Source organism: Camelus dromedarius, chromosome 1 (assembly GCF_036321535.1).
Source record: "Camelus dromedarius isolate mCamDro1 chromosome 1, mCamDro1.pat, whole genome shotgun sequence".
Classification (NCBI taxonomy): Eukaryota; Metazoa; Chordata; class Mammalia; order Artiodactyla; family Camelidae; genus Camelus; species Camelus dromedarius.
Window position 1 is genome coordinate 53,965,669 of NC_087436.1, and position 203,093 is coordinate 54,168,761.

The 203,093-nt window shown below is 35.6% G+C and overlaps 1 protein-coding gene and 1 non-coding gene across 10 annotated transcripts; both read right to left on the minus strand.

Annotated features, from left to right (window-relative positions):
- Positions 1 to 14,585: 14,585 nt before the first annotated feature.
- Positions 14,586 to 144,029, minus strand: RAP1GDS1 (Rap1 GTPase-GDP dissociation stimulator 1). 9 transcript variants are annotated; one of them, XM_064484673.1, is made up of 15 exons: positions 143,841 to 144,027; positions 117,470 to 117,580; positions 97,954 to 98,076; positions 91,220 to 91,345; positions 65,348 to 65,494; positions 52,509 to 52,637; positions 47,506 to 47,631; positions 39,517 to 39,660; positions 38,934 to 39,065; positions 37,637 to 37,771; positions 36,537 to 36,662; positions 34,070 to 34,206; positions 28,489 to 28,615; positions 24,781 to 24,909; positions 14,586 to 16,295 (listed from the first exon to the last, which is right to left on the minus strand). In XM_064484673.1, exons 1-15 carry the CDS (start codon positions 143,842 to 143,844, stop codon positions 16,168 to 16,170), a joined length of 1,824 nt encoding a protein of 607 aa, XP_064340743.1. In that variant the 5' UTR covers positions 143,845 to 144,027; the 3' UTR covers positions 14,586 to 16,167. The 9 variants fall into 9 exon arrangements, with proteins under 9 accessions (XP_064340743.1, XP_064340740.1, XP_064340735.1 ...); XM_064484670.1 differs by having other exon boundaries at positions 34,070 to 34,209; positions 117,470 to 117,577; positions 143,841 to 144,026; XM_064484665.1 differs by having other exon boundaries at positions 34,070 to 34,209; positions 143,841 to 144,026.
- Positions 36,344 to 36,420, minus strand: TRNAI-AAU (transfer RNA isoleucine (anticodon AAU)). Its single transcript has one exon. It is a non-coding gene; the product is annotated as a tRNA-Ile (tRNA).
- Positions 144,030 to 203,093: the final 59,064 nt, after the last annotated feature.

A 203,093-nucleotide genomic window follows, 5' to 3' on the forward strand; every position in this document is an offset into this window, starting at 1 on the left:
TTATCTCCATTGTTTGACCGGTTCCCACAAACATCCTTTGCTTCCATGGTTTAAAAGTTTAAAAAACTAACAATTTTTAAAAATGAATGTAGGAATTCAAAAGTAGAATTTCACAGCACGAAGCACTTGAAGAAGTGCCTTTCCTTGTTCCTCCTCCTCTTTCTTCTCCCAGAGAATTAACCTTGACTTCCCTTTCAGTTCCTGGTCATCCTTCTCTGAAGGAGGTTCTGAAAAGTGTCTGTGGCTTTTTCTTACTATGCAGAATGTTCCTCCATGTGCTGTGTGTGTGTGTACGCGCGCACTCGCCCAGCACTTCCATGGGGCTCCTCTCGGTGTCCGTTTCCGGCGGTTGGACTGGCGCCCTGGGAAGCCGGTGGGCCGGCGCCCTGGGAAGCCGGTGGGCCAAGCAATGAGGAGCCAGTGACCTGGCAGGCCCTCCCCCGCTCTTTGTCATTTATTCCACGGAGCCCTCCTTCTCTAGGGAAATCCTGCTGAGACCTCCAAGGAAGAACTGGGAAGAACCTCTCCATAAACACCGGCCAGCGGGGGTGGGTGGCCAGCACCCAGCAGTGAGGCCCGGGGGCTGCTTCTAATCACTGCCCTCTCAGGAGTGGGAGGCCTGGTCCTTGAACGAGAAGGAGAATGCAGCGCTTGCCTGGAAATACTCCAGCTCTGGCCTTGTCATGGTGACAGGATAAAATCTCTACACCACCACAGGCAGATGTATCTGGGCGGGGTCGGCGAGGGGGAGGGAAGCCAAACTCTAAACGGGGACCCAAGCCATTTCTTTTTTGGAAGAGTTTGTGATTAAAGTAGAGTTTATACGATTATACTTTCTAAGACTTCTTTTATTTGAGGAATCAAATACAGCTTTCCTTGGGGTGCGCGTGCTGAGTAGTTTTCCTGGGAGCTGGGCACCAGTGAGAGGGTGCGTGCTTGAGTGAGTCTAGCCTGGTGTCTTTTAACCCAAACCAAACTTGCGCCAACCAGTGCACCTTACTCCTCCACTTCTAGGAACTCCCATCAGAAGACAAGAGCAAGGAAGAGCAGGTTAGTTCCTGGGCTTTCCACTGTGTAAATTTACTCCGAAAAGAAAATGGTCGCGTGCAAGCAGGGTAGTGCTTCCCATGCTGTTGCTCATCATGGAATGTGTAGATGCATTTCTTGTGGGAGGGAACCAGATCCAAAGCGGGAGCTTGTCATCCTGTGTCGGCTTTTGCGAAACAACTGGTCTGAAAGGAACGTTTTAGTGGCCTGCCCTCTAGTGGCGATCGTGTAGGGGTGAAATCACTGTCTGTTCGGAGATCCTTGCACTTTGGAGAAACTTAAGGGTGTACAGCTGTATGTTGCTTGCTTGGGGTGGGTAGGTGTTTTACCCCTTTGACACTCCTGAAAATGACAGAGCTTGTTTTGGAAAGCTAGGGAGCCAGCGTTAAGCTCCCGTCGGCATCTCCGTCCGATCTGGCTGCTGGGAACTGCAGCGTGTGTGCGGGTTAAAGCTGGGCGCTGCCCTCCTGCCCGGGCTCAGACACGGTTTATAGAAGGGGAGGTGACGGTCTGAAACCGCTAATCTGCCGCCCCGCAGAAGGCGCTGCCGCTGTCAAAATGCCCAGCGAGGTGGGAGGTGCACTGAGCTTTTGCGCTTTCCCTTCAAGGGCACCCCACGCTCCAGGGGAGCTCCGGAGGCTTGTGTGACCCAAGGCCCTGATTTACATCTCAGTTCCTCTTCAAAAGAAGCAACTCTCCTGACATGATTAGACATTTCTCGTATTTCCTCTAAAAGCACCCATGTGGATCGCCCTGTGGAGTCTGCTTTTGAGCTGAGAATCCACAACCTTGATTTTAAAGAGTGTGAAGACTGGTAGCGTTCCCGACTGTAACTTGTGTTTCAGGAGTTGATTATAGGTTGAACTGCGTCTTCCAGAAATTCATGTGAAGTCCTAACCTCCAGGACCTCAGAATACAACCTTATGTGGAAGAAGGGTCTTTGCAGACGTAATTAAGCTGAGGTCATACTAGGTGGGTTCCTACTCCAGTAGACCAGTGTTCTTATAAAAAGGGGACATTTGGACACAGACACACCCACAGGGAGGATGCTGTGTGAACGTGAAGGCAGAGATCGGGTGATGCATCTGTGAGACAACTGCCCACGCGTCATGGAAGATAGGAGGGAGGCACCGAACCGATTCTCCCCGGAGCCTCTGGAAGGAACCAACCTTGCCAACACCTTGATTTTAGACTTCTAGCCCCAGAATAGTGAGGCCATACACTTCTGTGGTTTTGGCCACCCCCTTTGTGGCGTTTTGTTACGGTAGCCCAAGGATGCAATTGGAGATTGTGCGTCTACTGCTGGTTTTCAGGCTGGAAAGGGTAGGACCACATGCTAATTTCAGCTGGTCAAGTGATTAGTGTGTATTTGAACATGTGCACCTGAACATGGGACAGACTTGCTCTCTGTATCTGCTTTACTTTCTTTGAAAACAGCTTTGATATATTTTGTGGGTATTTTAAACATAAGGAATGCCTTATTACGTTATGATTAAAAATGGTCGTGCAGCAGTCTGTATTTCTTTGACATAAACTATCTTAAATGCAATTTGTTAGAGTGATTAAAGTCTTATAAATAAAATAGCTCTATTTCTACAATTGTGCTTTCTTGTTACTTTGTGACTGAATCAGGCCATGGTTCACCAACCCCGGCAGCAAGCTGGCTCCTGTGAATGCATCTTCCATCCCTTGAAATCACAGGTCACAATTACTGAAAGTTTACTGTGTTCCAGGCACTGTGCTATAAGCACTCTGCGTACATTTTTGAGGAAATGTAAACTGAAGGAGAGAAAATGTAGACTTCACCAAGAGCTTACCTGCTGTCATGCAAGGCGTTGCCAGCGAGATGTTGGAAGAACTTGGGGTCAAGGAAGAAAACGAGGAGGAAGAAGAGAGGCCTGGCCTGGGGCCCCAAGGGAGAGTGGAGGAAGACACTTGGGGCAGGAGTGAGGAGGTGAGTGGCGCTGGGGAGATGGGAGGCCCCAGGACTTCCAGACTGGAGGAGTGGGGAGAAGGGCGGATAGGCCATGAGACTGTCAGGTACGGAGAGTCCTGGAGCTGTGGCCAGTCTCTGGTCCAAGCCAGCTGTCAGAAACCTACGTGATGACTGAGGTTGGTAATAGAGGTGATGAGTATGAATGAAGAGGTGACTGATGTAAAATATAACCTGGGGGTAAAGCTGGATGGTGTCTGCAGGTATTAAACCCCTGCCATCTGATGGGGATTGTTTAAAAAAAATCATTCCAGGAAGTTTGCCAGAATTGTCTATTAAAAGGTTTTGTGGGAAGGCAAATAAAGTAACAGTTGCAACCCGGCTCCTTTCCCCGTGCCCTCTCAAGAAGTCACCATAACTTTACAAACCTGCAAATCAAACGGCCTTAGAGCTCTGCAGGGCTACAGGAAATGTCACATTTGATCCTTGTTCTGGAACCCACCTGTTTCCTGCATCCAATTCCACTGTCTGGAATTTCTGTGACCTGGGAGCTGGCAGGGAGATCACCGTGTTGCAGTGGGGGACACTGTATTCAAGCAGGTGGCGGTTGGAGGTGACCAGGTCCTTGCATTTGTAGCGGGCAGTTCCCCAGTCTAACTAGTCCACCACTGGTAGTTCTCAGCTCTGGATGCCCATTAGAACCGCCCGGGAGCATTCAGCAAACAGACGCAAACCACTGTGCGGCCCTACCCCGCTTCAGTTCTGAAATCTCCCAGGTAATTCTGATGTGCCACCAACCAGGGTTTCTCAAACTTTAATGCACATGAGTCACCAGGTCTTAATTCACCTGGGTCACAATTCATCTTCAATCATCTGGGTCTGATTCAGCAGGTCCTGAGTGGGGCTGAGAGTCTGAGGCTCCAGCAGGCTCCCAGGTGACACTGATGTCATCTGCAGACCACACTTTGAGAGGCAAGGACAGTGAACAAGTAGGCCTGATTTAAAGCTGTGTGAAATGAATACCTCATTGACATTTCTGGGTCATACCTTTCCTAAAACTACTAAGCTGAAATTTTCAGGTCTGGGTAGGAGAATACAGGGTGACTATGAATAAGCAATATGTGTATGTTTGTTAAATATATTTTATTCTGATTACAAAAGAAAACGTGCTTAATGCAGAAAACACAGGAAAACAGAAAAAGAAATATCTGTATTTTCACCATCTAGAGGTCTATGCTGGTATACACCGTCTCGAGGTATGTTAGTGTGTGTGTTTCCATTACTTTCTTGTTTTAAAGTCAGTAATATTGTCTATACTGTTCTGTAGCCTGCTTTTTTTTTTTTAAACAGCACATTTTCGATGTCAGTGAGTATTTTATACAATAAGAATTTTTATAGTCACATGGTATTTTATTGTGTAGATCAGGGGTCCTCGAAATATGGTCAAGGGAATTTTGGGGCTTCTCCAGACTTTCTCAGTCCACAGGCTCAGAATTATTTCATAACATGGTAAGACACTATTTCTTTTTTGTTACTCTTTCTGAGTGTGCAGTGGCGTTTTTCAGAGACTACGTGATGATGCGATGTCATCACTCTAATGGAACATGTGTTTGTGTATTTCTGTGTATAAACATTTCTCCCTTTAAATTTCTAATATAGTAAATACTCATAGAAATACACAAAATCTCTTTCGGGGCTTTGACCATTTTTAAAAGTGTAAAGGAGTCCTGAGACCAAAAAGTCTAAGAACTTCTGGTGTAGACAAGCTGTAATTTAATCAACCAAACCATCACTATTAGAAATTTAGGCTCTTCCCAATTAAAGAACATTGCAGTGACCTTTCTTATACATTTCTGAGACTTTGCACATAGATAGAACCCTACTCATGGAACGACTAGATCAGAGGATTAAAAACATCTAATTTGTGCCACCAAGTGAATACCTTACCAGTGACATTTAAATTTTAAAGTGAAAATTGTTCAAGTCAAGATTTGCACCCAAATCAGAAGAGGAGAAATTCATGTGTTTTATCTGCTCCAGACTTGGATTTTTTTTTAACCTAACAAAATAGAATGTCAGTTACCCCACAAACCACAGTCTGTTGTGATGGGGGAATTAAATTACCAGGGAGGGTTTGGGGTGCAGAGCTGCGCTCCCCCATCACTCGCGGAGTGTGTGAGAGCGTGAATGAGAACGTGGCTCTCTGGGGTACTCAGGCTATTTTAGGAGTGATCATCTCAAGACTCTGGCTTCACATTCTAATTTAATTTCTACTGATGCTTTCATGAGTCTGCTTCCTGGAACAATTGGTAACAAGGATCCTCAGCACACGTGTTTTGAGCCTCATGTCTATCAAACATTCTACTAAATTCTAGAGCCAGAGAGGGAAGAGTGGGAGGTACTAAAACAAGCACAGAGAGTAAGACAGGGCTCACTCTCCACCGCAGTGCAGAGCAAAGCCTGGAGGAGGTGTTGATTCCTTCAACTGGCTGTCGTGGGAAGAACTGGAGTCAAATTGGACATTGGAACTTACACCTTAATGACTCAGTCTCTAGGAAGACCTTGGGAGTCTGGTCACTCACTAAGTCAGAAGGACATCGTACAATCGATACTCAGTGAAAGCTCTTCGGCTTGCTTTAATAAAGGAAACCCCTGTGCGGGAAAGTGAGAGAGTCAAGCCTGTGTGCGTGCTGGTTGGACCCGAGCGCCACTCCGAGCCCAGCCGGTGGTCACGGTGTGGGTGTGGCCTTGGACACTGGCTTTCTCTCTGCCAGCCTCAGTGCCTCCCTCGCAAGCTGGAGATCATACCTACACCATGGCGATGTTGCAAAGGAGAAAAGGTCAAACTGCTCCTCTTCTCCAAACTCGATTCACGCTTCAGGACCTCACCTAAAACGGCTTTCTCGGGCAACCCGTTAGCCCCCTCTACACGCTCCCGCAGCGTTCCCTCTGGAAGGACTCATCAATTTGAACTAACTTGCGTGGCATCTTTTTTCCATGGCATTGGGACCCTCTGTGTCTGGTACCCAGACCAGGCAGCTGCTTTGAGCATCCTCAAAAGAGGATGGGCATGCCTTTGTTTCTGGGCAGAGAGTATCTGCTCACCTAAGGGTTGGACTTTGATTCTGAAAAATATTTCTACTTTCCCGCAATATGGATTTTTCACAGAGGAACTGATCCTGGCATCTGTCAGCCACCCCTGGATGGGCTCAGGCCTGTGTCCTGAGCACAGCAAGTGCCTAACCCTCCCAGGGCCCCTCCAGCTCCCCGCCTCCCAAGGCTGTTGAAGCATCAAACAGGGACGGCAAATGTGGATGAGGTTAAGCCTTGGAAGAAATTATTTTGTTCATGAGTTCTGAGTTTTTCCCAGACTTGCAGGATTTCTGAACCAACCATTTTTTGAAATAGCTACGTTGCCAGGGGTGGCATCCAGGTTAAGCTGAGAAAACGTTTTGTGGACTGCCAGATTGAACCGAGACCCTCACAAATCTCATACTTTTAGGTTCAAATAGCAGTAAGAGTGTGTGCTGGAGTAGAGGGCTACCCTTCATGTCCTGCAGAGGCAAGGGAGACCGACACTTCCAAGACAAGAGGAAGTCATGGGGCACCCGTGTACGTCTGTTAAGGGTCACAGGGACACGTGGAAAGCTGTGTGCTCCTCAGGAGTACAGCCACTCCCTTTGCCTTTTCTAGATGCTCAGGGCCCAGACTCTCAGCAAGAGGCTCCTGCTGTCTGGGCTTCCCATCAGGCGGATGGGGGACCGGGTGTGGCAGAGGATGGTCAGAATCTAGTCCAGGCAGGTTAGGGTGGCAGAAAGGTCTTGACCATTCTGGGAGATGTCTACCTGAGACCACATCTGGAGTCAGCAGCTCAGGAGGTCGGCTTGCTGTGACTGCAGTGGTTGACTTGGCCAGTGATAGTGGGTCCCTAGGTCAGAACTGAGTGGCCTCAAAAAGGAGGGAAGTTGAGGGACCATCCTGCGTCACTGGTGCTGTAAATGGCCACCCTGGAGCTTGAAAAAATTCCAGTGCCCAGGCTCTAGCTCCAGAGATTTGATTCCCTAAGTTTGGGATAAATCACGCTTTTTTCTTTTCTTTTTCTTTTTTTTTTTTTGGAGTCTGTTGTTGGTGTCTCTTGGGGACTCTGATGTGACACAGTGACATGTGAGTTCAGGAAGTGCGGAAGAGTGCACTGGGGGTTGGGGGGCTGTTTGCGGAGCAGGCTCTGTCGTGAAGGCTCTGCCAAATGAGGACTTGCCCCCCGACGTCTCCTCCTCAGGAGCCCCTCAGCACCTCGGCCCCAGCTCATTGTTCCTTCGCTGGAGCCTGCTTCTCCTCCTTTGTTCCTCCCCTTGGCTCACATCACCACTGGCTTCTGCCCCGTCACCCAACGCAGACATTCGAGAATCATCTTTGATTCCAATCCCACCCCACACAGGTATCCTAGACCTCTTCTGTCTCTCTAGTCCGAATTGAAGCACCAGGACTTTCCCTTTCTATCCCCTTCTTGCAAGCTAACAAGTTAGCCTGCCTCGGTCTCACCAGTGCCTGCAGGAGGCGTGAGACTCCTGGGTCAGAGACAAAGCACTTCATCGCTCACGGCCCCCCGCAGATGCTGTGGGTTTTGTGTATGTGACAGTCCCTCGAGCCCCCAGTCCCTTTGGGGACAGTGATTCAGGAGGGCTTCTGCAGGCACAGTGGGTTTGTGCCCCAAGGAGCGCCAAGCTTCGGGACCCCCCAGCTTTACTGGGGGGTGTGTAAGCAATCGTGACCTGCCTTTGCCCTGAGGGAGGCCTGATGGTCATCATCCTGTGCAGTACAAAAATCTGCCCTTGTCCCCAGAGGGAGACACCATCTCTATCTTACAGGGCTGTTTATTACATCAGCCTCCCTGGAGAGAGTGTCGGAGACACAAGTTCTTGAGAGAAGTATAGAAACACCAGACACCCATGGGGAGCCGTCTCTCAGCACCGGGAACTCATCACAATTACCTATGACTCTCCTTGCTTTTAGTCTCTCTCTTCTACCAGCAATAGTTCTGGTTCCAGACGGAAACATAAAGCAAACATGCCAATCTTCTGTCTAAACTTTGTTTTTCTACTATGTTGTAACAAATTAAAATGTCTAAGGCCGCTTCCCATCTGGTCTGCTCTGTTCTTCCTGCCTTACCTCTTGCTGCTGCTCTGCTGGCCCAGGTGCCTTCTGCCCCAGGATGCCCAGAGCTCAGGGTCATCTCTCTCCAGAACCCCAATAACTCTGTTTATACCTCAGTTAACACCCTGACTTGTTTGCTTTACTGTAATAGATTAGTGTTTCTCATCTTCTCCCCTGATGAACCAAATCTATCTCCTCATTGTATTCACAGTCCAACGTGGTGCCTGGTGTCCACACGAACTGCTCAGTAAGTCTTTGTATGTTGAGGAGGTCTGCTAGGTCAGCAAGTCAGGCTGTTGGGGGTTTTTCTGAACTTTTAGGGTTAAAGCTGGTAGCCCCGGTCATTTCAATTCTCCAGGCTTCGTTTTCCTGAATCCTGTAGCCATGGCCTCTGTAAGCAGAACAAGTTGTCTTAGGGACATCCTGATGCTTTAGTACCTAGCCTTATGAATCAAGATTTCATCCTGTTCCAAATAACAGAAAACCTTGCTCCAGGGGTTTAAACAGGCAGGCATGTCGCCTGCATTGTCTGAGGCTCCTCACCATGCGGCTGGTCCTCTGGTTCACTGATGCTACCTGGAATCCAGACTCTCCTCACCTTTCTGCCCCACTGTCCTGGAGCAGAATGTGGAGGCTTTCGTCCTCATGTTGTACCTCATGGTTACAAGAGGGCTGCCATAATTCTGGGGCCTATATCACCATTTGAGCCAGAGAAAGGAAGGAAGGAAAGGTGAAGGGTCAAAGGCCTTCTAGCAGGTTTTTGCCTTCTGATTCACAAAGGGGTGCCCTTCCCAGGACTTCTAGAGAGTGGTCATGCCCGCATGGGAAGCTGGAGAATTGGAGTATTTTAAGCTTGGTACATTGTCCCCCTGAACAAAATTGGGGTTCTGTTAATAAAGCAGAAAGGGGAGCTGGATATTGTGTAAAAAAGTCGCAGTATCTGCCCCAGAGATGAAATGTTCCTTTTCTTTGGTTTGTTTGCTTTGTGGTTTTTGTTTTTTTTTTTTTTTTTGTCTTTGTATTATTCTTATTTTTCCGTCCGACCAACTTCCTGTGTCTGCTGATTTTGTGGACATTTGCGTCCTGAATTGAGTCAAATTTCTCCTTCCTCTTCCTTTTCCATGCTCTGCCTCATCTTCTCCAAGACGGAAGGCATTTTTGTTGTTTGGGTCTCTAATTGATAGTCTTCCTCTTTGACTATGGGGCGCTCTGGCACCTTTTGGTCCTGGATTAGTCTAGAGAAAACAAGGTTTGACCACTGTTCCTGTGCTGTTGGCACACTGTAGCTCTGGGTCTGCGCGGTCGCCGGTGGTCCGAGGTGTGGAGACGTGCCTGCCCCTGGGGCTCGCTCGGGGGACACAGGGGACATGATGTCAGTGAGACATTTAGGAGCAGGATGTTCCTCTTCACAGAGGTCTTGGCTGAGAGCGGATTTAAACTTCCAATTGTATAAGCCTTTTCACATGAGGAGACTCATTTCTCAAGTGTTGGCTGCAAGAAATTGTGGTTGATCGGATATCCCGGGAGGTTGGCAGGTGTTAGAATTCCCTTCTTCTCAAAGAGCAGTGTAATCGCTTGGGTTCGCAGGGTCCCTGTTCCACGCGAGCTCCTGAGTCATGGGAGAGAGGGGATGGTGAGGATACTTTTGGCTTTAGGAGAAAGGGTGCGCTCCCCATCCAGCCAAGAAGGCACTCGCTAAAATCCCTACAGTCACTTGAGGGCGCTGCCAGCCATGTGAGGGGACAGGCGGGTCAGCACCAGCTTCCTCCTGTTAACAGATGGAGCGGATCCAGGCATGGGTCTATGTTTTCACTTTCCTGACATTTGATAGTCAGACTGCAGCTGTCACGGGCCCTCAGAATGTCAAGTCTTCTCTGGGGGGATAAAAAAAAAATGCAAGTTTGCACATGTCATAAAAATGCCCTTGGGTCAAATATGTGGACCTCTGGTTGACATGGCCTTGCCCATAGTGCTGCTTCTCGCCCCCTTTTTAAAAGTGCCCTCCCCTCACTCCTGGGCTGGAAGCAGACAGAATGCACACAGGGTCTCCAAGGGTCAAGCCACGTGGGCTTCCAGGGACGGTGGAGCTGATGGGAGCAGGGCAGGTGGGGGCTCTAACAGGCTGGCGACTCCTGTCCTGTCCAAAGGCACAGGGTCACAGCCACATGCTGCTCTCCTGGCAGGCAGAGTGGCTGGTGCCGGCGCTCTCCTCTTTTTAAAAGAAAAGTCAAAGAACTAGATTTTTATGCAAAATCATCCTCCAAATTTTAAATGTTTAGAGCTGCTCTTTTTCATCTTTTTTTCCCAAAATACCCCGGAGAACAGACAAAGACGTAGGAGGGCCCCAGTGCGCCATCTCTGGCATACAGAGGAAGAAATGGGCTAGCCGGGCCACAGACACCTCGGGGCATTAAATGAGGACTCTTCTGGAAGAAGAGGAAATAGTTCTTAGTAATGTGGAAAAATGCTTATTGTGTAAGTGGGGAAAACAGTGGCATAACGCTCTGACTACATAAAATACGCACTGTGCAGGGTAAGTGCTGTGGAGAGCACGCCAGAACATCATTCTGAATGCATCAGACGAAGCCTGCATGTGATGGAGGCAGGGACTGTCACATCAGGCTCTAAGCATCCACGTGCACAGGTAATATCTCCTTTCCATCACTTGCTTTTCTTGGGTCGGTGCACATCTTGCTCCCGCTTCTCATGGCTCGGGGGAGAGCCCTGCGTCTCGTAAGGATCCTCAGAGGGGATCGAGAGGGCAGGGGGCAGGAGAGGGGAGAGCAGACGTTGTGTAGATTGTGATATCACGAAGCTCAAAGGTCACTCTGCCATCTCACTTCTCCTAACTTCTGGGCACCGGGGTGTGAGGGGTGTGGGTGAGAAGAGTGGAATCGGAGTCATTAGTAACTCCGCTACTTCTCTTACCTGCACAAGAGAAGAAGTCATTGCAGGAGAGGCATGGTGAGGAGTGGGGTACATTCTAGAACCATAAACGAAGGGAGGGTGGGGTGGAGGAATCGTCTACTGATGGTAGGGTCCAGTTGAAACTAGGGACTATTTGGGGTTCCTGCAGAGATGAACCAGAAATCAAAGCTACTCGGGTTAATATTTCTTCCTGTTGTTCACCCTGATTAGGGCAGCTCTTTGTCTTCTTGGGTTGCAACCCACACGCCTTTGTTATCTGAAGAGTACAACTCAACCTTTACCTCTTTCGTTAGTTCTAAGTGATCCCAGGTATTCATCTGATGTGCCTGTGCTAGACATGGGGAGGAACCCAGCACCCAGAAGCAGAGCAGAGCATCCCTGAAGAGCGGTCAAGGTCACAGGCAGCTGACCTCTGGCCCTGGGGTGGGGGTGATGATGACCTCAGGAGAGCACTGTGAACTGTCTTAAAAGGAGAAGGGGTTTTTCATCTGAAGGCATGGACACCCAGAGGGCAGGGGCACACAGCCAGCCTCCCAGCAGGCATGGCTCTATTCTTTGTATGACAGTGCATTAAAAACCAATCAACCAGCCAACCAACAAAAAACACCATTTGGCTAGAAGGTGAGGCAATAAAGTAGATATGGTTATAAAACTCAAAGTGAGCATTCATATAGGAATTTATTTTTAACAGTAATATGAGAGTACAGTCGGAGTTTCTTTCCTTCAGGATGCCTGGGAGTCAATAAATGACTAACTACTGCATGGTAAGTAGTATCTGTTAAGTATACTTGACAATTAGATATTTTAAAAATTGAAGTATAGTTGATGTACAGTGTTATGTTAGTTTCAGGTGTACAACATAGTGATTCAACATTTAAATACATTATGAAATAATTACCGTAAGTCTAGTAACCAAAAAAGGCTATTATAATATTTTGGACTATATTCTCTATGCTGTGTATCATATTCCCACAGCTTATGACTGGAAGTTTGTACCTCTTAGCCCCTTTACCTGTTTCACCCAACCACACCCCACCGTCCCCACTGGCAACCACCAGTCTGTTCTCTGTATCTGTGAGTCTATGTGTTTTCTTTGTTTTGTGTTTCAGATTCCACATACAGGTGAAATCACAACATATCCGTCTTTCTGCCTGACTGACTTCACGTAGCATAATGCCCGCAAGGTCCATCCATGTTGCTGCAAATGGTAAGATTTCACTGTTTTTATGGTTGAGTATTATTTCATTGTATATACAGTTGACCCTTGAACAACATGGGTTTCAACTGTGCAGGTCCACTTACACATGGATTATTTTCCCTAAACACTACAGTATTACATAGTCCCTGGCTGGCGGAATGTGCAGGTATGAGACCACGGATACAAAGGGCCAACTATGGGACTTGAGCATCTGCGGATTTTGGTATCAGCAGCAGGTCCTAGAACCAATCCCCTGCAGATATAGAGAGACAATTGTATATACTATGCCACATCTTCTTTATCCATTCATCTATCGATGGACGCTTAGGTTGCTTCCATATCTTGGCTATTATAAATAATGCTGCAGTGAACATAGGGGAGCATGTATCTTTTCAAATTAGTGTTTTTGTTTTCTTTGGATAAATATGCAGAAGAGGAACTGCTGGATCATATTGTAGTTCTATTTTTAATTTTTTGAAGAGTATTGGATATATTTTTAGAACTATGGTTGCATTTAAAGTTTATATACTGGAAATCTGAGTTAAGGCTTTAAAATTTTTGAGATAACAGAAATCTAATAGAGATCTTTTGAATTATTTAGATAAAAAAGTCCCAAACCTGAGACTAAAAGGCTTCGAAGTATGAGATTAGGTTTTAAACTTTTCTTGATGAAGATTAAAAAAATCTAGCTAGTTAATTTTCCTAAAACCTAATCCTGAAACAGAAAATTCTCTGTGACCAATACCAACTAAACACTACAAAGTTCTACACACCACTCAATGTGGTTTTAACTTCATTTGGTTAAGCAGATTAATACAAGATTGCATTTATGCCTACCAGCAAAATCACAGATCTCTGAGCAATGGCTAATTCTAAGAATGTGCTCTGAGGTTGGGGGTAAAGGTTAAAGCCAAGTTAGTTTTTTAGGTTGGAGATGTTATTTGCATCAAGTCACTTCTCGCCTGAGCCCCTGTTCCCATGCCTGAGCCATCCTACCTGCTCCATTTTTACTCCTTGAAAGCTGCATTGATCATGCTGGGAGTCAGAGAAACCATTTGTCACTTACGAGAAGAGGGCACTGCTCATAACATCAGTCTGATCTTCTGGTTTGTTTAGGAAGTGGGAGGGCCTACACTTCTCTCTGGACAGTATGACATCAGGCAGTAGAAAAGCCAGGGACTGAGGAAACAAATGTCAGGAGACCCAGAGGCATCAGTCCCTACCTGGCTGAAGTTTGTTCTGCTTATAATTGGTTCCAGTATAGAAATGAGTTGTCATCATATTCAGTTCCTGTCTAGTGTTATAAATAGCAGACAGATGCATGTTTTCCATTTTTGCAATGTTAGATTAGAATCTCTGCGGCCATGGCTAAAAAATTCAATTTGGTAAAAGGTTTTAAACGTTTTGTTTTCCTGGGAAGAAACAAAGCAAGGATAAGGAAATAATGAACTTTTAAAAGTCAACTGAGAAAGAAAGAATATTAGTTAAACTTAGGAGCATAAATTCCATGCATAGTGTCACTTTTTCCTTCTGTAGCGGACCATTCACGGCATACAAGAACCAACAGCTAATAGCCGGAAACCTCCAATATAAAAGGGATTCTGCCTGTCTAGCCAAGAAGTGTAATGATAAATAGACCATCGGAGGTGAATTCTATCAGAGGATTTAAAGCACAGCTACCATAAGCCTTTATGCGAAACACACAGCATTTATATTTAAGAAAAAGACGAAGACAGATACCTGAAAGGTATGTACGTTAAATATTTTATAAATACTAGTAAGACGTCAGCATTGAAAATGAGAAGGGGGGATTATTTTGTTTCTATATTGTAAAACTCATAGTACTACAACTTTATATTGACTTAGTAATAATATTAATAAAAGCTAGTATCACTGAGCTACTCCTGTTACGCCACTTTACAGACGAAGACGTCTGACAGGACGAGGAAGTCCTCTGGTGGGGGTACATTCAGGGCCTGCTCTGCCCACGTGGCATCTCAGTTTCAGAGGGAATGAAGTGAGGGGTTGTGCGTTCTGCACTGAGGATAACTGGGTGCTCCTCAAACCATTAATACACTATTAAGGATAGGCTATTACTACAGACAGCTCCTACTATCAAAAAAAAAAAAAATTCCCTGAAGTCAGACAAATATTTACATCTCAATTTCTCTAGCAGTCTATCTAGAAATAATTCAGGCAGGCAGCCGGGAGGTTCCATGGAAGTAGGGATTCATTCAGCAAACAGGTGCTGACCACCAACAGTGAGCAAGCACTCTGCCAGGAGCTGGAAATAAGTAAAATATACAAACAAACCAAATGATGCCATTACAGTTTAATATACTATTTATTTAGTTATGAATATGGACAGCCTATATTGCAACATTACAGATATCTTTCAAAACCTATAATAAAATAGAGCCCACTATCCAGCCCAGGAGAGGACAGTAAACAAGACCATTCTGACAGAGTAGCATTAAGCACTCACAGTATTAGTCCCGTTCTTGGACATCAAAGGGAACAGCCAAAAGGTTCTTTACCTCCACTGGGATGTTAACTTTCTTGAATTATAGCTGTTTCAGAGTCAAAAGTCCAGCTTCGGTCAGTCCGTTGAGATGTGCAGCATCTCACAGAGAGGAAGGAGCCCATCTTACCTTTCGGCCAGTAGTGGTCAGACTTGGGCATGGGAAGAGGCAGGTATGTCACAGGGGGTTTTGGTTACTTTACAAAGATTGTGTCCTAAAGCTCTAAAAACCCATTTGGTGGTGGTAGTGGCAGTGAAGAGTATATACTACATTTTGCCAGGGAGGTCTTCTCATCTCGAGCCTTGGCACTGTCACCTTTTCTGAGAGCCTTGAAGACAGACTGCAGTTCTCTGTGGGAAGTGGAGGTGGGGAACTAACAGCTACTGGTATGAGGCCATGTGCAGAGTGAACTGGACTGGCTACTATGGCTTTTATAACCTGCTTTCTTTAGATGAACATTTCTTAATATTTTTTGTAAGTCCTGCTAGTTCTAATATAAGATTTAAAGAGGCAATGACCGGGAAAACATCTTACTTTCAAGCTGAATGATGAAAAACCGGGGGAAAAAATCCATTCTCCAATGAGCTATACTCAGTTTTCTGAGTTGAAAGCAAATGCCAAGTGACTTTTAAAGACAAGTGTTGGACAATGATGATTAATTGATGGAAGAAATTCTGAGGTCAAACTGTACATACAGCAGAATCAAAAATACAGACAAAAAAAGATGTACTAGTGTAACATTCTTCAACCCCTTAGTTTCATGCTGAAAACCACCAATGTTTTCAACATCAGGCTACTGATGACTGGCAATTTCAAGCATCTACATAGGAAGGAGGAGAAACCATAGGGTAAAGAGTGAGAGCATTGGATTTTATTTAACTCTAGGTACCATGGTTTGACATTAGTAGGTAAGACTAATGAATGAGCAGCCATACAGATTTTTTGGTCACTGTGCTTTCCAAGCACCAATAAATGGAGCTATTTTTACTAGTCAATGCCGTCTTTAATAAGCTAGTCAGCTTCTGCTGCATTCTTGTTTCTAATTTACCAGTACATTATTATGTAGTTTACCCAGGATGAGGAGCAAGTCATTATGTAGTACCGAGTTTACATCATCATAGGACTACAACATGCACGTTCTACTCAATGTAGCTCAAGCAACAGGAATACAAGAAAACAGTTATTAGTGGACACTCGTTTTGACAAATTCATGTGCACGCTAACAATGGGTTTAGAAATCTTATTGGGCAGGTACCTCCAGCAGTTCTTCAATTGGTATTGGAACATTACACGCATGCACAAGTGATATGGAAGAGGATGAAGCAGAAGAGGCAGCTGGATGGAGGACGAAAGGGAATCAGAAATGTATTAGGGAGGGGCCGTTCTCAGCTTTCCACAGCCAGTCTCTGCTCTGTGAGAGAGGCCTGCTGAGCAACGCTTTTGTTCTCATGACTGCGAAGTTTGGATACAACATCCAGAAAGGCCAGATCTTGTACTTCCTTGTGCAGAGGTTCTGGAAGACAGAAACCGGGTAACAAATATGCTTCTACTAGGCTGTTCTAATCTTACTATATACTCTATCCAAAATGCTTATTTAGATGATGCTGAGTTATAAAACTAGGACCAATTCTGGAAGAAGACGCAGCAATAGCCTAGAAATGTCATCTTTAGAGATATCTTAGGATAAAAAAAAAAATCAGAGACCCATTACTTGCCACAGTTATATAAAACTAAATCAGATGTCAATCAAGTTCTATAAGGTTGATTAAGGTAGTGAGTTATAATTAAACACAGCACAGTGTATGATCTCAGGGTTCAGCAATGTACCCCTTGACCCTACCATCAGTTTCATCAGTTCAGATATGAAGTTCAATACTTAGATCTGTTTCAGATTAATTAATTTTGTGGCAAATAAAATGGTTATACTCCACATCCTTTCAACAAATTTGTGTGAAAGCAGGCTCCTTTTTTAGATTTCCTATCTTCCTCGTTTTGGTTTTCTTGCTCTATTTAACCTTAATTACAGTAAAATACAGGGCTGCTTTTAAGACTCTGAGAAGTGATATATGGGAAGACTTAAGTCTAATAACTTTAATGTAATCAGCGTCCAACTGATGTGTGTATTTTGATAAGACTGAGGAATAAAACCAGAACTACTGTTTTTAGCAGAAATAGAAAAATTCATCCTAAAATTCCATCCTTAAGATGGAATCTCAAGGCATTCTTGGATATCCAAAACAATCTTGAAAAAGAACAAAGTTGGAGGTCCCACTTCCTAATTTCAAAACTTACTACAAAGCTACAGTAATCAATCAAAACAGTGTGGTGCTGGTATAAAGACAGACTGACAGAATAGAAAGCACAGAAATATATAATCAAATAATTTCAACAAGGATGTCAAGACCATTCAATGAGAAAAGGACAGTCTTTTCAACAAATGGTGCTGGTAACATCCACAAGAAAAAAAATGAGGTTGGACCCTTATCTTACAACACAAACAAAAATTAACTCAAAATAGACCAAAGACCTAAACATAACTAAAAGATTCTAAAAAAAAAAAAAAAACTTAGCAGAAAACTTTGAGATTAGGTTCAGTAGTGATTTCTTGGATATGTAACAAAAGGAGAAACAGATAAACTGGACTTCATCAGAACTAAAACTTCTGTGTATCCAGACACAATCAACAGAGTGAAAAGGCAACTCTTGGAACAGAAGCAAATATGTGCAAATCACATATATATCCAATAAGGATTTAACATACAGAACATATAAAGAACTTTTCCAACTCAGAGAACACCTGATTGAAAAAACAAAGGACTTAACATTTCTCCAAAGAAGACAAGATATACAAATGGCCAATGAGCACACAGGAAGATCCCCAACATCATTAATCATTAGGGAAATGCAAATCAAAACACAGTATGATACTACCTGACACCCACTGGGATAGCTATTATCAAAACAGAAAATAATATTAGTGAGGATGTAGAGACTAGAACCCATGTGCACTTCTGGTGGGAATGTAAAATGGTGCAGCCACTGTGGAAAACAGTACAGTGGTTCCTCAAAAAATTAAACAGAACTACTGTATGATCCAGCAAATCCACTTCTGTTTACATATGCAAAATAACTGAAAGCAGGGACTTGAACAGGTATTTGTGTACCCATGTTCATAGTGGCATTATCCACTATAGCCAAAAGGTGATAATAGCCCAAATGTCCATTGATGGGTGAATGGATAAACAAAATATTTTTTCATTCAGCCTTAAAAGAAATGGAATTCTGACACATGCTGCAACATGGATGAAGACAGTATGCTAAGTGAAGTAAGCCACACACAAAAGGACAAATACTGTATGAGTCCACTTACATGGGGTACCAAGAGTAGTCAAACTCATAGAGACAGAAAATAAAATGGTAGATGCCAAAAGCTGGGGATACGGGTGATTAGGGAGTTATTGTTTAAAGAGTACAGAATTTCAGTTTGGAAATAAGAAAAAGGTCTGGAAATGGATGGTGAGGAGAGTTGCACAATGATAGTAAGAGACTTAACCATTTTTAAGTGTATAGGTCAGTGCATTAAGATCACAAATTATATGTATATTTTACATTAAAAAATGCTTGAACGATTACGAATATGCTTGAAACAAGTAAGAAAAACTGAGTTTCAGCAAGGAAAGAGAAAATGTAAAGAAGAGAGTAGACTGAAAACTATTTTACCTGAAATAGAAAACTCGAGAGGCTCAACAACAGAATGGAGAAGAAACAATCAATGGACTTAAAGACAGAGCAACAGAAATTAATCTGGACAGAGATAATAAACTGGAAAAAAAAATGAAAAGCCTCAGTCACCTGTGCTATATAACTACAGATCTCACATTTGTGTCATTAGAGGTCTCCAAGGAGAAGAGAAATAGGGTGGGACTGAAAAAGTACCTGGAGAAATATGGTTAAAAACTTTCCAAATTTAGCAAAAGACATGAGCCTACATATTCAAGAAGCTGAGCAAAACTTAAATGGATAATCCCAAAGAGATGCATGCCAAGACACATCATAGTCAAACTTCTGAAAACTAAAGAAAGGAAAAAATCTTGAAGCAGAAATGACACCTTGCCTACAGGGGAACGACAAATAGGGAGACAGTGGATTTCTCTCAAGAAGCCATGGAGGCCAGAAGAAAGTGGTACAGCATTTTTCAAGTTTTGAGGAAAAGAACTGTCAACCTAGAGTTCTAACACAGAATATTTTTCAGAAATGAAGAACAAATCTACATATCCTGAAAGAGAATGAATAAGTGAAGGAATAATAAAGGAAATGAGAATTTGTCACAAGCAGATCTCACCTAAAACAATGGCTAAAGGAAGTTCTCTAAACAGAAAGGGAATGTTTAAAAAAAAGAAACTTGTAACATCAGAAAGAAAGAACAGATACAGCAAAGATGTAGATAAATACAGTACTTTTTCCTTATCTCAAGAGTTCTCTGGATTATGTTTGATGGTTGAAAACAAAAATGGTAACATTATTTAATGTGGTTCTAAATGTATACAAAGGAAATATTACTAATTTGAAACCCTTTGCACCCCTATGTTCACTGCAGCAATATTCACAAAAGCCAAGATATGGAAGCAACCTAAGTGTCCATGAATGGATAAAGACACTGTCGTTTATTTATACAATGGAGTATTAGTCAGCCATAAAAAAGAATGAAATCTTGCCACTTGCAACAATATGGCTGGACGTCGAAGGCAGTATGCTAAGTGAAGTAAGTGAGACAGAACAAGACAAATACCATATGATCTCTTGTATATGTGGAATCTAAAAATCAAAAACCAAGCTCACAGATACAGAAAATAGACTGGTGGTTGCAAGAGGCAGGGGGTGGGAGTAGAAGAAATGTATAAACTATTTTTTCTTTTAGTTTAAATAAATTGAATAAAGATTTTATACAATGATCATTTAAAAAAACCTCAAAATAGTAAATTATTTTTGCTTACTGATTAAACACCACACAAACCTTTTGTTTCCCATTACTCCAATTTGAGTTTCATATCACAGTAACAAAAAACTTACTGGTAAATTAGTATTTCTATTTTTCTCTAACTGTGCATTATTTTAAAAAATGGCTCTGGAAAAATCCACATAATACCCCAAGAAAAATCTTCCCTAACTAAAGATTTAACACAAGAGTATCTTGACCATTTATTGGTCAATCTGAGAATGGAAAAACTCTTTGTGAAGGAGAATTTTATCATTCAATGGGTTGCCCAAGCAGGATTTGTGGAAAATATCAGAAATCTCCTCAAAGAATACAAGCAAAGCAGAGCTTACTGGGGCGCTGGTCGGCATAGAGCACAAACACTACCTAGGGCAGTGTAGACAGAGCCACACCAGCAACATCTGAAAAGATGACGGGTGCCTCAAGCCAAGGGCTTCCAGGATTACAATTCCTTTGTCAAAGTGGACCCTGCTGCAAAGACAGATGCATCAAGCCACCATGACCTGATGCCACTACACAGTCCATTCATTTAACTCCTTGTTCTGGTCAAAGCTCATCAAGCAACCCTCGATGCCTGTCTGCCCTGCGGGAGTCAGTGCACCAGACATGTGCATGGGGGGTGTTCTGAGATCAGGGGCAGTCATACTTCTCATTATAAATGAGTAAACTACCATTCTGGTTTTGTACTTGGATACGGTGAGCCCACCCCAGGAGACAGGTCCACCTTTATTTAGTGTGTGCACAAAATGAGGCATGTGAACCTGCTCAGTTGACAGCTGAACCTCAGGCCTTGGTGAAAGCACCAAGCCACTTAGGAACCCAACCCCACCCACCAAGACTTAGTTCCAGAAGTGCTTTCCCGAAACTGCCCTCTACTGCCCACAACTGTAGTTGTCACCATCACCTTGAAAATGCCTGTCCCAGGAAAATGGAGAAATTACAACAAACAAAATAGAAATACAGAATATCATACGAGAATATTATGAAAAACTATATGGAACCAAACTGGATAACCTAGAGGAGATGGACAAGTTTCTGGAAACATACTGTCCACCAAAACTGAATCAAGAAGAATCTGAACACTTGAACAATCCGATCACTAGAAAGGAAATAGAAATAGCAATTAAAAACATCCCTACAAATAAAAGTCCAGGACCGGACAGCTTCACCGGGGAATTCTACCAAACATACAAAGAAGAACTCATACCAGTCCTTCTCAAACTCTTCCAGACGACTGAAAAGGAGGGAATACTCCCAAACTCATTCTATGAAGCCACCATCACCCTGATACCAAAACCAGGCAAAGACACTACAAAAAAAGAGAATTATAGGCCAATATCACTGATGAACATAGATGCCAAAATCCTCACCAAAATTTTAGCAAATAGAATCCAACAACACATAAAAAAGATTATACATCATGACTAAGTGGGGTTCATCCCAGGGACACAAGGCTGGTTCCACATACGCAAATCAATGTAATACATCACATCAACAAGAGAAAGGACAAAAACCACATGATCATCTCAATCGATGCAGAAAAAGAATTTGATAAAATTCAACACCCATTTATGATAAAAACTCTCGCCAAAGTGGGTATAGAGGGAACATATCTCAACATAATAAAAGCTATATATGACAGACCTACAGCCAGCATAGTACTCAACAGTGAAAAACTCAAAAGCTTCCCACTAAAATCTGGGACAAGACAAGGATGCCCACTATCACCACTCCTATTCAACATAGTCCTGGAAGTCCTAGCCACAGCAGTCAGGCAAGAGAAAGAAATAAAAGGGATCCAAATTGGAAAAGAAGAGGTAAAAGTGTCATTATATGCTGATGACATGTTACTATATATAGAAAACCCTAAAAGGTCCACACAAAAGCTACTAGAGCTGATTGAAGAATTCAGCAAGGTAGCAGGTTACAAAATTAACGTTCAAAAATCAGTTGCATTTCTTTACACTAACGATAAATCAACAGAAAAAGAAAGTAAAGAAACAATCCCCTTTAAAATAGCACCCAAAGTAATAAAATATCTGGGAATGAATCTAACCGAGGTGAAAGAATTATACACAGAAAACTATAAACCACTGATGAAGGAAATTAAAGAAGACTTTAAAAAATGGAAAGATATCCCATGCTCTTGGATTGGAAGAATCAATATTGTTAAAATGGTCACACTGCCCAAGGCAATCTACAGATTTAATGCAATCCCTATCCAATTACCCAGGACATATTTCACAGAACTAGAAAAAATCATAATAAAATTTATATGGAACCATCAAAGACCTAGAATTGCCAAAGCATTACTGAAGAGAAAGAAAGGCTGGAGGAATAACTCTCCCAGACTTCAGACAATACTATAGAGCTACAGTCATCAAGACAGCATGGTATTGGTACCAAAACAGACATATAGACCAATGGAACAGAATAGAGAGCCCAGAAATGAACCCACAAACTTTTGGTCAACTCATCTTCGACAAAGGAGGCAAGAATATACAATGGAATAAAGACAGTCTCTTCAGCAAATGGTGTTGGGAAAACTGGACAGCAGCATGTAAAACAATGAAGCTAGAACACTCCCTTACACCATATACAAAAATCAACTCAAAATGGATTAAAGACCTAAACATAAGACAAGATACAATAAACCTCCTAGAGGAAAACATAGGCAAAACATTATCTGACATACATTTCAAAAATTTTCTCCTAGAAGAAATAAAAGCAAGAATAAACAAATGGGACCTAATGAAACTTACAAGCTTCTGCACAGCAAAGGAAACCAGAAGTAAAACAAGAAGAAAACCTACGGAATGGGAGAAAATTTTTGCAAGTGAAACCAACAAAGGCTTGATCTCCAGAATATATAAGCAGCTCATACGACTCAATAAGAAAAAAAAATAAACAACCCAATCCAAAAATGGGCAGAAGACCTAAACAAGCAATTCTCCAAGGAAGACATACAAATGATCAAAAAGCACATGAAAAAATGCTCAATATCACTAATTATCAGAGAAATGCAAATCAAAACTACAATGAGGTATCACCTCACACCAGTCAGAATGGCCATCATTCAAAAATCCACAAATGACAAATGCTGGAGAGGCTGTGGAGAAAAGGGAACCCTCCTACACTGCTGGTGGGAATGCAGTTTGGTGCAGCCACTGTGGAAAACAGTATGGAGATTCCTCAAAAGACTAGGAATAGACTTACCATATGACCTAGGAATCCCGCTCCTGGGCATATATTCAGAAGGAATCCTACTTCAGGATGACACCTGCACCCCAATGTTCATAGCAGCACTATCTGCAATAGCCAAGACATGGAGACAGCCCAACTGTCCATCAACAGAAGACTGGATAAAGAAGAGGTGGTATATTTATACAATGGAATACTACTCAGCCATAAAAACCGACAACATAATGCCATTTGCAGCAACATGGATGCTCCTGGAGACTGTCATTCTAAGTAAGCCAGAAAGAGAAAGGAAAATACCATATGAGATCGCTCATATGTGGAATCTAAAAAACAAAAACAAAAACAAACAAACAAACAAAAACAAAGAGTAAATACAGGACAGAAATAGACTCACAGACAGAGAATACAGACTTGTGGTTACCAGGGGGGGTGTAGGGTGGGAAGGGATAGACTGGGATTTCAAAATTGTAGAATAGATAAACAAGATTACACTGTATATCACAGGGAAATATACACAAAATGTTATAACTCACAGAGAAAAAATGTGACACTGAGTGTGTTTATGTTGATGAATGACTGAAAAATTGTGCTGAACACTGGAATTTGACATAACATTGTAAAATGATTATAAATCAATAAAAATTGTTAAAAAAAAAAAAAAAAAAAGAAAAGAAAATGCCTGTCCCTAACAAACGGGACCATTCATGTTCATCACTCCTCACCCAGCACCACTGCACTGTCCCTGCTTATTTCCTTCACAGCCTTGGCTTCCTCATCTAACAAATGGTAATAATAATAATGATAACCAACTTTGTGGACGAAATCACACAACTGTTAAGCAAAAAAAAGGTGAGGGATGACAGAGTGGAGTCAAAAACATGACCCAACAATATGCTGCCTACACTTCAAATTGAATGATACAGCAGACTGAAACTGAAAGGGAAGAAAAAGATATGTGAATTTTACTCAAAAGAAAGTAGAAGTAGCTAAATTAATATCAGACAATGTAGACTTCAGAGCAAAGTACCAGAGACAGGGAGGAACATTACATAATGATAGAAAGGTCAATCCACTAGGAGGGCACAGTGACCCTAAAGGGTGTATGTACCTATCAACAGAGCTGCAAAACATGAAGCAAGAATCTGATAGAACTGAAGGGAGATACAGACAAATCAACAATTGTAGCTGGAGACTTCAACACCCCTCTCTCAAAAACTGACAGAACCAGTAGAAAATCAGCAAGAATACAGAAAACACTAGTATCAAACAAAAGGATCTAATTGACATTTATAGAACTCACCACTTGATAACAGCAGGATATATGTTCTTTTCAAGTGTCCACGGAACATATACCAAGATATGCCAATGAGTTCTTGAACAAATTCCTTAGTTAATATCATGGTATACAAAATCAGAACTTGTTCTTTATATAAAATAATATTTTAGGGTTAATGAAACTTAAAGGTAAACTTTTTTAACATTGATTTTTGTTTGCTATATAATACTTTCTATTATTAAGAATCTTTTTTGGGGGGTGGTAATAGCTCAGTGGAAGAGTACCTGCCTAGCATACAGGAGGCCTGGGCTCAATCCCCAAGACCACCACTAAAAATAAATAAACCTAATTACCCCCTCCCCCCCCACCAAAATCCTTGGCGAATATTTGCAAGATAAAAGGAATCCTGTATCTCCCATAAACTAATTTCTAATGCCTTTTAAACCCAAAGCAACCATTATTATTATTTTATATTTAATGTCAACTGTACGTTGATGAATATCAAATGACAGAAGAAATACTTACCAGACCCCATGAGAGCACAGATCAGGACCATGGAATTGTATTTGATTTCAGGAGCACTTCTCTCATCTGCTAGCAGTCTGTGTAAAATCTGTACAAGTTTGGCACTTTCTAGATCCTTCTCAGCAGTGCCTGGAACATGAAACAATTAAAGTATCAGTTACATCCACTGTGTATGAACCTGATACAATCTGGCTAAATACTGCTTCCCTTTCTAGAAGCTGACCATGTGAAACCTTCCAAAAGGGACTGATAATAATAATGACGTAGATAAAGAGTATTAAATTCAGGCCTTGTTAAAAGGGTAGATAGATCTAAATTTCAATAGACATTTCAGGAGATTGGGCTTCAAATTCAATATTAAAATATTCCTTTAAATATGAGGCAATTAACCTCTATTACGAAAACTGTTAAACATACAAAAGAAGAAGAAGATGATATGATACACTTTGTCACCATCTTCAAAAATTATCATGGCCAATCTTGTTTCCTCTGTCTCTAGTCTTATCCATCTACTCTCACCCATCCCAAATTATTTTGGAGCAAATCCTACAAATCACATAATTTCCCCCATGTGTATTTTAGTATGTATCTTTGAGATAAGGTCTCTGCAATTCCCATCAAAATCCCAATAGGATTTTCTATAGAAAACAGGCATGTACTACAATTTATATGGAAAGCCACTGGCCCTAGAAAAGGTAAAAAAAAAAAAAAAAGATCTTGATAAAGAAGAATAAAGTGGGAGGAATTCCTCTACAAGGTATGAAGGCTCACTGGACAGCTACAGTTAACAAGACGGTGCCAAACAGGTGGAGAGACAGGTAGGCTCATAGGTCAAAGGAACTGAAAGAAGACCCGACAAACAGACCCTCTACAGACTTTAGACAGAGGTACAACATCAGATCAGTGGAGGAAAGACAGCCTTTTCAATGAATGGTGCTGGAGCAATTATATAACCATAGACAAAACACAAAAAAACGATGCCTGACCTAAACCTCACATCTTATATAGATATTAACTCAAAAAGGATCACAGACTTAAATGTAAAATATAAGACTATAAGCCTTTTAGAATTCTCAAAACTCAATAGTTAAAAAAAAATGGAAAATGGGCAAAAGACATAAATAGGCATTCACCAAGGAATATATACAGATGGCAAATAAGTATATGAAAAAATGTTCAACATCATTAGCCATTAGAAAAATGGAAATTAAAATGAGGTATCACTACATAGCTATGAGAATGGCTAAAATTTTAAAAAATAGTGACAATACTAAATATTGGTGAAGATACAGAGAAAACGAGATCACTTATACAGCACTGGTGGGAATGAAAAATGCTACAGCCGTTCTGTAAAACAGTTTGTCAGTTTCCTAAAAGATCAAACATGCAGTTACCATACCATCGAGAAGTTATCTTGTAACTCCTAGGCATTCTTTAGAGAAATGAAAATTTATGTTTACACAAAATCCTATACATGAATGTTCACTGCAGCTTTATTTTTAAGTCCCAAAGTGGAATCAGCCCAGATGTCCTTCAATAAGTGGAAGGTTAAACTAACTGCAGTACATACATATCACAAAATACTATTCAGAAAGGAGAAGGAGTGAACAATTGATACATAAAACAAATCAGTAACTCTTTAGGAAATTATTCTGAGGAAAAGAAGCCAATTCAAAAAGGTCAAATACTGTATAATATTTTTGAAATGAAAACATTTTAGAAATGAAGGGCAGATTGGTAGTTTCCAGGGATTAGAAACAAGGAAGGGGGAGGTGGATGAGTGTGGTTGTAAGTGGAGGATCCTTGTGGTATTAGAACTATTCAGATATACCTCCACGGGTGATAAAACTATGAACTTTTAAACACATATGAGTACAAGTATAACTCGGCAAGTCTGTCTGAATAAGATAGGTAAATTGTATTAGTGGTTGAGATGTTACACATATGTTTTGTAAAATATTACCATTGGGAAAAGCTGGGCAGAGTGTATAAAGGATCTTTCTATATTATTTTTTATAACTGTATGTGAATCTACAATTAATAAAAATATATAAGGACTCAAAATACTGCTCTAATATTTTCATCATACACAAAATTTATAATTCCTTAATCATATCCAACAGCTGGTAAGGATGCAAGTTGGAGAAGTATGATTTTCAAAGTGCACTATACATTAAAAAGGTAGTATGGCCTTATTTTTAAATCTTAGGCTCAAGGAGCCTAGGAAACATGAGGTAACAACAACAAATGTGATTATGTATTGTCAGTTCCATGGTAAGGTGACCAGACCCAGGCAAATACTCAGCTATCAGGAAGCCTGTTTAGGAGACACTAGTTATGAAGGGCATAAAACCAGATTTCCCCTAGGATGGGAGGCCAAGGATGTTCTGAAATTGCTTTATCACTTTAAGCCATTTAAAAAAATCAAGCCCTGAACCCAATTTGGTATTCAATGTTCTCACCAACTCTCACCTCTTCATCACAGCTCCCCCCACTTAAAGGTGTCTGGACTTCAGGACCGACATCCATAATCTCCCCAAACCATGAGATAAATCACCGAGTAGGCCAAGACTCGGACTGACCTCTGCAGCATCTCTAACCTGAATCAGTGACCAAAGTCACATACATTTTCTTGAAGTCTTTTATCTTTAAAATTCAAGAAAATTTTAAATCCTACTTATTTTTTTTTAAAGTGTAAGTTGTTTAAAAATTTATAACCCTTTAAGAGGACAAAAATTCATATCTCTCATACCTGAAATCTGAGAGTGACAGAGTAAATCTGACAGTGGAGGAAAATATACCTTGTTTATCTTTTGGCTCCTGGGGATAAGAGTTGGTGGGTCCACTTGCCCCAGTGCGAAGATTATGCACATAAATCACCAATGGGAATTGAGGTGATCAGTTAGCAGTATTTACCCAAATGGCTCTGAACTGAATAGGACACGCCTAAGTCTATAGTCCTCTTCTGTGTAAGGCAGCCTGAGGCCTTTCCACAGGCTATGGGACTCTGATTGTCCCCAGCTGACTGTATCAGAGGTTGGTTCCTGAGACAAAGTTCCTACCCATAAGCTAAGATGCCTATAAGCTAGCTTATCCTGAAGAATTCTGACCAACAGAGATGCTACTGATAGAGAGAAAAGGACTGAATCATTCAGACTTTGCTTTGGGGGAATTCTGAATGTAAAGTATACAGAAGAGTGACATAGAAGGTGAGAATTTAGAATGAAGGCAATGCTATGAAGCAACAGAAACCACAGTGACAGGGAGGAGGATATGAGCAAAAGAAAGAATGAGTAGTAGATACGGCAGCAAAGGTCTGGGTGTCTGGAAGGGCAGCAAACTCTAAACTTGATTTTGTATTCTATGTATTTTTTTATTTCTCCATGAGGCCTTCTGAAAATGTTTTCTGTATTTCCTAAGTGCCTATAATTTGAGATAACATTTAAAAGAGTCAAACTAACCTTAAAAAAAAAAGGAGTCAAACTAACCTTAAAGTACTGCCCTAAAAATATTACCTAAAGAACCACCAAAAGGGACAGCTGTGGTGATGCTCTGTAGAATATGATTTTCCATATACTCAGATACGGGTACAGACACACTGGCAAAATGCATACAGTCAAGGTTCTGTCTGACCTCTGTTCCACTCCTGTGCTTCCTTTCATCCAAAATAAAAATAGGAAAAAACAAGTCTGTCACTGGGGTACTTACCCAATTCTAAAGCTGCTATTAGTGCCAAAGCAACAAGGGCTTCATTCTGCATTATTACATGTTCACTAGTTGCCATGGTAACTAGATGCTTGACGCCACCACTTTGTACAATGGTTTTAATTACATCCTACAATAAATATCACAGAATAATAAACTTTAATTTTAAAACATAAAGAAACTGCATTACAATCAGTCAATTCACTGTTGAGTGGTTTTCTGACAGTGTCCCCTATGAATCATTACATTTAGCCATAATTTTTTTCTTCACAGAAGAAAAGGAAAAAGCTTTTAGCTTTAAATAAATCCATCAAAAGGTGACAACTTTTAAATTACCTAGGTGAAAAAGACCACCGCAGTTCATATCAAGGAACAGAGTCCCAGAAGCTTCCAAAGTCAAAGAAATAAAGTGACATTGCCCCAAATGTTGACTTACCACAAGATCAACAAGAGACTAAGTCTTGAAATAATTTAAAAAGTTCTTTTCTTTTTCACATTTGTAATATAACACCAGGTAGGTGTTCTCCAGATGCACTAGGTGAAGTTATTTATTTATTTATTTATTTATTTATTTACTTACTTACTTACTTACTTACTTACTTACTTACTTACTTACTTACGTAGCTTTTAAAAACCATTGTTGGATCTGACAAAACTAGATTACATACAAAGGGACTTGAGCAGAACTTAAAATTCTGTCTCCCTCATTTTTCATGGTGCCTACGGTTCTGCCCTCTCCAACTGCAAAGGGAGCACTGGGCTCCAGACTCAAAAAATCCCAGCACCACCACTTTGAGCAAATTACTGAAGCTCTCTGCCTCTCAAAGAATTCACCTATAATAATGAGATAATGTAAGTGTATATCTCATAGGGTTTTGTTAAAATTACAATGTTACTACATGAAAAGCACAAAGGCTAGATTTTTTTTAAATGATCACTTTTTTTCTAGTACTCAGTTTTGTCTTCATCTCACTTCATCTAGTACTCGTTGTTGCCTTAAAACTCTTGGGCTAAATATGATTTAGTAGAAACTCTCAATTATAGAATATTTTAAAAGTAACTTTATTACTTTTCACTATTTTTAGTAACCTGAAGTAACCACTGGAATATTTTAAGTAGCCTGTCCCAGTTAGCTTCAATGATACAAAACTAACTGTAATTAGAAATATTTTTCAAATTAATTTGTTAAAATATTTGAAAAAGGAGTTCTTTTCTCCTTCTACCTTATGTAAATTTTTAAGAAAACTATTTATAGACAGTATCTTTGTTTTGAGCCCAGACTTGTTTAGTGATTAAACATTCTAAATCAATAGAGTCCAAGTAGTGAGTTTTTTGGTAGCTGTGTTATAGCGTCTAATGTCTTTTCCCACCCACTTCTTCTAGAAAGTGAGAAACCATGTTTCAAAGCCTTTCTTAGTGAAAAGGAAGCCTCCCAATCCAGGCAACCCTCCGTATCTGTGGGTTCTGTATCTGCGGTTCTGAATCCATGGATTCAGCCAACCACGTACCAAAAATGTTTGGGGAAAAGATAACTCCCATAAAATTCCAAAAAGCAAAACCTGAATTTGTTGTGTGCTGGCAACTTTTTAGTATTTACATTGTATTTACAAATATTTACATCGTATTTACAACTATTTACATCGTATTTACATTGTATTAGGTAATTTAGAGATGACAAAGTATATGGGAGGATGTGCACATATAAAGGACTTGAGCATCCACAGATTTTGGTACCTGAAGGTGTGTCTAGGAACCAATTCCTCTCAGATACCAAGGGACAGCTATATACTGCGTACTCAGAGGCAGCTTATTTGAAACTGATATATAATTCTTAAAATTAGTAAAGAATTTTATAAAAATCACAAAGATTTTTGAGTCAAGAAGACCACAAAAGATTCACAAGATACATATGCAGTCACCTAGGAAGGTTCCTGGACTATCATTTCATCCTCCCGTTTGTGATTCACCCTAAAAAGTCCACTGTACTAGAAAGAAGGGAAAGGAATAAATGAAGAAAATCTGTACACCAGAAGTGAATACCACTACTACCCTTCAATCCAAGCATAGCTTTTTCCCACCTCATTTTTCTGGAAGAGATACCTGAGTATTTCCCTTTAAAATGTCTGCCCCTGCTCCTCCTACTTCAGTAAATGCTTACTGAGTAGCTTATGGCGTCACTCTGCCTGATAGAATGGAGGATAAAAAGTAAATGCAGCCTTGTACTTGTGACATATGACAAAAGAGGATTATTACTATTGGTAGCTACCCTTTATGGAGCAACACCTACACCCAGGACACTGTACTGGGTAGCTTACAGACAACAGCTCATTTTCACCCTAGATAGTATCTCCAGTTTATAGATGAGGAAACTGAAGTTCAGATTGTTATATAATTTGCCTCAAGTCAGACAGTGATTAAATAGTGAAAAGCCAAGATTCAAATCCAGACAGCCTGACCACCAGGTCCTCATTTTTAACCATTTGTGGTCTATGCAAAAGTATATGTACTGAATTCATTATAGTGCCAAGCAGAGGCAGTCATTTAATGTGATTTCAAGAGGCTCTATGAATGTATTTTAAAGTTATGCTTTTAACTTCAAGACAAAAAATAGCACCACTCCATAGAACAAGAAGATTCATCTGGAGAATTACAAATAACTTTAACCAATACACTTCCAAAATTAATCCAGAGATTATTTTAACCTCTCTGAAACCATTTCATTTATAATAAGTAAATATATTTTATTTCATAATCCTATTTTTCAAGAAGTTTTTCTATAGAAGGCTAAATTTCAGTACATATATAACCAAGGCAAATTATCTATGTTAACAGTCTCACATATTTATCATTTATGGTCAATTTGCTCTTAATTGTTGAGATAAATCCAGCTAAAGACTTTGTTGAAAACATCAATTACAATGGAATGTTTTGAGATAGGCTTGAATTTGAGATAATTTATAAGATTATAGGCTCATGTAGCTCCCGAATCACCTATCAAAACCTTTCTTTCTCAACAATCTATCATCAAAGCTCTCAGTCCAGGGTTTAAATAAATATTTGTTGGACGAATAAGCAAATGACTAAATACATTTGTTTAAGTATTTTTAGCTTGATAACTGATGAAGAATGTTTTACTCTTAAAGGTTAAGGAAAAGTACCCTGCTTTGACAGGAGGGAATTTTTATATTCATGGTGTAGAGGCAAACTATGTTTCTCAAGCTAGCTGCTTAGGAGCCCTAGCTGAGGACATGCTTTCAAGGCAAGATGTGAGTTTACCTATTGGCATAAGCAAGGAATACATTCTATATGGCCAAGATGCCTAAGCCAGGGTGAAACTGTGAATCAGTGCAAACTTCTGGAGTGCTGTACTCTAAGACAGATATCAGGGTGACTTTAAAAGGAGTAGAATCTTCAAAGTTTAAGAACAACACAAGGAGAGAGCCATGATTCACAACAGTTGGTTAAGGATCTACAGGAATGCAACAAATTTTACCTAATGTTTAATTACTTTTTAAAAGCTTATTCCATAGCATTTTCCAAAGTATTTCCAGTGGAATGTTAATAGGTGTCTCTTGCAAAAAAGACCCACAGTGAAACAGTTTGTGAATCAGTGAACAAATTAAAAGAAGAATTCCAAAGGCAAGTTAAGGGAATGTGCTATTTCCCTAACTAACCTGACCATAAAATCCTTTTTCTTTGTCGAACATTTCTTGGAGTTATTATTTGATGAAACATATTTTGAGAACTGCTGCTTGAAAGGAATCGCTGATTCCTTTCATGTTTGTTAAATTTAAAAATAATTTAATAATTCTAATCCAGAGGTCACACAAAGAACATACGTTGTATTCTTTTCATTGAAGCCTATGAATCAAAGTTCCAATTGCCTCTTAGCAGCAGTATAATCTCAATTGTAGTAAAGATATGTAAAGGAAAAAAACAGTCGATTTGGTACTGAATTGTAAAAAAGTTATAATGCAACTATAAATTTGAAACCCTATATTATTTCCAATTATTTTTTTATTACACATACTCATACCAACACCCACATCCCTACAAAGGTACCATCTAGTATTTCTCATGTTTTTTTCAAAAACCTTACATAGTTGATAGATGCTTAATGGGTACTTAAAAGTTTTTGACAGGGAGAAAATAAGAGATTAGATGAGGCAAAGGGAAACCTGTGATAAATGAAACTCACAAAAAAATCTCAAAACCCTCAGATCTCAATTTAATATTATAGCATTTGAATAGTTTTGGTTCTAAGACATGGTTGTTTAAGATGCTGGGATGCATCTAGCTACGGACACATTTTTGTGTCCACTAATGGTTTGGTTATATAATTGTTAGTTGATACTGAACTGATTTTATGAATTAATCAACTCTTCATTGGACTCACTGGCCTAACTACCACATGTAACAGAAATTTATCTTAGGGTTCCAAATCAGATGCCAAAACACGACTCCTGTTGTAATACAGTTAATAGAATATACTGCTGTCAGTAAAAATGTACAAACCTTTAGGCTACTCTGAGTGAAATAAGTAATAGGAAAGCCCTAATGAACAGCTGCTTTGCTCCACGGAAAGACGCCAAGAGATAACTTCTGATGGGGAGGAACATTCCTGTGGCCAGTCAGCTGGAATAGCTATTATGGTGAAGTCAATTATTTGTATGAAGGAGATTTACACAAGTCAAGGAATACCCTTATTTTTAAGCTTTTTCTCTTGCCATCTTCTTTTAATTTGTTCCATAAATAAATGAAAATAGCTCGTGGATTTTTAGTTCTAAACTGTCGTTCGTCTCACATACAATCAGTTGTAAACAAGTGAAATGGTCAAAAGGCTCACTTCAAAAATGAGATTATAAAAAATAAAAGGTATCTAACTTGGATACTAAATCAGCTGCTGAACTGTTGGCCTGAGTTCCCACCACTGTGACCTTTAAAACAGTTCATTTTTTCATTCATTTCTTCCTTTCCTCTACAAAAATTTACAGGTGATTTACCACATACCAGACACATACCAGGCTGAACCCTGACAAGAGAATGGATTTCATCCAACTTTATGAGTTTGGGGCATCATCTACCACCCAGATATCATTTAATTTCTGAGTATCCGTGGCTTGCTGGGTCAGAGCGTGGCACACGGAAGATGCCTGACACAGATGCTGGTAGTGGTGGAGAACAACAGCACCCTCCACTGACTGAGTGCTCACTGTGTCCGGCGGCAGCTGAGCGCTCTGTCTATGTGATCTCATCGAATCATCCTCACAGCACTTTCATGTGGGTGTCATCCCAATTTTTATAGGTGAAGATACTGAGAAGTGAATACATTTGACCAAGTAAATTGCAGAGATATAACCTGAACTCATCTCTGCTTTGATTCCAAAGCGTTCCTCTTATCTATTATGGAGTAGAACTAAATTTTAAAAAGTTCAATCTTCAATTATTTTTTTCAGAATTGTGGATTACTGTATTTACACATGAATACATAAAAAAGGCAAGCTTATGATACAGGTCTATGATACTGGGTTTCCGAAAAGGCCACTGCAATGTTTGATGGTGAACGGTTTCCTCTAGGACTTACTTTTGATTTACTGTGTCGTATGAGGGCAGAGAGCAGTCTGTTTGACTCCCCCATCACACCAGCATGATCTTTGGCTTCACACCATTCCACCAAACGCTCCACTAATTTAACATTCTTTCCCAGTTGTTCAGCAGCTTCTGCTATAGAAAAGAAGGCAAACCACAAAGGAATGAATCACTGCTAGGCGATCAACTGAAATAACTGGTGGAAAATTACATGTCTAAAAAACATAACAATTTTATTAAAGCGAGAACTGCAAATATTCTGTTTCTGATGAACTATTGGGCTTTTTCTATCAAGCTGTGGACTTTCATACAAAATACAAAAACAAACAACTTTGTACTTGTTTGGTTCTGCCTGGCAGTCCATTAGTACTCTGGCAAACTATAATGAAGAGTTTTTATAAGGACTCTAAGGAATCAATAAAGAGAAAGGTTTAGAATTCAGAAAGAAGTAAATAAATATAACTAATTTCCAAGGAGTGATTTTCATTACTGTTGCTGTAAACAGAAAAAATGATCTCCCTGTTTGCAAAACAAATTTTACACAATTTTGACTATTACTGTATTGAATGAAACTTGATAATTTTGAAGACAGGCTGAAAATGGGTATGGAAAAAAATGCTAAAACATAAAAGCCCCTCAAGAACTGCTAATAAATCAACCTAAAACCAAATTATATATACTGATAAAGAGAGATGCAATATAATTTCCATTTAAAGTCAATTATAACAAGTATGGAAATTAATGAACTGGGTTCCAAAACCAATCCCTATTGCCTTTTATTTGCTACTTACCTTCTTTTTTTAAAAAAACATTCGACAAAGGAGGCAAGAATATACAATGGAATAAAGACAGTCTCTTTAGTAAATGGTGTTGGGAAAACTGGACAGCAGCATGTAAATCAATGAAGCTAGAACACTCCCTTACACCATACACAAAAATAAACTCAAAATGGATCAAAGCCTTAAACATAAGACAAGATACAATAAACCTCCTAGGGGAAAATATAGGCAAAACATTATCTGACATACATCTCAAAAATGTTCTCCTAGGACAGTCTACCCAAGCAATAGAAACAAAAGCAAGAATAAACAAGTGGGACCTAATTAAACTTACAAGCTTCTGCACAGCAAAGGAAACCATAAGTAAAACAAAATGACAACCTATGGAATGGGAGAAAATTTTTTCAAATGATGAAACCAATAAAGGCTTGATCTCCAGAACATATAAGCAGCTCATACAACATAAGAAAAAAAACAAACAATCCAATCCAAAAATGGGCAGAAGACCTAAACAAGCAATTCTCCAAGGAAGACATATAAATGATCAGTAGGCACATGAAAAAAATGCTTATTATCACTAATTATCAGAGAAATGCAAATCAAAACTACAATGAGGTATCACCTCACACCAGTCAGAATGGCCATCACTCAAAAGTCCACAAATGACAAATGCTGAAGAGGCTGTGGAGAAAAGGGAACCCTTCTACACTGCTGGTGGGAATGCAGTTTGGTGCAGCCACTGTGGAAAACAGTATGGAGATTCCTCAAAAGACTAGGAATAGACTTACCATATAACCCAGTAATGCCGCTCCTGGGCATATATCCAGAAGGAACCCTACTTCAAAAAGACACCTGCACTCCAATGTTCATAGCAGCACTATTTACAATAGCCAAAACATGGAAACAGCCTAAATGTCCATCAACAGACAACTGGATAAAGAAGAGGTGGTATATTTATACTATGGAATACTATTCAGCCATAAAGATAACAACATAACACCATTTGCAGCAACATGGATGTCCCTGGACAATGTCATTCTAAGTGAAGTAAGCCAGAAAGAGAAAGAAAAATACCATATGAGATCACTCATATGTGGAATCTAAAAAGAAAAGAAAAAAAAAAAAAAGAAAAGAACATAAATACAAAACAGAAACAGACTCATAGACATAGAATACAAACTTGTGGTTGCCAAGGGAGCAGGGGGTGGGAAGGGACAGACTGGGATTTTAGAACTTGTAGATACTGACAGGCATATGCAGAACAGATAAACAAGATTATACTGTATAGCACAGGGACATATATATAAGATCTTGTAGTAGCTCACAGCACAAAAAAAAATGTGACAATAAATATATGTATGTTCATGTATAACTGAAAAATTGTGCTCTCCACTGGAATTTGACACATTTTAAAATGACTATAACTCAATAAAAAAAAGTTTAAAAAATTGGGGGAGGGGTAATTAGGTTTAATTAATTAGTTAATTAAATGGAGGTACCGGGGACTGAACCCAGGACCTCATGCATATTAAGCATGCACTCTACCACTGAGCTATACCTGAACCCCAGCTACTTATCTTTATGATTACATAATTCTGAAAGCTGAAAACAAATCCTTTTTCAACTAGAGGCACATTAAAACTATTATACCGAAAATGCACCTTGGGAAAGCATTTCATTTACCTTGTGCATCTATTAACATTCTCAGTGTTCCCAGAAGTTTGAACTGAACCGGCGGCATTTCAGATTTAAGGAATTTCAAAACTGCCTCTGTGACTCCAGCTGATAACATCTTTGCTTTATTTACAACTGGAGAGAGAGAGAAAGACTGTGGTTAAAATGGTATTAGCATTCTAATACAATTGATATAATATATAATTATATTGATATAATCATTCAATTTAATAACACATTTACTGAATGTCGTATTATCATCAAGGCCTAATGTTGTATTTTTCTATTTAAAAACCAATCTTGTTACTTTTCTGTAAATTTTAAGAATGGGATTGGGGTGGGAGGACCAGGGGTAAGTATCCTGTTTGTCTACAGGAGCACAACATACAAAATTACACTTACTGGCTTTTAAATCTAATCATAAAACAAGTAAGGAAATCTGACAATGTTGCCTTCTTATTTACAAAAAGCACAATTCCTCAACTTAAATAAACTTTTTTTACCTCTGTCCTTGACCCAACTGTGTTAACAGATACTATAGATGTTAATAAATAATACTAATCTGCTACATGAACCAAACTCATTTCCTATAGATTTCATTTTCATATAGTATACACTATTTCACCTAATCAGAAATTTATCTTTAGAAAGTAGAACAATGAATAGTTTTAACTATATCCTGTGTTATTCCCCATGATGATATGATTGAAAAGCCTTGTAATCCAAAAGGACACATTGGGGCTATTTTAAAACAGTGTACGTCTGCTGGTGGGGGAAAAAAAATCTTTAAAAGTCATTCTTTAGGGGACTGTGTTAACTGATACCATTATCCTACCTCAACTGAAGATGCTTAAAAAAGCTTAAATATACAATATGATGAAAATCTAGGCATTCACAAAAGGTAATAAAAGATTTGAATGATCTGAACAAAGATTATGCCTGTATAGTCTCAGAAAATTTATTTAACAAAAGATCTCCATTATTTAACAAAAGATCTCCATCTGATTCTTCTTTTCTTGTTCAGGGCAGGTCCACAAACATAAAGTAAATAACTTCCCAGAACAACAGATTTTTTTCTTACATAGCTGCCTCCCATTCTTAACTCTTACCTGGAATGGCTAGGTTCCTGAGGGCACTTAGTGCTGCATGCTGTACAGTTACGTTTCCATCTTCTACATGTCTGTCCAGTAAATCCATAAGTTTTTCTACAATTCCATTGTCTACCATATGGATACAATTTCCATCTGAACAACAACAACAAAAAATACTTTTTTCCCTCTTTACAAATCTCTCTATATATTTTTTAATATGGATGCCTGCCCATTAACTACATTAGGGAAATAAAATGAATTCTATCTCTTTCTCCCGTCAGATTTATAGATTTGTTTTGTTTGTTTACTGAGTAAGAAGTCTGATTATAAGATTCTTAATACAGATAACATTTTTTTAAAAATCTGAAAATTGGCCAAAAACGTCTCTAGCTGAGATCCTGATAATATATCAGAAGATAAGTAAGTAGAAACCACATGCTTAACACATCCTGCAACGGTTTCCATTTATAGTGAAGTGTGCCAGCGTTCTGCCAACGTTACAGTGACAGTACTCTACATTTTGTTATCATGGCTGATATTTAAGTTGTTTTTTAAAGACAGAATTTTTTAAACATTTATAAAACAGAGAGATTATTATAATGAACTACTATTTACCTTACATTTAGCTTCAATAATTATCAATATTTTGCCAGTCTTTATTTCATCATTGAGGGGTTAATGATGGTCCCCAAAAGGAAGGAAGGAATAATGGAATAACATGCTTTAACAACAGTTCATATTCAAATAAAATCAAATAAAAACCAAAAACAACCCATATTTCCTAGACACAGTGTTAAGTTTCTAGAATGAATAGCAGAAGTGTCAGACTTAAGTAATATACATGGAGGCCTGGTGACTCTGAAATATTATTTAAGTAAATATGTGGTCCTAAATCAGAGGATAACCCACACTTAAATTTTGTAGGCATAAAAGTATAAATTGAGGCACAGTAACGGTACAAAGACTACTCAGATTATTAAATCCAAAATAAAATCATCAAGCAAAAGAGCATATCCTCCCAGATCAGATGTATGTTAGAATGAGACCCAAGTTTACTAATCTCTGAAGATAGAGCACTCAGAAGGCCTGAATTCATGATCACTGTTCATGACCTTTAAACTATCAGAACTTAGTTGAACTGCATTAAGTAAGTAATTTGTGTGGAAAGTTACTAAAAGTACTCCAGATTACTGAAAAATCAAGCTAGCAGCACACACAAATACTATGTACACTTCTGAACTGTTCCAGGTTACAGCAAAGCAAAAATTAAAAATATAGAATGTCTGATTTAATAAGGTTGAACTGATATGCTTACCATTTCTGGCAAAATTTGCAATTGCCAGTGCTCCAGCAAGCTGTAGCTGGTGGTTGTTTGATGGAATCCAAGACAGTACCTTTTGAAACACATTACCTTTTCCTCCTTCAAATAATTTCTGCATGGATTCATCTGGAGGTAAATGAAACAGATATAAGGAAAATCATTAGGGGTAACACATCCATATTCCTAACTGAAGATCCACTTGGGAAATTACATACTGTATAATCTATAATTCATAGAGGGAAAAGTAATTACTCTTTTTATAATAAACTTTTAGAAGAGACTGGACAAAAGAGTTTAGTCTAAGCCCCAAGTAGCCATCTAGCTAGCTTATAGTCCTTTGGTGCCAAAGTCCTCTTCTATATGACAACTCTTTAAATATTGGAAGATTTACTCTTTTCCAGGTTCATTATCCCTAGTTCTCTTCCTGATGTGTTTAAGACTTCAAAATCATCACATCAACGGGATTAAATGTCATAGTAAAATGAGAAAATGCCTAATACCGTATTTATAAAAGAGACAATAAGTTAAAAAAAAATCTGACAACTATGTTCTTTGGTCAGCATAAATTACAACTCACCTCCAAGAAGTAATAAAACCATTAGATCTGAAGCTGTTTTGAGCTCAGCAATATCTTCTTCTTTGTCACTATCCACTTTCTGCTGAACAATCTCTAGTAGACATTCTACCAGGCCTGCTTCAACTAGCTGTAGTTTAATAGCATCTAAAGAAGGTGAATAAAATAAACAGAATTTGAGATGAAACAGGAGTTTTAGTATAAACAAATGATTCATAGTGAAGAATTATAAAACACCAAGAAAGTGCATGATTTAGATAATACACCTTTGAAGATTTGAGTTTCAAAAGGAAATATCTGACACTGCAGCTTAAATACACAAAGCTTTACTTCATTTTTCCATTTGAAATTATGTCACCTTTCACAATGTCTGGCAGCACCTAAACAAACTGATTCTCAGCTCTGAAGGCGAGTAACATCACTCTGATGTTTTTCTAGATAGTACCCTTATGTTTAAAAAACAATATATAAAATATCTGAAACTGTTTAAAATAAAACACACATACCTGTTACATAAAGTTAAAATATATCCAGTTAACAGAGTTTACAAAGTTATAGAAACTTGTTGAATATAAAGTTGCTGAAAAGAGCTTTGAGTAAATTTCAAAGTATATCACAAGTATGTACATTCATATTTGCATGAATGTTATTTTTTAAGGGCAGTTAATTAATCTGTAACTTTCTGAAACTGAAAAGTCATGTCTTAAAAAAGGGCTTCAGTTTTTCATTAATTTGAAGCTTTCTTTGGTGATGGGTACATGGTGGTTCATTATACTATTATTCTTTCTACATCTGAACAGGTTTTAAAATTCCCATAATAAATGTTGAAAGAAAAAATAACTTCCAAGTTTTCTGATGGATAACTAAGGAATTTTAAAGACAGAATTTAAACCCCAATTACATTTAAAAACATTATCTTCATAGCAAACTCTACTCGTCTATCAAATCAATATTGTTTACACTTCAATATCTTAAATATTCTTTCATTATAGAACTTACTTCATTGCAGATTTTATATTCACATCTGTATCTGTCTCCCCCATTACAGCAAATATTCTACCTCATTCACTTTTGTATTTTAATCTAAATTGGCCTACTTAAATGTTTTGGGTGTATTTGATACTGCTTAAGATAAATGCTGATCAACTGACCTTAAAAAATTTCTGTGTAGCCAATGTATTTCTAATTTAAATTTTATTTTTAAGCTGGATTTTATTTTAGTCTTTGGTTTCCCTAAGCTGTATATGCACACATCTACAGCAATGACAATTTAGGCTTGTTATCTCATTCCTGAGACTTTTTCTTTCGGACAATTTTAATGTGTAAAAATTCAGCTTTTTTTTCTATCACCAGGACTACTGATCTTCTTTAGAATATTAATTCAGAATACACAGAATATTCAACCTGGAATATTTTTTTAAAAGGTACACTTGCACTCTGCCATGCTGAAAGTAGGGCGTTTCCTTGGTTACAGAATGATAGAACTAGAAATGTGTGGCGACTAGAATTGAAAGCCATGATGAAACAGCTTTAAAAATACAAAAAACCTTGAATTATACAAATCCCAATTTAAATGTTGGAATCACTCTCCATTGCATATAAGGAAAACCAAGGATGATATGCTAAGGATAGTTCAGAAACAAAGTTTTACAGGTATCATTCAATCCACTGCACAGTTATAAAACAGAAGTGAAGGTGGTGAAGGTGAAAACAGAAATAAAAAAATAAAAACCCTGTTATTATAAAATACTGCAAGGAAGGTTACAGGTCATTCTCTGGCATAAAATTGACTCAAGGTCACAATAAAAATTTCCCATTTGGCCAAATCGCCAAATGAGATGAAAAATAAATTTCTCCCTAAAGAATAAGATCCAAGGCATTTAGAAAATTTAAATGTGTCAAAATTAAAGTTTACAGATCTCTCCTCTCACACTTGGACTATAATCACACATATTTGTGGGAGGCTTAAATTGCCATATTAAAAAGGATTAGCAAGGCAGACAGCCCAGCACACATTTATCTATACCATTCTGCCAAAGGACATCTATCTTTATCACCACTGTTTGCATATATATATATATGTATGTACATGTACATACATACACATATAGATATATGTGTATATGATTGTGTGTGTATACGTATTTTAAAAACTTTTCTAAATGATGAAAAAAATCCCACAAAAGCAGACAAGTACATTAAGTATACATTACACTTAATCAATTATTATTAAGCAAATAACCATGTAACTGCCACTTAGATCAAGAAATTCATTGCCAACAAGGAAGCCCCTTCATACATTCATTTTTCCTATCACAAATCCCTCCCTCACCCCTTTCAAATCACTACCCTGACTTTTATGGTAATCACATCCATCCTTTCACTGTTTCATCAACCAACCATCCCTAAAAACTACAGTGTAATTTTAGCTTTTCTTGAATTTTACACAAATGGAATCTTATAATATGTATTTTTCAGTGCTGACTTTTTCCTTTTAATACGTTTCTAAGATTCATCTACACTCTTGGGTTATGGCTGTCTTCATCCCTTCTCATAACTGTATTATTTTTTCCATGATATGAATATACTATGATTTATTTATCTTACTGTAAATGGGTATGAGTTGTTTCCAATTTTTCGTTATTATAAATAATGCTGTTATGAGCGTTCTTGTAATGGCTCCTGGTGCACATGTGCTTGTTTCTGGGTACACACCTAACAGTGAAATTGTTGGATCACAGGAACAGGCTGTCTCCAGCTCAGTACTGTCCTCCAAACTGTGCCAATTTATACTCCCACCGGCACCTAAAGAGTTTCCACTGTTCCACGCCTTCATCAACAATTGGTATTATCAATTTCTGATGAATATACAGTGGTATTTTTTGTGGTCTTATTTTGCATTCCCTGATTTTTAATAAGCTGAGCATATTTGTATGTGCTTACTAGCCATTTGAGAAGTGCCTTCTCAAATCATTTGCACATTTTCCCACTGGGTTTTCTACATTTTTCTTAATGATTTGTGGGATTTTTAAAAACTATATTGTACACATGAGCCCTCTGATGGTCACGTGTTGTATCTTCTCACCTACCGTTATGCTTTTCACTCTTAATGGTATCCCTTGAGGAACGGACGTTTTTACTTTTAAAATAACCAAATTATCCATTTTCCCTTTATTGTTAGAGCTTTCTATGACTTAAGAAAACTTTCTGTACTCCAAGGCCATAATGATCTCATGTTTTAAGATAATCTTTCTGGTTTTAATTTTCACATTTAGGTCAATAATCTATCTGAAATGAGATTTTTAATATAGTATAAAGTGGGACTTTGTATGTGTGTCCAACAGTATTTTTTTCCATTCCCCGCACTGCTTATTAAAGACTGTTCTTTCCCTACAGTTTTGCAGTGACATCTTTTTTTTCTAATAAAATAAACATCTTTATTAATACACCTACTTGTTTCTGGGCCATCCGGTTCCACTAGCCTTATTGTCCATCTTTGAACCAATACCACAGTGTCATTTAAATACTACACTTCTATCAGAATACAATTTTATTATTGTTATGCCGTAAAACCAGTTCTGCTATCTTGTTCTCTTTCATAATATCTTCGCTATTCTTGGTCTTTTGGTGAGAACTGCAATGAGTCTACAGATGAGTATGGTGAGATATAACATCATTACAAAACTGAGGTTTCCAATCTATGAAAGTGATACAGCTTTCAATTTATTTAGACCTTACTTTCCCTTGATGATTTTCTACAGTTTTCTGCCAGAGATCTTATACATGTCTTATTAGTCCATTCTTAAGTATTCCATTTTTTATACTATGGTAAACAAGTATTTTTTAAAATGTATTTTTTAACTTTTTTGATTGTATGTAAAAATACAATGCTTTGAGTTTGTAAATTTTTTATTTGTTTTGGCTAGCAACCCAACCAAGTTCTAATTTTAAAAAACTTACCTATATTCTTTTGGATTTTTAACATAATCATATCACCTATGAATAATGTTAGTTATATTTATTTCTTTCCTATATCTCGTCTATCTTTCTTTTTTACTTTACTGCATCAGATTGTTCCTACAATACAATAAGGAATGAAAATGGGGATGACCCTTCTTATGTCCAAATCTTATAAGGAAGTGCTTTTTGTATTACTACTGAGTATGACATTTTCTACAGGCTTCTAGTTATGTATACTTTTCATTTTCTTCCAGTGCTGGTTTGCAAAGTTTTTAAATCATGATGGATGGTTAACCTTAATAAATGTTTTTTCTGAATATGACAAGATTACATGATTCCTTTTACTAAGTCTTAATGTGATAAACTATATTAATTGCATTTGGAACTGCTTTACTTTTCCAAAATAAATCCAATTTGGTATGATAGTTAATTTTTAAATATATTATTGGATTTTGTTTGCTAAAAGTTTATGGGAATTTTGGATCTACGTTCATGGTGAGACTGACCTTTAATTTTTATTCTTGTGTTGTCTTTGTTGGTATTTTATTAGCCTCATACAACAAATTGGTGAGCATATTTGCTTTTCCTATTCCCTGAAACAATTTAAGATTACTCAGCTTTTCTATTTCTTGCTTTAAAATGTATTGGCATCAATTTTTCATAATATTCTCCTAACATCTGTAAGATTTGTAGTGAGATCTCTGCTTTCATTTTTTTTCTTTTTTTTTCCCCAGTTTTATTATGTAGAATTACTACAGTTCAACTGCACATACACATTATATTGCATGTAAATACATATATTCAGTATACAGCACTTTTTTTAGTTTTCATATATGTACTAGTTATTATTTCTCAGGAGAGATCAGATATTTAGCTTTTTAAACTTACATAGTTATCAAAGGAATAAAGCCGAATGCAAAATAAGAATCAACAGAATGCGGTAATCCAATCATAAAGGACAGTCAATGTGCTTACACATATTCAAGAAATCAAAATAATTATTAGTTCATTTGTGTCATTATTTTATTGTTATTATTTTTTAGATTCTTCATATAAAAGATGTCATATGGCATTTTTCTTTCTCTTTCCAGCTCACTTCTGCTTTCTTGATTTTGGTTATTTGTGCCTTCTCTTTTTTTCCTGATTAATCTTACTAGGGATTTACTAGTTTTTTGACATCTTTTCAGATTCAACATTAGCAAATATAGGCTTATACTGCACTATGTATTTTCTATTTTATTAATTTCAGTTCTTTGTATTTCCTTCCTTCTACTTTCTTTGGGTTTAATTTATGTTTTTCCCCCTTCAATCCCAGCAATTAATACTGAGTTCATTGATTTTAGCTTTTTTCCTTTTCTAATATATTCATTTAAAGCAAAGCAAAACAAAACAAAACAGAAACCTTCTAAATGACTTTACCTGCATCACATAAGGTTTGAGATAGTATTTTCATTTGTTTAAAAAAAACTTATGATTTCCACCATGATTCTTCTTTGACCTCTGAGGCATCTGAAGCATATTTCTTAATACATACATACATACATACATACATACATAGATTTTAGTTTAGTTACTACGTAATTCATACTCTAAGACTGCAATCCTGTGAAATTTGTTGAAACTTTTTCCACAATGAGTATACATCTTCTAAATGCTTCATATGTACTTGAGAAGAAGGGGCTCTGAAGCTGGGTGCAGTGTTCTAAAATGTCCATTAAATCAATTTTCTTACACGTTGCTCACATTTTCTATATCCCTGTTTTTTTATGTTTGTTCTACAAATTACTGAAAGGTATTAAAATCACCCATGATTTTTGTGAATTTGTCTGTTTCTCCTCATAGTTCTGAATATTTTTGCTTTATATATTTTAGGATAATGAATAATTTTTTATACCTTCCAGGTGAATTAAACTTTTCATCACAATAAAGTCACCTTTTTTTTTTTATCTCTAGCAAGTCTTTTAACATTAAAGTCTACTTTATCTGACATTAAGATGACTACCTCAGCCTTTTTTAGGTTTGAATAGTATTATGTTTTTAGTCTTTTTAATCTCAACCTTTTGAATCTCCTTGTATTTAAGAAGTGTTGCTTGTTTGAAGTATAGTTGGTTTTTAAATATTCAGTGGATAATTGGTCTTTTAATTAAAGCATTTAGGCCATATACATTTATTGTACTTACTGAAATACTGTACCATAAATCTAGTACATTTTTTCTGTCCTATTTGTACCTCTTACTCCATGTCCCCTTATCTCTCCATTATTCTATTATTTTGGATTGATGGAGCAGTAAAAAAAAATCTTCCCAGAAATCCTTCTATTATTTTGGTAGTTACACATTGGTTTTAAAAATTATTTTGGTTCACCTTAAAAATTAAAATCACTTATTAATCAGAGCCTAATAGCACTTTCTTCCAGATAATACTCTTACTTCCCTCCAGATTTATATACTCATTTTGTGGTATATTTTAAATTATATACCTATATACTTTAAACTTAACATGAATTATTTTTATTATTTTATCCATTCAATGCCCCTGAGATTTACCTATCTATTTACTCGTTTTTTGCTCTTTCTCCTCCCTTGCATCTATAACCTTCCCTCTGGAATCTGTTTCCTTTTTTTAAAGGGGGGCAAGGGGAGGGTATCATTTTTCTTTTATCTAACAAACATCTTTTATAATTCCTTTTACTGAGGGTATATTAGTGGTGAACTTTCTCAGTTTTTAATCTGAAAATATATTTTGCTTTCAGTCTTGAAGGGTATTTTCACTGGGTTTAGAATTTTAGGTGGTATTTATTTTCTTTCAGCACATACAAAATGTTGGCCATCTGGCTTCCACTGTTGCTGTTGAGAAATCAGCTGTCAAACTTTTGCCTCTTTTAAGGTAATCTATTTTTCTCCTGGCTCTTTTAAGATTTTTGTCATTGGTTTTTTTTTTGGTTTTTGTGTTTTTTTTTTGGTAATTTCAGTATGTATCTAAATGTATATTTCTTTTCATCATATTTTAAATTCATTGGGTTTCTTGAACCTTTGATAGCTTTCATAATTTCTGGTAATGCTCTGCCAAAATTTCTTCAATCATTGCTTCTGCCCTCCGACCTCTCCGTTTTCTGGGACTCCAAAAAATGTATATGAGGCCTTCTCACTTTATGCTCTGTACCTCTGATGCTCTTTTATGTATACTGGTTCTTTTTTTCTCTATATTTCTTTCTGGATTTCCTTCCAATCTATTTTCCAGCTCACTGGTTCTCAAACTCAACTATATTTTACCCATTGTTAAACTCATCCATTAGGTTCTTAACTTTTGTGGTATTTTTCAATTCAGGAATTTCTAATTGTTTCTTTTTCAAATCTACTTTGTCACTTTTTATAGTTTCTTTCTAAAATTTTGAAGGTTGCTTAAAATTCTTTGAACATAATAAGCATACCTGTTTCAAATCAATGTCTAATAATTCTAGTATCTGGAGATTTGCTGATGTTGCCTGTTCTTTGTGCTGATTCTTGCTTACAATGTCTTGTCTCCTCATGTGTGTGGTCCTCTTTGATTATGTGCTAGACACTGTATTTGAAAAATTATTTATATGGGATGGTTTGTTTAAGCTGGTCTCTCTTATTCCTAGGATGTATCCCCTAAGATTTTTTTGCCCAAAGACAGGAGTAATTTACCAGTGTCCACAAGGGTTAGCAGGTCTGGTACTCCAACTTTTATCCCCTCTGCCCTGCGAGGATACATAAGTGGAGTTTAGCCTCTCAGCTGCCTTTTCCAGATTGGCATGAGAATGTGTAAGCTGCAAAACCAACTTTGCCAGGATTTAAAAATCAAAAAACTTGGGAAGTAGCTTTGGCCAACATAGATATAGTTATGAAGTAATAATGCAGCTGAAGTTAGAGATAAACAAAATAAAACTTATCACATCATTAATAAAACAAAGAAGAATTTTGATATTAAGAGATGGCAATTAAATAATATTAGAAAAAAATGGAAGGCACCTACATTATCAAAAATCAAGAGGTATATTTATTTTCTCACCATTTTCTGCCAACGGAGCAAGAACTTCAAAAACCATTTCCCTCTTATCATGTTCTATTTGTTTCTTGAAGAGTTTTACCAGCTCTTCAGCAATGTTTGTACTGGCAAACTGCTCTTTACTTGACTCTGCAAAAAAATTGGAGGAAAATTTAGAGTAAGCAAACAAAATTAAGTCCAGAATTTGTTTTCGACTACTTTCAATACTTGGTCATTTTGTACCATTACTCATAAATACAAACACTCTTCAAATACAGGAACAATCAAATCTATTTTTTAAAAATGCCCCTGAAGGGGAAAAATGTCTAAGGCTTTAAAGAAAATGTTCTGACCCAATTATATTTGAGGCTATAAAAATAAATGTTCAGTAGCATGACATATAGGTAACCATAGCAACAATAAAATTACTGTTATAAATTCATAGTTTCAAGGCTTTTAGTCAAAGAAGAAAAATTACTCATAACAGACTACATTTTACATGGCTGAATTACTGGTGACTTATCTTTATGCCATCAAAGTGGTATGCTTTCGCTCTGTTCCTGACATACCTTCTATCAAAGGCCAATTTCTCATGTGTATTTGGGGTCTCATTCCCTCCTGCCTCTTTACTATCTCCAACCTCTCCTCTTCACTCTAGGGCCTCATCATTAGCATTTAAATATGCTTTAATATTTCTCACATAAAAAAGCAATATTAAAAATAAACACCTTCTCTCTACTTTTATTCAACTACCATCTAATCTGTTCACTTTCACAAACAAGTTTCTTGACAGCATTGTCTACACACACTCTCTCTAGTTTCTCAACTCACATGCATTTCTAAACCCACCTCAAATTAGTTTTGGTCACCTCTACACTCTGTACTCTCCTTTGCTTGCTCCTCTTTTCCCCCAGACCTCTATAAATTCTTGTTCCTTGAGACTTGATCCTTTGTTCTCTCACCTTTTTGGTCCCTATGCTCACACTAAACAATCTAGTTCTCTCCCACGACATCAAAACAGCACCCGATGTTTTGGTGCTTATACAATCACATCTCTACCCTCTTCTGGACTCCACACTACTTATTTAACTGGCCATTTAACATTTCCATTGGAGTATCTGCCTAGCATCCAAACTCTATGTCTAAAATGGACTTTTGATACTACCCTGAAATCTTCTTCCTCCAGACTTCCTTAATTTGGTAAATATGTGTACCATCTATCTACCTGCCATGCAGGCAGAAACCTGGGAATGACTGCTCACTTCTTCTCACTCAACAATACATCCAATTACCAAGGTCTACCAATCTACCTCCAAAATACAACCAGAATCCATTTCATTTTTTCCAATTCTTTTCTCAACTTCTTTTGCTACATCAGATATCCTGTCAATTTACTTACAAGTTTTTCTCAAAGAATTCTGACCAAATCCAATCTAGTAGTTGCTCTCAATGTTTGTGGGACACAATTAACAGCCTGGAATTTTTATCATTATCTTGATGAATCCTATCTTCTTCCTATGTTAGACACTCTTCCTGATTCCTACATAATCTTATTTATATAGTCTTATTTATATCCCTTGTTTTGGTGCAATACATCTATCTTCCAGTGGCTTCCAGAGGAAGGGTATGTAGGGTACCAGTTTTCTGAGACATTCATGTTTGACAGTGTCATTATTATAACCTCACACTTGATTGATAGTTTGGGTATAGAATTCTATATTGGAAATAATCTTTCCTCAAATTTTTGAAGGCAATACTCCATCTTCTACCAGTGTTGTTTTGAGACATCTGATGTCTACTGATTCCCAGTCTTTTGTATTCAAGTTTTTTCCCCTCTCTCTGGAAGTCTGTAAAAGGTACTCTTTGTCCACATTACACAAAAGTTTCGTATCGATGTGCAATGGTCTGGGGAATTATCTTCATCCACTAGACTAAGCATTTGACAGACTCTTCCAATCTGGAGAAATGCATACTTCAGTTCTGTGATATCTGAGTTATTTGGCAATTTCCTCCTGTTTACCTCTTTCTAGAACTCTTGCTTTGATCTTCTATCTACATTTTCTCTTCTATTTCCATCTGTTTTTTGCTTTACTTCTGTAAATACCTCTTTCACTCATTTTACTGTCTTTCATTTTAGCTATTGTATTTTTAATGTTCCAGCTTCTTTGGTTTTCTAAACTAATAGGAAACTTTAGTTTTCTAAACTATTAGTCTCATGCTTACAGAATTTTTCTCATTTATCTGAGGATATTAGTTTATTTCCCCCACCCTGCATAGTTTCTGTTTCCTCCAAGTTACTTTTTCCTGTTCATTTCAGCATCTTCCATTTCAGAGGCTGTCTTCACCTCTCTAGTTGTCTGCCATTGATTAAGAATTGAGGTTTAAAAATTAATTAGGAGCTATAAGTATGAGTGGTCTTGCTGACTGCAGGAGTCCCTGAAGATGCCTCTTTTGTAGAGAAACCCCAGTTTCTTTATTTTCTGGAGGACAAATGGGGTAATTTGGCATATTTACTTTCACTTTATCTATTTTCAGAATAGTACTCTGGTACCTCTTACTTCATCTTAGTCTGATGTCCTTAGTCTACCAACCCTGTATTTTCAGTCTCTCCAGAGAATAAATACAGTCTTCTGCTTAGATGGGAAGGGGTAGTTACCATAATGTGGGATGGGAAAGAGGGTTAGAAATCCTGATGACAACAAATCCTAAACATTTTGAAGATCCCAAAGAGCAAACTGGTTAATTCTTGTCTTTCCAATTCTGGATTTAGATTTCAAAATTTTGCTAAGTGAGTTACTGCTTGTTTTTCTTCACAGGTTCTAAAATGTTTTTGTGTTACCCCCTCTACTTGTTTTTTATTTCTCCCTTTCTTTGAGGGCTTAGTACTTTAAAAAGAATCTCTTTACTGTAGTTTTAGTTGGTTCCAGAAGGGAGTGAAATTAAGTGTACATTTTCATTCTAACTTCTCTACCCCCAAAATACTAGTATTTTAAGCAGGCAATTTTATTTATAAAAGATTTTGAAGCCAAACAAAAAGGGTAAAAATCCCAATCTGTTTAATCTATAATGTTAAATAAGAATGCCAAGTTTAAATAAAATTGTATTTATGCTACAATTGTGAATATAGAAAAATTATGTATGCATATATTACTAGGATTCAAAGAGAACAATAAAAGGTAGAGCTGCACATTCCTTTTCTGGCCCCAATTCTGAAACAGATTATACTTGTTAAATTATTTTATATTTTGTCTTTAAGCTATTATGTATCTTTAGTGAGCAAAACCACACAAATTTTATTAAAAATTTTTGACAAAAAGTAGTAACTCTAGCATTTAGTGATATGCCATACTAAGAAGTATGTGATATGATCCTGATCTTTACCTGTGTCAATAAAATAATACTAGGTGATTTATTAACTCATGGGCAATAAAGCTCACACTGAAAAGAGAAAAAGTATTTTGGGGCATACATATTCTATTTCAGTGTTGATGTATAACCTAGCTATTATATGAGCATAACAGATTCATGACTTATACTCTAAAAATCTTAGCAATAAAGAAATATTTCTCTTTCATCCTTTTTTTCCCCCCTCCATATGGGATAAGGGCAGAAACAGCTGGGAAAAGAGTATCAAATTGGGCTAAACTAAACTGGGTGCATATTCAGCTTTTATTATAGCCCATGGAGACAGGGCTGAATTGTAATGAGGTGGTCTATGTAATCTCCCAAACAAATCCTGATTCCTTAATACAGTAAACTTATATTAAATGGTGTTTGTTTCTGTTACAAAGGTTATAACATTACCAGGGAGTATAACATGATTTGTTTTATTTCTACAAACTATCCTAAGCACAAACTCCTACATTCCATTTTAATAATGGAAAATAACTTGTGAAACAGTAACTGAATGTTCTTCTACTCTTGGTGTTACTTGAATGATAGAAATAATGACAGTATGAAAAAGAAGAAAAGCAGAAGAGGAGAGACGATAAGAAACATTCACAAATACCAGGAGATGACCCACTGAATAAAAATGAATTTTAAAAATTAACTTTGATAAATAATCCCTATTCCCTTTACTTCTGCTTTGACTTCAAGTTAGGTACTGAAATCAAGATTTTAACGAGTGTGTAAGGACAAGAGCTTTCAGTTGGGAAAACGAAAGTTAGAATCCTGGTGCTTCTGTTTATTTATTTATAAAATGGGGGTAATTAATAGAATTGATTTACTTGTTTGTTATAGTTATTTTAGCAATGATGAAATATCATTTGATTTGACTATCCTCATAATGAACAATTTATGAACATGGTTGCAGGGTGGATTCAGACGAGGAGTTGTAACGTTCTATCAAGAATCATGGGGAGGGAGGAGAAAAAGAAGAAAGAGCGATATACATGACATAGAGAAAAAAGAAACAGGGAAAAAGAGATGGGGGTGCTGGGGTCATCAGTCCCCTTCTCTGTTAGGACTGGGCTGTGTTACCAGCTCTGGTCTGTTTTTGTCTGCCTTCTGATTTTCAAGAATTTCTCATATTAAAAAAAAATCCTTAACAAATATATTCCTATGAAAAATTCTTCTATCATTTTTAGGGATTTTGTAAAACGAAGGGGAAGAACTGTAGTCTGCTAGATTCTTTTCAAATGAGAAGCCAATAATTTATACAGAATGTAATAAATTATGAAGTCCTTTATTTTTGCCCCAGAAATACAATATTTGATTTTAAGACCAGCCCTAACCCTCATATAAGAATACTAAAGTGGAGATCATTTAAAACATCTAATTCTATAAAATAGTACACAAGTTTAAACCTTAAATGTTAATACATAAAATAATCAGGGAAGCAAAGTAGCTCCAACTGTAAACAATACTACATTTTTTTTAAACATTGAAGCAAGTATCTACAATGCTTAAAAAAAAATAAACTAATATAATCTAAATGGATTTCCAGGTTGTTAACATCTAAAGGAAAATTTATTATACGCACAGTAGTAAGTTAATTATATGTTTGATTCACAACAAGGACTTACCAAGTTCTGCTAAATTGCCAAATGCAACAAGACACATTTCTGTAAGAGCTGCATTTTGGCAGTGGATGCCCAGTAATTTAACTAAGGTAGGAATAACACCCATGTTGATAAGCTGAGCTTGAAGGGAATCTGTAAAAACAACAACAACAAAAGTGTTTATGTATTAAATGGACGTTAGTAAGAAGAAAATACCTCTTATTTTCCCTATTGCAAACTCAATACTATTTCAATTACAATAAAGCAAGATTAAATCCAGTCATATAATTATCTTGAAAATGTTTTAAGACATTAGTTTAGAAGAGTTGAATTTTAAACCTTTTCAATGATGAAAAAAATTTAGAAATGAAAATAATTCAAATAATATGTCAAAACATTTTTTTTAAATAAGGTCTTATAACTATATACAGTAGGCTTTAAAATGTATAAATAATTAAATGTTAGCACTGGTTTTTAAGTTTAGAGGTTAGACAAAGTAACATTTACATTACAGGAAATCACAGAGTATATGAAAAGCATAAGGAAAAAAAGCAAGTTTAATAAAGACCAAGAGAGAAGATAAGAATCTTAGAATCCCTAAAATCCAGCTGCCTCATCATAATGGAAAAGTGCACAATACACACAAATTACTGTTTACTTGTAGCAGAGGGTTCTTCGATGGCTGCTAGGACAGAAAGTAGCTTTAACAAGGAAAAAAATGGGTTATTTAAAATATTTTTCTTTGCAAAGTTCTATTTAAAATGACACTCATCTTAGTAAAGAAAGGAAAATTTGACTTCAGAGGTGAAGCAAACGAGGTCAACATGGCTTTGTTATCATCGCCTGCCTTCATATTCTAAGAAACTAATTGGTTTTAAACTACTCAGTATGCTTTGGCCTCCAAAATGGCTCTTCATGAACGATAACTGAATACCCATAGCAGAGTTGAAGGTAAGCAAACCTAAACTAAAACCAAAAGTATTGCCTCTCAGAAAAAGCTAAGAAGACAGAAATACATGTCTATGCAAAACACTATCACTATTAATAACTGAGTCATCCAAAGATGTAGGAATGCTTTCAAAACTTTTCTTTTAAAATTTATGCAGTTTTCAAGCTAATAATTTTCTCCAAGTTCTTTTAAGTTACTTATTGGGAATCTAAAGATAAAAATCTGTTTCTTATAAAACACATTTTCCTCATGGCATGCTTCCCTTGACAGAGCTGCCTACTAATCTCTTTACCACTCTTCATAGTTCTTAACCTATAGATAAGGAGGTGGCTGGGTGATTATCAGAAAGAACATAAAGGCAAGGTTAAGCTGTCTCACATGCCAACTGATTACTTGCCTGGTGGTCCTTGTTAATTTTTCCTGCTTTTAGAGTGAAGTATAAAAAGATAGACAACAGAGGCTTATTGGCCCTGAAAACTGATAATTACAGATATTATCTGGTTCAGTTGTGGGGGCCCATCTATACTAGAAAGGGGTCTATTACCAAAACAAGAATAGAAAACAGGTTGGATAAAAAGTAAAGTTTACATTTAGAGTTCAAATAGTCTAAAACAATTTCAAATTTTGCAATGGAATTATGAAGTCTGTCCTAAAAAGTGAGAGAAATCAAAGAATATAATATATTCAACTAAATGATTTGTTTTTATGCTTTTGATGTTAAACATCTTTTTCAAACTATACCCTTCAGTCATTAATGAATGATTTGCTATACTTAGAGGCAAATTACTTGTTAGACCTATAGCATTATACCTGTTATAGTATTATACCTATGTGTTATATTGGCAGAATATTTGTATTATGGTTATAGTATTTTTAATGATCATGCACCAAGAAGCTTTCCAAGTGAAAAATTATTTTGATTACTTACCAGTAGAGTTCCTTATTATTGAATCACCTCTGCAGATCCTTGTTCTTTAGCAGTATTTTTAACTTTCATTTTTTAAATTTATTCATTTTGACTACCTCTTCAAATGCTGCAGAGCTGTTGAATCATTAAATTTCAGGTACGTAAGCGTGAGCACTAGCGCATGCATTGAGTGTGAGTCAAACTCCACTATATGTCTGCATATATGTAAGCATCACACACCCCCTCAGTACTGTTGGTGCAAACAATAAAAACCCAACAGTCCAGGGACATCAGAGGAATAACAACTTTTCTGAAGGAGATAACTCAACAGGAGAATGCCACGTAGAAGGTGACGTTCTTCACGTTCTCTTAACTTGGCATCTCTACTACTTTCTTGGACCACTTTTACAATATTATGAATTTTGGTTCCAGGGAAAAGAGGGACAAAAAAGTTAAGAAATATTGCAGAGTTTCATAAAATCTTTGGCTTACAAATTGAAGCAGCAATATTTGAAATTGTGGTAGATCAGGAGAAAAAGTAGCATAGCTCCATGGAATATGGTGTGAATTGTCCTAATTCATGAAAATCACATTGCTTCATGAAAATGTGTTATCAAGCTACCCAGGAGCCAAATTATTTGTATACTCACATACAACACACATACCACACACAAGTAAAGAGAAAAATATATAGTTATCCAATGGACAGAAATCATTTTGGACCACATGGGTGCTTTCTTTTATATCCATTTCTATGATGCTAACTAAAACAAAAATTATACTCTGATAACTCTAAAATCTGCTCATACCAACTGCAAAGCAAGTCATTCTCCTTTGATAATGAAGGCCCAGAAGAGGGAAAAAACCTGAACAGGTTGATACAAGTTTTCATTTCAAGATAAACAGGCATCCTAGAACGTGGTTCCCAAAGTGCAGTCAGAGGATCACTAGGTCAAAACTACTTTCATAAAAATACCACGATTCGATTTGTATTGACACTTGCACTGATGGTAAAAAAAACATCAGTGGGTAAAACTGCTGGAGCTTTAGCATTAAACCAGTCAGTGGCACCCAACTTTATTAGTTGTTTATATTCCTCACCATCACACACCCACAGTACAATAAATGCTATTCTCCTCAGCAATTTTTTTTAACTTTGAGAAGTTATTTTTCATAAAAATATGTTATTTATGGGTTTTTATTATTTTAAAATGCAAGACTAAATAATTTTTAAAATTGTCTCCATTTTAATTTCTAATACAGTAAATACTGATAGATATAATCTATATATATAAACAAATGTTCTTTGAGATCTTCAGTAATTTTTAAGCATCTAAAAGAGCAAAAGTTTAAGAACCACTGCCAATGGATTACCTAACTTTTATAGGAATTGGAAAAAAACAAAACAAAACATAGAAAAGAGATTCTGAAAATCAATGATATGCTTGGCAGATGTGATAACAGAAAAAACTAAAATCAAAAAGCATGGTAGGAATCCTAGATTTTGGTTCTCAGATATTTCAAGCAAATTTAAGCACCTAAACATTTCATTTTGCTTATTTGAGTAAAAATTCTACTTAAGCTTAGGAGAATATTCCATGATTAAATCTGTTGCTTATTTCATTACAACTTAGTATGTTATCAACAAATAGTTTTTTCAGGGGTTGAGTAGGGGTCTTGTTTGTGTGGAATAAATTAGCATTAATTCTTATTGCTGGAAGCAAATGATTAAGTTTAATCACTTTTTCTTAATGCCCAAAGAAAACTGAATGGACTTCAAAGGGTAGTAGCTGACACTCATGCTATTATGAATGTTATCAGGAACATGACTTTAAAATCAAAGACTAACTGGAAGAAATTCTTAGAATCAGGAAGAGTTCACATTCTCTAGATACATTTGAGAGAGTAAGTGACATAATGCAAGACTGAGACTTTTGCATCCTTCAGCAAGTACCAGCAACTCCAAGGGAATGTTTATCAGAGCTCAACAAACACAATCCACAAAAAATGCAACCCAGGCCCATACAGAGCAAACACTTATGTGAGAAAGACAGTCTTGAGACAGCACAATGTCATAAACGTCTGAAGACTTTGAAAAACTGCTCCTGATGCACATCACAGACAAATACTGACCAAAATACAGAATTACAAAATTACATATCAAGATGACACAGGCCCTGCATGATCTATGGGGAGGAAGAGGAAGAAAGGCACTGAGGGGGTGCAATACAGATGCATATACAAAGAGATATAAGGCAATCAACGCATGCGCTGGTGTGAACACTTACCTACCTACATTTGAATTTCAATGGTTCCAAGTTCTTCAGGTCCCACTCATGGAAACTCCAAAGAATGGAGATCTGGAGAGAAGATCTCAAGTTGAAGAACCTTTTTCCCCCTGAGTTTCAAGTTTAATGTTTAAAACATTGGTACAGATAGATCACAGGTCCAGAAAAATATGCCAAGAATTCCAGTAACTCAATTGAAGTTATGTTGATCAACTACTAAAAAGAATAGGTTTCTTAAGATTATAACATGTTTATCTTATTCCTAAGAAAAGGCCCTCATACACAATGCTATAAGATTATTAAGCTTATTGGTAAATAGGACTTAATGATGAAACTGTGTCAAAACAATTCACAACACAGTCTCTACAGCAGTAATGTATATACGGTGTGTATATTATTCATACTATAAAGAGCACAATATTTCTACTCACAGACTTGCATAAAAACCCCATCTACAGTCAAATAAACTATGTACAGTTGAAACAATAAAAACAAGCAGATATAAATCTTGATGAGAAGTTTTAATACAAACTGTATAAGGATCATCTGGGCATAATGAAGACTGAAGAAAATTACCCTTGTCTAATAGAACATCTATATTTCAAAAAACTATATAAAAATTAAAAATTAGAAAGGATGTAACAGTGAAGTAGAACTTGCAAGTTGAAGCAAGTTACAACTCTATTATAATGTTGAATAGCAAACTGACTTAAATACAGCAACCAAGAGGATGGTTTGTGTTTAAAAACTCTATACATTCACACTGCAGATACAAGACTTCCTTTTCAGTTACTTAGTACCTTTTTGTTGACTCATCAGGAAAGTGAAGAATTTTTATTCTAAATCTAGTGCTGAACATAAGAAACTAAAAATATTTACAATTGTTTAAAATGAATTTACTTTGAAAGCCCTCTTTACACAAAATGTGCATTAGATGTTTTGCACCCAGATTACCCCTATAATTGACACCCCAGGTTATACATTTCAGTGACAAATAGCAATTTCAAAGGAAAATAAAGAGAATCAAGATTCATTAGTATCAAAAATATTGGAGGTCTAAAAACAATACTTTTTTTTTCTTTCTAAAAGTTAACAAAAAATGGAAAAGAGAGTTCAAAAGCTTTTCTGGGTTCTGAAAATAAGAGAGTCTCTGCAGAGCAAAATTTCCCTTCTGTAAAAGTTCTAGAGTTAAATGACAAAATTACACGAGTGAGTATAATGTAAAAACAGCAACAACCAAAACCCCCTAAAGCAAGTCACAAGAGAAAACTCTTATTATTCATAAGAAGCTTATCCATTTACTATTCTCAATCCAATGACATCCAGAATGATTATGTCCTAATCTAGTAGATAACTTTTTCCCTAGACTCGCTCCAGGTTAAATTATTTATTATAGATCAACTCTTGTTATAATAAATACTGCTACAAAGGTTTCACAGATACATCAACTCTGATTAAAGAAAACTCTAGGCTTTTATCGCAGAAAGAAACTGGTCTCTTACAGGTTAAAATTGGTTTTTTGTGGCCTTTTGTTTTTTGTGTTTTTTTAGAAGAGAACTACTGCCAGCTCTTGCTTAAGTAGCTCTTGTTGGGAGAAATAAACCCAGTCATGTGCCATTGCTGAGAGAAAGGCCACATCTACATATACATCTAAGTATAAATTTAAGGCCTGTATTTTTGTATAGTAAATTAAGCTAAATACCAGGTTAATTTACATGATAACATGTCTATCTTACAAACATGTGTTTAAAAACATAAAAATTTTTTGCTTTGCAAAAGGATTTACTGGCTTTAACAACAACCAAAAAACCCCACAAAACCAAAAACAAGCATTACTAGTTACCTGGGAACATTTCTATGATCAAGTTTTTATACTTTATAATTACATGGAAGTTATTTGCACCACACAGACTGTGTTAACAGGAAATATCTACATAACCCAAAGATTTCTGATTTCTAGCCAGTAACAATTCTTAAAACATTATTTAATTAAATTTTTTTTCAGTAAATAAAATATAGGCAGTTTGTTAACAGAATTTTACTGGAAGTTAGAAAACTGGGTTACTAATTTTTATACAAGTTGATTACACATCATAGTTTTCTGCCCTGAATTTCTCTCTGAATGAGTATTTTAAGTGGCCTAAATTAAAGATACATTGATATTTGTCCAAAATCCATTATTTATCTATGGCTTTGGCCTTACCTCTTAAAGGCCAAACAACACCTGACTGCTCACTTCAATGTCATTTCTGGTACCTACAAACTTGTGCATAGGCAATAATCAGGTGTTTGATACCATCATATTTCAACTGTTATAGTAACATCAATAATAAAAACAAGGTCTGGTCTTTCAGTTTTACTGTCACTATATGAATATTCATTTTCAAATATAGGTAAGCATTCCACGTACAAAGTCTCCTGATGTGTTTCATATGTTGAAATTATATCAGCTGAAATATAAATGAATATTTATATTGCAATATTAAAATGTGGCAATAACTAATGATGAAAGCTATACAAATGTAAAAATTAAATCAAGGCAGAATAATAGAGATTAGATTATCTATTCTCTTTAGAATTTACAATAAAAAATAAAATAAATGTTAGAAGCTGTTGTTGATTTTTAGTTATTTCATTCCATTCAGGCCATGACTGGTTCAACAAAAAGTCCAATTTAAGAATTCTTTACATCTTGTGAGGATGAGTTAAAATCAGAAAGCCAACTCTGCCACCTCAAATTTTCACTATAAGGAAAATCTCAAAAATAATATTCAATAACATCTATGATAGTTACCGTCAATCCAGACTAAAGCAAATAAAGAAAAACATGTTAGAGAATGAGGAACCCCAAACATACTTTGTTACTCCACTGCCTGCAGTTAAAATTTGTTATCTATTTAGTATCACAATGCTAAATGCACTATTATGAAAGCAATCTAAAAGCTGAAAATGCTGCAAAAAGTATTATTTTTGTATTATAATGCCAAACTTTAAATCATTGACAAAAAACTGTAAGAACAATTCCATTTTTTGTGTGTGATAAAATTTCTGATTCTTGGATTCAGAAGTTCAGTCCATAATGGCCAAAGCTGAATATCAATGCCAATACTGGACCATATGGAATTAAACCAAAATGTGCATTTGGTAAACCTCTACTAAAAACCAAGTTCTTAGCCTGTCCATTAAATAACAGCATTATTATAGTAATTGTTTAGAAGGATTATGATGAAAAGCTAACCTCAATAATTGGTCAAATTTAATAGGCAGAATTAGCAGGAGGCACAAGAATAATTAACTGCTCTGTTCATCAGTAAAACAATTTGTTTAAAATGACATTTGTAGCAGAACTTCATGAATGCAACCTGCTTCAGATTGATTACAAAGCTCTGCTGGACAAGCAGTAAAAATTTAGAAATTTTTTACAAAGAGAACAACAGTTAATAAATAAAGAATTCCAATGTTATTTTTTTTAAAGCCTAAAAGCTTTTCAGTGGCACAATAAATCTTCAACACACTTTGTTCGACATACTATAGAGTACTTTAATTTGACAAACCAGGCTTCAAAAGATACAATCGTAAAAGTACATCTTCTATGCTTTTATAAACAGAAAAAGTGAACAGAAAATACAATGAAAATACTATATAGGAAAATTAATATTATCACTGAAAAAAGACAATAAATTGCAAAGATAAAATTTTACATTTTTAATTTTGTTTTGTTTTCTCCCCTTAAAGTTAGGGGAAAAGCTTTTAGTATTTAGGAAATATATGGAATTATTAATTAGCTTATACTCAGAGTAAGTAAACTTTGGAAACAGTTCTTCACTCATGCAAACCAAATCATTTTCTACACATTCCACATCTAGGAAGTATTCTTCCTTACCTATAATAAAGTAATGCCAACACATAAACAAGTAGCTCAGGCCAAAGTGCTTTTTTAGTTTTTAATCAGGATTATTCCTTATTAATTTCTACTATTCCTATTTTAAGTATAAAGAAAATTCAAGTAAGCCAAGTCATCGGGCTGAGTTAGCTGGGAAAATGAACAGTATTATGAGAATTGTGAAACTGTTGCCATGGTTGAAATGAAAGTAGCAGCTAAAATGAACTGCATACTAAGTGACCTTTAAATTAGAGAAAATATTTTACAGGCTTTTTTTAAACAACTGAATTTAAGTACTTGGCTTAATACTTAAATTCAATTGTTATGCTCCAATAACATGCTCTGTGTGTTGCACTTCCTAAGTAGCATGGATGGCCTTCCTTCAACCATAGTTTAGTTAGCGTAGGCCCATGAGGCCACATAGTAAGAATTATCATGAGAGTATCCCAGAGAGATTTCAGGAACCACAAAAAAAGAGAAATTAGTCTTTCAATAACAAGGCGGTATTAAAATATCACAGAAGAATCAGCTCTATTTATAAAAATCATATATACATATACAAATATATGTATATATTATATAGGTCACATGAAGAAACCAGCCATAGACTGTGTATATTACATTAGTCATTTTAGAAGGAAATGAATTTTTCCTTTCCTGATGGCATTTCTGTTTCCTTCACTTTTTCCTCTCATGGCATAGCTTATGTAAAACAAGTAATTTTAGCCTGCTTTAATGCTTATCATCATTCATTAATAATTTTCTTTAGAATTGTAATAGATTTTCCCCTGTATTTTCTGCCTCTAGCACAGGTATATTAAGAAAGAATTAAACTCTCAATTACAGAGTTTTCCAGGAGATACATACTGATTAATCATGGTTACTTATAATATAGTAAAAATGGTGACCATCAATAGATTCCTCAACAAGGTATTAAATTATTCCAGTGCTTTACTTTAGATTACTGGTTTGTTTCTATTCAAACTGCAATCAACTTACAAGTATACATACACAGATTTATCAAGTCTGTAGATTACCTATGGTAAATTTTTAACCACAGATTTGGTACTATTACTATCATTGTGTTTTCAATACCACTTTCTCCTACCGCCATGTATGTGAACAGCAAATATAAACTAATACAGAGGGCAAGAGTTTATAATGCTTCTAACTTGTTTAATGAAGAAAATGCATTCCAGGAACATATTTTTCTTCCAAGTATAGATTTTGTTAATAAAACATTTTTAGACAATACTAAGCATCCAGAAAAGTCAATTAATATTTTCCAAACTCCTATTATATGCTAAAATGGTGTTATATTTGAAAACAGTTGAATATCTGAACAAAATTTTCAGTCTTCACTGCAATGTTTTGGCACTAGGTAACCAAAGCTAGGAAAAAGAGTACCCAAGAAACTAATGAGATAAAAATATCTACAGTAATGTTTGAGTTCCTTGTTTACAGAATAACTAAAACTTTAAAGTAGTAACTACATAAAAAAAATATAGGAACTTCACATTTCCTCAAACTGAATGTCAAACTGTCAACACACTTTTCTCTAACCACAACTGTCAAATACTTGGACTATTTTGGAGGGCCACAGAACTGAAGAGTTCTCTTTTTCCATGGGAAAAACAGGTATGATTTTCCCCAAAAGGATAAATATGAAATGACCTTTACTAAACAAAAAGTTTTATCTTATTCTATTTAAACATGATTTTATTTAGCAATATAATTGATACAACTTTTCTAGTTAAGCAATTATAACTTTTTCTATTCAAATATTCCACTCTTACTTGTCTGAGTATAAAAAGTTTTAATTGCTTTACCAATGGGGAAACAAAAGAATATACCCAGCTCATAGCTTAAAAATTCTGAGCTGGTTTTAAAATTTCAAAACTCATGAACCTTGAGTTATATATAGTTTTATCAAAGGATAGAAATATGCCTTTACTGAGTGTTTTCATTATATACTTGTCTTGCTTCTGTTTAGGAAACCAGATTTCTTATTTAATGGATTCAAAATTGGATATGCTCAGAGTTGTCCATTATATGGACAGGAATCAAGGTATCCTTAGTCTCAGTCTGGTGTGAATCCACTTTTAGGACTAATAAACAATGTGCAAAAGTTTTTACTAGAGAAACCATGTTGGTGAGTCTTGGTGACTATTTTCAGTACTTTCTTATCTTTATATTTAAAAAATTTTTATCTATGAAGCTATAAAGTAATCCCTTAACTATGAATGAGTCTTAAGCTATTGGGCCCAAGGGGAGAGTTAATTTCTTGGCTAGAGTAACAGGGAGGTAGTTATCACTCAACTGCTCTACTCAGAAACTAGCAGAGACCTGTATATTGAAATTCAATAGTAAATACACATGAAAAGGAATTTTCATTTATCAGTGCTAACAAAAAGTGCCTCCTGAGTTTCAAAAGCTCTGCTGTTTTCTTGTCTTCAGTGACTCATCTGGGTGGATAGGATCAATACCAAATATCTGAAGTTAGCCAAGGAGATCTAAAATTAAGTTGGAAAGTCTGTAAACACTTATTTTAAAGAAAAGAGTAAGTAAATAACCGACACAACAACAAAGATACTTAATAATTATGCAAAACAAAAGAGGATACAATCTAAGTTAAAGAGCATCATTGACAAAAAGAACCACTTCACAAACTATGATCCCCATGATAGACAAACATAAACGGAAGCAAAGGAAAGAAGATAGTTACAAGTTTGGCATTTCTTCCTTAAAATACTAAACATAACTTCACTTCTATTTTATCTAAAAAGTTTTGAAAGCTGTATTAAATTGCAGCTTTTAGAATAATGGAACAAAATGACCACTGCTCCAGTAATGTTCTGAGAAAAGTTAATATAGCTTTCTAAAGTATCTAAGTTATTTCTTGTGAATACTTGCACACCAGGGGAAAAACCTAATCTTACAAAAGAAATGTATTATGCATTTAGACTGTGCACTCTGCACATTGTTAACATTACCTTCTCAGAACACTTCCCTACACAGTGTGATATCCTATTATAGAGAGTCAATCACAAACTCTTTTGGATTAGAATTAGTAATGGTTTTGAAGACCATTTTGCCATTTGATATGTTTTCGTACAGATTTTTGAACAACAGCTTCCTCAAAGGATAAAGAAATGGTTTAGATGCATAACGAGACTAATTCTTTTATATCCAAAGCTGCTATAATAACTGCATGACTAGTTTCTTTCATTTATCATTCTAAACCTTCTTCCCACTCAACTCTTGTCCCACTTTCTCAGGTGTCCAAGCCAAAATGTAGTTGAAGGGAAAGGAAGTGACATGAACAACTGGCCAATGATTTCTGAATGCAATTCAAATACCCATATATCATGTTCAAGTTTCAATTATTTAGGAGCTAGCTATTCATTTTGTAGGTTACCCAGATATTGTGTTTCTGTTCCTCCTATTTATATTTAGGACACTTTCTCTTCAAAAATGATTCCACCAGAGGGCAAGAAAAATAGAGGTAACTGATCCTATAAAAACTACCAGTTGTTATTTGCTCAAGTTTAACAGGTAAGCCATTTGATAAATAAGAATACTTTTTTTTATTATTATAACTGATAATTTTAATTCAGAGGTTTAAAACTGGTATTTCTTGGAAAGGATGTGACCTGAGTACACATTCTGTCTAGCTTTTACAGTGCTAAAAAAGCAAATGTAATCAAACATTTAAAAAACAGATGTCACATGAAAAGCTAGATTTCTAGCTTCCTCCTATCCCCAAAGTTAAAGATCTGGCAGTATTTGGTCAAATTGCCACACAGAAACAACTGGCTAGAGGAGAGTAGCAGCTCTCCCCTTTCAATGGGGCAGGGCTAAAGTCCCTACCATCTGCTGTTACAGTAACTAACACCAAGGCCAAATGCCAGTAGCTATTTGTCACCAATTTTTATTTACTTATTTTTAACTATTGAGAATAATTTCTTTGGACCCATGAAAAAATAAAAATATACCTAAAGGGCCATGTGTTTCTAGAATACATGGAACAATACTATTACATGTTCAGTATACAAATAAAGTTATCTCTGTCAAAGATTACAACTTAAAATGCCATTATGAAACAAACCACAGAAAGACCTCATTAATGTTACATTCTAGGAACCTACCAGAATTTGAGTGTTTGAATCATTCAGTAATTCATGTAAGATGATAAATGGATGAATTTTTTGTGACATTTGAAAGTACAGTGAAGTCTTCAGATCACTGTTTTTATGTTCATTTAATTAACAACCATATAGACTATCTGAAATTGACATGTCATTTGTTGCTGGGCTCTAAGAATGTTTTACAGAAAAAAGAAACTTCTGTTACATGTATTTATTAAAATTCTAAAATCAGGTATCTGCAATTGCTTTGAACTTTACTTTTCTAAGGCCAGATTTCATTAAAATTTTTTTATTGTTACAAGTAAATCTAGTATCTAAATAAAATAATTTTAATAATATAGACAGTATTTATGTTTTAAAGCTGCTCCTGGTATTAATAGAAAGTAATAAACATAAGATATTTTAACACTGTTTATTTTAAAAATATTCGTAGCAAGAAATCTTAAACCATACCATTATGTTGTTTCTTGTTTTTGGTATTAACATGGACAATCTTTCAACAATTAGTTCCATTTAAATTAGACCATTCTGTATTTTTGAAACATTGTAATTTAATGTTGGCTAATTACTAATTTTATGTGCTACTTATGAATGCTTTGTTCATAATTTTTCTAAATTTTTTGTACTATTATAATGATGATTTTTAATTTTTCCCCCAGAGATAAAGCAAGTTTTCAATTTTGTTTACCATTCTCATTGCTATAGTTCATCAGCATGCCACAAAAGACAGTCAAGAGCTTCTCATTGGCGGGATCTGTTATACTGCACAGTGACCTTAAATGGTCAATTACAATCTGTGCACCACCTGCTTGGTCAACTGCACTTCTGCCCTCATCTGTAAAACAAAGAGTTAAATTAAAAATAAAAGAAAAAAGAAATGTACCTTACAATTTCAATACAAAACATAACAGAGTTATTTCTTATTTAGTGAGTAAGTAGAAAATAAATCTAAGCAGGGCATTAAATGTCTTTTTGGAAAAAACAAAACAAAACAAACAAACATGGAAATGGGGGTGGGATGGGGAAAAGAGACAATTATTTTTTAGGAGAAAAAAGATTATTCTCATTGGTATCAAATAGAAGCTTAAAGAACTTCTCTGTGTCCTAAAGTTTATGACTATGACATGAAATTTTTTGCCTTCTCTTTCACAAATGACAACTCTGTGTAAGAGAAGAAAAATAGGAACTAATATTCTATCGGAATTTTCTCAGTTTGAAGCAAGTAAATATATCATTCTGTCAATGGTTTCAAAGTCAACTATTATCAAAGACAAGCATCTGCAGGACAGTATAATTCTTGGTCACAATGTATAATTCCTAAAGATTAGTACCAGGGTCTCTTTAACGGTATTTCCTATAGTACATAATGTTCTTCTTTTTCAATTCTGAGTAGTTTGTGTTTTATCTCTCCTTATCCTTTCCATTCAAGAGTACATCAATACACTTCAACATCACAATCAGTGGTCAAATGATAGTCAAACATACTTTCTGTTACATACACATCTATGTTAAATAGAACAGTCATTTAACTGTTGCAACATATAAATAGCTTGAAAATACTTTCTAACCCTTAGATATAGGACTGGAAAGAGATGAAAGAAAGAATATATCTTTCTAACTCTGACTTCCTTACATAAAAGTACAAGTGCTGTCCAAAAGAAATATGAGAGCCACAAATGTGAGCCATATATGTAATTTAAATTTACTAGTAGCCACATTAAAAACATTAAAAAGATAATAAATTAACTTTAGTAATATATTTTACTCAGCCCAATAAAACAAAAATATGATCATCCCAACACACAATCAATACACAAACTATTAATGAAACATTCTACATTCCCTTCTTTTTAATCAATCTTTGAATTCCAAGTTACATGTCCGTTTGGACTAACCACACTCAGCTGCTCAACCGCCAAATCTGGCTAGTGGCTGCCATACTGGACAGTGCAGCTACAGAAGCCTAACAAAAGGGTCAGTAAAAGAAATGGCTGACAAAGGAATTACAGCCATGTAGTTAGTTAGTAATGAAAGATTTTCATTTTCCTAATAAAAGAAGTGAAACTAAGGTCCTATCCTTATCATTGTTGCCAAATCATATTAGCAAATGAAACAACAGACATCATTTCTTGTGGTAGATACACACACACACCCACACACACACACCACTTATGTAGCAAGGCCTCGTAAATACGAGCTTCATAATTTTGAAAAATTTTAAGGAAATTCGTACTAAAATGAAACAAAATAGTTTTGTTCACTGAAGTTTTGCACCATGTCCACTTAGCTTTTTTATACTGTTACATAGATGCAGAAGAGGACCCTATGCTAAGTAGCTAATGAGATGACACAAAATTCTTAAGTCCAGGGTAGCTAGTCAAATGAGCCAGCAAGTACACTGGTCAGATCTCATTTAACAACCTAATTTCTAAGGTTTTCTTTTCCAATAACATAAATGTAAACTGTTGGCAATTTGCATGCGGATGATGTCAGATAAAACTAAATATTGGGATTACAAATCTGAATGTTCAGACCTTCAATACTATACATTTATAGTATATCCCATCCCTAAATTGTAAAGCTCAAATAGTTTCTTATTCTAACTGCTGAGTAAATAAAGGCCTTTAAAATATAAATTGTGTATGCTTAGAAAGCTAAGTTTCCTGTCAACACACAGCTATTCAATATTCAAAAAATTAAATAATTCAATAAATTTAATAAAAACTTATTCAAAAACTATGTTCACCAAATTTATTAATGCAATAAATAAGAACATAACTAAAATTGAAAGGCAAATTTCCTATTTGTGTTTCAGAGCCACAGTATTTTTCTTCCCTTCCTTTGCTTCCTTTCTTTCTTCTGTTCCCCCCTCCTGCCCTGCCCTGTTTAGACTGTCTACCACAATGCTATGTGTTACCAAGAGTTGGCTGCTGAGCATAAACTCAATCTCTACATTGGAAATTACATTATTACCGAATCTGAGAAGAAAAGCAAGGCACATATAGCAATAGATACCTGAGTTGAAGAGAATTTTATTAAAATATTTTAAATAATCTGAAGGTGCAAAGAAATAAATGATGCTGTGTTCTTTTACTCTACTAAAACCAGTAAGTTTTTAAAGACATCTTACAAATTATTTAAAATACATATTAGAATATCTGTTAATGCACAAGTCCATATGAAATGTTTTTTCACAGTAAAGGTAGCTCTTTATAGCTTTATGTTTATGATAGTAAAATAACACTGTTTACTTAAAAATAATTTCTAAAAGGTTCCTTATCCTAAACTTTCATACCTCTAAATGTAGGCTCATTTTTAACACTTCTCATAATAAGTAACTTCTAACTTGTAAAGAATACTGAGTTGTCCCCTCTAGAAATATAATTTATACCTTTATTTTCCATAATTATGAGGTATGCAACCACTGGAGAAAGTGCAGCCCCACCAACTCTTTAAGCCCTGCTACCTACATTCTTTAATGATGGCCTGTCACAAAAAGTAGTTTCCAGTACAAGTATGATCTTTTTTCACACTAAGAGCAGAACTTTAAATCTAAAGAGATACTACTCTTCAATAGCCAAAAGCAGGAAGCAGATGTCACAAAGGATTATTACTTCTGGTGGGAAATAAGTAGTTTGAGCAGATGGATGCATAAGGAAGGTCTTATTATTATACAAATAATTAGAGGGTGAGAGGAAGATATATAAAGTATATATGTAGGCATAATTCTTTTAAAATAGGTTTCTAGAATTTGTGTTTGCTACTGAGAATTTCTGAGAAGAAATATGAAAAAGGTGATATTTAAACTGCAAAAGTAGAAGGTAGCATGAAAATTGTAGATTTTAGATTGTAAAAATAGATTAGTATTAAAAAAATTAATTTTAGATAAAATTTGCTATTGCAGATTGGGGGCAATAGCATCCATCATCAAGCTGCTTCCCCAAGTTTCCTCCTTAGTCATGTCAAAGATTTAAGCCTTCTAAATTCTCTTTTTTGTGGAAAGCTGGCAATGATAAAAAGATATTTAAAAAATAATGTGTTTGCTGATATTATTATATAATATTATTATATAATATCAGCATGAATATTAAAAAGTTCCAAATTGTGCCTATCCAGTCATATTATTACATAGGCTTGATAGTCATTTTCTACTAGCTATTTGGCTCTTTTTCCATTTTTTTTTCAAATTCTAGTATCTATGTATGCATCCATTTATCTCTCTTTCTCTCTCCCCATCCTTAACTTCAACTGTTATTTCTTCCCTGTAAATGCTGTATACTCTTGATACTAAATTAACTGTCATTGAGAGTACAGAAAAATCAACTGTCAGCAAAGACCTGCTCCTGTATATTCTGGAATAGGTTAAACCTCACTCATCAGATTTAAAAATCTAATATGCCAGTGGTAGTGAAGAGGTGAAGCCATAGGAACTCACACCTGCTGGAGGGAATGTACACTGGCTTTGGACACCTGTTTATCATTATCTAAAAAAGTGGAAGATGTACAGATTCTATGAACCAACAATATCATTTATGTGCTATAAATAATAGCCCAAACCTAAAAACAACCCAAGTAATAGCAAAAGGATAGACAAATAATTATGATTACCCTCTAATTGTTTGTGTAATAATAAGATCTTCATTCCTTATGCATCCATCTGCTCAAACTACTTATTTCCCACCAGAAGTAATAATCCTTTGTGACATCAGGAGTGGTTTCTGTGGTGATGATTATGAGGTAGCACCTTAGAAAATTGTATCTATACAAGAGGAATAAACTGCAGGAGCTGATCACACTAATAAGCTTTCATCTAAATTTTGTTAAAAATTAACACTGAGAAACATGAGAAAATTACATGTTGTGGAGATACTATTGAACGAATACCTTTTGTGTTTTCAAAGAAGTTTTAGTGACTTAAAGAGTTCATCTTTAACATGTTACACTGTCATGGATTTGTGCACTGCTTCACTGTGTTTTGTGTAAGAGCATCCTGCACAAACATGCTGCAATTGTTAATTAATGATGCTGGCTCTGCACAGGCTGCACACACACATTACAGTAAGTGCTAGAGTGTTTGGCATTAATAAGATGGTATGCAGCACAGAGCTACAAAGGTTTTCCAGGGTTACCAATAGCCAAAATTAAAGCTACGGCACTGAGCAGATAGATACAAATGACTTTCACTGTAAATGTACTTAAGAAATGATAAGTAAATTAAGAAGATAAATTTTAAATCATATTTCTTTTTCCTCATGTTTCAACTCAGACTTTGCTTAAAGAAATCATGATGATTAAATACTAGCGTTCAGAACTAAAACTTGGGAAATCTGAATTCTAATTCAATGTTCCCTCATTAAATACAAAAAAGGTATATTGAAATACCTTTGCCATTTTGTTCAAAAAGACAGTAACACTGTCTTGGTGTCAATCAAGAATCTTTTTTAAAGATTCATTTCTGAAAAGTCCTTTGGTATCTTACCCCCCAAATATCTTTTTAGGGTATCCATGAATTTAAATACTAAGACCAATCTACATTAAACAGCAGCTGTCCAAAATGCCTGCTAAATAGAAGTTTTTAGACAAAACCTATTACACATATAACTGGTTAAGAGATTAAAAAGGCACAGTACAATAACACAATTTTCATATCCATATCAAAACTCATGAAGAGTCACACATCCGTTCACTGAGATCCATTTTGATAGTGAGAAATTTCCAAATCTTTGAGAAAATGTGCTTTAACTAACAATAATTAGAACCACAGCAAAGAATGAACAAATTGTACAATCTTTAACTTTGTAAAAATTATAGGCCTTATAAGCAAAGACAAGCCTTTAAACTATGCTGCACATCTTTTCACACATTCCTGTCACACTACCCACCATGACCCATCCAAATAGTCAAAACTTTTAAAGCCCCTCCCTTTTCCAATTTCTGTACTCTTAACAGAAACCATGCTTCCTACTTTACAGAGAAAAAAGATGACATCAGATACAATCTTCCTCACTTTTTCACCCTCTTCACTGTCAGACCTAGTATCAGATGCATTTTTTCCCCAATCACTTTCAGTATCTCATACTGTAATTAAAACTCAATATAGCTAATTAAGGCTAAAGAAAAGAAAATGAGAAGATTTATTTTCAACAGAAGGTAAGACTTTCTTCTTTGAGTAAACAAAGTTGTAGACACACCAAAGATGCAAACCCAAATGGAAAAAACATTTAACAATGAAATACTAGAACTAGTCCTGGTGGTTGGAGCAGGAATTAGATTTCTTTGTTACCTAAAATTTGACATGTTAAACTTAAGAATTTCAAGTAGGTAAAGTAGAAGCTTTTAATATTTAAAAACTAATTATCATTGAGGTAATGACTTATGAAATAACTATAATAAGGTCTTTAAATTTGGAGTTTTGTAAAGTTTGACCATAAGAAAGCCTCTTAACCTCTGTTGATGTCAAATTCCAATCTGGAAAAGGGGGGAGGGGGGAGCAGGAGCACAATACTGCTGAACTTCTTTTTAGCTTGACATGACTTCAATTTCTACTTTGTCCATGTTGTGCACACAGGAGTACTTATATGCTGTGTAGGGTTTTTTAATGTGTTAAATTCTGCTGCTTCAGCTTTCTATATAATTCAGGTACTATCTTTATTTTTCCCAAGTAAATATTACTAGAAACTACAAAGACTGATGGCAAATAAAAATTCTTTTTACAAGCTAAGCTGGAAAGCTGAGCTCTGAAAGATTATACTGTCTAGAAATAATAATTTTTGATGTGCTTTTTCTTAGTGAACAGAAAGGTGATTCAGAATAGATGTTTAAAGTCAAAACAATTATAACTTAAGTCCTTACTAGTGTTAGCTTGGAAAAAAGTGATAGCATTACAAAGATGCCACAATAAAATTTATTTTAATCACATTCATCATTTTTTCCCCTTCAAACTCCACTATTATGCCACTTTTTAACCTCTAAAAATAAATACTTTATTATAATAAGATTTGAAAATGTGTAACATATACCAAGCAAGGATTTAAAAACAATAGGCAACATAAATTAGATTCATTTTAAATGCAGGGACACGAAAACTATTCTGAGACTTTTTAGTCAATACTAAGCTATAACTGAGAATAGAATCCTAGATTTGAATCTTCAAAAAGCCCATTAAGTTTTCACTGAATGCCAGTCACATGTGAAATTCAGATGTCTTAGAAAGCTAAATGAAAAATATTATCGAAAATCCCCAAACTATAACATTGCTGAGTTAAGGAAATGATTTAATTTCTTAGTTTACCAGAATTTTGCAAGAATAATGCTCCAAATGAGGAGTAAACAGGATGGAGTTTGTAAACATTTTCATTAAAATGTGATTTTTAGAAACATTACTGGCTATCTTTAAATTTGCCTGAATTGAAAAGGAATCAAATATCAAAATTCTTCCTATAAATTTAAAACACAAATGTATGACACAGAGGTTTACTCGTGAGTACATTCTTAGCCTGCCTTTTAGGCTCATTAGTTTAGTATCTTTACCTGTTTGAAATAATGCTAGTGATATAGGAGTATGCTTTTGAGGCACAGACATGATCATTCCTGTTTACTGAACTGTGTCTCCCAAAAATATATGTTCAAATTCTAACTTCCAGTACTTTAGACTTTATTTGGAAATAGGATCACTGCAGAGAGATCAGTTAAGATGAGTATGGAGTAGGGTCCAATGTAACTGGTATTCTTATAAAAAGAAAAGAGAGATGCAGAGAGAATGCCATGTGAAGATATGAAAACACAAAAGGGGAAGACAGCCATGTGAATGAAGGCAGCAGACACTGGAATTTGCTGCTACAAGGAATTTCTGATGCCACCAGGAGCTTGGAAGAGCCAGGAAAAAAAAAGGGGGGGGATGCCTCTTTGCTTACAGGTTTAAAGGGAGCATGGTCCTACTGATACTTGATTTTGGATACAGCCTCCACAACCGTAAAATAATAAATTTCTATTGTTTTAAGCCACTCTGTTGTCTTAAGACATTCTGTTGCTTTAGGTTTGTGGTACTTTGTTACAGGAGCACTAGGAAACTAACACACTCCTCTACATAAACAACGTGAAATATATTCCTACTAAAAAAAAAAAAAGAATATTTGACATTAAGTAAGCCTTAAATATATATTCAGATTTTATACATCTCACAGAACTTTTACAGTTTTCAGTTTACTAATAATAACATATCTCAAGTATGATTAATATAGGACATTAATTACTTAATCAATAATATAAGACATTTAATTATTTAATCAATATATGGTTTTAATTATTTGTTTATTTATTTAATTATCTAGTCACATGTAGCAACTATGATATGGGTATAACCAAAGGAAAATTACAGCTTCTTTCCTAATTAATCTATCTCTGAATTTTTTTTCTACTTAGCACCAAAATTTTTAGAAATGGGCTTTTCCTTTATAGACTAAAAAACAATAGTGATGGATGTTCTGCATAGTGCTTGTCAATAGCACTCTATTTTGGGGAAAGGAACCAGAGATGGAGAGAATCTCCTTGTGGTACAGGCATGCATGAATGGCTAAAGGCTGAAGAGAAAGCAGGAACACCATAAAGAGTCCTCCAGCACCCTTACTCTAAGCACAGAATAAGAACAGCCCACTATTAAAGTTTTGAAAACTACAGCACTGAAATAAAGTTATCAAAAGCAAAACATGAACCCAGCTCAACTTATGACTAGATTGGCTGGAAGTACATCCCTTACTAACTGCCTGAAATAAAAGGAAGTATGCTTATTTATAGTGATTAAATATTGTTAATCTCTACCATTTTTTCCACAATGTCCAGCATTTGATAAAAAATTAAGAGATGCATTTTTGAAAGAGGAAAAAAAAACAAAACAAAAAACCACAGTCAAGAGGTAAATCAATCATTAGAATGAGACTCACAGGTGACCCAGATGTTAGAATTAACAGAGACTTTAAAATCCATGAACAGATGTGGAATTTTGCAGAGAAATGGCAACTATAAGAGTTAAATGGAGATGCCAGAAATGAAAGATAATATCAAAGATGAATTATTTCAAAAGGCTGAACAGTAGACTCAATAAAACCAGAGACTCAGGGAACTTGTAGATCAATAGAAACAATAAAAATTAAAACAAAAAAAGACAAAAAGAGGGGGGAAACCCCAAAGAACCTAAGAACTGAGAGAAAATAGCAAATGATCTAACATAGGTGTAATTGGAATCTCAGAAAGAGAAGCAATTGAGAACAGCGTAGAAGAGATATTTAAAGAGTTAACAGCTGAGAATTTTCCAAAAATAATGAAAGACATCATGCTACAAATCTAAAAAGTTTAGGGGCCACCTTTACCCCCCAGCAAAGAAAACAAAACAAAAACAGACCAAAAAGCCAAGCTGCTGAAAAATTAAAAAAAAAAAAAAAAAGAGAGAGAATCTTTTATAGGCAGCCAGAGTGGGGGAAAATTTATATTTGGAATAGCAAAACTAAAATACAGCAGAATTCTCATCTAAAACTATGCAAGCTAGAAAACAATGTAAAAACACCTCTTAAGTATTAAAAGAAAAAAAAAAAGCCTGTTAAACAAATTTTTTTCAGGCAGAAAGTGTACAATACTAGACAAAAATTTGAATCTACCCAAAGAAATGAGGGAGAGTAAAAATGATAAAAATCAAAGTAAATATAAAAAGTTTTTCTCCTGTTTTTAAAAATAACTGACTGTCTAAAGTATAAATAACAACAATATATTGCAGGGTTTCTAACATATGTAAAAACGAAATATATGATTATAATAGCACAAAGGATGGGACAGTGGAATTGGAAGTACACAGTTATAAAGATTATTAAACCATATGTGATATAATATTTGATGGTAAACTCTGATAAGTTAAAGATATATATGGGTTACCACTAAAAATTTTTTTAAATGTATAAAAAGCCAATAATGAAGATAAATGCGAGAAATAAAAATTACTCAATTTACCCAAGGAAAAATGACACATTCAATTATAGAACAGATACTTATTAATATTAACTTAGCCTTTATGTCAGGCAAAGTGGATATAAACAGGAGTACAAGAAGGCCTTACTTTTACAGAGTTTCTATTTCAGTGAGGAAGATAGAACAGTAAACAAAATAAAAGCTTCAATACAGTTTTTTTTTTATAGGGTGTTATGGAAGCACAGAGAAGAGAATATATACCTCTCTAGAGAAACAGATGGAGGAAAAATGAGAAAGTAGGTTTAAATAAAACTTCACAGAAATTAAATTGTTCGTGATAAACATAAGCATATTCACCTAAGATCTATAAATTATGAATCCATAATAACAGGTAGATTTATACAGTAAAATTAAAGTTTTCTTTTGCTCATCTGTAATTAAATTAAATCTTATTTAATAGGAGTAATAGTTCCTTAAACTACTGATTAATGATATAAATTACATACTCAGTTTAACTAAAGTATTTTAAGACCTGGGGCCAAAATAGCATCGATTCTGACTGTTTCAGGGATATCTATGATGCTTCACATACTGAGGTAGGTTTGGACAATACAAAGATAAATAATTCACAGTTCAGGAGAGAAAAGCATGAATAAAAATATTTAAGCAGTAAAAACAATTAAGTTTTCAGAGTACAATGAAAGCACAAATAAATAAATTTTACCCAGAAGGGTTAGAAAAAGATTCATGCTCATGGTTCACAGAATGTCTTTCAAGTCCTTACTGGCATTTATTATGTGTATTAAAAACAAAAAAAAAACTATGTACTGTTTTGTTTAGATTCTGACTGGATTCCCTTCCTTACCAACTCTATTGAGGAAAAATTTATGTAAAATAAGCTACATAGATTTAAAATATATAATCAATGAGTTTTGACAACTCTGTCCACCCTAGAAACTACCAATACCATCAAGATACAAAGCATTTCATCACAATCAAAAGATTCCTCATGTCCCTTTGCAGGCCATCTTTCCCTCCACCCTGGCCCAAACAACCACTGTTTTCTGTCACTTTAAATTAGTTTGCATTAGACATATATTCATATAGTATGGATATAGTATGTATTCTTTTATGTCTAGGTTCTTTATCTCAGCCTAATGCTTTTGAGATTCATACACAGTTTCAGGAATGCAAGTGGTTTATTCTTTACTGCTGAACAATATTCCATTGTGTGTCTCAATTTTTTAAAAATCTGTTCACCTACATTGGTAAGACATTTGGGATGGTTCTAGTTTGGACCTACTGTGAATATGGCTGCACTGAATGTTGATGTACAAGTTTTTGGTTAAATATCTGGAAATTGAATAGCTGGATCTTATAGTAGATGTATGTTTATGAGTATATGGTTATTGAGCACTATTACAGTTAAAAGAATGTGATGTGCCACTGAAAAGTTATATTTAAGAAGTTCTCAGAGAAATGCAAATCAAAACTACAATGAGGTATCACCTCACACCACTCAGAATGGCCAACATAAAAAAGTCCACAAACAATAAATGCTGGAGAGAGTGCGCAGAAAAGGGGACCCAGCTACACTGCTGGTGGGAATGTAGTTTGGTGCAGCCATTATGGAAAATGGTATGGAGATTCCTCAAAAAACTAAAAATAGACTAAAAAACTTACCATGTGATCCAGCAATCCCACTGCTTGGTATATATCTGGAGGGAACTCTAATTCAAAAAGATACACGCACCCCAATGTTCACAGCAGCACCATATACAATAGCCAAGACATGGAAGCAATCTAAATGTCCATCAACAGATGACTGGATAAAGAAGTTGAGGTATATTTATACAATGGAATACTACTCAGTCATAAAAAGGAAACAAACAATGCCATTTGCAGCAACATCGATGGACCTAGAGATTGTCATTCTAAGTGGTCATTCTAAGTGAAGTAAGCCAGAAAGACAAAGAAAAATACCATATGATATCACTCATATATGGAATCTAAAAAAAAAAAAGAAAAAAGAAAAAAAAAAGAAAAAGGAAAATGAGGACACTAATGATCTCATCTACAAAACAGAAACAGATCCCAATATAGTAAACAATCTTATGGTTACTGGGGGAAAGAGGGTGGGAAGGGATAAATCTGGGAGTTTGAAAAATGTTAGCCACTATATATAAAAACAGATTTTAAAAAATTTCTTATGTATAGTACACGGAACTAATATTCAATATTTTATAATAACCTTTAATGAAAAAGAATATGAAGATGAATATATGTATGTATATGTATGATTGGGACATTATCCTGTATACCAGAAATTGATACATTGTAACTGACTGTACTTCAATAAAATATTTTTTTAAGTTCTCAAATACTGTAAAAATCAGAAATTCTCAAAAGAAAGGACAACGTATGTATTCCTGAGCATAAGAGGTACTTAAATAAATGTATATTAAATTGAAGTGAAACCTTAGCCTCAGATCTAGGTAAGCATAGGGCTTCTCCTCCAAAATCAATGTATACACTATAGAAAAGCATTAGCCTCATTAGCTTTTAATGTATAACTCTCCTAATTAATTTTACAATATGTAGTAGACCTTCATGCAAGAATGAGACAATTGATTCCATGCTCAGAAATCATTAAATATTTTCACCTAGCGGCTTGGTTGTTAGTCAGTCAATTTTAACATCAAATTACTTTTAAAAAATTGCCTGATTTTCATTCAGTTTTGGCTTCATGAAATATATATCAATCTGAAAAATAATTTGGTATATCTTCATTTCTTCCTTTTATTATAAAGCACCTATACAATACTGATCTGGTCTAATAAAGATTAGGTGATACAAATAACATATATTAAATACTTAACTGAGCCATATATTATGTGGAAGAAAGAGAGAGAAAAAAAACAACCATCACCTGGTTTTCACTTAAATAACAAGCTGTCCAAAGAAAAGAACGTGTTCTTTTATCACTGCTTATTTTAGGAAGGTTTTTCAGGTTACTCAGGAGCTTTTTTTGCTGCTAATTTGACATGTTATTATGGTTTTGCTGCTTTAAACTCAGATTTATTTATTTTGGAGCACAGTATGAGAAATAATTCTATGTTAGAGAGCTACTAAATAGAAAAGCTCACTTTGCTATAGCAATAAATTAGAGAAATTTAAAAGTGTGTATCAATCAGCAACAGTTGAATAAAACTGAATTTAAAATATTTATTAAGATATGTAAGAAAAGAATTTATTTAAGCAAATTAGTAAGAACAGTATAATTTTAATTTTTATTATCTATATGCCTTGTGTGCAGAAAAAATAGTATAAAGCAGTAGATATTTGTCTGAAAACTTGAAGAGTTTACCTATGGTTTTCTAGCTGATTTATCAAGAATAGTAAAACTCTCAGATTTTTAACTGTATTTCCTTAGTTTTACTAAAAATCCTGATCAAGTCCAAACGTTCTTTATTTCCCAATAAATAAAAAGAGAAGTCAGTATTTCACACACTCTACATTTAGTGGAAGTGACAAGAACAAAGGCTCAAGCATGATAAAGCATGTACACACACATACTTTTTTACATGAAGTTCTCAAATTTGGAAAAATGTGAAAAGCTTTTCCTTAATCACTTGGTTCTGCTCCACCTTCTTGCAAATGAGGTAAATTTTACTTTTGTGACTAATAACAGATTAAACAAAATATAGGTTTAGGATTAGCTTTTAGTAAGATTATTACAATATATTCCTGTATCTGCAATTCTAAGAGCTGAACAATGAATATTGAACCATAAAGGTACTGGATGAAGTACTGACATATTTATCAAAGTGATAACTTCTTCAGTTATAGTACTTAGAGAAAATGAATTAGAGACATGAATTATAGTTCAAACTATCACCAATTTAGTTGTTGATCCTGAAAAGTCATTTGAACTCTCAGGCCTCAGTTTCCTTATCTGTAAAATTTGGAAGGGGTGGATTAGATGACTTCTAAAAGTCCATTCTATTTAAAAATTTTATAAAGTCTAGGTGGCTTATTTCTCTTAAGCTTTCTCATTTTTCATAGTTCCTTGAATCTACATATTCTATCCAAGTAACATCTGAACATTTTGCTAACATGAGAAATTATTTAAAATTGTTGAATGTTTATCCCCAAAGCGTGTAAGAATATGAAGATACAGAAATTGCTCGCCTGCCATTTTTATACTGCATATCTCTATTAAGAAACTCAGATTTACTACTGTCACCAGCAAAATAAAATAAAATAAAACTAAGCAGCAATCACAAAACTCAGAAAAACACAACAAAATAACCCTCTGTTCTTTCCTTTATCCGTAGACTGCCTCATCCTCTGTGCAGCTGCTCAAGCCCCAAATCTAAGAATCAATCTTGACTTCTCCCTTCCCCTCATTCCTGATACATCCACAACTCTAAACATTTCCCCAGTTCTTCTGATGCCCCTTATCCTCACCATCACAGACCTAATCCAAGTCATTATCTATTTCCTGGACAAGTCTTACAACTGGTTTCCAAGTTCCATTCTTAACTCTTGCATCCTTCTCAGACCACTTTTCTTGCAGCTCCAAGAGTAATGTTCTCAAAATCTATGTCAGATCCCCTCTAATAGCTTGTCATTATCTGGGATGGCCCACAAGGTTCTCTATGATCTAGGTCTCATTTATTCCTTCCACTTTACTGTACAACACCCTCCCTGTTCACTGCATCTCAGGAATACCTTGGTCTCCTTCCTGTTCTTTGAAAACACCAAGTTCTTTCCTCACTCAGGGCTTTGCAACTGCTACACTTCTCTAAGGAATATTCTTCCCCTTCTCTCTAAATAGCTAGTTTATTCCATTTCTTAGACCACATCTCAAATAACACCCTCAGAGAGAACTTTCTTCACCTTCAGATACTCTCCATTACATCATCATATTTATTTCCTTGATATCAGTTATTATAATCTGTAAATATCTTCTATTTGTAGTATTTACTTGTTTATTATCTATTCCCTCCTGTACAAGACCCACAAAGATAGGAATCTTAGAAATAAGATCTAGGAGTCCCTATTACCTGGCACAATGCCCTGAACACAGTGGGCTCAATCAATATTTGTTGATTAAAATATCTGTTGCATATGCATACATGAAAGAATACAAAGGCACAGAGTGAGAAGTCCCTGGGATTTACTCATAATCACTACTGGAAAAAAAAACATTCAAATCATATGACCCAAGGTGTAGGCACTGAGACTTTCTATAAGCAGGAACATAAATACGTATCTTCAATGACATAAGGTCATGTTTCTATTTCTAATCTCACTGAGTAGAGATAATTTTTTCCATGTCGTATGGAAGGCTGATTAAAAAAGAAGAGGAAACAGGTTAAATCTTTGCTAGTTTATTATTCTACTATGGTGGCATGTCTCTTTTGATTTGCAATCTTTGGCATCATAATACTGGATTTAAAATAAACGTTTTGCAAATGACCAAAGATTATCCTCCAGTATAAAAATTCTAGCCTTTGAATCTACATGGTATAAATGTATTTTCCTAATAAACAAATTTTGGAAGTACAGTCATTACTGTATGTGAGCTGTATCCTCAAAGGTGGGGGGAACAATTATTTCTGGTGCTAAAAAGAGGGTCTTCATATTCAAGAAAGTTGGTAGCCTGCAAAAACTATAATCCTATTTGTTACCGATAACAAGTTGGTAGTCAATGATCTAAATCATTAGATGTGGTGTCATATTTTTGTAAGTCAGACATATTGGCTATTCTGATATGCATGATTATAAAGGACTTTTTGTAGTCTTCTTAAATATATTGCCTTTTAATTTGGCCTGGTGCTATTTTGCTTTCCTGGAGCAGGGTACTGCTTAATAGACACACCTATATTGTTTTTCAAGATAAAGTCAAAAGACATTTATGAAGTATACTAGGGAAGAAAATTAACTTCTGGTACTTATATTTCCCCATCTAATTTTGTCAAAATAGAGAATTTCTATTATGTACCACAGACATATTCAAATATGTTTTAAGCATTCAAATGAAAAATTTAAACCCATCAACGTCTTTTCTGAAATTCAGAAAACAACTTATTCACCATCCAGGTGCATGTAAAATGCATGAAAGACCAGATATAAATGCAAAAGCTATAAATGTTACATCAGTGAAATCATAAAGATGAGTCATGAAATAAACACCATGACTGTTAAAGACCCATATATCAAAAAAGAAGTATAAAGCTTGTAATTTTGTGTATTACATTCAGGTTTAAATTTTGCCTTTATTTAAAGCAGACAATTTTCAAATATATTTAAATATTTACATCTATAAAGCAGGATCAGGAGAGGAAAGCACTAGATCCACAGATGCAGCTTAAAAATAGGTCACAGTGCAGCATTTAATGGACACAGCTTTGATGTGCCTACTGATGTTAGTATTAAATTTTATAGACCATAAATTTCTCACATCAGTAAAAATTGTTGACAATTCTAATTTTTTCAGAAAAGTCTTTATATAATAATAGAGCATCTATAAGTCACAATACATTTGCTAAAGAAATCACTGAAGCTACACTATTCCCTATATTTTTTATTATCAGCAAAAGATTGAATATCTGTATTTCTATAAACAAATTATTAACCAACATCAACTATATCATAAAATTACCTTAAGTGACTTCTGAACATTATTCAGTTAACAACATAAATAATTTATTGCTCCAATTTATTAGTCTAATTGCTCATGATCAAAATTAAATTTTATTCTAATTATTTTAAATATGAGATGCTTTTGTATCAAACTATTTCATACTTATAAACTATGCTAGATTATGTACATGTATTGTGTACACATATATATAGTTACGATTTAGAACACTGGTAACAGCACAATTTTTCAAAAGTGCTGTTCCACTCACCAAGAAGAATGTGATTATTCACCTATAAATAGTATTCATCTTTTATATTCCTTCCCAGCCAAGGAAAATATCCCAAACTTATAGCATTGATAACTCTGATTAAAAGCAGAGAAAGTTTTCAGTACTTCAGGTTGTTTACAAAGAAAAATAGAAAAATAAAACCAGACAGAACACAATTAAGAATAGCAGAGGATAATATGTATTAACCAAGTTTTACTAAGCAGACTAGAAATTTTATGTTTAAAGTGTCTATACTTTGAGTTTATCTTTAACAGATCAATTAGGGTAACAAAGGTAAGTAAAAGGGGAAAAATATATATGACTTCTTATTGAACTAAAGAAAAATCATTAATACTTTTGCCATGTGCAAGGCTCCCTCACATGTTGCCTCCACTTTCCTTACCTATAAAATTGATCACAACTACCTGAAAAGTGTAATTCCATCTCTTTAACAAAGCATTAGCTTTTTTAAAACATGATACTTAATAGCTAACTAAGCACTGGAAAAAAGCAGCTATATAATGTGTTCTTTGCACAAGTTTTATTAAGGTAAAAATTTACAGATTCTTAGATTTTTAAATCATTTTAATAAACAAAAGGGATCTGAATGTAATATCAAACACAAAACTGGAAAGATCATAGTTCCTCAAAGTATAAACTATTTGAAGGGTTATTAGTTAAATATTTAACACTGTTTAAATCTGGTGAAGTACTTTGCAAGAACCAACCAAACTGACGATAAACAATCCAATCTTACTTTAAAATTTAATTTCACTCTTCCTGCTGCAGTCATTTTTTGCCACAGCATACCTGGCCTACTATAATGGCGTCTTGATATCTCTGCCTCCCTTCTCTTTTCATTTCAATATAAACTATATCCTTCTGTGAAACTGAAAATACCAATTCAAGTTATTTTCAGTGGCTCTTTCCTGTCAACTCATTCAAGTACAAAATAACTCCTTAGCCTGCACACACTCTAAGTGCACAACACACACCAATAAATGAATGCCAAATCAAGACCTCTAACTACAGTAAAACTTCATTACCATTTTGTTATTTAAAAAGCCATATCTTCATGACTGTTTATAACATGCCCCACCGTGCAAGTTCCGAACTCTTCCCCACACCACAAGTTTCCTACCATCACCTTGCTGCTGAATTTTATTAATAATGGGCCTGACTTCTACTTTACTGCAAAGATGAAAGCCATGCAAGAAACATTCTTTTGAATGCCCTCTGTACTACCTTAAATTTTTTTTTTAATACTTTAACATATATTCTGCCATTTTTCTCTAAGGCAGAAGTGTTTTTTCTCATTCAAACACCAATCCTGTTTACTCGGGTTCAAGATTTCATTTCTTCTTTTTTCATCTATGATCCTTCACCATTAATTATCCCTTCTAGGAAATTTACTCTGTCCTTGTCCATAGGGTTCTAGCCCAACAAATATGTTACTGTTTACACTACTCTAATTACACTCAAAATGCAGCCCTTTCCACAAACCACTACTGTCTCTTTTCTCATTAAACTTTTAGAAAGTCGATACTTTCCCTTCATTTCCTCATTACTCACCATCGCCCCTGAGATTTGATTTCTTTCTCCACAAGACTCAACTTAAAGATGTTTTTTAAAACCTGAATGTCTGTTAGTCAAAATCATCAAAATTTAGTACTTTTTTTTCTTGGCAGTACCTGACACTGTTGACTATCCAACTCTTTGGAATCCATGACAAGAAACTTGTTTTCCTCCAATCTTTCAGTGCTTCTTCACAAGCTCCTTCAGTTATATATCCTAAATATGGCTGTTTACCTCATGCTTTCCTTTATCTATTCCTTTTATGCCTACGGGTCAACTATCACTTTCAAGTGCATGAATCCCAAAGCTCTGTCACCTGAATATGACAACAGCACTTCAACAAATCTCCAAACATACCCATCTGGTTGAGATCTATTTCTGCTGTTAGTGTTATCCAGACCCAAATTTTGGACTCCAAGATTTCTTACTTTTACTTGAGTCCTTCTTGAATTCTCTCTTTTTTCTCTTTCTTGTCTTTTTCTCTTTTTTCTCTTTTCTCTCTCTCTCTCACACACACACACACCTCTTCCTTCCTGTTCTCTTTATTTTTCAAGTTTCAGAAGAAACAATAAGCTTCTAACTGGTTATTCTTCATTTAGTCCACTGTCCAATGGCTTTTAAGTAAGAATGTGCATCAAGTCCACTGTCCAATGGCTTTTAAAGTAAGAATGTGCATCAGAGTTTTTTGGGGTTTTTTGCAGAAGATAGATGATAGGTTAGATTCTAGCCTCAGAGATTCTGATTTCTGGTTCTAGGCTGTGGCCAAGAAAATGTACTTGGAAAAAGTTCCCTGTTTCAGATGCATACTTCTTGTTAAGCATGACTGCCAATCTTATAATGTACATCTCTTTCAAATTAACTTTTTCCATGGTATCAACTTGAATATTTAACTCTTTTGCTCAGATACCTTCAATGGCTCCCCATTGTACAAGGCCTTCTGCAATCTGGGTCCCAGGCATATCTCTCTTTATATTATATTATATACCTTTGAAGATGCTTTTCTGTGCTCCTGAAAAATCTTTTAACTCTCTTCTCCACATGTCCAAATCCTATGCAGATTAACTGCTTCCTCCTCTACTAATACCATTGGAAGAGCTCAAACACAAATGAGCTCCCTTCTAGAACCCTGCTGTGTATCTTCTTACAGCATTTAACACATAGAGTCCTATTTTTACTTGTTGATATACATGCTTCATTACCCTGAATGCACTATAATGTCTTTAAACACAGGAGGCACACACACTTGGACAACTAAACAGAAGTGACTATCAGTAAAAATATTTTTCCCCTCACATTATTTGCATTGGTTTTTCTAGAGCAAAGGTAAATTATAAACTACTTATAGGCTGATCCTGACTCACCAGAAGTCTCATCGGAAGTAGAGGCTTGTGGCCCAACACAGAAATTCCCTTGAACTAGGAACGTTAATGTATAACCTATCCCTATAGGTTGCATAGAAACAGAACCTGATGATTACCTATTCTGATCAAGGTCCCAAAAGTATGAACTGCTCCTCTCTAAACTTTATTTTGGGGCTATCAATTTTTTGTTGATTCTTTTTTCTGAAAGTCAAATTTGGAGGAAGAAAAAATCAGAAGGAATTTTGTCCTCTACTTTGATTACACAAACCCAGTAAAACAGTAATTTTCATGCTTGAAATTTTTATATGTATGTGTATATGTATATAAATTTGTGTGTGATATATATATATATGTGTATATATATATATGTATATATAATTTTCTCCCTACTCCCTCAAGTAGGGCTGAATGAAATAAGGTCATTTCCCAAAGAAGAGAGAATATGTATGCCTCTTGGAAACAAAGTTTTTTAAACTTTTCATTTTGAAATCATTAGAGGCTCACAGGAAGTAGCGAGAAAAAATAGTACAGACAGGTCCCATGTACCCTCCCATCCATTTTGCTCCAATGGTAACATTTACATAACTCTGATACAATATCCCAACTAGGAAACTGACAATCTACAGATCTTCTTCAGATTTCATCAGTTTTTATATGCATATGTGTATGAGCATGTATGGTTCTAAGCAATTTTATCACATGTAGAGATTCATGCAACCACCACCAATATATGGTATTTTTAAATATTCATTTTCATATACATCAGAATTTTATCAAATCAATGAGACTTAAAAATCAAAGGTAAGTATATTTTTCAGTCTCAGAAGACAGAACTTGGATACATTATACAACATAGAAATTGAGCAGGTATAATGAATGCGAAGTAGAATTGTATTTTGGTTTAAAATAAACTAGGAAATATACTCAAGACAAAATTTCTTGAAATTTCTAAGTTGTATGCTTCAATCAAGATTGACTACCAAAACCTACACATTTGGGATATACTACCCAAATAGAACCACCCTTTGCTAAAGTATTATGTATTATTTCTTGGATTCTGTTAAAGATTTGGTACAAGAAACAATTATATGGAGAATATTTGAGCAATTTTAGTAGAACCACTATTGAAGACTCTGTCTGTAATGCCAGTCAGTATCTTTTGCGTATTTTAAGAATGTATGCAGAATTACTTAGGGAGCTAACGATACCTGATGATAAATCTCTTCCAGCATTTGTCTCAACAGTTTTTTGTTTGATTGAAGAAACAGAAAATTTCTCCTTAGCATTAAATAAAAACTAGATAGCATACCAAGTTTTTTTTTTTCTTCCCACCTTGGCAACTGAGCAGCTCAAATTAAATTAGTGCTCATTATAGTAAGTATATTACCCTCACTTCTTACTAGGTTTCTCTTTTCCTCTCCTTTTAAGGCTTCTGGCCTTTAGATCTTTATTTTGAATATTTTGTGTACATTAGTATATGTGTTACATTATGTCACAGCACACTTTTTAGAAACAATAATATTATGGACTGAATGTTTGTGTTCCCCCATAAATTCTATGTTGATATTCTAACTCCTGATGTGACGATATCAGGAGATAATGAGATCATGCAGGTAGAACCCTCATGAAGAGACAGGACAGCCTGCTTCCTTTGTCTCTTCTCTCGCTGCCATGTGAAGATACAATGAGAAGGTGGCCGTGGGCAAACCAGGAGTGTCCTCACCAGATACTGAATCTACTGGTGACTTGATCTTGGTTGGATTTTCCAGCCTCCAGAATGGTGAGAAACAAATTGGTTTTTTTTTAAGCCACTCGGTCTGTAGTATTTGGTTATAGCAGCCCAAATTGACTAAGAAAAATGATCAGACATAAATGCTATGTATTTCCTTTGCATAGATGTTCATAATTTATACTGTAAATTTATATATAAACCTTATTTAATCCACACAACAGTCCACTTTACCAATGAGGAAACTAAAACTGAGAAAGATTAAATGACAACTTTGTAAATGGTAGAACTGGAAATCTTATTCATCTATAATATTTGGAGAAGGTAATAGCTAAGTAATAGAGCACATGCTTAGCATGCTTAGCATGCATCAATTCCCAGTTATCTCCATTAAAAAAAATTTGTTTAAACACAATATTTGCCTTCTAGAGGGCATATTAAAATTTCATTTATTTATAATTTTATTAATTTAAAAATAAATTATTTTATAAGCAAATATGCACTATTTGCTTAATTTCTAAAAAGTGGTTTGAATTACTACTCCTATCATCCATTTATTTTCATTCTGATCAGAAACCACATAGGTAGTGTAACTGTCCACAAGTTGTGTTCTTTTGTGCATTTAATTTTCTCCACCATATTAAAAGCTCTTTAATGGCATGAACTTTTTTCAGAGCTTATGATAGTGTTACAAAACAACATCTATTTCCAACTACTATATATTTAGGACACCTTTACAATGGAGTATTTTCATATGATAAAAGCCATAGTTACTGTCTGTAAAAATAGCAGTAGCATATAGTTGTTTATACTTATATACATGATGTACTTTGATAATAAATCCATTAATAAAATATAAGAGCTTACTTGATGAAAGCTGAAGAATCTTGTTTTATACTTACTGGCTGATAATTCTATTCTACTCTAAAACTGAATACTGAAAAACTGTAAAAAAGTAGTATATAGACCAGCAAATCCTTTAATAATGCAATCTGATACTTAACCTAATTTATATCACTGAAATAAACACTTATTTTAAATGCCAGGCATAAACAGTTCCATGTTGAATATAACTGCTGCAATATATTTGGTTACTTAGGCAATTTCAAAGCATATCTGTGTTATTAATATACACTTGTCTAACAAACTTACGTTATGAAATACTGTAGAATTATTGTTGATTATTTTTCAGCATTTGCAGTCAGAATAATAAATTCATTCTTCATCCCTTACATAAAAATAGTGTAGCATAGTTAGAATCACTAACATACAAATAGATCCATGTATGTATTTGGGCATCCTTTCCATTTATCCTTCTTTAAGTCAATGAAATAAACTACATTTAGTTCACCTCACCAACAATGGCTTTGGCAAGCCTGATTACCACTTCATTTTGAATATTTATTTATTACTCAATGAGCAAGAATTCAATTTTCCTTATATCATGTAGGATGGCATATCATGTAAGATTAAGTGTGCATCTTTTTAATAATAGGATTAATTATATAATCATAAGCATTAATTTCATTTCTGTAAAGAATCGTATTTGTTTAATTTTAATATGTATTAATTTGAATCGTATATTCTTCTTTCTCTGGTAATGCAAAAATGCACAAATACTTACTCTCATGTAATCATTTTATTTTAGCTTACACTAAATAACTTTAAACCAGCATTTCCAATATCAACTATTTCCTAACCTCAAGCAGTAACATCTGCAAACAGAGAATCGGTCTTCAGTCACCAATTTATCCTTACAAAAAAGCATTAAGTACAGGGTGGGAATTTAACACGAAGGTCTTCAATACCATAGAACCATATACATACATATATAAGAGCAATTTTAAACGTGCACAGCTATATAAACAAACTAATCATAGAAGAGACTACCATAAAGATGGCCACATAAGAGGGGAAAAAAAACCCTCATTTTTTTCCCATATCATCTTTGAGAGAAATGAGCAATCAAACAGGCCAGAGTATGCATTTCTGAGATTTAATACTATTTCTCTTTATTTAAAGTCACTTTCCCTAACATATCCCATCACAGCTCTGCTGACTCCTTTTCAAATTGAAATATAAGTTTTCTCTCTTCTTTAATCTAAAAGATGTCAAACTTCTTATAAAAAGTTATTTTGACAAAGTTAAAGGGCAAAAGAGCTTTAAAATATTGCTTCTATCAGAAGTCTGTTTGGATACTTGTAAAGTGAAATCTATAAGCACCTCGGAGGCTCTCTGGAAGAACAGAAAGCAGACCAGGCATTTTAAATGAAAAATGTCCCCACTAGGTGATCCTTTCATCTCTATATGCAAGAGAGACCGGGATTCAAAAAGTTCATCAGCAACAAAGCCTCACTCTGTCCGTCCCATTTAGCAGTTACATCAGTCTATTACCTGATGTTAGGATTATATAAGACAGTTTCCTTCCATTAGGAAGAGTTCCTAAAATGGGCACTGTTAAAGCTGGTAAAACTGAAATCTGACCTACTTTTTTCAAAAGATGTCCATGAATTTTGTGGTAAGTGTAATTCTTTGCACAGTTGGAGCTCTCCTTTCAAACAAACCATGTTAAGTGAAAAACGCTAGCAAATGCCTTACTTTCTAAGTGTCAAAATTAAAATCTATAAAATATGCACACATTTCTTAAATTTTTATCTCTAATACTTAATTTCTTATGGTACTTTCTGCATACATTGGCTTTACTATCTATTGTAAGCCTAACATCATTCTGAATAAACCAACAATAAAAAATTATTCATTTGGAGTACATTTATAAAACAAGAGTTTGAGACATGAAAATGTAATGAGAAACGTGTCTCAGGTAAATTTGAAAATCAACCACATAGCATTACATTTATAGATTTTGATATCATTCTCGTCATTCAAATAAAGGTGCTGTACTTTTTCCTACAATTATTCTGGAGAAATCACTGAGACGTTCACAAGAGATTTAACTTCAAATAAAAGGATAAGGAAGCATATAGTCTTATGGAAATTATATGCATTAGACACCATGGCACAATGAACACATTTCACCACATGATTTACAGTAATAAATCATCTCTTACATTTACTCACTTTTAAGATTACTAATTTTATCTTCCTAAAAGGTTAAAAGTATAAAAAATAGTCTGTATTCACTATGCTTAGTTCTCCACTTCACTATAATTTCCACTGAATTAAATGAGAATGAAGTGGTTATAAATATTCAAAAATAAACGAAACAACAACAAAAAATTTATCTCATAGCCTAAAGCATATCCACAGACTTTATCCTGTATAGCTTATAAGAACAGAATAAATGGATATGATAAACACTATAATGGACTTCATTTTCATCAAAACGATAATCTTATTAACTAGACATTTATCACCCTAACTTCAAAGTTCTTTAGAGTACACAGGAAATAAAATTATTCTGTGCCCATGAAAATCAGAGCATGATGAGATAATAGATCACTATGGGTATTTCTTCATTGTGCCAACATAAAGTGAAACTCTAGGACAAAAGTACTCAAAATAGATAATAATTCCTCTGTTCAAACAATGCATAATTCAAGAATATCTAAACTGAATAAAGATTAAAGAATACTTCTTATAGTCTTAAATTCTAGTAATAAACACAGAAGGATAAGAATAAAAACAATAATGATTAATGCTCTCCAAATACATGCCATCAATCTTTGACTATCATTCTGCACAGATCTTTTTAATATACATTGTTAAAATTAATTATATAAAATATACATTCATTCTTGAAAGCTAACATTATAACTATAGTATTTAATAAAAAGTATAGTATTTAATAAAAATCCTAAATATGAAAACACAAAATTATAAACATAAAGCACTAGTATTTTGTAAACAAAGCTAATACCCAAGATGATAAGAACTAGAATGAAGGCGCAGATAGGAAAATTTCTAAGCAGCACTGGGGACAGAAATTCTCCAATTAAAATTCATATTAAAAATCATTCATGCCCTCAGACATAATATAAAATATTCCAGAAAAAGTAGGGAAAGGAGAAATGAGGCCAGCCTTACCCCTACTGATACAGACAAGTTATAATTAAAAGCTGTAGTTTTAATCTTCTTTTCTTCTACTTCTTTCTTTCATAATAAATGAATGTGTTTATAACCTTATTTTCTATCTGGCTTAAATGCACAAATCACTTTTTGAAGCATTGCATGTTATAAAAGAGCTATCTATGCCTTTTATATATAAACTCAATGGGGAAAATAAACAAAAGTTATCCTACTTATATAAACAGAACTAAATTCCTAGGAGATTTTAAAGGTGAATATTAAAAAGGTGTTTTAGCTCAGAAAATAGAAAAGTAAGGAAAATCAGGATATGCCTAATAAGTTGAATATACTCAAGATTTTTCCGTATCTTGTTTACATATATGTGGGAAGCAAAAGTAGAAAATGTAAAATTTTTGCACTGTCTATACCCATTCCCAAGTTCTTGCTTTCTCTTTGCCTACTAGAAACGGTGTATTATAGAAAGTGGTGAGGATGACAATGGCATTATGATAAATAGGAATGGAGTCAATGCAAGATGCAATAGGCCAGTCCAGCTCTTGAGAACATAATGGTTTTTATGAATGGTTTTACTAAATTGCAAGTAATTAAAAATGTAGCTGGACAGACTTAGAAACTAAAAAAATGTGTTATTAAGCATTATCAGTTAGAGATGGTACTTCGATAAAACCTAACTGAAAAGATACATTTTTCCCTAAAATTAAAAGTCCCAATCCTTAGAAATTGACTTACTTCCCTCTGAAAGTATCATCTGTGATAGTAGGGAAAAGGAATGCCTTTCCAATTAAGTCATAGTTAAGAACACTATGGCCTAAATTTCCCTCGGTTCTACTGCATAAGCAGAGCTAAGTCATAATTGGCCCGTGTTAGTGTCTTAGCCTACAAAAGACAGTTCTAGCACTAAAAGTGGAATTATTATGAAAATCATAATTCTTAAACAAAAGTTTATAAGTGTATCTTGACATTTCAACACTTACGGCTATCGTAACATATGTTTCCTAGAGCCCTGCCCGTTTGAAGCAGCACTTCCTGGTCTTTGCTATTTAGCAGCTGCACCAGTGGTGAAATCAATCCAGCATCCACACATGGAATTCGCATAAATTCTGAAAATAAGAGACATATTGAATTAAAAATCTACAGATTTGCAATTACACAAATAACCTCCCTTAAATAAAATAAACTTAGTATTAAATGTTTAAGATGGTTACTATCTGAGGTGTATATTTATGTTCAAAAGAACCATTACAACCCTACTAAATACTTCATAAAATAAGTACACAAAAATAAGTGGGGGTCATACTTTTTTCTTTGCTGACCATCTCTCCATAAACCAAAAGAAGTTTTCATTAACTTTCATTATACCTAATTTATCACTATCTTCTTAAAACTGGATGTGCCTGGAAAGCAACAGTTGATGACAGAAACACCAGCAATGTTCTTTCCACGAGCCTGATCATTGAAGTACTGCAGTTACATACGAGGCCATCAATTTGTGTCATTTTTCACTATCTGTTCTCTAAAGAGCCAAAATACAAAACATTTTAAATGGTTCTAGTTAATGATTAAGAATATGTCCTTTTCAATTGGTAAGACTAGTGGAACTATCTATTCCTTATCTTCATTCCTACTCTTTATTAAAATTCATGTTATGCATCACTCACATCAGCTGCTGCAACCACGCATTCACGAGTCTAAAGCACCAAATCAAATGCTACGCTTTCTTATACTTCAAACCCATTTTTTCTCCTTAGCTTTATAGTAAACCACTCTCAGTTTATTGATTCCCAATGATTCCATTACAGTCATGCTTAGACAAACTTTTTTACAGTGTCTCATAAGAGACTACTACAAAATCTAAGGATAACGAAGGTATCTAATTGATGAAAATTCTTCAATAGCCAACATTAGAATTATCATTTTGGAGTTCATGACTTACTGTAAGGATGTTCTGGTCTCTTATTAACAAAGATCTAATTTCTCAGCCTAGAAGCCATCTTACTTAAAAATCACTATCTTTTCATTCTCACTTTTAATGGGGGAGGGTTCCACTTCTCATTCTGTTTCACAAGTGGCCTCATAAGCAATCCTCCCTCTCTCTTCTTCACTTTCAAATTTTTAGAGCATATCCTACAGGGTTGTTATGTGAGCTGTTAACCTCTGAAACAACTTCTTTTCCCCAGTATAGCTATAAGTCATAGAGGTATTCCTCTCTACCTAAATAAAAGACTGCATTCCTATCATCTCTCTTACTTACCACTATATTACTGAAAATCCTCTATAATTCAAACTTCCAAGACTAAGAGTACTTCCTACTTTTAAAGCTAACCTTTAAGTTTATTTATTTATTCATTTTTTAACTCAGTAGCATGAGGTATCCCATCACCTATTAGGAAAACAAATTATGTTACATACTTCCATGAGTTCAATGACCATCCACAGGAGATGACACATTAATCTACTTGTCTACCTCTTAAATGAATGGTTACTTGAGAATCTTTATAGATTTCAAATCTTAAATTAACTGTCACCAACTTAAATTAATGAAATCAAAGACATATTCATTACCCTTTCCACCTGTCCCTAAACTTAGTTTCCAACAGTGGGATCATTTCAATGACTACTAAAGTAAGAAATTTAGGAATAGTCTGTTGCACTCTTCTTCCAAAAATGGAATCTGCTATTACATCTTATTGCTTTGTATGTTCGTTTTCTTCTTGCTGTTCTTCAGGCAATGGCGACATTAATGAATTACTATTTTTCTTCGCTTTTTATGTTCTAATTGTCTATATGACACCAATTTATCTTTCAAGCTTTTGATGCTACAATCAATAGCTTCATGTATTCTTGAAATGATAAAGGGTAAGTAATTATAGGAAAACTGTAGAATCAAATAAAAATGTTTTGAATGTTTTTTTATTCAAAAGCATATAAAGAACATCTTAAACATGCACAATGTTATATGCCAATTATGTCGTGGTTTTTTTTAAAATACAAAAGTAAAACAAAACTAGCATATTCCTCAGCTTTCAGTCAATGTAAAAGCAACACTGCCAGTCCCTGGGGAAAGTAAACCCCTTCTAAAACCTTTTGCTTTTCAGCCAATTTGCTTTTTAACTGAGGAGTACAATCCTCCTTAGCTAGTTTTAAAGACATGGAGTTACACACTTTAGAGGAATATATGTAAAAATATACCCAAAATTTATCAGGATATGTTTAAAGTAATATATAGTATAATACTGGAGAACAACTGTAACAGTCATCCTCGTTCAAAGGGGCTTCCAGTACACATACCTCTAGTTCACACCACATGAATCTATTACCCGATTACAGCCGGCTAGACTCTGACTCAAGTCCAGCCTGTATACAGGCTGGCCAACAGTCTATCAGATGGTCTAGTTTGAAAGATCAGGCTAAACATGATAATGAACTAAAAAAAAAAAAAAAAAAAAAAAAAATCAGGTTCTCGCTCAGCAATTTTAAATTCAGACAGACAACTGAAAAGTTCTTGGGAGGTGGAGGGAAGGACAGTCAGAGAGGGGTTAAAACAAAGATACATACAGAATGAAAGTGAATAGAAACCAAAGTCAGTGGAAGCCATTAGGTAATAGAAGGCAGAAACATAAAGTAGCTGTATGTGTATATGCATGTCTGCACGAGATAAAATCTATTTGTTTTCTGGATAATGTGTGGACTTCAGTGAAAACATTCAATACCTCAATAGCAACCCAGACTTAGTAATATAAAGTTGACTTATATGTAAGAGTAAGTTTTTTAATTTGATTGTAGCAATAAATAAATGCTTCTTATTTGATTATTTCTATTCTTTCTAAATCTAGTAGTAATTCTTTTATTTTTTACTTTTACTTTCCTAAACTTACTTGAAGTATACATTCATTTAGCATTTTCATAAAGTGTAAGCTATGATGAAAACCACAAAAAGTGTTTTCTTTTTATATAGACTGAGATTCATAAAATCTTTTTATATATCTACTTCTCAAATATTTAAAAACTGATTTTATGTACTTTCCCATTTTTAACTACCTGAAGGAAATGAGTCTTTTATTAAAACTTTTTAAACTCTGTAAGCCAAATAAAAACACAGTGCTAGATTCTACCTTAATGTTTGTTAGGCTAAACAGTAATATACATTGAGTTTCAAATTTTCTCTAATACTTTTCTATAATTAATTCTTAGCTTTTTACATTTTTCTTTAGAAGAACAAGAAAAAACTATGAGGCATGAATATAAAAGAATGAGTGACTTTTATATGTGGGTTGTTGACTTCACATTTCTCATTCATACTTTGTATTGCCTTTGAAAAACGGTAATACTGATAACTGTAATAGATTCTTACAAAATGAGGTTAATTTCCAACACTAAAGTGGCAATGTATATTTAAGCAACCTGACAACATGGTGCATTTTTTTGACTATCAATTTTACTCAGTGATTTTTCTAGGTATACACATGTTTTATACTGAAATAAACATATACTTGCTATGGAGCAGAGGGTAAAGTTAAAATAAACTTATACAACAAAACAGGAGATTTTATGTTTTTGGTGGTGCCCTCACTAGTCCATCCTCTGTATATACTTTCTTTTGTTGTTAAGAGCATTCAAGTGGAAAAGTCTGATAAACACTTTTGCAGTATGATTAAGTACAGATAGGGAGGGAAAAGCATGATATTGATCCAGCCCACTAATTCCATATTACGTTAGACTGAGTTTGGTTCTCAAGCTTTATAGGCATCCGAATCACCTGGAGGACTTGTTAAACTAAATGGCTGAACCCAGCTCCTAGAGTTCCATTTCCAGTACGTATGGGTGAGAGGGTCCAAGAATTTGCATCTAACAAGTTCCTAGTGATTCTGATACTGCTGGTCCAAGACAGGAAATCAGTATTTTGGAGTAATAGAAGAATAAGAATAACAGTAATGACTACAACAACAACAATTAGGAGGAAGACTAGAAGAATAAGATGTAAAGTTTTGTTTGCTTTTACACATTTTCAACTTCAGTTATCAGCCTAATCTTTCAAACCATACACTCAGACCATTGGTACACTTTCCAAGGCTATCATAAAATCTCATTTACTGAAGAGAAATGAAAGGAGAGAAAACAAGATGAAGTATAAATTCCAACTATTATCACACAACTGATTTAATCCCAGCTTATCACCAACTAGTTGTGTAAGATTGGCAGGATATGCAATCAAATTTCTCATGTGTATAAAATAACCCTATCTCATATGAAGTTGTTATGAGAATCTGAAATAATGTATATAACACCTGCTATGCTGGAGACACATAATAGCATTTAGCTATTACTTAGAAATTCATCATTACTATTATTACTACTATGAGATACCTTGAGAGTACAATCTGAAAAGGACAAAACATTTCTAGATAATTCCTGTCTTATTTTTTCCTTTGCCTCAACTCAGTTTTAAATCTGTTATATAGGGGACTACTTTATTTAAAGGTATCAAAATCTTGCAAATTACTGCAATTTATGGTCATAGCTATGCTCCCACATTCATCTTGTTCATGAAATTTCTTACTAATTCTCTGGAATTTTGAGCATCAGCACACAGATCTGTTCATTTTTAGAGGATTTTTTTTGTACGTGCAAATTTAAACATAATTATGTTTTACAGTTAATCCAAATCTAACAAGTATATGCTAATATCGTTCCTCTACTGTTATATAAGGTGCAGAGCAGCATGACGATGAACACATCAACTTCTAATTTCTTTTTTTTTTTTCTGGTTCACGTAATCTTTTTCCATTGTTAAATTTCTAACAAGAAGAAATATAAGCCTAATTAATTCTCTTGGGTCATGTCACATTTCTGAAGATACTTATTTTAAAAAGGAGACTCTAATCCACTTTCTCAGCCAGTCATATAAAAAAAAAAAAAAACCAATGTGGTGATTAAGCAATAAATAACCATTTAAACATATCCCATTTATTTTAATGAGTAGAGATTAGTGATATGCCCTTAACAAGCCTCTGATTAAATGTATAAAGGTTACAAATTATGTCTTTAGAACACAGCTCTCATCTACTAGAATGTTATTTGAAGCAATCTCAAACAGCAGAATTATCATGAAACTGTGACAAAGTATTATAAGGACTGATATTAAGTAAGATCATACAGGACTAGCAATCTACTTCAAAAGAATCTGTTCAAAATTTCTGAATCTATGTTATAGTGTGTGTGTTCATTCTTAAGAAAATAGGTTTTAAGATAAAAATCGATTTCTGGAAATCCATACTGTGGTTCTAATGAGGTTGAAAGTAAGCTACTTGATTTAAAAAAATCAAGCTGCTTTGCACCTAAGAAGATTTAGATAGTGGTTGGTCTAGGTTAACAAACAATGCCTGGAGGGGTTCCATTGTTCAAACTAGATCTGCTTCAGTTCTTTGTGGTCCCAAGGGAATTTCTATCTATTCAGAGCAGGTCAAATCTACTTCAAGTACACTAAATACTCCCAGACCACTAGGAATCTCTGAACTTTTATGACCAGCCTGAATCTGAATAACAGCACAGTGATTATAATTACAATAGCTTAGATGTACAAACAAACAACAGATGGTCAGTTTTCACTAACAACCAAAAGATGATTTACCAATATAGAACCTCAATGGAACCTGAAAGATATTTGGAGCACCTCTAAACACATGAAAAAATTTCACGCCAATGTTCTTTTTGGTAATACACGTATGAACAAGTTGTTTTACTAGGCCAAAAACAACAGATATTGGTACTTACAATGCCAACTGCCACAGTGATTACATAATGTATAAAACTGTGTAAAACTGAAGCCAGAATTTTTAAGTATCTTCTCTTTAAAGTGTAATAATATAATATAATATAATATAATATAATATAATATAATATAATATAACATAACATAACATAACATAACATATATGCAACTTACTAAAATAAAAGGACTAAAAATCATATCAAATTTTGACAAATAGAGGTATAGTACTGGCCTTCCCTTAAACTTAAAAACTGCTTTAAGAAGTCAGTGTTTCTCTCGAACTGAATGAACTAAAATCATGTACAAATATTTCTGCTACAATATAATTTTCCCAAAGAAATCTCCTCTCACTGGATGTAAGCCACATACAATCAGGTGGATTAGATATTATATAATCTAAGCTTTGCTGTCACTTGTTTTTCCAGAGTATATTCACATGGAAACCTAATAAATAAATATTCCCCAGGAAGGTGAGTTCAGAGAACAGTATATTCCAACTGTACTGTTGCAGTCAAGTGCCAATATCAGAAGGATAGGCCAAACTAAAAAAAAAAAAAAAAAAGAATAGTGAGTTTATCTGGGTATAACACAAACCAACGTATACATTGAAAAAGACAAGCTCTCCTGTGACAGTGAAGATGAATGACTCAGTGGCAGCTCAAGATCCTATAATCAAAGTAATAAATGATAGAGGTACAGCAGGGACTAGCAGTGCTGTTCTTTAACTCTACTCGGAAGGAATGGAATAGCAAATGGAAAATGTATGACTGTAACTATAGTCATTTTAAACAATCACATGAAAAAAGTCAAAGAAAAGAGAAATAGAAATAAAAAATTTCTAATCTATAAAATTAAAACATAAATTAATAAAACATACTGACAAGTAGGGTGTAAAACTGAAGATGTTCCCAGCAGAAAAGTTCTTGAGGAAAACCTCACCATTTTTGGCTATTTCTGCTATGATGTTAGCTACTTTGGCTGTGCAGGAAGACTGTGGAATCAACAGACTGGCGAACAGTTGAAGTATTCCACTTCCTTGGATTTTTTCACTTGTTTCCATATCTGAAAGAGATACATACAAAGATCTTCAGTGAAAATCTTCAACATTAACACTAACTTCATCTAAAATAAACTTTTAAAGAATTTTCACCATCCATAGTGAAAGTTAGTTCATTACATATTAAAATGTATACATTTATATAAAATTACTTCAGTTCCATAACCTGCTTTTATCCAGAGTTTTCATTTACACAAAACACTTTTAATACAATCATTTGTCTATCTAGAACAGATTATAAAGGAACCCTTTCTGAATATACCATTTGCATAACAAACTTACTTTTCAATGTTATTTCCAACCCCATCTATTCAAATCAAGAATGCTCTTTTTTCTACTTCACTTCTGAATTCTCTAACAGCACATTATTTTATTTATATATATTTATATATATATACACACAAATTCTATGATTTCCTATAATGCTACAGCAATTAAAAATAACAGCAATTAAATGAACAAAAAATTCACCTTATATCATTTTATATGGAGTGATACAGGAGAATATGCAACTACATAGGACTACTATGTTTCTCACACAACCTACTCAAAACCACCACTAATGAAAATGGGATACAGTAATCAGCAATAAGACCATGGTATTCAGAGATCTATATGGTGATAAAGAAATTCAAGAGGCCCCTGCTTCTTCCCTTTCCTCACCATCTTTGTTAAAATACAACTAAAGAGCCTGGGTATGAAACCAATCCACCTCACGTAAAAGGTATGACCTATTAAAATAAAAGAGAACAGGAACACCTGGAATGATAATGGAAATAAAGAAAAGCTCAAGGAAATAAAACTTAAAATTACTATTTGACTCTGAACAATAAAGGGGAATGACATGTGTTTAAAAATAGAGAGTTATAAGGCTCATTAAAACATTCCACTTAAATTTGTTTCTATGTGTTGTTCCTCTATATCCTCTACATCCTTTGGCAGATATACCAGTAAGAGAACTCTAATGATTTCTTGTTAAGTAAATGGCACCTGCTGTGATCAATAGAGAGTAAGAAAACAATTTTTAATAGAATAATTTGAGAAAGTCTAAAAAAAAAAAAACTATTTCTTTATAGTAAGTGCTGACTGTTCAGTTCAGTGTTTTTCAAACTACAGGTTCCAATCCATTAAGAATTCTGAAGTCAATCGGGGGAACAAGGACCAGCAATTTCTTAAAAAGAGAAATAGAATTAACAATATTTGTAACAACAAAGAAACAGAAAAGAATTTCACACATAGTAAGGTAAAACACTGAGTGAAACTTCAGTTCAAATTACATGTATGCTTACTGAATGTAAAATGTATTACTAATCATAGGTTCTGTTAAAAAAAAAAAGTTAAAACACAATGTTCTGTGCAACCCTTGACTACCCAGGATTTTGGGTTAAAGAACCATAATCCTCTTAACATCATCATCAGAACTGTTGAATATCTGAAGCAATAGAAAATTATGTGGAAAACTGAATGGCTGAAGCAATAGAAAATTATGTCTAAAACTGTAAATCTGTAAAAACTGAAAGTTGTAAAAATGTCAGGGATTTACTATCTTAAAAACATTGATTCGCAATTACTGTAGTTATGTGTGTGCCTGCGTGTTTACCTATGACATTAGTACAAAAGATCCAGTATGAAGATTATTCAGTGTTGAAACAACATCCATGCATTTCCTTTTCCTACCATAAGCCTAGTACACTTTACTACAGCTAATAATATTTCAGTTTCTTACATTTTATGTACTATAATAAAATGGCTGTTTTGGAGATACTTCAAAACAACCTTATTTATTAGGTGAAGAAACAGAAGCCCAGAAAGATGAAGCAAACTTGTCTAAAGGTCACCAATCATACTAATCACAAGAGCATAAACAGCAAATTCAGATTCTACTACACTAACAAATCAATGTGTGTCACCTGGCTGGTAACACTGGTGTTAATTTTTAGAACAGAAAACTTACTTAAGCATAAACAAAACTTGTCTTTTTGTATGCTGTTACTCACCAGTTTCTCGCAATTCAGATTATTATAAACGTAAAGTATACCTAGTGGTATATAAACACAGCAGCTGTCCTTTCGTTCAGTAAGCCCATTTATAAAATATAATGTGCCTTTTTGCTTTTATTTTGCTTCTCGGGTTAAAAAAAAAATACGTTTTTAAGGTACCACCTGAGAATCTGACACCAAATTTCCATTAATTATTATTTATTTATTTATTTTTAGCAAGAAGCCAAAAAGAACTGAACTCAATTTGCCATGTTAAAAATCTTTTTTCTGACCACTGCTGCCAAAAGATGTACAACCTTAGAGCACTGGGGCAGACTACCCCAGGGGTCTTGTCCCACCATCTGTTGGTGCTGGGATGACAGCAAGAATCTGGCATAAGGCATGAATCATGATTAGATGTGAAGCTGAGGCATTTGTGTATGTGGAGGCGAGCAGTTAACTGCAAATCACCCATGCATGTCTCATTTTAACTATAACTAAGAGAATGGCTTAACATCAGAGCTGAATGTCAGGGGCAAAGAAAAAAAAGAAAACAATATAAAACTCTTGCTCTCTGATGAGTTTCCACGGATTATAATCCAAGTAATCAGGAGAATAGTTGTAATAAATGACTCAAGATTTGGGAATAGTTATTTTTTTTAATGCTATTGTCAGAAAATAAAAGGAAAAAATATAATCTACTTCTTCACATAAATCTGGTTTACAATTTAGAAAAATCTAAAAGGAATTCTATGTACTTGCTAGCAAGCGGATTTCTATATAGGTTTAGAATTTAAATTAAATAGCTGAGAATTACTTTCTTTCATTTAGCATAAAAACAAAGAACCAAACACTGCTTACCGTTAAAACACCACCATCCAATAAATAATTACAAAGTTTCAGCCTCATTTCATGTATACCTTCTACACTGACATTCTACTGCATCTCAAAATGCTTATCTGTGAACTAAATATGTTCTCAGATATCTTGAAATGATTTTAAGATTTAGTAGTAGTCAATGGTTGGTGTTTGCAGGTCTAAATGAATGACTGCTTGTAAAAAAAAAAAAATCATTCACTGTGATCAGGAGTTCTAAAAAAAAAAAAAAAGGCAGACTTCTCATTATCTTTAGCCAGACTAGTACTGACCTTTCAACTACAGCCCTTTAAATGTTTAACTACACCCAGGAATCAATTCAAGTTCTTTCTCCCCCTTCACACTTAGGTGCAGGCATAAAAATGTTCAAGTATGCCTACAAAATTACAGGCAGCTAGCAGTCTTTGAATTTGGAAGAACCCATATAAAGGGCAACTGCTACTCTAAAATAATAACTGTGGGCACCACCCAGGATAGTAGCCCTTGCAGTTCTGCAGGCACTCATTCTGTCTCGGCAGTCCTTGGCCCACACTCCACCTGACCTCCCGATGGCAAGGAGGCAGCTTCGTTATAAAACTGCCAGTGACAGAAAGAAGAAAGAACTGGGCAATCCAGTCAGAGAAACTTGAAAGAAGAGTAAATCAAAGAGCTGGGCTACAATGCACAACTCAAAGAATTTCTCAAGGCCAATAACTCAGTACAAGGGAGGAAGTAGGTAGAATGGGAAGGAACACATATAATTTAAGATACAGCTTGAGAAAGACTCAAGTTCCCAAAAATGCTGCCAGGTAAATACATTAAAATAATAGGCTTCACTGTAAAACAACAAGAGGGGTTTTTCAGGTATGCTACTATAATAAGGTGAATTTACAACTTATGCGAGCATATAGGCTTCATGAGGATAAATTAATGAAAAGCATTTGATTACCAATTTACAGTAAACTCCAAGTTAGAAAAACAAAAACAATAATTGCTATTACTGTGACTCTATTCAATTAAAAATGTATTTGGATAAGATTGATAGTATTGTTTACTCAGAGTTATGAAAACAATAAAGAACTGCTATTTTTATATTATACGTCCAAGGATATTTACAACAGATTGTGAAGATAAGACTCAGATTTGGGATTGACTGTAAGGACCAAGAACATGACTCGAGGGCTATGTATATCCTTGTCTCTGGGGAACCATTTATTTCTCAAGGGGTAGATTTTTAGAATAGTATAATAAGAGTCCTAGTCCTGTGCCTGGGAGATCTGATCCAAATCCAAGGCTTCATTTACTACCACAGAGACACGTCCCTAATCCTCCTTTTACCCTACTGAAAACAAAGTATGTGCAGTTGGATACACCATAAATGCCTCAAATTTAACATTCCCCAAATCAAACACAGCCTCTTTCCTTTCCTTTCATTCTAGTCTATATTGCAGTGAATGGCAGGGAACCCATCTAAGCCAGAAGCCCTAGAAGGATTATAAATTTTTCTCTGTCAGTAAATGCTTTTCTACCACTCACATTAATCAGGATGTAGGTTCCATAGACTCTACCTGATTAGCATCTTTTACATCTATCTTTTCCTTGTTACATTCATGTTACTTCCAGTTCTCGGTTCTGAACTTTATTAGATAAAACAGCCTTCTCAAGAGTCTAACTCCAGCTTCCACCCCTCATCTGCCAACCACATTGGATGGCAGAATAAGCTTCTGTAAATAGAAATTTTATGTCAGTCCCCTACTTTAAACCTTTACATGATCCTCCATAACTTTTAATTAAACGGTCAAGCAACATCGATGATATATCCCAACCATATCCCCTGATACTCCTCCAATGACAGCCTCCTCTCTAGCCACACTAAATTAACTTGTAGTAATCCAAATTAATCATTTTATTTCATACCTTCTTACTGCACTTGTTCCTGCTCTGAAATGCCACACCCACTCTACCACTTTAGCTAATTCCCACGCATAGTGTCTTCATCTAAAGGTACCTGACTGAAAGCCACTCACTCTTTTAAAGATACCTGACTACCATAAAAACTTATTTTTAGAACGGCCATGTGATGTGGGCATGATTGGTTATGTTTTCCTCATACTACAAATAAGGCCATATAAGATTATATTGGAAAAGCAACAGGAACCTTGTTCTTCTGATTCCCAGTCCAGTGCTCTTCCTACCACAACTGTTATTTATGAAATACATTGTGATAACAATACCTTGATCAGGCTTGCCAGGTTATTATGTTATAAGTATATTTAACATATTTTGCAGAAGTAAGAACTAAAATAAGACAAGTAAGTGAGAAAGGAATGTATAGTATTTTGAGAGAGATAAAATGACTCAGTTATTTGAAGGAGAGAAAGGGAACTGAGTATAGAGAAAGTGAAACAGGTTTAAAATAGATTTAAAACACAAAAGAGGAATATGCTGCATATAAGTAGATTAAAGGGCCTAATAATAAGAAATTATTGTTTCTAAAAGAAAATGGAAGTACATGAAGGGGAGTTATAAAATACTTTTTCTTTCACTTTTTCCCCAATAAGGATTTTAAGCAAATACAAGGAAAAGATGCACAGAAGAAAAGGATATATACAGTCATGAAAAGAAAGAGGGAAGAACAAAAACCCATTTACAAAATGACTCACCGTCAGAAACAGGTCTTACTAAAGGATTAAGTTGTGAGAGTCATTCTATAAAATTACAATAAATGATTTTGACAGTTTTGCAGTCATTTCAATTCCAGGGATAATGTAAGCTGTGGGAGTCAGAGAAGTCTTCTGTTTGGAAATCATCACTTGAATAAGCAGGGAGAGCTGCTAGTTTGACTATTTTCTTTAAAATTATGACTAACTAGGTCACATAAAGTAGTTGCTAAAAATTAAGAGTTGTGTGGTTAAAAAATAAAAGATACTGACTGAGAAAATAAATACTGGGACGGATTGTGTTAATCACTGTGGTAAAAACATATATAACTAAAATTGTTCAAATCCCAAAGTCATTCTATGAAGCCACCATCACCCTGATACGAAACAAAGACACTACCAAAAAAAGAAAATTACAGGCCAATATCTCTGATGAATATAGATGCAAAAGTTCTCAATAAAATATCAGCAAACCGAATCCAACAACACATTAAAAAGATCATACACCATAATCAAGTTGGAGTGATTCCAGGGCCACAAGGATGGTTCAACATATGCAAATCAATGTAATACATCACATCAACAAGAGAAAGGACAGAAACCCATGCTCATCTCAACAGCTGCAAAAGAGCATGTGGTAAAATTCAACATCCATTCATGATAAAAAACTCTTACCAAAGTGGGTATACAGGAAACATTATCTCAACATAGTAAAAACTATGAGAAACCCAGAGCCAACATAATACTCAATGGTGTAAAGTTGAAAGCCTTCCCACTAAAATCTGGAACAAGACAAGGATGCCCATTCTCACCACTTTTATTCAACACAGTACTGAAAGTCCTAGCCACAGCAATCAAACAAGGAAAAGAAATAAAAGGTATCCAAATTAGAAGGATAGAGGTAAAATTGTCATCATACGCAGATGAAATGATACTATATATAGAAAACCCTAAAGACTTCACACAAAAACTACTAGAACTGATAAATTCAGCAAGATAGCAGAAAAAAGATTCACATACAGATATCTATCACATTTCTTTACATTGACAATGAAATATCAGAAAGGGAAAGTTAAAAAACAACCCCTTTTAAAATCACATCCAAAAAACAAAGTAAAATATTTTTAACCATGGAAGTGAAAGATTTATATGCTGAGAACTACAAAATATTGATAAAGGAAACTGAAGATGATTTAAAGAAAAGGAAAGATATCCCATGCTCTTGGATTGGAAAAATTAGTATTATTAAAAGAGCCATGCTACCCAAAGCAATCTACAGATTTAATGTGATACCTATCAAATTACCCAGGATATTTTTCACAGAACTAGAACAAAGAATCCTAAAATTTATATGGAGTCACAAAAGACCCAGAACTGCCACAGAAATACTGAGGAAAAAGAACAAAGCTGGAGGCATAACCCTCCCAGACTTCAGACAATACTACAGAACTACAGTAATCAAACCAGTGTGGTTTTGGCACCAAAACAGATATATGGATAAATGGAAGAGAATAGAGAGCCTAGAAATATACCCACAGATCCTTGGTCAATTAATCTTTGACAAAGGAGGCCAGAACATGTAATGGAGAAAAGACAAGTAGAGGCGAGAAAGCTGGACAGCCACACGTAAATCAATGCAGTTAGAACACTCCCTCACACCATACACAAAAATAAACTCAAAGTGGATTAAAGACTTAAACATAAAACAGGACACCATAAACTTCCTAGAAGAGAACATAGGCAAAACATTCTCTGACATAAACATAGCAATGTTTTCTTAGGTCAATCTCCCAAGGCAATAGACATAAAAGTAAAATTAAAAAAAAAAGGAACCTAATCAAACTTAAAAGGTTTTGCACAACAGGGAAACCATAAACAAAATGAAAAGACAACCTACAGAATGGGGGAAAACATTTGGAAACAATGTGATGAACAAGGGCTTAATTTCCAAAATATACAAACAGCTCACAGAACTCAGTAACAAAAAAACAAACAACCCAATCCAAAAATGGGCAGAAGGCCTAAATAGACATTCTTCCAAAGAAGACATAGAGATGGCCAACAGGCATGTGAAAAGATGCTCAACATCACTAATCATCAAAGAAATGCAAATCAAAACTGCAATGAGGAATCATGTCAAACCGATCATAACGACCATCATTAAAAAGTCCACAAATAATAAATGCTGGAGAGGGTGTGGAGAAAAGGGAACCCTCCTACACTGTTGGTGGAAATGTAAATTGGTGCAGCCACTATGGAAAGCAGCATGGGGATTCCTTAAAAAACTAAAAATAGAGCTACCATATGATCCAGCAGTCCCCTTCCTGGGCATATATCTGGAGGAAACTCTAATTCAAAAAGACACATGCACCCCAATGTACACAGCAGCAATATTTACAATAGCTAAGACACGGAAGCAACCTAGATGTCCACTGGTAAATGATTCAATAAAGAAGTTGTGGCATATATACACACAATGGAATACTACTCAGCCATAAAAAAAGAATGGAATAATGCCATTTGCAGCAACACGGATGAACCTAGAGACTATCATACTAAGTGAAGTAAGCCAGACAAAGACAAATATATTGCTTATATGTGGAATCTAAAAAAGTAACATAAATGAACTTATTTACAAAACAGAAACAGACTCATAGACATAGAAAATAAACTTATGGTTACCAAAGGGGGGAGATAAATTAGGAATCTGGGATTAACAGTTAAAAACTACTATATATAAAGTAGATAAACAACAAGGTCCTAATGGATAGCACAGGAAACTACATTTAATACCTTGTAATAAACTATAATGGAAAAGAATGTAAAAAAAAAAGTATCATAAAAAACTGAATCACTTTGCTGTATATCAGAAACTAACACAACACTGTAAATTAACTATACTTCAATTAAAAAAATAACTAGAATTGTTCAACTATAAGTTCAAAGTAATTATTGATAACATTGTCCCTATAGTAAATATGGATTTCCTCACTTCAAACTAAGAGAATGAGAATACAGTAAAACACAGTGAAGGAGTATTTTCAATAAAAGATCCATCTCCATCCCACTGTGAACTTACAAAAAGAGACCCCAGAGAGATGCCTTGCTTCTTTCACAGTGTGAGGTTCCAGTGAAAAGACAACCAGAAGTGGGCCCTCACCAGATACTGAATCTGCTAGTGCCTTCGTCTTCGACTTTCCTGCTACCAGAACTGTGAGAAATTCTATCCAGTCTAGGATATTTTGTTATAGCAGCTCACATGGACTAAGATACATAGCATAAAACTCCTTTCATAGCCTGACAATTTACTCCCTTTCCTGTTATCCTCTCTTGTCCCTTCCCTGCATGTACCCTTTTTGCCAGCTATACCAAACTTCAGTTTCTGATTGAACTAGGATTTTCCCCATCACTGTGACATTGTATATGTTGCTTCCTCTGCTTGGGATGTTCTTCCCATAATCCTTGTGCCCTCACATTACCTGGGTAAACTACACCATATTTTCAAGATCCAGCACTCCCTGATCCTGCTTATCAAATTCACCCCTCTTCCCCACTCTTCACACACAATGCTGTAGTTTTTTCCAAGTTGTTAGAACCTGTTTGGTAGTTGAACACTTAGGAGTAGATGACATTATCCATGGAAAATGTATTTTTACTGAGTCCCTACTATATTGGGAATATAAGCCTAAAGAGGATACAAATCATATCCTCAGAGAGCTGTCTAGTAAGAAAGAGAGCGGTAAATAAATTACCACAATTCAGTGTGATGATACCACCATGGAGGTTACGTACCATGTCTAATGGGAAGCACACACACAGCTCCGTGAAGATTACAGAAATTTCCATAAACAAGGTAATTATTTAGCTGATTTCTGAAGGCCAATAAAGCATGTTCTAAGTAGAAAAGGAGAATTTTTTTTTTTTTTGGCCAGCAGCTGAAGGCTACCAGAATTGAGAACTGGAAAAGGCTGGTATTATCTAAGGTTTGAAGAAAAGGCAGGTAAAAGAAGAATAATAAGAGAATATACTATGAAACACCTATTTACCCATCAGAACCCAGGAGAAATGTCAGTCCTTCTGTGACACTTTAAAAGATTTTTACAACTACAAACTGAATCCAGTTCTCTGAACACTTTGTAATCAGCTCTATTATATAATGTATTATACTGTATTAAAACTTATCTGTTACTTGTCTATCTGATCCCTCCAGGGCAAAGTACCAACTAATGCACAGTGGTACCCAAGTAATGCTCATTTAATAGAACTGCCCTGTCCTTAAGGAGTTTATAACTGAATAAAAAAGGCATACACAAATAAGTAATATACACTAAAATAAGTTCAACTAGAGGGACATATAAACTGTTATAGAACACTAAAGATGAAACAGCTGAGCTACATTTATTGATGTTATAGAAGTTATAATTACTTTTAACAGAAAAAGAGGACTGAGCTTATAAGGAGACTCTTATATTTTAAGAATTCTCTCATCAAGAATGGAAAATTTTTGGTAGAACTACCAATCACTAGCTCACGCAGAGACTAAACTTTTCACTTTGCATTAAGCTAATCAGGTCTCAGACTACATTTTTCAAAAGCAAACACATGCAAAAATGTTCTTTAAACCTTCAGAAATCATTTTAGAAAATTACCTTGCCTTTATCTTATCCCTCCCACATGCACACATCAGAAAGAAGAGATGATCAATCCATAACTATGTTATTATGAGCCAAATGAAAACATTCTGTTTGCTCCTTTAGTACAAGGAAGAGAAAAGATGTGTAATACTTAAATATGGGAAGAGAAAATTACCAGCATCTGAATGAACTCACCTCAGAGAACACTGTGTGCTAAAACCTAGAATTTAAATCCAGATGTCTCTTTAAAAAGCCACTACTCGGCCTTCTGGAGTCTCATTTTGGGGTTTATCACAATGAATAGGAAAAAGTATGTCACAAAATCAACCTCAGTAAAATCAATTATAGATTCATATGTGGAAAGCTCTAATATTAATGGCATCATTCCTCACTAGCAGTTATAACAACACATAACTATTAAGCCACATAATTCATTTTGTTATGACAGTAAAATACATAGTCCACTTGTGATGTTTATTTTTATAAGTCAACTCACCTGTGCCATGGTACCCAGGTATATGGTCAAACATTATTCTGGATGTTTTTGTAAGGGAGTTTTTGGATAAGATTAACACTTAAAACCATACACTCTGAGCAAAGCAGATTGCCCTCCATAATGTGGGTGAACCTAACCCAATCAGTGGAAGCCTGACTAGAACAAAAGATTTACTATCTAATCTCTTTCCCCCCACATGCCCTGGAGCAAGAGGGAATTCTGTCAGCACAATAACTCATGAAATTTCACACAGTATTCTCCACTACAGCTCCGCTCCAACAGCCCTGTATAATTAGAGTTAGGGGAAAAAAACTTACTTTGACTCTACCTACATGTGCTAGCTTTCTTCAATCTCAAGAAGTCACACAATGTGTTTTTTTTTTTTAAACTGGTGGTAAAACAGCCCAAATTTCCAAGTGAATGTATCTGACAATAGAAGGCACTGAATACTGAATACTACTAGCTTCTAGTAAAAAAAAAAATTAAGAGAATAAAGATTCTCTATATTTTATTGCCCATTAGATGAATATTATCTAGAAAATTACAACTAAACTCTATCTTACTAAAAACATGAAATAGTCACATTTTCTCAGTTAATAGTGTTTTTTTTTTTGAGGAGAGAGGTTGTATTTGCTTTTATTTATTTATTTGTTTATTGGTCTCTTTATTTTTGAAGTATTTTTTATTTATAATATTATGTTAGCTTCAGGTGTACAACATAGTGACTCAATGTTTTTATACATTATACTCCATTTAAAATTATTACAAAACAATGGTTGTATTTCCCTGTGCTGTACAATATATCCTTGTTGCTTATTTTATACACCATAGTTTATATATCTTAATCTCATATTCTTCTTCATTGACCACCCCTTACCTCTCTCCACAGGTAACCACTAGTTTGTTTTCTATATCTGTGAGTCTGTTTTGTTACATTCATTCATTTTATTTTTTTAGATTCCACATATAAGTGATAACATAGACTATTTGTCTCTCTCTCTGACTTACTTAACTAAGCATAATACTCTCTATGTCCATCCATGTTGCTGCAAATGGCAGAATTTCATTCTTTTTTAGGGCTGAGCAGTATTCCATTGTGTGTGTGTATGTGTGTGTGTGTGTGTGTGTGTGTGTGTGTGTGTGTGTATACACACCACTTCTTTATCTATTCATCTGGTAAAATGCACTTATATAACTTCTTCCATATCTTGGCTATTGTAAATAATGCTGCTATGAATATTCGGGTGCATGTATCTTTTTGGAACCAGTGTTTTCTCTGGATATATACCCAGCAGGGGAATTGCTGGATAATATGGTAGTTTTGTTTCTAGGTTTTTTGAGGAACCTACATACTGTTTTCTAAAGTAGCTGCACCAATTTACAATCCCACAACAGTGTACTAGGGTTCCCTTTTCTCTACATCATAGCCAACATTTGCTATCTGTAGACTTTTTGGTAACAGTCATTTTGACAGGTATGAGATGATATCTCATGGTGGTTTTGATTTGCATTTCTCTGATGATCACTGATGTTGAGCATTTTTTCATATGCCTGTTGGCTATCTGTATATCTTCTTTGGAAATATGTCTATTCAGGTCTTCTGCCCATTTTTCAATCGGGTTCTTTGTTTCTTTTTGATATTGAGTTGTTTATATATTTTGGCTATTAACCCCTTATCAGTCATATCATATGCAACTATTGTTTCCCATTCTGTAGGTTGTCTTTTCATTTTGTTGATGGCTTCCTTTGCTGTGTAAAAGCTTTTAGTTTAATTAGGTCTCATTTACTTATTTTTACTTTTATTTCTTTTGCCACCTTAGGAGTCAGATCCAAAAAAAATATTGCTATGATTTATCTTGTGATCTGTTACAATGGAGTAAAATGACCATGAACTACATATGGTTAAAAATATAGCATATAATACTTTTGGCCATAGTATTCTTCATCAAGATCTCATTGTGTAGCAAAGAGAAAATAACATAGTATCTTAAATTCAGTTAAGAAGATATATTTCTGACCTAGTATAAATTTCTTCAACTCCTTCTTAGTGTTTCTAAAAAGTGTTTCTTAATTTGGGAACTTTTCCAGTTCCCTTACTTTGAATACTTGAAGCAAAGAGTTAATCTTTTAGTCTCAATTTTGTCTTTAATGTTATGACTATTTCAACAACTTTTACAGTTGGTTATTAATATTCAAATACATCCATAACTCAAAAAATGAAAATTGCAGTAAATAATAAATGATTAACAATGAAAAATGATAAAACATATTCCCACAGTTTCTCTTCCAGTTCCACATCTCTTCCAGTTTCACATAATAAACTATAAGTTAATGTGGGTTAAGATTCATATTAAATAAAACCTCCAAAAGGAGAACTTAATTCAGTTACCTACTTTTCTATGTGTTTCTTTTTTTCCCTCTAAGTGAAATGTTAGAAACCTTTAAAATGGTTTTAAATGCCAAGTATTAAAAAAAATTTTTAATTATAAAATTATTTATATTCATATTTCATTAAGTCTTAAGATACCAAAATTCACATGACATTAAAAATGTCTAAGAGGAATCTATATAAAACTACATTATGTAAAACTACATGTAGAGAGGTGGGTAATAGCTCAGTGGTAGAGCACATGCTTAGCATGCAAAAGGTCCTGGGTTGAATTCCCAGTACCTCAATTTAAAAAAATTTTTTAAATAATTTTTAAAAATCCTACATGTAGAATTACATTTACATTTATGTAACACTATTAAGATAAAGTAAGAAAAATAATAAGCAATCAAGTTCACATTTTCAGGGTTAAGTAATAAAAACAGAAAAAAATGAACACCTAAATTTAAAGCTAAAGACATAATTCAAAGGCTGATATGATATGACCTTGTAATTTTAAGAAAAAACAATTTTCTGTTAACAAAATTAACACTTTACTGACTGTAGTTTTGAACCTTTGGGGTTATAAATTATTAAACAGAGAAATTATCTATAGTGTTTATCAGACAATTTAACAACCATTCATTCTAAAATATATCATTAATATTATTAATATTAATTATTCTTTAGGTGCTAAATCTCACTAAGTAAATATTTGTCCCTGAATACACAAAGGAAGATATAAATTACACTGAACCTCACTATTATACAAAATAACCTTGAATCTGAGATTGTAAAACCATGTTGTATTTTCTATTCTTATGAAAACCTTCCTCTAGTATTAAAGCTCTCAACAAATAATTGTATTATAAACAAACTTTAAAATAATAAAAATGGTGGATATTTACTGTTTTTAATATTAATTGATTGCATTGAGGATTTATAGTTTAAAGGTACCTGGTGGTCTTGATTTTTTTAAGAATGTATGTATTTTATATAGAGGATTCCAAGAGGAAAAACGATTCATTCATTTAAAAAATTCCTCAAAATGTCTCAATTATAAATTCCAAAGTCTACCTAATGGTGAAACTTTAACCTTTGTTTTACAATGCCAAGTGTGTACTCAGGAAATATGAATTACAAGAGCTAAAAGTGAAAGGATTTAGTCTATGTAAGGAAGCTTTCTAGAAACAACCATCATGGACTATTAAGTACTAAAGGAGCTAAAAAGAAGTTATGCCACTGCCCATATCTTTAATACCAGGTTCAAACATCTATAATCACAACAGAGACACTGAAAATAGGTTAATTTAATCAATCTCTTAGTTTAAGCCATTTTCCTTATATATAATTCTTATTAATTCATTATACCAGTTAAAGTCCTCAAATTCTTTGCATTGCTTGCATATTCTTTAACATGTTCAGGACATATTGAGTTACTGTTTAATTGGACAAGCCAGTTAACATCAATCAAGTATGGCCACAGAAGACCCACAGCTAGCTGCAGATACAGAGTCACACAGGACCCTGTTGGGAAGAATGTTAGGAAGACACAGCAGCACAAACCCATCACTTGTCTCTCAGTAACTTAGTGATAGTACTAGTATTACACTGAGGATGGCAGATCTTTTTCAGTATTTATCTGGCATACATATATAGCATCATTTCTAATCACATATCTCTCACATATTTTACTTTTAGGAACATAAGAAGCTTTTCAAATTTAGCAAACCTAAGAAGCAAAAATGGTACCATTTATTAATTAGCTGATGTTAAAAAACCAAGATCCTCTGCCAATGCTTCAATCACAATCTACAAATACCAATGGAGGCTTATCTCCTGGAGACTGTACATAATGAGAGCTTTTTTTGGCCCTTTATGAAACATAGTGGTTAAAAGCATATCAGAAGGTAGGCAGCAAGTACACAGAAGGTATACAGACAACACCCAGTATCATGTTATATCTTTCTTTTGTTGATGTTAACAGTGACATTGATTTTGTTTCTAAGCTGCATTTGCATCATATCATACTGGCTGGCCCAACTCTTAAACCTACTTTGGTCAGCCATCACCCATTCAAGAAATGATGGCCTATAAAGCTCCAATAGAAATAAAATATTTATAAATATTTTATAGAATTTTAAAAATGAGATTTAATATGTAATCAATAATTTAAAAACTGTTAGTGAGCTATTTTACTTTTGGGGGGATACTAAGTCTTTGAAATATAATATGTATTTTATACCTATTGCATACCTAAATTCAGACTAGCCTCATTTCAGATGCTCAATAGCCATGTCACAGAACTGATATTGTATTGAACAGCAGGAGTTTAGAAGATTCCTCTAGAAGTCTAATGAGTATAGTACTTCTTGTGTTCTTCCATGTTTAACAGTACTTTTCTACAGCCTTGATACTTACTACCTTGGCTCAATATAAAAGCCTTATTCCTTGAGTTTTCTGAAACCACTGCTCTAATATTGAATTGCTTTGCATATTGTTGTTGAAGAGTCTGATGCCAATCTGATTTTCTTTTCATTTTAAATAACTTGATCTTTTGGCATTCAGGCCCTGAGGATTTCTCCTTTGTACTTATTCTTAATTGTAAAGTTTAAAAGTTTTGCTAGACTTCTTCAAGGTCAATTTTCACAAATACATGATGACCCCCTTCAACGTGTAGATTCTGGTCTTTTTTTTTTAACTTCAGGAAAGTTCATAGTTTTAAATATTAGCTCTGTTTCAATGTTATATTTTTCTCTTTAAAGACTCCAATTGCATGCATGTTGGATCTTTTGCCCATCTTCTGTATTAATCATTTTCTCTCTGATCCTTTATTTTATCTCCATTTGGCCCATTTACTTCAATGCTCCTTATTAAATTTTCAGTCACCTCTACTCTTCCTTGGTATCTTATAATGTAGTCTTAATTCCTAAAATGATACTTTTTCTTCAATATCTTCTAGTCAACTCTTTCTTCACATCTTCCTGGTATTTATTCACTTTGTTTCCAAGTTTCTGAATTTCTTACTCAGACTTTTTTTTCTTTTCATATCTGCAAAGGCTTAAGATGTTTAATAGAGGTCATGGTGTTCTATTACTAATAACCACTTCATGGTTGGTTTTGGAGAAAAAATTTAATAGCAAAAATGTTTTGATTTGTATTTTCTGCTTTGTTCTTTGTAGCCCCAATGTGTGTATATCACCTGCAATTTCCTACTCAGTGGTATAATTTTTCTTTTCCTTAACTAGCAATAAAAGTTGTATGCAGTAAGGGTAAAGATTTGGGATGAATACCTAGGTTTCTTAGTTCAAAAACTCCCTCTTCTAAACTTAAACCAAAGGGGGTTGTTAGTGTGTCTTCTAACAGTATGATTTTCTTATTTCTACAGAACACTTAGCGTTTCCCCATCTTGCATCCTTCTTTCCCTTCACCACAAAGTCTACAAGGGAGAATAATTTCATCCCCACAAGGGGCACTGTCCTCATCTGTTGCCTAGGGTCCTGTGTACTTTAAAGTCTCCTCCTTTCAATTTCCCAATAGCCAATGCTCTAGTCAAATCTAAGACCAGATTTTAGTATTTTCCCACCAACATAAGACTTTTTCTTTCTAAAGGCAATTTTAATTGTATACTATCGCCCCTAGGCTCCTGATTCAACCTCTCTTGTCTTTTGCATGTAGTCTCTGCAGTTGTCACCGAACTCTCTCTATAATGGGCTCTGAAGCTGAGTAGGCTAGATTTGGAATATTTATTTCTCTCCCTAATATCTGAAATTCTTAGTCTGTCTCCTAGTTATGCTGAAGGCATAGGTTATTTGGTTTTATTTGATCTCTCTGTTGATTTGTATGGCTTTTTAGAGATTGTGTGGAAGAATTCAGATTTAGGTGGCAACGACTATTCTATGGCCATCCAAGAGTCTCAGTTCATCAAGAACTGTCAGTGTCTTCAGTTGACCATGTTCTCTAGTTTAGTCTAGTTCTAGTCTCTCTATTCTTCAAGTATTACCTTTATTTAGTAAAAATTGAACCTTTGGTAATTTACGATTAGCACTAGTCATAAGCCCTCATGAATGATGTTCACAGTAACTAAAAGAGCCACATAATACAAAAATATGTAAAGGAGGTGAACAACATAATGAATTCAGCTTGCAAAGGAAACATATTGCTTTGATGCACTTGATAACTTAGGGTAAAAAGTGAAATCTAGATATTACTATAAAAGAATAAAGTAAAATAAATTCTCATTTCTACTAAAACAGCAACAATCTTTCATGTTTAGTAACACCAGATTTAACATGGCTATTGAAAAAGTTGATAAGTTTCAAAGTTCCTTAGGAAATCTATCAACAGATCAACAAGCATTGTAAAGTTAGGAATATGGCACTACATAGTACTTTTTTTTCTTTAAAGACAAGTAAACTGGTGTTCTTTCATAGGGTTTTCTACAGAAAATAAACAATTATGTGACAATGTGTATGAAACAGGAATTGTCATCAAGCAATTAACCAAAGTTAAAACATAAAGGTATGCAAGGCAATGAAACACAGGAAAACAGCCTAATCCGTTAGGAAAAAAAATTTTTTAAGCTGTGTTGGTGATCACTGTTTAGTGCTTCTGCAGCAACAAAACATGGTCCCCATGCTCTTACAATGGAATAAAATTTTTATTATGAATATATTAGGTAGTTAGATAAGTGGGGGCACGGGGCAGACAGGTGGAGGAGAGGGAGGAATGTCCAGAAGATGGCATTATGTCTGCCTCCAGCATAAAGGGACTTTACTTCTCCTAAATGAGTGCCATCAAGAAAAACTGGACACGACCCAATGTTCATTGTATTATAATTAACACTGTGATTTAGGGGCCCCCTCAATGGGTTCTTCTATGTATACCATGGGTAAGGACATGCACAAAGGGGCCAAACATGACTGAGCATTCCAGGGACAAGAGCCCTCAATCAGTCAAAAGACCACCTCTAAGCGAGGGTATAAGAGAAATGGGAGACAAAGGATACTGCGATTCCCCCTTGAATCAGCCCACCTCCCACTACTGGAGGCGTGCTCTTTTCCTAAATAAATCTTTTAGCTACACAACACTTTCCAACTCCCGCCTGTAAAGATCCCAAGAACTGGGATCTTTTCCATTTCCCTTTTGGGTAACAAATAGACTGTTAATTTTGCTTACTTGGGGGCCTTTAATTTATGCTAGTAGTTGTCTTACAAGGTGGTTCAGGTGTCATACTCTCTAAGAGTAATTCCAGTCAACTATGGCTACTGAAGAGTTATACTAAGAAACTTAGTTTTTAATTATATTAAATTTAGTTATTAAATTTAAATAGCCACTCATACCTACTATAATGGATAGCACAGCCTTAGACGTTCTCTTTTATTGTTCTTTTTCTTTACCACTGGGACCCTTATCCAGATGTTCTTACTGAACTTCTTGTTTTAAACCACTTTACTTATCTCTAAGATTAAACAGCTTGACAGTTATGATCTCAAAGGCTAAGAGAACTACTGAAACAGATTTTTAAAAGCTAGCCTTAACATGTGCTTTTCGATGAAGAGTACAACAATCAATTATTTAAAATTTTCTAATCAGTTTACTTAAAAAGAAAAAAAAGTGTATACCTTAGTGCTTGAAACTGAACTTTAACAAGATATTTTATACTTTCTCCTGAATCATCTGTCAGCTACATAATTAGTCCCAAGATAAGATAATGTCATAATTAAAAACAAGTGCAGCACAACCATGGCACAACCAAGCAGAATTAAGGGAACACATGAAAATCATTCTGTATCTATCTATTCACAGTGCTAACACAGAAATTAGTGAACAGAAACATGATGGACCAAATGCAACAATACAATGTATTAGTCAATAAAGAGTTGTATAATTTTTATCTCTAGTATTATTTACCACACCACCAAAGATTAAGCCTTACCTCAATTTTAAGGGATTTTTGGATGACTGCTGATTGCTCTTTCCAATTAAATCTAAGCATACATATTATTTTAAAGTAAAATAATTTAAAAGATCTCAGAAAAATAATTTTAAGTGTTTTATGCTCCGTTTCTTCTCCCCACATATAAACAGTCTTTTTTTAAAAAGCACAAAGTAGGTATTAAGAAGAACAACTTCCACGCTTATCCGTTAAGAATGGCCTCTCTCTGGGACTGGTATTAATGTCATCACCAGCACTCAATTCCTCCTTTCTTCTGCCTATCAATTTGGCTTTCAGTACCTTGGGGTGGGGAGGTGGAGTAGGAGGGTGGAACATGTAAAACAACCTCAGTATTCAGGGATAGGATTCAAAAGAATTCAAGTTATGTGCTAAACTATAGACCAATTTCTGAATGATTGTTGATTTGATTTGTTTGTTTGGCACTTGAATAAACATAATAAAACTTACTACTTTGAGCCAAGGCTTGAAGTAGACAATCCAAGCATCCTTCTAAGCTATCATCAGTTCTGTCAACAGCTGTTATCTTCAGTTTCTTCAAGGTATCACTGAGATTATCTGCTTAGAGAAAAAAAGAGAAATCAGAAGCCTTACTAATTTTACGACCATCATATGATAACATGATGCTCCCATTACAGTGAGTTAATTTCCACATACATTCTAAAATGACAATGGACTATACAATTAGAATTTTTTAAAATAAAAGTTTATCCATTTAACTCATACAAAATATTAATTCTGTGTCTGTAAGATGCCAGGAATATTCCACAGATTGTCACAGAACATCTTTTTCAGCATTCTTATACCTTATTTAGCTTGTACAGCAACCAGCCACGGTTAACTGAAAAAAACTAAAAGCCCAAAAAAATTACACAGCTTTGCAAATAATACTTTATTTCATTCTTGGCTTCCTCTGTTTTATTTCAAATACATAAAATGAAAATGAAGGTTTAGAAAAGTTTCAAAATAATATGACTTAAAATAATACAAAATTTGATGATGACAAAACCTGTTTTAACATTGCCATTTAAAAAACACTTCAAAGTACTGCTTTAAGCTAAAACATGTACATTTTGGATTATAAAGCAATGCTCTCCTCCTAAACTATATGTGAATTCCTACAGACCACAGATTGCTAAAATCTTTTTACACAACTAAAAATTATCTAGAGTACCAAAGAGCTCTTTAAAAATTTTTTTACTGAAGTACAGTTGATGTACACTATAAGTTACAAGTGTACAATGTAGTGATTCACAATTTTTAAAGGTTATGTTCCATTTACAGTTATTATAAAATATTGGTTACACTTCCTATGTTATGCAATATATCCTTGTAACTTATTTTATATATAATAGTTTGTACTTCCTAATCCCCTACCGCTATGTTGTCCCTTCCCTGTTCTTTCTTCCCACGGATAACCACTAGTTTGTTCTCTATATCTGTGAGTCTGTTTCTTTTTTGCTTTATTCACTAGTTTATTGTATTTTTTAGATTCCACATATAAGTGATATACAGTATTTGTCTTTCTCTGTCTGACTTATTTCATTTAGCATAATACCCTTGAGGTACATCCATGTTGTGGCAAACAGTAAGATTTTATTCTTCTTTATGGGCTGAGTAGTATTTCATTGTGTATGTATGCCACCTCTTTTTTATCCATTCATCTGTTGATGGACACTTAGGCTGCTTTCATAACTTGGCAACTGCAAAAAATGCTATGAACATTGGAGTGCATGTATCTCTTCCAATTAGTGTTTTGGTTTTTCCAGACAGGACTGGAATTGCTAGGTTATATCAGAGTTCTATTTTTGGTTTTTTTGAGAAACCTCGATAGTGTTTTCCACAGTGGCTGGATCAATTTACATTCTCACCAACAGTGTACAAGGGTTCCCTTTTCTCCACATCTCAGCCATTATTTGTTATTTATGTTCTTTTTGATGATAGCCCTTCTGTCAGGTATGAGGTGATACTTCACTGTGGTTTTGATTTGCATTTCCCTGATGATTAATGATGTTGAGCTTCTTTTCATGTGCCATCTGCATGTCCTCTTTGGAAAAATGTCTATTCAGGTCTTCTGCCCATTTTTTAATCAGGTTGTTTGTTTTTCTGATGTTGAGCTGTATGAGATGTTTATATATTTTGGTTATTAACCCTTTATTGCTCATATCATTAGCAAATATTTTCTCCCATTCTGTAGGTTGTCTTTTAATTTTGTTTATGGTATCCTTGGATGTGCAAAAGCTTTTAAGTTTAATTAGGTCCTATTTGCTTATTTTTGCTTTTATTGCCATTATTCTAGGAGCTGGTTTGAAAAATACTGCTGCGATTTATGTCCAAGAGTGTTCTGCCTATGTTTTCCTCTAGGAGTTTTATAAAATCCAGTCTTACATTTAGGTCTTTAATTCATTTTGAGTTTACTTTTGTATATGGTGTTAGAGAATATTCTAATTTCATTCTTTTACATGTAGCTGTACAGTTTTCCCAGCAACACTTACTGAAGAGACTGTCTTTTTTCCATTGTATATTCTTGCCTCCTTTGTCATAGATTAATCGACCATAAGTGCATGGGTTTAGTTCTGGGCTCTCTATCTTGTTCCAATGGTCTATAAGTCTATTTTTGTGCCAGTACCCATTTTGATTACTGTAACTTTGTAGTGTAGTCTGAAGTCAAGGAGCATCATTCTTCCAGCTCTGTTCTTCTTTCTCAAGATTTTTGGTCTATTCAGGGTCTTTTGTGTTTGCATACAAATTTTAAAATTATTTGTTCTAGTTCTGTGAAAAATCCCCTTGGTATTTTGACAGGGATTGTATTAAATCTGTAGACTGCCTTGGGTAGTATGGTCATTTTAACAATACTAATTCTTCCAATCCAAGAACACAATGTATCTTTCCATCTGTTTGTGTCTTCAATTTCTTTCATCAGTGTCTCATAGTTTTCTGAGTATAGATCTTTTACCGCTTTAGCTTGTTTATTCTTAGATATTTTATTCTTTTTGATGTGATGGTAAATGGGATTGTTTTCTTAATTTCTACTTCTGACAGTTCAGTGCTAGCATATAGAAATGCAACATATTTCTATATATTAACTTTGTATCCTGCAACTTTACTGAATTCATTGATGAGCTCTAGTAGTTTTCTGATGGTGCCTTTAGGATTTTCTGTGTATAGCATCATGTATAAAAGAGCTCTTTTTACGTCAATTATTTCTATTGATATTTAACATACTAAAAATTAAAGCTGAGACTTTCAAATATTCATTTTAATAATTCATTTAAAACTAACAATTATACTAACATATATGTAAAATAAACAACAAGTTCATACTGTATAGCACAGGGAACTATATTCAATATGTTGTGGTAATTTATGGTGAAAAAGAATATGAAAATAAATGTATGTATGTGCATGTATGGTTGAAGCATTATGCTGAACACCAGAAACTGGCACATTGTAAACTGACTATACTTCAATTAAAAAATGTACAAAAAAACTAACAATTATAAAACCATTACCTGTTATAATTAAGTTTCTAATAAAAATAACTATATTTCAAAGCCCAATAACTGAAAAGAGTAGCATTATGTTATATTTTGCCAAATTTCTGTAATGTCTGCCTTGATAGAAGAAAACTGTATTCTCAGATATGCTACTGTACTGAATTTTTTATAATTTGTTATTTTGGTTGAGTAGATGAAAAGTTCAACTTCACACATACACATAGTTGGAAGACAGGAGAGTATTTTAACAGCCTTTTCAGATAATCGTGGATTTTCTCTGATACTACACCAAAACTTGACAACTGGTAGTTTTTCAAAGGTTAGTTGCCATGTGAAATCTTAAACAGTATCAATGAGCATTGCCAACTGTTACAGGAAAATTCATTGCTCTTTTGCTCTTTGAATCTTTTATGCATGCATTCATTTATCATCAATGCACTGGTCATTTAAAAAATTAAGTCATGGAGCTGTGTATATCTTCCAAAGACTGACACATTTCCTTGTACTGATTTAAAATATCATGTTTGTTAATATCAGTTAACTTATTTAAAGACTAAGTACTGGGATGCTGTAAGTTCAAGGTGATACAAGTCTTCCAAAATTCTAATTTTATCTTAAAAACTCTAATTTTATCACCAGCAACAAATACTGTCAATTGTCTTCTTTAAACAACAAATTATTCTCATTCATTTATGAGAAAATATCTGCCAAATATGAAGTCAGTTTGTCTCTCAGTTATTAAAAACATGTTATTACATGCAAAAAAAGTACCTCAGTCAGTTCACAACTCAAAAGGCTGCACAAGTGCTTTTCTTCAAAACAGCCATCAGATTTTACAACACAATGAAAATGTTTTATATGTACTTCCCCTTTCATCATACAGTATATTTTTAAAATGTGTACAAAAAGGTTGAGAGTTTTAACAACATTTTTTCCCCTCACTTCACCATGGACATTCTTAAGTGAAACTGGTATTTTTTTTTCTTTTTACCTCAAGTATATGATGGGAAAGAATACAATAACTACTAGTACAGCTTGGTGTTACTACTAGCCTGATTCACACATACTGAAGTACTGGAAGTTTTTTACCCAAAGTTCCTTTTGCACCACTGTCAGTGCAAATGTCAACACAGTGAAAAAGATTTAAAAAAAAAATCTTGATGATACTATGCAAACAGTTTTGACCTCATGGACACCCTAATAGGATACCAAGGACCCCTGGGATTGCTGCTCTCATATTAGAATTTCAGGCATTTTCTTACTTCAAAGTAAGGTGTAAGGAGGGGCGGGGAGGGAAATGTAGCTCAGTGGTAGAGTGGGTGCTTAGTATGCACAAGGTCTTGTGTTCAATCCCCAGTACTCCATTAAAATAAACAAATAAATAAAGTAAACCTAATTCTGCCCTCTCAAAAAAAAATTTTTTTAAGTAAGGTATAAATTTTAATAGACTTTTGTACATTGCCAGCTCATGACAATTCTGAAATATAATGGACTCCCGTTATAAAATGAGTGCTAATTTACTTTCTATGTTAACCCAAGAAAAAGTAGACTTTAAAATTTACATTAAATAATACTAACGCGCTCTAGCGATGCCTAGTACAACTTGTGACTATCTAGTAATCCTAAATCTACCCAGGTGGTCATTCAAACCAAGACTAATATTTATTTTCTTAAGAGGGCCTAAATAGTGTTGAGAAATTGATTTTTTTTCCCTAGAGGGAAAAAAAACCATATCCATATTATCTTCTATTAACTAAGAAGTTATAGGGCATCATATCTCAGCTATACTTGTTCAAACTTATTAAGTGGATATTAGGTTGACTTTTCTGAAATATAGTATTAATAATGTATACTATCTAAATTCATATTATTAAAAGTAATAAAAAGTAACTATCACAACACTGAGGAAAAAGCAAGACACAATGTTAGTCAAATTATAACAATTCATCAAAACTATCACTCATCAAGTAATAAAAAGCAGTTAAAACTTATTTATATTGTTTATGTAAACAATTCCTTCATTCTATCCCCAATGCTCCTTGCTTGACATCCCTTTCTCATCAAGTCTCATCCTAGATGTCACCACTCCAGAGACCCCAGATCTTTGCTCATTCTAAGTCCTCCTCTTTTTTAGCCCTCCAGGGTCATTCTCTATCACTGTGTCCATCCTTCACAGCACTATTCACAATTTGTAATTATATATTCTTTTTTAAATTGGTAATATACGCTCCCCTACTGTACTGTATGGGGCACTTCGTTAATTATAGTCATTGCACTATACGTATTACCTGGCACACAGGAGGTACCCAATGTTTAAGTTAACTAAATAAATATGGGAATGAATTCCTCATTTGCAGAAAGCTGTCTAGGTACTATCCTTTGCATCACACACTTATAAGCCAAAGTGTATCAACAGGGAAGGGAAGGTAAACATCACTTGTTAAGCACCTACACTAAGTACTCCATATTATCAGAACTATAAATACAGAACTTTATATTTTAAGATAGGAAGACATCAACGAAGCCAACTTAAAGTATTTAAGAATATAAAATATATAACTGAAAACTACATAGAACATCTCATTTTTAAAAGATTTCTAATAAGTAAAAAAAAAATCATTCAGTCTCTCCACAGAAATAATTATATGCCTATTAATGATGTGAGATCTTCTTAGGAAAAGTTCATTAACATCTTCATCTAGAGACAACCAAAGCTGTCAACAAAATTATTACAAATTTAATGTTTTTAAGCATTTTAAATGAATTAACAGGTTAGTACTTAAAGAAATCTTACTGTGAATCAGTTTACAAAGGGCTAGAATGTTGGTATCTTGATTGGAATAGTGATTACATGAGTACATACCTTTGTCAAAGCTCATCAAACTGTACATTTAAAATCTGTGCATTTTATTTTGTGTGAATTATACCTCAATTTTAAAAGAGCATATTGGAGAATAAAATGATTAGGGCAGTAACCCCTTTCCTACTTCAAGCTTCCTTTTGGAGGAATTTCTATTATGGTTAACACTTCTGGTCATTTCTGCTTCCTCACTTGGCAACTGCTACCTCCATTCTCCTAGAGAGGAATGATCTGTCTGATAAGTAAGTTGAGAGAGAACTGGATATGCATGGCTCAGCCCCTTCTGGGTTCCTGATCTTTTAGGAGAGGCAAGAACTCTCTGTTCCTCCCAATCTTTGGCTGTCAAGCTGCACCAGTGACAACAAGCTTAGTAAATATATCTAATTCAGCCCTGAAGTATTAGCAGTTCGTTTGTGATACACAAATAAGCCCTGTCCTTCACTCTAGACTTTATCAATTTTAAAGCAGTTCCTTTGAATTCCACCAGAGAACTCATCTGTTTGTATTTCCAGTGATTCTGAACTTGGGTAAGGAACAGAGAGTATTATTTTTGGACTCCCTCAAACCTTGACAGTATGTCTTAGTAGTGAGTCCTTACCATCCAAATTTTTGTGTGTAAATCCGGATTTCTGCGTTTTATATTTACTTATGATTTAAGACATTGTAATTGTTCTAATAGAAAATTTCTCAGCTTTTGGATGGTGGGGAGTAGAGCAATGTAGAGGATAATTTTCTAGTACTAGGTTCTATACTAAGAAATATTAACTAAAATAAAATTTCTTTTCTTAAAAGAATTTCTTCCCTATATGTTAGCATATGGTCTAGCTTGTCTTGTGAAAGAACACATGACATCTTCAAAAAGTTAAAGCAAAGTTGACTCTGGTCATTAATTCTGTCTCCTACTTTGTAACCACTTAATCACTCTAAAAACCACAATCTAACCAAGTCCTCTAAAGCTCTATCAAAATCAGTCTAGCAAAGGTCTTAATAAATGGTATCTTGACAAATCCAATGGACTCTTCTTAATTCTCTTATCTACTATCTTTACAGCAACAGACTCTTTCTCCTTCTCTTTACTTTAGAACCCCAGTCTCTGAACATTTGTCCTTGGTCGTCGTCTTCTCTTTCTGCCCCTTTAATATTGGCATGACCTTGGTTTTGCCTGGAGACCTCTTCTCTCTGCGGATAATACATACACGTTCACCAGAGTATTAGAATGGTATACTAGCTTTCCTTCTGTCCTTCCTTCCTTTGTTCAGCTGGATAGATAACTTCCTTTATCCATCCGGCTATCTACCTATCAATGTAAAGAACTGCCACTTTTTAGGCCTTAATTTGGATAAAATGTGACTACCTAAATACTAAATGTTTACTGAACACATATACGCTTGACTGGGAAAAGAGATCCCTGAGCAGAAATTTAACGGCTCAAAGTGCATCTGTTGCAGTATTTGTTTTCAGTAGCATTTCAGGAAATACTTAGAGAATTAGAAATAGTTTTAATATTTAGAGGGAAACAAATGAAGACATAAGAAACTGTTCTACTTAAGGAAAGAACTCAAAAATAAATTTCAAAAATATTACACTCCCAATTTTATCTTAATTCATTAATTACTTTAACATGTTATCATAACTCTTCATACTCATGGGTTCTCTCTCAATATGCTACTCCATGTTGCAATGACACCATAACTCTGTGCCCATTTGCCAATTAGTATGCATCTATCTACTGAATATGCCTCTTTCATTCCACAAGATGGCTGTAATTACACATCTCACATTACTTCCTCCCTCACTTGAAGCAAGATTACTAACTTAAGAGTCCATAAAAATATAAGGGCTTAGATGAATTTAATCAAACTTTTTCTATGCATCAACAGTTTGAAGTATATGCTAAGTAGATGAATCCCAGTATTTTTCATAATCAAGTTCACAAATCTATTTAAGAAATCATTTTTATAAACAATTACACAGTTCTACTTCTTCTGTATTTTTCACTTTGCTAGTTTTATAGTCCTGAGTCCATAAAACTCTTTATTTCTACTATTAGATAGAAAATTCTTGTAGGACAGGAGATTCTTCTAGGATACTGACACTGCTCTCCTATAGAAGAAACTTAATAGATCCTGAAAACCGACCTTACTGAGTTTACTTGCATTTGCATCTTTTATTACAAATTATGGTGTAAACTTGCCATGATTAAGAAATATTTTTATTTAGATGTTATACTAAAAACAATGATATATTTCATGGCAAGTTTTCTTCTCTTTTTAATTAGTTTAGAAATTGAATAAAAACGTTTTGAACAATCACTTTTCATTCATTCTTAAACGGGGTTAAAGTCTATTTTAGTTTGAACCAGAAACACTGCAGTTTAACCTGTCATGTCTGTTAGATGATCTTCACAACGACAAGATTAAAGCATAACGGTTAACAGCAAGATACAGTTTGTAAAATTTTTATTTCACACAATGCCAAAGACCTTTTCACGTAGAGTTCAAGAATTATTTCACTGTTTTATAGCTGTCAAATATACCTTTAGCATGTAATATGACACAAATTGCTAATATGTTAATACATCAGCTTTTTTTAAATTAGAGAATGATTTATATTGAGATCCAGGCTTAACTAATTCTTTGACCCATAACTGACCAAGAAAAATAGCAAGGTAATTTCTTCTCCTCAAGAATCCCCTAATGGAAAGATTTTAAATGCTACCATACCAAACAGGGGTCAACATCCAGGATATTGTAAGCCAACTTAGAAAGTCAATGTAGATTAAGTCTACACAGCATGATAGCATTTGTCAAAGAATTTTAAAGACACTGAAGAATTATACTAGAACAATGTTGGTGAAAATGTTTCATTTGTCATTACCAACAGCTTCTGTGTAGAATGTTGGAATGATCTCTGTGAAAGAGTTCCAGAAGATGCTGGAAAGTAGAAACGATGTATTTTCAAATTTCACTTCTATACAGGTAAGCTAATTGAGTGCATAACAAAAGAGAAACTCTCTAAACATAAAAAGAACTACTTGAAATGTATTTGCCCTGCTCCAGCTCCTTATACCTGGTACGTGCCTGCAAACCAACTGAGTCCTCACGGTGTCAGTATTCTATCACTAGGATTCTTTGGAACAAAGTTTTATCAGTTTACTTATTATCCTGTATTTCCCAGTTTCTCAGGCCCCATTTATCTTCAGGCTCTCATACTCCATTTAGTCCCTTTAAATAGTACATTGATCTTGTTTAATATCATAGCTGTGACCTTTTACTCCTCCAGGACACGACTCAAGGGAGTGCTACAATGCTTTAGCTCCTGGCACTTAGATTCAAGAGTAATTGATATTCTGCTTCCAAGCTTTGCCTGGATTTTAGGATACGTCTGACGGGGGAAGGGGAGGAAGATCAGACAAGAGACAGATACCATAATTTCAGTAAGAGGAAAGTCTGCATAAATATATGGGAATTTCTAAAGGCTATATAAGGTAGATAAGCAGAAGTGTTTGCGAGACATCTACTTATACTTCCAAACAGTCTTGAGCAGGATTCTTCACCAGAACATACTTAAAGCTATGACTAATCAACTATAAAGATGAAGAAAGAAGTAAAGACCCTATGTTATAATGCTTTGTAATAATAGAGACCTAAATTAAAGATTGACATAAAAGACCTACATAAATGGAACTTTACCTAGAGAAATATATAAAGAAGTATTTCATTAAGATTGGTACAAAGCAAATAGTCTCACTTAGTAACCTAATAAATACAAGGAAGAGAGAATATATACTGAAATTTTAAACTTTTAGGCAACACCAACTTTTCTGTGTAATAAAATGCCAACCAGAGAAAAACAATATATACACAAGTAGTTGTAAATGTGACAGATGAGTTTAACACAGGCATATATTAAGGAATATATTAAGAACTTTAAAAATCTAATAAAAATTATACTGCCCAAACTATAACTTATGAACCCACAAAGGAAATATTTTCCCAGGATACTGCTACAGAAAGCAAAAAGGAACTTGAGGGTCAAGATACAACAAAAGAGAATTTAGATAAAAATTAAAGATATAAAACAGAAAACATGATAATCTCCTTACTTAAAGCTATGATGTAGCCATTAATTTAAAAGGAATAAAATTCAAGCAACAGGATAAAGCAACATTAAGTCAGTTATCAACATATTTGTCTCTCAGCTCCAAATTCACTCTTATTGTCTAATCTGTGAAAATGAATCTGGGCCCTTTAAATATTTTTCCTTTGCCAGATGGCATGATCCAAGCTTTGTCTGTAGAGGACAATGGATAGCACTGAAGAGAAAGGTGCTCTCCTTCCTGCTCAGCCTGCAGAGTCTTCTCCAGTATCAAATGCATAGACTTCACCATACATTTTCTCCAGCTCTCAATTCAGGCAGCAGCACTGTATACAACAGCTCCACACAACTGAAGTCTGCATCCCCGCCCAGGTTAGTGCTTCCCACACCATATCCTCAGCCCTGAAGTGTGCATGCCAGAAGCCCTGTGGGGCTGGCCATCTAGAGCCACTTTATCCCAAATTGTACACAGAAGTGTGCTGGGTTCGTGCAGAAGAGGGCCTCTCCAGCTCCAGGTTCTAGCAGCACCGGCAGGGGTGCTTCTGCATGCCCAATTGTCTGCGTGTCACCCATCAATCTCAGCTTGCTTGTTCTCCAAAGAGCTGTTCCTGCAGGCCTAGTGACTGTGAACCGGGTCAGTCCCCAGCAACCCAGCGAACTTCTACGCCATCAGGAGAACTGAAGTGATACTTATTTAATGAGAACCCACACTTCCAAGGAAGTCTATCCTTCCTTGGATACTCCTGTACCAAACACTTTAGAGTCTGCTGTCTACCTTTAAAGTTACTCTCCAATTATTGCTTAATAATTTTTATATTCAATGCCCCCTGTGTGTTGAAAGATAATTCTCCCTGGATTTCTTGGTGTTTCTGCACTGCTGGGGCCCTCTGAGCAAAGGAAATTGATAACCTATAATAAAGGTAAGTCTCCCACCCTGGAGACATTCTGGGATTGTAAAAAAAAAAAAAAAAAAAAAAAATTCTCTTCTTTCAAGAGATTTGCTTTTAGTTTACTTTTAGGGTAGCAAACCTAGAGATGCCATCCCCTTCCCTAGGGAGGATTTGTTTAATTCAAGAGCAAAGATAAGAGGGATATGCATGTGTTCCTTGGATGGCACATGTGCCAGCAACCCAATATAAGCTCTCAGTGTCTTAATTTTAGGATACCTCTCTTAAAAGTCCTATCTGCTACATGTACAGGGTAACCAGTATTCAGATGTTCTATGAGTAATAAACTCTGTTCTATGATCTACAGACCTCATACTTCTTGTCAGAATATATATATATAAATTTAACATTATGTGGTTTGTATCCTGATTGGTCCTAGACTGATACAGATATCAGATGTCAGCTTAGAAAAATGAGGGGTTAAGCAAGAAAAGACTAAGAATATTAGCCCTTTCAGTGAACAATATCATAATCTATCAGATCATGAATTCTATGTATCAGGTGAATAAAGATTAAGAAGATAATCTCAAACTTCTATTCATCCAACAATATGAACTAAGTGCCTAACAAGCACCAACCACCACACTAAGTGCTAAAGATACAAAGATGAATACAACACAGTTTGCAAAGCAGAAAAAAACTTTCTTTTCTTTGTTTTAATTTTATTTTGGTGGCCATCACCTTCACATGTCCCAATTCACTCCCAGGAGCAATCAATGTTAACATTTTCTTATGTCTCCTTCCAGAGCATTCTGTGTGTATGTATGCAATTATTTGTACTTAAAAACACATACACACACAAACTTTAAGGCATAATCAATTCAACTGTTACTACAGTAGTAATTACCTTTCCCATGGTAATAATCTTAATAAAGTGTCCATTATTATTAGAATCACTGTATTATAACCGCTATATATCTGAAATCCCTTGATAATCACATGACAAAGTATTATTACATGACACAGTGGTAATAAACTTAAAAAACCCACTGGTTTCCAAAAGTGATAGGAAAGATTCAGATTCAAATAATTTTGCCAAATATACTAATATGAGCTTATTATTATAAGATTAACATTAAAATTAACATCAGAGATAAAAACTAAATTTTCATTTGGAGAGATGAGTGTTGATATTCCTCTGTTCCTATGAGGTTTTATTAGGCTGTTAGGTTTTGAAAACTAATACATAATTTTTAGTGGTAACTATCCTTATTAACTTAAGAGTAGTCACTGATTTTTTTTTTTTATCAGCCAAACAGGTAAAGTTTGTGGGAAAGCTACAGTGAAACCTATAATACTGTTAAAACATGCATATTTCTTTTCTGGTAGCCAAGACAGTCAACAAATACTTCTTCAAGGGAATTAATGTCACAAAAAGAACAATTAAATAAACCATAGGGAAATGTTTACTAGAAAAAAATTCTCTGTTAGGCTATCTTCATTTCAAATTAAAGAAAAACTCAGTAAACATTTATTCAGCAGGTGGTTCCCACTTTGATGAGTTTTAACAGCAATCTATTTCTTACTGAGACAATGTATCTTTCAGGCTTTACAACTGTTTCAAATATTGTTACATAACAAACCACCCCAAATTTACTGGCATAAAACAAAGGCCAAAATATTGTGCTCATAGATTCCACGAACCAGGAATTCATAGAGCACACTGAGGATGGCCTGTGTCTGCTCCACAAGGTCTTGGGCCTCAACGCAGTCTCAAAGGATGGTTCATTCACCCACATGTCTGGTGACTGGTCTGGAAGAACCTGAATGTTAAGATTGCTGACCTGAGACCTGACACCTGAAGCCTCTCCACGTGGCCTGGCTTCCTTACAGCATGGCATCTGTAGGCTCTTAGGCTTCTCAGGGCCCCAAGCAGACCAATGTTCCAACAAACAAGGTAGAAGCAACACTGCTTTCTACTACTGAGCCTAGGAAATCACAGCATCACTTCTGCTGCCTTCTGGTTACAACTGAGTCACAAGCATGCTCAGATTGAACAGGAAGAAAATTCCTCAACTCTCAATGGAGAGCGGCAAGCTTTAGAAGAATGTATGTGGGGCCAAGAGATATTGTTGTGGCCATCTTTGGAAAGTATAATCTGCTCCAGTAACTTAATATTTACTACATAATTTGGTTAAAATAATACAACAAACAGCATTACAATGTTTGGTTTTAACTCTGAATACAAGATAAAGTCTCTCCAAAATGATTATATTTTCAACTTTGGAAATAGAAATTTAAATTTATATGATTATTATGTTATATAATATTTACAACTACCTTGTGAAATAGATGTTACTATGATCTGTATTTTAACAGATGAGAAAGTTGAATTCAGAAGCTGAATAACTTACGCAGAAAGTTAAGTGCCAAAGTTGGGATACATCCAGATAGCAATCTGCACAGCACTGCCTTAAGTGAACCTCAGGCAGATCTCATGCATATCAGAGCTGTGCAAAGAAGGGACTACCTGAATCTTGCTTTATATAGATGTAAGCTCTTCAAGAATGAACTTATAACTCAACTATGTTAGATAGTTGTACTAGCTAACAACTGTCTATTTATCTTAATATGTGACCAAAAAAAAAGAGAGAAAATCACAATGAAATGTACAAGGGAGTAATCTCTGCCATAGTATCTCAAGGGTATTACAATGCGGTTTAGTATAACTAAGTGTTTAATGGAATAAATAAATTCTATGAAAAATTTTCCAGATCATTATAAGTAATGGGCACTTGTATTTCCAGAGAAGTTGTACTAGGTGCTGAAAGGGTAAATATGATCTATCCTATCATTTAAATTCTTAGGAGGGGGCATGTTTTCTCTTTTTCTAGAATCTGAATTATGGCCTTATCTGTTTCTATCACCCATTCTTTCATATTATTCTTTACGTACAAGTTAAGCTTTTCAAAAGCAAAAAAAAAAAAAAAGTGACTATTTGCACTACTTATCTTATTACTTTCTGTAATGTGTAGTCTTGTATTTCTGACTTGACTGATGGTGCTTTGTACAAACTATATAAAAGCCAGAAATGTGACACAGTAGACAGTTATTTCTTCTGGGAGCTTAACACCACCTTCCCCAAAAATGTGTTCTTGCAACTAACAGGAAATTAAGTTAATCAGCTCATATAAATTTTCTTTGTTCTAATTGATTTTATTTTTGAGGCCAACTATAGCTTTTAATTTTAAAGATAAACCAACATTTATATTTCTATGATGCATAAAAATAACAACTCAGTTTTACTTTCTTATAATGATCAATCAATCTCATCTTTCACAATGGAGTTACATGAGTAATCTTCAAAGGGGAATATTTTTCAGAAGAGTTAAAGGAAATAGTTTTTACAACTTAACAAATTTCTTATTAAAAACAATCTTAGATGATGTGACCCTTTCACAGTTTTGAAAACAATTTTCTGTTAAAGTAGAAAGATTGCTGGTTATATTCCTTCCCTGACTGTAAAAATTAAGACCCCTCCCATAAATCTGGGGTACTTACTAGTTATTTGAAATTGTTTTATTTAATTATTTTTATATAATGTAAAAAATAATTTAAATTTTAAATTGTTTTGCATAATTTAAAATTATATGATTTTTATGTAATTCTTTTTATATAATTATTTTAATTTTATATAGTTCTTACATGTTAGAAAATACTTTCTAATATATAAGAAAATAATGTTCTCTCAAACAATTTATCTAGCAGCCTTATTGCACTTTGATGACTTTTTAAAATGCCATGCCATCATTTTCCCTAGAAAGTGTATTTAATGCTCAGGAGCCAAAGAAGAAAGGAAAAATACAACAGTCTTGGTTTGGGGATAGTAGGTCTTCATTAGGTAACTGAGCTTGAAGGTTTCTATATGATAATTTGTATTAGTTCCCTAAGAAATGGGCATCCCCCCTTCTATTTTAATTTGAAATCTATTCTTTGTTCTTATTCAATAATAATGATAATATTTTAAGGATATGTATGAAACGGGGATTTAAAGAGCATACCTAACTTGCCAAAGGCTACAGTAAACAAATTTTGGAAGAGCAGAAATTCTATCCTCTATCTCTTTGATTTCTGATATCATTCTGGTCAACTGAATATTCAGTTTAACCATCACTGATGACCAGATATGTCATAAGTAATTAAGTTTGGTCTTGACTAGTTGTATGATTTAATTTTCACAATAACTTCTTAATTTTAAAATAACTGTATTAATTTTCAAACGTAGTAAAAGTTCAATTTTACCACAATCTTGAATACAATTAACTCTTTAGTAATTCAAAAGCTGTAACAGAAATCTCAGACATTGAAAATTTAAATACTTTCAAGAGTTAAATAGAGTACTGAGTGAAATTTGTAGGATTTAAGATAACAGGAAGAAGTAATGAATCAAAGACCTTATACCCTGCCTAAAGGACAACTATAATTGATTGTCACCAATAGAAATACAGGTTCAGGATTCTAAATGTTAAATTTTTCAAAAAAAGTTAATGAATGGTAGCTCACAGCGAAAAAAAAGAATGTGACAATGAATATATGTATGTTCATATAAAACTGAAAAACTGCTCTACACTAGAATTTGACACAACATTGTAAAATGACTATAACTCAATAAAAAGTTTAAAAATAAAAAAATTTTTTGAAATAGAAAAAAAAAGAGTCAAGCGGATTTTTATCAGCAATTTCCTGATTATTTAAATGTTGACAACTAATTCCAAATTCTAAAACTTTACTAAAAAAATCCATCTGCAGAGTATATTTGGCCTACGGACTGCTGGTTTTGCAAGCTCTATTATAAACATGCCTGTCATCACTAAAGGGTAATAATGTTAAATTAAACGTTGAAGATGGACTTGAATCTGTAGTGACTCTATAATATAAACAAACAAGTATTTACTGAATGCCAATTGAAATATGAAATGTTGAACAACTAAAATTATATTATTGAATGTGTTATAGGAGTCCAAGAAGTAAGAGGTGTCCAGAGAAATAGAGGTCGATATGAGAGGTCAGAAGTTGTCTTCATGGGCTAGACTCAGGAGAATGTATAAAGAGAGAAAAGTTATTCTAGTAGGAGGAATAACATGAAAAATGGTGTCTTGGTGGTACCACTGATGAAGACTATTTAGGGGACAGTGAGATGATCAAAGAAAGATGCATTTCAGAGAGTAGTGAGAAATACAAGAGAGGTAGCAGATTTCTATGGATCCTGAAAGCTGAGCATAGTTTAGAATTGATGTGATAGGCCATTGAAACAATATTTGATTCTTCAGTAGGAAAGTGGTATGATCGATGCAGTGTCTTAAAAAAGATTAATCTGCTCATAGTATGTAGAAAGGATTGGAAAGCAGAGTTGAATATTGGAAAGGCCTACCAAGAAATGGTCTCAGGAGCACAGGAAAGAGATGAGGGCCTGGACTCCAGCAGTAGAAATGGGGGAGTTTTCCACTAACCTACTTACTTGAATGAATCTTTGTTATTAACTTGTTCATGTGTATGTGGGTGTCTCCACATGTGCTTTTTCTTTTTTTTTTTTTTTTTTCATTAATAAACTGGAGCTACCTTAGCATAATGAACAGAATACTAGTATAGGAGTTAAGAAATGAAGATTCTAGATCTGACACTGCCCTTAACTAAATGTGTGAAATGGGATATATCTCTTAACTTCCCTGAGCTTCAGTTCCATAATCTGGACAGAAAGAAAGAGAACCATGATGTCACTGTTTGAGGTCCTGGATCTTACAATTCCAAAAACCAACAATCTGAAGTATTCAGATAAAAATGTAACTTCTGGTTTCTTTTGAAAGGTCTGAAAATTTGGCTTCCTTTGGCCATTATTCGTAACATGGCAAAGCCGGCTGCAGTTGAGTAAGGAAGTCTCCTTTTATGTTGGGCACATAGACCCACCATTTCCTGTTGTAGCCCTACAGTGAGGCCCAAAGTTAGCTGCCATTCACCATGCTCTCATTGTTGTTTTTACTATGGTAGAGAAACATTTTTCTAAACTTTGTCTTTTATCACAGGTAATGAAAGACAAAAAGAAAGATTTTCTTTTCAAGAAGAATGAGCGAAAGTATACATTTTTATAGAAATAAAATATTCCTTTGATTTAATCTGCAAAACAAGTGCATCTATGTGAAAAGATCACCATTTAACCCTTTTTAATCATATAGTTTCATTTACATTTAGAAACCCTGGTTTACACATTGGAAAGATACTGAAAAAATATCTAAGGAGTGAATTGGGTAGATTCACATTTTAGAAAGAGTACTCCAGAAGCATGGGAGAACATAACAGGTGGACTGCTGAAAGAGCCTCTGTTACAGAGCGGTCTCAAGAGGTGAACCGACATGTTTACAGTGGAGAAAGGCAGACAGGACTGATTCCAGGAGGTAGAATTGTTTGAAATTACGGAACCCAATGGGTTTTGGAAGTAGAATAACTCTAGATTTTAGGAATGCTGACTAGATGGATGGTGATACCATGCAGTGAGCTACGGAATTCACAGGGAGAAAAAGTCTTAAGAAAAGGTGATGTAGTAAAGCATTACTCTATAGCAGGAGTCAGAGAATAGAGCCCATTACTTGTTTTTATACAGTCCACAAGTAAAATGGTTCTACATCTGTAAATGGTTGAATAAAATCAGAAGAATATATTTCATGATATTCAATTATATGAGATTCAAATTTCAGTGTTTATAAATGAAGTTTTATTGGGACACAATTTCTTTATTGTCTATATCTATATTCACTTTACTACAACAGAGTTGAGTAGTTGAGACAACAACCATAAGTGCTACTCTCATCACTTCACACTGCTGCATGATGCACTACAAATTGCAGTGACACAGTTATGACTGTCCAGTGTTTCAAGTACCATGTGTATTGTCATACCACAACATTTTTTGACCATTACATTGAAACAAAAAAGAGAAAAGTACACCTCAAATGTCATGCTTTTAAGGTTTAAAGTGGCATATGTATTATTTCGTTACTGAATTAGATGGCAAACCATTATATTGTGCAGGGACACTTTAGCTATACTAGAAAAATAACACACACCTATATTACCAGACTAAGTATTCATCATATTCACAATTCATAGGATAGTAATTGTCAGAGGAATCAGAAAATAAAAAACAAAGTACATCATCATAGTAGAATTTCTTCACAAAAATAAAAAGTGAAAATGAAGTTGCAAACAAAGTAAGTCTCTGAGTGGCTCACTTGTTAGTCAAGCAAGGAAAGCTGTTTACTCCTGGTGAGCTAATTAAACTGTATTTTGACTACAGCAACCAAGAAATATTTCAAGAGGGGGAAAAACTTGTTTTAAGAAGAGCCTTTCAGTGAGACTAGCTACGTGAACAGTCAAAGGCACTACAAGCAATATAAATATCCAATTAAAAAGATAAGGCAAATAATTTTGAAAGGTTTTCCTTGGTTCTTGACAAATTGACAGATATTTGTGATATTGCATAGTGCTATTATTTTCAAGAAGTCATTGCCAAGCATGAAGTGACTGAAGAATTAGCCTTGATGAAGACTGTATAGAATATGCAAAAATATTATTAAACTTGAGAAAATATTAATTCAGTACAACCTGAAGTGGAATCTACTAAGATGTATTACAACTGATGGTGGTAGAGATATGTGAGGAATAGAAAAGGGCTTAATTGAATAAAGTTACAAAGTTTGTGAAAATAAATTGTTTAAAGTCTATGTTTCTCATATTACTCATCAGCAGGTATTCTGGGGGGGAAATATTTCAAACTATGATGTGGTATTAAACCAACAGTATCAACTTCATTCACTCTCACAGATTTAATCACTGTCAGTTTTTGTATCTTCATAAGAAATAGAAGCTGAATATCCTAACTTGCCTTATCACACAACAGTTTAAGGGCTTAGTAGTTTTATTGTAACTTTTTTGAGCTCAGGGGTGAGATAGAAATTTCTGAACAAAAAGAAATGCCTTCAACCATTATTATCAAACAATGAATGCCTTTGGAAATTGTATTTTGCCACAGATTTGATAATGTTTCCTTGAATTTGACCTGAAAATCAAGGCCAAATGGTGCTTATATGTGAAACATACTATGTTAAGTCATTTTGACAACAGTGTTCAAATCACAAGTAACCATCAATCTGCTTTATACACTTCTTGTCGTATCAAAGGTTAAAAGAAGCAGCTCTCTATGCATATACAAATTTGCAACAGACATATTGTGCAAACTCAAACTATAGTTCCAGCAGTATTTTTCAGACCTCATTGCAAGTGCAAAAGAAACTTCCATATATCAGATCCATTTAACTATGCAATTGAGGAGCTTCCACCTAACTTTCAACTGGAAGTGGTTAATCTGCAGTGTAAACAGCAAGCTAAATGGCAAATATCAAGAGAAGAATCTAAAATAATTCTATAAATGCCTTCCATATAATTAATATGTTCATTAAAATCATATGCCCATGGTTTGAGAACAGCATTTGGTAGTACCTATCTGTGTGAACACATGTTTCAAAGACAAAATCAATTAAATGACTTTACAGATCTGCATTAACAGGTGAACAACTGCAATCAATTCTGATGATAGGTTAATGCTGAATCCCAATTAAGTGAAACCACTATCTCAAAAGAGGAATTACAATCTGTTCATTAGGAGACCTGTATCACAACAAATCATGTTCAATTAATGCTGTATTTTGAATTTAGTCAATAAAAATTTTGTGGATATTTGTATTCTCTCATCATATACATTTTCACTCTTATCTATGTCATATCTTTGATTTTGCCTCTTGGCCTACAAAGCCAAAAATACTCACCATCTGGCCCTTTAAGTAAAGAGTTTGCAGACCTCTGCTCTACACTCATGCTATTCAAAGTGCAGCAGCAACTGGAAATGTCTTGGCAAGGCAAATTCTTGGCAAGGCAAATTCTTGGCCCACCCCACAACTACTCAATCAGAATTTCTGAGGGTGGGCCTGGTAATTTTTTTTTTTTAAACAAGTTCTATTTACAAGTGATTCTTATACAAAATATAGTGTAAGAATCAATGCTCTAAAACAGGAGATTTTTAGCTGTGTCTCCTTGGATAAATTATTTAATTCTATGAGTCAGTAAAATGAGGAGAGTGTCACCCACTTCACAGAACTGTTAAAAAGATTAACACTAAAATTTTAAAAACATGAAAAAAGTAAAGTTTAACATAATAACCGATATCAATAATTCTTAATAAATTGTAATAAATGGCAATTATTAATTCATAGGTGTACTGGAGCCCCTTTGCACTGGCCCATGAGATATGATAATTAAATTTTTAGGAATTTTGTGAGGCAGGTATTAAAACAGCCATTATTGAAAATTAAATTTCATACATTTTAAGTAAGTTATATTGAAACAAAGCTATTAATATTCAAAACTCATCACTACTTAATTACTAAATGATATTATTACCTGTATTTATGAGGTTATTATGTCTATATGGTGGGTATACTATATAATGGTGTGCTGCATCTCATTTCTTCACAACCATGCATTCACAGGAAATCAACCACCACAAATCAGAACTTTTTGGAGAAGAGCTTCTGGCCAAACATTAATCAGCACACCTCTCATTATCATTATTAAAAATTATACAATGAATTCAGTTTTGAACTCAGTGAGTTTGAATTAACTATGCAGGTAGGGATATCTAAAAATCTACTAGATAAAAAGATAGAGCCCAGGTATATGCTTTTAGGCACCAATACCCTAAATAGCATTTAGATAGTATTTGAAGCCATAAAAATGGACAAAACTGAGCAAAACAGGCTTTAGAGAAAGGGTCAGATACAGAACCCATATTAAAAAAAATTCATTTTATGAACAAAAAGTCAGAAGAACTTTGGAGTTTATAAGTACAGCCAACTATGGTTAGCAGCTCTATTTAACTACTTCCATTTATCACTATCCTAATTCTCAGTTTTAACTCCTGGAATGCTTCTAGCAACAAAAGTTGTATAAATAGATGTACTGAGAGAATTACATTACTCTGCAATTTGAATCCAGCATCCATATCTTAGCCAGCATGGGTGATGGTATTTTGGGACATCTATTTAGACAAAGCTAACAAGTTGGTTCATATTCTGAAGTTTCTACCTCAAGCAGACAATACCCTTTGAACAATAAAGAAAAACAAGTTATATAGGGATGATTATAACATACTTAAGACATCAATGATACCGAATATAATTCAAAGTTTAGTTTCAAAGAATCAGAATTCTAGAACCAAAACAGACTTTATAACCTATTCCTTTATCTTAATTTTTATTGCTCTTCTCTCCATAAGAGCTATTTGCCAAGTTAAATGTCTAGGAAAGCATTTTAAATTGAATTTTTTCCTTATCAGTCATCCAAACATTTGGTTATCTAAAATTAACATGAAGTTTCCAAAGGACTGGATCTTCCTTGTTCATTCCTCCTTGATGTTCATGAATGAATATTAAAAATTTACATAATTCTTCATGGCTATTGCTGGTAACATCAATATCTCCCAAATCACCAATTTCAAATTCAGATGATCTAGAATCTCTGGAGAGAGCAACCACACTATTTCCCCAAAGGCACCTAGAAGCTCCAACATTCCACTGTGAAAGTTAAGACTCTATGGTTCTCAAAATGAATTAAGGCTATTATACCTTTCCAGATAGTAGTACTAGAGACTTCAGAATATGACTCTACCAAGGATAGTGAATCCAGCCCTTCTCTCATATGAAAAACAAAAAGGGCATTATACAAAATAGATATAAAGCCAACATAAGAAAAATGATTGAACTAGTCAATTTATCATCTATGCTCTTTTAAAATAATAACTTTTAGTGATAACCAGCTTACAAAAGTATTTTGTTGCTCTACCCTGAATTGTAAAGAACAAATAAAAGTACCATTTTTTACTATTTATCTATGAAACCAACCCTGGTCTTAGAAATACAAGCCAAAAAGGAAAAGATTTATCTATAAGGCTAATACATATTTACAGAGAAAAACAAAAACTTCAGAAATTAAGCATATAATTAGAGGCATACATATAACTAGAGAAATTTCAAATTCACAAAGACTAATAGTAAATAAAGTGATAATAACCATTCATCAGTAGAATATCCTCTATGCAAAATGTCATGTGAAATTATAAAACCATTTCTAAACTCACTGTGCATGACAGATACTGCAAAAATAAAAAGTGTACTATATAAAGTCACAAAGACATGAAGAGTGGAATGTCAAAGAAATGTGAGGCACTATGGTGAAATTACAAATTATTCTCAGGCAAAAAAAAAAAAAAGCCCAATACATGTCATTCCATGTAAAGTGCAACATGTAAAAACTGTTTAAAGAAAACTATGCTTACTTACAGATCTTTAAATCTGTAAGAGATATCGTACTACTACACATAGCGAACTGTTTCCACTTACTCATTATCCACTTAGTCTTTACCACTGACCTCCATATCTATCATACTTCTTAAAGCTGCTTTTTAGAAAATACACTAGGTAATATCCTGACCAAACCACATCAACTTGGAGCCTTTTCTCAGTCCTTATTACTCTGACTGTTTTAAAACAACAGACATTGACCATTCTCTCTTGAAAGAAACCACATGCCAATTCCAGTCTTTCACTCCTAAATACTACTACTGTCTTTTTCAATGTCAGCTCATTTCATTCCTTTTCCCTAACAATGGGGCATTCCTCAAGGTTCTTAATCAGTGACAAATTTTCTTCTTCTTTGTTGACTCTCATCCTCCTATCATCTCAGGATATTAGTGGATAACGTCCAGATCTCTAGCTCAATTCCTCTCTTGAGAGTTAAAATAACTTTCTGTTAAGCATCTCTTACCTAGTTTCAGTTAGTCAACACATTTTTACTGCATAGCTCCTACGTACATGCTAGACACTAGAGTTAGAAAAGTATTCAAAACCTAATTATGAGAGTCCCTGTCATCAAAAAGCAGAGAATCTAAAAGGCAAGCTTAAACGGTCCAACTCATCAGATTCAACATTGACTACTCATGTTTCCTCTTCCAATGGATTAAATATCTATTTAACAGATCCCACATTCTAGGTAATAATGTGTGACTCCTTTCTTAATTTCAAATTTAAATCCTGTTCTTTGTTTGCAATATTCTACTCCCACTGCCATAGCCTAGTTCAGGACAGTATATATTTTCACCCAAATGGCAACAACCACCTTCTGAAATATTCTCTAGTTTCTCATTCAATCCATCCTACACTCAACTGACACATTTACTTTCCTAAACCACAGATGTGTTCTATCACTTAAGTACATAAAAAGGTTTAATAGTCCCTCAATAGACAAATCAAGTCCAAAAACTTCAGCTTGGTATTCAAGGCCCTCCATTATCTGTTCTTTACCTATTAATACTTTTTCATCTCTCTCACTCACTATTTCCTTATCTTTTGCTCCGGCCAAATATGGTTATTTAATCATGTCCTGAAACTGCTTGAATGTTCCTATCTTTATATCTTCATTTATGTCATTTCTTCATTTAAGTAATTTCTCTCCCCCCACCCCCATCCTGATTAACAGTCTCCATTTATTTCTACCTTTCAGAAGCTTAATCAACCTTTGGTTTAAGTAACATTATTTTTCTAAAACATTCTCTCCAACCTTTGAATCTTAAAGATATGTGAAGGTCTTCTGTATCACTCATATTTTATTTCTATTATAGTTATCTGTGTATAGTTATCTATGTATCACATCATTCCTGTTAAGATTATAAGCAACTTGAAATATGAATGTCTTATTCATCTTTATCCTCCCACAGTACACTCCATATGGTTGGTATTCAAAAAATATTAAGTACACATTGAATTTACAATAAAATATATACATAAAATAATAGCCATGTTCCGTAAGATTACATAGGAAGTTTCCTTCACTTTCTTATAGAGAAAAATCACTGCCATGAGAATATCTTTTTTAAAAATCACCTTCTTTATTTCTTGAAAAGACATTAAAAAGTGATTTTTTTTCTACCATTAATCAGTATACTCCTTGTGTATATATGAATTGTTATAATAACTTCCTTGGCTTAGAATATAAAATTGCTTTCAATTTTACGTTAATGTATGTACCTACTGATCATAAATAAAATCACCTTACCATTGAAAACAGCAGTGTACAAGGAAATAGCTTTGTAGTGGTGGCTGCTCCAAAACCCATACCTGTGAGACAATCTTTTTTTAAAAGAAGAGGAGTCATAGTATAATTATATTTCGCTATTCCCACTTCCTCCACACCTCCATCACCTCCATAATATCTACCAACCTAAATGTTTGTTCAAAGCCCATGCTTTCGGGTTCACAAGTTGAAAATAGATGGGTTTTCACATCAATTAATTCACCAAAGCTTTACTAAATACCTACTATATGGAAAGCATTGTTGGGGGACCCAAAAATTAATAAGACATAATTTTCATCTTCTGAAACTCATGATTAAATGCACAACACACACATAAACAACTCCATTATAAAGCAGATTATGTAAGAGCTAAAAAGCTTCCAACAAGGTTCAAACAGTATTAGGAGAGAGTATGATTTAATCAGAGTATTTGAGAAGACGGGAGATGTGTTTCTATTTGGACTCTGTGAAATCAAGCAATAACATTCAAGATTAATTATTTTTATGTAAAGTGTTTAATTTATTTTTTCACTAGTATTGCAACAGAATTGAGTTTTTTCTGAGAAGGTATTGATCCAATATGTAAGTTAAAATTTTAGTTAAATGGAGTTTTTAGCTCACCTTGAAACATGGGGGAAATGTACTTTACAAGCCAGACTTATGGCCGATAATTAAGAAGAAAATTTTTGTTATGTTCAAGGGAAAGACAATGTGTCCAATAATCTGAACTATATTTATTTAAAATTCTACTCCTAGAGAAAGGCTAGGTATATATAAATGGGCCACCCAATTTTTCACAGAAAACTGTCCAGCAGAACCAATAGTACATTAAAAAGGAAAAAACTGAACAACCAAAAATAAAATTCAGGGCCCTATAGTCATTTTTCATTCATACCACCTCCTCTTGCAACAATGACCTCTTCCTGATATATGGCCAAAGGTCTGAATCAGAGCTTGGAGCATTTGCTTTTCGAATAAGCTCCATCGACACCATTTCTAGATTTAGATACTTCCTTGAAGATTCTGAGTTGCCATGACCTACCTCTGGACGTGTTGAACACTGTATTGACAGATGAAAGGACCACACTCATCTCAAGCTTAAAATAATTTGCACGGAAGGGGTGGGAAAAGTCCGAGATCACAGATTGCCAATTAAGCAAATTTTAAAAAGAGGAAACTATGACAGACAGGAGTCGAAGCTAACTGGGGAACATGAAGAAGTATGGTATTCCACATTGCTACTGGGTTGTTTTATTTTTAAGCTTTCGCCCTTTAATAACATTACAATTTTTGTAATTACTGAACTTAACAATTAAGGAACATGTTACGACAAAAAAAAATCAGGATAAATTGCATATAGTTTTATAAGACATATTTGCTTTTAAATATTTCACCCAAAACTCTTAAGATTAACTATAAACACAAAAGAACTAAAATAAGATTCTGTAGATTTCGACAAGGGAAGCTGGGGAAGAATAACTAACATGTAAGTTCGGTAACATATTACACACAGGGTGCCGTTTCCTGCTACAGAAGGCAGGCGAAGGAACCAAGAAAATGGGTTGAGCACAGGAATACTGCACACGGTAGTCACCCAACACCAATTCAACAGCCAGCGGCTCTATCCATCCCTCCTCACGTTCCTCGTGGCCTCTGACAAGTCATCCTCTCAACCTATGAGACTGTCCGCTCTCCCCCATCGAAAATAATTTCCGTGCAGGTTGTAAAATCACCCCCACAAACTACTTGCTCACACTTCCCCGCCCCGGGATGAGCAGTCCCCAAGATGAGGAAAGGTCGCCCAGACAGGGAAGTTACGTGAAGTGGTCTTTCTCGCGTCCCACCGGAGCCTCCAGCCCAGCAGCCGCAGGGGAAAGGAAGCGGGCGGCCTCCGAAGAAAGCGGGATGGGGCAGCGATGAGAGCCCGCGAGGCAGGCTCCGTGGTGCCCTCGCACCGGTTCGGGCAGGAAGAATGGAGGAGGGGAGGCGAGGCTGCGAGGTGCCCGAGAGCCGGGCGGCGGTCCGGCCCCGCCGCCGGCACGACCCCACCCGCGCTCGGGACCCTCCCAGCCCGCGGACGCGGCGTGCGTTCCGCGTGCGCCGACTCTCCCCGGAGGAACAGCCACTGCCTCACACCCGTGGGTTTGAGAAATCCGGCAACTTTGCGCGAGAAATGCTTCCCACCCTGCAACACGCCGAGAAAGAGAAACATGTCAGGCGATGACGGGGGAGGAAGGATGACTTACCCATGTTCCCTCCAGAGGGTGAGAAGCCGGCAGGGCGAGGCGAAGGTCTCCGGTGCGGGCGGCGCGGCGCTATGTCCTCCCTCTACCTCTGTCTCTCCCGCAGCCAAGGAGGGACCCGCGGGGGGCGGCCGCCGGGGAGGAGGAGCAGCTGCTGCTGCTGCTGCTGCTGCTTCTGCTGCAGGCGGCGCGGCCGCGGCGGGGGGCGGGGCGGGGTAGGGCGGGGCGGGCGCAGCCTGCGGCGGGCGCGGCTCGGAGCGGGCGGGCGGGCGGCGGAGGCGGCGAGCCGGCCTGAGGAGCGCCCGCCCCGACTCGCGTTCCGGGAGTGCCCCGCCCTTCGCACCGAGCATGCTCAGTGCTTCCCTCTTTCCCCGGGGCAAGTGAATCTGAGCGTGCGGGTGGGCGTGTGTTTGCGGACCGGCTGCAGCTGCGGCGGAGGAGCTTGATGGCGGCCGCCTGAGGAGCGGAGATTGGCCCCTGAGCAGGCTGGGCTCTGGGACGCTGAGCCCGAACTACAACCGTACGGCTCCGTTCCCTGACCCCGGGAACCCACACCCGGAAAACGGACCCATGTCCATTACGGGACAGCCGGGGTGCACAGGCGGGAATTTCTCGAAGGTGGAGACGCTGGGCCTCTGACCCGGGAGGGTGATTGGGGAGCAAAGCGGATGTCCTGAAACGAAGCTGGAGGGGACGTACTGGCGCTGAGGCCAGCGCCTCTTGGAGATAGATACCTGAGGACGCCCATTTTTCAGAGCAGCCTGTGGGCCCGCTGGGCACAGAGCAGGGAGGTGGCCGCTGGGAGGGCGCTTAGTATTAGCAGGCATATCAGCGGGACAGTTAAGACTGTCCTGGCTGTGGCCAGTTTAAAAAGAGAGGTCCGGGCAGCGAGAGGAGTGACCGCCCCAGGATTTCTTTAGAAAGTGTCGTTCTCCTTCCTAGAGGAGCGCGGCCTTCCCTTCCCCTGAGGACACCTGAAAAGCCTTGTAACAAGGGTGCCCTGGCCGTCGGGCTCCACCCTATGGGATGTGCCCAGCTCTGCCCGACTCCCTCAGAACGCGGCACGAGCAAGGTTGCCAAGGCAGGAAAATAAAAGCGCCGAGTTGGCTGCGGCCCCGCCGGGTCGACCGGCGGGAGTTCCCTCGGTCTGCCGGGCCGCCGCCGGCTCCCCGCACCTCCCCGGCCTCGGGGAAAACGTGAGGTTCGCGCTCCCTTTCGAGGGCGCCGTCCCCACTGGGCATGCGCGCGAGGCGAAGGCTGGTCCTGGGTCCCCTGGCCTGGGGGAGGCCGGGGCAGCCTTCCGTTTCTCTGCACCCTGCTCGGGCCCTGACCCTTCCGTGTTTGCGGTAAGGAGTCAGGTCGCTCTCCCGAGGTAGCAGCAACTGCAACCCTCCGGGGGAAGGGCGCAGTCAGCCACACAACCTGAGAAGGAGATGCTGAAGAGCTAAGTGGAAATTTCTTTCCCTTCTTAACTTTTACTCTTTGAACCCAGTGTTGAGAAAAGGGGCTCCCCACCCTTTATCCGTGGCCCCTCTCACAGTCAGATCAGTTTCCACTTGTGTGACTGGTACTACAAGCACGCAAGTCAGAATAGGCCTTGTAATTTGTTGAGCAGAGAGCAAATTTTCTAAAACAAAAATGAAACATAGTTAAGAGAGGTTTGGTGAAACAAGAAAATACAATTTAACTACAAAGGTCAAAGCTATTAGACTTTTCTGTTGCCCAAGACAATAAGGCACTTCAGTCTTCTACTGCATTACTTCCCTTTCTGTGATATAAGAATGCTCTTGCTGTTTACATCAAAACAGCCTTAACAGGCTTGAATTAGTTTCCTAGGACTGCTAAGTACCACAAATTGGGTGGCTTAGAACAACAGAAATGTACTCTTACAGTTCTAGAGGCCAGAAGTCTGAAATCAAAGTGTGGTTAGGACTCACTGAAGGCTGTAAAGAATTTCTTCCAGGCCTCTCCTAGCTTCTGGTCGGTCCTTGGCCTGTGGTTAGCATAACTCCAGCTTTCAAATGGCATGTCTGTTCATATTTTTCTTTTTTATGAGCACACTAGTCATTTTTGATTAGGGGCCCAACTACTCTAGTATGACCTCATCTTTAATTGTGTCTGCAGTGACCCTATTTCCAAATAAGGTCACATTCTGAGATACTAGAGGTTAGGACTTCAACAATAAACTTGGAATAAACTTGCAGAAAACATGATTCAGCCCATAACACACCAATGTGAACTACACATGTTAGGCAGTTTAGATAGAAATGAGCACTGGGCAGGGGAGAGGAAGGGGAGGGAACAACCAAGAAAATAATAGTATGTCTGCATTCAGGAAAAGGGACTCCAGAAATTTTTACTTTCTCTAAATGAGGGCCAGTAAAAGAAGCCAGTTAAAATCAAAGGATTGCAGCTGCGCATGGGAGGGGGCCCTGATATAACCTGACCCAATGAACCTGCTCAAAAGAGGATGGGCATGCCAGAGCGCAGGGAACCTGAGCTGTCAATCAATCAATCAATCAATTACGAAAACGCCCCTAAGACAGGATATAAGAACAGGAAAAACAAAGAAACAGCACCATTTTCCCCTCTCTTGGATTGGCCCGCTCCCAATTCCTGGGAGTGTACTATCTTTTACTATTTTTTTTAACTTCACCAATAAAAATCTTGCTTATATCACACTTTCTGTCTTTTGTCAAAAGTTCTTTTTTTTGGGGGGGTGACTAAGAACCGAGGTAATTCTTATTTCCCTTTTCCCGGTCATGCACACACGCACGCACACATACACTCACACACATGCCCCTACCATGTTCTACATTCATTTGGATCTCTCCAGAAGACCACTGAGGTCTTTGTATCACTGCTCCTCATTTTTATCGCTCTCTCTTTCCTTCACCTACATCAATCTCTGCCAGATTCTCAAGTTCGTGAGCTTCACTTTTCCTTCTACTTCCTTTCATAGCTATATTTTACAATAGTTTCTAAGAGCATCTTATATTTTTCATTTGGATGCATGAATTGAAACTAGCAAAAGCAGCTGAAGAGGTTTTGTGATCTCCCACCTGACAAATTGCTGTGTAGCCCCAGTGAGACCTGATGCTGACTGCTACCTGAGGAAGTGGGCGGGTATAATGCCTGCCCCTTTCACATACACCACCAGTTCCCCTCCCCTCCCTTGTCTTCTCCTGTTATAGGAATATAGCATTTCCCTCATATCTTCACTTTTTTCCTTTCTCTTTTTATTAAAAAGTTGTCTACATGAAAAAAAAAGTTGTCTACATGAGGCCTTCCCTAGCCATTTTCTCTAAAATTTCAACACTAGCCCCAGTTTCATACTTTATTTTTTCCTTAGCACTCATCACTAAGATAATATATATTTTGCTTATTGGCTGTTACCCCCATTTAAATTTAAGCTCCCCAAGGGGAGGGATTTTTGTCTGCTTTATTTGCCATTATACCCTGAGTGCCAGAACAATGCTAACACACAGCCAGTGCTCCATTTAAAAACAAACAAACAAACAAACAAAAAAACTGTTGTATGAATGAAAGTCTTTTCATTCTTTCTTTCAGAGTTTTTGTCTTAAAAGAGAGCAAGAATGGTGTTATTAATCTTTTTATAAACTCTAGCACCTCACCAAGTAAAATTAGCTATTCAATAAATATTTATAATGATACGATGATGACAGCTGCTATCTGCATTGTTTCTGTCTTAAACTGTGAATCTTCTAAAGGGTAAGGGCTAGTTTTGTACTGATTTATTCACTCATTCAGTCAATAGAGATTTATTGAGTGCCTCCTATGTATCAGGCACTGTAAGAGGCACCAGGGATAGAAAATAAACTATGGTCCCTGCTCTCAAAAAGCTTATATGTTAGAAAAATTACTTTGATGAAACTTCTAGTCACTGATCACATAAACAGCTAGAAAATATTCTTCTGATGTAAAAGGGTTTTCCAGAATAAATCCAGTAGTTCTCATGCTCCGGGTTAAGCAATGCTCAGGATTTGATTAGGCCTGGTATGAAATAAAGGAGGAAATTCTATCTAGAAATATCTGTATATTCGTAAAGAACCACAGATTAATTTGTGTAACAAGTTGCTGGAGCATGGGGCAGGTGAAGAGAAGTATCAAGGAAAATGTTTATTAGAAAGGGTCAGAAGCACTACATTTTGGCAAGGGTTATAACAAAACTTACCTCATTGATGCCTGTAAACAAGAGGTTAGAAGGTGATTTAAATTCTGTAATGGAAATGTACTGGGAGGGGCAAAGCAAGAAGTAGAAAGAGAACAGAAAGAATGTTCTTTAAAAGAATAATAGGGAACTGATTGCCTCTTCTTCACCATGATGTTCTGAATAACATTCAAGGGAATCTCACTGGAGTAGTTAACTAAACTTTGCAGTGATAAATGATTTGGCAGTGAACAGTCTTCTGCCTAAACTCTGTTTTCAAAAGGCCTCAGTGAGGTTGGACTAGTCCTGGTTGAACAACTGAAATGTCTTAACTCCTAGTTCATAGTAACCCTACCCCCACCTCTCATTTACTTAGTATATTAACTATTTTCTACATCTTATGAAATCTAAATTTTCTTTTCTCATACTCTGTCACCTCAAGTTACCGATGTTGATGTACTGCAAACAATTATAGGCCTAGATTGTATACATTTTTTAGATGGGAAAAAGCACTTCAAAATCAGTCAAGTAGTTTTTGAGCATCTCTTCTGAGCTCAGCACTGTGCTGGGTGAGAAAAGAGATAGTTATAGGTATACACATCGTGCAAAACAAGGTTAGGGAGCTGTCTATTTTAAATGTTTCTTCCAATTACAAGATCGCCTAAGTCTGAGAACTCACATATAAAGAGAACTAGTCAAAGAAGTTAAAGATGGCTTCATAAGGAGAGGATGTGGATGGATAGAATTTTTTTGGAAAATATTATGGGAAGAAAGGAATCTTTTCCAGGAGAGAGAAATAGTATAAACTAAGGCATGGCTATGTCATATTCATAAGACCATCAAAAAGGTACATGCTGGGGCATATTGGGAAATAAGATTGGAAATTTAGTAAGAGGGAAAAATTGTGAGAGCCTAAAATAGCCAAGCAAAGGAATTTGAACTTGATATGGTAAGAAATATCGAGTCATTGAAAGTTTCTGAGAAATGGAATGTGGTGAAAACTGTTAGGGGCAGGAGAAGAAGCAGTAGATTAGAGAAAGCTTTATTTATTGACAGCATGTGATGTTCTATCTAGGAGTTAGGTACACAAGAGTGAATAAGAGACCTTTGGCCCTCGAGGAGTACAGTAGTAGAGACAAACAAGTAAATAGAGCACAGTGCTGTAGAGATGTGGTAATGTGGTACCCAAGATGAAGTAGTGTGGAAGAAAATAGGTAGGACATTTAATCCTATCATAGAGCCTTCTGGGGAACATGCCATCAAGCAGAGACCTGAAGTAGGGATAGAAGTCAACCAAGCAGAAGGCTTTATGTCCATGGCCTAGAGGCAAGAATTTGAATCTCTGAGGAACCTGCAAGCAGCTCATGGTGAGGGTGAGGTGTGCACAGGTGTAGGAGAAGGGAGAAGGTCATGGAACAAAAGTGGACAAGGAAGAGGGATCAATTCTTGTAGGGTCTTGATGGCTGAGGTCAGATATTGGACATTATCCTAAGAGCAGCAGGAAGCTACTGGAGGATTTTAATTTTGAAAATGACATTGTTAAATTTATATTTGAGTAGTTTCAAAGTGGAAAGTGCCTAAGAATGAGGTCTAGACTAGAAGCTGGGAGACTGCTGTAATATTCCAAATATGAACGAATGGAACTAAAATAGAAGCAGCAGGGATAGAGAGTAACAAACAGTCTTAAGAAATATTAAGGAAATGGTATTGGCTTGGTAATTGATTAGATGTCAGATAGGATTGTTTATTTTATTTTCTTAAATTTTTTTATAAATTTCTTTTATATATTTTTATTTATTTATTTATTTTTATTGGTGAGGGGGAGGTAGTTAGATTTACTTATTTATGTTTAGGGGAGGTACTGGGTATTGAACCCAGGACCTTTTGTATGCTAAGCTTGTGTCTACCACTTGAGCTATACCCTCCCCCCAGGATTATTTATTTTAAATAATATAACGGTACCAAGTGTGAGGTATTATTATCTCAGCTTTACAAATGATGAAGCATGTTAAGAGGGGTTAAATAATTTTATTTAGGACCTATAACTAAGAAACATAGGAAGCAGAAGTCAGATCTAAACTTATCTGACTCAAATCCTCATTGCAATAATATGTAGATAAATGTGCTGAGGGAAAATACCTTATATTTTGTGTGACCTCAACAGATTAAAAATACTATGTTGTAAAATACTTTCATTTGAAGTCCGTTTGTCTTTAAAAGAAATTTTTTTTTGCTCCTGCTTCTCTGAACTTTACAAATATAAAAGACAGAATCTCTGTTGCTATTATATTTTGTTTGAATATTTAATAAAGCTGCTTTTGATTAGGATATAGGCTCAATTATTCTTGAAATAATATTTAGCCTATTTTAATTTCAGTTGGCTTTGCATCCTGTTGCATTAAAAGGGGGTTAGGTGCTGGCTTTGGCAGTACATACACTCAAAGGAGGGTTAGAAGCTTGCTGTGCATCTAGGATTCTAAATCATAACATGCAGGAATTCATTACACTTGTGTGTTTTTAAATCATTTGATAAGTACGGGTAACCTTTGTTTCCTTTTCTTCCTCTAAACTTCAAATTTAACTCAGCCCTTAAAGGGTTGCTAGTGAGATACCAGCTCAGAGAATGACATCTCAGTTTACAGACTCCTTACAGAGTTTTCTCACCTCATTTTGTCTTTCATGTTTCATAATAATGAGAAAATTGTGCCAAAGTAAAATAAATATGGCTTGAGAACACCAAGAGACGTGATGGTTGAGTACATTACCATAGAGAAAAAGAGTTCAGGACACAAGAATGCTGAGTCCCATTCCACCTCTAACTACCTCTGGGGCCGTTAAGTTGTCTTTTGGGACAGTTTACTTTGACTCTCAAATTTCTCCTTTGTAAATATTATAAATTATAATAGGCCTGTCAAGGAGAGAACCCATGAACTATCTTTCAGATTTAAGGAATATGTTTCTTAGGGTGCTCGATTCTGCTAGAGGCATTCGGTTCTACTACCTAAAATTATCTCCACTCTCCACCCCACCCACCCACATGTGCACATCCTCACAGACTTGCCAGAGAACTCCTCCAAATCTTAAAACATTCCATTCCTCCTACCCTGGGCTGGTCAAGGCAAAACTGGGAAGTAATTGAAATTAGTCTGATGCTCTTGGTATTATTTATGTGTCAAAAACTCACATGGCACACTAACATCTAATACTATTTTACAGATAAGGAAATGGAGAAACAAGATATTTTAATTAATTTGCCTAATGTCACATGACCAATAAAAGGTAGAGCTGGAATTTGAACCAAGTCTATTTGATTTCAAAGTCCACGCTCCTTCCATTTCATCACATCACCTCATATCAACTTGTTTACTCACCCCGACCTCACCTCCACTATAACATTGAAGAGAAACACCTGTATTTTATTTTACCTACTCCTCCACACCATCAAGGTTAACTGTCTGGTTTGGTTTCTAATTAAGGATGATTTTCTTTTCAACAGAAGCTAATATAGTAATCTATGCCAATAGGCTTAAACCCATCCATTCCTCTTGTGAAATAGATGTAAGCATTTTAAGAGTGGTGTTTTAGATTAAAATGAAATAATTCAAAAGAGGAGTTCTGATTAGATCATCTGGCTTACTTCATATATTTTGTGTAGCCCTAATCACTAGTAATTGCCCATTTTCCCTAAGCTTCAGATTTTCCCAGATCCTCTTGAAGTCTCCACCATTTCCTTTTCAGGGGTCCTCTTTTCCCTACTTTAAAATTCACCTAAAGAGTTCCTTAAGGAGACATCCTAATGTAATCTCATGCAACCCTGATTAAGCAATTCTTACTGCTTAGGAAGCTTCTATAATAAAAACTGGCTTATTCAGACTTCTGAATAGAAAAGCCTCATTAACCAGCATGCCTATTTACTGACAGTTCACTGATAATTGCCTCTTTTAATGGTGATCCTGAGGGGCTGCAAGATTCTGAAGTATTAAGGACTGAAAGAAGTTTGCTTAATGTACTTGTATTTGTTTCCTACGGCTGCTGTAACAAATTACCACAAAATGAGTAGCTTAAAACAACTCAGATTTATTATCCTACAGTTCTGGAGGTCAGGAGTCTAAAATGGAGTTCACTGGGCTAAAATCGAAGTGTCAGCAGGGTTTCATTCCTTTCTGGAAGCTCTGGAGGAACATTTGTTTCCTTGCCTTTTCTAGCTTCCAAAGGCAGCCCACTTTCCTGAGCTGTGTTTCCCTTCCAGCCTGCAACCCCAGCTCCTCCTCTCACTCTCCTGCCTATTTCTTTCCCTTATAAGGACCCTCACGATTATACTGGGCCCACTGGCTTTGTGGGTGTGTATGAATGATTATATGACAATAGCAATTTAGAGGTAATACCTGGCTTGCTGACTTGATAATTATGAACTGTAAATTCCAATTAATTTTCATAGGAATTTTTCTTTCTTCTTAAAAAAATTTTTTTTGCAAATCTATTTACTTTTATTCTCAATAAAGTGATTAGCCATGTGTATGATTTATGCTAATTTATACATAGTGATGGGAATTAATATCAAAGAAAGGTTTCTGGGGGAACTCCCACTACTTATTTCAGAAGATCTCTGGGGAAGAGACTGACTTCTCTCAACTTCCCCATCCTTCCTGACGGTAGGCCTGAATAAACACTGGCCAAATTTTCAAAGTAGCTTCTTAAAGATGTCTGACTTTTTAGACAGGGCATTCACCTGCTCAGTTTCAGGGTCCAAATCAATATCATAGAAACAGGGCCGAGTAGGGAGTCCAGGCTTGGTGTTCACATGTGTGTATTATTTTAAAATAATCCAGGATAATTTTCCCATCTCATGATCCTTAAATTTAATCACATCTGCAAAGTCCCTAATGCCATGTAGGGTAACATATTGACAGATTCCAGGGACTTGAAATGTGGACATCTCGTGGGTGGAGAGCTTTATTCTGCCTACCTCAGTAGTTAATATCAAATTTATTTTGTTCCATTAAATATATGAAAATTTGAAAAAAACCTGTATGTATAGGTGATACATATGTGATATGTATATGTGATTATACTGATAAATTTATTAACTAGTTCTCTAATCATGCTGGAAAATAGACTTTTTATTTTATATATGTGTGTAAATCATTTCATAGGTATACATTATTTTCTTTCTAGATCCACTATCCAGATCCACTTTTTATGTCCCTTTTTCCTCCCTAGAACCTAGTAACACTTCTATATATGGACCCTTTCAATAAACATCATTGATTAAATTGACTCATATTCTTGAAGTAATCATCTCTCGAAACTGGTTTTTATGATGAATAAACCAATTCCTGGTTTTCTAGGAACAAAACAATTATAGGAATATTAAAAATTCATCTGGAAATTAATTGGAATTTACACTTTGTAATTATCAAGTCAGCAAGCCAAGTTTTAATTCTAAATTGCTATTTTCATGTAGTCCTTCATTTTTTCAACAAATACCACCAGCCTAATGTGAGCTAAGATATGAGGATATAACAGTGAACAATTATGCCTTGTTCCCTCATTGAGCAGATTTAAGAAAGGACAAACAAGCAAATAAATAACCAAAACATAAAAGATGTGACAAGCACTATGAGGGAAGCAGATAAGGAGCTGTGACAGACAAAAATGACAGTGGGGAAGTAACTTTACATAACATCGTGTGGGAAGGCCACTGTTAGAATATGATAATTAATCTGAGACCTGAAGACAAGAAGCAGATCATGCAAAAAGCCAGAGGAGGAGCTCTTCAGGCAGTGGGACCTACAAGTGCAAAGATTCTGAGGCAGGAAAACTGTGGCTATATTTTAGGAAATGAAAGAAGGCCAGAGTAACTGAAGCCTAGTAAGCCAGGGAGAGTGGCAAAAATGAAGTTGCAAAGGTAGTGAAAAGTCTAGGACTGTAGAATTTGGGGCTTTAATGGATGCAAAAAAAACAAAACAAAACAAAAAAAAACCCAAAAAACAAAAAACAAAAAACAAAAAACAAAACCCTCTGTGTTATTCCAGAATTTAAAACCAAGTGGGATATAGGACTTGGGAATCAGATTAGACAGAGATCTTACTGATTCTGCTGATTGGAGAACACAGTCAAAAGGGCTTCCTAATACTCCTCCCACTGCCATCAGCCTGAATAAATCTGCCTCCCCACTTGTCCCCAGCAGGCTTTCCTCCAAGGGCTGACTAGTTTCTAAAGGGCAGAGAAGTAAGCCATTCTGAAGGAAGGAACCCAAGAAGTCTCTGAGCCACACGTTCTCAGTTCCCGTTGCCATCTCAGCAGTGAGATAATTCCCTCTTCCTACTCAGGGGAAGGAACACTAAGGGAGGACAGTAGATGGGGCAGTTGCTGGGAGAGAATGGGAAAATTTCCATGCTTTGCTTCCTGCAGAGTTTTTTCCTTTCTACGGAATGAGTGGAGGGGAAGGGGGGCATGAATATTACCCTTATAGTTCCATCAGATGGGTCTTACAGGCCATGATACAGAGTTTGAATTTCATTCTAAATACAAACAACGGTGAAAGGTTTTTAGTAGTGGGGTTTCATATACTGATACACAATTTGGAAAGATCACCCTAGCTGCTGTGGAGACAAGTAGAAATAAGAAGAGCATCTAAGAGGCTATCAGTTCCTAGCTGATTTGAGAGATGGTGTGGCTTGCACCAGGGTAACTGTAGTGGAGGAGAAAAGTGAGAGGATTAGAGGTCTAGAGGTAGAAAGGCTGTACTTGCTGACTAATTAGATTAGGGGAGACTGTCAAGGAGGAATTAAGGCCAGGTAATTAAGGCTAATTAAGGCTGGGATTTCTGGTTTAAGTGACTGGGTGATGGTGGAGCCATGAATTCAAATGGGGAAAACTGGGAGAGAAATAAGATGGCAACAGAATTATGTTCCTTGGATTTGGCAAAGAAAAGATTGTCGGTGATTCTGCAAGAGTAATTTTTGTGAACACTGGGAAGTGAAACCAGATTTAGAATCTGAAGAAGGACTGGTAGATAGGTGATAGCTTGTGTACATTTTTAAAAGAAATTTTACTCTGGAGCAGGGCAGAGAACTGGCATAATAAGGAATGTAAGGGATTTTTAAAGATTTTTTGTTTTTACACTGAAGTAAATGGCCCATTGGTGATGCAAAGTTGACAGAATAACTGGAGGTAAAAACCTTCAGAAAGGCAGAGGGGAAGGGGGTCCAGAGCTCTAGTTGGAAGATGGACTTGAGAGATGGACACCGAAGTGAATCTCTGTAACAGCAGTAAAAATACTGATATAGGTGGGTTGGTAGATTTGATGACAGGAAGATGGAGAGTCTCCATTGAATAACTTCATTTTATTTATGAAGCATGAAGGTGACATCATTAATGGAGAGTAAGGAGAGGGGCAAGGGAGCTAAGAGGTTTGAGGGAGAATGTTAGGCAGTTAGATAGAAATGAGCACTGGGTAGGGGGAGAAGAAGGGGAAAGGAACAACCAAGAAAATTACAGTTCATCTGCACTCAGGATAAAGCACTCCAGAAACTTTTACTTTCTCTAAATGAGGGCCAGCAAAAGAAACCAGCTAAAATCAAAACAATGCAGCTGCGTGTAAGAGAAGGACCCACTGTAACTTTGTACCCAATGAACCTGCCCAAAAGGGGGTGGTCGTGCCAGAGCACAAGGAACCTGAGCTGTCAGTCAGCCTGATCCTTCAAGGAACCTGAGCCATCAATCAATCACTCAATCACAAAAAAACGCCCCTAAGCCAGGATATAAGACAGAGAAACAAAGAAGCGGCGCCATTTTTCCTCTCTTGGATCGACCCGCTCCCAATTCTCAGGAGTGTACTATATTTTACTGCCTTTTTACTTAACTAATAAAAATCATGCTTGTATCACACTTTCTGTTTCTCGTTAAAAATTCTTTTTTTTTTCGGGTGACTAAGAACCGAGGTAATTTTTATTTCCCTTTTCCCGGTAACAAGAAGAGACAGCACGAAGTAGTTGTGTCCAAAATTATGAATGCAAACCTAATGCAGAAATTAAGTAATATTACTGGGCAGCATTTAATGCCTATGTGAGGTCTGTAATTATCAATGAAAAGTGTAATATATCAGCTTGGTTATTTTCTTCAATATTTCGTTGTTTAGAGATTCTGATATGGTCAGAGAATGGTTGCAGAGCAGTTAATAACACATGTGAGCTAAAAGGATAAGATATTTTACATTTATATTTCAAAGGTGATACAGTTTATAAGTTCTAAGGTACACCCATGAGAACAGGTGGCTGAAGAGGAGTAGAGGAAAAGTTAAGAAGTCAAGGAACTGAGAGGAAAGTTATAAGGCTGAGTCATCCACATGGATGGTGAAATCACAGAACATACTGACAAAAATAGGAGTGGAGGGTGAGCCAGGGGGTAGGTTATCTACCAGTGAAGAGGAATGGCCAAGAGATCAGCAGATGGCAGCAACATGATTTAGACAAGGACATAGCCAGATGGCATGAGCTTCAGGAGAACAGAGGTCTCTGCAGGAGGACACTGGGGAAAGGAGAAGACCTAATCTGTCTGTTGGCTCTGTAGTAGGTGGAGTGTGAGAAGAAAAACAGATATCACTTGAGAGGGCTGTAGGGTAAATGTCCTCACTGGAAAGTCAGTTTTTAGTCAAAAGGTGGAAAGGAACGTTTCCAGAAGATTGAGAATGTAACAGAAGGTTTTGTTATCAATTGCTGCTTCACAAATCACACCAAAACCAGTGGCTTAAAATAGCAATTTTGTTATCTCTCAAGATACATCAGGTTGACTGGGCTCAGCTGGGTGATTCTTCTGATTCACACGATGTCATATGGGGCTAAAGTCACTGGGGGCTTTGGGCTAGAAAATCCAATTGGCTCATTCACGTATCTGTTGTCTTAGGAGAGATGACTGGAGAGCTGGGCTTAACTGGGATGCCAGGGTGTCTGTCTGTCTGTCTGTCTCTTTCTCTTGCCTCAGAGTCTCTCCCTCTCCACAGGAACTTTCCAGGAGTGTAGCTGGACTTCTAACATGGCAGCTTGGGCCCCCCAAAAGCACAGAAGTGGAATCTGCCAGACCTTGAGGCTTACACCCAGAACAGACACATCATCACTTCTGCCACATTCTATTGATTAAAGTGAATCACAGAGCCAGTCCAGCTTCAAGGGAGGGGGCTCACAATGATGTCAATACCAGGGTTGTGATCTACTGGTAGCCATCAATGGAGAGTAGCTACCATAAGAAGTTTGTTGATTCACACTCAAACTGAGGGCAGGGTGGAAAGGTTGAGATGGGAGTGGGATTTCGTCAGATTAGAAGATTACAGAGCAGTATTGGAATGAAAGAGCAGGCCGCAATGGATGGCAGAGGGACTTGTACTTCCAAAGATGACTGAAATAAACAGGAATTTGAGGCATAATGGGACTGGTTCTACTAAAGCAGTGATCTCCAAATTTCTTTTTGACTATGCACCCCTAATTAAAATTTTTTGAACATTTCAATATATTATAAATACATAATTATCAATTATATTACAGAATTAATTACATAATTATTATAATTATATAATTATTATATATTTAATAATGTTCTACTGTAATGTGTACTTTATAGAACAAACTTAAAATAGAAATTAAGAATGATTAGATAAAAAGATTAAATAATAGTTTTCACATTATTTTATTCTATTTATCAGTGATTCAACAGCCTCTTTGCCCTTTCTGGTGAGAGCAATCTGGTTGACAATTCCTCATCAATTAAAAAAAATCTTACAAAACAGAAACAGACTCGCAGACATAGTAAATAATCTTATGGTTACCAAGGAAAAGGGGTGGGAAGGGATAAATTTGGGAATCTCAAGATTTGCAAATGTTAGCCATAAAAACAGATAAAAGAACCAAATTTCTTCTGTATAGCACAGGGAACTATATTCAATATCTTGTAATAACCTTTAATGAAAAAGAATATGAAAATGAATATATGTATGTATATGCATGACTGGGACATTGTGCTGTACCCTAGAAATTGACACATTGTAACTGTACTTCAATTTTAAAAAATTTAAAAAAATAAAAAAGCTCCAAAAAAACTGAGACCCACCCCCCACCAAAAAAAAAAATCTTGTTTCAATACCTTTTGATATAGTGGCTCAAATGGTTCTAAGTTCAGTTTACTCCCATGTTGGTTTTAATGGCTATTTTAGCTGAAAGAGCTTTCTCACAAAAATACGTACAGCCAGGTGGAAGCAGTGCACCATTAACTGTGCCCGATAAATCATGATGCTCATTTTTCCATCCTATCCCCAATTATGCAAAGGGTTTTGTTGAAATTCAGCTAGCAACATATATCACCCCCAATATCAGTCAGGTGTTCTCACAAACTAATCAGGAGTTATTGCATTTTTATATTTTTAAGAAATAGGTTCAAAACTCACTGAAACTACTCATTTGGAAGACTTTTAAAAAACAGTCTTTAAAGCTCGATTTCCAAGTTTTTAAGTGTGCAGATATTAAGAGTTTTACATTTAAATTGTTTTCAGCAACAAAATTGCATGACAATGGAACATTTCCAAGTATCTATTTTAAAAAATGCTCTCTCCTTAGCACAAATGTCTTTTGAGCAGCAGTAACTTTCTCCTCCGTTATTGAAAATGTCACCTTTACCTTGAAGAAACTGATTAAGAGTATTATTCTTTCAAAAGTATCTGACTGTCACTTGTATTCATAGTAAAGGTTAATAAATTCACACACTTGTGAAGTTTGTTTACAGGTAAGTGTTATTCAGCTTTTAGTTGGGACAATCCTTTCTACAAGAAAGCCAGTAAACTGGTTACTACATGGTTAAAAGATTTTCATGGTCAGCCCTTGCTTATTACAAAGGCTCCACTATTATTTTAAAGGCCTTATTTTATAAAAAATTAATCACACTGACAACGTTCTGTGTAGCACATAAACCACGGTACAGTAGCATTCATTGAAAGGAAATCAATTTATAGCACCTTGATGCCAGCCCCTACTGGGCCTACTTATATGCTATTTGACTTGTGGAGCCAGTGAGGACAGGAGTGTCCATCAGTATATTAAGTATTAGAAAAGCATAAATCCCTTCATATTTTTTAGATACAAAATAAATGTAAGTGTCAAGTCTAATATTTTATTCTTGCTCCCTATTGTTTTGCTCATCCCACTTTGGAAACCATATTCTTTGAGTAGGATGAAGAGGAGGGACATTTGGTTTTAGCAACATGGTCCTAAGTAAAACAGTAAAACTGACTTTGAGGTGACTGCTCCTTCTGAATGTAATAGAGGCTTTGTGCTAAAAAGTCTCACTGCAGTACAATTATTAAGCACCAACTATATGCAAACAATGGCTATAACAATGACTTACACACTGGAAGACAGGTGATCCAACTTTTGGTCCTCAGGTACATGTTATATGCACTTATAAATTCACTCACTCACTTAATATTTTTTCCATAACTTTAGGCATATATTTTAGAAGTGAGATAATAGTGATATGAGTTTCAAGGATTTATCAAAGATTACACTTACAATGGGTGGTGAAGATTAAACTATTGCCCATGTTTTCTACCTAAAGATGCTTCTTTTAAGAAGCTCTTCAGTTACTGAGATGGAATTTAATCAGGCATAAAATGCCAAAAACAAGAACAAAACACAAAAGTCCTCCCCCTAGAAAAGGAATATAGGACTTGTGCTGTCAGGAAAAGCATGAACACCCAGTTGCCAAAGTCAGGTAACAGAGTGTGCTGAGTTCAGAAATGACTGGTGGGTGGTCTGCAGCAGCAGAGGAATCAGTCAAAGGAAGGAAGTTGTTGGAAACACTTGTCTTCTTAGAACAAATAAGCACATTGGACTAGTGGCTCACAGGCAGATCCTAGAATTTCTTTAAACAGTAACATAGGAAAAGGATATCTTGTTGATTGTTTGGGAACAATTATAAAATAGACATTGGATGTAGGAGTCTAGAATTCAGTAGAGAAGTTCATGCTCTGCTTTTCCTCTTAACTCAGAGCTCCTCTGCCCACGTCTCAATATCGGTGGGCCCTCTTCTCTCCCCTTCTCTTCTCTACACTCTCTCCCCAAATGTCTTCATTTTAGTCCCAAGGCTATATGTCATCTCTAATCTTGACAGAGAGTTCCAGATATGTATAGCCAGCTGCCTTACTATGATACTTCCTCTTACTTGTCTCATAAACATTTCAAATTTGATATGGAAAAAAAAGAAACTTAAATCATCCTTTCATCCCCAATGTGTCTCTTTCCTAGTCTTCACCATCTCATTTTGTTTAAACCAAAAACCTAGAACTCATTGTTTACTCTTCCCTTCTATTCTCTGTTCCTTCCTACCTGCTCCTCCTCCACCATCCAAACCATCTGATTCTTCTTTCTTGCAAAATATATTTCACATCCGTCTACTTTTATCTCTATTACAAGACATGGTCCAAACCACCATCTTCTAGTGCCTAGATTTCTTTAAGGGCCTCCTACTTTTTCTCTCGCCCCCTTACAATCTAATCTCCACACAGCAGCTGGAGTTACCAGTATAAAATGTAAATCAGATCCATCACTCTCCTGCTAAAACCTCCTCAAAACTTCCTACCTCGCTTAGAAGAAAGTCCAAACTCCTTACCCTGTGTTACAAGGCCTCATGCAATCCATCCTGCTTGCATCTTTGTCATAATTTTAAACCCTTTCCCCCCTTACATTACCTTTCTTTCTGTTTCCTGAAAATGCCAAGTTCATTCCTGCCTCAGAGCCATTGAACCAGCTATTCCCCCAGCCAGGAATGCTCTTTCCTCAGATATTTCTATAACAGCTTCCTTCTTGTCATTCAGGTCACAGCTCAAATATCTCATAGGAACTCGGTTGCCTCACTTCTATAATGTACACAAACCAACAAATCTAAAGGAATCAGCTGTTCCATCACATCCCTCTTTTTTTCTGTATAGCCTTATTATTACCTGATATTTTCTTGTTTTATTTATTTGTTTTCTCCCTATACTAGAATGTAACTATAGTAAGAACAAGAATTTTTGTGTTTCCTGTAATCTGGCACTGTGAGAACAGTGTCTGGCATGATTTTCTTTTCAGCATCAATTGCATGCTCTAATTTAGTGCATTGGAAGAAAGAGCTTTAAAGATAGAATATCACAAGCCTCATTAAAAGTGTCTCATATCTAATGCTGTTTAATGGGAGGAGGGTCATATGCAACCACAGTTGTTTAGTAGTGGGAAGGATGTCTAATGGAACAACTGTTTTCAAAAGAATCTTGAAAGCTTTAGACTTCTGATTCAGGGAAGGAGTGAATAGGCTCAAGGAGCTCTTCTGAGCGTGTGCTATGCTGGTGACAGTGATAGGATTATATAGGAGATAAGACTGTGGAAGAGAGCCAGCTCATTTGTTCAGCTGATGATACCATGAGGGGTTAGGAGAATAGAACCTAGAGGTAATATTAAAATAGAAATTATAGGAGAAATACAAGTTACAGATGGCTAGAATCCAAGTCAGTTGCATAAACAGAGATCAGTTACTGTAAAACATGTTTCTTGCCTTCAAGGAAATTTACAATACAAAAGTGGAAGTGAATATAAACACAGTTAATGGAATCCAAAATTCTTCTTAACTAGCCTCATGCACACCTTCAAGCAATGCCACTCTGTTTTAGCCCTTAAATAAATCCAACTGTGAGAGAGTTGCTTAGAAATAGACTTACTAAAGATTTAACGAGAAAACAGGGAGGAGTCATATGGCAAAACAGCCTAAAACTCTGCTCTTTCTTATAATTGCCTTATTCCTGCCTCAGAATCTCCTCAACAGTCTTTCTAATCACCTTGCTTAGTTTTCTTTTCCCTCTTCCCCCTTCTCTAGCCAGCATGCATAGTATACTCAGTAAACCAAAATCTAATTGTCAGCCAGACTATGACCATCTATTATTTCTCAAGTGAATTTAGGATGGTCGGCGTAGGGGTGTGGGTGGGGAGAATGACTCATCTCTTATGCCGTAGGTATGTCTGGAAAATGGAAAATAACCCAATTTTGTTAGAGTTTAAGTATCACAATGGGATTTAGTTGGAAATAAATCTTAAAAGGTAGCTCAGGGTATGATTAGCCTTGAATGCCACCCCAAACATATTTACTTTGTAGGTCAATAGGAAATCTTGAAGATTTTTGAACAGAGATGTTTCATAATCAGATTTGTATTATAACAAGATAGGCCTGGGAGCAATATGAGGGATGAATTAGAGCTATAGTCAACCAAAGATAGGAACATAGTTTGCAACAATTTTAAAGTTATTCAATGATGAGGTTATAAAATAGTGTAGTGAAAATGACATGAGAAGACAATTTCTAAATACATTTTAAATTCCAGAGTCTTCAGAATTTTAAGTTTGGTTAGCTGTAGATGGTTGAGAGGGTTCTCTTTTTTCTAGCTTTGGCAACCAGTAGGAGAGTGATGCAATTAACTGAGGTTGGAAGTGTAAACAATGACTAGCTGCTCTATTTTTGTGTGTATTTTATGATTTGTTTTTGTGTGCAGAGATAATGATTTAGATGTCAAACCAGACAAGTGTGAGTAGGGAAGCAACACACCCACATGAGGATGAACAGCATTTGAAAATGCAGGTGTGAGGTTTAATGGAAAGGTCAAAGCAAGAGGAAATTAGCTGTACAGAATGATGATGAAAGCTATGGAAGCAGATAAATGATGAATGAGCAAGTGTGAAGCTGGGAGAAAATAGATGTCAGAAGGAGAAGGATGGTCGATAAAAAGGAAACCATTATTTCTGAGAAAGTGAGAACAGCGTGAGAATTTAGGAAAAAGAATTAGGATATATGATGTACAAGTGGTTGTGGAATTCTGATATACCATAGATTTTTAGTCACAAAGTTTAATTATGATAAACTGTTCATAGTTATAATCCCTATTACAATGAAGTGGGGACAGGAGTGAAAAGTGGGGCAAAGAGGAAGAAGCTTCAGCTCTAATGTTGGGATAGAAAGAATTCCCATTTTCAAGGTCCTCTTTGAACAAGTCTAGAAATCTAAGTTAGACTTCTCTGAGGGGGACTGTATAGCTCAAACGGTAGAGCACCTGCTTAGCATGCACGAGGTCCTAGATTCAAGCCCTGATACCTCCATTAAAAATAAATAAACCTAATTACCTTCCCCCTACTAAAACAATTTTGTATTAATCCATAATTTGCTTACATGCCATTATTAATCATTATAATTAAAATGGGCTCTAAACTCTCAAGATGAGTTACTATTACTTTCTCACATTTAGTCAACATTTCCCTGTGTGCTTTATTCAATTAGGCTCTCTCCTTTAGTCACAGTTAAAAATACAATGTATATTCATTCATTCACTCATTGACATCTCATTGAGTGCCATGTGTCAAGCAGAATGCAAAGTGCTGGGAATACAAAGATAACCCTTGAAATGCTCTCTGTCAAGGGATATTAGAGCTTCGAGAGGGAGGGGTGGTCAGCAGTATCAAATATGGCACAAAGGTCAATCCTGAGACGGGAGCAGAGGCTACTGGATTTAGCAGTAAAAAAATCATAGAGAGAGCCGTTTTAGTAGTGTGTCAGTGTAAATGTACATACTCTTGAATTCTTCAAACTCCTACCTATGTTACCATGCTCAGATTCCCAACAATATAGCCCAAGGGCACAGTCTTTGTTTCTCAACAGAGGTTATATGATGAACTCTAATTTCCGGGTGGTCTGGACCTCAGAACTGTGTACCAGCCGGGATTCTTAGTTCTAAGCGATAATACCAGCTCTGCTAGACATCAGCAGAAAAGGATTTTAGTAAAGGGTATCGGATACCTCTCAAAATCTCTGGAAAGAAAGGAGAATCCGTTTCGGAAGCTACACAAATAGGAACCAAGTCAGAAGCCTGAAGCCAATCGAGTCCTATAAAGACACACTGCCTAGACACTGCATTTTTTAAAGACTATTTTTTAGAGCAGTTTTAGGTTTACAATAAAATTGAGAAGATATAGAGATTTCTCATGCTACCCCCTTCCCCACACATGCATAGCCTCCCCTGCTATCAACATCACTCACCAGAATAAGTCTTTTTTTTTTTTTAAACCAAGGATGAATCTACATTGTCATATCATAATCACCCAAAGTCCATAGTTTAACTTTGGGTTCACACTCGGTGTTGTACATTCTGTGAATTTGGACCAATGTATCATGTATGTGTAATGACAAATATTCATCATTATGAAGCCATAAAGAGTATTTTCACTACCCTAAAAATCCTCTGTGCTCTGAGTATTCATCTTTGCCCCTGACTTCCAGAAATCCCTAAACTTTTTATTGTCTCCGTAGTTCTGCCTTTTTAAGAAAGTCATTTAATTGGAACTACATATTTGTAGTAGTCTTTTTAGATTGCAGTGTTATGCATTTAATGTTCCTCTGTGTCTTTTCATGACATGCTTAATGGTTCATTTCTTTTTAGTAATAATATTCTATTGTCTCAATGTACCATAGTTGTTCATTCACCTACTGAAGTACATCTTTGTTGCTTCCAAGATTTGGCAATTATGAATGAAGCTGCTATACACATCTGTGTGTAGGTTTTTGTGTGGATATAAGTTTTCAACATCTTTGGATAAATTCTAAGGATCAAAATAGCTGAATCACTGGTAGGAATGTGTATAGCTTTGTAAGAAATCACCAAACTTCCAATTGTCTTCCAAAGTGGCTGCACTGTTTTGTATCCACCAGCAATGTAGAGAGTTCCTGATGTTCCACATCCTCTCCAGCATTTGGTATTTTCAGTAGTTTGGATTTTGGCCATTCTAATAGGTACATAATGGTATCTCATTATTGTTTTAATTTGCAATTTCCTAGTGACATACGATGTGGGGCATTTTCACATATGCATATTTGTCATCTGTATATCTTCTCTGGTGAGTGTCTGTTCCGATTCTTGGCCCATGCTTTAATCAGGCTGTTTGTTATTATTGCGTTTTAAGAGTTCTTTGTGAATTTTGGATAATAGTCCTTTATCAGATGTCTCTTTTTGCAAATATTTTTTATAGTCTGTGGTTTGCTGCTGTAACAAATTACCACAAATATATTGGCTTAAAACAACACAAATTAATTTTTTTACAGTTTGGAGGTCTGAAGTCCAAAATGGGTCTCACTGGGCTAAAGTCAAGGTGCTAGAAGGACTGCATTCCTTCTGGAGGCTCTAGGGGAGAATCCATTTCCTTGCCTTTTCCGTATTTCAGAAGCTGCCTGCATTACTTGTGGTCCCTTCTTCCATCTTCAAAGCCAGGAGCATAGAATCTTCAAATCGCTCTCTGATTCTAACTCTTTTGCCTCCCTCTTCCACTTATAAGCAGCCTTGTGATTACACTGGGCCCACCGAGATAATGCAGGATAACCTCCACAGCACAAATTCATCTGATTAGCAACCTAAACTCTATCTGCAACCGTAACACCCCCTTGCCATGTAACCTAACTTATTCACAGGTTTTGGGGATTAGAACATGGACATCTTTGGGGGATCATTACTCTGTCTATCACAGAAGGCATTATAATTTCAAGTCAGAGGGAAAAAGAGATTATAGATGGTACCGAAGTGAGTGGCTAGCCAATTGGAAAATCAGAAATAGGTCTATCTACTCCTAACCTAATGAAAATAGCTGGATTAAACTCTTAAGTTTTATTAAACAAAAGCACAAATGTATAAGAAGAAAACATGAGTGAGTGAGGTAGACATTTTAAAGAATATCATGAAAATTAGAAGCCACTAAATGAACAATTCTAAAGTTTCTGTGCAAACATTTGTGTGGAAAATTATCTCAAATATAGTAAACAACAATCAATAAACTGCAAACTCGAAAAAAATTTTTGTGACACATTTGCTAAACAAAGGGCCAGTGTCTAGTACACAAGGGGCTCTTAAATCAATGGGAAAAGGACAAGCGACCCAATAAAAAATATAGAAGTTGGCAAAGAAAGTACAGTCGACAGAAGAAGTATGAGTGGATACGAAATACATAGCTTTTTCTTTTACTTTGAACATGTTTGAGTTCATAATTCAGAAACAAACTTTTAACGTAGGCTTTACACTAGGTAACATATAAGAGTCTTTCCTAGTCTATCAAGGATTCTAAATTTTGTGAGTATTTTGTGAGACATATTAGAGCAAAAAGATGGTCTATAAGTACTGCATAACACATAAGAATTTTAAATACAGAAATTATTACAAGTTTTTAAGTCTTGCTAAATTCACAGAACTAATTTTTTTCCATTGGATACATTAAAATATAAAAAAATCACAGTGATTACTTTCTGCTAGTAATTCAGAAGATATCTTAATTATTGTATATTAACATTGTAAACTGTAAACTGAGATTAGGGTGAGGATCATTCATACTTTAAAAAATCTACTTAAAATTACAAATTAAAAAGTTTTGTTTCATATTAACTAGTCAGTGAGAATATTATCGCAATGGTTTCACAGGTATTCAAGAATTAAAATTTGGTAAAATGTTTTTGATTAAGTTCTCTGTACCTCATTTGCAATTTACTTTGTTTTTTACGCAGTGGGAAAATGCAAGTGTCTCTCATAGGAACTTTCATATTCATAGTCTTAAAAATATTCTCAAATCCCCTGGGACTTACCATGAATATTTAACCTGCTTTATTATTTTTCAGGTCAGTGTAGCTGAAGGGGGAGCTTTTTAAATAATACCATGCTTTAGGGGGTAGTTTTTAGTTTCATTACTTTTATTAAGTCAAATGCTGTCATAAAAGGGGTACTTTTATTTTCGACCAAGGCAAAATAACTATAGCTTTCAATTTTCATGTAATGAATATATTCTGGAAGTAATGGCTGCAGTCCTCAAACAGAAAGGATGGTTTAAAATGATAATGTGAAATAATTTTACTTTCATGATCCTATATTGCTCTTTTAGCGTTAGCATTTTGGTTTAAATTCTTGAACACAATCCATTTGCTCTGCTTGTTTTGTAGATGTTCCTTTCCCTAGAGGATTTTTCAGAGTATTGCATCAGCTTGTGTTCTCCAGGTCCTCATTTCTGAATCTGAAAATAGGCTCCCAAAGAAATTATAGCTAAGTGAGACCTCATTACTTATATACATTTTGTTTGAATATATGGCCTAGGAGTTGAATCTATCATCAGCTCTTTTCTGATCCCAATTACTAAGATAGTTCAGTATTTTCCACCATCATTATTGTAACTGAAAGAGAAATATTTTTTAAGAAGGCACACCTAACATTAGAAATGCAACTGATTTAATCTTCATTGGCACTGTAATTAAAATAAAATGATGATGACTGTGCATATACATTGTATTATTTCTGTTGTAAATAGTTGGAGTATTTTAGTACTAATTTTTTGTAATTTTCTAGCTAGACATCAGCACATAAATTACTCTCCTATTGATGTTCCATAGACACTGTCAGTTCTACATAGAGATGCCTGTGTCTATAGTCTTCAAAGTGTCAATGATGATAGTAAAATAACATATTACAGAGGCAAAACTGCCCTCTTCATCTCTGGAAATATCCCTATTTAATTAATTAAGATTTTATAAGCTTTCTAATCACCTAGGTTTTCTTAACAGAGCTACCATGTGTTTAGAGAATGTGTTTAAGGCTTTGTGAATTCATGATCTTTTAGATCTGAGAAGATGTTTTAAAATACAGATAAATATTAAAATTTTTATTTCCACTGTAGCCTGGATTATAATATTTCAGATTCATTCTATTAAAAAAAGTAGGATGTGTGTGAGTGTGTGATCTGTATTTTGGGTCTAGGGGCAACATTTAGAAGTTCACGCAAATATTAATTTCTCAAACTGTGAGTGAGAAAGTAGTTGTGACATATTGAAATTACATTTAAAACATAATTTTGCCGTGATGATTGCAAAACATGGAAAATCACTCACAGCTTCCCTGCGTTGCAGCTGTGACTTCTGGCCAATTCAATCCTGGGTGATTTGAAGAGAGATGCTAAGAACAACACATGGCCAATTTTCAAGAAAAAGAAACATTTCATCCATAGAGTTTTGTAACTCATCAAAGTTTATGTTACACCTCCCCCTTTTATTCTGATAATAACAGAAACTTTGTCTCACTTGAGAAATTGCTGTACCAGCTTTTCTTCACAAGGTGTTAAGTGAGGAGGAGTCCCTTGGGGTTGAGTCCCTTTTGGGGTCCAGCGGTGTCAGTTGATCTTCTCACTGTTCCTGTGTGCTGCCAGACACTCAAGGATTATGGCAGAGGATCAGTTTGATTTTTCTGAAAGAACCAGCTTTCTTGTAGGCTGCCCATATGAATCAGGAAAGTGGAGGTGGAGTTTTCTGGAGATAGTGGAAGAGATGCTATTGAGAGGCAAGTAGAAGTTTCCAAGTGTAACTGACAAAGATCTGCTATGGGGACACAGGTGGGGGGAGCCAGCGCCATGGATGTATATGAGACTTTGAAAAGGCCAGTTGCTCTCATAGCTCCAACCCAAAGTTAGAGGTATTTGGTAAGAAAAAAATGTCAGATTTGGACCAGAAAAAATGATTTATTTTATTTTTCCCCAATGAGTTCAGTTGTGGGTTTTCTCACATGAAAGCCATGATGGGTGAGAAAGGTTGCAGGCCTTGCTCAGCGACCACACGAAAACAATGGCTAAGGGTACTGAACAGTAGGTCACCTCAATGATTCTCAACAGCGTCACACCCTACCAATGCAGAACGACGTAGAGAAGTGTGGTTGAGAAACTGGAGGGCATAAAAGTTGCTAGAGCCTCGCTGGCAGGGGTGTGGTGTTGGGCGAGGCATTTCCTTACTGCCAGATTAATTAGGTCAACTTTTCACTGGATGCCAAACTCTTTATTGTATTTAAAACAACTGCACTATCTATAAATCTAATTAGATAATTGTGCATATAATTATTAGTTGAAATGCTTTTCTCATTAGATGGTGAATTTCTCGAGGGCAGAGAGCATGACTGCTTTACTGCCACAAACCTAGTGACAGGCACACAGTTCATAGTCAAGACATATTTGTTGAATGAACTAATGGTAGCAAATTGGATGAAAGCAAAAATGTCCTGCAGTTTCTTCAAGCTGTATATTCATGAAATGAAATTTACCTTAGCGCTGTCCTTCCAATCTGCTGCTCTTCCTGTATTCATTAATGTGGCTAATGGCATCATCACTTATCTGGTCTCCCAAATTAGAAAGCTCAGAGCCATTCCGCATTCCTCTTTCTTCCCCAATCTATGTATAATTGACCTTCAGTTTTTTCATTTTGCTTTAGACTGTCTCTAGATTCTGATTCTTTTTCTCCCCTTATAATGCCATGATCTTAATCTAGGCTTTTATTATCTAATTATCCAAAATACTGCAACAGCCACTTAATGGAACTCTTAGCCACTAATTTCCACCCATTTCAGTCTATACAATGCTATTGGGGGTATTTTCCAAAACGCTGGTGTGTGAACACGTTTCTGTTTATAATTTTTCATTGGTTCTCTATTAACTAAAAAATCACCTTATATCACTTAAAGAGTGGTCCTTATTGGGAATAATACTGCTTCCTAAGGATATTTGCAAATTTGTGGGTGCATTTTGGACTGTCACAGAATTGGGAGTACTACTGGTTTTTGCTGGGCAGGCGCCAGGGAGGCTAGATGTTCTACAATGCATGGATAGTCTTGCTTAAGAAAAAATTATTTCATGTCTTGCACAACTTTTAAATGACTCCCAAGAAATTCATGTAAGTGGGAAACATATAAGCATTTAAATAGATGTTTTACAGGAATGGCTATATTGTGTAAATTGAGGGAAGTATGTATTTAGTTTTGTTCAGAACTTTACAAAAGTTGTTTGCCATTTTGGAGAAACATGTCACTGATGGCGGATGCTGCTTGAGGTATTTGAATTGCCAAAAACACACCCACACGTGTGGCTATCACATTCGTGGTGCATCTATACATAGATGCAGGCATCTGACTGCGTCATGTTTTCCTTTCCAGTTTAGTTGTGCACAAGCATTGACCTACTGAAATACATACTATTTTAATATAAATATTTTTATTTCTCTTACATGACATTAAATGTCATATTGATTTTTTGAAATCATGTGTAAGTCAGTTTTATTATCCATGAATTTCATTTCAGGAGAGTAACAGGAACACATATTTATTTATCATAAGAATTTAAAATTATAATTGTATTTAAAATTATATATGAAGATTATGATTATATATCTCAGGTTTATTCACACTATACTCATGTGGTCAAAGAAAATGAAATTTTAAAATTTTCTCTAGGGCTTATCTGTTAAGTCCTTACTTGTGTACTAGGGAAAAGAAAATTAAAAAAATTTTTAATCTAAACCTATAAATGTAATCCAGTAAAAAAAAATTTAAACATCCATTTGGATAAATATGTCAGTGTCTCAGATTTCTTCTCTCTCCACTATTACTCTCTGAGTCTCTGGGCTAGGAAGAGAGGGTGGTACAGGATCTGGTGATGGTGAAGGGAGGAGTTCATTGTTCCCTATCTAGATGACCTCCTCCTGCCCCTGGGCTTTAAATCCATTCATATGCTGCAGATAACCTGAAGACTAATCTCTCATCTCCAACTGTCAGTTGCCCTGCTCTGGACTGGTATATCCATCTCCCAAGTTGGTATCTTCACTTGGATGTCTAGTGGCATCTCCAACTTAACATGGCCAAGAGAAGACTCTTGATTCCACCTCTCCCCAAATCCACTCATCTCCCATTGAACCTTCCCCATATCAGAAATGGCCACTGTACCCCAGTTGCTCAAACCATCAGTCTCCATTCCTCTCTTTGCCTCACATCTCAGTGTGATCCATCAGCAAGATCTATTGGCTCTACTTCCAAATACAGGCCAGGTCTGACAGCAGAAAGTCAATATTTCTGCTGTTATAACTAAGCTACTGTCATCTCTCATTTGAACCACTAAAATTGCTTCCTGACTAGCCTCCCTGTTTTCACTTTTGTCCCTTACACTCTACCCTTCACACAGCTCCTGGAATTATCTTTCTAACAGGTAAATCAGATCATTTCACTCTCCTTCATGATTCCCCACTGGAATCAGAATAAAATCCAAGCTCTCTACCAAGGCCTGCATAGCCTATATCTTCTCCCTCTGCCTCCCTCTCTTACTTCATCTCCTGCCACTGTCTGCCTCCTTCATAGTGGTCTAGCCAGCTTCAGACCTTCCTCCAGATCTGCATGTGCTGCCTCCTCCTCACCGTTCAGGGCTCAAGACAAAAATCACTTCATCAGAAATTTCCCCCTGTCTTTTTCATCTCTGTATCCTCACATCAAAACATCTGGCTACTCAAAAAATACATGTTAGTTGGATGATTAGCTAATTTCTGCTATGAAAAGGCTGGATTCTCCTTGGACAGGTAAGCATCGAGGTACAACTTTTGGGGTGATATGGTGGCATCCACTGCTGGAGCCTGGTCATTTGACCTGAGCCTTTAAGTTTGCTCACAATGTTCTTTCTATGATCCCAGGCTACACTGGTCTACTGGTACTCTCAGCACTTTCAGGCTCCTTCTCTAAAGCATTCAGGAACTTCTGGGGTCCCTGGAGGACATACATAGGCCATGAGCAGGCAGGAGATATGCCTCAGGTGTATTTATGTGGCCATCACCCATCCCCATCTCCACACCATGGTTCCCATGCCATGTTGGACATTGTACTGAGTGAAGGGTGGGGATCTCCCAGGAGAGTGGCCTCCCCAGTGCTGCTCCTAAGGAATGAGTCCCTAGAGCCAATGTTCTCGGTCTTGATCATTTCTGTTCCGATGTTTCTAAATGCCCTTGTCTCACATACAGATGGCCAACAGGTACATGAAAAGATGTTCAATATTGCTAATTATTAGAGAAATGCAAATCAAAACCACAATGAGGTATCACCTCACATCATTTAGAATGGCCACCATCCAAAAGTCTACAATAATAAATGCTGGAGAGGATGTGGAGAAAAGGGAACCCTTCTACACTCTTGGTGGGGATATAAATTGGTGCAACCAGTATGGAAAACAGTATAGAGGTTCCTTAAAAAACTAAAAATAGAACTACCATATGACCCACCAGTCCCACTCTTGGGCACACATCCAGAAAAGATGAAAACTCTACTTTGAAAAAATAATGCATCCCCATGTTCATAGCAGCACTATTTATAATAGCCAGGACATGGAAACAACCTAAGTGTCCGTCAACAGATGAATGGATAAAGAAGAGGTGAGATATCTATCTATCTATCTATACATGTAGATAGATAGATATATACATGAATATTACTTAGCCTTAAAAAAGAATCAGATACTGCCACTTACAGCAACATGGATGGACCTAGAGATTCTCATAATAAGTGAAGTAAGTCAGACAAAGAAAGACAAATATTATATGATATCACTTGTATGTGGAATCTAAAAAAATGATACAAATGGATCTATATGCAAAATAGAAACAGACTCACAGACATAGAAAACAAACTTATGGTTACTAAAGGAGAAAGGGTGGGGAAGGATAAATCAGGAGTCTGGGGTTAACAGATACCAATTAACTGTTACAAATTTTATATATAAAATAAATAAGCAAAAAGATTTACTGTATAATACAGGGCATTATATTCGATAACTTGTAATAACCTATAATGAGTAAGAATCTGAAAAAAGGTATATAACTCAATCACTTTGCTGTACACCTGAAACTAACACAATATTGTAAATCAACTACATTTCAGTTTAAAAAATTAAAAATAAATGAATCAGTAAATGCCTTTCTCTCTCATGCGCCACCTTCCACCTGCAGCCCCTCTGCTCACTGCAGAAACCGGGAGGAAAGAGGAGACATCCTCCAGGTGTCACTCTCCCTATTTCTTGTCTTTCTGTATAATGTATGGGACTGAAAGAGGCAGACTTTTCTGACTTAACCTTCCTGCCTGAATTGACTCACCTTTACACAAATGGTATAGGCTGGCTTTGAAGTATTAAGGGGAGGGATCAAGGAAATTAGTAAATCCTTTTCTCTCTCTTACAAAACCTGGCTCTCTCAATTACCATCTTTCTAAAAAAGTTAAGAAAGTCTACTTTAAGACTTAAAGCTAATCAAAGTTTATTTTATTTTACAGTATTTCTCCTACCATGACATGCTAAGCCTCACAGCTTGACTTTGGACATTCAAGAATGCAAAGGAACGTGCTTTAATGGGGACATTAAAATGCACTGATTTAGTATTTCTAAAAATATTATCCTTACTACATATACATATACATATACTACAATCTGCTTTATCATCTTATCCTCATTTCCTGCTATGCTCTATCTGCTACACAAATCCTATTTTTTTAGACACAATAAATTTCTTAACATTTTCTGAGTACAACATACTCCATGAATTAGCACAGCTGTTTATTTTGCCTAGAACATCCTTCTCCAGCGTATTCTCTGCCTGGCAGTCTTTTATCCTTCCAGATTTAGCTCAAATGTCATCTCCCAGAGAAGCCTTCTTCGACCAACTTGTCTTCCGTAATGTCATAGCAGTATGTAAATATCACCACAGTAGCATGCATCACATTAATAAAATTATAATTATTTCTTTACCACTGGTTTGTTCAGCACTTCAATGGCAAGAGCAGAATTTCACACATCTCTTTACCAACAGACCCTATTATTCTGGCTAAACATATTTCTTCTCGTCATTTAATTTAGATAGAACAAATTTAGTATTACATAGGAAAAGATTATCGAATTCCTACAATAATATAATTTTTCCTTTAATTTGCTACATGAAAATGTGAAAGCAACAAAGAGTAAGAACAAAGAGTTTTATAAATCTGAAATCCTTTCTCACTTTATCTCTTTTCTATTTTTTATGCAAAGGATAAAGAATTCATGTTAGAAAAGAAATTGTGGTGTGTTTTTTAAAAAAAATCCATGACTTTATACAAACTTCAAAAAGAATTAAAAACTAATATTTAAAAAATCCCACACATTCTATTCTACATTAATAAACAATGAGAGTGTTTTAGATAAAATATTCTAATCAGGCTTCAATGAATGAATATGCTGAACTAGAGAAAGAAAGGAAAGATTAAGACAGCAACTAATTGTACAATTTAAACATCAATTAAAAACAAAATAAAAGGCTTTTGTTTTATGAAAAGAAAGTCAGATAACAAGCTTGTGAAATTATGTCCTATCTTCTTTCCTTCATTTCCTTCTTTCATAGTGAAATAAAAGCAGAACTTGTCTATCACAAGTAGGGAAAGGTATGCATGTAAAAGCCACCACTCAGGGGAAGGCTGTGTTCTCAAGAGGCTAAAGTGAGAACTTGGAGACCTTGCCTTTTCTTTAATGCTCTGTGCTGTTTTGTTCAATCAAAACATGTTTGCTTTAACCTACTCCCAGTGTAACCTTTCGGCTATTGTTTCCCTATTTGAGCTTCAGAATCAGAACATATTGTTTCTTTACCTTTGCAAAACTCAGCAGCTGTAAAAATGTAACATTTCCTTTAAAAGATGTAAGAGGATGCCTGTGAAATATTTAGGTTTTTTCGTTAGGTATGTGTAGTGGGTTCAATAGCATTCCCCCAAGATTCACATCCACTGAGAATCTAAGAATGTAACCTAATTTGGAAATAGGGTCTTTGCAGATGTAATTAGTTAAGGATCTTGATATGAGATCTTACTGGGTTAGAGTGGGCCCTAACTCCAATGTCAAGTGTCCTTAGAAGAAGAGGTGAATAAACACAGAGACATACAGAGAAGGCTGTGTGAAGATAGAGGTAGAGATTGAAATAACACAGCTAAAAGCCAAGGAATGCAAAGAACTGCTGGGAGCTACCAGAAGCTGGAAGCAAGCAAGAATTTTTCCCTAGAGACTTCAGAGGGAGCATGACCCTGTAGACAATTTGATTTGGGGCTTGCTTCTGACCTCCGAAACTCTGAGAGAAAAAAATTTCTGTTGTTTTAAGCCACCAAGTTTGCAGTAATTATTTTATAGAAGTCTTAGGAAACATACTATGTAGGAGATAATCCTTAGCCCATATGATACCTTAGAAAGCAGAAAGACTGGGATTTGGTGGGGAGAAGAGTCCTTTCTGTAAACTTTCCCATCATTGTTTGCAGCAATATAATCCTCCTGTTTCTCTTCCTCCTATTGGTAGCCAATCTAAGGATGCTGTCCCCTGGGGAATTAAGCAGTCTTTGCAAAGCATCCCTGAAACCATTTTGAATTCGATAGTAACTGAGAACTGAATAAATAGGTGTCCTCAAGTTTTGCTCAATTGTTTCCAAAGATGTAGAGATGCTGTAGCCATGGACACTGTACAGTAGGGTAGATTGTGCACTGAACAATGCTTGGGGTAGCATTCATATCAATGTCAATATGCAGAAAAGTTGAACAGTGCACAATATAAACAGACATATGGCTATTGTGATTCATAAAATGCAATTTCATCTAAAAGCATTATCGAATTAATGGTAATTGTTTGGTAGCATGTATTTCTCTCCATTGTTGGATTTTTTAGTTACTCTTCTGTAGGTGTCTATGACTTTCTTAAGAAGATGTCCTTATATAAATATATATATATATTTTTAAGCTTTGATGCCCTAATAAATAAGCCCATTGCCTGAGAGTCTTTTTTATCTTTCCCTCTCATTTGTTACCCATACCAATCAGTCTGAAACCTCTGCCCATTTCTTCTTTGTAATATTTCTTAAATGCTATCTGCCTGTGCATAACAACTACTTTACTTCAGGCAGTTAGGACCTCAGGCTAGGATGACTATAACTAGATTCCTATATCCTTTTGTTTTCCATCTCTTTTGACGCCTGTTAATTTGTGACAGTTTCAGATTAATCTTTGCAAAGATAATATTTATTATGTCAATGCTCTAATCAGGAAATTTCATTAACTTTCTTTTACTTGTAGAATTAAATTCAGGTTTCTTAGCCTGTCATTCAAACCTCTGTTCCCTTATTCTATCTGATCTCTTTTCTCACCACTTCCTATCACTGTTTTTTTGAAGTTGGTGAATTGACTTTACAATAATTTGAAACAGCTGCAGTAAAATTTTGATATCTTTCTATTGCTTTCCTTTTCCATCTTTTTTCTTTCCTGTCACATTTCAAAGGAAGATCTAGGAGGAGAACATACATGAGGCATATAGAGGAAAAAGATCTGGCTCAAAATCATGCTTTTGCTTTTATTTTTAGCTTTAGAGACTCTGTTTTATAAAGGTACTTGAAAATAAGAAACTAAATATAATGTGATAATTATATAATTATACTTTGTCAGAGCTGATAATATGACTATTCAGTAAGCAAAAAATTGATGAGTTACCTATTTATTAGTAATTATCAATAATTATATTTGATCACAAAATATACAGATTACAAAGCAGGTAGTTAAAATTAGATTTCTAGAAACTTTCCATCCATATTGCAAATGCATGTATCTTTAATTTAAGAACCTGTTTTTAAAATGTTAAAAACATACAAATTCTCATGTAATCATATTTTGAAAAATTTACACAGTATTATTATCACTTTCCAACAATTATTATGCTAGTAAGCAAAATTTCAGTCTTTTCCTTTTACATCTTAGATAAAATAGATCTCCACATTAAAAATAGGTAGCAGTTTTCTTAAGGCTGACTGAATATTAATTAAATCATTTTGTTGCTAATATGTCATGCTTTCTACATTAATAGTGAGGTTTACTATATGTGAAATATTATTCATAGTAGATATCATTCATCATTCAATATATGAAACTTCAAATTTACAAAATTGATAAAATAAGGAACTAACACATTATTTGAAGAAATATAAATAAAAAATCCTGAGGAATAAGCCGTGTGTTAATCACCTGTCTGTGCTGGTCTATAAGCACATTTTAAAACCATAGCAAGTAGGAGAATTCTGCGTAGAACCTGAATGTGCTTTGGCAAAAGAGATTTCTTAAGATTTTTGTAATGGAAGGAAATAATGAAAGGGTAGATCATGAAGTAGAGAAGACACTGCTAAAATCTGTCCAAATGTTCAAAACCTGAAGGCAAAGACAGTCAATCACTAGGTGCAAGGATGATGGGGAATGCCATTATCTGACAGGCCCAGCAAACCACAATAATGATCACCATAGCAATCTTCCCTTTCCAGAAGGCTCTGGACTCAGGCAATTGAAAAATATGTTTTCCATAGTAATAACTCTAATTCTGTAATTAAAATGTCAAATAGGATTTAATCAAATTAGCTTTTGAGACAGTTTTATAGATACAGTTTTTCTCATTTGTCTTTAAGAAGTAGGGTACATGAATAGTCATTTTAATATTGTCTTAAAATAATTACTGAAAAAAAAGTGTGTTTTGGCTGCAGCAAACCACATTTATTAATTGGAACTGCAATGCCACTCCTGATATTGGCAGAGTAGGAAGAAAATGGTATTTAGGTTAGTTCTCAAGATCTGGGTTTTTTTTCCATTTAGTGTTTATCCACTTGGAGCTGAAGAAAGTATAAAGGCCAAGTGGGAATCTGACAGTTATTCAGCCAGAAGATGTCAACAAATCAGGAAGTTTTTATCTAGAAAACTCTGCTCAGAAATAGATGTTATCTATAAAGACAAAAAATAAAGGTTAGAAAAAGCATGAAATGAGTTTGGACATCAACAAAATTGACGTGTACACCTATATACACTGTTCTACTCCTTGTGAAAATGTCAGGAATGTCATAATTTATTATTGGCTATGTGTTAACAACTCAGGGTAAACGATCATAGCAACAGAGATGAAAAGTATTCAACTCACTTGAGAGGTGAGAGTAAATGGCCAAGAAAGTGGTGTCTAAGAATGGTGAGAGGAAGCCAACCATGGGGGTGGAGGTGGGTAATAAATAAATAAGAAATTCTCCCTTGCAAACTACATATGGCTCCAAGTCAATATGAAAAAAAAATTTCCATATATTCTTTGATCTGTGGGGCACCAAAAGTGGGCCCATTGAAGGCCAGTAAGGAAATAATGACCAATTTCATCTACTATCTTGTAATTGTTATGTTTGTTGTATGATATGAGCAAATCCGAGCTAGGCATGCATCTGCTCACCCAGCTCTAAACCATATGAGATCCATAATAATGTTCTAATTTCGTAAGAAAAGCATGACAAGAATAGCAACCAGTTTTTTATCTTTAACACTAAATTAGATATGGTACAATTATTGAGCATTTTAATGAAGTTTATTTCTATTAAATACTACTACTTTTTTTTTTTTAACATTAGCTCTTCCTAAGTGATAATGTTACTTGTTCTTGTAGTTTATGAAACTTTGGTCTGACCCTTTTTCAGGTTTGAGTGCCAGTTAAGCAAGCAGATAGACCACAGGTTAAATCACATGAAGTGGCCACCTGGAGAGCTGGGAGAAGCAGGAGCCAAACCAAATGTGAAGGGAGGCAGAGAAATGAGAATAAAAATGGGGAAAACCAAATCTGTTATCATTGCCTGCACCAGGAATGGGAGACTGGCCTAGAAGAGAGGGGTTCAAAGCCACTGGAGTAGAGACTATTTATGGAATGGCACTGGTATTCTAGAGGACTGTATTCTTTTGCTGTAATTTAAATTATTATGAATATTATAGAAAATATGCACATAAAAATCATAAATGAGTACTTAGAGACATGAAATGAAATGTAAAGTCTCCTACACCATTCACTTCCAGTTCCACTCTCCAGAGATAACCATTGTTAACAGTTTCTTATGTATCCCTCCAGAATTTTCTATACATATACTAGTACATAGAATTTCTACTTTTAGAATTATTAATATATTTATTATGAAATTATATTAAAATATAAATGTAACAAATATAATACCTTAAAAAAGCAGAATCTCTCAATATATATCTACAAAATAAACAAATTTCAAAAAAATCAAGCATGCACAGCAAAGGAAACTGTAAACAAAACAAAAAGACAACCTACAGAATGGGAGAAAATATTTGCAAATGATGCAGCTGACAAGGGCTTAATTGCCAGAATTTATAAACAGCTCTAACAACTTAATAACAAAAAAACCAAACAGCCCAATCCAAAATCAGACAGAAGACCTAAACAAGCAATTCTCCAATGAAGACATACAAATGGCCAACAGGCACAGGAAAAAATGCTCAATACTGCCAATTATCAGAGAAATGCAAGTCAAAACTACAGGGTGGTACCACCTCACACCAGTCAGAATGGTCATAATCAAAAGTCCACGAAAGATAAATGTTAGAGATGTTGTGGAGAAAAGGGAACCCTCCTACAGTGTTGGTGGGAATGTCGTTTGGTGCAGCCATTATGGAAAACAGCATGAAGATTCCTTAAAAAACTAAAAACAGATTTATCATATGATTCAGCAATCGTACTCCTCGGCATATATCTGGAGGGAACTCTAATTTAAAAAGATACATGCACCCCAATGTACATAGCAGCACTATTTACAAAATCCAAGACATGGAAACAACCTAAATGGCCACTGACAGATAAATAGATAAAGAAGTTGTGGTGTATATATATATATATATATATATATATATATATATATATATATACACTCAGTGGAATACTATTCAGTCACAAAAAATAATAAAATAATGCCATTTGCAGCAACATGGGTGGACCGGGAGATCATCATAGTAAGTGAAGTAAGCCAGAAAGAGAAAGAAAACACCGTATGATGTCACTTATATGTGGAATCTAAAAAAAAGACATGAACTTATTTACAAAACAGAAATAGACTCACAGACATAGAAAACAAAGTTATGGTTACCAGTGGGGGAAAGAAGGTGGGAAGGGATAAATTGAGAGTTCGAGATTTGCAGATACTATTATACATAAAATAGACAACAAGTTTTTACTATATAGCATGGGGAACTATATTCAATATCTTATAGTAACCTATAATGAAAAAGAATATGAAAAGGAATATATGTATGTGTATGTATGACTGAAACATTGTGCTGTACATCAGAAATTGACACAACATTGTAAACTGACTATATTTCAACTAAAAAAAAAATCAAGCATGTAAGCAAAAGGAACCATTCATTAGTAATCATCCTGTATTATGTTCAGTGAAAAGTATAAGAAACAGATCAGTTAATTGGAACCAGATATATAGAAAATGAATATCCTTAAAGCAAACACACATATGCCTTTTTTATTCTTTTAAATAACAATGGAATTATACTATAAGCTGCATTTGTTTGTAACTTTTTTCTTCAAACTAACAACTTTTTTTCTGAGATCTTTCCATATAGGCCTATTTAGATCTATCTTAAACTTTTTGATTGCTGTACAGCTTCTATTATATAGATTTTCTATAATTTACACAATTAATCCAATATTAGTGAACATGGATTGAGTTTTTGGTATTTTAAACAATGCTGAAAGAGGTAATTTTATAATGTTTTTTATACATTTATGGAGTAGATCTGTATGTTAAGTATGGAGTAGATCTGTATGTTAAGTTCCTTTTAAGTGCAGTTGCATCATTTTTTAAGTTTTAATAGGTATTAACAAATTGTCTTCCAAAGAAGTTGTACCATTTTACTCCAGTAAAAGCAGAGGAATGTTCCTGTTTCCCTAAAGATTCATCATCACTGGATGTTTCAACTTTTTAATCTTTGCTAATATCCTAGGTGAAAAAAAAATGGCATATCAATTTTTTAAAGTCCTTTGAATTAATTACAAACGAAGTTGATTATTTTTTCATAAGCTTCTTAGCTATTTTTACTCCTTTTTTCCTGTTAATACAAAATGTATCATATCGGTCTTCTCACAAATCACTCCTTTGGTTTTCCATTTTATCCAAAGAAACTACAAACTTCTTACCATGGCCTATGAGACCCTAAAAGATCTGTGTCCTGGTTTCCTCTCTGACCTCATCTATCAATCTACACCCCTTCTCTCTCACTCTACTCTTACTGTGGTGGCTTTTTCGCCATTCTTTAACCATGCCAGATGTATTCAGGGTTCAAGGTCTTTGATCTCCCTGTTCCTTCTGCTTGGAATTCTCTTCTCTCTACTCAAGTCGCTGCTCAAATGTCATCCTTTCAGAGACCTCTGAAAGGAGGTAAGTAAGAGACCTTACCTTACTATCCTGCTGAAAATATCACATGGCTTCCTCTGTTCTGTCTCTCTTCACCCAACTTCATTTTTCTGTATAATACTTCATAACACTCTACCTGGCATATTATGTATACTGATGTTTATGAACGGAGGAGGGGCATTTGACAATGTCTAGAAAAAATTTCGGTCATCGCAACTAGAGAAAAGGAGCTGCTACTGCTGGCAGCTAATGGGTAGAGGCCAGAGATGTTGTTAAACATCCTACAATGAACAGGACAGCCTCTAACAAAGAACTATCTCATCCAGAATGTCAGTACTGCAGAAGGTGAGAAACTCTGAAATTTATTAGTTTATTGTCTGTCAATCCTCTACCAGCAGGGATGATATTTAAAATATTTAACAACTGGAAAGGTACAGGTACTGACCAATCAGACTGAGCACAAATCATAAGCAACTAGTATAGCCCTGCGAGGTTTTACCAGCTGGGTATCAGGCTTGCCTACTAGAATTTAAGACTCATGAAGGAGATTTTGTTTTTGCTTGCATCATTTCTTTGTTAAATAAAGTATTTTAAATTAATTTGCAAGTATATACTCTGTGTCAATTTTTGTCTCTTTGTCTTATTGATTAGCAAGTGTTATTTGTATATTAAAGAAATTAGAATTTTACTGTTATGTGTTGCAAATAGTTTTTTCTTCAGTTAATTGGCTGTGTTTTGTCTTTATCTGTAGTATTTGTTTTTGTCTTGCAGGAGCCCTTAGTTTTTATGTAGTCAAATGTATTAATCTATTCCTTAATGACTTCTGGATTTTCAATCTTCCTAATTAGTCTCCCAAATTTTTTTTTAAAAAGAGTTAACTATATATCTGTGTTTATTTAATTTTTTATGTCCCACAATTTTCTTCCCAAGTAGATCTTATATTTTTCTTTTTAAGTTTACTATTAAGCATTTTACTTTTTAAAATCTGATTTTGTAAAATGGGAGGCTTTCTTTCATTTTTGTTTCCTAACATATTTTGTCCAAAGGTTTGTTTTCTCCTTGGGTGCCAGCCACATAAGGAGTGGAAGTGTGAATCTGGTTTGAACAGAGTTAAGACAAACAATTTCAAATTCTGGGCTATATTTGGTCTTGTTTTTAATCTAGGTCGTCTCCTACTTGCCCCTTATCCATTCTAAAACTGAGAGGGGCCCTTTTATTGTCAATCAATCTTGTATCTCAGCATCTTTCTCAGTTAGCCAACTCCCTACTGTTCACCCAAACACTTTGAGGTTTGTAAAACATGCTATTATAAATCTACATATTTTTTATTTAAAAATAATTCTTCAAACTTTGAGTTTTATGTGGATATTTAAAAAATAAACTTATCAATTTTTTTTTGCTCAGTTGTTTTTCCAGAAAAAATAGAACTGTGATCTAAGTTTTGCAATCTATGTAGCTTATACTCAGAGACACAAAAGTAAAGGGAGGTGGCCAAGACTCTAGGAGTAAGCAGAACTGGAAACCACAACTTAATTAATCAGTTTAGCATGCCTCACTCTCATATTTGCTGGAAGACCAATGTCTACCTTCTGTGGCCTCCCCACAACAAGTTGTCCACAATGGTGCATTCAGCTTCCAAAAGAAGTGAGGAGAGAGAACCAAAAAGTCTAATGAGGCCTCTACTGTTATACTTGGTGTCTCTACTAAGCACCTGTTCTGCACAATCTGAGAAGTACCTGTCTACTGCCACAGTGATATCTTTTCTCGGCCAGACCCCTTCAACCCCACACAGTTACACTTCAAGTCTATACTTGTACGTACCCGGCCATTAGGTTCTTAAAGCTGAGAACATGCTAGAGTATTACCAGAATCTCCTGACGCAGCTTCCTGTCTCTCCTACACGCTTTAATCAAAACTGGTCCCTTTGGACAGCAAGGTTCTCGGGTTGGCTGGGTCTTAAGCTCAGACCACTGAGGGAGAGTTCTACTTCAGAGCCCTTGGTATGCTTCTCCAACAAAAAAATCTTGGACTGAACCACCTCAATCTATCAGAAAATTTCTAACAATGTTAAAGCTCAAGAAGGAGATGGTTCAGATTCTGATTCATGTCTTTCCCGAGCGGCTCTTTCATCGGTGTGCAGGAGTCCCCGTCTCTCATCCTGGAGGCGAGCTCTGTAGACCGCGAAAGCTTGAGGAAAAACATCAGGTTGTGAGACGTAGCCCCAAGAGAACAGGTGCCTGAACATCTTACATAACGAAAAGCAAACCAGAGATCTCCTAGGGAACTGGCTACAGGTACCTAACCCAAGAGATGCTGCCAGCTTGTCACGCAAGGCTCTAAATTCAGCTCACCTGGAACTCTGTTACACATGCAGGCTATCACAGAACCAAAGCTGGTTAGAAGGAGGTATGAGATTGGGGAAGGAGAAATGGGAAAGTGTGGAGGCAACTGCCTGAAACTTTTGTTGGTGTTTTCAGTTTGTCTTTATGGTGGTGGGTGGATTAACCAGGTGTGAAAGACGAGAGACAGAAGGGACACTATATTAATAAAATGAGTCTAGTATGCAAGTTGTTAAAACAGTCCACATAAGCTCTGTTATGATTAGAATACAAATGCCACCTCTTTTCAACATTAACAGAATTATATTCTATCCCCACATGTTGCTTTAGGCATCTCATTTACTGACACATTTGGACATCAGATGGGCATAAATTAAAGTATATGATTTATAGTACATAAAAATCACAGAAATGCTTATTGATTCCTAAATTAGGATAATATATTATAGCTGGTGCAGTCTTTTATCAATAAATCTTAATTGAATTTTCAAGTTAGAGCCTGCAGGGAAAATGTGTTCTAGTTTTTTTTTTTTTTTTTTAAGGTTTCCAGAAACATTGACCCAAACATCGTGAATGTTTCCTGACTAAATGTAACCAGACTGCTTTGCAACAAAGATGAATCAATTCTCTTAGTTGGTTCAAATGAAAATCATTCACATATTCTAGGTCTAAGGTTTTCAACCGCTCTGTAGAAGTAATTAGTTTTTCTTGTAAACCACATTTCAACCAGTAGGATATTACAAAATATTAATCTTATTTTAAATGTATTCTCAAATTTCAGCACTATTTTCAGTGCAAACACATATTAAGCCTTTACCTCTGGGATAAACAAAAAGATGACTTGATATATTAAAAAGGCTATTCCTTTTAGGGAATTTTACCAACATTTTTTGCAAAATAATGTACACCAGATACATTAATGGCATAGAAAATCATGGGAGTGATCCCAACTCTTCAAAAGGAAAATTCAGTATTTTAGCACTTCGATTTGAAGACAATGAAAGTGGAGGCATCACTTTGGAATTTTAGTTTCAAATGCCTTTTTTTATCTGAAATGTTCTAAGTCAAAATGCACTATTTTCCTGAGATTGGGCCTCCATTAATATGGTGTGTCTTCATTGTGCTCCCTCAAAACCAACCCTGAAACAAGAGCTTGGGTGCAGACAGTGTATTTGGGGGATGGTCAGCAGGCACATGGAGGACGCCAGCTTGTGTGACAATATGTTATTCTCTTTAATGACAGCACCAACTCTCTGAGGTTGATGTAGCAGTCATCACCCTCAATTTCAAGCACATGAGGCTAACTCTCTTTAGCTGATTAAGCAGAAAAAGGAGTTTATTAAAAGGATTTTGGCTAGCTCATGAAACTGATGGGAGGTCTGGAGAAGTAAACTTGACGTTAAGCTCCTGGGAACAATTCTGAACACCACACAGCACAGTTGGCCCAAAGAAGAACTGCTGCCCCTGTTGCTGTCCTACAGAGCATTGGGGAAGGTGCCACCAGTGCCCAGCTCCCCACCTGGGCCACCTCTGTGCCAGAACTAGACCTTGAAACCACTGAGGAGCCGTATTCACTGTTGCTGCTACCATGGAAAGCAGCAGCATTATTGCCTTTCATGCCAGCAAAAATGGATTCTGACTGCAGCCTTCTTCCTCTTGTTTCTCATTTAATAATCAAATTCTGATGTGTGTGAGTCTGATTGGAGAAGCTAGAACGAGTGTTGTATCCCCAGGTCCAGCACAAGAGAAATTGGGAATTTTGTTTTCTTCATTCCACTTTGTGGAACAGGACTCTTAAAACTGAGACTATTCCATTGTGGTAAAGATGTTTTCAAAATGTGCTGGGTCCTCAGAAAACATGAAAAATGTCCATGTCCTATATAGGAAGAATCTGAAAAATAATATATATATATAATATATATATCTGTATAACTGAATTGCTTTGCTGTACACCAGAAACTAACACAACATTGTAAATCAACCATACTTCAATTTTAAAAATCCTATTTATTTACAAAAAAACAAAAACAGAAACAAAACAAAACAAAAACTGGGACTTTTGACTATGGTAGAGATGTTTTTAAAATGTGCTGGGTAGTCAAAAAACATGAAAAATGTCCCTGTCCAATAGAGTAAGCAACTTTATTTTACCTGTGAGGAAACTGAAAATGAGCACGTTTCAATAACACATCTAATGTTATACAGCTGGAAGGGACAGAGTCAGGCAATAAATCCAGGTTTGAATGACTCTAAATCCCATGCCCTTATTCACTGCTTTTTTTGTCTAAACTGAAAACACAGACAAGTACATATTCTCATACACAGGATTTTTAAATAAGCACAGTCCTGGTGTTATTACCAGAGTGTTGACAGTGGGGTTCCAATGGGAATATGTGCTAGAACATCTGTTTTGTTTTGATTTTTGTTTTTGCCTACTCATCATCCCTTCTCTCTTCTTGGTAATAGCAGCCCTTCCTTTGGGGAGCCATCCCTCTCCAAATTCCTAGGGACCTGGTGGTCCTATTGTCACAACATCCTCATTCCACCCCTCAGGAAGAGTGGGAATGCAAATTAGGCTGACATCCCTTTGGCCGTGCTGTTTGGCTTAGGGATGAAATATGAGCTGGGCCAATAAGAGTTCTTCCTAGGACTTTTCTGCTAGAGTTAGTGAACAAGACACCTTCTGTGGTTGGCTGAATAATGCCCTCCACCCAAAGATGTTGATGTTTAAATCTCTAGAACCTGTGAATATGTTACACAGTAAAAGATATTGCAGATACAATTAAGATCTTGAGAGGAGCAGATTATCCTGGATTATCTGGACATTTCATGTGGGGTGGGCCTGATGTAATCAGAAAAGTCATTATTAAGAAGAAAGTGGAAGATCAGAGTGAGTAGAAAGCAAGGTGACCATTGAGACAGAGATTGGAGAGATGTGGCCATAAATCAGGAAATGCTGACCACCTCTAGAAGCTGGAGGAGGAAAGTGCATTAATCTGGCTTCTCCAGAGAAACAGAAAAAAATATTAAGAGATTTATTACAAAGAGTTGGCACATGTGGTTATGGAGGCTGAAATCCCAAGATTTTCAGTCAGCAAGCTGGAGACACCCAGGACAGCAAATGGTGTAAGTTCTGAAAGCAGGAGAGGACCAAGGTCCTGTTTCAGACAGGCAGAGAGAAATTCACTCTTAACACTGCCTTTTTATTCTATCCAGGCCTTCAATGAACTGGATGAGGCCCACCCACATTGGTGAGGCCAATGCGCTTTACTCAGTCTACAGATTCAAATGTAAGTATCATCCAGAACCCCCTCACAGCTACACCCAGAATAATGGCTAATCAAGCATATGGGTCCCTGATGGCCCAATCAAATTGACACATGAAATTAACCATCACAACAAGAAAAAATTCTCCCCTGGGAACTCTAGAAAGAATTAGCCTTGCCCACACCTTGATTTTTAGCCCTGCAAGACTTATTTTGGACTTCTGACTTCCAGAACTTTATAAGAATAAATTTGTGTTAAGTTATTAAGGTCATGGTATTACACCCTTTTTTCCCAGAGAGATAAGAGAGAATAGGGAAAGAGACATGGAGAAGTAAATGAAGATGATGATGTTGATGATTGCAATGATGCAGTTTGAAACCCTTGATTTATTTGTGTCTAAGCCAGCACCATCCCTGCACACTGCAGTTACTTGGCTGACATATTTGTTTTGAATACCAACCATCTATAACTGAAAGTCTTAAGAATGCAAGGTAGCAATCTCATTTTCAAAATCTGTAATTGTAAAATGTAAGGAAAATGAGAGTGTAGAGCCAACAAGTTTCCTCTGTTCCATGCACACAGGTAAAGTGGATTTCTTGAAGAAAAAAGAATGCTTTCTGAATGCATTAGTGCCAAGCATGTTCAGATGGGAACAGTATTAGAGGTAAAAAATATTTTAAAAATCTCTGATGACAAAAGAAAGTAAAATCAGTGCTTCAGTTAGTCACTACTGAATATGAACTTGCTTATTATCTTGAGATAAAATAGCAAGCATTTAGGTTTTGAATCATCAAAATTCATTGGTTTCAAGTGTAAAGTTGTCATCTTGGCCAAATACAAATTTTGTTCTTGGGTTAGGAGGATGAAATCCCCAGCTCTAGAGCAATGATTCTCAAGAATAGAGATTGTGCTCCACAGGGGATATTTGACAATGTCTGAAGACATTTTTGATCGTCATGATTGCAGGACAGTGGGGAGTACTACTGGTACCTAGGGAGTGGAAATCATGGATGCTGCTAAGGATCTTATAATGTGCACAGAACATCCCCCTCCCACTCTATAAAGAATTCTTCAATCCAAAATGTCAATCATAACACTAGATTGAGAAACCCTGCTCTAGAGTAACCCCGATAATAAAAGTTAAACATTATATAACTAATAAGCTAACAGTGGGAAGGAGGGTAATGAACAGTAAAAATTACTTAACTAATTCAAAAGAGTTAAAGAGCGCCCTGAATGATAGTTAGGAATCTGTGGTAAACAATTCTTTTAATGATTACAATTATATCGCTGTTAAAGATTCAAACTGCTTTTCCCTCTTTTTAAAAATTAATTTTCTTGATTTTTTAAAATAAAAATGGTTAATATTAAGGTGTATTCTGATTCTATAGGCTGATTAAACTTGATCACATTCAAGCTGACTGATTTAGACATTTAAAAATCCAAGATCCTGAGTTCCTACTTCACAGATGTATGGGGATTAAATTGTTCAAGTTCATGTTGTTGAAAATGAATTGTGCTCCTCAAACCTCTTCCCCCATTATCCAGTCAAGACTCAGGGCAGATAAGACCACTCCTCTTACTGCATCCCCTGCCATAGACAACCTCATTCCATGAAGAAAAGGAGCAAGGTGAATAAAGCGAATGATGGGGAAGGTCCAGGAAATAATAGATTCAGGATTTTCACTCATTCCTTTTTTCACAAATATCTGGATGTGCTTCTAAAAGCATTTGAACAACATGTCTGTTCTTTCCTTAAGGGCTTGCCTGAGAGTACAAGGCAGCACAGATGGGGTTCTGAAGTAGTGGGTACGTGCTCTGGGTTGGGAAATAAATCTTACTCAGCTTTAAACATAATAAAATTGCTAGCTATTGCTTTTAGCTGCCAAGTATGCCAGTACTTGATGCCCACTCCCATCGTACCTTCCAGATGCAAAGCTTATACTCTCGAGCCCGTGGCTCAGGCCAGGTCAATCAGAATGCATCCTCCTCTGGTGAGGTAAGTCATGTGATCCAAGCTGCAGTATCTCACTAGGATTGTTCTAGATGGAGATAGCGAGGAAGACCTTGCTTTCTAATGCTAGTCAGAAGTTTGTGAAAATGGATGCCAGTGATCTTATTTCTCATCTTGTGGAGAATGCCTGTTTGCAGTAGGAGATAGTGAAACCACCAGAGAGACAGCAGAGTTACAGATGCAGTGAGACATAAGAGAGAAAGAGAGAGGCAGACAGACAGAGACCAAGAAACACTGAGTGCTGTTTCCAGGTCTGAGGTTCTAAAAGTTGACATTCCTCAGGGTGTTTGTCAATGAAAATTTCTGGGCACAGGCAGCTGCCTCCTCAGCTCTGTATCAAAATTCACCATCTGGAGCTGAAAGCAGCACTGTTCATGCCCAGGGCTTAGAATATGTCTTATATAAACAGTTCCTTCAACCTCTGGACTCCAGGTCCTTATCTTCAACCAGCAATGTCCTCAACTCACATCCCCCAAGAAAAGCAACTCTTTTTAGGTATAAAGGAGTTGTAATCTCAGGGGAGACATCCACTAAGGGAACCAAATCTGTGGAAATTCAACTTTACCAGGTGAACAGTCCTTTGTATAATTAAACAAATCCTTCTTTTAAAAACTGTAGTCTTTGCTGTATATTTACGTAAAAAAAATTCTGAAGGTTTAATCAAAACAAAGGGGCTTTTGTCCCAAATGTGGTTCTGTGTTGTTGTGAAACAACAACAAAAAATTATTGGCAACTTTGAAATGGCATTTTTTTTCAGCCTCTACTCTTCTAAACCAAGATGTCAAGATTCAGTCCTAGCCCTAGCTCAAGGTATCCTGCAACGTTTTTCCTCCTGTGCAAGTGTGTGCAAGAACCTTTTCACAGCTTATGCCCCACAAATTGGAATGTAACCCATTGGCAGGTGGCTTTCTTTTCTTTCATTTCGCTCCAGATGTCATTATATAAAGCTCCTATGCAGATCATAAACATCAGAGTGGGGTTATTCTGTGACTGGTTAGAAGTGTAGGACTGAAAGCGAAATGCCAAGGAAAGAAACAGAAGCAGGAGAAACTACAGTGGAGGTAATTAGTTGAATTAATCTGTCATGTGGTGGGTTCAGAGTGCGGTGACTTTAAGGACACCTGTGGCACATTCTTGGGGACAGGACTAGAAGCCTTCAAAAAACACTAGGTTAGAGCATAATGCAAGTTCGAAGATAACGCAGTCCTCAGAGCTCTATTGGGGTCTAATGCAGGCCCTTCTAAGGTCTTGTCCTGCCTCTTCACATCGTTGTCAGCGTGGTAACAGCTGTAGTCTTGATCAGTCTCTTTCATATTAAGTTTTCACAATAGCTCTCTCTTCAGTCTCGCCGCTTTTGCCACTTGAGTGGGTTCCTGACCTGGCCCCACTCTTCTTTCTGCTTTTATTATTTGTATTAAGAGCATAAAGGGGATTTTGACCTACTGTATAACATGGGATATGACACAAGACAGTTTTGGTATTGTTTTTGTTCCTATTAAGAAAAAGGATGGATATCTTAAATAAATACCCAGAATAACCATAAGTAGGACTATTAGAAAAGCTGAGCTGCAATGAGGATCAGATTTCAACAGGAGAATGACAATTAATCATTGGATCAGCCTCATTTTCCCTCCAGCACCATCATGCTGTTCAGTAAGAGATAAGAAGCAGATATTGGGGGAAGATTCAGGGTTTGGTGAGATAACATAGGTCCACTGCATGGTTAGGAAAGGCCAGGGTGTTGAACTTCTGCAGAAACGGCTGTATTAAATATTACCATCTTGGAATCTTGGTGTTTCAGATATGACAGATGGGCCCAGATAATACCCATTCCACCCACCTCCCTGATTTTTTCTTACCTGGCTCTATTATAGCAGCTGTGAAACCTGAAAACTCAATCCCCCAGCCTTTCTTGAAACTGAAGTGGCCATGTGATGCGGTTCTAGCCAACATGGTATAAGCAGAGGTGATTTATTGCCACTATTCTCCCTCTCTTCTTTTTGCTTGGGTTGAGGTTTTGAGGCTTGGAGGCACTAATGCCATGAGGCAACAACTAAGAGGACAAATGCCAGCACGGTCAGGATGATGGACTAAGAAGGTATAAAAAGCCTGGGCGTTCCATGGCATTGTTGAGCCGTAGCACCAGTCTGGAACTGCCTATCCTAGGACTTGCGCCAGTGAGACTGTAAACTACTCTGTTAATCTAGTGCTTCTCATCATTTCCCATATCTTAGCACACAAGGAGATGCTAATATTCATATTCCACATGTAGGTAGATGGACAAAGCTGCTTAGGACTGGAGGCAATCGCTCCTTAAATGCCTACTCCAAAGACCAAACGATCACTATCTCAGCTTATTTTTAACCATCAGCAGCTCTCAGAGAATTCTGATTTAAGCCACTTTCCGTTGGGGTTTCTTTTCCCTGAAGCTGAACGCATTTTTGATTGCACTAGAGTTTGAAGAGAGTCTTAGGAGGCAAGAAGGTAACTTTTAATCTGAGAAAGATGAAGGTAAAAAGCAAGTTAGCCTCTGTAAGGTAACAGTGAAAATGTGGCATATAAAAAAGAAATTCTGTCAAAAAGGAGGGATTGCTGATGTAAAGAATCAAAGGGTTGCTCATTGTGATGAGGAGTGAGGAGAAGATCAAAGGCCCGGCAGGTGCCTGGCTGTGGAATGGAGATGAGGGTCTACAGGATCAAGGACTAAGGGAACTGCAGCTGTTAAATTACCTTTGGATATAGAGAATACTGGTGTAGGGAAAGAAGGTATCCAAGGAGCAGGAAGAGGTCTCTGCTAGATGAGAACTGTAACACTGTGAAATGGGACAGGGGACATAGACTGAGGATTCACTTCCACAGGATGAGCCTGGAAGGGAGGGTGCTCACTCTATAGTCTAGAAGCAGCACTGGGAACCTAGGAGAACAGCAGTTCTGAGGAATGGACCATATATTTCTCCTTCTCTCAACCTTGCCACTCCTCCCCTCCCCCCGCAGCCCCACACACCTTCCCAGACCTTTTCCTGCTCTTCCTCCTCTGGGCAATTTAGGTTGCATTGCACTGAAATTAAAATATATAGATTGAGTAGGTTTTTCCAAATCCCCTTCCCTGACGTCAAAGGTTCTCTCCTTGATGAAACTCTACTCAGTCTTCGCTGAACTCTTTTTCATCTAGGCCTGACTTTGGACTTGAGTGTTCCTTTCAGCATTTTCCAGTTTTAGCAAGAATTCTAGTAAGTCAGTTGAACTAGAATCCCCCATCCTCCATATCTGATCACCCTCAATATCTAATTTGGTTCCTATCTGCCACCCCCACCCCCAGGTGGTATCTGATCCCCCTGGCCTGCCTTCAGCAAGAATCCTGTTAGGTAGTCTAGCCAGAATCTCCCCTTACTCCTGATGTTTCCTCTTAGTAATGACCACACCCCACTCTGCTCCTTGGCTAAAAATTCCCACTTGCCCAGGCTGCATTGGAAATTGAGTCCAATCTCTCTCTCCCACTGCAAGATCCCATTGCAGGTGTCCCTATACCCATTGCAATGGTCCCCCATGAGAAAAATCTGCCTTACTTACCATCTTCAACAAGGGTCACAAATAGTATTTTCTTCAACAATTTGAATAATATTTTTACTCTAATATTGATTAGGAGTTAAAAATGCTTAATAATAATTATTATTGTAGATAACATAGGTATTACAGACAATACATTGTTGAACATATACTGGATGTCTGGTATCATTCAAAGTGCTATACAATTATTAACTCTTAATCGTCATAAAAACCCAACCAACTTTGTGTTAAGGCAGCTTTGAGAATTATGATTTGGGGTGTGAAAGACAAAATATACTAGACAATTAAGGAGATGATTTTATTTGGATTGCAGTAAAGAGAGTATTTATTAATGAGGAACATCTCAAAGAAAAGGGAGGGCTTGGGGTTTTATAGAGGCAGATAAACCAGGCTGTCACCTGCCCGTTGGGGGTTATGAGGAATGGCAGAGACATCTTGGAATATGTGAGGCCAGACATGTGGCTTTGTGGTTAGCCATTTCCTGGAACACGAAAGGGTACAAAGATTTTTCAGTCACTGCTTCTCAAAATACAGGGTTCAAATAAAAGTTCAACATTGTCAGGTGAATGAAGAATGAAAGAAGTATTTGAATGTAGCAAGCAATTTTATGATAACTTCCAAATTCTACGTCTCTAATTCAAACTCTTTAACATTAATTATAAGCAAAGCCTATTATTGTACATATTATCCAAAATTACCTGTTGTTAAATTTAAGGAGGATGGAAAACTTAGGATCATCCTCAGTGCTACATTTTAAGAAAAGACAACATGTGACAGACAACTGGTTACTTGTGATACAAAATGATTACTTAAAGTTTTTAATAAACTTCACAATGTTTTGTTTGTTTGTTTGTTTGTTTGTTTTAAATAGTATCAACAATGAGAGGCCACCCAAGAACATAAGAAGAAGAAAAATGATTGCCCTCTGGGAAAGTTATTCTTACGGCTTTTTAAAAATAGAAACAGGTCTTTCTGGGTCATAGTTTATCCCCAGAGCATCAAATTGTGCTTTTCAGAGCATAGGTACTCATTATTTGCTTAAATTAGTGACTTTGAAGGAGTAAACTTGGAGCCTGTGTGGAACTACAGGACTCAGGGGTTTGGGAATGCCTCAAACCCTAACCAAAACAACCTAGATGAAATCTTGAAAGGCAAGTCTGGAATGTGATTAAAGTTTATTAAGCAAAACCCTAAGCAGTGGTATTATACCTTATTTAGAGAGATGATGTAAATGTAGGGGGTCAAAACACGCCACTTCAAAATATGCCATCTTGGCATATTAACTGTTTTGAGCTAAAGATGCTAGAAAAACAAAAGATGCAAGAAAGGCACACTTATCTCCTTTTTGCTTCCTGAAAACCGGAGCAAAATCTCCCATGTAAAAGTTGCCCCTTCCTGCACCTGGAGGAAAAGAACCTTCTTATCACCAGAGACAGGGAGTCAACGTTGTGAAGAAACTGCACAAACACACCTTGTTAAAATCACCCTTATCTTCCTTTAGTCTCCCTGTATATTTTACTTTCCTCACAATGACTACAGTTTTTTCACTCTAGTATATAAGTACATAGGCCTAACCACTTTTGGGATCTTCATTTTCCTGTGAAGACATCAATGAACATGTAAAAGTAAAATTTGTATACTTTTCTCCTATTAATCTGTCTGTATCAATTTTATTCTCGGGTCCAGTCAGAGACTCTAAGGATAGAGGAAAATTTTTGCCTCTCTTACATAAACAAACAAGTAAGTTCTGTATGGGGTCGAGAATATGAAACCCCCAAAGACAGAGTTGCTAACGGCGACCCAAGCACTGTGCAGGCAGAGAACGCTCAGACTGATAAAAATGAGTAGGTGAGTGCCCCAGGCTGCTTTAACTGGATTCCCTTAACCTTTCGAAATGTATAAAAGATGTCCCTAGTCTAATCCCATGCTTACTAAACAACATTGAAATTCTAATTTACCTTGCTGTGGCTGTCAGAGGAGCAAATCCTGGATTTAGTGCTAACCATGGCGGAACTGAGCTGCAACTATATATTTAGCTATTTCTTTACAGATACATCGTTAATTATTCTACCTTGGAAACTGAGAGGCTGAGAAACACATGCAATAACATTGTTAGAATTTTATTTTAGATAGATTTCTCAGGCTGCAGTGTGGAGACTGGATTTAAGAAATGTAAGACTGGGGATCAGGCAGATTAGTTAGAAGGGAGATTTTGAGGTTGTCTAGGTGGGAGAAAATGAGGACCTGAATTAGGAGTCTGTAGAAATGTGGAGCCAAAACAGGAAACAGTTCTCTGTTTCCCTTCCTGGTGTTGAGTACTATTTTGTAAATCTGCTTATTTTATAGGTGAGTAATGTTATCTTATTGATGTTTGGATTTTAATGTTTTTTATTAAAAAATGAAGATAAAAATTTATCACTTGATTAATTATTTTATTTAACTACTGTTTAACTTTTAAAATTTAATTTTCCTTTTATAAAATGCTTTAGACCTTAAATGTACAAGGGATTCAAATTACCTAGAATTAACCAACAATGGTAATAGGGACATTTAAACACACAAAATCAAGTAGCACCAATTGAAATGCAAAGCAATCCTATTTTACTTTAATGTAATACATTAACTTTGGTCTGACCTTCAGCTTTGATTTACACAAAGTTGCCTGGGAGACAGAATTTACTGTCTCAGCACAGACCAAAGGATTTGCATTGTAAAAAATTAATTCTAAGAAATTGAATAAGTTCATCCAGAATTCAATCAGTCCCAAGCCTCAAGAAAATAATTTTTTAAATGACACTAGAAGAGCAATTCATAAGGAAATTCCCTTATAATATTTTTCCTCCTGATGTTTATTTAATATAAAATAAGCAAAGATAATAACACATAGGACATTTTTTGTTAAAAGAAAGTGAAATTATCCACAATCCCATGACCACAACATGTCTTCTTTAATTTTTTTTTAACTCTTTAGTTTTTGTATCTGTGTAGTTGGTGTGAGTTTGATACCTTTATAGTGTTTGGGAATTCACTCAAAAGAATACCTTCCCTTTTAAATGGAGATGCTAATGGATTCTCTACAGCACCAACAGCTAGACAGACCTATCAGTAGTTTCTATTAGCATTAGATACTATTTCAGTGATACGCTGAACAATTTCTTTCCATGGACCAAAGATTCTTACAACTCAAACTCAAATTGAAAGATGTGTAAATAGCCTTTTTAAATCACTTTACAAGTCATTTCAACTTTAGTCATTTCCTTTTCTTCTGTTGCTCTCAAAAAAACACTTGCTGGTTTGAATGTAATATGAAAGCACTGTAGCATTGTGAAAAGAATTCTGAAATCAGAACTGGGCTTTTATCTTAGCCCTGTAACCTATGTCACACATTTATCACCAATCTTTTTGAACTTTAGCTTTCTCTTCTGTAAATAAAAACTTTACATGATTCTTCCAAGAATTAGATAGTGCCAAATCATGGATTATACACTCAGTGAATCAGTGAATGTTAATTCTCATTCTGTATATTGTTTTTAAAATGATGCTCCTTTATACTTAATTATGAATTGACCTAATGAGTGTGGTAAAAAATATCAATGCAGAAAAATCCATGCTTACTTGAGCTTTCCTAAATACATGTGAGTGTGTCCTTTGATCGATAGCTATAATAAATGTCTGAAATACCTTTGCCTTTTTTCCCCCCAACACTGCCTCCAATTCTTAAAATTGCTTGATTAAAAGCAAAGATTGGAAAACAAAGCAAAACAAAAAAATAATGTAAGCAATAACAACAGTGGAGAATTTATGAAGTTGCAAAAAATTGTTGAAGTTATGAATAATTGTACTGAAAGTTCTAACCAGAGCACTTAGGTAAAAAAAAGAAACAAAAGGCATCCAAATTGGAAAGGAAGAAGTAAAATGCTCTCTGTTCTCAGATGATATAATCTTATATATAGAAAAATTGTGAGATTACACACACACAAAAAACAAAAACCTGTTAGAACTAACATATGAATTCAACAAAGTAGTAGGATACAATATTAACAAACAAAAAATAAATTGCATTTCTATGCAGTTACAGTGAACAATCTGAAAAGAAATGAAAACAATTCTGTGTATAGCATCAGAAAGAATAAAATGCTTAGGAACTCACTGAGAATGTGAAAGACTTTTACAACAAAAGCTACAAAATGTTTAAAGAAATTTAAAAAAATAAATAAATGAAAACACATTCCATGTTCATGGATTGGCAGATTTATACTGTTAAGAAGTCAGTACTACCAAAAGCAATCTACAGATTCAACACATACCTATCAAAATCCCAGCAATTTTTTTTCCCCAGAAGCAGAAAAATCTATGCAAAAATTCATATAAAATCTCAAGGAATCCCAAATAGCCAAAACAGTTTTGAAAAAGGAGAACAAAACTGGAAGACCCACATTCCTGATTTCAAAACTTACTATAAAGTAACAGTAATCAAAACAGTGTGGTACCGGCATAAAGACAGACATGTGGATCAGTGGAATAGAATAGAGAGCCCAGAAATAAATTCTTTTCATATACTGTCAACCGATTTTTGACCAGGATTCCAAGACCATTCAATGGGAAAGACAGTCTTTTCAACAAATTGTGTTGGTAATACTGTATATCCACATAGAAAAGAATGAAGTTGACCCCTTACCTAACATCATACAAAAGTTAACTGAAAATAGATCAAAGATATAAATGTAAGAACTAAAACTAAAAAACTCTTAGAAGAAAACATAGGGCAAGAGCTTCACGACATTGGATTTGGCAATGACTTCTTGGATATGACACCAAAGGCACAGAAAACAAAACAAAACAAAAATAGACCAAGTGAACTTTATAAAAGTTAAAAAATTGTGTGCATGAGAAGACAGTATCAATAGAGTAAGAAAGGCAAACCACAGGACAAGAGAAAATATTTGGGAATCATATATCTGATAAGGGATTAATACAGAGGACTCCTAAAACTCAATACTAAAAAACCAAACAATGCAATTAAAATATGAGCAAAGGATTTGAATAGACATTTCTCCAAGGAAGATATACAAATGGCCAATAAACATATGAAAAGATACTCAACATCACCATGCATTAGGGAAATGCAAATCAAAAGTATAATGAGAGCCCATCTCACACCCATTATGATAGCTATTAGGATGTAGAGATATTAGAACCCCAGTGCACTATTGGTGGGAATGTAAATTCCTGTATCCACTGTGGAAACAGTATGATGCTTCCTTAAAAAAGTAAAAATCAAATTACCATGTATCTAGGAATTTCATTTCTAGATATATACCCCAAAGAATTGAAAGCAGGATCTTGAAAAGATATTTGTATATCCACATTCAGAGCAGCATTATTCACAATAGCTAAAATATGAAAGCAACCCAAGTGTCTATCAGCTGTTAAGTGGGTAAGCAAAATGTGGTATACACATGCAATGAAGTATTGTTCAGTCTTAGAAAGGAAGGAAATTCTGATATTTGTTACTACATGGTTGAACCTTAAGTTGGACATTATGTTAAGTAAAATAAACCAGTCATAAAAAGACAATGCTTATGATTTCACTTACATGAAGTACTTAGAGGAGTCAAAATCACAGAGACAGAAAGTAGAATGATGGTTACCAGGGGCTGAGAGGAGGTGTGAATGAGGAGTTGCTTAGTGGGTATAGAGTTTTACAAGATGAAAACAGTTTTGGAGATGGTTAGTGGTGGTGGTTGTGAGACAGGATGGAAGGGGGCAGGGCACAGCCATTCAAGGAATGCTACAGCAATTAACATCAAAATGGTGAAAGATTCAACTTCCAGTAGGCCTTGAGGCTCAGAATGATGAGAGATTTAACTTCTAGTAGACCTTGAGCTTCATTATACACTCATTGTAATATATTAACATGGTGAATAACATGCCCACAGGCACCATGGCCGTCCCAGGGCTAACCACAAAAGGTCAAAGAGTGGGAAATGGCCAACTTCCTGGGAATCCCAGCCCCTTCCCCAGGCTACTTAGACTGGTCCTTCCACTTTTTAGCATGTGAAGCCACCAAGCCCATAAAAACTGAAAACACAGTGCCTCAAGGACGCCTTTCTCTCTCCCTCTTCAGAGACAGCCCACATTCTGTCTATGGAATGTGTACCTACTTTTAATCTGAGCACCCACCCCTAACACCTCATGGCTTTTCAATGCATCGCTCTGAATAAATCTATCTTTACTCAACCATGGCTTGCTCTTGAATTCTTTCCTGCATGAAGTCAAGGACCCATGTTTGGGGGGAGCATGTCCCAGGGGCTCAACGAGACTTGGGACACAGCCCTTCTCATGCCCCACATCTGTTTTCCTGCATCAGTTGCACAATATTATGAATATATTTAATACCACTGAACCACACACTTAAAAAAGTTAAGATGGTAAATATTGTATGTATTTTACCACAATAAAAATGAAAAAAAAAACTATGAATAATAATAGTTAGTTATCCCTAAAATTTCTTGAAGTCTTCTCGTTTGTGTAACTTCTCTGTTGTTTCCTAGCCCCATGCCCTGCCTAACACAGTGGGTGTGACCTGAAGAAGCCCCATAGGCATATGTTCTTTGCAGCTCATCTCACAGAAGGAAAGAGTAAAGACCATCCAACACTGTTTGCAACCAGATTCTGGCAACTTGAGATGTATTCTGGTTCCCACCATGGCAAAAGACAGTAGAATTTCTAGTGCCTTATAGATATGGAAGGGTATCAGAATATACTACCCAAAATATGTCTCTTTGGCATTTGGATTATTTTGAGCTACAGACCATTTAGAACCAGCAGATGCAGGAAAACCCCTAAAAACAGGACACAAGTGCAAAAAACTTTAAACAAACAAACAAATAAAAGACAGAACGTAAGTTTACTTTCTGTGAGGGAAATTACATTCATAAAGGAAATTTTCATTTGTAGAAATGTCTCCCTCTCTCCTACCAGGGAGAGGGGGACTCTTAACTCTTATCAACGAAGAAAGCACCAGCTTGAAACTGCATAGTAAAACTTACTAAACAACCTTGTTTACCATACTTTTCCGGGTCACTTTCATATAATTTGCCTCCCCTGCCCCAAAGCCTCCAACCAAACTCCTTTTCCTTTGTTGGTCTTTAAACTCATGTTCTAACCATCCATTTAAGTTATCACTGAGGGCTCCCCTGTGTGTATGTGTAATGCACATGTTAATAACCTGTTTGTTTTCCTCTTGTTAATCTGTCTTTGGTCAGTCTAATTTGCAGGACCCTAGCTGGTAATGCTAAGAAGGTTAGAGGAAGAGATTTTTCTCTTCACCTACAGCATCTTCCTTTTCCCTCTGGGCACAAATCTTGGATGTGCCCCTTCTCTACCTTGGATCTGGGTCTTTGATTCTCATGGATAGTATTGTGAAGGAAAAGCTGGGCTAGTCTAACAAGATAACTCAGAGGTCTAGGAATGTGAAGGAGAGGCTGGGCTGGGCTAACAAGATAACTCACAAGTCTAAGTATTGGAATACTGATCTGAGTTCTGCTGGACTAACTTGTAAATCTAAGTTAATTAGTGTTGGTTTGCTGTTTATGTTTTTTGCTAGCCAGCTGGATTTTCAAAGATACATATCTGGCTTTGGAATGTTGGTTTGCTGCCTCCCACCTCCACTTTTGTGATGATAATGATGCTAAAGCTGTTCCATGCCTTTTGGCCAAATACCCCAAGCTTGTACTTTACCCTATAAAACCTCATGCGCATGTCTTGGAGGTGCTCAGAGCTTCGGAGCAGAAGCCCCTCTGAGCCCGCCGGCGTAATACATCTGAGGACTCCAACCCTCCGAGTGGTGCTTGTTTCTTGACTGGCCTGTCATTTCCATAACAGTATAACCTTGACCAAATTACTTGCTACTTCTTTCCATTGTCTCAAGATTTCACCCTTAAATGGTAAGAATGACATCAGTTATTCCTACCTGTAAGCCTGCTGTGAAAATCAGAACTAAGAGATTTGATAATTACTCCATGTGAAGGACCAAGTTGACAGAAATTCCTATGAGGCCATTGGAAAGAGCATATTCTGCCTATATGCTGGTGAACTTGTTGGAGTTTAACTGTAATTCTGCTCTAAAGCAAAGTGACATTGAGAGTTTCTTTTTCACTACAATCTTACTGTGAGGCTCTGACAAGAAAGAGCTTGGCAACCTGGTTGGGAAAACAAAACACAGACAGAAATGAAAAACTTATTGAACAGCAGCAAATTCTGCCATGTATCTGGCAACCTTTATTTTTTTTTCCCTTCCTGACTCAAGTCTCATATGTCATTGATCAAGTACAAGTCCTCTCCTTTTCCTCTTAATTCCTATGGTACCTAGTTATATGAATTATAATAATTTCGATGCATATATTTTCTCTGTTGGTTTTCCATCAGCAATAGCCCTGTTAGCAGGATGTACTCATCCTTGTATTTGAGTGGGTTTGCCTGACTGATTCCTGGTTACTCAACATTCATGGCCAATCAATACCCCCTTCTCTTTTTCATGAAGACTTTCATTACTTATGTTAATATATTCAATAAATTATCTCAAATCTTGCAGACTTGACTTGGCAGGAATTCTGACTTTCAGGTGACTTTGCCTATAAATCAATAATATGTAAGTACCTAGTTTAACTCTTTGAGGGCAGTCCTGTGTTCCCAGTATCCAAAGTCTTGTGCGACCACCCACTATAGCACTCTGTACTGACAACTGTAGACAGTAATGCTCTACTTACAGCTGCATTTGAGGTTGGTGCCATATCCCAGAGGTCAATAGCTATTTTAATTGTGTGAGATGGTGTTTTAGGAAATCTCATAAGCATTGTTCCTCCTTGTAATTATTTCACTTGAGCTTAGGTCCCCTGCTGTTATATTATTTCCATGTGCCCACATTTGCATATTTCCATTGTGATAAACATCTGCATTCATCCTTATTTCTTTCCCTCCTGTCTTAGAAGATGAAGCATCCCTCCCACAGCTCAACCCACAACAATCTGGCTTCTGCTTATCCCCCACCCCTTTCACCCCATGACTGAAATTATCTTTACTAAAATAACATAATGCATTAAAATTGCCAAATTCAGTAGATTCTTTTCAATACTCATCTTAATGAATCTCTTCTCTACTTCTGATTGCTGGGCAAGCACTTCTCAAAACATCCTTTATGCTCTTGCTTTCCTGACATTATTTATTTGGACTCTAATCATATATGCCTAACTGATTTTATTATTTTCCTTCACAGGCCCCTTCTCTTTTGCCCACAGATTTTTAAACTTGGTTGTTTCTTAGAGTTCTTTCTGTTTTTAGGCACTGCTCTTCTCTTTTTCTCTCTCATGTAGGGTGACAATTAACATGATTTTAATTACCTCTTATATGCTGACTTTCAAATCTCTATCTCAACCCTGATCTCTCCTGTATTTATATAACCAATTACTTACAAGTTCCTGAGCATTGGTTATGTTTCAGTATTTCATACCATGAAAATAAAGCATCATTTTTGTTGACAAAATTTAAATTCCTCAACTATATTTATTAGTATTAGGTAGAAATTTTTCATGTCATCACAGAGGCATATTTCATATAGTCTTCTGAGATTTTTATATTTCATTTGATTTGTGGATTAAAAAAGGGAGAAAATGAAATACTTTCTTAAACATGTAAGAAATTAAAGATTATATAACTGCAGCTAAACATATGTATCTCTCATTGTAGTGTCTAGTGTTCTTTACCCAATGCTATGTCTCCAGATGTGACTCTACTAGTTTTTTATCACTAAATTGATCAATTAAAATTTTTTATTGATGTATATTCAGTTACAATGTGTCAATTTCTGGTGTACAGCATAATGTCCCAGTCATGCATATATATACATATATTCATTTTCATATTCTTTTTCATTAAAGGTTATTACAAGATATTGAATATAGTTCCCTGTTCTATACAGAAGAAATCTCTTTTTAAAAAAATCTATTTTTATATATAGTGGTTATCATTTGCAAATTTCAAACTCTCAAATTTATCCCTTCCCACTCCCTTTCCCCCGGTAACCGTAAGATTGTTTACTATGTTTGTGAGTCTGTTTCTGTTTTGTAGATGAGTTTAATAGTCTCCTCTTATTCCTTTTTCTTTTCTTTTTTTTTTAGATTCCACATATGAGTAATAACATACAATTTTTTCTTTCTCTTACTTCTCTTAGAATGACAATCTCCAGGTCCATCCTTGTTGCTGCAAATGGCATTATTATATTCTTTTTTAATGGCTGGGTAGTATTTAATTGTATAAATATACCACAACTTCTTTATCCAGTCATCTGTCGATGGACATTTAGGTTTCTTCCATGTCTTGGTTATTGTATATAGCGCTGCTATGAATATTGGGGTGCATGTATCTTTTTGAATTAAAGTTCCCTCCAGATATATGCCCAGGAGTGGGATTGCTGGATCATATGGTAAGTCTATTTTTAGTCTTTTGAGGAATCTCCATACTGTTTTCCATAATGGCTGCACCAAACTACATTCCCAGGAACAGTGTAGGAGAGTTCCCTTTTCTCCACAGCCTCTCCAGCATTTATTATTTGTTAACTTTTTAATGATGCCCATTCTATCAGTTAGAAAATTTTGTCTATAAAAGAAACCTTAATTCAAACTGATTTAGACAATAAATGCATTTGTTATTTACATATCAATTATTCCAGAGACAGAGTGGGCTCCAGGGTTGG

Bases quoted from the DNA above. Each gene is read 5' to 3' on its own strand.
- RAP1GDS1 (XM_064484665.1), bottom strand. The intron at 98,077-117,469 runs GTAAGTTTTATT...TATCTCTTTCAG, and splicing joins TCAAGCCTTGGCTCAAAGTA to ATATGGAAACAAGTGAAAAA. The intron at 39,066-39,516 runs GTGAGTTGTAAT...ATTTACCTCCAG, and splicing joins GGTTTTATTACTTCTTGGAG to ATGAATCCATGCAGAAATTA.